The sequence below is a fragment of the Diorhabda carinulata genome, chromosome 7 (assembly GCF_026250575.1).
Source record: "Diorhabda carinulata isolate Delta chromosome 7, icDioCari1.1, whole genome shotgun sequence".
Taxonomy (NCBI): Eukaryota; Metazoa; Arthropoda; class Insecta; order Coleoptera; family Chrysomelidae; genus Diorhabda; species Diorhabda carinulata.
In genome coordinates, this window is record NC_079466.1 from 14,762,456 (window position 1) to 15,046,105 (window position 283,650).

At 33.1% G+C, this 283,650-nt stretch overlaps 7 protein-coding genes and 1 long non-coding RNA gene across 10 annotated transcripts; 6 read left to right on the forward strand and 2 right to left on the reverse strand.

Annotated features, from left to right (window-relative positions):
- Positions 1–7,686: 7,686 nt before the first annotated feature.
- Positions 7,687–163,349, forward strand: LOC130896384 (uncharacterized). 2 transcript variants are annotated; one of them, XM_057804418.1, is made up of 7 exons: positions 7,687–7,814; positions 37,098–37,466; positions 49,889–50,103; positions 61,692–61,827; positions 155,620–155,753; positions 158,357–158,579; positions 163,085–163,349. In XM_057804418.1, exons 2-7 carry the CDS (start codon positions 37,409–37,411, stop codon positions 163,162–163,164), a joined length of 846 nt encoding a protein of 281 aa, XP_057660401.1. In that variant the 5' UTR covers positions 7,687–7,814; positions 37,098–37,408; the 3' UTR covers positions 163,165–163,349. The 2 variants fall into 2 exon arrangements, with proteins under 2 accessions (XP_057660401.1, XP_057660402.1); XM_057804419.1 differs by having other exon boundaries at positions 7,689–7,814; positions 49,892–50,103.
- Positions 8,996–76,551, reverse strand: LOC130896385 (uncharacterized). Its single transcript, XR_009059567.1, has 3 exons — positions 76,490–76,551; positions 73,347–73,476; positions 8,996–13,127 (listed from the first exon to the last, which is right to left on the reverse strand). It is a non-coding gene; the product is annotated as an uncharacterized LOC130896385 (long non-coding RNA).
- Positions 149,670–152,092, forward strand: LOC130896382 (putative nuclease HARBI1). The gene is made up of 2 exons (XM_057804416.1): positions 149,670–150,285; positions 151,036–152,092. Exons 1-2 carry the CDS (start codon positions 149,872–149,874, stop codon positions 151,759–151,761), a joined length of 1,140 nt encoding a protein of 379 aa, XP_057660399.1. The 5' UTR covers positions 149,670–149,871; the 3' UTR covers positions 151,762–152,092.
- Positions 150,309–153,228, reverse strand: LOC130896383 (uncharacterized). The gene is made up of 4 exons (XM_057804417.1): positions 152,786–153,228; positions 152,112–152,356; positions 151,856–151,988; positions 150,309–150,881 (listed from the first exon to the last, which is right to left on the reverse strand). The coding sequence occupies exons 2-4, from the start codon at positions 152,354–152,356 to the stop codon at positions 150,366–150,368; spliced, it is 894 nt and encodes a 297-aa protein (XP_057660400.1). The 5' UTR covers positions 152,786–153,228; the 3' UTR covers positions 150,309–150,365.
- A 66,053-nt stretch (positions 163,350–229,402) lies between the features above and the next one.
- On the forward strand, positions 229,403–235,727 carry LOC130896276 (uncharacterized). Its single transcript, XM_057804262.1, has 4 exons — positions 229,403–229,533; positions 231,556–231,725; positions 232,467–232,574; positions 235,617–235,727. Exons 1-4 carry the CDS (start codon positions 229,467–229,469, stop codon positions 235,665–235,667), a joined length of 396 nt encoding a protein of 131 aa, XP_057660245.1. The 5' UTR covers positions 229,403–229,466; the 3' UTR covers positions 235,668–235,727.
- Positions 235,728–247,405: 11,678 nt separating this feature from the next.
- LOC130896229 (uncharacterized) lies at positions 247,406–256,678 on the forward strand. The gene is made up of 4 exons (XM_057804175.1): positions 247,406–247,703; positions 250,260–250,429; positions 253,537–253,644; positions 256,583–256,678. Exons 1-4 carry the CDS (start codon positions 247,574–247,576, stop codon positions 256,631–256,633), a joined length of 459 nt encoding a protein of 152 aa, XP_057660158.1. The 5' UTR covers positions 247,406–247,573; the 3' UTR covers positions 256,634–256,678.
- Positions 256,679–259,537: 2,859 nt separating this feature from the next.
- Positions 259,538–266,715, forward strand: LOC130896266 (uncharacterized). Of its 2 annotated transcripts, XM_057804243.1 has the most exons (4): positions 259,538–259,740; positions 261,601–261,767; positions 265,133–265,240; positions 266,574–266,715. In XM_057804243.1, exons 1-4 carry the CDS (start codon positions 259,674–259,676, stop codon positions 266,622–266,624), a joined length of 393 nt encoding a protein of 130 aa, XP_057660226.1. In that variant the 5' UTR covers positions 259,538–259,673; the 3' UTR covers positions 266,625–266,715. The 2 variants fall into 2 exon arrangements, with proteins under 2 accessions (XP_057660226.1, XP_057660225.1); XM_057804242.1 differs by having other exon boundaries at positions 265,133–266,715.
- A 2,850-nt stretch (positions 266,716–269,565) lies between these two features.
- Positions 269,566–278,088, forward strand: LOC130896209 (gastrotropin-like). Its single transcript, XM_057804141.1, has 4 exons — positions 269,566–269,827; positions 273,151–273,320; positions 277,497–277,604; positions 277,935–278,088. The coding sequence occupies exons 1-4, from the start codon at positions 269,761–269,763 to the stop codon at positions 277,983–277,985; spliced, it is 396 nt and encodes a 131-aa protein (XP_057660124.1). The 5' UTR covers positions 269,566–269,760; the 3' UTR covers positions 277,986–278,088.
- Positions 278,089–283,650: the final 5,562 nt, after the last annotated feature.

A 283,650-nucleotide genomic window follows, 5' to 3' on the forward strand; every position in this document is an offset into this window, starting at 1 on the left:
CCCTCTCAACAGTTCTAAAGACATACAGCGTTTAGATATATAAATCTCTGTTCACAGTCCTCAGAAATATTGAAGATCTGCAAGAATGTCTTCTCACACATTGCTATTGTTTTTTTTTTGGCTAGAAATTTCCATAATATTTTGAATTTTTCTTAACTTGAATTTGTAGTTCTTGTTTTTATGATTGCAGGTGGGAAATTGTGGAAAATTTTTAGCAAAACGTTTGTTAGGAATAGAAACTAATATTCACTATTTGAAATAGAGAAATGTATGTATTTTGGCTTATAACCCGGGATACAGCTCTGGCGAGATAGCCACAACACAACATAAGCTGAATTATACAATAATAGACAAGAAATTAATTAAATATCGTATTTTGTACGATGAATTGAATAATACAATTTAATAAATAAATAATTCTGGATATTTTGACAATCCGTACGTGTACCACCATATGAAACCAATTTCGGCGTTGAAGCCTAAAGCTACATCAATAATTTGTTTAGTGGAATGCTGCCAATAAATCTACTAGGTCTATAACCTCTGCTATACAGAGTTTAAAAGTCAATTACGGCTACGTAACAACGATAATAACACAAATTTCGGAAATGCACACGAATAGTTAATTTCACAATCGCAATAGCACAATGCGTATGGTTGAAACGGTGATGCCGTATGGGTCTGAATCATACCGAAACAAAAGGGTTGCGAAAACAAGGAAAAGTTCCACTAAATCATGAAACCGTAACGAGGGGAATGAAGTAACAATTTCTTGTATGGGCTTTTTTGTCATACAAATGTGGAAAGCTCCCTACATTCTCTATCAATGTTTCAGGATATTGCTGACTTTCAGGCATTGCTTTTACCTTGTTTTTAAAATAAAATATCAAGACGGAAATCGGTGCATTAATGGGAATAATATTTTCGCAACCATAGAACAAACAACAATCAATAGTGATTCTGTGCTCATAACCTCACAAAATTGAGGAATTGAACCGAGATATTAAAAGTTGGCGAACTGTTAAATTAATTTTAATTTGAATTTATATTTGATAGAACAAGCTTTAGTCTTGATTCAACTGTTCTTACAGATTACATGTAGAAATACATTAAGCCATCAGTTTTCCACTTAAAAATGGATCCGTGTTCAGTTTTAGTAATAATGCAATAATAAATAAAGGTTTTTGTACACCGTACTTGTGCGAAGTTATGAAATTTGCGACCATTATATGCAATTTATTTCAAATTTATGCTCAATAATATGTATTATGCCTCAAGAAATTGCTTTAAAAAAATGTGAGCCGTCAAGGAATTCCTGGCAGATGTGAAATTATTTTGCATACGAGGATTTGTGAAAACAAATATTCATAATTAGATCGTTTTTCAAAATATTCTCCATAAAGATCAATTGAGGTACATCCAAAACATGTAATTTGAGCGCATCAACCGCATTTCCAGGTGTAGAAAAACCTTGCAATTTATTTTTGCTCTGCAAATATGGGAATAAATCACTAGGTGTCAAACAAGGACTTTATGGCGTATGACCCATCAATTCGATGTTATGACCGTTCAAAAATTGATGTGTGAGAGCTCTCATTGCCTTGGTGGAGAATGATTAGTCTTCTGCGACTGGTTTTTTTCATTTTCTCGAACACTTCTGACAAACAAATTCTGGTGCATTCATGAAACAGAAAGCAATTTTAGGAAAATAAATACACAAATGATAAAATTAAAGCAAAATACAAAATATTTGGCAGGTTTTTAGACAATGATGAGAATTTCTAGTATGAGTACTAATTCACCTTTTTCAGGTGCAATCTCTATTTAATGAAGTTTGGCACATGGGCACACCTAGTGGGAAATATTGAAAATCGATTTTTGTTCATATTTCGCTCGGCAGTTAGATAGTTTCATAGGTTACGGGACATACATGAGCTATTGTTCGGAGTCTGCCGTTTCTCCCAACCATCCATTTATAACAGTGAAAACGATCATTTCATCTCTAAACTCGTTTTTCTCGAAACAGCATTTGGGTGATTCCGTTCTAACTGTGATTTTTTGTATTCAAAATTTCAAGATTTTAAAATTTAACTTTTCTAACTTTTTTATGCATATTATTCATCTATTTTACTGTAAAAATAAAACTCTAAGAGGAATTTACTACAACTTCAAAGTATCACGAGCAAGACACAAATGTCGGATTTTGAGTTCCACGGTACTGACTCATTTATCCACGGTACTGACATGGTAACTTAAGATATTAAACAACAAGTGCATCAATTTTCCTCAGTTTGATCATAAACATTAGAATTTATAAGGTAATTAGTTTAAATCATTTGTTACGACAAAAAAAATTAATAATTTATCGGTAAATTCTAGGAATGGACATGACACGGTACTGACATTCAAGTGATGTAGTATAAGTTTTCTTTAAGTGGCAAGTTATATTGTATAAAAATAATGTTTAAATATCTTAAGAATTATTCAATTAACACAAAATTTTTATTAATTGATTATTAATTAATGACTAGTACAAAAAAACAATACAGGACATTGAATATCACAGTTAGAACGGAATCACCCATTTATCGAATTTGCTGGAGACAGATGATCCGATCGCAATAAATTTTTTTTTGCATCTTCTCTATATAGTTCTCTATACGATGACCCTCCAGTTTTTTGATCAGATCAAAAATCGAATTTTGGCAGGCCAAAAACGACCAAAACTTTGGGTAAAACTTAACTTTTTTTCAACATGCCGCAATTTTATCAATTTTCAATTTTTTTGTTCGCCCGAGGGTAATCGTACAGACAATATGTTTTAGTTTGACGAGAATTTTTTTTTGTTACGTTTTATTAACGCAGAAGGCTGCAATCACTCCAGCAGCGGAGGACATTTTTTTTTGGCGCCGCCGGAGATCGCATGTAACTTCAAAAATATTTAATATTTTATTTCGAAAATTCTACTGTGTGTTCTCAAAACATGTATAAATATACCTTAAAAATTTTAAAACGATTGATTCACTAGTTTTTTTTTAATTCCCAAAAATTGCCTTTTTTAGGCTGTTCCACTAGGTGTGCCCCTTCATACCATCCAATCCAATCGCGAATGTTTTACAACTATGAATGTTATCTGCGTCCAGGTCTACGTTTTCCTTCGATTTTTCTTTCTATTATTAATTTCAGTGTATCATACTTGTTGTTACGGTATATGTGGCCCACATATGTGGTTTTTCTTCTCTATATTATTGAATATAACTATCTTTTCTTTCCCATATGTCTAAGCACTTAATCGTCAGGTATATGTTGAGTCCATGATATTTTTAGTAGTCTGTTCATGGTATCCACTTTTAATGTTCATGTTTCTGCGCCATACAAGAGAACTGAGGGCACATACGTCTTTACAAAACGAAATCTTAAGTTAAACTTCAAGCTTGCATTATATAATAGGTTTTTCACCTTTATGAATATGGTTCTAGCTAGTTCTATACGTGATCTATTCGACGACTCTATTGCGGTGTCATAGATGTTGATGTTCAGTTGTGGGTTTCGAATTCTTGTTATGGCCATCACTTTTGTGTTTGTTACATAAATTTTCATGCTTAGTTGATCTCCCACTTGGATTGTCTGCAATAATAACCGTGTTGTCTTCATAACGTATGTTGTTTAATGTCCTGCCTTTAATTTTTATTCCAGCCTCGTCATCGCTTATTGCTTTGTTAAATATGTGCTCATAGTACATATTAAACAGTATTAAACAAAACACAACTTTGTCGTAGCCCCTTTTCCATATACACCGGTTCTGATGTCGTTTGTCCATATCTAACCGTTGCTTCTTGGTTCCAATAAAGATTTCTAATAAACTCGATGTATTGTTTGTCTAACTGTTTTTTTTTGTAGTAATATCAGAAGGACTGTATGATTAACTCGATCGAAGGCTTTCTGGTAGTCTATGAAACAGGCAGAGACATATTTTCTCATATCTCGACATTTCTGGAAGAATATTAATAAGCTGGCTAGTCCTTCCGTTGTTCCTAGATCTTCGCGAAATCCGGATTGGATATTGCTTTGAACGGTTCACGTTTATGATAGATTCTGGTTTAGTTATAAAAACAGAGTGTGCTACTAATTGATACTCTTGAAGTTTGCCTGGTAATGTTAGGAATACGCTTCTTCGAATAGGGATTCAGTGTGATAGGATTCGGGATTCCTAGGAGCTTCAACATCTTAAAAACTAATGAAAGTTCTGTCGGTACCCCAGGTTACTTGAGTCAATGTGTCTGCTTCTCGATTTAAGAAGGCGTAGGTTTCGGAGCACTCAATGAAGTAGTCCATTACAAACATTGGTTGTATGTGGAAAAGGACTTCTTGTGAATCTTGTATGTTTGAGAAACAATGTAATGGATTCATGTCAATATACAGGGTGTTTCAAAAAAAGATGTTCCCGTCTCTAGAATAGATAGAAGCGATTATATTGAATTTTCAAATCAAAATATTCCGAAAACGGTACACTGTATCGAGTGTTATCAAGAGTAACTTTTTGGTGTGATATCAACGGATGTTTAAGTTGATGAAATTCTGCTTAATCAATCTAATATTGAAAAGATCAATACTACTTAGTACTAGTTAGTTTTCTATTTATCCTAGAGACGCCATTACTTTTTTTTTAACACCCTGTGTGATGATGAGGCAGGCAATATATAGAAAACAATGCATCTCGATATTTAGCAGTATTCATTAGATTGTCCAATTGATGAAAACTGTTGATCACGACCAAATTTTTCCTTGGATTATGTCGTGAGCAGATTTTCTGATACTATATTCTGGTGAATTGGTCGTTAGGTATCATACAGTTTTTGTCAAAATTGTCTTTACGTTACCCTTGAATATTATTCCTGACTCAGAGTCTACGTAGTTCCGAAACGACAATAGCCCTGTTTGTTAGGAATTTATAGGGCATGCTGGATATATCCCAAGCGATTATACGCTTAACAGTTGGTAGTGCAATTACAAATGATAGACATATTACTGGTTCAGTTCAGATTTTTTCATTTCAAGCAATGAAAAAAAAAACATTCTCTCGAAGTTTGAGACGTTATAATTAATTATTTTACATGTTAAAACTTTGTTTCAAAGGCTTATAAATATGAATACATTTGAGTGACAATCACATTTTTACCTTGTAACTTTATATTCAGATTAGTAAAGTGTTTATTCATAACTACTAAAAAGGCACAATCAATCCACCAGTCATTGTCATAATCAATTGATTTGGATAGGGTCACGTAATGCAAAATGTCCTTGAAATTACTTATAAACATCCGTAGACTTGAGAGTATTTAAAACATCATGAAGTCTAAAAGCTCCAAAAAAACATGATTCTTCTTTCTGTGATACATTGCGATCGCGGGCCTTATTGTTACGCCCTAGGGCCGTATCTTTGACATAAGTGCCCTACAGTATCTAACATACCTTTCATTTGCGTAGTCGTTTTTCCTAACTTTTTATAAAAATCTTCACGATTCATTCATACAATTGTTAAACAAATCCAAAATGGTTGGATTGCAGTGAAAATGTCTCAATGCATGCGCAAATATTTCGTCTCGTACATGAATGGGATTAATAACCTATCCAGTGAATATATGAAAACCTAAATTTTTCAAATATATTTTCTGTTTTTGTTTTGACGTTTATGTAATATGAATTCAAATCATTTTGCGGGAATTGCTGACGGGGCTTTCAACACAGATTTATTCCGATTCTAATACGGCTTTGTTTTGCCATTGTTGATACACGAATTTTTCCAATTGGAAAACTTTATCTCCTGAATTTTGTCGCATATGTTTTTTGTTTAATTGTTTGTGTGACGTTCATATTGTGAAAATGTTCATTATATTGAATATGAGAGTTTACATAACAAAATGGATTTAACCTAATGTGCATAACGAATGATCGTATATCAAAATGTAATTTGATTTAGGTTCATTAAGGATTTTTCGATAAAACTATGCTAATATCTAGTACGCTTTTCGAAACTTGGGTATACATCTTCAGAGATCCAAATAGATGAATAATGGATATAAAATTTGAATTGGACACACTAAGAACGCAAAAATACAATTTTTTAGCCATAGAAAACAAGGAAGCTGCAAGGATTGCAGTTAACTGAAACTCAATTAGTAGAAGATTTAATAGACATATCAGATGCATCTGAAGATAGCTAAAGTGAACCGTTTTCAAGCGATGGTTCCAACGGTGATAAAATTATTGATTGAAAAAAGAAAAATACTACAAAATAGCGCCATAGATGAAAGTCAAAAAGTCGAAGAGTATTAGAAAAAAAAATAGCACAAAACGCAAATATTTCTGACAATGAGTAGGTGGGTATGGAAGAGGAGCCGAAAATATTTTCTTCCGCTTCAAAGAAGTCTATTAATGTAATCATTATGTATTATGTGCAATTTCAATGTTTCGAATATTTTCAGATTGTTGTCTAGGATCACGACACTCCTAATACTTTATGAGTTGACAATTGACAATGGATTATGAACATAATGTTTATGTAGTCAAGGATATCTGGCATATGATACCGGATCAGTATTAAAAAAACTATTGGGTGGCTATTTAGGCAAAACAAGTTAACAATTCCTATACTTTTACTTTTTGAAAATACCAGAATAGTTGGTTGAAACGATTTGAAAACGTAAAACATTGTTGTAGTTTCCATTTATGAAACGGTAAACCCAAGAAGATTCTCTCAGATTTCCGGGAAAAAGTTTTAGTTAATCTTCTAACAGCAAAGCCGGTAAAAGATTTTCAGCCACATTATCATTCTACTGGGAGTCTAAAAAAAAATATTGAAACATTCAAATATCATTATCTGAATATTGTTCTAGGCTATGCGTTTGTCTTGTTAAACGAGATGATATCCCAATTCTAATTTTTCAGCGAATTCATCATCATCAAACTGACCCATGAAGTATTTTTTCTTCTTCACTGATGCATACAATGATAAAAAACTGGCGCTCGATGGAGTGTGATACCTGAGCTTTGGCGTTCCATACCCAAGGACATTGAAAATTGTTAGAAAAAATTTTATAACATATTTGGAAAACTTGTTGCTTGAAAGCCTATAGGCAACAACCTTGAGAGAATTTCTAACGGAACAGAAAAATTGCTCTGTTATTTTTCTAGGGAATTCCATTCTCCTCATACCCTTTTTCTAACTAGTTAATTTGAAACGATATTTGTGAAACCGTAGATCGGTTTATTAACTTGCAAATAAAAAATTTACAAAAACTGAGATCTATCTTTTTGTTCTATAATACCTAATTATACTGGACTAACAAACGAAACTCAAGTTTCTTCCATCTACTGTTTATGTTATCTTAAAATATAAACTTTTGAACATATGAAAAGTTTTTGTTTACATTTCGTTTCGTTATAATAGTACTTGGATTATCTTGAAAGCCTGTTAGGTAACTTTATCTAAAAGCATATATGATGTTTTGATTAACCTTAAGTAAATCCCAGTATCTCTGATAGTATCAAATAGGGAAACGAAATAATTAACTCTAAAATAATCGAGATCAACATGAAACTTACACGCATACCGTTTCCGCGTTGCGCATGTGTTTACCTGCATTTTTCCTCAACTTCGTGAAGTATCCACAACTCCGAAGTTCTGCAGTTTACCGCTTGTTTTGGTCCTGTCAAGGCACGCTCGGGGGTTGGAAGATTTCCGCGCGTTTTCACGATTCCAACATTCAAATAGTTTCAATTATAGTGTTCAATTTTCAAAATTCGAATATTTTGTAAGTACAATATTTCATTGCCATACTATAAGACTTTTTAAATGAAAAATTATAATTTTAAAGAAATGTGAAGGTGGCGAAAAAATAAAAAATCCACCTTCATGTAATCAGTTTGACTTTGAAAAAATGAGTAATTAAATCGAAATAAAAACTTCGTTTATAATAATTAATATCAAATTCAAAGAATATTAATAAATTATACTGACACTATTTTTTATAAATCAAATGAATGAAGTTGAGAATGCAATCAGTGAATATTGGTGAAAGAAAATTATATACTGTAATATTTTACATCAAAATATAGACTTTGAATATCCACAAAACGCTTCTATCTTTAGATTCCATTTATCTCACTAAGGATTTGAAGAAAATCCGTAAGAATTTTTTATTTTAACTCATTTATTTAGTAACACTCGTTTTATATAACTGAATCAGCACCTATTCGGCTCGGTTTCCCAATTTTTGTTTTTAATAAATCCAAAATCCTAATAAATTTCGGAATACTTAATATGGTTTTTTCGAAATTTCTCAGAATTTTTTTTGCTATTTCTTCATGTATTGTGTCTTATCACATTCAGAATTTGAGTTTCGTTTAAAGTTTCAACAAAAACGCCTGAGCTGAGGCATTCTGCAAAAGCTTTCACAACGTCCCTTGCATAATGAGCAGTTGTCGTATCTGGTCAAACACAAAATTTTCTCCACAATTCTTTTTCTTCATGAACTGAATTAATCTAGATCTAACACATTCTTGTCCATATATTTTGGTGGTTACAGAATTCCCACAAGGTCAAATGTATGCTGAAAAACAACCACGAGGAGATATAATTACCTTCGAGTTCAACGTTTTTTGTCTTCTGAATTTAGTTCCTCGCCATTCTGACAATATTACATCTTATTATTCACAGTTTAACTCCTGTCAATAGTGAAATATGACTTGTCGTCGATAATTATTTCCAAATATTTGTTGGTCGAAAATTCATCACTAAGACTTCTAAGATTTGATTTTGGTTCCATTTGTTGCTTGTCAGAATATTTGTGTGCCGATTTTTTCGATTTTTGAACTAAATTCTGTCCTTTTAGAATGCTGTTTACAACTTTCTTATCGATTTTGAATAATACTCTGCCCAATTTCCGTAAACTGCCTCTTAGTTTTCCGTAAGCCGCTCCAACCAAAGCTTCTCTTTTCTTTTTTTTTTTTAGCTTTTAAGTGATCCCGACTTTCTTTCAATCGAAATACCTGCGTAAACACGTCGACAGATATCGATAAATTGGCCATTCCCATTCTTACAAACCGTGAGTGATTTCTTCAGATCTTGATTTTGTTAACCTTCCACTGGGCGCGCGGTTTCTAGTGATGCGGTTAATCGCTATGTATCTCTCAGATACATGCATGTAAATAATGTATTATTTTATTTGAATTTATCACTTTACGCCTTAATAAGCTTCTTTAATATTCTACAAGCAATATTTACTTACCTGGCTGCCTATAATACTTGCAGGCAATTTTGAAAAAGTGGAAATTAATTTTGACAAGTGTAATTATTTAATTGTATGGTTGTTAATAAAAGCAAATAATGGTAGAAGAATCTTTGAATGTTTTTTCAAACACAGTACAATCTCGCATTTTTGACAACGATAAGAACTAAATGATGTTTTCTTATTCTGCTGCTGATAGCATGGCCGACAACGTTGTCGCTTTGGTGCCCTCGACGTTTCTGGTTCAGGTTCTTGAAGCTTATATTTTATAGCAAGGTTCATGGGTTCCATGGGAAGATTTTCAATTTGGGCTCTGATCCGAAGTTGCTCGTCTACCAAATTTAGTGCTAATTTTTTCAAGTACTCTACTCTTGAAGTAAATTCATTTTGGTTAGCCAAAAAAATTGTCCTGGAATTCAAACCCGCTGTGTTCATAAGATGATAGAAAATCATCATTGGCCATCTTCTGGTTGATCTGCCAACATTATAGGATGCACATAGTTTGTCGACAACATCTTCACCGGATTTTGTATCATTGTAAAATAAAATTAGTGTCATTGGAAACTTTTGTAGATGAAACGTGCATGCTGAAAGTGATACTACAGTCTTTCCCTGTTTCGGAACGTATGAAACGAGAGTGTCATCTCTTGTGTAGCCAAAAACAACAAAAACAACAAACATTCGCGATCCTTCAGTGATAAAAACTCCGGGGGAATTTCCCTTTTATTTTTTCGTATTGTGCCTACATATGATATCTTATTTTTCTCCAGTTCTTTTACTAGCTTCAAACTAGTAAACCAATTTTCCGCAGTAACATTTCGACCGGATCCAATTATGGGTTTACAAAGCCGCATTACTACCGAATCCGCTGAATTGGACTGTTGGAAAGGTCCTTCAGGTTGTAGTCCACAATATATCTCCATATTGGCGGTGTAATATAATTTGGCATCACTAAGACAAAATATTTTTATGCCATACTTGTTTGGTTTTGATGGAATATATTGCCTAAATGAACATCTACCTCGAAAACCTGACAACATTTCATCGATCGTCACATTTTGGCCTAGATGATAATGTTTTTGGCAGTTTTTAATGAAAATAGTAAAAAGCTCTCTCACGGGGGCCAATTTATCCACTTGACGCCGCGTTGCTCTGGTTTGTCAAATCTTAGACACCTTATCAAAAACCTAAAGCGTTTTTCAGACTTTGTCATCCGAAAAATGTTTATCTTTCATCCGAAAGTCGTTGATGAGCTTCTTTGAATACACCCAGCAAATATAATAGCCCTATAAATCCTCTAATTTAGCTTTGTGTGTAGGTCTGCAATTTCTTTCCCTAGCAAATCTCTGACGTACATTATCTATGTGTTGATTAGTATATTTTATTAATAAATCTAAAATGGAGTCCGTGAAAAATAAATTCCAACATTCGAGCTCCGTTTTGGCGTTTTTTCCATCATTTCCAACCACACCAGGTAATCTAATTAGAATATTATGGGGACGCATTTTTGAAATTTTAGGAGGTGTTCTATTCCATTGTGTACCATCTTTACCTAATTTTTTTCAAATTAGCAAAAAAAATTATTTGAACATTAGTGTACTTACCAACAAAATAATTATCAACCTCTTCCGTAGCTTCATCTTCCTCTTCGTTGTCAGTAATTCCAAGTTCGGTGTCTGAATCAATGGATCTTGTTTCGACCTGATCCTCTGAATCTGATTTATCGGAAGCATCGTCGGCGACATCGGCACTAGATTCATTATTTTCCTCAAACATTAGTCGTTGGAGTTCTTCGACATCTTCCGGTTTCGAAAAATCAAACACTTTTTTTGCACTCATTGTTGAAAAAACAATTTTACAATCGATTTTCTGAACACAAAACCTTACCGTCGATGGTCGCTGTGTATCGAGCAGGTACATGACCGCCGCCATTTGGGTTTTATGGCCATAACAATGGAACAAAAGGATGTTTGCTAATGTTGTGCTAGGAAATGATTGGAGACACATTGACCTAAGAGTACGCTGAATACAGCATGTATCTCCTGGATACACAAGCGACTAACGGAAGGTTTAAAACTCATAACTCATAAAACTCATTCATTAATTTTTAGTTACCACACACTTATTCACTTCAAAAACCGAAAAAAATCTAGATGTTCGTCAGATATCGAATGACAATGAAGAGAAGGTGATATTGCATACAAATTTTAACCCCTCAGTTTCTGTGGATATTATTACTTCAAGGCTAATTTATTGACAGCAGTGTTATTTTCCACATAGTTACTTAATAATGTACAATGAGGCAATATATACCAGGGCTTCTTAAACTGTGGGTCTGAAACTACTGAAACTACTGAAAAAGGGTCGCAAAGATCTGATACTTTTCAATCGTTATAAATAAAATTTCAAAATTAGTATACACACTACGTACAAATATAAATACAAATAAAAATCATACAAAATACTATTGTAGTTTTATTATAACTATTTTTTGAGAAAAGTGGCAATGCAAAACTGTTATGTGGGGCCTATAAATGAAAATATGGAAGTAGCATTTAAAATAATAAATATAACGCGCTCCTCGATTTTCAACTGAACGTTTATATGGAGGAGGGGGTCGTTTAAAATTTCCTAAGCTTGAAGGGGGTCGCTATATGAAAAAGTTTAAGAAGCCCTGATATATAAAATAAGCTGCTTTGACTTACAATTACAAACACTTTCCTACATATTTATAATCATAATGATGTACTGTTTACATATATTTTCTAATAGATAGATAATTTTTATGACAACATAAGAAAAATCGAGTCGATTTGTCAAATACAAACATATAAAAAGATTTAACAAGTAAAAAGGAAATTACGTGCAGCTATGATGAACTCAGTGAAGGGTTTATAGATTTGCTATTCATCTTTCGCTGACTCTTATGACTCTGAATTTCGATACCTACTTTACAATGATTCAAATTACATTCTAATATAATTCAGTTCTTATAATTTTAGAAATAAGGTTTTGTGTACTCGATGTGAGGTAAACTATTCCACACTTATATAATAAAATGAATCAAGCTTATAAACCGTGTAACATTAATACTTAATTTATATTCCACTCACATAGTGATTTATTATTATATTCACACTTTCTGATGAAATCTTGCTTCAAAAGACAAAAAAATCGATTTAGAAAAAACCGAAAATTCATTCAGATTCACAAATAACTGTGAGATATGTATAAAGATAGATATTCGAGAGAAAATCAAAATATTTATTGTTCAAACTGGAATATCAATGTTATAGAAATGTATTTAACCACAACAATGTTAATATTCTAAATTGATTAAGTACTTCTGATGTTAAACCGATTCAAATGAACGTCAAACGAGTGTTTATTTACCCACTTTCAACAAAACAGTCTACCACTACACACACGCAATTAAACCCGTAGTTTTGTTATCTAACAATTCATCAAAAATCGATGGTTTTATTTGTTTTCATTTATTTTTATTTTCGACCGTGTCATGTTCCCTTTATTAAAACAAATATTGAAATTTAATTTGAATACTATTTAGATGAAGTTATACTGAAAAGAAATGGGAAAGAAATATTTTCGTTAAGAACAGCACTTAATTCAAATTGCACTAAAGTCAGCTTGACATAGTGCAAGACAACGTGCAAAAATATTTCATAAATTAATATTGGATGTCGTTTGACAAGTATTTTAAAACTGCATGATGGCTGCCACTAACAAAACTTCCATAAGTAAATTCAACAAATCGTCAGCTGAGAGTGTAAACCTGCTAGCTCCACTTTTGGTCCATAATGACAGTTTTTATACCATCTGCAAGAAAAAAACAAATCACATGAACGTGTGAAACTAGGTAAACTCACTCTATTTGTTAAATTGGCAAAAAGTGTGGTGCGTTAAACAGCCAAATCTATATAATTCAAATTTCGCGGCTAACTCCATGATTGACGCCATATTTTGTATTGTGTATTCGGCGATATAACGTATCCATACAGTTTTCTATGGAATAAACCTACTGATTTAAGATTTTAAAGTTGGAATCTATTATCTAAAGTTACAAGATCAACGACTAAAAGTTTGTAGAACTATGTTTCTTCATACTCTTAGAATTGGGAGATGGACGGTCTTAAAATGGAAGAGCAATGTTTTCAGCCGATGCAAAGACAAAAATCACAAGAAAAATCAAGCGCAATCTACTACATCAAAACCTTTTGTGAAAGAGTGTAAAGAGTTACTAAATTTTTGACTTATTACCCGTCATGAAGTCACATCACTGCCGAGTAAAAACTGAAAAAAATACCTTTTACCAGAATGGACATCAAAAACAGGTGTTGTGAACAACAAAATTTGAAGCCTCTTTCTCTCAGTATCTTCCAAGAGGCATTTGATAACAAAAGCTTAAGATTATCCATCCTATATAAAGTCGAAAAATTGCCTGTAGTAGATTAAATAGTGTATTAAACTAAAAAAAAAAGGAGCGAGAGCAGAAAAGGATAAAGAAAAAGAAAAGATTGTTTTTACAGTAGACCTACAGGCTTAATTGATGTCTCCTAAATCCAAAATAAGCAGCTTATATTACCGAACAAAGCTCCAAACACATAACCTGACAAATTTCAATTTCAAAAATAAAAACAGTGTCTGTTATTTATGGAATGAAAGTGGTGGAGGCTTAAATTCCAAGGAATTTGCTAGTATTTGGATGGATTTAATAGAGAAAAATGTTGTACTCCAGGATTAATATGTTGAACCGATGAAAGTAATTTTTTACAGTGATGGGTGTACTTACCAGATCAGGAATTCAGTCTTGGTTAACGCTTTACCTACTACAGCTAGGGATTGAAATATCGTGATAGAGGTCGAGCATGCGCAAATGGAGGCGGACTCTATGCATTCGACCATAGAAAGGGGCTTAAAAAACAAAGATATTCATATACCAACAGAGTATATATTCATCTGTAGATCTGCAAGGAAGAAACCGCGTTAATATGAACTAAAATGTCTAAGCTAACAATTCTTCTTATTCTCAAGTTTAATGGGATTAAATTCCATTAAAGCATTCACCCTGGTCGATCTAAAGAAGATGCTAATGTGAAAGATCTTAAGAGGTCTTCGGTACACTCCAAATGTTGATATTCATTACAAACTTAGATTCCCAGGTGGGTGGCAAATATTACCATAAAGAAAATCCTTATTGGTGACGCACGTACTATTTTCTGCTCTACAAAATTTATACAGTAGCAGGCCAAAAATCACTGCGAGAAAGTTCCAAGACTTACAATACTTAAAAAATCCCTACCTCTTACTAGGTATACTTCGTGCTAGGGTATAAAGTGTTGATAATAAATAATTAATTAGTATTAGGAAAAAAAAAGAAAAATAGTGATTTTTAACTTACTTTTAACTACTATTTTATGGAAAGAGGATTTTAGATGTTTATTGTTCCATTTTTTGTTTTATGTCAAAGATTTTCTACTAAAATACTGATTAGTTCAATAAATAATCAGCCAAATATGTTACTGTGATTATAAGAAATAAATAGACTGATTAACGAACTAATTAAAGTTGTTTTAGTCACCCTTGAAATTATTAGAAAAACCTGCTAGGTCCGGAAAATAGAACGATTGCTCCAACAAAAACCTGCTTAGTCATAAAAACACTTATAAACAATGGAAAAATTACTATGTAATTAGTCTCTAATAATGTAGAATATCCAAAAATAAATCAATTATATTTGTAGTTATAACTTAAAATTGCAAAATTCATATAAAGTTTTTAATTTTTCACCTGTAAATTTGGTTTAAAGCGAATTAGCAGTTTTATACCCTTAGCCGACGAAATTTTTCACGTCAAATTTTATTTCATTTTTTGTGACCGGTTTAAACCAATTTAAAAATAACAGAGCTAAAGGCCGTTTCACATGATGCAATAAAACGTACAATGCAAAGTAAGACGCAATATTTCTTGATCAAAAACATGCGCTGATGTAGTTCAGCTGATTTTTTCATGCAATATTTCGCACTTGCAACATTATCGATTTAATGTCATTCCATTGCGGGCAAGCTGCAATTCTAGGGAGAAATCTTGTTACTTTTGGCTCAACAGCTGACTTTCGTAAAACTTTGCTTTAGTTTCATTGTTAAGCTAGGCGCAAAATATTAAATTTGAGGTTATGATTTTGATTAATACTCTTCTCTGTTCATCACACTCCAAAAGCAGAAGTTACAATTATTGGTAGTCATCCACTCTTGTTTATTTTACTTAGTTTTTTATTTCCATATTTATATCACACACAAATATTAAATAAAATGCAATATTCATCCATGAAATATATTGACCTTGCAATAAATTGCGTGCAATTCCTTGCACGTTGTCTTGCATCATGTCAAGCGGCCTCAAGACAGGAATAACAACCGAGAGAGCTAGTGGCGGAGTTTGGATATGAAATTGCGGCTCTTCAGTACCATATGCAAATATTATTGATTTTATAAAAATAAAATTGATAATCGTTCTAGACCTATCAAGGATTGGACATCGATTCTATTTTTCAGCTACTTTCACTCGCTTTTTTCGCCTACTCTTCTGTAATATATGTCAAGAATTACTCGTGCATCTAAAGAACTGTCTCGTAGGTGGAAGATATTCAATTTCCTTCTGCTGATTTGCTATCGATGAGTTATGCGACATAAAAGACACAGTACAAGCTGCGGTTTTTGTAAGATATATGTTTTTCCAAAGTCCAAAAGAAATTTTACGATTACTATCGGTCTCAGGACAAACAAGAAGAGAAGATATTGCAAATATCGTACAAAAAGATCTAGTCAATGGAATCAATTTAAATCGTTTCAATAGCAGCTGATGGAGCTAGAAGTATTGAAGGAAAACAACGATTATTTAGAGCAAAGTAAGCCACAAAAAATAATAGATAATATGATCAATTGAGAGACAAAGCAGAGCTTAAGAATCAAACCATATGTACAGTATAATATATTTAAAAGTCACATTATCAAGATGCTATTTACTTGGGACAAACAACTAAATATTTGAAAAGTAGATTAGAAACTCATCAAGATGATTAAAAAAATGAAAATATGGAACACTAAAAAAAATCTACTAACGTTTTTACATTTGATGGGCATTACCAAAGAAACTACTTCAAAGTTTGCGACTCCCCAAGTCAAGAGTACTGTCCATCTCTGGACTACAATAATCAGTATTTTTTGTAATTAAACTTTGTTCCTTAAAATATATGGTTGAGGAGAAATTGATTTTTATCAATATAACAAATGGATTCTTTTAAACCTATTTTAACTACAAGGTGAAAAAAACCAATAATCGTATTAAGCATTCATAATAAAGACTATAATTATGATTTATTAATAACATTTATAATTCAAGAGACCATTATATATAATCGATTCATATTATTGAATAATGGAAATAGGTGTCCCGATAACTCTCGATAAAGAAATTGAAAATCTGGGAATAGGTGTTATAGGGAGAGAGTTCAATAAAAAAATTAATATACTCAATGAATAATATAACGGAAATTTGTATTGAAAATTCATGTTTCAATGAAAGTTTACATAAAATGTAGTGTAATTTTTGTCACAATTCGTTGTGGCAAGGGGGATATTGGGATTGACCGAAGTGGGTCAGATTAATATAAGAAAAAGTTATTCGAATGGGATCCAACTACGAAGGTTACTACTGAAGTTTTGAGATAGACAAATAAATAAAAATATTCATCTATTGTTCCATATTTTTCATTAAGATCCATAAACTTCTGCATACGTTTGAGCCAAGCATGTGATTTGAACGCATCAATGGCATCTTCAGGCATAGAAAAACGTTGTCCTCTCAATTTATTTTCGATTTGTATTTGGTAAATAAAATTTTGTTTCCTCATTTACGAAGGTTGCTACTAGAGTTTTGAGATAGACACGTAAGAACAAATATTTATAATTGGACTGTTTTTCAAAATATTCGACATTAGGATCAATACCTTTTGCATGCGTTTGAATCAATTTCATCTCTTTCATTTCGATTGAGGTATCTGTGATTTGAACGCACCAATCGCTTCTTCAGGTGTAGAAAAACGTTGACCACGCAATTTATTTCTGATCTGCGGGAATAAGAAGAAATCATTGTGTGCCAAACAAGGATTATACGGCGGATGACCCATCAATTCGATGTTTTGACTATTCAGAAACTTTTTGTTTGAACTGATGTGCGAGAGCTTATATTGTTGGCATGGAGAATGATTCGTTTTCTGCGATTGGTTCCCCTGATTTTTTCGGCCACTTCTAGCAAACAAATAACATTGTAATATTCAGAATTGACCATTATACGTTGCTCTGATGGATCGGTGGAGACACGTCCAGTTATTTCTTTAAAACAGGCGACCATTTTCTTTGAAGTGAAGACTTTTGTTGGATTTGGCTCGCATTGAAAGAACCATACAGTCGATTGGTGTTCAGCTTTGGGTTCATAGGCATAGATTCATGATTCGTTGCTTGTCGCAATTGAATTTTTTCAACATTTCTTTGCACAGAATCGATGTTTTCTAGCACAACAGCCGATTTTGGATGACGAAATTCATCCTGTAGCGAAGTACGATCACGATTGAATTCGGGAAACCAGCGAAACATGGTTAGGTCGAAGCTAGTTACTCGGTAGGTACATTGCTGTATAAAACATGTCGAAAATCACAAAAAAAATCGTTCGAGAATGTTTGACTAGAATAAATGTTTCAAATTCATTTTTATCAATGTGTTTGTTTAGGAATATGTTTTGTTTGATATTTTGATTAGGTTGAAGTGGCAAGAATAATCAATTGAAATGTGATTGTTGTTAGTTAAAAAAATGGTGTTTGTATTTAAGTTCTAAAACGACAAGACTAGTTTCTCTCGAGTTGTTTAATAAAACTAATGAAAATATGTAAATTTGACTGATTTTTTCTGTGTGATATCTGTTGTTCAAGCTAGATTGGTTACTTTTCATATAGAAGAATTCAAAAATCAATCTTTCGTTCTATTTATTTTTTATATCTAAACTTTTGATTTCTGTAAAGTTCTTATTGTGACCCTTACAAATTACATGTTCCAAAAGGGCGCAATCACGTTTAAAGGTTATGCAATCTCTTTGGTTTGGCCTATGTCACAGTTCATACAAGAAAAACTGTGAATGCAATTTTTCTGTCGTGAAAGTTTTTCTTTTTGTTTTATTTCTGAGTAGATATTTTTGAGTATTTTTTGAGTTTTTTGTGATCATTGGACCAGGTATTGTATAGAACCATATCTTAGTGAAGAAGTTATTCCAGTGCTTTCACAGTTGCTTTGTATGTCATTGATTATCTCGTTTACACTATTTCTGTATAGCTATTTTCTATAAGAGTTTGATAATCGATATTTAGGTTTTTGTTTTTTAGAATTGAATGATTCAATATGTTGATTCTGTTTTTTGGTGCTAGGACAAGATTTATTTTCATTTTCATAGGTTGAAAGGAGTGGTAATCATAATCAAAATTCCTCGTGAAAACAAGTGTCACAATCAAATATGTCGTTCTCGCCAACTCCACACCAATGCACACTGTAATAACATAAAACTCTCAAAAATTAATGCGCAATACCGTTCCGGTAACGTTCTCTTCGTAGCGCTTGGGAATTAAAATTTCATTGGTCATTTTCGTGTACTTTATATTCGGATACCAGCTCAAAATTACCTATGACAAATAATTACGAATTTTAACCCGTGTCAGCGGCTATAATTCGAAAACTTGTTGTAGGCTTATGAATACTTATAAAAGATAGATAAGGTCCGCAGAGGTGTGATATAATTACGGTAATAAACTAACTCACCTGAATAAAACGAACAACAATGGATGCTTTCGAATTTCACAATGATAATATCGATGCTACTCTATTTAGAAACGGTATTTCATAAAAAGGAAATGTGAACTTCATGTCATATGAGTTCTTGTAAACGCGTCCACCAAATATTTGTGTGTCTAGAGTTAGTGTAAGTAGAATTGTCCTATCAGGAGAGAGAGAAAGAACATAGGTTTACCAATCTCTTTCTCTTTTTACTCGCCATTAGAAAGCTGCACAGAATGACACTCGTTCACTAATAGGCATAACCTTAAAAGTGCATGTTCGTAAACAAATTTGAACGGCGATCAACGATTTCTAATTATTTAAAATATATTATTACTGTATGAAATGTGTGGAGAAATATATATATTATATATAAAGCGACATTCGACACGGCCTCAATTTGAACATAAATATCTACAGTTACTTAACTATAACATATTTTGAAATAAACGAAATAGATCCAGACGAATTTTCAAAACATATATGAATTAATCAAGGTTTATATGATCAACTTTTGAATTTAACAGAACATTCAATAAGTAAACGTGAATGTCGATTAGATCAGGAAATTAATCATCAATTTTCAAATGGAAAAATGATTCCCTATATTCTTCCAAATTTAGATTCATACAAATTCCATCAGCCTTCCACTCAGAGAAGTTATTTTTCAGTATCTGCAACTACAAACTAGAAAAGTGAGGTTATGTTTTTGACGTTCAACGACGATCAGTGCGTAAAAAAGTAAAAAGTTGGTTAACTTTGACGTCATGAGCGCGTACAAGTGCGATCATTGCGCGTTATCACGGTTCCTCTACGAGTTGAACCATCTTTGATATTAATGAACGTATAGGTCTTAATATTAAGATGTCTATTCTGTGTAAACAGCATCATTGTCTTTACAAAGAACCTTATATATAATATTACTTCTTATATTAGTGTTCTAGATTTAGTTCTTTCTCTTGAATGTGTAATTCACGAAAATAGCTAGGCTGAAAAATTGATGGCGTCCATTTTTTGACATAGTCATGGAATTGTGTTTATCGATTTTCTTCACAAAACTAAAACAATAACAGGAAGTTATTCAACATCATAGCTTAATGAGGTGAAAGGAGAAATTGCATTATAGCCTCCGTATTTTAAGGAAATAAAAGCATCAGAAAACGCACTTTCCATGATCGCCATGACTGGAATTCACCCACCGTATTAACCAGATCTGGTTCCCAGCAATTTTGCACTGTTCTCTAACCTCAAAATTTCATTTGTATAACAGATATTATCGAAATATCTATTAATGAATGTCTTGATCTTTTAGATGCATTCAATGATATTTTCAAACCAAATCAGCAATTTTTGAGAAGCTAAAGACACGTATAAGGATTGACGGTAGATTTCAGTCTCGATATTGTCTAATGGGTATATTATAATCATGCGATTCATTGAAATAATCGAGTTTCATGAAAAAGTCGCGTCTTTAACACAACTTATCAAATTTTGTGTCGTCCTAAAGCTTTTGCTTCTCCTATAAATTCAAATGTACACTATACAATTTACGAGTTTCATCATCATGTCTTGAACAAAAGTAAAACATAGCATCCAGTGGTCAAATATTGTACTAATTTCGTGGCGCATCTCGAAGGTCACATTTGAATATATGGATGAATGAATATTGATTATTGTATATTATACTTAGAAGTAATTTGGTGAATGAACATTATCATCATTAAATCATATGGACTTGAACACTATTGAATTACTTTGATCTTTAATGAACACAAAAATTATTCAGAGAGTGGCGATGGATTATATAACAGATACTGACAATGATTATAATGATGATATCTGATAATATCTTATATTTAAGTTACTGGCAATAAACTCTACTAAATTTGGCAACGTTTTCGAAATTGTAGTCCACCGGGTGTCGGATTCGTAGTAATAACGTTCATAGTAATCAAACTTGTTCTTGACAAGTGGTTATTAAGTTCAGGAGGAATTTGAATTATACAATTGAATTATATTTATTGATAACATCAAAATTAATTCGTTCTAACATCAATTCTTAGGATTTTCAATAAGTAGCGTCAAACGTTTGAACCAGCAATATTATTCATTGCTTGAAACGAATAATTATATTGGAATCTCATCATTGAACATAAAGTCAAAGCGTTCTCTTTTCACACTTTTTTTTCTATATTATTTTTGTTTAAAATAATAGACTTATGAACACAAATTATATTTATTGACGTAATTCCAGTAATTTCAAACTTTTAAAATTGAACAGGTGTTTTTCTATTAGCTTAGTTCTCACAGTTGCATGCAGAAAATTCTAGTTCGTTTTCTTCCATGTATAATTTCACTTTTCTTCTCCATTCTATTTGAGTCATTCTGATGAGCGACTTGCCGTGAAATTAGCCCTCGTTCCTCATTATATCCAACATGTTTTTCCAATCCTTTCCAAGTTTTCCAGCTAATCGTATTATAAAATAAAAATTGACTGACATTTGTTCTAAAAATATGGCGTATACAAATTTTTTCTTCTAATTTATTAAAACTATCTCATACTTAATTTATTCGTCCCGTTCATTATGACTTTTTATTATAAACTAACTTTAGCAGCTAAAAAGCACGAATTTATATCCCAAAGAAATTCCCGAATAATTCTAGAGACCAAATAAACAAACAAATTAATGAAAAGGCCTCCTAGAAGATGGTCAAAAATGGCAATATAAGAAAATCGCCACATTGATATAAACAAAAACAATATCAAAGACGCCGAATTTGGAGAACCAGCGTACTCGCCAAATTTAAAATTTTCATTAAAATTGGACAGGACCGGCTTCTTGGTCCGTGTCGTGGACGTTCGTAACTGTAACTTTCCAATTCATATAATATTTTTGGTGAATTTGTTGATAAATATATACTTACATGTTAAATCTTTTGAAACTTCAATACTCCAGCCTCAACACTTTCCTCAAGTTCTGCAAATGTCTTATAATTCAGCAATGAACGATTTAGAAGTCTCTCTTAATATATTCGAACGCCATTTCTATGAAGTCTCCTTGTTTTGTCGCTTTTGTAAAGAACCAAATGAAACCACGGAATACCTCCTTGGTTACATGGGGGCAATCCATAAACAAAGACTACAGTACTAACATTCAAGCTTCTCGAAGCCAGAAGAATGAGGTGCTGCCTGACTGGTTAACAGTAGATCGAAATGTTAGCGCAGTCAATTCAAAACCTCATGCCCCACATGGATCGTTGGATGTGGACTATCTGTTTACTTGTTCTCATTCCCATCGTTATTCTTATCTTGTACCGTGAATATCAGTAATAATAATTAGAAAAAGGTTTTATCAGTTTTGATTGGAGTAGATAATCAGATTACATTCCGAATAAATTCGGAATACCTTCTCGCAATGTTTCAAATGCGCATGCTTTATTTCAAGAACGTTTAATTTGACACTCTGATTATTTATTGCATATCTAAGCTTTCTTTTAAATTTGGTATAACCTATAGTTAATTTTTTGCGTTGATTTTTACATTCTGTCTCATAATCCTGGCATTTCTGATGTAAGGACCATTTACAATCCCTATAACGCCAGGAAATTTATGTCTGTAAAAATCTTCTATTTTTCGTTTTTCCAGTTCTGTTGTTTTCAGTGATGATTTATTTAAAAAATGTCACTATTCTAAGCGATGAATCATTGCTTATAAATAAACAGCTTCTAAAAATTTGGTTCACGAATAGAAAATAACAGAAATCTTTTCGGAATCTCTCTCCTGATAATGTTATTATCTAGAATGTTGCAATCTATCAAATAACTGTTGGTCAATTGAAAGCTCAGCTCACTCTATAATGTCTCTAAAACATAATGTTCATTGTTGTCACCGACGCTCAGTTTCTTCCAAATATATATATATCATCGACTTGAAGATTCATGAAAATTAGCGTGATGTTATATATGCAAGAACTTACTGAAGAAGGCAGGAGAAGGAATAAATCGATCATCTCAAACTACTGCTAATACGCTACTAGCACGGTTAGTTTATGATTGATATGCCGTAGATATATACCCATGCTCCAACAAGATGGCTAATTACATTCACAGATAAACATAGGGAAACTTACTTTCTGGATGTGCCTCGTATATATATATATATATATATATATAAGGTAATCTGATGTGAAGCATATGAAAAGAGTGGAGTTTGATAGTTGTTTATTGATAGAAGTTTTAAAATGATTTATGTGATCATCTAACTGGCGCAGTCAGTAGGATATTAGCCCAGCATGAGTAGTTTTGGAAGGTTCTAGGAAAATAATCAAAGTTTTTTCAATCTATGAACTTTCTATGTTATGCTAATAACTAATAGACCGTAAATGGCATAAAGGAGGTTTTCAATATCAATGTCATTTGAATCGGTAAACAGAAGATTTCTAGAGACGGTCTTGTCGACATGAAATCTAATGTTTTCCAAGAGTACGTGTAGCGAATGATATACTCCATCCCTTTAGGGTGAACTATTATCTCATGTAAATGCACGAAAAACTCCTCACTTTTTCTAATATAAACTTTTGTCCTATACAACCTTGAATGGAATTACTGCTGTCTCAAGAACAGTTATAAGTATATTTAGATTTATTTAAGTCATATAAGCAAAAAATGGATCATGTGATATTTGTTTTATGGGATTTCACTGGAAAATGTCACTCCGTGTTACATATATTCTCAGCCTATTTGGATAACGTCGTTATCCACTCTACAGTAGTTGAAAGGATATCAAACGTGATAAATTCGCAATTCGAGTTTTCAGATCTGTTTTCCCAGCGAACTAATCGATTGGAATATAACAAAGCAAATATCGCTTCTAGTGAAAAAATTTAAAATACCATTTACAGTTGACTAAAAAATATCATTGTAATTTATCTTTTTTTTACCAATAGTAGGTAGCTAAATATCCAGAATATACTATGCAAGCCTAATTTTATTTGAAAGTTAACAAAATTCCAATCGGAAAAATTTGTCAGCTCAATAAATGGCATCAATACATCTCATTTTGGACCACTTTTTCAAACGTTGTTCTTCCTGGCGTTCATTTATCAGTTTGAACCAAAAATGATCTGGAGTGTCAAATTGTACGACAATAAAGTCATTTAGCTCATAGCTAAATGAGCCTCGTAGCCCTATACAATCTCACAGGAAGACAATATTTTGGTTATGGCACTGATTTATAAAGATCAATCAGTGCCTTCAAGTGGCTCCACCTAAATAATCAAAAGGTCTGGAATTTTACGACCTTGGTGATATTTTCAAATTAAAAATCGTTGATTCTGGTTCCAATGGTGAAGAAATGAGGTCTAACCACACTAAGAGTTGTCTATAGAGTCTGTTGTGGATTGGCTACACTGAATAAGCCGCGGTTTCGATTACCAACAAATCTATTAAGCAATAAATGAGCTCTATAACCAACCAAATATAATCTTCAAACAAAACAACATTGGTCTATAGGACGCAGAATTAGTAGAATAAACCAGTGCCCTTACGTGGCTCCACATATACCTAAATCATCAAGAGGTATGTTATTTCACGACCTTGGTGATATTTTCAAATTAAAAATCGTTGATTCTGGTTCCAATGGTGAAGAAATGAGGTCTAACCACACTAAGAGTTGTCTATAGAGTCTGTTGTGGATTGGCTACACTGAATAAGCCGCGGTTTCGATTACCAACAAATCTATTAAGCAATAAATGAGCTCTATAACCAACCAAATATAATCTTCAAACAAAACAACATTGGTCTATAGGACGCAGAATTAGTAGAATAAACCAGTGCCCTTACGTGGCTCCACATATACCTAAATCATCAAGAGGTATGTTATTTCACGACCTTGGTGATATTTTCAAATTAAAAATCGTTGATTCTGGTTCCAATGGTGAAGAAATGAGGTCTAACCACACTAAGAGTTGTCTATAGAGTCTGTTGTGGATTGGTTACACTGAATAAGCAGTGGTTTTGATCACTACCAAGCAATAAATGAGCTCTATAGCCAAATATAATCTTCAAAGAAAACAATGTTGAATTATAGGATGCTGAATTACCAGTGACTTCACGTAGCTCCACCTGGAATAATCTATAGGTGCCAAATTTTAGGACCTTGGTAGTAATGACAAATTTGTTTTCAATCCATATCTCACCCAAAGCAAAGTTCCAACTGCACTCAATGTTCTAAAGCTGTAAAAGTGCAAACCTGTGAATCAGCTATCAAATGACGTCCCGAATACTACAACATACAGAAGTTCAAGATCAATACCCACTACTTGAACTACTAAGGTCTTATGAGGTTTACCCTCTTATGCTTTTTTTTTCATAAAAAAATTAACAACGGTTCAAGAATTTGCAACTTAATTATGAACCTTTTCTTAATTTCCGTGTCAGTGATTATCCATTGACTTGAATGATACGTTGATCAGTTTTTCCATTCGATCTTCCTCATCCTCCTTCTTATTTCGATTTTCTCGTAACTTCACAGTCGACTCATTTCATTCTATTTACAGTATCCAAAACCGATTGTCTAATAAATTGAAACATCAAGAATAAAACGTTTCCCACTCGTTTCTATTCTCTGTAAGGTTTTATAAAGACAAAATTAGGAAAACTAATAGGTATAATTTGTAAGCGGAAATCTAGAGGGAAAAGAAATAACTTCTAATATATATTTTAGCTAAATTTAAACGGGCGAACGCGGTAAGAGAAATGGGGATTAAAAATGGTATATTTTTTTGTATTTTCGGTAGGATTGGAGAAAAATGGATACACGTTTACCACCTCTTTGTCACAGATGTACGTAAAAAGGAAACAAACAAACGAGTCCTTAAAATTTATGTTGGGTATAAAAATTTCGGAATAATTCCATAAATTAGAGCTAACCGCCGTAGTATAATAAAATTATAATTGGAAAAATGCATTCAATTTTTTAAGGGCACAACAATTAAGTTCAATTGAGATTTTCTTTTACAGAGTGGAAAAAAATAACTTATGAGGGCATTTCCAGTCTCGATTAATTTTTTTCAATAGTTGAAACATGGAATTGACATGACAAAACTAAGTACCGAAGATTTATGAAACTTAGGGGATGTGCTAACTACGAACGCGTCTAAATTCGAATAAGTTACTTAATAGTATAAGGGTTGTAGAAAAAGTGAGGTTTCAATTGAGCTATGGCGCCAAGGGATCTTAAAATTTTGTAGATTGTAGTGTTCAGGAAAGACGTGGTTTGGTCTAAGCTGTTTAAGCTTCTGGTCCACTCTGGACAGCCAATAAGTGGAACTGTTCGTTTTGTATTGAGCCAAGCATCTTCAAGGTAAACTTGGGACCCAAGCTCCAAATATGCGACGATATTCAAAATATGGACAAATCTGGGCTAAGACTAGAAGCTTCTTGGTCTTAAATCGGACTCCATGTTTTTGTGTAGGTAACTTGACCTAACCTAATCATCTTCAACAACCAACAAGCGAATTTTATGTCCAGACAGGACCAAACCCTGAACTGCAGTACCAGCCTTCTTTGTAAAAACAGCTCAGGATCTTTGCTGCATTAACCTTGATTAGATCGGTTCCATCCCACTCCAGAATATTTTCAAGATGGGTATTGATGGTGATTATCTATTGCTGTCTACGAATTTGGGTAGTAGGCTAGTTTATTGGCGCGGTAGATTTGATAAAGAAAGAAAGTGGCAATATACATCTTTGGGGAACACCAGCGTTGACCTCAAGCCTTTCTGAGGTGTGTCCATCTGTATCGACCTGGATGGATCGATCTTTGAGAAAGCTTCTAAGACAATCGATCAGCGAGGATGACAAATCGTACAATCCCAATTTATTAAGATGTCAAACCCTGCCAAAAGCCAATATGATTGCTCTGGATTTCCCATATTTCTCTACAGCTTCAGTCCATACGTTGGTGACATAGGCCAGGAGGTCTCCGGTTAATCTATTATTACGAAAGCCGTATTGATAGCCGCTGATGATGTTGGAAGACTCAAGATTGGCTCCATGACCTTGGCAATGGATTGGACTAAAGCAATCGAACGGTAGTAGTTTTTTCCTTTTTTTGGTATGGATTCAAACAGAGCAATTTTCCCATCTGCAGAAGAAACTTCTTTTATATTAATTGCCTTTCTCGCAATGTGTCAGGTTTGATAAGTTAGACCGCCAGAAGGTCAACAGTCAGTTGCTCAAAGATATAAGGTTCATTGTCCGTGAACTTGTTGTTGTAAGCCTTTCATGACACCATTGACCTTGATTTGCATTCTCTAGTTTATGAAGTTACTGTAAGTGATTTCATATTTTTATCTTAAAGTGCTTGATACCAAATTGTAACCATCGAATTCTTCTGCATAAATATCTGGAGGTGTATTTAGAACCTCTCTAAATATTCCATGATAATCAATACTTAACAAGGCTTTAGTTAAGGAAAAACAACAATGAAACGATTCCCCTTTATAATGTTGACAGTAATAACAATTATCCAGAGTTTTTATCTTATTATTATAGAAATACCAGAAAAAGTTTTTATCGCTCAAGTAGATATTGTGCGAGGATCATTGGCAATGCGTTTTGATATTAAAAATATGTTGTAGAACTTTTCCGGATCAAAAAAAGATACTTGGAGTAATTTCACTCCATTAGCCAACATACATAACAAATCGAAGCGTCGAGTGTAAAAAAAAGGGGCGAGCACAGCTGCTGGCAACATGGGCTTGGAATGTTCTTGACTGCCTCAGATGAAAGTATCTAAGCATAGTTGCCGGTCTCCATACTCCCTTTTACACCTCCAATAATATATTCGACCAAATATTTCCCAGTGCCGCTACTGCTCCTTTCAAATCCCTAATAATACCTTAAAATTAAATTAGGGAACAGGTGTTCGAGGGTTCGAGCATTAAGGTATTTGCCAATGTTCTGGAAAACTATTAATATCGACCCCGAAATTTGCGATTTTTAAACTTCAAGTTTATATTAGTATTGTAGCCATCAAACACGCAAATCTCTCAATAGCACAGCCAATTAATTCGATAATGGATCTTGATATCAAGGGGACAATATGGATATGGAATTTCCGTGTTGTTGAAATATTGAAGTCACACAAAATTCTTGATAATACCAGGATGGTTTAAGCAAATGTGATGTGTCGGAGGTCATCTGACAAATCTGGGAGATATATCAGTTTTCCCACTTCTCGTTACGAAATGTGGTATCGCTAAGATGGGGTATCATATACCCCAGCTAACTTTAATACACAGACTTCGCGAGTCCTTGAGTCCTTATTACGAAGTTCAGCTCATACTCTACCGTATGTTCAGTGTTTATAAAGATTTGCCATTAGATTTCAATTATTCCATATTCTCATGAGATTTACGCTGAGGAAAGTTTTTTTATTGAATATAAGTGTCTATTGAAGTTACGGAAGGTAACAGAATATTGTTCATAAGCATAGAATCCGGATCAGAAGCAGAAAAAGACCATGTGAGATATCTGCTCGGATACTGAAGATATGGATATAATTGTATCTGAGGAACACTATAATGATTGGATTGGATAACTCTACGATGTGGCTTAAAAAATAAAAAAACTTAAAAGGAAAAAAAAACTAAAAATATAATTACTTATTTGCCAGGCGTAAAACGTCCTTTTCGAGATCTCAAAGAACCACTTGAGTACTGAAAACTTCTCTTTACAGATTCCATGCTAACAGATATTGTGAAAGAAACCCACCAAAAACTGAAGAAAAAAGTTCTAAACTATAATCGTGCGGAGCATTCAATTATTACTTGTGATACATGTTTCTCATGTCATGAATGAGCTATAAAAAGTTTCAAAAATCTGCTCAGCATATGTACTTATCCATATCCACTTTCTACATCCTGAAGCTATGATTTTTCTTTTTTGTTTTATCAAAAACTACTCTCAAAACAAATCAACTTATACCCCACCGTACCCATATAGTAAAAACAAATGTCACCGCACTACCAAGAACGATCATAGTGAATGGACAGAAGGAATTAATAAAATCGATAAAAAAATTAAAATAAGAAGCAAGAAATTATGAACTGGAAATAAATGCAGATAGAACAAAATATATGAGAATAGGGGGAAAACCAGAACATAGAGTGAACCAACTGAAAACTAGCAAATACAATTTTGAAACAGAATCGACCTTCAATTATCTAGGAATAACGTTGGGACAAATAACCAGAGAGAGTATGAAGGATAGGATACAAAAGGGCTATCAAGCCTATGGAAGAAACCTAATAAAAAACAAAAACATAACCAAACAAAACAAAGGGTCGAGGAAAACTTGGAGAAACGAAATAGAGGAGATCATAAGAGAAGTCAATATAGGAAACTGGAGAGCAAAGTGCCGGAACCGAAAAGAATGGAAAATAGTAACAAAAGCAGCCAAAACAAACGACAAACTATAAAGAAAATAAAAATTAGAAAACGAGGAGTAATCCACCTCAAAAAGAAAGGACTTAAAGCGCCAAAAGCGATAGACATAATCCACATAGGTTTGAGAGGCTTGATGATTATGATGATCACTACCAATATATACCCCTTCACTATCCCCATACGCACATTTCATTATTTGAAACAACACAGGAAGTTTTTTTCTGTCAGTTCATGCACATCGCACGCCGCTTATTTTTTCCACAGCTTCAACAGAGTCAAATCTTGTTATTTTAAATGCAGATTTGACATTAGGAAAGAGATAGAATTCGCACGGTACAAGATCCGGCGAATAAGTTGGATGGTCTAGCACTTGTTGTATGTTGGATGTTGTACTTGATTAAAAACCTTCTCACGGACAGTTCGGAATAATTTCCGAATTAACTCATGATCGCCCTTCGCTATAGGATGAATTTTGTGAAGGTCGTCCAAATTTCACATAGATATTGATATGGCAAGATCGTCATGTGACATACCGTAAGATTGGGGCATACTTAGACATTAGCTTCACTTACATACTTTCAATATTTCATGAAAATTTGGATGTAAAAAAGATTTGTTTGTGTTGGATACCGCATAATCGCTCGAAAAAATTAAATCGTGGTGCGTCAAAAAACATCTATAATAACGTAACAGACGACAAATCTACGTATATTAACTCGAAACTAAACAAAAATCGACTTTATGGGTCTTTCAAATCAATAAAAATCCAACAAAGTAACGAAGTACTTCGAAGCAAATGGTAGCCTGATTTTTTCGGAATCACTGGACATGTAATCACCGTTCCATTAGATCAACGTAGGTTGGTTGTTTCTGAATGGTTCATATTTCTGTGTTGGGAATAGATTTGAAATTGATAATCGAGACCAATGGGAATCTTTATAATTCTATGGAAAAGTCAAGTGTACGATTCGTTTCTTATCGACTCTGATGGTTTCGGTGTAGATATTTCTATTTCCAGAAATATTTATACAAGTTTCTAGCTCTCCCGGCAGCTTTCGACGTATTTTGCATCAAGATCTCGGTTTTTCAATTTTCAGTTGCATAAATGGCATATGATTTGGAGAGAATTTGCTTGAAATAGTTCATAGAGTTTGAAACGACACCTAGAACAAGCCTAACTCAAATTGACCTAACTTAATCTAGCTTAATATAACTCAACCTGAGTGAATCTAACCTAACCTAAGCCTACCTATTCCAATCTAACCTAACCCAACAAAATTAGACTAACCTAAACTTACCCAACCTAAACTTACCTAACCTGAACTATCCTAACCTAAACTAACCTAACCGAAACTAACAATCTAAACTATCCTAACCTAAAAAATTGTTTAATCTTTTTATATTTTAGATTCGAACCCAGAACTGCAGGTTACTTAATGTCAGCAATTTTATGAATTGCCTGATATGTTTAAATGTTGATTATTACTCCAATTTTTCGACAATTTTTAGGCTTTTGGGTACTCAAATTATTTTTTAAAATAAATTATTGTATTTACGAGTTTATAAGTCCAGAATACTTACATAATAAAGGTCAAAAAATCACCTTGTCGTAGCTCCGCTCCCAGCTGCTTTCGAAATTCTATATTCTCTATTTAGAGTCCTTATCACTGGCATAATACGGAAATCTACCCTTTATTTTTGTTTTCACAGATAAGTTCATGCAAATTTGATTATACAAATCTGTTGAATTTGGTATGAAATTCATAGAATCTAACTGAAAGTATATGATGTTATCAAGTGGATTTAAAATGACGTCTCTTTAAAAATGACACATTTATTTGCTATTCTCGAATAACTTTTGTGTTGGAAGAAATCGTGAATAATTAATTCGAAGTCCACTGGACTATACTGACCGTATTACAAGCAGCGAATCGCTCGAAAAAGGACTAATAAGAGAAAAAAACAAATTACATTCTAACCCATCTCTTAACTCGTATTACCGCCATATTTTCCTTCAGGTCGGATCCAATAACGAACGGTGCCGATGAAAAACGACGATAAAAACACTTGTAGGTTTAAAACGAGTGAGGTATCGGTCGGTTATATGTAATCTCATTTTCCTTTTTACCAGTTTTTTTTCCTTGAAACTCATTTGAACCGAAAAACTTTCGAGATACTTTTAAATATGGAATTCGTCACTCGTAGGATTTCTGTTGCTTCAGTCGAGACATTCAGAATAATTGGGTTAATCATCGAAAATAAAATTTGGATTTTATAATTTTTGCGTAATAAACGCAAGGTATAAACTATTCGATTCATTTTATGAGATGGTACATCAACGAAAATAAATGAATTCAAGCAAAATGATATGAATGATGAAAGTACTAGGGCCGTGATTCTCAAAGTGGTACAGGTAGAACACCAAGGGTCCATGGGAGACTCCACCACGCGCTGGGCGTGACAGAAAAAGAGGGTCCTTGGAAATTTATTTGGTTTCGATAGTGAAGAATTGAAATGTTGGCTGGAAGTAACTTTGATATTGCAGATTCAATACCACGCATCGAGACGCCGTTGCCGCGCTGGCCACCGCCCCATCCGCAACGTTTGTTGAGACGTGAAAATTAATACTACGTGTGGTGTACTTGAAATTTTGCATAAACTTGTTTAATTCTTCACCAATATAGAAACGAATGTCAAGGATAGACTTCACTCATTTATTTCATAAAGAAGATTGAATCGATATTATTGTTGGTCAGTCATGTAATTTGTTCCCAGACTTTCGAAAAAAGAAGTAAAGTGAATCGATAGTAATGATTTTCAGTGTTGGAAAAGTAACATTCCATTCACAAACGTTCTTTTGGTGGCAACAGATTGTGGGTTTATAAGCCATCTTAAAAGAATTATACCAGACGTAACTGAAATTTACTGAGTTATCCATTTACAACATCTTGTAGCGAAAGATAGCGACAGATTGCATCGATCACTTCAATTTGTGATTAATGCAGTAAGAAAATAAGAAATAGTGCATTAATACACATTAATACACATACCAATTGCTGTTACATACCGAAGTACGCTAATTGTCGAAAGGTGTATGTTTATTAAGATTTCATTCACTTGTATCACATTTTATTTTGAGTTTCTGGAAAGTAATGATCCTTATTTAAAATAAAACCTGACAATTTCAAAGCAGACATGTATTTGTCAGATTTGTTCAAAAAATTTTAATCCCAGCTTTTCTTGGTGAATTGAAATTTACGAAGATAAATATTGGTGAGCATGAATTTTGACAGTTTTCAAACTTGTCGCAGGTGAAATGCCTTGATTAAGATATTCAGACATACGTTTAACATTTGATTGCCTTGCATGTTGATTTTAAAATCATATTTGAAGAAATTCTAACGATGAAAATACTAGTTAGAGGGCGATTTGCTTCCATACATGTCAGCTAGACCTGATGTAGTGATAACCATTATGATTCAAAAATTATCAGATTGTATAATTGTTTGTGATTTGTTTGGAGATAATATTTATGTAGAGGAAAGAATATATTAGGTTTGTCTTTGGTATAGGAACGATTGAGGATTGTACAGCGATATGCACCGCAATATAATGAAGAGGTATAAAAAAGGGAAAGAAAGAAATACTTGACAGAGAATAAGTGGGTACAGCTGTGGATCCATTATTTACCCATCGTTAGCCAATTGGCTTGTGGATCGGTCCATCAGGCTACAGAAAAACCACATAACATTGACAATCGACAAGGTGGGATTTTACATAATGGCTGATATCCAAGAAGGTAAGTAAATTCACAAGGAGGTCTTCGTAAGCATAAAGAAGGTAAGGCCTTGAGGACAGAAGTCATCTAGTACTGATTCAAGGAGTAAAAAATGAATGAGCTAGGAATCAAACCTAAAAAACTGAATTATTTCTGTTCACGGGAAAAAGAATACCCAAGTTGAGGGTACCAAAATTAAATGGACAAGAGCTTACAAAAGGAAGCTATATACGTTGGAATCGTCATAGATTCTATGGAAAAAGAATAAGGGAAGAATGGAAAATATGAAATATTGCTTTTAAAAGTAGTTATAGAGCCTCATAATCTATAGCTTGGTAGTGTGTAAGGAAGCTATGAACATAGAAAGAAACCAAAAGTTCAGAAAGTTCAGAAAATAGCAGCATTGAAAATGCTTCTGAGAAGTGCTGCACAAGCTGATGTTATTTGGTAAAAATCACGCTTGAAAATTCGCACTTACCTAATTGCCTATTGGTATATATTGACAGAATGAAATTATTATAATTGTACTAAGGAATTTTGCGAAGGATTGTTAGCAAGAGTTTATTCATAATTAATAAACCTTTCTAGCTATGCTCAACTCAACCTTTTATCTTAATGGAAAACTGAATATTAGAATTTCCCTCTTTAAATAAAAATAAAGTTCTAGAGATAATCGTGTAAATAAATAATAACTTCACTTGTCGCAGAAGGAATTGTAGCACAAAGAAACTCTTGAAGCATTTGTGATACAAATAAACATCTTTGTTTGGTAATTAATAATTTCTAAGGTAACGGTAGGAATAAAATACTTCTTTCGTATTTATTTCGAAAATTATCTCCAGAGGAGATGGAAGTTAGTTAGATATTCTACTGAATATATAACAACATTTACATTGATACGTTTTTTTTTTATTTTTATTGATCACAACAACAAATCAACGTTATGAAGTCACTTACAGAATAGAAGGCACTTTCCAGTAAATATGTCCTTAAATTATTGCGGAATGCGGAAAAAGATGATATCGATTTGATTTCAATTGGCAAGTGATTGTGCATTTTTAAGCACTGTAAAATATTGAGCCTTTAACTAATTCTGAACGTGGAGTAGGTAGATAAAGGTCGTGCTCCGCGTTCCTAAGTGGATAGCCGTGCAACGATCTTTCTGAAATTGGAGAATCTTATATTAGAAAAACTATTCAAAGATGAATAAGGAAGAAAGAGTAAATATCTAACAGTTTGAAGATTCTCTCAAAATGAATCGCACCACACGTACCCCAGAAGGGTAGGGCATATCGCAGATCCGACTCAATAATAGACAGTTAAGGAGATGGATAAGTTGAGTTCTTTGGAAACTGATCTCAGCGCAAAGCAAGAGGAACTTAATTTTTTAGATAAGGAGAAAATATGAACCATTTCACGGAATTATCCACAACAAGCCAGCCCTAAGAATTCTACAGATTCATTGGTTATTTAATACAAAAGGCTGCAATATATTTTTATATGATCAAACTTTGCTTGTAGAAACGTTGACAGATGAGATTAGAATCGAACCAAAATCGAATCATTTTTGGAAATTCTATTTCTATTTCGATATTTCTTTACAATTGGACTTGTGAACATATAGATACCAAAGATCAAATCAAATGAGTTACATTATACGAATTCTAATGAAAAATATTGAGCTACAACCATTAATTATTTTAAGCATGTAGGCTTTTAAGAAGATCTGCCTTCTGATTTTTACAAATTGAAGGCAGTGGAGAAATGATAGATGATTTTATAGGAAATGGATGTAGGGATATATTTGAAGAAGTTTGCAGATATGATGAAAATGTGAAACCAAGAACGGAGTCTTACTTAATACCAGTCTGAAGAATTATGAGAGAGGATGATATTTGAGTCCAAAGTCTTCGTTATAACCTTTCCAAGAGATGTTATGAGCATTAGAAAGCTTAAGTAACACTGCTACGAGTTATAGATGTGTTTGGAAGGATCTGGTTTCATCTCACGGTTCTAAATCAATTCTTATTGGTATCTTTGGTATATTTAATACCGTTAGATTCTAAGATTCATGATAATTAGACGTTCTCTAGCTATTTGCTAAGCTGTTTTTTGAAGAAAATGGAGCTGAAACTGTATAAATAGTTCCTAAGTTCATATATTCCCGCTTAAATACGAGAAAGATATGGTACCACTACTCATAAACGTATACAATTTCTCCAATATTAGGTCGCCAGAGATAACTAGTGAATCCACGTCATCTGGAAGGATCCGAGGTTAAATAAAATAATTTCTAACATTCATATACATTGGAAAAACCGAGAATATATTTTCAAGTGTTTCCTGTACTAGTTTGTGGCAGATTGACAATGACATGTACACCAAAATTAGCCATCTGAACTTAAGCGATGAGCCTCTGGAGATAATTATTTGTTTCAGTTTAATTCTAAGAAAAGTTTGCTTGTAACATCAGTAGTGTGTACTCGAAAAATTCTATTAGAATCCTAAGCAAAGGTTTCCTGAAGATATTTTCTTGAAATATAATTAATATTCCTAGTACCAAAGTGTCAAAACATATCACTAGACTGCGGTGTCAATCCGTTTGACGGATTGACATAAGTTCTTAGAAGAATCCTTTAAATAAATCACACAGAGAAGTGCTCTATGAGTGTACTTTTTAGGGTTAAGATTCTTCATTCTTAGACCTGCTTTATTCTAAAGTAGCTCTTTCTATATTAAACGACATATAGACTGCTGTTACGTTAAAAGAAATTCTTCTAGAAACTATTCGTTTTGTTTCAACTATCTCAACACCCAAATATCGCTTGTATATTTGAAAGAAGATAGTACACAGTGCTGCTGAGGCTGAGGTTATATTTCTTAAAGTTGTTACTTCAGTTAATTTCGCTTTTTATTCTCGATTGTTTAAAAATATTTTATCAAATATGAGATAGATTCTAAATATTCATAGGCATTGGAAAGCTCAACTGGAATTTCTTTACAGTAAAATTATGCTATAAACTCATGTCCTACGATAAACCATCACATTCACCGAAATTCAATTCCAAATTGAATTTTTTACAATAGGATTCTAAAATCTAAAGATTTCCATACAGCTCTATTTGCAAGTAGGACCTTATCATTGGCGTATATATTAATATTTTTATTATAATCAATAGTTTCTTCTCCAGTACAAAGGTTTTAAAAGTAGGCTGATAATATTGTTAAAAGCCTAGGTAATAAATGGGGAATACGACTTCAGTGGTTTGGATTGGGAATGAATTCGTTTTAGAATTAATTATTATTTTTTTGGTACACGGCTTTAAGTTTTTTTTTCAATTTCTTGAAGTTAGTCTCAGTTTATATATCTGAACCAAATAGAAATGCGATGTTTGTAGTTTCTCTTCAAAAACTATAATTTTACAAACTTCACTTGACTATGTGCGAATGGATATTGAGTCTAAATTCCTCTATTTTTTCGGCTCATCCCAATTAATATCTTTAATAGCATATATGCGACTTTTCACTCTAATTACTACGATTTTTCGAAATTGTCTCATCTGTACACATAGTAAAGAATTCGAATTAATTATCAACTCGTCCGACCGTAAAACCTCTTTCAAATGATGAAAATATGATGTTCCACTGGGCTTTTAATAACTTGATATGTTTTCTTTTTCAGAATATGCATATATTTTCGCGTTAGAAGCAACAGAAGAGGAGAACTAAAAAGGATTGATTTTTAATCCCGCAAAAAAGTCCTTTGATGTACGCGACGTGACGGTTGCCAGACACAGAATAATAATCATTCTTTCCAAACAAATGTAAAATACACCAAAAAATAAAAAAAGAAAGAAGAGAAAACATAAATCGAAAAAGTACAGCAGAATGTGTTGCATGACGACAGAATAGACTTCGAATTAACTTGGGAAAAAGTGGAAAGCTGTGAATGCGATTACGTTTTCGCATATATTTTTCAGTTGGTGGTTTACAATGGGTCCGAAGTCGTTGCAACTTGTATGCTACCATTTTCTGGCTGGATTAGTTTATAGTAAGTATGCCTTTTAATTACGGTTGTAAAAACATTTAGAGTGCAGTAGAACTAAAAAATGGAAATTTTTTATAGTAAAAGTTCTAATAATTTCAAAAATATATCATATTCATTACACTAAAGACATCTTTCAACATCAATCGACATTATTCAACTCTAATAGACATCAATCGACATCAATCGACGTCAATTGATGTCAAAAAACATCAATCCATGTCAATAAACACCAAAAGGACACTACTGCAATGGACATTATTGACATTAATCGATAACATTAGACATCAATTCACGTCAATTGACGTGAATCGATACCAACCGATGTCAATAGACATCAATTGACGTAAGACGACATCAATTGACTTAAATGGAGATCAATCAATAACAATAGACATCAGTTGATGTCAGTTGATTTCGAACGATACCAATCGCCATCAATTAACATCAGAAGACCTCAGTCAACATCAAATGACAATCGACATCAATATACTTCAATCAACAACAATAGGCATCAATTGAGATCAGTTGATATGAATTTAAATTGAGCGATGTCAATCAACATCAAAAGACTTGATTAGAATTAATTGGAAATCAACGTTAATAGACTCCAATGAATAGCAATTGACAGAAATTGATATCAATTGACGTCAAACGACATCAACCGACGTCAGTAAATATTCAATGGTTGTTTCAAAAATTTCCGACAATCCTTTTTTAATAGATGAGAAAATCTCCACACTTTGTGGTAGGGGTAGTGAGGGACTACAGATTCTTACTACCCACTAAGAACTTATCAATTTCCTCCAAGTTACCAGCTCCTGATTCATAAATGACTATATATTACGGAGAGGCTAGTGTTTTCTATCCTGCAGGATACCCGAACTACATCTTTAGTTTCCAAAGTTTTATCAATCATTTTTTGTGGCATTTCAGTTCCCCATACTTTCAGAATATTCTGAGTTATGGTCTCCTTTATTATTTGAGCTCCTATTTATCATTCGGTTAGGCTTCTTAGGCTCTTCGACTTTTCGCATTTGAACAATGTGTGTTACACCGTGTCTTATTCTTTACAGAACATACACATTCCATCCCCTATCTTTCTATTGTTTTCGGAAGGATTCGTGCCTGTATTAAATGGAAATTTGTCTTCCTATACTGGTATTTATACCATTTACCTACGTTTGGTATGAGATTTCTAGTTCTTTTAAAAAGTATAGAATATGGGATTTATTCTAGTCCATGCAGCTACATTCGTCGTACCTCATTTTTTGTCCACTTATCTTGTTTTTTACCAGTTTATCTCTGTCCAAAGCTAGTAGATAAGTGAGCTGGTTTGATGTATCAATATTTTCTATTGAGGCGTGATTAATATTATCGGATCATCATCATCTATCAGCCATCTTCCATCCACTGCTGGATATAGGCCTCCTCTAGTTTAAACCATCTATCTCTATCTTGAGCTGTATGGATCCAATTTCCTACAATTTTCTTTACATCGTCACTCCATCTTGTTGGCGGCCTGCCTCTACTTCTCTTATCCATTCTTGGCCTCCACTCCAATATTCTTTTCGTCCATCTATTATCCGTCATTCGGGCTACATGGCCTGCCCATTTCCATTTCTTTTGGGCTATAATTTCAATAATGTCCTTAACGTTTGTTCTTCTTCTTATGTTCTCATTTGTAATTTTATCCCTTCTCGTAATTCCCAACATTGCCCTTTCCATTGCCCGTTGTGCAATATTATCGGATACTTTTTATAATTCACTGACTTCACCCAAATTGAGGCGCTAAATAATATTATAGATTGTCATACAAAGCTACAGCATATGAAGAAAAACAAACTACTTTTGTATCAAAATAACGCATCATTCAGCTATGGCTAAGACTCACGAATTGTGCCTCACCAATTTCAGCGGCCCCCAGTGATTTTCTCCTGTTTCTCAAATCAAAATTTCTACTTGCTCGAGAGGAATTTACATCAGACGAGGACGTTATGACATGTATGAATGCCTTGAAAGTTAGATACACAATTCCTTTGTCAAAATCAAACTTCTTATCCCTTTAAATACTACTAGACGACCTCTTTCCTCGAAGCCAAATAGAAAACTTCCCTATCCCATCCTCGGCTTCTAGCGAGGACCTATCAATCGATTCACCAAGCAAATGGCAGACTACAGAAAAAAATAGAGTGGCAGCTATACCCGCCTCCACGCTTACTTAACAATAAGATAACATTTGTTTCACTTTCCCAAAACTGTTTGTTTCGCAAACTTGTCTTCCTTTTTGTTTTTTGCTTTTTTCATTCCATTTCAAGTCCACACCATCCTATTAAGCATTACTCCAGAGCTACAGAGACAAATTTCACAGCTAAACTTAAAATATTTCCTATCCCATCCACAACAATTTAACGAACTTCCCTCTCTATTTTCATAGTTTGTAATTAATTGTTTGGAAATCAAAGTTTTATTCAAAATTGATTTCCGTCAGAGTTTTCTTTTGTCTTAGACAATTGTGAATAATTAATATATATCGATCGTCCCCACAAGAACACAGTTTTTCCACTTCAAAACTCTTATTTATTATTAAGGCCTGCCAGTTAGTGAATTTCCAGCGACGCATATTATTCCTCATTTGGATCGTATATGTAAACATGTCAATTATTGGATTGCTCCCAGTTGACGGCATATCCCTTTATTTAGGTTGTAAATATCAACAAACGATGATGATTAAGAATTAAACATAAAGGAATAGAAGATGTGGGGATGTGAGGTGATGCTTCAAGTGACAACTTTTTTTTTCTCATACAATAAACTGAGTAGTTGATATTTCGATTTCTGTTAGAATTACAAAAGGAATGTTGATTGGAAGTTTTTTAAATATTTGAGACCATAAGTATATGTCATTTGGAAGTGGGAAACACTCTAAATTAACATATTTTTTACTTTGAAAAGATAACAAAACCTTCTAAAAAATGAAACTTAATAAAATTATCCTCAAATGGGATTCTCCAAATTAATATGAATTTTTGAAAACCAAAGAAACAGAGGAAAGCCGATTATAAAAATGATGACGTAGATGTACTCGCTGCTGTTCACTATACATCCATACAAATCCCTCCAATGATATTATAAGTACAATATTCTTCATTTTTTTCTTGTCATTTCGTTCTTCCTCTTTTTCCTCTTGTTCTAGCCAAGTTATTCTGAGTCTTCCATCCTTTCTTATCGTATATTTTTAATTCCGTTACTTTTTTATTTGGTTTCGTAGTCGTTTTCTCTTTCCCTCTTATGTTTCCATACATTCTCACAATATTTTTTCGACGAATTCTGTTTTCTTCACATCACATGAAAGCCAATATTTATTATTGGTTATGCCTTTATTGTTTTTCAAAATATTTTCCATTAAGATCAATATATCTTTGAATGCGTTTGAACCCATTGTCGAAGCATTTTTTCCATTCCGATTGAGGTGCCTACAAAACTTGTGATTTGATTGCATCAACTGCTTCTTCGGGTGTAGAAAAACGTTGACTTCGTAATTCATTTCTGATCTGATCTGATCTAATAAGAAATCATTGGGTGCCGATTAATGACTATACGGTCAATGTCTCACCAATTCGACTTTTTGACTATTAAAAAAGGATGCCGCTGGAACTAATCTATGATAACTCGCATTGTCGAGGTGGAGAATAATTCGTCTTCTGCAATTGGTTTTCCTGTTGTTTTCGAACACTTCTGGCAAACAAAAGCTGGTGTACCATTCAGAAATGATCGTTCTACGTTTCTCTAATAAAACGGTAGCGTCATGTTCAGTTATTTCAGAAAAAATTTGAGGTGAATTACAAAGAGGAGACAGTGAAATGATAGCATATTGAAAAGAGTATAATTTACACTCGTTTGTGAGATAATAGAGATTTTTTGGTATTAAGCAACTGTCATAGTGTCGGTAGAAAGAAAAGCAAAAGATGGCAGTGAAATAGAAATTACTTGTCCCGATTTAATTATGTTTCATAATGAAATTATAGATGTCGTCGATCACGCCGATCAAATGATCCCTATAGAGGAAGCTCTAAATAGGGCTGGTTTCCGACAAGATATTAATGACAAGATTTATGATGCATATATAATATAAAATGAAACAAGACTGCTGTTCATAAACTTTATCATACCAGAGGCAGAAAATATGATGTCCATTGGTAAATCCCATAATGAAAAGAGGACGATCCTCAAATAGAACCAAATTGCTGGATAATACTGGGGATAATCTGTCTATTTCTAGAAATTCAAATATAAAATGATGTGTCAATGTGTTGGTTTCAATAAAGAGAAGAGGACAAAGATTCAAATGGGCGCAGTAGCGATCTGCAAGGATTCTTCTACTAAGTATCATTCTTGATTACCTTTTTTCTTATTGGTACAGCATATATTTTATATGCTCCAGTATATCACTATTATAAAATATTCTGGGACACATACGACCCACTCACATATAATGTTGGGACAATATGTCCCAATTACTATTTAACAATAATCAATAACTAACATGATCATTTATTTAAATATTTGTTTCACTTGTTATAAATATTTTTTGCTATGAATATTGCATTAATTAATATAATAAAAAAATCGTATTGGAAGGGTTGATGCATATTGTTGAAAACATATTATTATTAACGATGACAGGATCCATATTAATTTGAGTTACTGTTGATTTTGCCGCAATAATAAATTGCAATTAATTATTTACGTCACATTCTCTTGGCTGAGATAGTTTATGTCTCTAGGGGATATACCTATGTTCGCCCTAAATCCCTTTTTGTTTCTTAGACGTTCTATGGCGTGTAAATGTTAATAACACAATTAGGACAACGACATTCATTCGGCTTCATTAACCTCGGAAATAAGTGAAACCTTCTCATGCTCGCAGTCTTCGGGCTCCAACGAAATGATATTTGTCGGGCTTTAATGTAGCTACATTAAAATTAAGCATCTTGTAATAGCTGGCATTAAGAAGAAAATCGTTAGAAGAAAGATCCGTTGAAATAAACAGGAAGAGATGCTCGAAAAGAATGTTTATGTACTAGTTCCAAATCTCGCATCATTTAAATGCTAATTTCAAATTAGTGAATGTCACTGATTGCGATATCATCAAAACCAATCAATGAGTAGTTTAGTTGTATGAATTTTTAATAAAACTTCATTGTAACAAGTATACAGCAAATAAGTTCACCATCCCCACTTTTTTTGTGAACAAAACGATAATTAATTCATTGAAACTATACTTTGAAAACTTATAATTAGAGAAAAGTTTGAAGATAGGCAAATAAAAACAATAATATATATGAATTTTGTACACACAAATATGTGATTTAAACGCATCGATCGCTTCTTCAACTATACAAAAACGTTGTCGATGCCAAATAAGGACTGTGCGGCGGATGATCCATCAATTCGATGTTTTGATTGCTCAAAAACGTTTTTCTTTGAACTGATGTGTGAGAGGTCGAAAAACTTTTGCTGGATTTGACACGTTTTGAAAGACACATACAGTCGATAATTGTTGAATTCTGTAGTTCCACAAAGTAGTGAACGCAAAACCATTTTTGTTTTTTATTTGTTTTATAATATTCGATGTTCCATATTTATATAAAATTGAACAAGAGTTTCTGATTTCCTTCACGGACTTCTTCTATTTTTGTGGCAAAATATTCCCATGCTTCTTTTTGTCGTTGCGACTACCATGTCTTCAATATTTTTTCATCAAATTTCATAACTTTCGAATTCTTCGGTTTTTACGATTTATCAGATTTTGATACAAATATATTCAAAACATCCTTATAGCGACATATATAAGACAATCGCAAAACTTTCTATGTCGTCGCATTTAATTCACATTGTTTTTTGAAAAAATATTTTTATGTAGCCATCTAAAAGTACAATATTTATTGTAACTTTGGTAGAGATACTATAAACTGAAAAATAATCAGTTTTTCTCAAGGATTTCAAGAAATACAAAATGTATAGGGTGATTACAAAGTTCCTTATTTTTCCGAAACAAGGAAAGATCTGACAACAATGTAGATACCACCATAATACCGGCCGTGCTACAAGACTTTTGTGCACGAAAATTTATAGTAATCGTACGTTGTTTCCGAGATAATTGAGGCAATTTATACATAAAACTCACTCTGTATAAAAATCCTAAGAATTTTAAATAAACCCGACCGAAGAATTAATCTATTGAATTAGTATCATTAAATTTTTTGGCTGTAAGGCACTATGTGGGAATAAAGCTCACATAGTATTTTTTTCATGAAAATTTTACTAAAAAGAACGGTTAGAAACGATTTGGCTTGGTAGAAATTATAGTGGAAATATCGTTTTAATAATACTTTAGTCCAAATTTCGATACAAAATTTGCTAGCTACTAAAATTTATGTATTTAGTTGACATGATTATTATAATCGGAATTATATGTAAGCTTTTCATTTATTACTTGATTGAATAGATTTAATTTAGGAACACCTCCACCTGGTCTTAATTTGCCAGTTAATAGGAGAAGGTAAGATAATTATATTCTATACACACATGACTACCCTATTCCTTCTTGTTGTTTCGTGGTTAATGAATTTCAATTTCCAATAGCTCAACAGCAGGATTATCTCATCACTATTGTTGAAGTTATATACCAGATGTGGTAATTGAATTTGTCGATAAAAATTAAGCGAATAAAATTTTGATCAAAATTTTATCATCACATCAAGTCTCCATCCTAGTATTACTCCGCTTTGAACCACTCTACAAGTTTGTCTGTCCCTACTTTAACGAGACGGTCAACTTCTTCATTTTCCTCCACCTAAGAGTAATCCGGAATTCATTACATTTATTTTTCTTGTTAGTTACAAGAAATTCAAATATGAGATATTACTAGGCCAAGAATCTTTGATTTAAATTGATCATCTTCATCAACTTCGCTTAAATTATTCATTGAATATTTTCCCATGAAACTCATTACAGATTGTGGAATATGGCTACAAAAAAATCACGTGTACAAAGTACACTACATCATGCGTGGTGTGGAAATATTCACGATGGTAGTTTGAAATATTTTTAATCTACTAAAGAAACGAGAAATGTTTTCCAATAATAATTTTTCTTTTCCAATATAATGTCCATTCAAGACTATAATTGTTTCCACCCATGTTCTAACATTCATAACCTTTCTAAATAATAATAGTTGTCGTGTTTTTTCTCAAAATAGGCATTTACGTATGTTACGTAGTTATCTGAAGAAAACTTCAATGCATGGGAATAGAAAGGAATCGCTGAGAGCTAGATCTGGTGGATAGAATAGGTGGTTAATCAATTTCTCAATTTTCGCCATGGCTATCATCGAAATGTGAGAATAATTGACGAGTCAATATCCATTTGACGAGCTTATCTGATGATATGGCTGTTGTCCCAAACGCTTGTCGTCTATCAAACTAATACGGCTTTGTTTGAATTCAGTTTCTCAAATTCCTACATCTTTAAATGATCATCTTCCATTTTCTTAAGCTTATTGTCCCTCAAGAATAATCAATGAAATCTTCATGCTTCAATTTGCCCATTTCAAAATCAAAACACAAACAAAGAGAAAAATGAGAACAGCAGAGATGAAGATATTACGAACAATAAAGGGTACCACACTCCACGATAAAATACCCAACACAGATACGTTAAGAGAACTGGGAGTACAAGATGTCGTTAGATGGGTAAGAGCAAGACGCCGACAATGGAGAGACCATGTAGAACGAATGGCTCCAGAACGGATTGCCAAATGGGCCAAAACACAGAAACCAGACACAAGACGCCCAATCGGTAGGCCCCCAAAACGCTGGTACGATAGCTGGACATCGGCGTCACAAGAGGGCAGATGACAGACCTGACAGGACCTCGTCCTACTACAAGAAGAAGAAGAAATTCCTACAACTTTGAATGATCATCTTCCATTTTCTTAAGCTTATTGTCCCTCAAGAATATTCAATGACATCTTCATGCTTCAATTTTCCCATTTCAAAATTACTGAAATTTTAATAACGCATCCAGAAATATATTCCTGAACTTATACTGATAAGTCGTGACCTCTTCAGGTTGAGATTGGATATTTTTTCTCAGAAATTTCGAAATGGTGAGAGAGGTGAGAAAAAAATATTTTGTATACAATTCTTTGATGCACAATTTTGATTTGGGCTATATTTTTGATTATACCATGAAAAAAATCGAGATTCTCAATAATTTTAAATTTGATTTTCAATAACTTTCTTTAGAAGACATGGAATCAATAAGCGCCATAGAAACTTCATTCATACTAATGTACCCTGGATCTCTACGGATGTTCAGCTCTATAGAAATTTCTGTTATATGGAATCACGTGTTGATACCTGGATAACCTTTTGTATGGCTTCGTCGATTTTTATGTTTGAGTTTGGAAAAGTAAATCATATGTTATCAGAAGTACTTAATACTTTTAAAATCAATTTCGTTAATAGTTAAGTTCTTTCAAATACATACAAGTTATAACATCATGTATACCCAAATAAATATTTTTCTGAATAACTATGACTATAAAAAAATAAAACATTTGTTTGATATACAAAATTAGTTCATAAAAACTCTTAAAAGGGTAATTTCATTACTAAAAACTAGATCACCAGCAATGTCAGTTCTATATCCTGGTTATATTAATATTACATAATATAAAGTCTGTTTAGTTTTAAAACATTCTGAGATCTTCACAAAATCATTCCCCGGAGATTTAAATCTCATGTTTCGAAAATAAGATGGTTGCCCCGGACTATTAGCAATATGGCTTGTAATAAAATTCAGAGCTTCTCGAATTGTTCAAGTTAAATGAACTTGTCGGCAATATGTTCGAAAGTATCGTTCTGGTCCTTCCATTTCGTCGGCTAAATAGAACTGTGAATTTTAATGTGCTCAGGAGTTTTGTTATCTTATATAGTTCCAAGGAAACTTGTGATATAAAAATATGTAGGAGCTTAAAAAGAGAACAAACAATTTAAATGAAGTAGACATGTAAGTTGGAATAGTCCAGTACTCGTTTTATACTATAATAAACTGGAAATGAAACTAAACTACCTCATCTATGAAATTTAAACAAAGTTATTTAACGCATCGGTTCGGAACTCGATCTTATAACCATACGACTTAGGCATGGAAAATTGAAAATACTGAAAACCTGCTTATTAATACTTCCGATCGAAAAAGATTAAAAAAACTATTCAGTTGAATTTACGTCTTAAGAAAATTAGAAAAAAAAGGGGGAGTAATATGAGGATATGAGGACAAAAGAGGAAATCATGGAAAATGAAGTGAGACAAAGCAATAAGGAAAATCAAAATAGGAAAAGCTTAATGAGGTTACAAAATATATGAAGGATAAACAGGGATTGAATGACGATTGAAGATATTCATTTAACATAAGAACAGAAATAAAATGCACTAAGATAAGTGAGAAAATCAAATGCTTACACAAAGTTGCTTAGTTTTATTTGTAACATATTCGATAAACTTGGGCCAGAAAACATCGATGCTGTACGTAAACTGATAATGATCGTCATGTGACATAGCATGATGTTGTGGTATACCTAGTTCCACTCGCATACAAGGTGAAGTTTAGTAAAACAGCACTTGTAGTAGCGAAAACTAGCACGTTCATATGGTGTCAGACCGAAACAAAAATGAAAAAACAAGTCATATCAAAACAAAACAAACATTCAATACAGACAAAGACAACGCACTAAAAGTAAACACACACGATACGTCTGCTACTACTGAATACATTTAATATTACATAAACATTTGGTTGTCACTACAAAATTTGATTGATTCAGTGATAAACCACACCTTTATATTATATTTATGCCTTCAGAGAGTCGTCTTATCATCTAAAATTGTCACGTTTCTATGTCCGTCAAGCAAAACATCACCGAATGTAGACAGTACTTCATATATATCATCAGTTCAATCTGGAACCTCACCCTTAGAAAACTCCATTGCCTAATATAAGTCAAGAAAAGCATCAAATATACTAAAAAGTGCGATCTGGGCAAGTTGAAATGTAATTAAAAAAATGAAAGAAACTCTTAGTGCAAGACTTGACTCCAGTTTCGAATGAAACAGTTGTAGAAGTAGTGCTCAATATCCCCAATTAGAAGATATAAAAGAAGAAAAAATGATATGTTATAGTTATATTGATCTACAAGGCCCATTTGGAGTATTTCTCGCACATTTGGAGCTTGGTTCCCAAGCAAACCCTGAGGATACTCGACTAAATACAGTAGACATCAATTCGAAATATAAAAGATCCATAGTTGACCAGAAACTTGTATAACCTACAGCATAGAAAAAAGGTTCTCAACCACACTCTGTTTTACCGATACTTCTGCGGCAGATGCTCTTCTCAGGTGTCCAACATAATTCCATTTAAATGGGATTATCTTGGACGTCTTTAGGAGAAGTGCATGCCTAAGGAATCAGCTATCGAAGCACGTTCAAGATCGATATCCATAGGCAACTCCGTATAGCAGGCACCACTTGAAGTACTCTAGTGTAATAGGGTTCACCCTCTTGTGCTTCCTTTTTACCCGAAAAAAATATTACAAAAGCGGCAGTATTTGAATAAAAACCAAGTGCTTTTTATCAGGATAACGCATCATTTTGCTATGGACAAAACTGTGCTAAACTATCCTTCTACAGAACGTTGAAAAATAAGTTTAATTCAACTACGTGAACGTTTCCAAAAAAGTAACTGAGCTGATATCAACAGGCATCTATTATTGGATAACTGTCAGAATTTGGACTAAAGTGTGTGTTCATTTCATAATTTGACTAGAAAAAGTGAATTTATCCAAATGACCTCAACATATCTTAATTCTCTACAAGTAAATTGCATATACAATTGACATATTTTGAAGAAAATCAAATAAAATGATGATGAAACGGAGGAGCACCTCCTTTATATACAATGAAGTGCACTAGGTTTGATTACAGACAACTCTACATAAAATCATAATAGTTCATGTATTTTTCCATTTTTTCTAACTAATTTCATGTACATTTGAAAACAGTTATTTGTCTTAGTGACGCGCTTTTCCTCATCTTAACTTTGTTTATTGAATTATCTTTGACTTTATGATTTTCTAGAGGAAATAAGTGCTTCATTTACTGAATTGGAATAACTAGCAAGATCATTACTGAGTGAGGATACCAAAAATAAATTCCAAATCACTTTTATTTATTCTATAGCAGTTCTGTCATCAAAAACTCGAATTAGACAATTGATCCTCATTATCGGTGCACTATATTGATTTTTACATTTGATAGCTCTTGTAATATTGATAGTGAAGTCATAATATCTTTCAAAAGCAAATATACGATGATCAGTTTCTCCCATTTTATAAAAAATCTTCACAACGACTCTATCAACGCGTGCACTAAAAATATATATGGGTGATTCCGTTCTAACTGTGATATTCAATGTCCTGTATTGTTTTTTTGTACTAGTCATTAATTAATAATCAATTAATAAAAATTTTGTGTTAATTGAATAATTCTTAAGATATTTAAACATTATTTTTATACAATATAACTTGCCACTTAAAGAAAACTTATACTACATCACTTGAATGTCAGTACGGTGTCATGTCCATTCCTAGAATTTACCGATAAATTATTAATTTTTTTTGTCGTAACAAATGATTTAAACTAATTACCTTATAAATTCTAATGTTTATGATCAAACTGAGGAAAATTGATGCACTTGTTGTTTAATATCTTAAGTTACCATGTCAGTACCGTGTCATGTCCATTCCTAGAATTTACCGATAAATTATTAATTTTTTTTGTCGTAACAAATGATTTAAACTAATTACCTTATAAATTCTAATGTTTATGATCAAACTGAGGAAAATTGATGCACTTGTTGTTTAATATCTTAAGTTACCATGTCAGTACCGTGGATAAATGAGTCAGTACCGTGGAACTCAAAATCCGACATTTGTGTCTTGCTCGTGATACTTTGAAGTTGTAGTAAATTCCTCTTAGAGTTTTATTTTTACAGTAAAATAGATGAATAATATGCATAAAAAAGTTAGAAAAGTTAAATTTTAAAATCTTGAAATTTTGAATACAAAAAATCACAGTTAGAACGGAATCACCCATATCTCAACTTAATTGTGTATTAAGTACTGACATCTTTAGGTTGAAGTAGGAATTTTTCAAACAACACTACTACATCTTCTAACGCACATTTTGATAACCAAAAACCAAATAATTAAATAAAAGAACTGAATCACTAAATCAGGTTCTAAAAAATATCCAATTATCTTCATTAATTCAACATTGAGTAATAATTTTTTCTTTCAGCAGTGTCTAGTGGTGGGGGTTTAAAGTGGGTGCGTGTTACGGTACCCCAATATCGAACTCCAGGAGAAACTGCTACTCTACACTGCGACTTTGATTTGGGAAACGATACTCTGTATGCTGTAAAATGGTATAAGGAACACGAAGAATTTTATCGGTTTGTTCCTAAAGCCAGACCTCAAGCACATTCATATGAAGTCGATGGAGTTCACGTAGACGTAAGTTCAACATCTTTTTAAAAATCATTCATAAAGAAAATCTTCATAGTTATCCATTTATATTATTTAACAAAACTTTGAAATTCAATATTTATATTCTATTAAATATAAAAGATAGAAGAATATGTTTTTTCATTCTATTTTCTTTCGGAAGCATTTTGAAAAAAGGACCTACGAAATTCAGAATCTACTAATACGAGAGGCCACATTTCCCTCAAAGTTTCGGAAATTTTTGATTTTCAATCGGCTTTCATGTTGTTACTACTTAAATTAGCAAAGTGATATGAATACGAAACTTTCATCCAAAGATTTTAAATACAATATGAATACGTAGAATTGTCATTTGGAAAATATATTTCCATTTTTTTGTCTGTGACGCGTTTTAGTTGTACTAAATGCTATGAGCTATGGTTTCAATATGAGGGCCATGTGGAACAAAATTTGAGTTTGTGACCTCTGGAATTTGGTACCTCAGACGAGAGGTCTTGGTGCTATCATTTGGATAATGAAGCTTAGTTTAACGTTAATTAGACTTTCGAAGCATATTCTCGAATTTTTTCGCGCTTTTGCGGATAAACGGGAGGAGTAAGTTTGATGTATAGGATGGGCATTTTAGTTAGAGAATAGGATCCATAAAACGTTTTGGTAAATACTTTTTGAAGTATGCTGAGGCTTAACGTTTTAATGTAAAGAGAGGTAGTGGTTCAAAGTCAGATTGCATTCAGACGCTTGTGTTTTTCATCGATATCATCGTATATTTTACCAGAGAAATAAGTCGTCTTCACATAGGTGATGTGCGAGATCTTACTGAGAAACCGTCAGATCTCGGAAGATTAAAATTAAAATTTGGTAGGGGTTTGGAGAATTCACCACTAAGATAAGGAGATGTAAAGAGGTATTTCCCATTTCGAGGAATAGCGATCATCCACCATTAGGCTGTCCTCTTGTGCTGATCTGTGCAGCGAGTGTTGAGATTGGATGTTATAAGAAAGTCAACAACGACGATGAGAAGTGAACATATCACTTGCAATATCACAAGTACATCTACCACAAGAAGTACTACTTTTAAAATGACGTATGAAGCAATTTCAACTTCCAATACATGTAGTGGTACTACTACTTATCATAAAGTTCATAATCAAGCAAATAATTTGAAACAATTTTAAAACTGATTCCGAATCACTTCGAGAACCGGTCGCTAGCGCAATATCAAAATGGTTTTTCGTGGGTCATATGCAACTCCTGATTGATTCGGAATCGGTTGTAGAAGTTATCAGACTAAAAGTGTTATTTTGCCTTATTGGTATTCCCCCTATTTTGTAGTCAGTTAGATAAACGTCATTAACGTTGAAATATGAATCAGTTCGTAATCAAATATGAGTATCACATCGATTCTGAATCGGTTATCAACTGGTTCGGGTTCGAATTGTATTTTTGACCCGCAAACAAAGCTAATATTCTGTGATTTTCAATTATGCATGTTTATGACGAAACGGCAAACACAAAATACACCACACTTCACGTTAGCTTCGACTTGTATTGATTTGTATACTCGTCAAGTGAATTATTCATGGCCTATTTGATAAGTACGAATAAACGAACAATGAAAGGGTTTTAGGGTAATGTATGTCGGTTAATGGAAAAGTTAAAAAGCTACAGTTGAAGAGCTTCGTCGTTCTGGTGTGAACTTACATAGAGGCTAATTTATCACGACCGCTTTGGTGTTTTTATTTTTTTAAATCCATAGAAGAGAAGCAGCTCTTAATGTGAGTTTTTGTTAGATTTGTGTTTATACAGATAGAATACCTAACTTCGAATGAATTACATAGTGATATACTATATTTTCATAGAAAATTCACTTTCAAAATGATGTATAGGCTGGCGAAAAAGTAATTTCGGTTTTTTAGTATGAAATGAAACACTTTTTTTCTCAAAGAATAGTTTTTAATCAATTATATATTTTCCATTTTGCTCAATGACCTTTTGCCATCTTTCTTTCAGCTTCATGATTCCGCGCTCATAAAATTTTTAGTCCTTATCAGCTAAAAACTGAACCTGGTGCGTTTGTCATTTGGGAAAGTTTGATCATTCAAAGGATTCTGCGAAATGCGGAATAAATGGTAATCAGATAGTGCCAAATCAGGATGTTTTATGGGTCGTGGCATCACTTCCCAACCAAGCTCCAATAGTTACTGCTAAAGATATGTGAGGCCTTGCGTTATCAAACCTTTCCGATTTGACAATTCTGGCCATTTTTCTGCGATTACTTCATCCAGTTCCATTAATTGTTGATAGTAAACATCAGAATTAATGGTTTGGTTCTTTGGAAGGAGATCAATAAACACAACACCTTTGAAATCCCACCAAAACGACAGCATGAGCTTTTTTTGTTATTTTTCAGCTTTCGATGTGGTTTGTGTTGGTCCATGGTGTTTGCTCCATCATCCTATGTTACTGTAGATGAACCGTTTTCCATTATTAGTTCCATTGTTTAAGGTGCTCTAATGTTGTTAAAAGTAAAACTGTCATTTAAATACCTATTCATACAGAGCTGAACAACTAGGTCATGTGGCTTCGCATTTAAAAATACATGATACAAGTAGACTTTCATTCACGACATTTTTCATTCTTCGACCGTTTCATTGAACAACTTTCTTTATAAAACAAAAATTCATTAACTCCTGACTGAGTTGTCATAATTTGGGAAGTTATAGTCACGTTTATCTCATAACCTTCATAATATCCTAACAGAATGCTTAATCCTCCTCTATATACCTGGAAAAACCAATATACTTGAAGAAAGAGGGACGTAAGTATATTGATTTTTCCTGTAACGCGATAGTGCACTGTTCACGACATCCCTTATGTCATTTTCATATTTCTTACTTACACAAACCCAGATGAGACGATTTGGAGTGAAGAGTAAAACTAAATGTCCTTTGGGAAGCGAGCTGCTCTCGAATGCCTAGTTGCCTCAAACTAAGCTATGCAGCTCTTAGAGACTAGACACGCGCTACTTTGTAGAATTTTACGTTTTTGTTTCTAAATCTTTCTGATTTTAAGTCTTTTCTGTTTCAAAATTAGTTTTTTTAATAATTTTTGAAAGATTTAACTAATTTTGAAACAGATGACACCTAAAATCAAGAAGATTTAGAAACATAAACATATTAAAAGGTGTTAGAATAAAAAAATTGAAGAAATTTCACGTTTTCTATATATATTTCGTTGGTTTATATATATATTTATTAATGCATCTAAACGTTCTTGATTTTAGGTCCCTTCTGTTTTAAAATTAGTTTTTTTTTGATAGTATTTAAAAGAAAGATAAATTTTGACGTTTCGACTTTTCTTTAAGTCAAAATATGATATTGACACTGACAATTTGCTTATTCATATTGATCTATAAATCATCTTCATCATGAATATCAAAATAAGGATAAAATCAACTTAGAACTTTGTTCCAATAAGAGAAACTAATTTTTCCTTGGTTTACACAACCTCAAATATTTCAAATTTATTAGAATTTACAAAATAGAGCTATAAATTCCACTTAAATTATTTAGATCTTTTTTATCATTCATAGCTTTTTCGTTTTTATGAATGTGAACTATTTCTAAAAATTCTCTTTTTCGTGTATTAGATTCCGTTTCAAGAATTTTTGAATCATTATAATTGAATTTATGTTTTTTTTTTTGATATTTCATGGTTCGTTCATGCAGTTCTATTTTTTTTATCGTGTTGATGACCTCTTAGTCTATTTTCTAGATACTGAGATGTTTGTCCTATATAGACAGCGTCACAATTTATATATATATATATATATATATATATATATATATATATATATATATATATATTTCTTCAATTTCTTATTTTTTAGACCTTTTGATATATCAATGCATCTAGATGTTCTTGAATTTAGGTCTCTTCTGTTTTAAAATTAGTTTTTTTTGATAGTTTTTAAAAGAAAGATAAATTTTGATAAAGACTTAGAGAAAAGTCGAAACGTCAACGTAAGTTTTAAGTTATTTAACTAATTTTTTTCCGAACCACACAAAAAACACTCTCCACTCATTTTTAAGATAACAATTGATATAATTTAGCACGTGTTGTCACTAATACACCTCGGACGCTCTAGTTCCTTTATCGCACCTTTCAAATAGCTAAAATTCTGATACTTCATAGCTCGTGTTCGATTAGTTAATAAATCAATTTAGTTATCCATATTAACTAATCTGTTTTTATCTACTTACTCATTTCGAAGTTGGAATTCGGAATTGTCTGTAGATTACTTACGTACCTGGCAGGGTGTTGTACCTGGTAGAGAAGTTTCCACGCTGCGATCTATTGAGATTCAGCCCTTAGCTTGGGGATTCGTCTTGTCGATTACACAGAAATGGCAAACTTATCTGGCATATTTTGTGATGTTGCAAATTAAGATGAAACTCATACGGTTGTGACAAGAGTGAAGGTGATGGGCGAAAATTGATTGGAATAAATCAAATTACAAATAGCTATAAACACGATAGACTAGAATATTTGATAAAAATCATGTCTCGTGAGTTATTAGATTGGTGAAGGTCGCACTGTCACCTCTACTTCCAGTAAACCCCCGACATTAACCGTCCAATCGTAAATACAGGAAACTCGCAAGTCGTACACACAGTTTTTACTAATTTATGATAGATGGCCATATAAATATATGTATTAAAATATGAGAACGTTATCAGGTTTTGTCATTTACTAGCTATCATGATTACTACTTATTCTTAGTACAGTAGAATTTTCTATAATTTCGAGATCATACTAGATTATATTGATAATATGATATTTTATTTGTTATATTTTTTCATATTAGCCCATTAAAAAGTAAAGATGGTATCAAAGCCGCAGCTCACAATAAACTGTGGAAATACCTACTTTTATAAAATTGAATTTTAATATCACGATGGCAGGTTTTCAAATAACTTCTGAAAAGAAAATAATGAAATGTTTAGGCAAAAGGGATAAAGAAGTATAAGAAAGAGCGCTCTCAATTCAAAAAACTCATATTATTTTTTTCCTATAAGATTAGTTGGTGGAACAGGTAAATACACAAAGCGGAATTAAAAAGGAAAAGAGCTTTTCCTCGTTAAGTTCAATATCCTCGTTTTTCCCATTTAACTACGAGTTCTGAGTTCAAATTTTATAACTAGAAATATTTAAAAATATTATAATAACCACAATTATACAGACTGATTTATAATTTCCCCATTCAAATTTGCTTTTTGTTGATCTTAATAAATCATTTGCTTAATGACGATTCAGGAACGTAATAAGGATTCTAGAGAACATTGATGTAGATGTTATAATTTAAAATGTGTGATGAAGGAAAAAAATAAAGGAGTTAATTCTAGCAAAGAAAAGGAAACGTTAGTGGAAGTGAAAAGTGTGTTCCGGAAAACGAATAATGAATCAACGTATGATGAGACAACGTATGATGAAACAACGTCTGATGAAACAACGTATGATGAAACAACCTATAGCGAAACAACATATGATGAAACAACGTATGACGAAACAACGTATGACGAAACAACGTATGACGAAACAACGTATGATGAAACAACGTATGATGAAACAACGTATGATGAAACAACGTATGATGAAACAACATATGATGAAACAACATATGATGAAACAACGTATGATGAAACAACGTATGATGAAACAACGTATGATGAAACAACGTCTGATGAAACAACGTATGATGAAACAACCTATAGCGAAACAACATATGATGAAACAACGTATGACGAAACAACGTATGACGAAACAACGTATGATGAAACAACGTATGATGAAACAACGTATGATGAAACAACGTATGATGAAACAACGTATGACGAAACAACGTATGATGAAACAACGTATGATGAAACAACGTATGATGAAACAACGTATGATGAAACAACGTATGATGAAACAACGTATGATGAAACAACATATGATGAAACAACATATGATGAAACAACGTATGATGAAACAACGTATGATGAAACAACTTATGATGAAACAACGTATGATGAAACAACGTATGATGAAACAACATATGATGAAACAACATATGATGAAACAACGTATGATGAAACAACATGATGAAACAACATATGATGAAACAACGTATGATGAAACAACGTATGATGAAACAACGTATGATGATTTATGCTTAGTATGTAAGTCTCATTTCTTATTGATGACATTATCGTGATTTTGTTTAAGGCTACGGCGTATTTGTGCGAGTAATTGAAGATGGTATTGAGTGAGGAGGATATAATTCTAGAATGAAATTTATTAGGCCCTCAAAGTCTGCAGAAGACATGCGAGAAACGTGTGAGAGACTTCGAAAATGATCAGTACCACAATCCAGAGATAATATATTGATTAAATGGTTTCCACTATATTCATTTCCATCTTTATCCAACAACATCTTTTTTTCTTAGTCTTTTTTATGGTAATGAGGTGATTCAGAAATATGAATACGACACATTTTTTTTCTTTTATCCTAATTTAGCTTGTAGGTAGTACTGAAAAGACAAAAAGAAGTACAACACACGCAAAAAAGACCAAGCTTGGAAATCTCATACGACGCAAATAGTTACTTTCCTTGGGCGTGACATGACGTTCAAACTTGAAATAAATCATGTGCGTAGTAAATAATTCTGATGAATGCTTCGAGACAGAAAATTTAAGAATTTAAGTGAGATGTGAACCCGGCTTCAGTCCAAACAAGAGTTACAAACAAACAAACAAACCTGAAATGAAGCTTATATAAGCGTGCTAAAAACCAAAACTAGAAAGGTGGTGGCACGAGGAAAGGAAAAATTGTAATGTGGCAGGTGGTGGGTCGTTGAGGCAACACTGGATATAACAACAGTAGTCCTAATAGACCTTTGTCAACGACAATTTCACTGTAGGTGATTGAATTTGACGTTAAATTATGAAACTAAATGTGAGGAGACCGTAAATTATTCCCTTATGCAAGGTTGGACGATTCATTGGTCGACAATTTGATAAAAAAGACGTGAATTACTAAAATTGATATCTTTCTATCAACTTTTGAGCCGCTAGCTCGTAGGATTACACAGACACTGCCAGTAAAATATACATTTCAGTAACACTTCACCAAAAAGGAAAGAAAAAACAAGTTTGTTTCAGTTCATTCAAAATTTAATCATATTGAAATTTGGAATGAGTGATTACAACTGAAATCTTCATATCATTGTTATAGTTAACTATAAAAATATGTGAATATCGCTGTTTATTTGCATTTGTATATCATTATTCGTTGTTATAGTCTTATATGGTATTCACCTTAATGAATCACAAACATTTTGCATGAATTATGACCCATAACGCCCCTTGAATAATATATAATTAACATTCAATCTTTAAAATCTCTACTGAGACTCATTTCACACAACCTTCAGTAGATTGGATGAGAATAGACTCGCATGTTATGAGATTGCTTGAGGATGTACTTGAAACTAAACTGTGTCCCATTTTCAAAGCAGAGCTCAATTTTTTTATAAATTACCATCATTTACTCAATTGCGTTACGTAAAACAAATCATCTCGATATAATCTAATATATTACAGCTATTAAATAAATTTTGTCCATATTTTTATTGCTAAAGGAAAAATGATGAGCAATTTCCACTAAGAAACATTCATTCACAATACTGTGTAACAAACAAGAAATAAAATTAGACAGTACTACAATAATAGTATAACAAATGTTGAACATGGAAGATTTCGAACGAGCTTGCAGAATTGAACTACAAGCCGTAGACCAACGAAAGTAAAATCGAATTTGGTAAAGTTACTACAGTTTTGAAAATAAATTATTGCTTGCAGATGGTTTTTGAATATTTTATTTTCCTCATACAAAATTTTGCATTTCGTGCATATCAGACTGACAATTCTTTTCTGGTGATTCAAGTGTAGTTGCACAAAATGGCGGCGGTTGGCTTGGGGAAGATACATGAGTGGATCTTCAACCTTCAACAGTTACGCTAAATTGCCATCATGACGTTTCAGAGCCAGACGATCATCAGTTTTTTAGCGAAAATTTCATATTTGAATTAATCTACCAAATTTATTAATGCCCACAAACTGCTTTGTGCATTTCCCTTTTTTGTAGTTGATATAAAATCTTTCATCTTTGACAATTATTCCTGTATGTCTAAGATTGATATATGTCGAAGTTTGTTAGTTTCACTACTAGAAAAACAATACGATTAATGCTGAATTCACGTGAAGTTCACCTTTCCGCATTAATACACAAATTCCAAGAAAAAAGTGCTATCTAGAAATGTGAATATTAGTTTTTACATCATTCAATATATAAATTACTAGATTTTAATTAACCGAGTAATCTATAGTTGCCTCAAATTCGTTCTGTCACTTGCCAAAGTCAATTTAAAAATTTATTTGGAAAACCACTACGACTGCCGAAAAAATAATAATTATCCACTGTGTATATGTGTGTAAATGTAGACATCGGTAATTATTCGATTGATCGTTCGTTTTCGTGTTAAAATTGTTGGCAATTCAAAATTTTTAATAAGGGGAAACTGTATGGCATAAATCATATTTTATAGTGGTCGTCGGAATGAAAATTTCGAATTCAAGCAACATGAAGATTGTGTAAACGTAACTTTTCTTCATTTGTGTATCATTTGGAACATAAAAACTAGAACGATTTTGTCTAGGATTATTCGGAATCATTCAATTGTTCACTTAATTTCTTCGCACCCTTTATATACAATTCAGAATCCATTTTCCGGAATTGCTTATTCCATTTTCCGGTATTGCTGATTCATCTTCATTTTTCTTGATTGATTTAAATTGTTAAGTAAGCATATGTCTAGAATTCTCATTATACATTAATTTAACATTGAATGAAGTAGAGATTTCGTCCAATTTACAAAGAAATTTGTTTTCTAATATTAATATTCACATCGAAGTTATTTAATCCTTGTATGAATGTTTCCATCGGAATTCATCTTTTCTACTTCTAATTGTTTTCCATAGATGATTTCGATCCCAATCCGAACGGTGGAACAAGAAGAAATAGTTGGAGAACCAGAGGCACACAGTAAAGTAAATAAATATATATATTGAGCTCTTTTGACCCATATTTTTGCAGCTTCGACTATTGTTCTCCATTTTTTTCTGTCCTGCATCTGTTTTTTCCAGTCACGTACTCCCAGATGTTCCATATCTTGCACAATCTGATCTTCCCATTTATTTTTTGGTCTGCCAGGCAATCTCTTCTCGCTCGGTCTCCATTCTGTGATTTTCCTTGTGCCCTGCCTTTTTTCCAATCTTTTAATATGCCCGTACCATTGTATTCTTTTTGCTGTAATTGTATTTATTATATCCTCATTTTCTAGTATGTTCTTAATTTCATAGTTCATTAGTCTTCTATGGTCATTATTTCCAACTTTTACTAGGCCATGAATTTTCCTAATTATTCTCCTCTCATACATCCTTAGTAGTTCTTTGTCTATATTTGTTAGCATGATTGTTTCAGCGGCGTATGTAACTACTGGTCTTATCGCAGTCTTGTAGACTCTCAATTTGGTTGCACTGCTTATTCTTTTGCTCTGCATTATAGTTTTGTACTTATTATATGCCCTATATCCCACATGAATTCTTTGTTTTGTCTCGTTTTCTGTGTCATTTTTGTTGCTTATCATTGTTCCTATGTACTTGAAGGTGTAAGTCTTTCTACTACTGCTTGCTTATTTGTACTCACTTGAAAAGGATCATTGGGTTGCTTTCCAACGTGAACTTCCAAGTGGTTAGTGTAAAACTGCTTGGCATCAGAAATAGCAAAAATTTGTATGCCATATTCATTTGGCTTACTAGAAATATATTGCCTAAAACTACATTTTCCTCGAAAAGCCTCAAGTCTTTCATCTATGGTGACGTAAGCAGAATGAGAATAACATTGTTTGATATTGTTGTTGAATCTATCTAGAATCGTTCGTATTGGAGCCAGTTTATCTATTTCGAATCTTTCTTGTCTGTTATGAATATTATCAAATCGAAGACAGCGCAAGAGAAACAAAAATCTTGCCCTTTTCATTACAAGCCTGAAAGTTTCAACACCAATGCCATCTGCTCTCCTAAATTCATGCGATTTGCTTTTCTTTCACCAGCAACATAAAGAAGGCCAATTAGAGCTTTAATTTCAGCAAGGTTTGTAGGTTTCACATCTCTTTCTTCTGCTATATTTGTTTTAAACATTCTCAATTTTTATATTTGTACATTCCACAACTAAATCTAACATTTCGTCATAGAACATGCACTTCCAAATACCCAAAGGTGTTATTTTAGACTTTACGAATTGTTTGACGATTGGCAATCGTCCATATTTATTCGTGCTACGTGTTCTTACATTTTTCGGTGGACAGTGTTTTTTCCACTTTGTGTTATTTTATCTCTAACTATAAAGTACGGGTTTCTTCTGAAACTATCATCATTTCCCTTTGTTTTTTCATCTTCAAACTCTTGTTCGGTATCACTAGATTCAGATGTTTCTTCTATATGATCAATTTCATTTTGTTCATCCTCATCATCTTCGTTGTCACACGTCCCTTCTTCAGTCGAAACTTCCTCAAATAATCTCAATAATCTTTCTGGTCCCTTCTCGTAGTCCGTATCTATTAATATAATATATATAAATAAGGAAGAAAAATTTGAACAATTTCATCACTTATCAATTAAAATTTACCAGATCTTATAGGAAAGTACAAAAATGTGTACGCAACAGTCGCGCCCGCTGTACTAGATCATGTTCCCTGATAACGAAGTTACAATGTTGTATCTTACTCAGCAAACGGACTTCGCCGGTGGTTGATTCTCTATTGAAGAGGTATATGGAGCGACAGTACCAAATTTCCAAGTTACTGGAATTTCCTTACAGGGCCGGTCTTACACACCGTGAGCGAGTGATGGAAGGTTATAAAGATACATTCGTAACATTGATAAGCCGGTTACTGAAAGTCCAAGAAAGTAACCTGGAAAACAAGATTGGACAACCAATGAGAGGAAGCGCAAAGTGTCTTGAGAAAAGGCAGAAGTGAAGACAATAGAGAAAAAACTAAAATGAATAGGAAAGTATATCTCGGTTTTATTGACTAAGATAAAAATAAATTTTCGTACAAGAATGTGGTCAATGGTAGGTGAAAATAGGCGCTTAATTGATTTTTTTTTGGAAAAAATTGAATTTTCTGGAATTTGAATTGAAGTTGTATATTATCAATTAATAAAACCGACGCGATGACTGATATGATATAGCTGAATATTCATTATTAAAGCCCAGTTGTCGTGAAGGGTGAATGAACGGTGTATCAGTGCTTTGAAATACACATTAAATACATTAAATAAATATGAAATAAAACAGTCTGTTCTATATTCAATATTCGATTTTATCACTTGTGATTTATAGATTACAATACACGATATGTTCCCATTTCCATTCAATCTCATAACTTCTTTTTTGAATATAATGTATATACTGCAATTTTTTTTAACAGATGTCGAAATCCGATCGAAAAAAAGTATTTCTGCATCCAGTCAGCTGGAAAACTAGTGGACTTTATAGATGTGAAGTATCTGCAGAAGCTCCATCGTTTTCGTCTGCACAAAGTGAAGCAAGAATGGAAATAATTTGTAAGTTTGAATTTCTAATAGATTTTAGTCATTATTCAAGACATAGTTTATGAAATAATACTCACTAGGGATAACAAACAATTAATAAACTTAATAAAAGTTAAAAATCGAGCCTGAAAACTTTTGAGAAATATAGAATGGGCCATTAATTTTTGCATTTATGTAAACAGTCCAGCATAAAAGCCACGTAGGGTGGGGTTGAATTACGAAACAAAATAACAAATTTTTAGAGTAGAAACAACCTAAATTGAAACACGAAAAACCTTTAAATATTTCACTAGTGACGGTTATAGTCTTAATAACTGTTAACTCTGCAGAATATGTGAAAATGCTACAAGATGTATCCCATTCATCTTTTTAACAACCTGTCATATATTTATCGATATTTTTCTAGTGATTTAATACATGTTCCCGAAAATATTTAGACAGCGCAAAGGTCTCCTTACATCCTGGACCTATTTCCAGCTGGATTCTTTTCATTAAGTCTTCTTAAAAGCTGAGTTTATTAAGTGAATAAACTGAAAACACTACTTCAGATAAACAAAAATATTGTATAGAAATTGGTAACATATCCCGCTATATGTGTCGAAGAGTTCTTAGAATACCAGCAGCGAGATGACGGTCACTTGAACGATATTAAATTTCAAAAATAATTATCCATTTCAAATTTAAGATGTACTTTGAACAAATGTACTTCAGTTCTAATGAAATGTGTTTCATTTTTATCTTGGAAATTTCAATAATTTGTACAAGGAAGGCTGGCACTGCAACTCAGGATTTGTTCCTGTCCATAACCGCAAATTCACTAGTTGAAGTTGGTTAGGATAGGTTAGTTTATATCTTGCTTCAAGACCAAACAGCTATATAATCCACAGCAGCTTCTAATTCTCTACAAAACTCAAATTCGTTCGTCTTTGGAATATTGCTCGCACATTTGGAGCTCGGCTCCCAAGCGTACCCTTATGATGCTCAACTCAATACAGAAGAGAGCGGTTTGACTTATATGCGATCCAGAATCGAGCAGCAAAAACTTGGACAGCTTAGAGCATAGAAGAAAGCTCACCTGAATCTGTTTTACCGATACTACCACGGCAAAGCAGCTTTTGCGAGATCTACTTGTCAGGCAGACGTGGTTTATGAATACCGAATTTGCCTGCAGACGCCCAGAACTAATTTATAGGAGCTCATATCTTTGGAGAAGTGTGAGCCTTTAGAATCAACCACCAATGCACATCTTTCTCGAGCACTACAGCCTACAGAAGTTCAAGATCAATCTCCACAGACATCTCCACACGGCAAGCACAACTCTTCACCCTCTTGTGCTTTTTTTTATATAATAAAATTATACTGTTTGAGGGAAGGTCATACCATACGACAGAAAATCTGATTGTTGTAAATTGTACTAAATTCAAGAGCATATATTTTTGACGCAACTATCTATGAAGTACTCGACTTTGAATTCGTTCCAAACGACTAGTGATTAAATTGGCTAATCTGTTTACTAACTTGAATATGTCCTTTATGAACACATACGATTTTAACAAGATGATGTACCTGAAGAAGAACATAACAGGACTTACTTCTAGCTAGCTGACACGCAGAAGAATTTATTCATCAGAGAGAGGTGTCATCTAGACGTTATAGTGATATGTATGAGGAAGTGAAGAAGAAGAACAAAATGCAGCCATCATGTTGACATAATTAGTTCAGAAAGATTATACGAGAAAACAGAAAATTCAGTCATGTCGGGACTGTTGGAAAAATACTAAACTGGAAATGTCGATGAAGAAGACGGAATAAACTCTGTTGACAGAATATGCGTTATCTTTTGCATGGTTTTACCGATGGAATGTAGAATTATACCGTTATTTCTTTGATAACGTTAATCAATCCAATTACACTTAATTCTAAATACAAAACTAGATAGCAAAGTTACTAGAATACAAACACAAAATTATCTTTGTCGGTTCTAATTAAATTTCCTTTTATGTTACGTTATTGAGGTATTTCAATTCTCAACTGAATATTCTAATTTCAGTAGAGAAGTAGTTGTATATGGGAATTTAGTGATAAAGTTAGACAAACGTTCAGATTCCTATAGAAAACTTATAAACGCGTTTGTCGGCTAAATCAATTTCAATGGAAAAACCGGATTTATATTGCGGTTCGAAATGAGCTTCATTTCCTTATTTGCATTTGTTTAGAAGAAGGTTGTAATGATATGATATTTGTATATCATGAATTTTAAAGAAGTCTTTTATTTGCCAGTTGCATTAAAATATCTAATAAACTGAAAATTAGAAAAAGTATTCATAATTTGGTTGAACAGATCCCTAAGCCTGACATACTCCTAGTTGACATTTTATGAAGAAATATTCATTGTACTACAGCCAAATGTGAAAGAGGATTACAACGTCTAGCCCTCCAAAAATGTAGAAAATCAAGAATTTTTAACTGAGAAAGAGTAGAAAAAAACTGACTCAGGGTTTTCGTGGAAAAATTGGGGCGTCAAAACAATGCAATACGAAATTTGACAAGAAATTGTGACGAAAAGGAAAAAATCTCTTAAAAATACCCCAAACCGTTTAGCACGGATACCAAGAAGCTGTGGTCAACTGAGGCATATTGCTAATGAGTGCCCTAACATTGTAAAATATAGAGGTAAAGCCAAATTTGCAATCTGTAGAATATACGATAAGCAAATGCAGCTCACATGGAAAATGCAATCCCAGCCTTCAATCTTGACCAAATAATACGTTGGGATAATAGAACACCAAAATACGATATAAGAAATAGAGTGCGATAAGGTAAAGAAGCTACACAAATTCTGAACTTTGGTCAGAAAAAATTATCCTAAATATGAAAATGAAAATGTACAAAGTCACAGTGGAACCGATTTTAATGTATGCATGTGAGTGCTGACAACTAACAGATAGACAAGAGAAAAATATAGAGTCTGTGAAAATGGATTACTTAGAAGGATCTCCAGAACAGAGCAAATACGCAATGAAGATATACGGCGAAGAACAGGTCAAGTAAACACGACTTCATAGAGAATATAGGCTAAGCAACTGCTCCGATACGGACATGTGATGAGATTGGAGCAGGTGGGCGAAGAAAGCATTGTAGAATAGAAAGAGACGAGGAAGACGCTCAAGGACCTGAAACGAAGGTATTGAACGAAACATTAAAATCAGAGCTATTCAGAAAAACGAGTGGATATATCGAAAAGAAAGCTGTAAGACCCCAGCTGTATATATTTTTTTCTATGAGCATACTTCTAAGAGAAACGAAATCTTTCTTCTTCAAGTAAACTCATTTCAAGGTTATTGAATACATACTATTGAACATTTACAATAGTTCTGAGAACTTTTGACAGATACTTTTCTAGATATGCTGTGTTTGAATTGTATGCAGGGTCCCATAGTTGTTATCTTTAACTCCAGAGGAGTTTCAGTTAAACTTTATAAAGTAAAAATTTGTTGTTTAGGTTTCATACCAATTCCAAGGTACTTACTTTCTTTTTGTTACAAAAGATACCCATGAAACACCACAGTGTTGTAATATTTAGTGTATAAGGTTGTCCAAAGTTATATGGGGGTTTGAAGAAATGCCTCGATCTGTCATGAGATAAACAGGTATATATCGCGCCTAGTCAGCGCTTCTGCAATCGTATAGCATCCTTTTTACAACATACAAAGCTTCATTTTCTTTAAATACAGGATACCCAGGATAAAAAAAATTCAAGAATGAGTAGATAATGAAATAAATTTTCTCATTCGACCCCTCGTTTCTGAGTTATATGCCTTCAAAGTTTCGAAATCAGAACTTATATTCAAGAATATTGTCTAAATTATATATTGGAAAATTATGAATTTGCTAATCAGCTGAATTTTTTTACATTGCCAATTTTTTCCTTATATAAGTAATATGATGTTCGACAGTCTGCAGTACAATTAGAAATGTTTGATTGTGTTTTAATACCTCCTGTGAGTATTTCCAATAAATAATTACAATTCGTGAAAATTTTCAACAGAATGTCTCTTTATAGCGAACGGTTTCCTTGCCATCGATCTAAAAATCTACATATCGATTGGAAAATTGAATATTTTCATAGATCATTCGTTTTTTTTTTCAATTTCACGATACTAATTAACCAATCAAGCAATTTTCTACCAATTTTGTTTAGTACTACTTGGATTTGTTTAGTTTCGACAATAATATCTCCATTTTTCACCAGCTTTTTTTAGATAATCTATTTTTGAGATCAATACAACATATTGCCGAATACTATCATTTCAGAATTTGAGCAGTTTTTCATCAATTTGATATACTACGGTATAATTCACATTTTGAATCCATATTTTGATTTGTTGCTTGTACGAGCCGTTTATCTCTGCTCCTAGGTATCATTGAATAGATCGTAACCTAACATTTTGTAGTACATAGCAAACGCTCCACATTTAAAATTGTGATAAATCATTATATCTTTAAGTAAAGCTGAATCCGTGCGCTAGATTTCGTAACAAATGTTGAGAATTACGTCTCCGATTATAGCATATGACTTGCGACAGGAGGGATAGAGGAGAGCAACGGAAAAGGAAGAAATAGAGAAAGAGCTGAAGAAGGAAAATGTAGTGAAATAATCGAAAGAATAAAGCAATGGACCTCATTGTGGTCAAGGAGAAGAGGTAGGCAAAGAAAGACTGGGAGAAACGGAATAAAGGAGAGCACAAGAGCAACTGAAGGTTGTGGAACCGAAAGGATTGGAAAATAATTACAAAAGCAGCTAAAACAAACGATGAACTATAAAGAATACAAAAATAGAAAACGATGAGTGATCCATCTCAAAAAAGGATTTTGAAGTGCTATAAGCGTACACCATAATTCAAAGGATTGTAAGGCTTGATGATGATGATGATGATTCCTATTTTATATAAAAAATGCATAGAAAATATCAATTTTCTGAATCGGTTAAGTAATTTAGTGAATATTATAACCAAATATCGCAAAAATAAGATAAACAACTCGTTTCTTTCAACTTATTTTAATGAAAAAGTGAATTTCTTGCTCAACATTCCAATATAAAAGTTTTTTATTACCTTTGAGAGGAAACAGAAGCATTATTTAAAGTCTAATACCCTCATTCACCAAACTGAGGATGTTTCTTCAGTTTTCTCTCTTATATACAAAAAAAAGTGAATGAAAGAGCACCTACTGTGAACTTGAAATTAAAAACAGGGATTACGTGTTTGTTACACAGAAGTTGGGAACGGTAGAGCCAGTTATATAGACCCACGCCTGAGGAAAATACTATTCAATCGCTTTTAAACGTTGGTTGTTAGATTCAGTGTCCGGATATTTACAAGTCCATAGGCGGTGACAAAGAAACTCTATATTGATTCTGGTTGGATAATATAAGCAATATTTCCAATAAAAATTGTTGTATCTTATACATTATATTGTATTTGGTAATCCTACTAGACGGTGCTTCAGCTTCTGTATTCCTGACAATACTTTGAGGCAAGTTGTGACCTCTGCTAGGACTTATCATTGCTTTTGAAGCGTTTGCCACTTAAGTGTGTCTTAAGCTTGAAAGAGAGGTGATAATCGCTGGAGGCTAAGTCCAAACTGTACATGAGATGGGGCATGACAGTCCACCAAAACTTCAATAGTTCCTGTATGTGACGAGCAACGTGAGGTCGATAGTTGTCGTGAAAAACTAGTACGCCCTTCTCCAGATAACCTCTCCGGCAATTTTGTTCTTCGGTTTTAGGTCGATATTTTATATATCTGAGTTTACTGTCATCCCAGTTTGTATGAAATTGATGAGGTTCACATCTTTTTGATACCAGATCGACAAAACTTTTTTTACCAACTGCAGTTTTTTTTATCTTGTGGAGATGAACCAGAGTGACGCCACTGATAAATTTGTTCGTTTGTTTTGGAGATGTAATGAAGCCCCCACGTTTCATCTCTTGTTACTATGGAATCCAACAACTTCTCCTTGGTACCTACCCCCTCACATTGTACAAGAAACTTTCCGCCAACACAGCCAAGGCGTTGCGCCTTGTGTCTTCACCTCAAAACTTAGTCAGAGATCAAGAATTTGATCTTTGACGGCTGCAAAGCTAACACTGGGTGACGAATCGCAGAGTGGTGGGCTCGAGACTTCAATAACTACTACGCATGACATTCTTCTACTAATCTGTTGATCTCAATTATGTTTCTCCCATTCTATTCTCGTACCTCCCTTATTTGTTCTGTTCATATTCTTTTTTATCTTGTAAAGTTTAGCGTCCGAATAACTATAAATAGTTAAATTAAACTGCCATAAAGTTAACGTCTTCACAGACTGAAGATAAACAGATCTATGAAGACGATAACGATAATATTGTGAGTATGGTGAGGTCGTAGCTTGAACAAAGTGTATATATATCTCCAATAGTTCCTGCTTAGTAACGAATTCTTAATGCTAGAACTCAAAATATATTCATACTAATGATGCAGAAGGAAATTTCTAGCCCAATTCGAGTTTTATGTTTCGAAACCTTTTAGCAGGCTTTATTTTTCCTCGGCACTAATATTCACGTCATAAATAGACTCTTAAGCAGAGAAATCGAATGGAATAAGCTTCAAAATGACATAAAATGATGTAATGTTTCTTGCTCTCACAGTCCAACAATATGTTATGATCCTTAACAAACAAGAATTATTCTACCTGACAATGGACACAAGTGATAAAGCTGCTCAAGCTATCACCCTATTGCGACAAGGCCAGAGTCAGCGAGAAGTGACTAATGCGTTGAACATGAGTCGGTCCACAGTTTCCAGAGCTCACCTTCGATACCAAAAGACTGGTAACTTTCATCGAAGACGTGGTTCCGATACAAAAATATGCACAGCTGAGAAAGATGATCGATTAATTGTCAGCATATCGCTGAGAACTCGGACCTTCACTGGTTCAACAAGTCCAACAAGAGCTCACCGAAACTCGAGGAGTGCTTGAGAGTGGTTAGACAATCAGAATAAGACTAAAGGCAGCTAATATTGAACCAAAAACGCCAGCTACTGATCTTAAATCAACTCCATTTCACTATCGAGCAGCCCGGTATCTACGATTTTCCAGAAAACACATTAATTGGACTGACGAATTTATGGTGAACAAACGTTATCTATTTCACATACTTTATATTAAATTGATTTCAAAATTCATATTAAATTTTCGCGTTAGTTATTATTATCTATCATATAAATGAAGGTAATCACTTTAACGAACCTATTCAGGGAAATTACAATAACAACACTAGTAGACAACATTCCTAGCGTGTGTTGTTTGATCAATTAATTGGTTGAATTACTTAATTATTCGATTACGGTTTTAAGGACCGGGAGTGCCTTCAAAAAGCTTACTGATGGATATAATAGAGAGGAATTGAATATAAATTACGTCGAAATATACGTTAACGGCAACTACAAGTTCATTGACATTTGAAATTTGTGTTTATGCGAATGAAGTAATATTACAAATAATTAAAAATTGCCTTCGAACTGTCTTCTATTAGCTCTATAACTCGGTGAACACACACAATTACACTGACACAAAGTTATCGTATTTACAGAATAAAAACAAGCGGAAACCTGAAGATGATAACTTCGTTATCGAAACGCGCATTAGATAGTGTTATTGTGAGTGTGGTGGGATATAGTCCAGTGATCACAGTTCCTGAGTCACGAAAATTAGTTATGTCGCTGATTTTCTGGATTTAGGTAGTTCTGAGGGTACTCTATCGATACAGTGGAAGTTAACATCAAAATTTTGGCCGCTAAGCGATATATTTTTGTATACATTTTCTAAATTCCGAATTTTGCAAATAACTCAAAATCTATGCCAAATTTCAGAAAAAGTTAGAGGATCAAAAATGTGGATTGAGAAATTTTCTACAAAAAAAGTTTTCTGTAATTTTTCCCTAAGAGCTGTCATTTCTTTGTAAAATGCGCTCAAACTTCGGGATGGCATCTTACTAAAAAGTAAGCTACGTAGAGTCTGAGGGAAATTATGTCCTCGGCTGAAGAATAAACTCTATTATCTTCTCTAAAACTTAACATTTTGGCACGAAAGAAAGTGCATTTTACTCATTATAGTCAACTGCAACTGCAAAAATTTAGACACAAACACAAACGGATTGTTTTTTGCTGGTTGCCTGGGTGAACTTGAAACACATGGGTCTGTGACTCTGCTACACCCAGCAGCGAACACTTGCTTGAGGTTATCAGTTAGACGATCATCTTTAAAATGAGATCAATTTAAACCTTTGAACTCACTATGTGATAGGGAAAAAACTACTTTTACTAATGTTTTTTCGCGATTTTCGAGAGTTTGGTTTTAACGAATCATACTGGGGGAAACGAAAGCTTGCGTAACAGAGAGTCGGATGAGCACAGTCACCCTCTATATCCATTACAGAAAAGAAACCTCTTTCTACTGGAAGAGTTTCTTCAATACATCAGCCGATGGTTCTACGGGTGTAGAGGGCGCCGTTGAAGCAAAACAAACAGACTGCAAAAAACATCTTATTAGTGCACGTTTAAAGTTTTAACGTTAATTGTTGAATGAAAATTGTGAAAAAAAAATGGCAGAAAAGGAGCCTAATGGAAGTGCTTCAAGGTAAAAAATTAATTGTGTATCTTTTTTAGTACGTAAAGTGTCGTAAATGCCAGCTTCAATATAATCTTTGATTAGTGAAATGTTGAATTATTTTCACTGTTTTGACCGTGATTTTCTTCGATAAATATGAGAATGAAGGAGACTTTCTTAACGAGTCTGATGTAAATATTCATAGCAAGTGTAGCCCAGGATTATACAATGTTGAACCGTGATCTTAATAAGCTAACTAAATTTGATTCTGTAGAGCCTCTCTTTCACAAAATTTATCAACAAATAGGAATTTTGGCTTTGTTCGAGTACGGTTTCAGGTATTCCCATTGTCCCAACTTTTTCCATGTGTTTTCGGATTTTCTAGCTTTTGAATTGTGAACTCTACTATGTTGAGTCGTTATCTCAATAAACAAAGCTGATTTGAGTTTGTAGAGCCTCTCTTTGACAAAAATGATCAGCACATAGGAATTTTGACTTTGCTTGAATACCGTTCCAAGTATTTTCATTATACCAAGTTTTCTCATGTGTTTTTTGAATTTTTCAGCATCTGAATCATGAACTCCAATATGTTGAGCCTTTATCTTAATAAACAAAGCTAATTTGAGTTTGTAGAAGCTTTCTTCCACAAAATGCACTTTGGAAAAAATCCAGCAACACGAAATTTGCTTTTTGTAAGAGTGATTTTGAGATTAGGAAAAAATTAAAAGGAATTTTTTTTGTAGGAAATTTTTTAAACTAGATATTTGAAATTCGGCATAGATTCCGAGTTATTTGCAAAATTCAAAATTTTGAGAATTTAAACAAAAATATATCGCTTAGAGGCCAAAATTTTGATGTCAACTTTTACTGTATCGATAGAGCACCCTCAGAACTATCTAAATCCAGAAAATCAGCGACATAACTAATTCTCGTGGGTTTTGGATCTAATTGGGCTGTATTCACTGGACTAATAGTAGTGTTAACAAGGCCTTTAATATAAATTCGACTCTCATTAATTAAAACCTGCGATAACTCGAGCCTCTGTATAATTTAGAGTTATCTTTATATTTTGAGGTAAATCAATACATTTTCTCTTATAAACAAGCTCTAACTGGTATCATCGTACACGAGCCTTTGTTTTTGTAATGATTAGTTTGACATACACTTCCACACGAATTGGTTTGTTTAATTAAGTTTCAGTTACTGTTCCTCTTTTGTTCCTTGGATACAGATTAAATAAAAAAATTTGTTAGTTATAACTCCCAAAAAGTATATTTGACGATTGCTGAAAAGAAGAAGTTAATCGAAAAAGTACAGAGAGATGAGAAGAAAGTGAAGCCGCAAAAGAATTTAAGATTCCTCTAAGTACTCTCTCGATGATGATAAAGAAAATTTATACTTCTCAAAGTGTTAGAATCACTTAAGGTGAATTTCTTGAGCGGAAGAAATCCTGGTCATTTGGCTAAGACATTGGAGAAGACAAAAAGTGTATATTAGCAATAAACTGTTGAAAGAAAAAGCAAAAGAGCTCCTGTCTTCTCTAAACATCAAAAACTTTGAGGCGAGTTGATGGACTTGATGGAGTTGATGCGTTGAATTCAAAACTATGATGCCCGAGAAATTTTTAATACCGATGAAAATTACTTATTTTACAAATGTTTACCAGACAAGACGCTTGCTTTCAAAGATGAGTAAGCTATGGGTGAAAACACAGTAAAGAGAGGTTGCAGTAAATATGGACGGATCAAGAAAACTTAAAGCGCGATGTTTCAAAGGAGTTAAATCGTTTAATACTGACCATTGTGCTCACAAAACAGCTTGAATGACGACAGAACTTTTTAACTATGGGATTTCAACAGACATATGAAACGACAAAACCGGAAAATTGTATTGTTTTTAGATAATTGCATTGTCCACAACAGTACTTCTCCATTGTCCAACGTAGAACTCTACTCCGCCGGATACAACTACCAAATTGCAACTATTGAACCAAGGGATCATCCATAATTTTAAGACGTTATATCATAAATTATTAAGCTCGTTTTAGAACCTCTCCATATGCAGCTAACTGCGAATGTCACGGTTCTGATGGCTATTTTACCGATTGACAAGATATGGACAGCTGTAATACCCCAAATATTTTCCAACTGCTTCAAAAATCTGGTTTTATGGAAGAAAATCAGGATAATCTTCTAACAATAAAGCTTACAAAGCTTCGTCTACAAAACGGAAATAATAAAGAAGCATTCCAGGCAATTTTTCTTTTAGAAAAAGATATTGAGCAGTCTAACAGCACTGTACTATGGAGCAAACTGATATAACAGATTTCTTTCGAAAAATTAATCAAATCACATTATGAACATGTACATGTATGTACCTTTTAACTTATCATAGTTAAATAATAGCACTTAATAAATAATATGTACGTACTTGATTAACAATACTCAATAATTTGAAATTTTATTTCTTTTGTTTCAAAAATTTAAAACCGTTTGATATATCTAACACTCGATAATTCGTAACATTCTAAAGCCGCTACCACACGATGCGTCCAACGCTTTCGACGTTAGTCGCTGGTGTGATTGGACGCATCGTGTGGTTATTCCACTAATGTTTTGCATTGAAAGTCGGTTTTTTTGAGCCCTGTTAAAGGAGTACCCAAAGAAGTACCAATCTATTTGGGTAACAAATGCACAAATGATGTTATATTCTTCCTCAATAATAAAATAATAATGTGTAATCTAGCCTAAATAACCAACACTCCATTGCACCAACTTATTGTGATTTTTCTAAGGCTTTCGGTTGTGTTAATCATAATATTTTAATCAACAAATTGCAGTACTGCGATTTCACCTTTCGCATGATTTGAGTCATATCTTACCAGCTTGTAAGCGTTGATACAACGATGTCTTCTTGCAAGCCAATAGAATGTGTAGTGCCCCAAGGCTCAGTACTAGGCCCTATTTTGATTCTTCTGTTTATAAACGACATCTTCAAACTTCAAAAGAGATCTGCAAAATATTTACTCGGATCAAACAACAGTTTACTGCAGTGACTTCTTTAAAAGATTAAAAATTCTGACTCTTCCTTCTCCAATTTCAAAAAGATCAATGCAGGGCTATCCAACGCGGAGCACGACCTTTACTTAGCTAGGACTCAATACTTTACAATGCAAAAAAATGCACGATCATTTACCATAATCTATTTCTTTTCATTTGTATTTTTATTCAGGTATTTTTATGTTTGTTTTTCAGTTTCCACAAACTTTCATCTACAAATTACAACAATTTTGTATATTTTTCTTTCTCATTGGACACGAAGCTGGAACCATCACTTGTGGTACAACTTCTTTTCTTCTAGTGTGTGATTGCTACGTTTTGGAAAAAATTTATATCTGTTTCATGCTATTCATTAGTTTTTTACCACGTTTTCATTTTTATAAGGTTTCAGCATTCGTCTAACGTTCAGCCGTACGTCGAAACGCATCGTGTAGCACCCGCTTAAGAGACCCTTGAGTTTCAAATTAACGGGAATCGACTGTATCACCTACGGTTGTAGAAAGTAGAAATCTCAACTAAGTTACAAATTGTGTATACTATAATTAATTGGATATTAATTCAATTTTAAATCAATCCGAGTTATATTTCGATGTAAAAAGTTTTTTAGAAGGCTTCAAACACTTATAGGCACTCCTGATTTGCTTACCATACACGTGTTTCTGCAGTTTCACACAAACTTTTGGTTAATTCTAATAACCCATTACACAAACGAGTTTTGTTACCATTTAGGGATTGTTTTAAAGTTAAAAACTGTGTAATTATGGTAACGAATACGTTTCCTAGGTTTTAATTACAAAATGTATTTAAAAATATATTGAGAAATGTGGAAATATACGAAGTTCTATCTAAAAATATTCACGGTGCATCTATTTGAACTGATACCTAGTGTGTGTGCTAGCATTGTATACAAAATATTCTTTATACAATGGTGCTAATGTCAATTACGAGGTGGTCGATAAATGTTTCTGTGTTATCATTGAAGAACCTTTAGATATGAATAAAAATGGACAGTTCTCACAACGTATTGAAAATATATGAAAGAATTTATTGCCTACCATTTAACCCATTAACGCCTAGTGTTACCATTTGGACACGAGTGCAAACCCCCTTAAATGTTTTCGCTGCAATCTTATTTTATGGCATAATAACTAGATAACGTTCGTTTTCTATTCCAAACAGATGATAAGATCCAATAAAACAAAACCATATAGTATAGACTGGGCGTCAAGTAAGTATTTTTTGTTAATTCAAAGAGTCTAGCTTTGTGCAAGTATACATCTTTTTATTTTGAAAATAGTGTTGTAGATATGCCGTAGTTACAATATAGTGTCATGGCTGCTAGATTTGACTTTCAGTAGTGGCTGAACTCTAAAAAAATCTCTAGAAATTGCTCACAGCTAGAATGTTGATCAGATATACGTTTGATCAACGGATACCGGTATCCTAACCGATAGAGTCTATGTGGACAAAGATGGAGAGGGTTTTGTGGAAAACTTTTGAGGTGCTAAACTTCGAGCACCAGCTGAAACTAAACTTTTGGAGGACAGCAGAATGGAAGAATTCATTGTAAATGATGAACTATAGGTTCTCGGCCATCATCACAAGTAAAACTGATAAACAAAACCGTGGCAATTGAAATAAATAATTTTCTATAGAATAACGGCGACTTTCAACCAAGTCTTACTTCAGGTAACTTAAAAAAATGACTTTCTTCTGCGGAAATGCTGAATTTTTTTTGTTTTTTTTTGTAAATGATTTATAGATGCAAATTGGGAAGATATAGAAATACGCATTGTTTGAAAATTGTCTTGACCCAAAAGTTTCTATGGACGACATGCGGCATACCGTTTCTCATAGGTACAGTGGGACAGTGAAAAGCCATGAAAAATAATCTTGTTATTAACTTAATACGCAGAGATCGTTTCTTGAGAATCTTACGTACTATTAACTTTCCTGATCATATTAAACCAGATTTAGATGTTGCGCCCAATTTTTTTGCACCTTCTCCACTTGTTGAAGCTCTTTTCACTCGTATCCCTACAAAAATTTTTTTAACACTACCTGACCCAGCATTCACTACCATATAACATCGTAGGTTGTACAACTGTCCTGTTAATTCTTAGCTTTGCTATCCTTGGACCTCAATAGGTTTCCTAGAGCTAGAGCCATATTTTTTTGCTGTCTTCTCAAATAGTTACATAGGAAATCAAACAACACTGTTGATAACTGTTCATCCTGTTTTTTTATTTCGAATTTTACGGATAAGCTTCCTTGTATGTTTACTACGTTTTTGGTTTTGTTTAGTGTCATTTTCACTAATTGTAACAATTTCTTATGTATTTCAAGTTTTGCTAGAGCAATAATGGACAAAATAAAATATGACGAAGTTTGATCGATGGTTTGGTTTTAAAATGTGATGAAATCTGGATAATAATATGCGGCGTCTATATGCTGGGGAATGTTTTTTGACTTCAAGCAGAACAATGTGTCAAAAGTGTCAAGTCGGTGTTTATATAGACTGTTTTCTCATTTTTTATATAAAATAAGATTTGTTCATATACTTTGATGAATTTATTCTAATTTTCTGGCCAAAAATCAAGAAAAAAGATTCAAGAATTATTTATTTCTATTTTTTTGAAAAATATTAACAAGTAGGTGGTCAAAGCATTTAGCGTTAGCATATGGAAACATCCTGTATTTCGAAAAATAGTTTAAAACAAAAAAAAATCGGGTTTCAAATTTTCTTGCGGTAATAATTTTAAAAAGTATCACAAAAGAATACAGATGTTAATGGGTTGATCTGAAGTTTTGAATTTACTTTCATTCAATGATCACTAATCAATCTTAAGCAAGCTCGAATAAGCAAATTTCCAAAGCATAATTGGTTTTTTTAAAATTTAATTGATCTGTTGTCAAGCAGCGCTGCTTATTAAAAAAATTAGAAGAGGAAACAATTTTTTTTTACCTTTTACAAAAGTCGTTCAACCTACATGGGGACACGAGTAATGAAATAATTGATAAGCAAATTAATAGTAGAAAAATAATATTAAATAAAAGTAATTGGTTCAGTGTTGTGAGTAGTCCTTGGTAATTTTTATGTTTACATTTTCATCAAATAAACGACAAATATTTACACTACATTATGAGAAACATTCACAAATGGAGCACGTTTATGAATTTGTATGAAAAATTCCTAACCGATAAAACATTTCGTGATTCCGATCGATAATTGATTATTTCTTCTACTGAACTCACGTTTATCAAATATCATCATCATCATCATTAGTATGTTATACAAACTATAGTATAGTAATTAAGTTGATATTATGAAATGATTCGAGGCATCAAATAAGTCAATGATAAGATCATAACTTGTAGTTTTGACACAAATAATTGATCATTTAATCCCCCTTTTTTTATTTCTTAATTTGTTATTTTTTTAATCACTTTTATCGAAATTTTCTTTTAATTTCACTTAAATAATTGTTCACTTATCCATGTATTTTCTAGATCTGTTTCATTTAGAAAAAAATCAGCTTCCTCCTATTTCCACTCCACGAATTTCACTAATATTTTCCTGCAAGCTTCCAACTGTCTTTCTGATGTATTTTACGTTTTGAAACTCATGTAAATAAAACTATTTTCTTTGTTGGATGAATATGTGGAGAAGTAACTGTTGATTAAACATCAATTTCACTTGGAAAATAATTGATAAAACCGAGAGAAAGTTACGTGAATATTATTATGAATTTGCTACGTCTTTTAGTAAGCTTTGTGAGTGTCCATTTTCTTTTGAAAGTGCATATATGAACACGGATGATAATGAACTACCTTTTTACGAGTTCATCGAACAGAACTAGTTGATTCAGTTAATGATGCCAATACTTTAACCAAAAAAATATGTCACGAAAATTTATTTACAAGGTGTGTGCCGCGATTGTTTAATTATAATTAAAAACTCAAATTATGAGTTCAAAATGAATGTTTGGAGGACATCGAACATAATCCAAGGTAAACCCTTCGTCGATGTATGATAGTAGATGATACTTCAGTAGGGCTATCTCTCTCTGCTCGTTTCCTCAGTATTAAGAATCGTGACTTCTTCAGAATGTCTTTATTCCTTCTTTGCATTGTCTCGTTTTATATTATTTATCGATCTTCAAGTTGTTGTAATGATTGGACTTAGACCTCTACATCTTTTTCGCTGTGCTTCTCTCATCATCTTGTAGCCATGTATGCAAAATCTTCTATATTCATAATGATGATATCCTGGTACTCACACCAGTATCGACCAATTAGTTCTTTTCGTAGCCTAGGGAATTGTAATCAATCTCATGTAGCAACTCATTCAAAATTAATTAATATATTTGCTGTCCTTAGTTCAGAATCCATGATTCTGAACCGTATGAGAAGATTGGAAAGTGCAACGTTCGGATCAGATTTAGTTTTTTGATTAAATATCAGTTATTCTACTTTTAACTTCCTTCACGCACACACTCATGCTGCTGATTGCCCTAGATATGTGTGTTTTCTCTTTAGAGATCTTCAAGCAGATGGGTTCTGTTTAATACGTTAATCTCATCAACTATTTCAAGTTTTGTTTTGGTTCTATTCATTGTTAGACAAAACTGTTTACATGAACAGCCATTTTCTTCTTATTTCGAACCTCCAATTCATTCAGCTCCCAATTATAGCTTCGCCATAGATGTTAAATAGTGTATATGACAGAAGACACCTTTGATTTACATCTATTAATAGGAGAAACTCTTGACTCATCTTATATTTTGACAAAAGAGGTACTTCAAGTAAAAGAGTCTCTATAATCTATTGTAGTTGACAAAGACAAAAGCCTCGTTGTAGTCTATAAAGCAAACATATCGTTTGTCAAGTGTTGATAATTTGATTTCGGGTGTCTACTCTCCTTTTCATTATCCACTTATATTATCGATTATTGATAATATTTAGTAGCACTTTGTATGTATAAGTGTGGGATAATTCTTACTGAACACACTGTTCACACCTTCACTACACCAACACTCACAATTACGCAGTCTGACGCGCGTTTCGAAAACCAAGTTATCGTCTTCAGAAACTGAAGGAAAACCACAGTAAACTTGGTTATCGAAACGCGTATCAGACAGTGTAATTGTGAGTGTTGGTCTAGTGAAGGTGTGAACAGTGTGTTCAGTATTAATATCACCAACGATTACAGAAATTCCAGCCTAGAGCCTAACTTTTTTAGTGGAATCTTAATGTCCAGACTCTGTTGTCTTCTATAGTAGATTACATATTGTATGTATGAAATCAATTACCCAGTGATTTAGGAATTTTCCCTGTGATATTATCAATACTTGTCGCTTCATTATTTTTTTACTTTTAAATGACTTCTTTCACTTCTCTTTAAAGGACCTCTGGTTCATTATCCGTGATATTGTTTTGCTTTCGTGTGTTGTTTCTTTGTCCATCCCATTAACTTTATGTAGTCGAAATAATACACATTATCTAAGAAACGTGCTTCCACGTAAGTGAACCCGTTTTTTTTCAACCAAGTCATACCCACAGTTTCTATAGATTCAAAAATTCTATTCTGTATAACTTAACAACAAAATGCTGATTTTTTGTCAAATTTTGATGCAAAACGCGAGGAAAAATAAAAGCAGTTTTTAAGGATAATTAACCTAACCAAGATGGTAATTATTTAGAATTGGTTAGATTGGGTTAGGTTTCATTGATTAATCAATCATATGTAAGTTGTACCATGTGATGTCTAAAATAATGGAAATAATATGTTTCCCCTGCCTTAAATTTACTATTTGTACCCTGAGAAACAACCCCGAATGCGTGAAACATTTTTTGGAACGATTTTTGCCCTTGGACCCCAAATTCTAAATAATTATTATCGACTGATGAAGAGGTAATAGCAGATTCAAACCTATATTTTATCAAACCTTCGAGAATAGTTTGAAAATCTGAAAATCCTCTCAACTAAAGTATCTACTGGAAAGTATAATGAAAAAAGAAACATTTTCAATCTACCAAGTAACTTTATAATTAACCATTTATTGTTTCATCAAATTGCCTGGTAACTTACCCAAAACATTTCAAAAACTATCGACTTTTTTCAATCAAATATTCAATGAAAAACAAGGTAACTTCCCTTTAGTGTATATAAGCTATTTCACTAAATTGAACTACCTATAAATTGTTAGAATTGAAATACTCCAACTGTCTCAACATTTCTCCACAGTTTCCGTTCTGGCTCTTCAAAGGGCCCTTTAATTTGTCGTTGGTCGGTAAACTGCATCGTTTATTTGATCAATAATGACGTAATAGCCGCGAAAAGTACCGAGCTGTTACGTTAATTCTCTTTATCCGGAAACCAGAGGCAGACTTAACAAACACGTAACCATTCTGAATTTGTGGCTTGAATCGCACATAATTACCGATAGACAGTAACGTATCGTGGAGATATGTTTGCAAAACACAATCTAATAATTAAGTTGAAGAAATATTGACAACTTAAGTTCTCTAAATCATCATTATACAGAATATTGATCGAATATTCGAAACCCGAGGACATCTTTAATATGATTATATTTCCACAATTACCCAATAAGCAGATCATTTGAATCCATAACCACAACCTGTAAATCACTGGGATTGATATGTGCTATACTGGTTTCGACCTATCATCAAAATCAAAACTTATTTCAATAAATTGGCGCTGCCAGATGTCATTAGATATTTGTTTTCGAAAGGCAATACATCCCAGGCATCATTGACACAGTTTAAGTGAAATAACAGCTTTCATAACTGTAGATTCTATAGATCTATCCAGGACTACACTCCACTAGCTCTAGCTAGGAACTGGGATATTTCAGGTAAACGAAAAGGTGGTTCAAGTACATAATAAAACCCGTGATTGATCATTCAGAGTATTACCAGGAATTTAGTACCTAATCCACTAGTTAAAGTTGGAAAAGAATTTCTAAATCCTCTAGATGAGGTTATGTTAGGTAAAGTAGGGTTAAGACCTAAATTTTACAACAAAATTGTCCACACTATCAACAGATGAAAGAAATAGGGGAACTAACAAAGTACTTTATTCTGTTTTCTAACCGCCCTTGTAGGAAAACTATTTTCATCAGTGGAGGGCGTTATCACATATCAGATAGGAAAAGGAGATTTTAATATTTGATATAAAGAGTATTCTCTCTAAATTTCCAGAGGCTGATATTGAAGTTTCGTCAGTCCAAAAATGAAGTGGATAAGAAGAGGATAATAGCCAGTAAAGAATCTGCTGAAGCTACTGAATACCTAGAAAAAAATCGTAGCTCGGCCTTGAAGCAAGGATCTATGGCTTCGTTAGCATTAACAAAGTTACAATTATTAAGATCTCATTTCTAATATACTAGATAATTCGAAATTTATGGATTCCAGAATGTCCCTCAAAGTATATATGCTACGTGCTCGCTCAAATCAGTTTAAAGATAACTTATTCAGAAGAACCAGAAGAATGCTTTCACCAAGAAGTGTTGAACTTTGAGCACTTGATGAGTATCTACATTCAGTTGCATCAAAATGTCTTTTCAAAAAGTGGAAAACCAAGAATTTTCACCATAGAGAAAGAACAGTAAGCGCTTGAATACTATACTTCAAAGACTACCGTAACTTATCAAGAAATGGTTGAAAACACCGAAAAAGATGAAAGTTTTCTGTATATATCCTAAACCAATTAATGCGGATACCAAGATGCAGATGTCAACTAAAGCGGAAATACTTTGTTGTTGTTGAGGAGTTTATCAACAAGAAAATTTAAGGAAAAAGCAAAATAAGTTAATAGAAATCTTGTCCGGTATGCGGTTTCCACAACAAAGACATCAAAACCTTATGTGGATCGACCGAGAAGGAGAAGCTGTAGATTTTGAAAGGTATATCAACAGTTGCCAGTTCATTTCATTGTAACAGTGAAACATACGTTTCGGTTTCTGAATATTGACGGACTTCATTGTGAATACATAAAGGCATAAAACAGCCCCTAACGAGAAAAAGGAAAGGATGATTTTCATACGAAGAATATTGAGGAGTTTATCAACAAGAAAATTTGAAGAAAAAGCAAAATTCATTAATAAAAATACTGTCCGGTATGCGGTTTCCACAACAGGGATATCCAGACCTTTGTGGATCGACTGAGAAGGAGAAGCTGTAGATTCTGAAAGGTATATCAACAGTTGCCAGTTCATTTCATTGTAACAGTGAAACACACGTTTCGGTTTCTGAATATTGACGGACTTCATTGTGAATACATAAAGGCATAAAACAGCCCCTAACGAGAAAAAGGAAAGGATGATTTTTATACGAAGAATATTGAGGAGTTTATCAACAAGAAAATTTGAAGAAAAAGCAAAATTCATTAATAAAAATACTGTCCGGTATGCGGTTTCCACAACAGGGATATCCAGACCTTTGTGGATCGACTGAGAAGGAGAAGCTGTAGATTCTGAAAGGTATATCAACAGTTGCCAGTTCATTTCATTGTAACAGTGAAACATACGTTTCGGTTTCTGAATATTGACGGACTTCATTGTGAATACATAAAGGCATAAAACAGCCCCTAACGAGAAAAAGGAAAGGATGATTTTCATACGAAGAATATTGAGGAGTTTATCAACAAGAAAATTCGAAGAAAAAGCAAAATTCATTAATAAAAATACTGTCCGGTATGCGGTTTCCACAACAGGGATATCCAGACCTTTGTGGATCGACTGAGAAGGAGAAGCTGTAGATTCTGAAAGGTATATCAACAGTTGCCAGTTCATTTCATTGTAACAGTGAAACACACGTTTCGGTTTCTGAATATTGACGGACTTCATTGTGAATACATAAAGGCATAAAACAGCCCCTAACGAGAAAAAGGAAAGGATGATTTTCATACGAAGAATATTGAGGAGTTTATCAACAAGAAAATTTGAAGAAAAAGCAAAATTCATTAATAAAAATACTGTCCGGTATGCGGTTTCCACAACAGGGATATCCAGACCTTTGTGGATCGACTGAGAAGGAGAAGCTGTAGATTCTGAAAGGTATATCAACAGTTGCCAGTTCATTTCATTGTAACAGTGGAACATTCGTTTCGGTTTCTGAATATTGACGGACTTCATTGTGAATACATAAAGGCATAAAACAGCCCCTAACGAGAAAAAGGAAAGGATGATTTTTATACGAAGAATATTGAGGAGTTTATCAACAAGAAAATTTGAAGAAAAAGCAAAATAAGTTAATAGAAATCTTGTCCGGTATGCGGTTTCCACAACAAAGACATCAAAACCTTATGTGGATCGACTGAGAAGGAGAAGCTGTAGATTTTGAAAGGTATATCAACAGTTGCCAGTTCATTTCATTGTAACAGTGAAACACACGTTTCGGTTTCTGAATATTGACGGACTTCATTGTGAATACATAAAGGCATAAAACAGCCCCTAACGAGAAAAAGGAAAGGATGATTTTTATACGAAGAATATTGAGGAGTTTATCAACAAGAAAATTTGAAGAAAAAGCAAAATTCATTAATAAAAATACTGTCCGGTATGCGGTTTCCACAACAGGGATATCCAGACCTTTGTGGATCGACTGAGAAGGAGAAGCTGTAGATTCTGAAAGGTATATCAACAGTTGCCAGTTCATTTCATTGTAACAGTGAAACATACGTTTCGGTTTCTGAATATTGACGGACTTCATTGTGAATACATAAAGGCATAAAACAGCCCCTAACGAGAAAAAGGAAAGGATGATTTTCATACGAAGAATATTGAGGAGTTTATCAACAAGAAAATTTGAAGAAAAAGCAAAATTCATTAATAAAAATACTGTCCGGTATGCGGTTTCCACAACAGGGATATCCAGACCTTTGTGGATCGACTGAGAAGGAGAAGCTGTAGATTCTGAAAGGTATATCAACAGTTGCCAGTTCATTTCATTGTAACAGTGAAACATACGTTTCGGTTTCTGAATATTGACGGACTTCATTGTGAATACATAAAGGCATAAAACAGCCCCTAACGAGAAAAAGGAAAGGATGATTTTCATACGAAGAATATTGAGGAGTTTATCAACAAGAAAATTTGAAGAAAAAGCAAAATTCATTAATAAAAATACTGTCCGGTATGCGGTTTCCACAACAGGGATATCCAGACCTTTGTGGATCGACTGAGAAGGAGAAGCTGTAGATTCTGAAAGGTATATCAACAGTTGCCAGTTCATTTCATTGTAACAGTGAAACACACGTTTCGGTTTCTGAATATTGACGGACTTCATTGTGAATACATAAAGGCATAAAACAGCCCCTAACGAGAAAAAGGAAAGGATGATTTTTATACGAAGAATATTGAGGAGTTTATCAACAAGAAAATTTGAAGAAAAAGCAAAATTCATTAATAAAAATACTGTCCGGTATGCGGTTTCCACAACAGGGATATCCAGACCTTTGTGGATCGACTGAGAAGGAGAAGCTGTAGATTCTGAAAGGTATATCAACAGTTGCCAGTTCATTTCATTGTAACAGTGAAACACACGTTTCGGTTTCTGAATATTGACGGACTTCATTGTGAATACATAAAGGCACAAAACAGCCCCTAACGAGAAAAAGGAAAGGATGATTTTCATACGAAGAATATTGAGGAGTTTATCAACAAGAAAATTTGAAGAAAAAGCAAAATTCATTAATAAAAATACTGTCCGGTATGCGGTTTCCACAACAGGGATATCCAGACCTTTGTGGATCGACTGAGAAGGAGAAGCTGTAGATTCTGAAAGGTATATCAACAGTTGCCAGTTCATTTCATTGTAACAGTGAAACATTCGTTTCGGTTTCTGAATATTGACGGACTTCATTGTGAATACATAAAGGCATAAAACAGCCCCTAACGAGAAAAAGGAAAGGATGATTTTTATACGAAGAATATTGAGGAGTTTATCAACAAGAAAATTTGAAGAAAAAGCAAAATTCATTAATAAAAATACTGTCCGGTATGCGGTTTCCACAACAGGGATATCCAGACCTTTGTGGATCGACTGAGAAGGAGAAGCTGTAGATTCTGAAAGGTATATCAACAGTTGCCAGTTCATTTCATTGTAACAGTGAAACACACGTTTCGGTTTCTGAATATTGACGGACTTCATTGTGAATACATAAAGGCATAAAACAGCCCCTAACGAGAAAAAGGAAAGGATGATTTTTATACGAAGAATATTGAGGAGTTTATCAACAAGAAAATTTGAAGAAAAAGCAAAATTCATTAATAAAAATACTGTCCGGTATGCGGTTTCCACAACAGGGATATCCAGACCTTTGTGGATCGACTGAGAAGGAGAAGCTGTAGATTCTGAAAGGTATATCAACAGTTGCCAGTTCATTTCATTGTAACAGTGAAACACACGTTTCGGTTTCTGAATATTGAAGGACTTCATTGTGAATACATAAAGGCATAAAACAGCCCCTAACGAGAAAAAGGAAAGGATGATTTTCATACGAAGAATATTGAGGAGTTTATCAACAAGAAAATTTGAAGAAAAAGCAAAATTCATTAATAAAAATACTGTCCGGTATGCGGTTTCCACAACAGGGATATCCAGACCTTTGTGGATCGACTGAGAAGGAGAAGCTGTAGATTCTGAAAGGTATATCAACAGTTGCCAGTTCATTTCATTGTAACAGTGAAACATTCGTTTCGGTTTCTGAATATTGACGGACTTCATTGTGAATACATAAAGGCATAAAACAGCCCCTAACGAGAAAAAGGAAAGGATGATTTTTATACGAAGAATATTGAGGAGTTTATCAACAAGAAAATTTGAAGAAAAAGCAAAATTCATTAATAAAAATACTGTCCGGTATGCGGTTTCCACAACAGGGATATCCAGACCTTTGTGGATCGACTGAGAAGGAGAAGCTGTAGATTCTGAAAGGTATATCAACAGTTGCCAGTTCATTTCATTGTAACAGTGAAACACACGTTTCGGTTTCTGAATATTGACGGACTTCATTGTGAATACATAAAGGCATAAAACAGCCCCTAACGAGAAAAAGGAAAGGATGATTTTTATACGAAGAATATTGAGGAGTTTATCAACAAGAAAATTTGAAGAAAAAGCAAAATTCATTAATAAAAATACTGTCCGGTATGCGGTTTCCACAACAGGGATATCCAGACCTTTGTGGATCGACTGAGAAGGAGAAGCTGTAGATTCTGAAAGGTATATCAACAGTTGCCAGTTCATTTCATTGTAACAGTGAAACACACGTTTCGGTTTCTGAATATTGACGGACTTCATTGTGAATACATAAAGGCACAAAACAGCCCCTAACGAGAAAAAGGAAAGGATGATTTTCATACGAAGAATATTGAGGAGTTTATCAACAAGAAAATTTGAAGAAAAAGCAAAATTCATTAATAAAAATACTGTCCGGTATGCGGTTTCCACAACAGGGATATCCAGACCTTTGTGGATCGACTGAGAAGGAGAAGCTGTAGATTCTGAAAGGTATATCAACAGTTGCCAGTTCATTTCATTGTAACAGTGAAACACACGTTTCGGTTTCTGAATATTGACGGACTTCATTGTGAATACATAAAGGCATAAAACAGCCCCTAACGAGAAAAAGGAAAGGATGATTTTCATACGAAGAATATTGAGGAGTTTATCAACAAGAAAATTTGAAGAAAAAGCAAAATTCATTAATAAAAATACTGTCCGGTATGCGGTTTCCACAACAGGGATATCCAGACCTTTGTGGATCGACTGAGAAGGAGAAGCTGTAGATTCTGAAAGGTATATCAACAGTTGCCAGTTCATTTCATTGTAACAGTGAAACACACGTTTCGGTTTCTGAATATTGACGGACTTCATTGTGAATACATAAAGGCATAAAACAGCCCCTAACGAGAAAAAGGAAAGGATGATTTTTATACGAAGAATATTGAGGAGTTTATCAACAAGAAAATTTGAAGAAAAAGCAAAATTCATTAATAAAAATACTGTCCGGTATGCGGTTTCCACAACAGGGATATCCAGACCTTTGTGGATCGACTGAGAAGGAGAAGCTGTAGATTCTGAAAGGTATATCAACAGTTGCCAGTTCATTTCATTGTAACAGTGAAACATTCGTTTCGGTTTCTGAATATTGACGGACTTCATTGTGAATACATAAAGGCATAAAACAGCCCCTAACGAGAAAAAGGAAAGGATGATTTTTATACGAAGAATATTGAGGAGTTTATCAACAAGAAAATTTGAAGAAAAAGCAAAATTCATTAATAAAAATACTGTCCGGTATGCGGTTTCCACAACAGGGATATCCAGACCTTTGTGGATCGACTGAGAAGGAGAAGCTGTAGATTCTGAAAGGTATATCAACAGTTGCCAGTTCATTTCATTGTAACAGTGAAACACACGTTTCGGTTTCTGAATATTGACGGACTTCATTGTGAATACATAAAGGCATAAAACAGCCCCTAACGAGAAAAAGGAAAGGATGATTTTCATACGAAGAATATTGAGGAGTTTATCAACAAGAAAATTTGAAGAAAAAGCAAAATTCATTAATAAAAATACTGTCCGGTATGCGGTTTCCACAACAGGGATATCCAGACCTTTGTGGATCGACTGAGAAGGAGAAGCTGTAGATTCTGAAAGGTATATCAACAGTTGCCAGTTCATTTCATTGTAACAGTGAAACACACGTTTCGGTTTCTGAATATTGACGGACTTCATTGTGAATACATAAAGGCATAAAACAGCCCCTAACGAGAAAAAGGAAAGGATGATTTTTATACGAAGAATATTGAGGAGTTTATCAACAAGAAAATTTGAAGAAAAAGCAAAATTCATTAATAAAAATACTGTCCGGTATGCGGTTTCCACAACAGGGATATCCAGACCTTTGTGGATCGACTGAGAAGGAGAAGCTGTAGATTCTGAAAGGTATATCAACAGTTGCCAGTTCATTTCATTGTAACAGTGAAACACACGTTTCGGTTTCTGAATATTTACGCACATTGTTAATACATAAAGGCATAAAACAGCCCCTAACGAGAAAAAGGAAAAGAAATGATATAAAACAGGATATTAGGAGTACATATACTTATTTTAGGCTAAATTCAACACATTTGCGTTATTCTCTTTTGCTAACCTTCTACGCACTTTATTCAACTAACTTTGTTTATTTGTTTGATTACATGAAATTTTCTAAGAAATCGACAGCTTTTGATCAAACTTTTGACTTTATTATTTGTATACTTTCTAACTTTTGATGACAATAAAAGATAACCAGAAGAAAAACTGACTTTCAATAAGCGAGATGACAAGAGAATGAGATTTTTATGAGAGATAATCTCTTCAATTTCGACCGATAGACTAACATTTCACGTCTTTATTAATAGATAACGTTGCGTCTAGAAGTTAAGTCGAATCCACTGCCATCTACCTCCAAATAGTCCTTATTGTTAGAATTTCAATTTTAGAACAATATGCAGAATGCGTTTTAATTGATAGAACTACGAGAATCCCGTACATTCGTAGAAATAGAACAATTATTATTTCAGGAATTTCATAATTTCGATTTTAGTATGAAATGAAATGTGATTTTCCATCTGCACAAATGCTGAAATACAATGAAATTTTGAAGAGATATTTCCATATCTTTTTCATTTGTTACATTTTTTAGACAAATGTCAATATCAATAGAGTTCTATACAAAACTCAATAAAGTTTGTCGAATATCATTTAAATATAGTCCATTCGTTTAGCTGGACGTAGCGAATTGAGGGCAATAACAACGTCATAATGATTGTGAAATAACAATACAATCATACTCGTGAAATATATAGGATTTTTACATTTTTTGGTTGTTCTTTCTGCTTATAAAGCTTTAGGATGCAATATGTCACTCAAGATTCATTTTTTGAGCTCGCATTTAAATTACTTTCCTGAAAATCTTGTAGCCGTATCAGATGAAGTTGGTGAAAGATTTCATCAGGATGTAATGCAGATTGGAAAACGCTACAATGAGAAATGTTAAGCAGCAATCTTTGCTGATTTTTGTTGGTCAAATCGTCGAGAAACTCCAATAGATAAGATGAAAACGGAAAACTTAATAATATTTCTTCATTTCGTTAAGATAATTGATACTTAAATAATATTGTTTGTTAATTAAATGAATATTATATTGGAAATCTACGGGTGGTGCTTAATTGTACGTCGGATTCCGTGTTTAGAGAACAAAATATGATGAATGTATGCAAAGAGGAAGGAGAAAAAAATTTTTTTTTGGAGACCAGTGTAGTGATGTTAATTTGTTATACAATTTCTGATAGAACAACTCAAATTTAAAAAAGTTAAATATGTTGTTAACGTTCCGCATTTTACAAATCTGGAAATAATTTTTGAGGATTTTATTTTAGCCAGATCACTCGACGTCAGTCAAACTGGTACAGCCACATTTGATCTCAGATACCCTTAAAATTTCTGTGTGTCTGAATACGGTTATAAAAGATGATGCAAAATCTCCGTACATGTATCTACCTCCAAATTCATTTCAAAAATAAATGCCCAATAAGATCTCGTTTATATTTCTTTCCATTTTAAGAAAAATCTTTCCGACGACACGATTATAATTCTCAACTTATACCGATAAGTGTTGACATCTTTAGGTTGAATTCGAAAATATTTCGTTCGTATTTCTGGCAAATTTCTTCTGATTTTTTTTACATAAACCTCGTACGGTGTTCAATACTGATAAAATATTATTTTTTGTCTTGGCTTTTACAGATTTAAAGAATAGTATAGTTAAGGTTAGAGATATAAAAGAAATATCTCAAGTTTCGAATATTCCAAAATGAGTTACCACTTCTTCTTGAGTATCTTCCGAAGAAAAAAGTTTAATATTGTTTCTGTATCGTTTTATGTTTCGCATGAATAATTGAAACGGCATCGCATTTCCCTCGAGGTAATCATCAGATGCGGAAACTCGGTGAGGATGCCAATTTGCATTTATTTTTACTCATATCTTTACGAGGCAAGGCACACAATAAGGAAAACCATACTATTATTGAACAAAGTTTCGCATTGTACTTCAATGACATCAAACTTACGAAATGAATTTGGATAAAACAGATGTTCCTATAAAGTACGTCACTAGTCACTAGTAGATAGAATAGTCAATGGAAATTGTTTCATGTTTCAATACAATAATTTTTGACATCAAATGTTGTTTATAATATAAAATAAACAGAGTCAGAACTTATGAACTACTACTCACAATTCCATGAGGAAATGAAAAAAAAGTCTTCCTCCTTCATTTTGTCTTAAGTATCAAGAGAAACGTGTAATTTACAGTTGTAGTTATGATTTAATAGCCAGAGTCATGCAAAATCTCAACAAACGTATCAATATCCATTGAGAAGAGATTGCTTGCAATTTGTGATAATTTATTCGCTTCATACCAAGTATATAAATACAAATATTTATAGTCCAGGATCCAGGGTTTACACATTTGATTTTGCGACAGTTACTCTATTTTAGGTGAGACTTTTTCTTCTACAAAAATTCTTGATTGAGGTAACTAACGATTTTGGCACAGATAAAAGATAACGATTTGACGATTTTGCATTATACACTGTATACTGTACATTAAACATAACTGTGTACAGTCATCTTATTGCTCTAGCTCATACGCTCCACGCTGTCACAATCGTGGAAGTTTTATCGAGAGGCTATATAAAGCTCATAATTGCTTTTACTCTGTTGGTCATAGTCACGAATAGTCATAGTAACGAATTTCATTCTCTTCTCAATGTTTGAGTCTTACAATAGCAAAAAATCGTAAGTATTGGTCCAAATGTTATTAAATGAAGCTTTGCATGCATAATTATTTAGAATAGGTCTAGTACTAAAGATTTAACAATAAAAATCCTAAAAACTAGGTTTTAATGTTGTTGTTTGGAATAAGTGTCACATAAACAAAATGGAGATAAATGAGAGTAGTTAACGCTGGTTACATTACAGGAACTAAGCAAAATATCAACTTGGATGAGCTTTCCGCAGATCCAGATCTACGATCTGCTTAACAAAATTGGATCGGATTTTGAGGTCGACTTTGATGAGGATGACGATATTCTTCAACCTCAAGCAGTTGTTTTCGAAAACTCGGACGGAGAAGAATCTGTCCGTCGAATGTCAGTCAAAAAACCTCTTCATCGAATTTGAAATGCATTAAATGCAATTTTAAAGAGAAGATCTACCAAAAAATATCATAAATAACAATGTAGCCGATGTTTGGAGTCCCCCAAGTTACTTCATCAAATATTTAAATGATTTTTTCGAAGTTGGAGCAGAACCGACATCTAGATATCATTAACAGCAAACTGGCTGAGAGATAAAATCAAAAATTACTCTAGAAGAGATCAAACAATTTTTTGGCAAGCATGCTATCATGGGGTGTTTCAAATTTTCTAGAATTCATCTTTACTGGAGCATTAAGTATCGGCTACCAATTATTGCTAATGTAGTAGATAACCTTGCGGTCTCCGAAGATGTCAAAAAACTTAACTAACTGTGGAAAATTCAATCGATGATTGATCGAGTCAGAAACACATGTAAAGATATTGTCAGACCAATTCTCTTTCTCAATTGATGAGCAAATGATCCCATAAGCAATAAGCCAAGAGCTGTTGGCCTTGAATACATTATTCTAACAAGGTCAGATGGTCTGATACTAGATTTTTAGATTTATCAAGGATCCTTGACACTATTGGAAAACAAAGAGCTTGGTTTAGTGCCATCAGTCATTTAGCGTTTAGTAAAAACTTTGCCACAAGGAAGCTCAGTTGTTTTTGGCAGATACTTTTCAACATTACCTTTGCTCGATGAATTAGTGACGTTAAAAATAAACGGTACAGGCACGATAATGTCTAACAGAATGAAAGGAAGTGTCTTCAAAAAAGATTCAGAGATGAAAAGAGGACAGGCAGTGACAAGTGACAAAAAAATATGTGCTACAAAATGGAAAGATAATAAATCTGTTTTTATGGTTTTTACGGCCTTCGGAATAGCTCCTGAACAAAATGTGAAGCGGTTAGTTTGTGGTACAAAAAAAAGGAAAGAGAAAGTGAAGACACTGATGTAGGAGAAGAAGATCCAAGGCCCAGTTGTAGAAGGATTCGTCTTATGCCCCAAAATAGGCTTCAGTTTCAACAATAGCTTCTTCATTTGAGCTGAATTTATTACCGACGAGCATTTTTTTGAGATCATCGAATAGTCAGTAGTTATTGGGAACCAGATCTGGACTATACGGGGGATAAGGAAGCAATAATGTAATACAAGTGTACTATTCAGAATTGACAGTTCTTCATTGTTTCGATGGAACGCTGGTAGCAAGTCTAGTGAGCGAACAACTTTTGTTGGATTTATTTTCGGGCTCATATACATGATTATGCACGAAATGATAGATTTCGGACGCGGAATTACCGCGATTGAATTATTTCAAATTTTCTGGTACAACAGCCGATTTTGGACGACCTTCACGACCTCATGCTGCAGTGAAGGACGATCACCATTGAATTCGAGAAACTAATGAAAAACGGTGGATTGAGATGATGTTTTATCACCAAGACATCGTGTTGGTTTAATCCACGTCGAAAGTTAATTCGTGGTTCAATTCCATTTTTTGACCATAATGAATGTTTCAAGTAACTGTAGATTTAAATAGTATTCGTATGACAACATGTTGACATTCGATGACATATGTTGCCATATCTCTAAACTTGAGTAACAACCTTCATAACTGGGAAGATAAGCCCTTGTTATTAATCTTGAATGGAAACGAATTAGTATGAATTAATGAACCTGTCGTGATATTGAGAAATATTAATCATTGCATTCAAAGGAACTGTATTCGTTATTCTGCCAAGTTTTCTAAAACGTCGAATTCATATTACTGTATACTTAGGTTTCCATAGAAATCTTTAAGATTAACTTTCTTACTGTAAGTTGAAGTTACACCGACTGCAAGGAAAATCGTTACAAATAAACGGGTCGAGGAATGATAAATTCAGTACACATTTCAAACTTACTTTTCAACTCTACCGAATGCAATTTCACAAGAGATTTGTGATGTAGGCGAACCTGAATCACCGTTTCATATAGACGTTTTGAATATTTACACTATACGTTATAAATAGGAAAATATGCTTACAAATTGAAATGGATAATAGTGGTACATAGAAAAGCGAATACCTTTAAATGAGAAAAAAACATGTTTACTCATAGTTCGTCATATCACACTGCTCAACAATTGACAGGGATCAAAGTTCTATTTCGTTATAGATATCAAATAAATTCAAACATATAGTTCTTTATCGACTTTTCTTTCAGCTATATACAAATATAAATGAAATTTGTTTTTGTAAATGTTATTTTTCACTTATTTTCATCACAAACTCTGATGTTAAGTTTATCTATCGTTTTAGCTTTGATTCGGTTATTTTGAAATGTAGTTGATGGGTTAGTTCAACGATATTGTCAAAAGAAGGTTACATATGGTTGATTTGAGCGCAAGAAAGAGTGCATCTTATCTACAGCTAACTAGAGAGATGACAATAAGTCAAAGAAAAACGTAACTGGACTATCAGCCAATGTTTATTCCAGGAAAAATTCATGTTTCGTTTCAGTAAAGTATCTTGGTTTGAAGAGAACGAGGTCAAAGTTATAATATTTGGTTCAACAACTCATTTTAGTGGGGATTATATTAGAGTTTGGAAAGAAATTTGTTATTTTTGCTCTTATAGGATTATTAAGTTGATTATTACCTCGAAATGGCTGAATTAGTTGGACAAGCTTTTACCTTTGATACAAAAGTTTTTATGTATGCCTTTTAGAATGATTATAGTTGCCAGAGATCTTCGATTTCTATTTCATACGCTCCTAGGTGTAGTGCTCTGAAGTTTCGTAGTGTTTCACACTTTGATAATGTTGATAGTGGTTTCGTCCTCTGAGCAATAAAATCTGCAGTCTAGCGTCTGCAGTGCTTTGATAGGTTATAGTTTTTCACGAGAGTCTTTGACTGGTTCTACCACTGTAGATTTTACTGGTTCTACCTCTATCTACCTTCTTTTCCAATTCTTTCTCCATTGTTCTGTAGCTTTTACCACAAAAGGGTTCAGGCCCAATGAAGGGCTTGTCTGTCCCCGCTTTTGCGAGATTACCAGCTATTACAATTCACTCTTCATCCATTGTAGAGTAACTTTATTTCTTTTGCCTAACTCTAGGCAATTCCAAATAAGTTTATTATTATTAATTGCTCGACTATCGGACAGGATGGTGATTTCCTATTTATGATAGTCCTTCTCTAGATTAAATTGAACACATTTTTCCATTGATTAAATTTCTGCTTGGTGTGTTGCCCAAGCTTTCAAAGTGGTATACTCCTATTCGAGTTCTGTCTGCTACTTTAGATCCGTCTTTAGACCATTCAATTCCATTTCTGTCCATTTTCTGTATAATGTTTTGATCCTATTTACTTCTACAGCTATGCAAAAAAGCTTTAATGGATTCATCCATATTCGTTCTCGACTACTATCTGAGAAAAATCCATAACGAGACCAATCTGTAAAGATTGCCTTAGTCTTTTAGACTATTAAGAGGTGCGTACAACATATCAAAATACGTCTTATCTTCTAACACAAACAACGGACTAAAATATTGGTGCGAACTTCCTAGGAAAGACTTTTAAAAAGAAACTCAATTCAACGACTTATAACCGTGAGTATAGGTAAAGAAAGGGATTAAGTAAGTGATGATATTTGAAATATGGCATTCATATCTGCTTGATTGAATTCTGCTCACACTGATTGTCCACCATAGATGTAATTTATTTTAGCAAATGCATACAAAGTATACATTTTCAGCGGGTTTCAATCAGAAATTATATTCCACATTCATATACAAATAACTCGTGGGAGTTTAATGTTGGTGTGTATTCATCTTGATATTGTCTATTAGGTTGATTACTTTTATTTTCATCAGGTTCAACAATTTCTGGCCGTTGCTGAACTTTCAAACATACCGAGTTTCCCTAAACGTGTTCCGTTTATTGAATTTTAGCTTGTTGAAAACTAGAAACTAACCTGGAATGTTGTTATATAATTGCGAAAGTTAATTGGAAGTTGTATACTAACTCACGTTCTGATTATTTCACTCCAGAACTTTTGTAAATTTTATATATACGAAATTTATCTAGATATTTGAAAGATTCCTTCATAAATAGAAACATCTCAAGTTATCGTATAATTCTCTTACCTGATTACCTAATTTACCAGCTTTTTAATTTCAAATGGAACCCCTTGTTCATTATTTATATTATTTACCTTGAGTGTTCTCATATATTACCAAAATAATCATCGAAGCGAAAAAAATATTCAAAACCCATCCTTAAATTAATTTTTTCAAATCAGGTCCGGGAATTTCTAACTTTTGCTAATACCAGTGGAATGATTGATAGTAGAAAGAGAAATGCTAACTAAATAAAGAAACAAATAGAATAAAATCTAAATATAAAGTATACAAAGAAAACTACAAATTATATATTGTCAAAAGTAGACCAATTAATGAAACTGAGTATACGTCAATCCTAAAATAGGTAATTATTTGTATTAAAAATCAAAAACAACATTAAACCAGTGCATAGCATTCTCCGAAATGAATATTAGTATCAAAATAATGGTCATCAAAGAGTAGAAAGCACTTGCTAGTAAAAACGCCTTCAAATTATAGTGAAATGTGAGAAAAGATGATTTCAATTGGTGAATGATTGTGCATTTTTTTGTATTGTAAAGTATTGAGCCCTTAACTAATTCTTAGCGTGGAAATGAGTCTACAACCAATAAAAGTTTATGGTCAATTTTATAAATCATTCAGCAAATCAATAAAATTGAGGATATAATATTTTTCAGTAGCCTCATGATATCCTCCCTGATTGGCTCGATATATGATAGAAGTGTAAGCTATAAATGTCAAGTAATTCCTAATTAATCTAAAGTTTTGTAGTGGTCGCTTCGACGCTCCATTTGAAGACGAAAAGTTCTTATAAACATGGGTGATGAATCTTGTAGTTAATGAGACTCAGGGTGTCGAATTGTTTTATTATTTCATTAGAAGCAGCAACATTTGTTGAACATGAATGAAAAATAGTACAAATCAGAGCGTATGTTCTTAATGAGCACCTCCAGCCAAAATGCAAGCATTCGTTTGACGTCTAATACGTTCGAAGATACCAGACTTGCTACGAATAACATTACAACCTTGTATGATATGCTTTTGAAGACCCAATAAGTTCGATACAGGGGTTATGTGATTTTAGATATCCTCATACACAAAAACCCAGACGATTGTGTTTAGATGACCACGGGTATGAAGATCCCCGTCCAATTTAATGGTATGAAGAAACGTTATTCAAATAGTACAATCACTGCAAAATCTGGAAGAGCACTGTTATGCATGATCCAGATGCGCTTCTTAATAAGAGGTACGTCTTCCATAAGAATTGACAGTTCATATTCTAGAAAATGAAGTGCCAGACCGGTAAATCGTGCAGGAAGAAAAAATGGTCCTATCAAATAATTTTCGATAATGCCAAGCCAATCAGCTGTAGCATGTGGATTAACATCTGTGGTCAATATGCAAATTCTTAATTCCATGTCTTGAAGAGCTTGCTTTATCCGTAAACAGAATATTGGCAGCAACATTGGGATGTAAAATTGATTTTATTCTGTCTTTGTTATATATTGATTTATTGTTTTTTTTTTCGATTTCTCGCATGCTTTTTAGATTTGTACCCATTTGGTTTCTATTGCATCGGGGCATAGTAAAAAAATTGGTCAACATTCAATGGGTCATCATTGTTTTCTCTTAAATAGAAATAATCAAAGTCAAATGATGATAAGTTGATAATACACATTGAACCAGTAATGATATCTAAATCCAAACCATTCTCAAACGTTTTTCTGACAATTAGTTTCGTTGCCATTTAATAATCCTTTCGTTGGATTCCTCAAGCTCGTGGGATGGCAAACCAGTAATCTCAAAGCTGCTCAAGAATTTAGTAGATTGTGAGACTTCGTTGTTATCATCAGTTATTAGTGTATTTACACTCATGTAAATACAACAAAGCCTGGAAGGAGTTTTAAAACATTTTCATCGCTGTGTTCATTCTTGTGACCTCTTTCATTGACCATATCCAAATCTGGATCAGGGTAGAAGGTTAGTCCACTAAATCATCATCATAAGTAGGGTTTTGATCATTGATAATTTCCAGTTTGTAGTCATCTGCGCTCTCCCTCATATTTTTGTTGACTTTGAAAAGTGGCCATAGAGATGTTCTGCACCGTAGCTGCTCTAGATACTGGCAACACTTACCGGAAATAATAATTAAGGAGGCCATAAGTTAAGTGACTTTTAATGTTTCATGACAAATCTAAGCATAAATACCGCGCAGTCAAAAAAAAAGGACATCAGGTAGAGCGGTAAAGCGGAATGACATTAAAGTTTTTTAATATATAGGTAATATATTATATTGGTGATTGTAAAAATCTGCTCCAAATTAGTTTCGAGTTCAGAACGGTTGAAACCTTGCAAGTAGTAAATATTGTGGATACATTCTTTATAATCTTCAATATAGAAATATTTTCAGCATATATAGCTCAAATATCGACAATAGAGAACTTTATTTGTTGGAATAAACTCGAATTTCATCCAATTCTGAATATAAAAAAAGAGAAAATAACGAATAGTCGATATAAATATCCTCTGACAATCGTCTATTAATCTGAACGTCCATAAATTCTAAATAATGCAATAACGTGGTCATATCTAAATCTTCTACGACCTAAAGCATGTTCCGGCTAGTCTTTTTTCAAGCCAAATTCCAAATCCCGTCTTTATTCCTGAAGTATTTGAAAGACTTTAGAATTCCCAATATTTTCACAATGATCTGCTGGCGCGGCAGTAAATCTAACCAAAAGGAGAAAGGGGTTAGCGGGAAATGCTGATTCCGGTTACTTCAATTTTTAAAATCGCTTATAGTCTCTAGGGCAGCGCTTTATACGTCGTACAGAACTCGATAAAGAAGATGGGGATTATTGAAATGATGAGTAACTGTCTTAATTGTTTGACTTGGAAATAGCATATAAAATTCGATAATTGGAGAACTTCCTATAATAACAGCTTGAATATATATATCACATCTTCATTTTATTACAAATACGAGGGTGGTTCGAATATGAACTGGAATTTTGCTACAAAAACTTTTATTATTAAGTTATGGAGCTGAAATTTTCCAGTTTTTCCAAATAGTTATTGTATACACAATTTTTCCACCTTTCTGGAAACTTTCGAAAATATAAAAAGGGTGTTCCTATATTTCCCAATGCGATTCATTCAATATTTTCATTGTAAGCCGAGCTGTATAAGGTTTGGCGTTGTCTTGCAGCAATGTCGCCTTGGTTTGTGAGAAAATCAACAGGAAGTATTCCTCTCATGTCTCTTAAACGGTGTACACCTTCCCTATTGACAGTGTAACCTTCGCTTTAGCTACCGCGTCTTCGTCTTTCTTTCTCCATTGCATAGACTTGCGTTCACTCCTCAGAAATAGTGAAGTACCGAAATATCGTCTGTGGTGAATATTTGGAGCAATAAATTTTCATCTCTCTCTTTCCAACGTTCCAATTTCTGTTCAAAATTAGACTTGACGCGCATCTGTCTGAAATTTCGCGATTTGTTCATGAATTATTTGCTACTACTTGCACAACTCTTCAGCGATATCGCGTACAGTACTGCCTCGGTCTCCAAAATGAATTTTTCTACAACACTAACGTTCTAATCAACAAGACTTATTCTGGGACGCCGCCCATGTGGTACATTTGTCACCTCTTCTCGGCCTTGAAAAGCGGATGACCATTCATACACTTGACTTTTAGACACAGGTTTTTCTAGGCATTTATTTCTGCCATCGTCTCATGTTTTTGGTACCATATACGAGCTATGAATGTAAGTTTAATCAGTGTATATCATTGGCTGTCCCTCTTCTTTGTATTCACTCAACTTTCTTCAATATTGAGTTCATTTTGCTTTTGTCTCATTCCTCCAATCAATCTTTCTTATTATCTTCATTTTTTTTATCTGAATCCCATTCTTCTAAACGAACCTACTTATCCTAGTTTCATTTCTTACGGAGTCGAAGATTTTTTCTTGGTAGACCTTCTGTTATGAATATGAATGAATAATTTTCCAAATTCATTTGATCCTTTGGAAATTGAAGGTTTATTGATGGTTTTTCGGGGCGATTCAACGTGTTCGCTGGGGGATTTTCTATTACATTTACCTACAACACGTCCCAAGGATACGACAGAAACATTTGGTTGGTATATAATTTATCGAGCTTTACTATGATTTTTTTATTAAAGCTACTCATGTTTCCAGATTTTTTCTTTTTTATTCAAATTTACAAATTCATATATTCAATTTTTAAACAATCCTATGGAGTGATGACTGAAATATCGGTTTAAAATTGGATGTAAGCCACACAACTATAATGAAACTTTCATTGAAGACTAATTCATACATGCCTTACTGTCATTGAAATAAATCCACTGCCTACACAAAATATTGTCTACAAAAGTCCACTATATTAAACTGATAATATATTTATTACCTTCTATAACTAAAAATAAGGAAAAAATTGACCAAATCGAAATGAAAATTACCGCATTATCAGAATATTGTGAATGGGAAGAATCCAAGTGATCGAAACCGTGATTAAAATTGTTAACATAGGTAGTAGGATCTTACTTCAGATGTAAAGTTGTGCTCTACTTGGTTTCCATTACCCATACAGTATTGGTTCCAAAATACTATCTTGAAGAACCCCTGCTTAAATCAGTCAACTCTATTAATGGATCACCCTGTATATTTTTCGCTTTTCGATATCCTTAAAATTTCGGAGTTATAGCTACATGAATACATGAAAAGGAAGAGATCGCATAAGGAGGAAATTCCCGCCGCATTTTGCCGCTACTAGAGAAAAGACAATTGGATACTTGAACGCAGCTGAACTATTCAACGTTGCCAGGTCAACACTTTTTCAAGTTATTCGTCGAAGCCTAGTTTTTGAACAAAATATTGCAAACCTGCTGGTAGAGTTTATATTAAATATGGAGATTTAGTTCTATGGGCTGATTCGAATGGACTTGCTCTGTTTGGCGTATCATCTAGATATAGAAATTATTTCAAATGTCCTTTTAAGGAAAGGTCTGCTGGCGGATACCAGATAATTTTGTCCATAAGACTGCCTCCTCATGCATGAGCTATTGGATTTACTAATGAAAGAATGGACGAATTTTATAACAATCTTTGAAAAATCCATGCTGATAAGTCTTTTTTCTGCGCTGCGAATATTTAACGTTGATGAAAGTGGTCTCTTCATAGTCCAGAGTCCAGATGGTTCCATAGGGAAAGCTCATCCATCGGAATTGATTCAAACTCACTTATTTACGGTTGATAGAATACGTGAAACCGGCAGAAGTATCTTCTTCTGGTTCTCGATAGTCATAGAGTTAAAAAAATCTAGCAAAACAACATTTTGTGACCTTCCACCTCATTCCAAATTATCTTCGCTTCATATCAATTGACGTTTCTGGAAGATTTATGTTTGATAGATATTTTGATTTTTGGTTTTTATTACATTTAAATATTTTCATTGTTCGACAATGGTTCTATGTAGTTTTTGTTAAAAAAACGAACTGGTATTCCAAATATGCTGCAGTTTTTCAACTATAAGAGCAATCTAATAAAATTTTATCAATTGTGGGGAACTAAAACTGTTACGCTGAAGTAATAAAGCAGATTATTATCTAATCATAAGGTAACCCAATCAACCATTAAACAAAGTAAACAATTTAGTTAGAAACTTTGCAACAATCGCGCTACTTACATAAGAGTTTGAAGTTTCGGAGTCTATGAAAAATTCATAAAATGTAACCGGAAGCCATTTTCCCAACAATACGATGCCTGGTCTTTTATAGGCCTCGGGGACGAAAAGGAAATACTGCATATTGTAGAACTAAGAATACAAGGATATATCACTGCGCGTTCCCTTGACATTCAAAATTTATATAAATGTTAAAATTCGCATCAAAAGCGGAAAAAAATTCACAGAAAATTAGAAAGCTAATTTTATAGAAATTTAAATCTGATTCACCTCGAGCTTATGCAACTTGACGCTTATCAAACATGTGGGCATAATATACTGTGATCCTTTCCATGATGATACATAGAAAAAATATGATTACGAAGGATTATAATCAAACATTAACAGAAAAACAACAAATTAGAAACATTTTAGAGAACTTAAAAATAGGATGTCAATAACCTATGAATAATAAAACAGAGAAGTTAGTGGTGGATATCCATTGATTCACCTGAAATCATACATTCGATACAAAGAGAAAAACGATTAGAAGCAAATATCCAGCAAACTATTTACAGGAAAAAAGAAATGACATTTTTCTAGGAACTATAAGGATAATACCAAAAGGCTCGCTCAACAGAAAATACAGAGTATTCGCTCTGGAAACCAACTAGAGGTTAATGATCGAAGCTCCAATAGGCGCAAAACGATCTTCTTACATCACCTACAAGGAATCTTCCCGCCTAATCTACAAGCCGTAGGAAAAAAACCGGAGAGAAAGAAATCAGATTACTTATTCCCAAAGAAATGGTCTAAGAAACAAAAACGAACCTCAACGAAGAAAAAACGCATGGATACGATCTTATCATAGGTGCAGTATAAGAAGAACTACCAAGAAAAAGCATTGTGGACTAAAAGTTTCCATCAATGCAGTTTTCAGACTGAAGAGTATTCCAATCGTGTGGAAAATACCTCAGGTATTTTGATTCAAAAACTAATGACAAATGCGAGTGAAACTGAATCTTACTGGCCAATTTAACCACTGCCTGCTGAATCAAAACTCGTTGATAAGCTAAATAAAGAGACTCAAAAGTGTTATAGAAGGAAATAAGCTCATCAGTTTGAATTTCGGGAAAAAAACATGACCATAGATCAAGTACATATGATCATAAATCTAATTGAAAAAGGTATATGGAAATAAAGAAGTATAATCTACTACGTTCAATGATATAGCTTAAGCATTTGATAATACTCATAAACAAAAAACAATAAACTCTTCAAAAACCAAATCGGTAGCAATTTACAGCTAAAACAAATAGAAGGTTTTCCACAAGTAAACGTGCTTGACCTGGCTCTATATATACTATATACATATGATATACCAAACGTGAATAGCATAAAAAACGTCACATTTGCAGATGATACAGTTTTTTCTTTCAACAGGAACAAGTACAGAAGAAGCTATATATAAGTTCTAAAAAGAAACCAATAAATGCAACGAATGTTAAAAGAAAACTCAAAATCTGTGTTGTAATGGTTATCTAATGTATTTATACTGCTTCTATTGATGGGGTGAATTTATAAACAATGTATTTCACTCTTATTAACTAATTTATTTAAATCCGACTGGTTTTCTATATCATTTATTCATAATCATTTATTATAAACTAACTAACTCCTCTAAACAAACTCCTCTATATACCCAAACTGAATTTCTCAAAATATCTAGAAAATAATTATACGGACAAATAAATAAAAATATCTTCCTAGAAATAGGTTCTAAAACAACAATGGGAACAAATCATCGCTTTAATAAAAAAAACATCAAAGCGCCGAGAATATGCCAAATTTTATAATTCCATTATAACCGGACGGGTTCGCAACCCATGTCATGGACTTGTTAGTAACAGTACCAATCTCAGTAAACGTAATTTAGGTACTTATACTTAAACTTCACTACATATCTGGGAATGATTCTAGATACTGAGTCGAGATTGAAGGAGCATATGAAAAAGAATGAAAAAAACTAGATACAAAATATAGTAAAATGTATAAGATTGTAGACAAGACATCTTAAATGTCATCTTATAATGAATTGTCCAAATACAAGCAAATTGCAGAGCCATCTGACCATATGTAGTCTGGGGTTGTGTCAGATCAGCTATAATATTTCATCCATCAAAATATTTTGAAACAAAGTACTTTGTCATGTCGTGGATTCTCCATAAAAAGTACAAAATGCAAATCTGCATAGGGACCTCAACTTAGTAACAGTTTAGAATCAAAACAAGACATACACTCAAAAGCAGTAAGCTACACAATCAAAGCGACCTGAAGAGAAAACTAAAAAGGACAGAACTCTAGACGTGGAATTCATTGGTGTTAACTCAACTTTAACGGTTGTAAATATATTTTAGATTGAGACAAATTCACTGGTTGGTTGGTTAGACCAATTGAGACTATAATATAACAAATGAAAATATATACGCAGTTCATTATACAGTGCAGAGCAAGATAGCACATCTGAACGGAAGTACATATTCTATACCATAATATAACCCAGGAAGAATCAAGATATAGAAAAAGACTTGATCAGAATGGATGGACAAAGTGAAAAAATGCCCATGATGAACAATGAACCACCTACAAGAAAAAACTATTAGTAAAACAGTCTTGGGCAACATGTTTGAAAACATCTACTTACTTAGTAAGGAAAGTTTGCTTATAAATATGGGATCTAAAGAGTCTAGAAGCAACTAGGTGTTCTTCCACTTGTCTGTAAACATTTTAACTTATTTCTTTTCCATCCCTTCTGGGCTCCATTGCACTATAGTATATGTACTCGTTTTTTCCCTCACCTTCAAACTTAACAGATAAAATAACAGTAGTAGATGACGCTATACAACCATTCCAAATAGTAGGTATCTTATGACTCGTTCTGAAATCTGCTTTTTGAAATCTGCTTCCTGAAATCTGCTTTCTGAAATCTGCTAATATGTTCATCTGGATTCGCGCTGTGGATCCCTGAATAGAAGAAACTCAAAAGTGGAGTGGAGTTGCAAACGACCTGGCAAACTTGGAGCTTACAAGAAATACATATAACAAGAAGCATCTTAAACTGTGAGAAAGGAGAGAAAACCAAGATCTATGGCTCTGTATAAAGCTCTTAGTCTTGGCGGTATATACAGAATTGATATGTTATGATCTGAAGACAGAGATCATCGAAATATGTTCCAATTTTGAAGAGCCTTCACGAGATAGGGCTACAAAAGAGAGTACCCAGGCAATAAGGTCTTACAAAGCTTCCCTATTCGTTGTAATAGTTTTTAAATCACTTTTGATAGAATATGAAATATAATTATTGATTTGGTATCATTTCTTGAATTCCCATTGTTCTGGTTGCAGCTTTCTGTGATCAATTCATTATTTTGAGAGGATCCAAAGGCTGCAGGTGTAGGAACGTTACTGGTGATTAGTGGAGCCTCAAGTTAAATCCATGTTTACTCATATACATCCCACTTAGATAACACATAACTGCAATATAAAAATGCTGTTGATAAACTTCTAAAGTTTTAATTGTTTATCATATTTTTCTAGATACTCTCGGAACTGTTTGGAGTGTATCCGTTAAAAATTGTTTACAAGGTATTTTCAACTCAATAGGCATCTAAAATTGATAGATAGTTGATATTTGCATGAGATATTCAATCTATAAACTGATTAACTAGGACGATATAATCTTGATTAAAAGCAGCATAGTCTATGAAATAAGCCAAAAATTATCTTCATAATAGGTTTTTATTCTCAAAATTGTGTATTTTTCTTGAGGAGGTTATGCGAGTTTGTTTTTGTAGTTATTTTATTTATGAAAATTGTAGTCCACTTCCAGCTAGTTGCTGATCCTCTTCTTTTCTCTATATTTATATAGCTTTATACAAGCACTGAAAGTTTCTTTTTGATTCTGTTCATTTTTCATTTGACAGTTTCATATATAGAGTATTGAATAAACAAAATTATTAAAAAATATTCACTCAAAACATCCACGGAAACCTTACATCTACGTATATGGGTCGTTATTAAATATTTCAAAAACGACACGGTCAGTTTATTGTTACAAAACATAAAAATCGCAACGTTTCGACTCTAATACATCCCCAGGGATCGCATTGTACATTTTCAGGTGAAACTCGGTTCATTTGTTAAACTAAATACCACATACAATGAAGCAGTGAATTGAACAATGGAGTGCAGCAGAATTTGAATTCATTTTATGACGGTTTCACCACGTCGAGTGCATCGTGTATTAGGTCTGTTGTTTTGGCCGTAATTTATACGCAAAGTAATTTATTTAGGATATTTGCAGAGGCGATTCGAAATCCTGGTATATGAAATTTATATTCTAAATAATTTGTCCGAAGGCTGACAAAAAATGCATAATGTTCTGTTTTCACTACACTTCATTAAACTTTGTCTATCTGAAAGTGAGTTTTCTAATCAAATTTTCACTAAACTTTGAGCAATCTATTGACTTCAAATGTCTACATAATATAGACTCCGTCATCATCGTCCTATTTTTATAGGAATAATAAAAAATCGAAAGAAAGCTTATGCTACTTCCTCAATTTCCTTCCTTCCTCAACTCGTTCAACCTTTAGAGAGAGAGAGAGTAGAAGAAAAAAGTTTTCACATATTTCAGCAAGATTGAACCACATACTCTTCTATTATACTTTGAAAAACCGTATACGACTAACTATATGTATTTGAACAGATCTGAGTTTTTGTGTATTGAGGCTCTTAAGCCTACCGTACATAGGATGGGGGCTCACTAAGCCCAAAGTGCTCAGGTAAGGCAGGTATCGATTTTTGATCAACAATAAATCTAACAATGAAAATAAACGAATGGTTCGATGCCAAATGTAAAGGAGAAAAGAACAAGGCAATTACTGGCATTCACAGACGATGTAATAATCCTTTTAACATCGGAAAACGAGCTTAAGGAAAACTGCAGAGGCTTCATAGAAATGGCAGTGAATCTACGAGTCAATGAGGATAAATAGGAGTTCATGATAATGTCAACTGAACAAAGGAACGGCAACGAGCTTAGAATAAGTTCAAAGTTAAGTATATCTTGGAGTGGTTATTAAAGACGTCGGTGATGAGGGAGAAGATCTGAAGGAGGGTTTGACGAAGGGAAGTAGACAGTTGGGAGCGCTGAATGCGATGGTAATATCCCAAAAAAACTCCAAAAAGGCGAAGTTTCATTTTTACAAAGCAATAATAAGATCAACACTGAGCTGCGGAGGCGAAACCTGGTTAAGAAAGCAATGGAAAAGAAGTTAGATATATGGAAAAGAAGAGGGATTCTAGGCGGCAAAACGGAAGGAGATTTATAGCTATAGCATATAATGAAATGAGAAATCTATTTGGAGAAGCAGAACTAAGCAAAATAATGAAATCCAAAAGAAAAGAGTCGCTGGATCATATACAGAGAATGCTATGTTTTAGAGCAACGGCAAAATGATGGACATAGAACAAGGAGAAACAAGAAAAAAAGGATGGAGGTGATGGAAGACCTAAGATAGGAAGGAATTCAGGACTGGAAAGTAAAAAATAAGAAAGAGTTGAAGAGAATCACTTATATGTGACTAAAACGCCTGCGTGAAGCACCTATATATATACTTTAATTTTTTTTAGAAATTTCTAAATTACCTGCCACATTATTATTATCGAAAAATAAAAATAGCATAGCATTATCACGTAGTCTACTTTGTAGCAGACAATTTTGAAGTTTCTAAAAAAAATTTGACTAGTTTTGCCATTGATATATTCTATTTCCATAACTCAAAAATTTATTTTGATCACGGCAGACGTCTATCTTACGTACACACGTCAACATTTTAAAATTTGGCCCCATCATTACAGTTGGGTGCTTCGAAAAGCAATTGGGAATCTATAAAAGTGCTATGGTCTGGTGATTCCTCTTGATCATCGGTGTTACAGGTTTTCCGCGGTTTCCCTGCACCTGGTGAACCGATTCTCCAGACAATTGGACGACGATAGGAAATAATTCATCTGCAGATGTACCCGCCCGCCCCAAAATAAATTAAAATAAACAAAAACAAACATAAAATCTCAAAAAAATAAAACCTCAAAAAATAAAAAAAAACGAGAAGGGTCGGCCGTTTTTGCTTACAAGTTTCACTTCGTTTTCATTTGGCCAAAATCTCCCGTTAGAAATAGTTAGGCAAACACCTCCCAGCGAAACCACCACAACCCCAGCCCTGCAGAGGAGATACTCCTATATCAGGGCCTCCCCAAACAAACCACATTCCTTACAAAAATCCTCCTTACCTACCAAACTTTAACCAACGATCCTCCGTATACACGCCAAATAATCCCAGTAGTTATGGCTCGAGATCGATTTAAATTGTACGAATGGTGCAGAAGTTTCTGATTTGACCTTCGTCATGTCATATTTTGTCAAAAAAAATGCCGTTACAAACTTATTCACAAAAAAAAGAGTAGATTGGGGAGATGTGCGATTATGCCTTACGGAACTCAATCCAAATACTGATAATTTGCTGTTAATCCATCCAGTACATCTCTATATTCATTCTAACCCTTCCGAATGGAAAGTTTTCTAACTAAAACTTGTGATAATTAAGTCGTTCTTGGGATGTCCTATAGATTTCAAAAAAGTAATGCTGGATGGATTTACTGCTTCGATTTGCTTTTTTTGGTTAATAAAAATTTATTGAAAACTGCTTATTTGATTTTATTATTAAATAATTAACTCTAGCAAGCAGTCAATTCTAACCTTTTTTTAAAAACTGTTAATTCGTCGTTGCACAATGCACAAATTTCCATATAAGTTCTAATCTTCCCTTTTTATTTAAATTTGGAAATTTTAAAGCGGTTTATGAAAGAAAAAAGTTCAGGATACATTTGTAGTATACTATATGAGTGCCTGAAGAACAGATTACATTTGAAATTGAAAGATTTATTCAACTAGACATTTCTTTTCATAAATTAATTAATGTTAATAGCAGGATATTTTAAATGTTAAGTTGATGATACGATTCCAATTAGAAACATTGTGATAATTATGTTACCATAATCTGATTACGACTCATATTCCATTAAGCTTGTTATATGACAGAAACAGAAGCAAGAGTGGATTGAACCCTTCAACTCGCAGTTGCTCATATTTTCTCACAATCTGTTGAGGTTGTAAATGCATAGAAATGGAACAATGTATAAATTACGTGAAAATGTGATAAATATTCTTTTTAATTGATAGTCCTCAAGGAAAAATTTTTAGATCATTATTTATAATTATAATGATAAAGTTGTTAACGATAAGCTTCTATCTCAAACATATACCAAAATCCAAATCATATTACGAGGGCTGCTTAACATTTCAATCGTTAAGTTTGAAGTTTTTAAAGGTGAACGTACTCAGAACATGTTGTAATACGAGTGCTATTTGAGCTATTCACAATTACTCGAAACATTCATCTTCGTCAAAAAATGGAAATAAATTTTCACACGATGATTTTCTATGATTTTGACGCGGATTAAACCAACATCAGTATGCAGATCAACTCGCTCCGATTTTTGGTAGTAAAGCACAATCTCGAGCCACCGACGAGCCGAATCCAACAAAACTTATTCGCACGCGAAGCACTTCGAACCCTGTTTTTTCAGAATAACTGGACATATTCCACTAGAGCAACGTAGAACGATCAATTCAATGGTACACCAGCATTTTTGTGCCAAACGTGTTCGAAGCAATCAGGGAAACCAATCGCAGAAGATGAATCATTCTCCACCATGACAATGCATACATCAATTCAAACAAAAATGTTTTTGGACGGTTAATACATCGAATAGGTCATCCGCCATACAGTTTGGCACACATTGATTTCTTCTTATTCCCGCAGATCGAAAATAAATTGAGGGGTCAACGTTTTTCAACACCTGAGAAGTGGTTGCTGTGTTCAAATCACATGTTTTGGAGGTACTTCAATAGGAATGGATGAAATGCTTCGGCAATTGGTGTATTGATCTTAATGGAGAATATTTTAAAAAACAATGAAACCATATCCAATCGAATAATGTTAATTCTCACAAATAGAATGAAATTTTGAGAAAAATAATATTTTTCGTATTGAAAAAAGTATTTTCGCTTCGTCCAACAGCTATGTATGTGTGTATGTATATGAGGATTTTCTGAAACCAAACCTTAACCTGACGATATTAGCACTTCCACTATAAGTTGGTATTTTTATTCGTGCATGTGTTGAGGTATTTTCAGTAAAACAGTTAATCAAAATAAATGGACTTAGACACTATGTACCGAGACCTTACACCATGTCCACCGAAATTGTGAAAATCGAAAAATTGGAGTATCAAGTCATCATCAAGTACCTGTATTTAAAAGGATTAAGAGGTAAGCAGATTTAGGAAGATATGCTTAATACCCTTGGTGATCAATGTCCTTCGTATGCGACCGTGAAAAATTGGACTGCAAGCTTCAAAAGAGGTAAATTTTCCATTGAAGATGATGACCGATTGGGAAAGCCAGGTTCTGTGTCAGTCCCCGAAAATATCGATGCAGTTCATGACATGACTCTATCAGACCGTCGAATTGGACTAAAACGGATATCTGAAGCAAACTGAATATTTTATACGAACGCGTTCATCATATAGTTCACGTCAATTTGGACATGAGAAAAATTGCTGCAAAATGGATCCCCAAATGTTTGAATGTTGACCAAAAGCATGCAAGGATAGAAGCATTGCGTTCGATATGTGCTCGATTTGAAAACGATGTAGACTTCTTAAACCGAATTGTTACTATGGATGAGACTTAGGTACATTTCTAACATCCAGAAACAAAGCAACAATCGATGGAATGGCGACACTCTGGTTCTCCAAGACCTAAGAAGTTTCGTGTTCAAAAATCTGCTGGAAAAGTTCTTGCCTCAGTTTTTTGGGATTATCCATGGAGTAATCATGATTTGATTTTTGGGATAAGGGTAAAACAATAACTGAAGATTACTATTCGACATTACTGACCACTCTACGGGAAAAAATAAGAGAAAAGCCGCGTAAAGCTATCCAAAGGTGTTTTGTTTTTGCAGGACAACGCCCCTGCTCACAAAACTCATGTTGCCATTCAAAAAAATTTTCCTTCCTCAACTGAAAAAAAGTTCAAAAGGTAGTAAATAAAGGAGGTAATAAAAGCTGTGGAGGTCTGGTTTGCAGAGCAAGAAGAAACAATACCAATTAAGAGAATGTGTTGAGTAATAAAATATTTTGACATCGAAATTTTGTTTGGTTCTATAGTAAGATTTTTTCAATATATCCTCTTACGACTGTAAAATTGTTGACAGCTCAATACAAACGTAGCGGTATCAATTTGACTAACAATGAGCATTGAGGATGGCCAAAATCTACCGCAATGAGCGATACCTTCGAAAAAAGTTCACCAAATGGCATTGAACCGGTAGTTTTACCTTATCGAGATATAAAAAAAACGAATTTGCTATGTACTGACCGGAAATTTATTACTATTAGCGCATTGGGTGTTCCATTTGCTCATTTTTCGCAAAAATGCATTCCAATAAACATTTATTAGGTTTTATCATGCAGTTCATGCGAAATAAGTTAATTCATAACTGTAGAGAAAGCCTGTATGATACACTCATCGGAAGAAAGAACCATCAAGACACTGGATATAAAAGAGCTCAAAGAGAAAAAGATAACTATTAGATTCTGTTCATTTACTATATTCCAGAAGTGAATGATTGATTTGAAAGTTTTATTTCTTGGTTAGGCTGGAAACTTTTCAAATAACCACCCTCCTAGCTTAACAATTTATATATAGTGTAAATCAAAAGATCCATTATATTCTTTTTTCTTGCTACTGCCTTTGGAGGTGCTCAGTATTTAAAACTGATATATTGATTAATTCAGAAAGCTCAAGATGTGGGAAGGCTTGAAAAACCAAAGATCCTCATTTTTTTGTAGATCAGGGTTCCTGGATCACGACTAGGTGAAGGTTTTCTTTAGTGAACCTGGCAATGATTACTGATGCCACTTCAAGGTAGAGGATATTCATTTAGGCTATTTTCATGCGCCCTATTAAGGGTATGTTCACGTTGGTATTCCTCCAGCATAGCCTCGACTTTTGCAAATTTAATTAGGCTGCCTCGTCCTAGGTGGAGGATTTTTGTGGATAATTTTCATTAATATATGATCACCCTCGTGTTTTCTATTTCAATCAAGGAAATTCCATATGTTGAAGTTAATCCAAACAATCCATTCAATTGATGGATGCAAACCATTCCAAAATAATATTCTAGAAAAGCCGACAAAATTCGTCTTCTCAAATATATTGCGTTGAGGATTTCCAATTTTTAAATCAAACTTCTTTCTCATAACCGTCTCTGAATAATGAATATCCGACGTTCGAATATAATGCCAACGGCTAGCGACATACTTTTTTCTCTTCTGTCGTCAAAAACAGATTTGGTCCGTGGAATAGAAAAAATATATTTTCTGATGGCTTTATAATGTACGTGAATCATTGCTCGCATCCCTATTTTGTGTTTCTCCAAATTTATTATGATGAAGAAATATTATATATACGGGGGTTATACCAAACAGACATTAGTAATTCAGAAAATGTATCTCGGTTATCAGTTGTTATGTTGGCGTATAATACTGTCCTTTCAGAACCTCGGAAAATACGTGAAGGGATAAATCATAATCGCGCAGAAATATATACCTTTTTTAACCAGTAAAATATTCCGAAAATTCACATTTAACGTGTGGGAAAACGGACTATTAACTCTTACGTCGGCGGACCATAAAGGCAACGCTGTTAAAAGCTTTGTTTGAAATGTAAATTGAATTTTCTTATGTGAAGTTTTAAATTTATTCATATTTAGAACGAAGTACTTGTCAGTTAGATTATGAGCATTTTCGTGGGATTGTGGTAAAATATGAAAGAAAAGATGGGTTTTCTCAGTTTTCAAAACTTCGGCAGTTCATAATTCCTATAATATTCTTCATGAAAAATATCTATCAGGATATAATCTGCTATCACTTTTGTGAGAGATTATCCGATTGGTGACTGACCTCTTGGACTGACCAAACGTACTCCTTGTCATATACTATGCTAGACTATTTGTTGTTTGGTGTTTTATCTTGTTGTTTAACAAAAATTGATTGAATATTAAGAGTTTGTCTGTTCGCTATCTTGATATTAGGTTGGTCAAATGTTCCTAAGAGTTTAGTAGTAACTGATTTTATGTGACGGTACAAATAAAGGTTAGATAGGAATGTCAGAATTGACATTCAAAGCTAATATCGACACGATGTGTTATATACATAAACACACAAACAAACATTTGGGGATTTGGGGGGATCTGCAGAACCTCTTCAGTGTTCAGGAGTTTAGAAAACACAAAATTGAGGTGATTTTAATAAGTAGCAAGAAGAAACTCGAGACAATCACATTACGCATGGAAAGACACAGCATTACTTCCCAGCTCTCAATCCGATATCTGGGTATGGCAATTGATGCTCACCTTAGTTTTAATGCTGCCACTAAAGCATCAGCAGACCTTATCAACACTGCCCAATGCCCAATATAAGAGGACCCGAGCAACACATATGAATGCTCCAAATGACCATCGTTAGCTCGGTCATCGCGTATGGCGTTGCCATATGCAATCAGAAGATGATATCAGTATACTGGTTGTGAGCACTCCGTACGATTTCCGAAGAGACCGCGGAGATAATTGCATGGTTGTTACCTATTAAGCAACTAGCTAAGGAAAGAAAGTGCATCTGTCGCTGAACAAGGAAGGACAATGTAAATGCGCACCAAATCAAAACTGAGAAGAGACAAGCGAGTAGGCAACGATGACAAAAGACATGGGAGAAGTCTTTTAAGGAGAGGTGGACTTACAGCTTCATTCACAATGAGAATGGTGAATACAGTGCCAGCACGGCAGTGACGCAGATACTTTCCGGACATGAGTGCTTTCGGGCGAGAGCTAGGCATGTCATACCGACATAAACCACGCTGGATCAAGGTATCACTCCTTAGACCTTGGTTGAGGCAATGCTTAACTCTTTAGACAAATTGAATGCAACGGCAACTTTTATCATGAAAGTCCTCCAGGACCTCTGACGCGAAGAGCGAGTAGAACGTGTTATAACTGACACGTAGAGAGAGGCGCCATGTCATGGGACAGCAAGCTTCCTAGACCGATGTAAAAGGGCGTAGAAGGTTGGTTCGTATCCAATCAATGACGATGAAGAACAAAAAGAGCCCAGCTTTTCATCCTGATACTCCAACCAAAGTATGCAGGAACTGATGAAGGATGAAGAGCAAATTATCTAATACCTTTCTCGCTAAGTAATGCTTGACGGTGGTTTCCATGGGGGATTCCAGGCCCACCGAGACATAATTTTATTACTTATTTGTTACTTCCTGCAGATGAATGGGAATGTAATGTCTCGGGTCTGATAGCAAAATTTCGTGTGCTACAGATATTAATAAAAAAAACACTACGATGAAGATGATAATATTAAATCTGAGTTTTTGAGATGTGTTAGTGATGGAATGAAGGACATCATTTGACACATTACTATGCTTCTACAAAATTATACTAATTGAACAACATGTCGCACTATTTCTGGTAAAAAAATTTATTGATCTCAAAACTTCGACTTATTTTGCTCAAACCGCGTCAGTTAGGCCTGACAGGCCAGACAACCCTCGTATATATATACATGTAGTATAACGGTTTGATACACAGACCGGAAATTGTAACTTTTTCTTATAAAAGCACTAAGTTGTATGTCAGCTCTGGCATCAATGTCAATGTAATACAAAATCATTTCAAAGTATGACGTGAAATTTTCAGTTCAACACATATGTTCGCTCAAATTATCACAATTTTATGAAATACGAAACAAACGAAATATAAATTAAATTAATCTTTTGTTAACTTATACATTAAGTGTGTGTTTGTATCGAAATACTACACGGCAACGTGCTTTTGTGGCAATATTTCAGGATCAATAACTTTAACTAAGTTTCTGAATTAAATGAGTACACGAACTGTCGTTTGTGAATAATGGAATTGTCGCTATCAATTCTTCTATTCCCAGTTATTTTCATCTCAGATATATGTATGGAGACATTCTTTAATAACTAGATAGCTCCATACAAAATTCTGATTTGAACATTCTCATTCATAGCTCAACTCAAATTTTATTTCTTTTAGTTCTACCTTTAGCTGTTGGCAAATAATGCGGATAATCTAGCACCAGGAAACTGAGCCTTGCTAAAAACCTGTTGATGAACAATGAAAATTAAGCCGGAGTTTAGTGAAAAACCCAAGACTTGTAGTTTCACAGTTTATAACTTTTCTTTGATTATTTCAGCTGAATAATTTATTAGGAAATTGGAGTTCCCTTACAAACTTACTTTCTATGAATTACTTACATGGGTCTCTATTTTCTAAATAGTTTCTATATTTCTTCGAATATAACGTTCTGTAAGTCAGAACAGTATTGATAATAATTCCAAAAAACGAAGTTTCTGATGAGGAATATTTTGCGACAAAGGTATAGGTAGTTATATTCGTAGATGAAGTATGGTATTCAAAATGGTAATAGTCATAAATCGATTAATGAAAAACGAAAGTTATGACTTACAATTACGCTAGTTGTATCCACCAATCAGCAATTTCAAAGAACTCAGAAGTTTGGAGAAGAATGTGATTTTAAAAATATAGAGAACACCAACGAAAAGGTACTACTTGCTTATTTTGGATATTTGCTTCGACTTTGGGGAATACATACTCAATGTTGTAATCTAAATCTCTTTCTTAGGTCGCAATGATAATAGGGATCATAAGAGCCTGCAGTAAGGTTGTATTAACGTCTCTACGAGAAGGAAACGAATTAAACCTTATTCGCGAATTTATTGTCACTGCTGGAAATATTGCTATTGTCAATCTTGTTGACCTCCTCGAAAAGTATGGAAATTTCGGATCTCCTGCTGTAGAGTACGACAGATTTTTTCTGCGATATTATAATGAAAAATGTGGCATACAACCTGTAGGCATATTTCACTTTTTCTCTATGTGAATCTCATAGAAATCAATACTTTACATACTGTAGGAGGATAGTCCCAAAACAATCTGGCCCAACGAACAAAACTCAAAAATTTTCTTCAATAAGTTCGATACTCTTTTTATAATAAGAATCGTCATGCTCCTCATAATAGACATCAACTGCCGACATCACCTCTTCATTAGTGGAAAAACTTTGACCATTTTTTCAAGTCTAAGAACAAAAAATAAGCCAAGGGGGCTAAATTTGGTGAATAGGGTGCATGATCTACCAATTCAAACTTTAATTCATTAATTTTGGCCATTGCAATAACGGATGTGTGAGCTGATGCATTGTCTTGAAGAAACGACACTTCTTAGCCAAACGCGGTCATTTTTGCTTCATATCTTTGCTCAAACGTTCCAATAACATCTCAAATTCGCCGTTGATATTTTTTACTTTTTCAATGGAAATTATCCCACATTCTCGCATTCCAAAAAAACCTACGCCATGACATTACCTACAGATGGAGTCTTTGCCTTTTTTGGAGCCGGTTCTCCTTTTCAGTCCATTGTTTTGATTGTTCTTGCTTCTGTTGTGAGGTGATGTAGCCACGTTTCACCAATGGTTGTGAAACGGTGCAAAAATACGACTTCATTTCTGTGAAACATCACCAAACACCCGATGGAAACATCTTCACGATGTTAATTTTACTCCATTACGAGCAACCGCAGTATCCATTTTGCGCAAAGCTTTCTCATGTTCAAATTTTCAGTTAATATACCACTCTTTTTGAAATTCCTACTATGTCTACTAGCTCGCGCATTTTTTGTCGACGATCATTCAGTACCGCTTTGTTGTTTTTCTTCAACATATCTGGAGTCGTCACCTCATTTGGTCGACCACTGCGATCCTTGACTTCGCAGGGCGTACGGCCTCGTTTAAACTCTTCTGCCCAATATTTTATTGACAACGAAGGAGCTGTTTCATCCAGACTAGAATCTAGTTCAGCTTTTTTACGTTCACTATCGATGACTGCCAAACAAATACTAAGCAACGTGGGGTCTTCAAACTTCAAACATAATAATAAATTGGTATTTTTCAAGCGACTACAGCCATCTTTCTAGGTACTTATGGGACAATCCTTGTGTATTTTATTAGAATAATAGTTAATTGATCTCGTGAATTCGATTCCAATTATTTCAAGAATGGAAAAAATAATTCAAATGTAAAAGACGTGGAAAAAGAGATTATTTTCTATCCAAATTTACTTACCAATTCAACCAATTAACATGTATATAAATAAATAAATGATAATAAGAGACATCAACGAAGTTAGGAGTAAATAATTTACTTGGAAAATTGATTTGATGAATTTCGAAATTTATAATTTATGTATCTGTAATAGTAGATTGTTTCTCCATTCACGATGATTTTCCATTTCTTTAATCATTTAAGAGAGCATGGTAGTGTCAGTTTCTGATTGGATAAAATCAATAAATTACCTCGAAAACTGACTGAACGATCTCTCTACGCCAGAAACGTGTGAATTATATATATAGTTCACTCCAACAATTCTTCAGCAATTCTTAAGGCGCTTCGTGATAAATTTAGAAGGTACAAGACCAACGGCTTGCCATATTTCTCGATCTATTAATAATATATGAAAAGTGGGAAGTACATTTTTAATCTTCAACGAATTGAAAGTTTTTGATAGTTCAAACATTGAACTTTTCCAACTGATATAAATTTTAAAATGGAAAAATTTCTCACATGAACGTATTTTTCCGAAAACCGATAATGATCATTGTCGGAAAACATTGTGGATTATTTTGTGGTACATACAATAATGAGTTTGTAATGGTATATTTCTAAGAAAAGGTTCAGATAAAAATTACCACGAAAAGCTATAGTACTAAAGTGAGAACAAAGAACAAATTTATCTCGGTTATCGATAATGAATCAAAAACTATAACAACTGATGGAAATGTAATGAAAAAAATGTAGTTTAGATAGTAGAATTGATAATAAAGATAAATGGGTATAACAATTGATGCCGAAAAGACGAAGACGAAAACTGAAGTGGGCTGGATGAATATACGAAGATCACGAACAGGTGGAATTTAGCGATGTTGATGTTTAACGATGGTGAGACGATCTGACCCATGATGTAACGGAATGTGACAGAAAAATAAAACGTACCCCTAACTTAACCTATAAACTGATTTGTTGTTTCTAGTCAACAGCTAGGCATGGTTCTTGGTGAAGTATACTTTCTTTGTCTGTCACATTCTGATGCTTCAATTGTTGGGCTTTTTCTCACGAGATCTGAGTTAAAATGGTGAATAATACAACTACGTACAAGTAATAATAAACGAAGAAGATAGAGAGAGAGATTTAAGCTTTATTGTCACTAGAAAATTCTTACAATTTTATGGATGAAGCTAGATAATTTATATTACATAATATGAAAATACAAAATAATAATTGAATTCAATAATAGTAATTATAATGTATATAATATCTTACATCACAAATTGAATTATGCCAGTCTCTCGAGTCTATGATAAATTATGGAATTCAGTCACAGAATAATAAGATTTTTCAAGGAGATATACCTTTTTAGACGTTAGTTCTGTATTCATTTACATACCGAAAGTTGCGTTTTGAGTGTTCCATGTAGTGAAAGTAACAGCTTCGTACTGTAAAACACTTTCGGGACGCTCTGGTGTAGACAACTTTAATGTTGACAGTTGACATTTTCGATGATTTTGCGTAACCTCAAAGCTTATATAGATGACTCAATAACAAACAAGATTGTAATTGCTAACAGCATTCTTCCTTACACCACAAATACGAATCAATCAACAAATTATATCGAAGACACAAACACATCTACAGAGATTCCATCAAGATCTAGTAGAGATGTACATATTCCATCTGCATCCAATCCAATAAATATTAATAATTGTCCTGGAGGTACAATCCACATCACTTTTTACAAATAAATAATAAATAAACGGAAAGTCAAGTTTATGAATCGACCTTTACTGCGCGCAAGACGAGGTGAGTTTTTCGACAAAGACAATGTGGTCTTATTCCTGCTTGTACCGTACGATTGAATAATGTGCCAAATACTGAAATGCTTCTCTAAAAAGAGTTACAGAATAAGGAAAAGGAAATTGCTACAATAGATGTAATTCAACAAAGTTTGCTAACTCGGTTTGACAACAAACCCTTTCAACATTCTGTCATAAGAAAGCAAAGATATTTCCGTAAGAAGTGGACTGTTCTCAAGTTGTTAAAGTCTATAATCGTCATGTGGAAGGCGTGAATTTACTTGATTTAATACAGGGCTTTTACAGGATTCACTTGGGATCAAAGAAGTGATATAAAGGAAATTTCTCTTCTATCTTGCGTACGTACTTAAGATACACTTTCGAGTGCGTAAAACAGTAACAGTAAGCAGAAATGCGTGAGGAGGGTCATTATTAAGGTCTCCGTAGTGTAGTTGCTAGAGTACGTGGCTTACATGCCAGGGGTGCCAGGTTCAAGTCGTGCTGATGCCATCTTTTATTTTAATATTTATATAGTAATAACTATTTTTATGAGGCATTTATGCATGATGAGGAGAAGAATTGAAAAATTTAATAGTACAAATTCGTCTATTGTTTCGTTAATTTGTTCTAATCTTGATTAAAATGTTCAAAATATCAATAGATATGTAATATATTTCAGAAAATTACCATCAAACTCCTGTTTCAATAAAATTTTCGTTAGTAGAAAAAATATTGTATGCAATTCCTGTATAAAGGCCTTTTTTCAATTCATGTGATTGTCAACAATATTTACTTTCGTCAATAAAGGACTACTTTACACATTTGATATATGAATAACTATTTTTTTATATTTCCATCTTAACAATAAGTAGCAACATTAAATTCATTTATACACAGCTACAATTATAGTAGAATTATGAACTATTTAAATCTTTTAGGTCTTTTTTATCTATAATTCTTTTGTTTCAATGTGGACGAATCAAATCTTAAGATTCTCTTTTCCTTGGATTTGACTTTGTTTCAACGATTTTTGAATTTTTATAATTGATAGTATGTTTGTCTGATGTTTTATGATTTTGATGATCATGAAGTTTTGAGGCCACAAAAACTTCAAATAAAAAAATAATGAAGAGCAGAGAATCAAAAACAGATAAAATAAATCATCATGACTTATGCTAAAGAGACATTGAGTATAGAAAGCGTTTACCAGGTAGTATTTGTCAAAGATTCTACAAAATATCGAGGTGAAATATTTTTGTATCCCATTCTGTATAATAGACAAAATGATAACTCAAAATAATGAGTCATTAGAGGAATTTTTTCTTTTATTCATTTTGATTTAAATTTTGCATACGAATCAAACTTAATCATAACATTTTAGAGGATTTATTTTGAGCGTGTATTTAAAAATTGCGCTTGAACAATATTGCAATGAACTAGTTCAAAACTGAATTTAACTTTATGAATAGTCTGATTCCCTTTGTATTCAATTAAACGTGAAATTAATCAAATGGAAACAATACAAATTGACAAGGTCTTTCAATGATATCTTCGGGTAATTTAACTAAATTAGTTGAAGAGACAATTAAAAAGTTTCATTTGGTGAATATGAATTTTGATTCAATCTGAATTTCAAATTAAGTTATTAGTAAAGATCTCTTGCATCTAAACAGTAATTCCTCTTGAAATATTATACAGTTAGTGCTATTGGATAAAAATCGATACAACTTATCATAATTTCTCCAATTCTCATCACAAATACCCTACAAAAATCCAAATAAATAAGCTGAAAAGAAAAAGCAACCGTAATCTAATGAAGACGTGTGGTTCACTTTTACCTGAAATTTAACTTCAACAAAAATGATGTACTGAAATATAATATGAAAAAAAATGGACAAAAAATTGTTAATAATATTTAAAAACTGATGGAGTTTATAGAGAAAGTCCAAGGGGGTTGTTTACAAAAAAGAAAGAGGATACAAAATATAAAGGATCTATATACTTGGGATAGCTTGACCCCACATAAAAACAATCTGTTGAGACTTCAATCAAATTTAAGATGAAAATCTTGATTTAAGGTCTCCTTTTATTTAAACTTCGTTTTAAAAGAGATAGAAATCTTTTTTGACCTAATTACTATGCCCTATGAGTTAAATTTCTGATGTGCCGTCCCACTGAAGGGACTTCTTTAAATGATTGAAAATTCCGACTCTTGCTTTCTTATTTGTCTTTGAATCCGTTTGCCACCTTAATACGTAAATTCTAAGCAAGCTTCTCCAATTATAGAAAGGTGGTTGCACTGCTATCCACTTAAATAGAAAGAGCACGGCCTCCACCTTCTTACTCCATGTTTAGAATTAGTTAAGGGCTCGATATTTTACAATGCAAAAAATGCACAATCACTTGCTCGCAGCCCGCAATAATTTGAGGACACTGGAAAGTGCCTTATACTCTGAAAACGACTTCTTCTAATAATAATATTCAATTCTGGGCATGGTGCATACTGGTTTGAGTTTTCTATGGACTTGTATACTGTTTATTACCTATTACTATCACCTATAATTTTGTTACTAATTGTTGTTTTCTTCTGTAGATCAAAATTGTCTACAAATTGTAACAATTAGATCAAAATTGTCTACAAATTGTAACAATTTTTTGACAATAAAGCATTTCTCTCTCTCTAATGCGGTATATAATATGACAATGACAATTTTCATGATTATATTAATCAATAGATCACCTACAACATGAGAATAACTAGCACCACGTGAAGGTAACGGATCAAGTCAGCTTTAAAGTTATTTAATCGGTTACTCATCATCGACTCTTCTCAAAGGTCACGGTACTGAAATATCTATTCGGCTCGGATTCTAATGAATCTCACAATGTTATAAAGGCTTCCGGAATAATCACACAAAACTCAAGAATTCATTGAAACAAGTTTCATGAAGCTGAAATTTATTTAACGAGAAGATGACCTCGGGAGATACAAAAAATGACATCTCCAAGAAAATCGGTTGTTGAGCATCGAAATATTTCCAAGTTGTCCTTGAAAATGGCTTGAAAAACTCACCAATTTAGCAGTTTTTCATTCATTCCATTTTCATCAAGTAGGACGGAGAAACCAGTTCACCTGTTTCTTGTAGCCTTCCTCGATTGAGGTTTTGAAACCAAACCCCATCACAAACAACAATAAACTTCGCTTGATGTCTTCTTAACTTTGTCTCAAATGTAGGATTATAAGTAGGGTCCAAAATATGCATTGATTCATTTAGCTTTAACTTGTATTCAGACATGGTTTTCGTAGTTCATTCTTACTGTTATCAGACCAAGCTTTTTGATAAACATTTGATGAATATTTGAAGAATGTTTCTTCCACGTAGACCCAATGGGTCGACTCACTTCACTGTATTGTTTCATTATTTAAGAAATTGTTCCCCAATGACCCAAAGCAGAAAAAATCTCGAAAATATCATTATATGGAATAGTTTACCTAACACCATGTCAAAAAATCGAACTCAAATCTCAAGAACATGTGGTAGTGGCCATCTGTTGAAGACAAAAATAGAATAACCCGCTAGTACTAGACCAAACAACCGGAATATTGCGAAAACATAAATCTCACACGTCATAATCTGAACAGTCTAGAACAGGAAAGCACCAGACAAAGATTAAATGAAAAACAAATGGAGATGCTTCATAAAGATTGCTACAATCGCCAGTGGAGAGGTAACACGCATGAAGAATTCATTTTACATTTCAAAAGGGTCCCTTCAAGCTTGATTTGAGTACCATAATTCATTAGAAGTCTGGAACCTCTTCATTACATAGAAGATGATTGTAGTGAACCAAAGTTTCATCAAGAATATTCTCTTAATCCTTTCTCAAGCGCTCCAAATGTTGTTAATATAATCGCATTGAAACCATTATATACAGATCGTTCTGCAAATAAAAACTTCAGCTAAATATTGATCACACGTGTCTAGCGCTTCTACTAAGTCTATGAACGATCTTTCATTCTTGCACAATACAAAAAATTATTCGACTGGGGAAATTTCAGTCAAATCATTTAATCGAAAAATTTCATCACACTTCCTTTTTCAATTACATTCAGCAATAAAAAAATATCCTAGTTCTACAATATCATGTTAGACAAAGTAATAAATGTAAATTTACAGAAACATCTAGTTTTTGAGCAAACAGGATATGTATTCATCAACTTTATTAAAAACCTACTAATTCAAACAGCTCAAACAAATGGAAAACTTTTACCAAAGATAAAAATGAAATTGTATACTGGATGTATGTTAATTGATATGTTTTGTGAAAAATTTGTTAATAAGACTGTATCATCACGTACAGAAGCTTATTAACAAAAGTTTTCACGGAATCTGGTTTAAGGAGAGGCTCAGAATTTAAAATTATTGAGTCATTTAATGATACAACAATGTATGGTATAGCAACCAAGATGTATTCACGTCATCATACTTGCTGAGGAGATACAGAAATAACCTAAAAATTTAGTACTCATACTTAGAACTGTCGTATACCATCGGAAACAAATTTCTGTTGCTAATACGATGGTCGATGGTTAAGTTTTGATATAGACATATATAGACAGACAGAGATAAAAATATTTACAATTGAATCTGGCTTTATTATTTTTCAAGATATCCTCCATTCAAATCAATACACTCTTGCTTGCGTTTGAACCAATTTCCATTCCGATTGAGGTACCAGAACATATGATTTCAACGCTTCAATCGCTTCTTCAGGTGTAGAAAAACGTTGATTTCGCAATAATTCATAAAGAGATCAATGGGTATCAAACAAGGACTGAATTGTAGATGATTTGACTGTTCAAAAACGTTTTTGTTTGATCTGATGGTTGAGAATTCGCATTGACGTTGTTGAAGAATGATTGGTTTTTCTGATTTTTTCGAACACTTCTGGCAAACAAATCCTGATATACTATCCAGAATTGACTGTTCTACATTGCTCTAATGGGACAACTTTTGTTGGATTTGGCTCGTCTTGGAACACCATTTTTTGTCACTAACCGACTTGAACAACCCTCTTACTTTCAATCAATGGCACTGTTTAATTTGGTACAATGTAGCGTAAGTACTGTTCGCAAAAAATGATTCCATCCTTTACGTTTACATCATCAAATCCATAAAACTGGCTACGGAAACTTTGCTTCATCATGTGAGACCGTGAAATTATGGACAGCTGAATCCAAATGTGTGTGACTGAAGATAAGTGTTCGAATCGGTCGAAAATTGCGTCAACGTGCCGTGTTCCCTCTCTTTGGACCAAAAGCTTATTCGAATGAATATTCTCCAGGCCATGTTAACTCAGTTTGAGCATAGTGGATCGAATATTTTGCATTTTCATTTATAACTATAAATATTCTCTTGAAAGGAAAAAGCAGTCAAGACAGTAGATTGCAAAAGGCGCCTTAGAGATTAGAGAGTTAGAGACTAACCTCAACGACCAACTGTTGCATAAAAAATGTTTTAAATCCAGCTCTGGTAAGATTTCAACCCTCAAAAGCCCCCTCGATGCGTCGCTGACTGTTTGTTAATTTCACTTCAAAGAAATATTCTTAGTATTTCACCTATTTGTGAAGATGTTCATTATTTTGAACGTTTTCGTTACGTTTACTTTACTTTTAGATAAATGTAAAACAAAGTTCTTTCGAATCTTCAGGAAAATATAGGTTCATAACTATTTTCTCTCCATTATGTAGAGTACTTTACACTAAAGAAAAGCTATAAGTATAAAATTTTCCCTGCCGCTTTTTCTTTGCGTCCTGTATTTCATTGCAAAGCATTCTTGATAAATGAGCTATAAGTTTCCTGGGCGAAGTCGTAGTAGTCGGCCATGAATAATGAATGGCTACATATTCGGAATATGCTTTTTGTACGTGTCGAGAATACAATAACTAGTACATCGTTGCAGCAAAAATCAGTTATTGATTCAATGTTTCCCAGTTCTTCATTCTAACCACTAAAAGGTACAGTTGATAATTTCCATACATATACACGTATCCACACATAATCGGTGTGAAAATTACAGTGAAACCGAAAGAAAATTATTGTCGAAATAATGGAGGAACGTAACGTACGACTTGTTTAAATAATATTGACACGATAACTTCTAGTCGTAAGGGTAATTTTTTTATAGAAATAGAAACACCCCTTTCACAAATAACTATTATTTCAGAAAAATTACACAAATTTAATCTAAGAACTCTATAGAAACAACAGCTGAGTAATTCATCACTTGCACTATTTTTAATCATCAACATTTGAAATAAAGTCGACGAAATTATATAAATAAATAATATTAATATGAACGGTATGTTCGTATAAATAGCCGCGGTAAGCGGTATGTTCGTGGTTATTTGCTTTTATTATTGACGAAGACTGTTTATCGTGGACTAACTCGAAGATGATATTCTTTCTAAAGGGTGGGGTAGTGCTTAGAAAAAAAGAAAGTTAGGTCGACCGATCATCTTCTAAAATAAGTCCTTACCTTGGAAAAACCAGGAAATAAAGTTATTAGTTGAGGAAGGAAGAGTTGCCAGAAAGGGATTGAAAGGGTCTAAGCAAATATAGACATGAATTTGAATTGAATAGGTTCGCATCTTATCACCGTTACGGTGATAAGATAAGACGGTAAGAAAACATGTTTTCTTGAAATACTTTAGTTATGCGGGTATTATAAACTCAACAATCTACATTTTTATATATGCCATATTCTATTTGTTTTTTGAATTAACGTCACCTAGCTACCTTCATAACTTGACGTAATTACATTCAGTAAAATAACGAGAAAATTGGTTTGAAAACTGTTGGTAGACAATTTAAACAATAAGACACGGACGAATAAAAATTATTTTCTTTATATCTGTCTAATTACCTGTACAATTATTTTTCTATTCTAATCAATAGCCAAAGTCTTGAGTCAAGAGTGTACGAATGCCAAAACTCACCTAACCTTGTTTAAAGTGACCACCAGTAGGGACAGACATAAACCACCAAATCTTGAACCAACTTTTAACTAACTTTAGACTATTCTTGATTTTTTTATATAAAGAGTAAGCTTAAGAGTGTAAACCCTAATACATTCGAGTAGTTCGAGTGGTACCTACCGTGTGGAGATGTCTGTGAATATGAATCTTAACTTCTGTAGGCTGTAGCGTTCACCAGATACGTGTCTTAGTAGCTGATTCTCCTACAGTATTCTTCACTGGTTCCATTATTTTTCTGATAATTTTTTTTCCGTTTTCATAATTTCTTGTCAGTATCATTGTTTCAGCTAACTACATCATTGCTGGTCTATCCATCGTTTTATTTATATTGATCTTCGTTCGTTTCGTGAGTAGTCTTTTATACTCTATTATTGATCATAAAACCAGATACTTGAACTTTTCTACTTCCTTTAAATTTATCTCTCTCCCTTGATATTGCTTCCCAAATCTCATTATTTTTGTTTTGATATCATTGAGCCCAATCGTTTTCCCTTTATAACTAGCTAGTTTAATCATTGTCTCCATTATAGATCTCCTCTTGGTTACAAGTTATATATCATCAATGTGGGAGATTATTTGTCCCCCAATTTACTTAAACACGTTGAGCTCCATAGGTCTACAATTGAACTTTCCCCACAGCCTAGATCACGAAGCATTTTATTTCACGGCCCAATGGACCCTATTGAAATGTATTTTACAATTTGGTTGGGCCCTCCTGGGTCCTTGAAACATTACCTTATACTTGGTCCATTTGTTTTATTTCCATGATTTTCAGCTCCAATGTGAAACAAACAAACTTTGGTTTACTTTCAACATAATTCAAATAATATTCAATTAATTTTTTTTATTTGTATTACCTCCACCTTACCTTGTTCTCATATAATATTTTTTGAGTCACTGCGATCAAGAAATATAAGGAGAAAATTTATTTCGGATGAAAAATGGAAAATTTGTTTTTTGTGTCTATAGGACCTCTCTAAGCTATGGGAAAAATTTAAGGGTTAACTATGGATCTCACACAATCATTTTTTCGGACTTCTTAAATCAATTTTTCCTAAATTTTTTCTTGGATCCACAATTGGTGAGTGGAACGACAAAAAAATGTTTTGGTCTTTGAGAGAAGTTTATCAAGTTTAGGTGGGGTGCAACGTGTTGAATTCTCTTTATGAATTTTCCTCATCATGCCCAATACATCAGTGTGTTATTTATCGAAGAAAAATAGTGAACCACAAAAATGATCAGTGCCTGATCAGCCCGTGAATACCACGGGCGATAGGCGCCGCGGCATCATCATTGGTCCAAATCAAGGGCACTGTAATATACCACAAATAACAAGCGGCTTGGGAGAGGTGAGCGCCGCATTGCTGCAGAAGCCGTTAGATCAGGTGAAGTACAGTGACGACATCGTATTATCGCACTGCAATGAGATTGTTTATATTTCTCCATTGCGTGATTTTCTGACACGGAAACAGATGATGACATTGTTAATATTACCTATATTCCACGTAGCGAAAAATGATTGTGAGTATTTATATTGATGACGATATTTCCAAAACGACAAATATTTCGGGAGTATCTTCTTCAGTCTACCGAATCGTTCGTGAGTACAGATCTGATCAATCGGTGGTCGACCCTAGAAAGTATCCATCAAAAAAAAATTTGACAATTCAATTGATGATTTCGACAGTGCATTTTCTTTCAAAACGAGTTACTTACTGTAGTAAAGTTCTGAGAGTAGTTAACGAAGATGAGGTTTTTAAAATATCAACCTTTCAGAAGAAAAGCAGAAATATTTGTATGAAGGTTAGAATACTTTGGATAAATTGAGAAATTTCGTGAAGAAAAATTTTCTTCCTGGATGAAGCATGGGTAAGCGGTGGACATACTAAGGATAAGGTTTGAGTGGACTCTTCTATATAATCCACATGCTCGGCTGTGGTGTTTTCATCACTTGTCACGTGCACTATGTATGAATATGTTTTAGTTTACCATTTTTCTTCGTTAAATAGACTTTAGTAGGGCGAATATTTTCCCTACCTAGTCATTAACTATTTTTATTCTTTATTGTATCCGTAACTGTAATTGATGTCTATTCTCAACTGTTATATAAAGGTAAAAAATCAGTCACAAAATAGTTTTCTACCTCTATTCAGACATCCTTTATTCCTTTTAGAATCGCGCGTATCCCAATGCCAAGATGGTTGAGTTATGAAACGGTATCAATCTTCTACATTCTTATTTTCTCCTATTATTTGATGTGAATGCGATGTTGAAATTATTTCCGGTTGGTATCTACATTATTGCCATTATTCGTTATTTTCCTTTATATATTTCGTTCCCCGAGGCATGTTACGTGTGTGCTTCGATGAAACAGCTATAAACTATTTAAAAGGAGAATCTAACCTGGTTTAAACCAACTTAGCGAAGAGGATTTGAAAGTTTTCAATAATCTTAAGCCGTGATTCAACTTCTATACAAAGTTTTGTGAAACATTGTAACGAATAAATTAAGCTAATTCCTCACGACGGTATAGTATTTCTTAGTAATAACAAAGGACTAAAATAAACCATTTTGCTTTATGGTGGTCATTTGATAACGGCGATAAGCATCTCAGGCACGCGACAATTTAGAATACACATCGTTTTGTCTCTTTCTGTCGCATTACGTTAACGTTTTTTTTTATACAGAGACGGATTAGGTTTTAATTTTGCTATGGGCTTTGGTGTAAAATGAAAAAATGAAAAGTGTACGCTGTGATAGTGTTTGGAATGATAAAAATTTTCCATGTTGCTTCAGTTGTAAAGGAATGTAGTGATAGGTATTTTAGGAAAGTATAAAATTATTTGTTGTTCTGCATGTTATAACTTTTGTCCAAATTAAAACAAAATATAAATAAATTTCAAGGTTTTTGGGATGACCAATGGTGATTTATCCAACAAAATGTGATGAGGAATTTTTCTTTTCGTTTTTTCATTTGATAATTTATATTTTTATCTAAAACCAATTAAACGTGAATGGTTTTGACTGTATAATTGATAATAGATGATAAAAGAGTGTAGATAGTTCATCTTAACAAATTTGGTTAACGTTTAAAATCAATATACGAGGATGAATATAAAAGTACCTGGCACAAACAAGAAAATCCAAAAACTTTGGAAAGAAATCTATTTATTAACTTTTTACAGTGAAGTTCAATAAGCTAGATACCCGTCAAGTTCCTCGAAATAGCCGATATTATTCCTTCATTGTAAGAAAATTCAATCTGTGCAATAAAATGCATTGTCTTGATGAAACAACACTTTTTTCTTTGCCAAATGCAGCCGTTTTTGCTTGATTTTTTAGCTCAAACGTTGCAATAACTACGTATAATTCTCAACGTTGATTGTTTTTTTCTTTTTCAAGTTAATAAATGAAAATTATCCCACTCGCATCCCAAAAAACCGATACCATGACCTTGCCTACAGATGGAACAGTATTTGCCTTCTTTGGAGCCGGTTCTCCCTTTTCAGTCCATTGTTTTGACTGTTATTTTGTTTTGGTTCCCACGTTTCATCCATGGTTATGAAACGATACAGAATTTCTTCTGAATTTCTGTGTAACATTGCCAAATGTTACTAGATGGAAATATTCTCACGACGATGTACTGCACTTTTTGAAACGCCAACTATGTCTGCTAGCTCGCGCACTTCCTCGACGACGATCATCCAGTACCGCTTTGTGGATTTTCTTCAGCATTTCTGGAGTCGCCACCTCATGTGGTATTCGGAGACCGTACGGCCTCATTTAAGCTCTGCTACCCAATATTTCACTACTTATAACCAACGAGCAGTCTCACCTAAAGTAGAATCTACTTCAGTTTTTTTTTCACTGAAAACATTCACTATTGATGGCCCCCAAACAGATACTAAACAACGTGGGGTCTTCAAACTTGAAACATATGTTGTATATATTGTATCCTTTCCAATACAGTGGTACGTTTCAAACTACTGCCGCCACCTCTGGGTCAGGCTAAGTACTTCTGGGACCATCATCGTACAGAATTATGGATTATGGAACTCTTCCATTAGTTTGGATGGAAAACAATAAATATTGAAAATACTACAGTTGCTACAATGTGAAATTAGAGTATGATTACGAGCGAAGGCATCTAAGGAATTCATTCATCATGTACTCATGGTGAAATATTTAATTGAACTTATGCAGTCGAGAAACTTAACGAGGATATTTGTTTGATGATAAAAGAGACATTGGAAAATATTTTTAAACTTAAGTACTAAGTTAATCAATATTTGTTATATTGAAATGATGAGAAAACGTTTTAACTATGAGAAAAATGATCCTTCTGATGATTTTCATATCAAATGAGAAAACAAAAAACCTTAAAAAGTCTACTTAGGAGGTGTAATCTCGTTAAAACCACATTTGTCATTGTTGTGGACATCCAAATGTGAATGTAACTAATAAGAACATGGAGATACATCGCTACAGGAAATTCATCGGAAAAACATTATTTTTTTTTTGTTTTAATTCCATAAATTCTTAGAATGCATCGTTTTCTGATTGTTTTCATGTTCTACCTCTCTGGGAATACAGTAAACATTCATATAAAAAATTTGATAAAGAATTCATAGAACCCATCTTCTAAAAGCCACTTATCTACATAGTTCAAACATCACATGGAAATCAGTTGTAGAAATTATCCGCATATTATAAAATCAACCGCGTTTTTGTAATTTATATGAATTCCTTCAAAAAAGCAACGTTTGTAAAAAACTGTTGTCCAAATACATATAAAATATTTTGCATTATTAAGACTGGAGGTTTTATTTTCTATACCGAGTCCGGTCTTGTAGTTTTTGCCTTATCAATAGAGTTCGTGTACTGTGTTCAGTAGAAAGCGACAATCATCAATCTTAAGAATGACCGATCATTTTATTTTGTGTCTTATATACTAGAACACGCGACCACGCAAGTGTTTGCTATGCATATTTTAATGAATTGGACATTAATTGGGGAGCTTTTTAGGAATCGACTTATTTTTGTACATACTTTCTAAATTAATGGACGACGAATTCGCTTAAGTGAATTGCTTTTATGAAGAAACCGAATATTGGATTTCTGAAAACTCCCATTTAGGAATTAAATTCTACACTATACAGTAAACTTTTAAACCCTTTACAAGTAAAAGATGAAAACATCCTAGTGGGTGACTTTCGAGATAAGAATAGACCACAATATCTTTTATAAGGCTTTTCTAACCGGGTTGATGGATCTAAAGATTGTATAGTGATATAGGGAAAAGACAATTTGATTAAATGATTATGTTGAATTTCAACTTGTTGCTAAAATGGAGATTGAGAAAAATCCGCCAAAGACAACTCGAGAACTTGCCTCTGACAATGATATGAGTAAATCATCTGTTTGAAGTTCTCAACTTCTTCCGAAGTCAAATAAAGATGATCCTGATGGAAGGCAAGAATTCTGTGAATTGATAGGCAGAATGAACGCAGATTTGCAGTTTTTTCTGATGAAGCGATGTTTCATTTAAACGGAACGGTTATCAAACAAAACTGTAGATATTGGAGCAGAGAAAATCCTCAATAGATATGTGAGGCTCACACTCAATAAGTTTGGCATGATATCTTTAACAATAAAATTATTAGCCCTTATTTTTTGTGGGCTTTGTGATTTTAACTTCTTAGTGCCTACATTACAAAGGCTTTTTCCTGATGATAATAATCCAAATGAGATAGATAGATTTACTATTTACTACCAAAAAGACGGAGCTCCACCGCATTTTGCAACTACAGTTATAAATTATTTAAACGAGATTTTTCCCAATTGGTGGATTGGAAGACGTGGTTCAATCAAATGGCCGATTTGACTCGATTCCTTATTATAAGGTTGTGCCGATTGCTGATTATGTTTTTTTTTTCGAGAGAAATTACTATTTTTTTCTTTACTATGCGTTATATTTGACGGACCTGCAGTATCTCTTCGGTTCTTTGTCTCCAAATCAGGTGTTCCTGTCAATTTATTTGGTATTCTATTTTGAGAATCAGTATTCAAACTTGTGGTATCGCGTTCTATTTTTCCCCTTCATTAATCATAGGATGGGTCTCTCTCCCTTCATACAAATGGTTTTCATATTCTTTTGAAGTAGAGTTTAGCTCTTTCTTCATAGACAGTTCATCTAGCGAGTTTTTAGAATGCCCAATTGATCCGAATTCAGCTTTACAGCCAAACATTGCTTCGAATGAGCAGCAATTCATCCCAGCATGATCTGCTCTGGCCTTCAAGTACAAAACATCTTCTCTACGTCTTGGTTGGACTTTTCAACAGACTTTTGCGATTGGGACTTACAATTACGACTTCTTTGACTATTTTGTTAGCAAATTACTTCTCATTATCAGTTTTCAAAATATTAGGCGTTCAGAAAGTACGCTACATCTTCTTCTCGCTTAATTTTCAAAGATCCCAGTTACACGTATTTTGGTAGGAGATCTTTCAACAACATCATGAATTTATAGTCACCATCAGCTTGTGACTGCTCATTTATCAGATCGGCTTGGAGCTTTGAATTGAGCTCGTAACTGATAATCGATTTAACAACAGAACCTTTCAGGCAAGCTTTTTTTGTGAAAAGAATCACGTAGATTCAAATAGATGTACGAATATTCAGAAAGCTCTAAAAAAAGTTTGTCTATCTCCACAATTCAATACGTTATGAAAAATGTGATGTTAAAAAGGAAAAGGTCGCTCCTCATTTGGAATACTTTGAGAATCACTCAGCTCCTATGCATATCAATTGCGACAGAGTATGATAATAATATGCCTGTGAAATCAATTTATGGATCAAATATGCAGCAATCAGCAAAAAGGGAAAAATTGAAATTTTAGTGGTCGAGAATAGAAGAAATTCACATGCATTTATACATTCAAATCAGACATACACTGAAACTAACAAGACAAGATAATTTTGTTTGGAAAATCAACAAAATCTAGGATACGTATTACGCGGTCTGGGAATTGAGTAATTAAATAAATTTTTTGCTACTCTTTTGGAACAATGCAACTGCCACCGCACTATACAGTAAGTCACTATACATATATAATTTCCCAAATACGTGTCATCATCATTTTCCTCTCAACTTTATGTTTCATACATGTATGTTAATGATACTCATCCAAAAAATGGAAACTTCCCAATAAATTTGGATAATTGGGTGACTCAGACTCACCGTGAAGTAATAAAACTGTTTGATAATGATTTTATAAGCCCCAAACAAGTATTTAGTTCACATTAAATGTTCCAGAAAGGCTGTGAAAGGGACGAGCTTCGCACTGACACGAACGAGCAGCTCGTTGGGAACGGCTCGAATGATAGCAGATGAACTAAATGTCAATCGAATCGAATGTAAACCACAGAAGACTGTTTGGAGCTAGCAAAAAGTGATCCTACTCTGGTTGGCTGATTTTTTTAGGAAAAATCTCAAACAAAGCGCCATAGTCAACAATAGTTACCACCAAATGATCTAAGATCGGGAAAAAGTCGCATGTGAGGGTCGGGAGTGAAAACGATGCTTATTTGCTTCTTTAATAGTCACAGAGTGATCCATAAAGGGCTTGTCCTACTTGCATAGAGAGATAGCGAAGTATTCTAGCGGAAAGTAGTCGATAGACTTGGAAAAAGGGTCAACAAAGTGCTTCCTGAAATCGCGAACGCAGTTTTTAGCTTCCAGAAAGATTCTATCGCTATCACATCCACTCTATTTACCGGATCTACCACCTTGCGACTCTTTCTCTCTCTCAAAATCGAAAACGTTGTAAAATTAACATATTTTGAATCGCTGGAAAACATCCAAATAAATGTGACAAGAATGCTGTCTGCTTGGAAATGTTCCACCATTTATATTTCAATCCCTATAGAAAATATTCAATGTCTTCTTGTATATTAAATTGATCAAAATTGCCAACTGTATATTCAAATACGTTATGTTTGGGTTCATTAAAATGCAGTCATCGAATCTGTTGAGAGCTCGTATTAATCAAAATTCATGTCTAGATAACTTGGAGGATTTAAACAAAACAAAGTTGGACAATCTCTTGAGAATTTGCTCACAATATGAGGATATATCTACACGAACATTTGTATCTATTGTCCTCTCATTTCCCATGTGCTACAAAAGATGATGGAAGACCGGATTACTATATGAATTATTCGAATTTCCTCTACTATTTTGGATTTTCATGACGCATAATATTTTTGTTCTCGGCTTTGTAAATGATAAATTCATAATACGATAACGTGAATTATTGTGTACTAGTATCAAATTGCTACTAAAAATTATTTTCAAGATAAATTTCATAGTAAAAAAACTTCATACTCTGTGTAATAATTTATACCATAATAGAATTAAATAACTCAATTCACCAACTTAATTTTTTGAAAATCAATTTATATAACAAACTGAGGATTCAATAATTTAAAGTTACAGTTGGTTACATTGATCTGATTGGCGTACTAGACGAATATAAAATTAAATGAACAACGTATTAGTTTTACTGGCTTCTTTATGTATTAGTTCTTATCTTATACAATAATAATTATATAAGTAGATGACAGAAATATGAAATACAGACAATTTATAGTAATGATAAACTTAATGAGGCTAGAGCTTATAATAAGAAATGGGTAATTGATAATGATACGCCGCTGTGATAAGAATGCACGTATTCTATCATTAGAAATCAGAAATCAGAAAAGTGCGTATAGTAATATCCTACAGATCAATACGAGGGTTGCTACTTTAGTTCATTTAAATGTTTCAATTTAAGGACCGAATATTGCATTATTTAGACGAAGCAATTTTATTTTTGGGACATGTGTGGGCGTCAATAGAAGCTTAACCTCAAGTTTGTGGGGTCGCCACCCTTTTTCCCCTGCTACCATCTTGGAAAAAGAGCTGCAAATACTTTTAACGCGATCTCTCGGAAACTATGCGTCTTAAAGAAAATTGTGTCAAGATATAATTTGTTGCAAATTATTTTGTCTACAAATATGTTCATCGAACTTTCTCCCCTAAGTTGAAAATTGAAGAAATTATCACCAAAAAAGTGAGAAAATTTAATAAAAAAAATATTTTTTGCTCTATAATTTTTTTTATACATTTTACAGAAAAATTAAGTTGGACCAATTTTGTGGATGATCTTTTGAGGAAAGTTTTTCTCTATAATTTTTTTCATTTCATTGTGTAGACAGCGCTGGAAAACCGACAAATTTGCCCCAATTCGTAATGTTTTCGAAAAGCTAAACGCGTGCTTTTCGATTATATTGGTCGGGGAGCCAGGCAAATACGGAATTCTCATCAGAATGTTGGCAGATTGTGAAAAAAGATATGTTTTGCGAATGGAAGTATATGCTGGAAAATCTGAAAACACTACAACCGCATCAAGAGGTCCAACAGCGATTGTGAAGAGATTAGTAGAACCACTAAAAAATACAGGACGCAACTTGACCACTGACTAGTTTTATACATCTGTCGAATTAGCAGAAGACTTGTACTAAAATTTTGGCATTACGCTTGTAGGCACTATGCAGACAAACCGAAAAAGAAGGAGTTAAAATTAACAAAAAAAAGAGAGCTATAGTCAAATGTTTTCGCGTTTATTGATCCTGCATCAGGGCAACCACCCGTTACATTAGTATCATACATCACCCGTGAAAAACCAATACAGTTGCTTATTTTTTTATCTATTCAACATTCCGACGCAAAAATCTGAGCTGAGTTGAAAAATAAGAGTGACGTGAATTTATTTTATAACTCAACTAAGGGAGGAGTCGATACGGTGGACCAGATGGTCAGAAAGCACTCTACAAAAAGACCAACAAGAAGATGAACCATGTCTGTATTTTTCACTCTATTTGATATTGCGGCATTGAAAGCATACCAACTTGGAATAAAAACAAAACAAATCGGAGACTACTCTACTTACAAGATCAGAAAATATGAATGGAATTCCTGCGTACAAAATACTGGGAATAGAATTGTAAAAAGTTGCGAAATCATTCTGAGCAATATTCGAATGCAGCTCCAGAGGCAGAAATAACAGGTCGATGGCATATTTGCTGTTGCAGAAATCGACCAAAAAAAAAATTTCAAAAACTACTGTAGTAGCAAATGTGAACGTTTTTATTGTGGGACTTATTCCCAAAAATCTTATGTGTGTGAGGCTTGCTACAGTAATTCCTAAACAATTGTAATTGACATTTTCTTCTCTTTGTTTAGAAGTATGTATATTGAAATGAAAATTATTTTTTTAATTGTATTTCTCTTTCAGTAAATACTTTCCATTTGAGGTTTTTTTTATTTATACATAATATTTCACTACTTCATACAATCTATAAAAAGCGGTAGTACACACTAAATAGTTGTTGGCACTTTTTATCCAACCTTGGTACAACCAAAAATAGCTTGGTCTTCCGAGGGTTAATATTATTATATTTTCAAGTGATCCTTTTGTGGATAACATTCCTTAGAGGGTATGACGATTTTGTTGTTCATAAAACTGTTTTGTACTTTGATAGAGAAAAATGCTTTTTTGTCAAATAATTATTACAATTTGTAGACAAAAACTTGTAAAAACTAAGAAATAGATATAAAACTACTTGAAGATACAAATGTAATAAAATTTCAATATACAGAAGGAAACCAAAATGAGTAACAAAATTGTAGGTAATATTAAAGGTAATACATAATTAGTATATAAGTCCATAGCAACCAGTATGTAGCATGCCCGGAGTAATAGAATTAGAATAGTTGTTTACAGAGTAGAAGGTACTTTCCAGTAGATTTGCTCTCAAATTATTGCGAGCTGCAGGAAAAAATTATATCAATTTGATTTCAGTTGGTAAGTGATTGTGCACTTTTTGCATTGTAAAAAATTGAGCCCTGAACTAATTCTGAACGTGGAGTAGGTACTTGCGTGCTCTGCCTTCCTTAGTAGATAGATATGAAATTGGAGAAGCGTGCTTACAAATTAGGCAAACGGATTCAAATATGAATAAGAAAGGAAGAGTCAGGATTTTTAATCTTTTAAAGAAGTCCCTGCAGTGAGCCCTGCTGTTAAGACCGTGTAAATATTTAACAGCCCTCCTCTGTTGTATGAAGACTTGCTCAATTTGGGTCGCACTACACTTACCCCAGAACTTTATTTTTTAGATTGTACAGCGAAGCTCTGCTAAAACTAGAGGCATAAAGAAGAAACTGTGTAAATTAGATACAACAAAAGCGGATCATGAGAAGGAGTTATAGAATTTGATTAAGTTTTGGCTATATTCACAAAGTAATTATCAAGATTATCGATGAAGAAGCATTATTTCCTAGACCATTCACAATTAACCACATTTTTTAAAAAACATTACGAGAATTGGCGAGTCTCCTATTATAATAAATATCCTAGGCAACTTTTATTGTCTTATCATAAATTTTTCTGTATATTTTGATCTATCACTATCCAAGAATTTCCTCAGGTGAGATAAAAACCGATATTCTTTTTAAATATACGTGAACCTTCAGTGGACCAGATTTTATTAATAACCCATCTCAACAAGTTTAATCAATAATATTGCAATCTCTTAACTCTATTATTTCATTAGGGATCGACTGAATAAGTTTGAACAGAACCCTGTAATATTAATATTGCGTCACTTTTGTTTGATTTTATAACGTACAAAAAAATGTTACTTTCCCTAATAAAATAATTTACATCGGATGAAAATAATAAACTTCATTTTAACTTGGAAAAAAATCGTTTTATTGCTACTCATTAAGTTGGAAACATATTTTTCTTCATACACATCAACCCTTTATTTGAATAAAAAAGACTTGCACAGCTTGTTATAAATCATAAAACTCCTCGTTTCCATTTAATGAGGAATAAAATTATTGTGAAATATAAAAAAAATGTATTCACTACCCAACTAACTTAACTGCTGAATGTTTAAATGTCACTTGATGTCAACGTATAAACACAGCAAATTCTACTTAGCGAAGGTCTCTAATTTTCGTCAAACTCACTTCAACTTCATGATAATTCCACATACGAGGATTTTTCATCAACTTCCGAAAGGAAAGACGGGTGAATATACAAAAAAAAACTTATTACCAAAAGTAATATACAATACACGTTAAATTCCAACTAAGTTTGGAAACTCTGCCCTCCACGCCACTGCTTCAGTTTAGAGAAAAGATGAAAACTACTAAGTGCTAAGTCGGGTCTGTATGTTTCACTTTTATTTACTCAATTTTGTGCTAGATGAGTTCTTAATAAAGCTACAGCGAATGAACATCAGTGACGTATTTGACACCAATACTCATATAACAATGTATGAAAAAGAAAATACTCATTATCGATCTGAAGTTAACTTTAAAAGAAAATTTTTAGTCTGAAAAACTACGGAAGGTTGTTGGTGGAATTTTTGCCTCGTGACGCCAACGATCTATTGTGAGACTCTATCGTGTTATCGGAAACAAAACACTAGAAATGCTCAACGGAGTATCTATCTTCGTGACAATTTCAGTATGTATGCGGCTAATCAAACTTGAAAAAAGCTGATCTAAACAACTTTATCATTCTTCTCACAGCTCCGATTTAGCATCCAGTGTCTACTACCCGTAAAAGTGTAGACGATATGGAGAGCCTCAATATTGGTAGAAGTTGTATCAAAAAGTGGGAGGCTTTCATGTAAAAAAAAACGTTCCTCGTTCTTTTCTTCATAGGTGAATCCATTTCGTAGAGAATATTTTTAACAGACACCTTTTTCCTACGCTATTAATTTGAGTTAGTTCATAAAAAGGTATTCAAATTATCCCTTGAATTATTACCTTTTATGTAAAAATTAATTTGAATGAAATGCTCAAAATTCAAGATAATTCATATTTTTATTATCATAAATTAGCATAACTGCAAAGTCTTTCAAAATACGAAAATATTATCGCAAAAGAGAATCTAAAAGTGCTATAAAAATAAACATTCTGACACGACAATGTCGCCGTCTTGATGTTGCTTTCGTGTATATCGAAATCATAAAAATGAAAGGAGTTGAAAATTTTTTTTTCTTTCCCATGATGCAAATGAGTTTGCACGGTTATTATTGGTGGAAGTAAGTTTAGTGGATTTTTGATTGAACGATGGCTTACGTGTACAAGTTCATACTATCTACAAATATTTGTTATTAACTTTAATTTTCAACTATCTACTGGAATATTAACATGGGATTAACATGAATGTATACAAAATGTACGTTAAGCCGTAGGCACTTGTCGAACAATATCAGTCGAAAATTCACAGTGCTGGAAGGAAACTTTTCTATTGATTCCACATATCTCATTACCTCAACAATATACAGAGTGTTCAGAGAAAAATCGACCCCTCGTTTTTGATATGCGAAATCAGAACGAAATAAATAATTCTACACTATTATCTGGAGGCTAGGGGTGATTCATGTCCAGTGGTTAACAATCCGAAACTTTACCAGTCACAACCTGTACAATCTAAATATAGCAAAAATGAATATTTCAATCAATTTTTTTAATAAGAAGACCCTCTTTGCTTAACTCGATAAAATTCATGGTTTCGTAGATATGTAGATTTTCAGATCTTTATACATGCCAAAGAAACCGTTCGCTATAAAGAGATACTCTAAAGAAAATTATCATAAAATGTGATTATTTATTGAAAATATTTACAGGAGCTATTGAAACACAATCAAAAATTTCTAATAATAAATGTTCGAAGTAAGCAACTTGTACTTCTACACACTCCCGGAGTCTACAGAGGATATTTCTTTTATATTACCTTATAGCATCACAATGGTTTATTCTTTCGATCATTTCGTTTACCTGTATTTGTATACCAAGCTTCTAGGATATTCCCAAAAAAAATTAATCAATCGTATTTAATTGAGGAGACCATGCTAATGAACCTCCCTGACCAATGCACCTATTACAAAAATGTTATGAAGATGATTTTCTACATCATTTAAGAAATGGAGAGGAGCTCCATCGCGCATGATCCGCATGTGTCTGCGAATGTTTAGAGGAATATCATGTAACATGGATGGGAAATCATTTTGGCAAAATTCTACGTATCGCTGAACATTCAGATTGTTTTAAAAAATAATTCCTGTCCAAACATAAACTCAAAATCGACGTTGATTCTTTGTTTGAATTGTACCGTGAGGATATTCATCTGTACATAAATGTATATTATGGGAATGAATAAAGCCGTCTCGTGTGAAACCAGCTTCATCAGTAAACACAACTTCTGCAACTCGTTGATCTACTTCCATGGCAGGCACGTTCTGGATGTGAAAGAAGTAAAGAAGCTGCTTCTGGAGAATCTTATGAATAGTTGTCGTTAATATGTTAAATTGTGATATTTTGCATACGCTAGCTGCATCTAATACATTTTGCTCTGAAGGTATTCTTATAACTGTGATATTCAATGTCCTGTATTGTTTTTTTGTACTAGTCATTAATTAATAATCAATTAATAAAAATTTTGTGTTAATTGAATAATTCTTAAGATATTTAAACATTATTTTTATACAATATAACTTGCCACTTAAAGAAAACTTATACTACATCACTTGAATGTCAGTACCGTGTCATGTCCATTCCTAGAATTTACCGATAAATTATTAATTTTTTTTGTCGTAACAAATGATTTAAACTAATTACCTTATAAATTCTAATGTTTATGATCAAACTGAGGAAAATTGATGCACTTGTTGTTTAATATCTTAAGTTACCATACATCACTTGAATGTCAGTACCGTGTCATGTCCATTCCTAGAATTTACCGATAAATTATTAATTTTTTTTGTCGTAACAAATGATTTAAACTAATTACCTTATAAATTCTAATGTTTATGATCAAACTGAGGAAAATTGATGCACTTGTTGTTTAATATCTTAAGTTACCATGTCAGTACCGTGGATAAATGAGTCAGTACCGTGGAACTCAAAATCCGACATTTGTGTCTTGCTCGTGATACTTTGAAGTTGTAGTAAATTCCTCTTAGAGTTTTATTTTTACAGTAAAATAGATGAATAATATGCATAAAAAAGTTAGAAAAGTTAAATTTTAAAATCTTGAAATTTTGAATACAAAAAATCACAGTTAGAACGGAATCACCCATATTCAGTTACCAGAAGCCAAATCATACATCAAACGCATATCGGCATATCTACTTAAGGTAAATTCTACCATATTGAAACGATGACATTAACAAATTGAGAATTGAGAAAACTGATTGAAAAATTCAGTTTTGCCATCTCCAAATTGTACACGCTGTTCCTGTGAAAGTTACGTTGAAAATTCATCCTGTTTAATTGATCGTTTTATCAACTCCATAAATTTCTTTGAAAACAAATTTTATTCCAATTGATAATATATGTTATGAACCTATTAATTATCAACGATATTGTTGTTCAATGGAAATGCAACTAATATTTACGCTATTTATGTCACTTACATTAAAGTCGGCGAGCTGGTCGCCATTTCGACCAAGGTACTTTCACAAGGCTGAAACTTTTTCTATTTAAATATATTTAAAGTAAAAAAAAATCAATTTCTGGCAGGATTAGCTTATTTGCAACAATATTCACAGTTTTTTGCATTTTTTCATTTGAAAAAATATATCTGGCTTTTGAATATATTTTTAATTAGACAAAATTGGGTATAAGGACAACTTTTGTCAAAATAAAATGAAAACCATTTGAGATATTTAAAAAAATTATTGAAGAGTTGAAGTACATTTAAACATTTATGAATGGAACACGACTTCGCTCATATGGCCACCGCGAGCACGTTTGAATCGGTTGTTTCTTTGGACCCAATTTTCCATGACTTGGCCACACATTTCGGCCGAAACAACTGCTATTTCGCGTTCAATGTTAGCTATGAGCTCTTCCAACGTCGTCGGGTTATTAGCGTAGACCAATGATTTGACGTAGCCCCAAAGAAAAAAATCTAGAAGCGTTAATTCGCACGAACGAGGCGGCCAATCGATTGGTCCATTTCTTGAGATAACACGCTCATCAAACTTGTTAATGCTCTTAAAGTAGCGGCCACCGACTCCGAATTTCTGTAGTACATTTTTAAGATTTACTGACGTTGGTCGTTCACAAACTAAATTCAAAATTTTCTCTATTGGCAATCCCATATGTAAAATGGATCGAAAGCTGCTAAGACAGTATTTTCATCACATCACAAGTATACCGACCCTGTCGACCCCCCATCTAAAGAATTTTTATCCAAATATAATGCTGATATACAGGTAATACAGTCCTAGGTAGAGATTATTACATTTTATGACAAATTTCCGTTAGGTTCGTTAGTTGCAACGCTGCTTATTTCAGAGCAAGTTCACTTACATAGTTTCCTCCAATTTACTAACGAAATTGCATTTGATACTATTTTTCAATACTTGATTGTTCAATATCCGTTTCTTTCCATATTTGAGTGATTTTAGAGTCAGTTTTCGACTCAACTGTATATTTTTTCTCATGTCAGCTACATTATTCTGATCAGTTGTACGTAAAAATTTTCTATGAGTAATAAAAGAGAAAAGACTAGTTGTTTCCATCAAAGGAAAAAAATAATAATAAATTTATAAACTTTAAACCTCAGATTTTCTACAAAAGCCTTGGGGTATTCAACATTAGAAAAAAATCTCTGAGACATAAATATAATGATGTTTTACCTGATGAAATAAACGATACACCAGGATATCATAGTGAATGTTACAAAAATTTTTCTGCAAAATATTCTTCGGTCTCATGTGAATCTGAAGGTAAATATTATCTCTTTTTTTAATATTTGTTATAATCTGTTTCTTATTGTCTGACATCACGCGAAAAGGTCGCAGATGCTAGTCAGATAGTAAACCATAAGCGTCACCGTTCATCTAAGGAATTTATTTACTATTTAATTCTATACCCGATCTAATATATAAAAGTAATATAAATGTAAATTCGGTTAGTTAAAACAACTAACTGACCTTCATACATTTGTAGAGTACATGCAGTTAAAACGATAAATTATTTTTGAAATAATCTTCTAACGCAACTATTCTGACTGAATATTTCATTAATTATCTTGAGAATTTGGCGCAGGTCAATTCTTGGGAGACAAATTAACAAACCATTTATCAATTCATTCTCCAGATAATTACTTTCTGATTTTCGAAAATTTCCAAGAAACATTACAATAGAGTTCTACTAGGGACTTTTCCTAATGACTACTTAGAAATTTTGTAGGTATATACGGTGAACCTTGGTCTCGCCCAAATTTGTATAATTTGTTTTGCTTACGTTCCATAAGTGTTAACTGTGTTGTGAAAAATGTCTTCAAGTTTTACCCCAGTAAAGTGTAAGAGCCTGCTTAGCTTACAAACGAATGTTAAATGTGTGTGATGCTGTTGTACATCAAATGCCGACTGCTACTGTTTCGACATATTCCAATATGACAGGAATTAGTGAATCTACTATTCACAGGCTTCTAAGGGAGAGGAAAAATGGAATATGTATATCTCCATCTAAAAAGTCAACTGGAAGAAAACCACTTGACCTTGATAAATATATGCAAAATATAATGAGGCGAAAAGTACATGAATTATATTTCAAAAAAAAGAGATCTCAACTCTTGACATAATTCTAAGAATGGTGAAGGAGGGCGAGAATTTGCCTGACATAGGGCGAAAAACTTCGTGGAAAATATTACATAGATTAAATTTTACTTGGGAGAAGCAAAGTCGCAAATCAGTGCTAATCGACAACGAAGAAATAATATGTTGGAGACGCCAGTATTTACGAGATATCCGAAAATACAGACAGGAGGGAAGACAAATCTATTATCAAGATGCGACATGGCGCAATGAAGGACATTCAGTAAAAAAAATAAGCCGAATAATAATAACGCATATTGGATGCAATCAAGGGTTCGTTGAAGGTGGTTTACTGGAGTTTCAGTCATCAACATCAACCAAAGACTATCATGAAGAAATGACTGCAGATGTTTTTGAAGAGTATTTTACACAAATGGTCGAATCAATTCCAAATTACATGGACAATGCCACTTATCATTCGCGATTAACAGAAAATCTGCCATCTACCTCTTGGTATAAGTTGTAGTATTTGTTAAGTATTGTAATTAAACAATTAAGCTTTTGTTTACAAGATACTTTCTTAAGGTATTAGATTTGGAAGATGGTACCAGCCGTCTTAGCAGCTTTCTATCCATTTTACACAAACCGAGGAAATCATCTGGCAATTTTTTTATACTCAAAATTGTCTTATTTGAAACATACTCAAAAACCAGATTTGTGAAAATACATTTTTTTAAATATAAAATTTTAAAACAGTGGATATTGTTGTAACGGCGCTAACCCTTTCAGAAGTTGAATTTTCTACTTTAAATATATTATATAACACATAGAAATAGTTTCAGCTTTTTAAAAGTACCTTAGTCGAAGTGGCGACCAGTTCTTAGACTATTACTTTAACATAAAGTGAATGTGACATTCAATGCGACATACAAACAAGAACGCCAGATAAACAATAAAGTGAAAAGCATGTTTTGACTGTTCAAAAACGTTTCTGTACGTTTTTGAACAGTCTGTGTATCTTTCAGAATTGACCGGTGCTTCGTGCGCGAGCAACAAAGACCAATACAGTCAATTGTCGTTCATATGTATAGAATACACTTTACTTGGCCTTATGACTACAATTTATTATCAAAAATGTGCTGCACACTGTTTTTTGGTCTTTTACCTGACATTCTTATGTTGTGGCATCCTCACATGAAATTATGGAACTCGCAAGTTGAGAAAATCTGCGTCTGGTACCTAAGTCTCCTTCTTCAATGACCCTGTATCTTCTGGGATCCTTCTAGTAAACCTCAACCACTTTACTCTTTGGTTTTTCACGTACTTGTATTTCTCGACAGCATCGTTTATCGAACTTACCTTTAATACTACTAAAATAAGGCCGTTTTCGAGTATTATGCAAGCGACGTCGATTTTTGTAACTCAAATACTTTCTATCGAGTATAGTCAAACACGTTACGCTCAATAGAGTATGAAATAAATATTATTTTCTTGTGCCTATTCAAAATATTGAAAGGAATAAAAGTTGTATTCTACTAGATGTTTGATACTTTTAGAATCTTAAAAAACAAGTTCTAATCAAAGGCTTTGAGTAAATATTTAATTGGGATAATGTTTCGTTGGGATTAACCCTTTGATTCGCCCTTGGTTGGGGAGAATATTTCTCCAAAAGATTTTTACCAACAAAACTTCAAAACAATTTTACTAAATACGTACTGCGGTCCATAGAAATAGAAAATTACTGTGATTATTTTCCAATATATTATCTCTTCAATCCCATATACTTTTTAGATACAAAAATATGATGCAACTTTGGAGTCAAAATGTTCGTACACCGAATTTCATCGCCGCTGTTGGAACTTTTACCGCTAAATCCAAAAAATTATCGGACGGAGCCAGATCAGTTCTATATGGTGGGTGTTTAATTTCTATGGAGCCACATTCGTGGGCAGTAGCTTTGGAATGCGAGTCAACATTTTTTGACGCAACTGCCTTAGTAAATCTGAGTGATATGACGTGTTAAGGGTTGTATTCGATTCCTTAAAGTCAATCAAAAGGATACCCTCACAGTTTCAAGATATCACAGTTATTACTTTTTTTTGTTCTTTTCGTGCTTTGTTTGGATATCGTATAGTAAGAAACCATAGTTCAACATTCTGCTTGGCATTCCTTTTGAACTACGCCGAGGATTCGAGGCACTAATTTTTGTCATATTCAAATGTTCGTGTAAGATCCTTATAACACTTATTAGTCCGGTCAATTTAGACATTCGAAGCTACATAAACTCCCACCAAGCAAGCTGAAAATCGGTGAGATTGTTTAAAATACGATGAAAAATAAAATTCGCTGTAAGGAAAAATTTTTATTCAAGGTCAAAGATCAAAAAATGAGTTGTTCGCGATTTTCAGGCAAACGGTGAGTTTTATCATAAAAATACCCCAGTAGGCCTATTCCACGGGTCAGTTGTGATCCTATTTAATTTGAAACTATGGCAAAAGAATATATATTAGCAGAGATTGAAAAGATAAAAGCGATATAAGTTGAAAAAAAGGAGAGAAATTTATTCGTCCGAGTCGTAACTTTCGAATTCTTCCTCTTGATCTTCTTGTTTTTCTTCTTTTGGTTCTTGTTCTTTCTCATCTTCATCCTGAGTGCATGTGAACTGCATTAATAGCGATGTATCGCATGTCGCCTCGTTGGAATCAAATGGATCCTTTGATAATTCGATATTAGAGCACGACAGGCCTTGACAATGTGCACATGCTAGGAAACAAAACAGTCCGAATTTTTTGCAACCACATTTAGCACTGCATTCTTTTTTACAGTTGCAGAAAATCGTGTGCAGCAGTTTCTCCGGTGCAGGTGAAAGTAAAGTTTGCACTGGTTCTAATGAATTGTCGGTCTGTGCTGCAATTTCTATTATTTTTAGACGCTGGTTACTTGCACTAAAACAATTACTCCCAGTAAATTAGTTCTCTGGAGTAGTCACCGTCACAGGACCTCCCGCACGTGAGTCATCTTCTAGTGATTCTTGTCCCCAGCAAAAAATTTAAGTTCAAGTTTTAATTTTTTAAAATGATGGATGTTTCATAGTATTTTTGCGAAAATTGGCACGAAATCCATTGATAAATTAGTAGCTATCAGCCAATCGGTTTATTATATCAAATAATAACAGGAGTACATTTTTGTAAGCTTAAGGTATGCGATTTGATTCAATAATCATTACCATCCCTGGCTTCAAGATAAAATTGTAAATCCGTTCACTGTAATAGAATATAATTCTAAAACTAGGGCCTGTATTGATAAAGTTATTTGAAATACTAACATTATTTTGGCACACACTATACACTACACGCTTTTTTACCAATATACGGAGATGCTCATTGCACAACTTCGGACTTCCGAGTTCCGAGCTCAATTCTTGAATTCTCCGGATCACCTAGAACTGAATATTATGTAATATTTATGGATTGGAAAGAGTTTTTTTTCCGCACCGCGACCGTAGAATCATGTATCGGTACTATAGCAAGAGTCCTAACTTTATATAGATGTACCATTCGAGATATAAGACTTCTGAGGATATAAACAAAACTGTGCTAAAATTGGGAACAGTGTCATTTTCTACCAATCAGATGAGATTGCGCTAGAATTGATTAAGGAGTTTTTCATTTATCGAGTAATCATACAAAAAGAAAACCTCTAATATTATACCACGTAACTTTGGTAGTATGTAGTTTAAGATTCGTTATCTGAACCTGGATATTTGTCCATCGAAGCCTCCTATATTCACTGTATACTTGGAAAATGATAGCTCGATTATCTGGAATCACGTCGAAGTACACTAAACTTTTATGATTTCACCACTTCAACTCGACGTTTCGCTTGAATCTCGGTTATTTCGTGTGGTACTATTCGGCAAGTGGTTTAACATTATCTTGTTATGAGAAAGCCCGTTTGTGGTTATCTAACCCTGGATATTTCTCTATCAAAACCTCATATATTCAATATACATCCCGGCAATGATAGCACGATCATCTGAAATCACTTGGAAGTACTCTAAACCTTTATAATTTCACAACTTCAACTCGACGTTTCGCTTAAATCTCGGTTATTTCGTGTGGTACTATTCGGCAAGTGGTTTAACATTGTCTTGTTATGAGAAAGCCAGTTTGTGGTTATCTAACCCTGGATATTTCTCTATCAAAACCTCATATATTCAATATACATCTCGGCAATGATAGCACGATCATCTGGAATCACTTTGAATTACTCTAAATCTTTATAATTTCACAACTTTAACTCGACGTTTCGCTTGAATGTCCATTATTTCGTGTGGTACTATTCGGCAAGTGGTTTAACATTATCTTGTTTTGAGAAAGCCCGTTTGTGGTTATCTAACCCTGGATATTTCTTTATCAAAACCTGATATATTCAATATACATCTCGGCAATGATAGCACTATCATCTGGAATCACTTTGCAGTACTCTAAACCTTTATAATTTCACCACTTCAACTCGACGTTTCGCTTGAATCTCGGTTATTTCATGTGGTACTATTCGGCAAGTGGTTTAACATTGTCTTGTTATGAGAAAGCCCGTTTGTGGTTATCTAACCCTGGATATTTCTCTATCAAAACCTCATATATTCAATATACATCTCGGCAATGATAGCACGATCATCTGGAATCACTTTGAAGTACTCTAAACCTTTATAATTTCACCACTTCAACTCGACGTTTCGCTTGAATCTCGGTTATTTCGTGTTATACTATTCGGCAATTCTATAGATTTCATTTGAAGATTTTAAACAGGGATTTATGATCCAATGAAGTCTGATGATTGGAGAGTGCTGATACTACTACTGTTTCCCTTCTAACACCAATATCCCAAGGGTACGACCTGAGCGACCTCCACTATTGAAACGATATAACAAACACAATCCGTTTGCCTTCAACTGTATCTTTTCTTTCAATTATACCTATACTTTTGATGCAACAGCCACTTTAAACTTTTGTTTCCAATCATGTCTTATTAACAATGGACAAAGAAAGATAAGTTACGTCTTGTTAAGAATAAGGCGTAGAAATCCTGGGTACGCCCTTGCACTAGTAATTTTTTTCTATCATTCATTTATGTAGCTTTATAGTTTATTTGTTTTCGTTATTTATCTATTGCTTGATCATTAGTTCCTTTGTTGTGATATAATAATGTCATTACATTCCTGTTCTTTCATCACAATAAACTCAAATTTCTCATTGAAGTTATTAACCAATCGCACTTGTCGGTCATAACAAAATATGAATTTATTTTATTCGTAATGAAAATTTTTAATTAGTTAATATGAATTATGATTGTTAACAAACCAACGGTAATGAATGTATATTTAGATCATTTGAAATAGCACTTCAAAGCGTTTATATAACTAATAAGCTGGATGTTCTGATTTTGTATTCATTGGTAGCAGTAGATTGGTTGACCAACTAGAGATCGATTATTAAATCGGATTATGTCGCTGGCTGAAAAGTCATCTATGTTGGACGGTGACTCTATTTCATTCGAAATTGAGAGGAATTATCATTTATAGTCCAAAAACGATTGACGAAAATACCTGAATCATTTCTGTTAAATTGTTAAATAGACTAATTTTGAGGTTTCGTCCGTTTTATATTTAGAAAATTTAGTATTACCATTATAAGTTTGTCAACTCCGACTTTCTCAAACTTCTCCTGCTACTAAAATATATTCATGGTTTTCCACTTCTAGTTTATAATTCTTAACTTTGTAACTCTAGCTTGTATCTTTTATGATCAAGTTTTTATATCCTTAATTTGTTTCCACTTCAGGTACCTTTTAGTTGAGATATTATCTATTTCGACAGATAATTGTCATGGTTTCTGCTTGTGTGTATCTACCCAAGTCTTGATACTTTAATGCTTGCCACGACTACTTGTTAGTTGATTGTATTTTTCATCGATTAACGTTTCAATTAATTATTATTGTTGAAGTTGAAAGTTACAATGGATCGTTTATCTGCAAAAAAACGAATTGATATTTTAATTATATTAGGATACGGTGATAGGCGTAGAAGTCAACAAGAAACGTGTAATATCTTTAATAATCTATATCCTAACCGAAATCCCATAACAAGATCTACTGTCAGTAAATTGGTGAAAAAGTTTGACAAAACTTGTTAAGTTAAAGATTCGTTCAAAACAGGGCGCAGAGAAACTGCATCAACTGAAAACAAATTTTTAGATAATTGTGTCCTGGTAGAAAATGATCCACATTTGAGTACTAGACAAATATCCAGCGAACTTGATATTTCGCAAACATCCGGAATGAAAATTTTACGTAATAATAAATTTCATGCATACAAAGAAATTTTTGAAAAGAACAAACATTCCTTCAGGGATCATACAAATTCTCTTTCGGCTGATGGCATTGCTCTGATTTATTTCTTTCCTTTTCGGACTATAATTTTTGGTATTTTACTCTGGTCTATGAAGAGACCACTCTCATCAACGTTAATGCGCACAGCAGCAGCAGGAAAATACTTATCAACGTGAATTTTTCCAAGATTGTCAAAAAATTCGTCCATTCTTCCATTAGTAAGTCCAATAGCTCGTGCGTGAGAAGCTCTAGTGAATTCTAGCAAATCCATTCTAATCAGCCCATAAAAATAAATCTCCATTGTTATTATAGGTATACTCTACCAGCAGGTTTTTAATACATTGTCCAAAAGCTAGGCTTCGGCGAATAACTTTGTTATTGATTTAATTTGGGATTCTTTATTATTTACAAATTGAAAAAATCTTGACTTGGCTACGTTGAATTGTTTGGCATTTTGGTATGGAGAATATTGAATAAAAAATAATCAGAATTTCTTGATAATTTGTCTTCTTCTTCTTCTTCTTATTTTAAGACTATGTCTTGTGTTCTCAAAGAGGCAGCCTAAGTTGTGACTGCGAGGACCAGCTCTCATACCGGCGCTTTGGTGGTCTTCCAGGCGGTCTACTTGTATTGGGTCTCTCTTCCTTTGCGATTTTCGCCAGTCGATCGTTGTTCATTCTATTGACATGATCTCTCCATGCTCTTCTTCTAGTTCTGGCCCATCTCACTATATCCGGAACGTCACACATTCTTCTAATTTCATTACTCCTTATTCTGTCTCTTAGTGTTTTCCCTGTGATTGAGCGTAATGTCTTCATCTCGGTCGTTCTAAAGCAGAGCATACACGGTCAATAAAACTGACAGTAGGTATTGATAAAAGTACTGAAGGTGCCCTTCTTCAGTATTTTCTGTGATTACACGATCATTATTACTGAAAGTATTACTGATGTTCGTTTAATTCACACGGTCATTATTACTGTCAATATTATTCGTCAGTTCCCGCTTTCCATCCTTTAGTAGATAACTTAACATGGATAGAGCCTGTTTGGCAATAGTTATAGCTTCTGCTGTTGTAAAAAAAAGAAAAAAAAGAAGAATATGGGTTAAGGATTGGCTGTTGGAAAGAGACAGGTACACCCATTTAAACCTATTGAATGAAATAGTAGTTAAAAATCCTGCAGATTTCAAAAATTATTTTCGAATGAGTGAAACAACGTTTTTAACTTTATTGGACATGGTTTCACCTCATATTAAAAAGCAAGACACTAATATGAGACAAAGTATCAGTCCAAAAGAGCGACTCGCTGTTACTTTGCGATACCTGGCGACAGGAAGAAATTTTGCTGACCTCAAGTTCTCAGCATTGATTTCCCCAGCAGCAATTAGTTCAATGATAATTGAAACATGTGAAACTCTCATCTATGTGCTTCGAGATTATATCAAGGTAAGTTGAACAAAAAAATTCAATTAGTAAAATATTTTATTAGTATGTATAGGCATTTATACACTTTACAAAATTTTATTTTATTCAGAAAATGTATGATAGTAGTCCTTCAAGTTATTTTTTGATGAAATGCCGTTATCATCGATTGGATCATAATTGTTATTATTGTTTAAAATCATAATTTTTTGGGGGGAAGTGGTGGTGGTAGAAGGGACATGGACTGGACTAGGAAGGGTTCCGTTCAGTATTTGGGAAGGATTTGATGAATGGAGGCAGGAAGATTGCGGCTCGTTGATTTTAACGGAGTTGTGATGCAGATTCCCCATTGTAGCCTCAAATAAAATGTCGTTTATGGCCTTTTCGGCAAGTATTTTTTGGGACGCATCCAAATTTTGCAATTTTGTAGCCCAAACTTTCGCTAAGTTAAGATTGTAATCTCCTTCTTTTTCCTTGGTCAGGTACTCACACGCTAAATTCAGCAAATCTGATTGTTTATTACATTTTTTTTGTTTTTTGGATTTTCTGTTGTAATTTATTGAAGTCGAAGGCTGAGTGATAACATCGTCCTCTGGAATTATGTTTGTAGTTTCTTGAGCCTAAAAAATAAAACAAGAGTTAAAAAATTCCTCGATGTTCATATTTCATGCTTTAAAAATGATTGACATTCTTTGTAACTAATTACAGCAAATTTTTATTACTACTAATAATAACAATCTTATTATTATTTAAAAAATATTTTTTTTTTTACAGCTTCCCTTAACAGAAGAGGAATGGTTATTAACTGCAGCAGAATTCAGCAAGAACTGCCACTTTCCTACTTGTCTCGGAGCTCTTGATGGAAAGCATATCGCCATAAAAAAACCGGCTAATACCTCCTCTCTGTATTATAATTATAAAGGACACTTTAGCATTGTTTTAATGGCATTGGTCAATGCAAATAAGGAATTTATAATGGTGGATGTAGGAGCTAATGGTAGGATCTCCGACGGTGGGGTCCTCTTTTATACAAAATTTTGGGATTTGTTTCTAAAAAAGCAATTGCATATTCCACCTCCCACAAAGTTACCAGGTTCAGAGGATTATTTTCCTTACGTTTTTGTGGCAGATGAGGCCTTTGCTTTGCACTGCAACCTTATGAAACCATACCCTCAAAAAAAATGTACAAAGGAGCAAGATACTTTCAATAAACGACTGTCCACAGCTCGATGTGTAGTCGAAAATGCCTTTGGCATTCTCGCATCAAGATTTGGTGTGTTTCAAAAGCCAATAAATCTTGGTCCTGACAAAGCAACAAAAATTACACTAGCATGCTGCTATCTGCATAATTACTTAAAAAAGGAATCTCTAAACTTTAGTGCACAAAACGAAATTGAAAGCATAGATGTAGGGGCTAGTCTTCGTGAAGAACATAGTAGGAATGCAAGCGACGCAAAATCCACAAGGGATAAATATTGTACATATTTTAATCTTACATAATAATTTGTCATAATACTTTTGCAAATGTTAATTTTTTATTTCAAAAAATTTAATACTGAAATTTATGGTAAAAACCAAACAATCAAAATCATACCTGTTCCTCTTCCTCGTTTTCCACATCAATCGACGAGTGGGTTTCGAATGGCTGCTCGATTTTATCAAGAAATTGAAGAGCATAAAATACCCATGACGACGGAGTGTAAATGTCTTCGGTACCACATCCAGACCTTTAATAACATAATAAATTCATTTCATATTTTCTTTTTTATATAATTATTATAAAAACAACTATACCTAATGCCTAAATAAAATTTTACTAAGAAAATCAAAATGTTGGTATATATTCTCACCTTTTCGAAGATTCAATTTTCTTAAGTTCTTTTCGAAAATTTGATCTTAATGTATTTATTTTTTTCCTGACATCGGAAATTTCCGCGTTAGGTTTTATTTTTTTGTACAAAGGCAATAATTTATTTAAGGCTTCCATCCTTTTATTTTTTTTCATGTAATTTGGATCTGTGGAGCTCCACAATTCGGGCATGGATTCAAAAGTATGAATAAATAATTTAAGATCTTCGTCCATATTATCCTCCATCTGCAAATTATTTAACAAAATGTAAATGAAGTTATGATTAATATTTTCGTTATTAACCCTCCGAGTACCATGGGGTCCTTTTGGGACCCAACACTTTTACGAGAATTTAACTTTCTCTGCTGTATGACCTTTGTAAACTCCGTTTTAAAATATTGTTTCTTCAGAAAATACAAGAAAAAACAAGTTGCACCTTTTATTTATTTTTGGGCATAAGTTAAAAGATGAGTAAACTTGAAGGTAAAATTCATTATTAGCATTCAAAAACATGTGAAAGTACCAAGTTTCAACTTCCTATTCAATAACCCAAGATTTAAAATGGAAAAAAATATTTGGGGTCCAAAAAGGACCCCTGTGGTACTTGACTTTCATGAGGACCGTGGTACCCAGAGGGTTAAATTCACAGTATTTTAAAAATAATCTTGTACTTACTTTGGATGCACGAGTTTTTGCACAATTTAATAACTGAGGAAGATAAATTTATCGTAATTAAACTTAATTTAACTTAATTTAAATAACGTAATTTAACTTAAATTCGTAAGAAAATAAGCAGGCTTCACGTTTTCAGAGAAAATAAACGGCAACTCTACAAAAAGCAAACCAACGTCGAACTCCAAGATTTCATCAATTAGATGGCACGTGTTTTCACAACCTAAACCCGCCTCATTACTGAAGAATGAAGCAAACCCGGCCACACGGTCATTATTACTGTCAGTATCCCCACTACTCGGCGACCAGAACTGAGGAATGAATGGATTGAAGCATCAATCTTCAGTACCCTCTTCAGTACTTCAATACCTCGGATTACACGATCAGTATTACTGACAATATTTTTCGATACTGTCAGTATTATTGACCGTGTATGCTCTGCTTAAGAATCCGCTTAGTAGTTGCAGTCTCCGCCCTCGTTTCTATGGCGTATGTCATTACTGGTCTGACACAAGTTTTATATATCCGTGTTTTGCTTTCGATACTTAAAAATTTATTCCTCCATATCACGGTTCGAAGGAATCCTGATATCCTAGATGCTGCTGTTGTTTGCGTTTTGACTTCTTGTTTCAAATTCCTATTGCTCGTGATGTTAACCCCTAAATATTTAAAAGACATAACCTGTTCTACACTTTTATTATAAATTGCCAGTATGGCCGTTGGGCGGATTGAGTAGCTCAGCGACCATGCTGCCGGTCCCAAGCCCGGATAGAAGAGGAGGGTTGTAAGGCAAGGCTAGCTACCCACCTCATGTAAAACAGCCATTTGCTCAGAGAACGAAGAAAGTAGCCTGGCAATTTATTGATAATTTGTGAAAACACAAAATATATAGCGTGATCTATTCATTATTTTGCCACAAAAAGGAAAAATCTAACAACAATGTAGAGACCTCCATAATACCAGCCGCATTACAAATAAAAATCGTACAAGACGTTTCCGAGATGTGTTGCATACATAAAACTCGCTCTATATGTATGAAATTATTGATGTTTCAAGTAAAATAATTGACCATAAAACGTCTAAAGATCAACAAAAGTTTGAATCGACTACTTCCACAAGTAGCTGAGAGACCAAAGCAGTTTCATGAAGGTAAAACTATTCTGATTGAGTACTTTCTCTACATCCGAAACTTTTCCTCATAAAAATATGAAGCACCAAATCAAAAGTTATTTGTGATATAGAGAGTCTCTAATTGATAATATGAGTTTCTACTGTTCATTTTAATCGATTCACAATCATAAGAGAAAGTCTTAATATTCAAAGTATAGTCCAAACTCAACAAGCACTTTGAGAACCTTCTTTGGGCTCAAGTGCAATAAATTGTCTTACTGCATTTGTTTTCAGTTTGAACTAAATGCTGGAGGTTGATACCACTAAGTTCTCCAATCTTTTTCCGCGTAACTTTGGCATTATGGGGTTTGATATTCTTATACAATAAGAGAAGACGCTTTCTGTTAACTAAACCTGATTGATTCTCCGATAAAATCATATACATTCGTATCAGCTGTCCTTTATATACCTCGGCATTGATAAGTCAATCATCTGAAATGATTTAAAAGTACACTGAATATTCATAATTTCACTAGACAAACAATCGAATCGACCTTTCTTTGCAAAGAGTTCTGGTTGTAATCTGTAAGACTTAGGACGACCGTTGAAGAAGCTAGATAAACTATCGGTTAAAAACTAAGTAAAAATGATGGAGATTTGTGGAAATGGTCATATTTTCAAGATAATTCATCAATTAAGGTGATAGAGTTTTGAAACAATACGTATTTGCGACGTACCAAAAAAATTCGAGCAAAAAAAGAACAGAGGATCTTAGAAAGATACCGCAAATGTTTTAAATTACGTAGGAAATCACAGATTGCTGAAGAAAATAAGGGCGAATTTTAGTTGGAGAATCATAGAAAAAGACGTGAGAAACTACGTGAAATTACGCAAATTCCAATATGTTAGATAGTTATTAAGAGAGGATGGGACAAAATTCGACTCTCAATATTTATATCCATTTCAAATATAATATTTATTCAATACAAACAATAAAGGACAGAAGTGCAAAAGTGCAAGTAATAAGGACAACGTAATCAAACGCGTTGTTTTTTTTTTCAAAAAATTCCGAATGTAGGAAGGTCATAGAAAACCAACTTGGTTGAACCGACGCGAAGACTAGGTTGATAGAAATCAAAATTACTTTCATAAAATTTAAAACTTAGATTAGGAATTTGAGTAAACATACAATTTGTTAATTAAACAAAGCGTGAATTGTTTACTATTAGACTCATAGTTATTAGTCTTATAAAATATACTTTTATATAGATCTACAGTGGTATTCAGTAGTATACAGTGGTATATAAAATTGTATATCTATATAATTATACAAAGAAGTAATGTGGATGAAAATTGTATTTAGTTTGATTATAACCCCAATTTTCTGTTCATTTTATATATTCGCATTGATTTATTGAACTAATTTGAAACAAAATCAAAAATTTAAGTATGTCCAGGTTATGTTCAATGGATACATGTTATAGTACCAAACAAACTCTACTATCCATGGAAAACACTTTCAGAATAAAGGGTATGAAATTATTATAATGAACTTTTTATGAGAGTACATTTTTCATTTTGGTTCGTTTTTCAATTTTTGTTATTGTTTCGTTATGTTATGAAAACATGTATCTTTAGAGAACATTTATCAACACTACAAAAATTGTAGGTTAAAGTTAATACTGAAAGGAGAGTAGATATCTTTAACTTCCTTTTATTTGTTACAGCTCTTCCTGAAGAAGATCCCGTCATAACTGGAGTGGAACTTCAATATCAAATAGGAGACGAGATAAGTTTGAACTGTACTTCTGGAAAAAGTCATCCGGCTTCTATCTTACATTGGTACATAAACGAGCAGCAAGTGAGTTTTTTTCTGCTAAATATGATCAAATATATTTGATAAACAGTGGAGGATATAATTGTTCATATTTTGTTGTTAAATCCACAAGAAATTTGAACAAATACACGTGCTATCCTCCTGCCTTCTGGAATACGGCTCTTCCACCTATTTCTCTCACGATTTCCTGCCCCTAGAACGTGCTTTAATCTTTTTTTCCTCCTATTTCCTTCATCTACCCAATCCACAATGTTCCTGGTCTTCCTCTTTGTTTGTTTTAGCCATAATGTTCTCTTTTATTCTCCTTGTTTCTTTTCCAATGATTATTGTTTCATTTAAATTTCGTGCTTCCTCCGTTTTATAGGAATCTATTCGTTCATGTTCCATTGTCTCTAATTTTTTGTTGATCTGCAATTTCTTATCCTATTTGAAAATTCAACTACAATCTTTCATCTACCAGTATCCTTTGTTTTTATACTTCATGCCGTCAAGTTAAACTTATTCTGCGCATTTCCATAATGTTCTAGTCTTGTCCACGTTTCTAGCATTTCTTAGAGATATTCAACTCTTCATTCCATTCAAACTTATCATCGCTCACCACTTATTTTTATTTGAATCTGTAATTCACTTTTTTCTGTTCCGAAATCCTCATATCTCCACTTCCAGTCATCCATTTTCAATCCATAGAAGTCACAATAGAGAGTTCGAATATTTCAAAGAATATTCCATTCGAGACAGTTCCTATTGATTGCGATGAAATGAAATTTAATAAATAATAATAAACAAAACTGTTATTATGAAGTCTATGATGTGCAAATGGTGAAATTTTTGAAAAGGTTCAAACAGAAGCAATCACTGCTTGATATAAATCAATCAATATGTATACAGAATGTCCTTAATTAGTTAATCATTTCAATAAGCGATTTTTGAGATGACACTTTCTTTTACTAAGAATGTCTAAGCAAATATCATGATTAACAATGTAAGGCGTTGGATTGAAGATGTCCTCATCTCCGCTAATAAAAATTTCACGTTGGCTTGTAATATCAACGCCTACAAACAAGTGATCCCAACTTCCATATACATTATGCACTCGTTATTCTCTGTTTGGCTCAATTTTAACAGATATCTCCCTTGTAAGAACGCCAGGAAATGCTACGGGAACATAAATTAGAAGACTTAACTATCCTTGCCTGATTAATTGAGTGTCTAGGTTCCATTACCATTTTTAAATCAAATTTTTAGGATTTTCTCCCTTCACACTTTTCGTTGGTAAGAATTTGTGCCTTAAAGGCGCTTAGCAATAATAAGTATCGGGTGTCACCTTCAAATACTCCAGCGCCGGTGCTGGTTTTTGTTTTTTAACCATTAGTATATCCTTTGATGTTATTGGCATGAAAAGTTTGAGTGGTAGATCGTCGCGAAATTCTTTTTGATGCCTATTTTCTTGATTATATCGTCACCAGAAAGACTTATTCATAGGAAATAATTATCAGTCTTTATAGCATGTGTTAGATAATTTCCTCTCAGCCTCTTCCTTCTTCTGGAGTCTTTCTTGTAGTTGTATTTCACCATACAAAAGAAAAGCCACCAAACCTTAGCCAGAAGTTCCAACTTAGCACTAATGAGTATCTAGTGTTAGTTTCCTTAGTAGATTTTTAACCTTCAGTATTCCATTTGATTGTATTTGCCTTAAATGGTAGATATCAATCTTTCTTATTGTTCAACATCGTGATGGAAGCCAATTCTATGCTTATTCTCCTCATATGATCTCTTGTCTCTAGTGATCAGGTTGAACAAGTTCTCATAACTTCAAGAGTATATACACTAGTCTTTGTACTTTATCAATGACTTTCTTCGTGTTACTAGGACTTGATCAATTTGCTATAGCAGAAAATCCTATAAGTTACTATGGACCTCACTACCATGACGTATATCCAGGACAGTATTGTGAAGTTACCGTCCCAATTTCTGCTTTGTGATTATAGACTTCATGATCCAGGGCAGTATTGTGAAATTACAAACCCAATTTCCAGTTTGTGACTATAGATTTCACTATCATGATGCACATCCAGCACAGTGTTAGGAAGTTACCGTCCCAATTTCTGCTTTGTGATTATAGACTTCATGATCCAGGGCAGTATTGTGAAGTTGAAAACCCAATTTCTTCTTTGTGATTATAGACTTCATGATCCAGGGCAATGTTGCGAAGTTACACACCCAATTTCTGCTTTGTGATTGGATATTTTACTATGATGATGCACATCTAGCGCAGTATTGCCAAGTTACCGCTTTGATAGCAGTTACTTCAGCATATTATTAATTAAGAAGTTCACCTCAATGAAGTTTCTCACAATATTGATATTCCTTCACATTTCGCGTGAAATATTTGGATTTTGAATACAATCAATGTCAGCATTCGGGATGTGTTCAACCGAAGTATAAATGCAACTGACAAGAAGAAGGACTTGTCTAACTAATGTTGAGAAAATTATCATTTTGGTATTGTATAATTACAAACTATTTTTAAACTCCTGAATCTTGTGCCCAAACTATTACGACATTGGTTATTATTTGTACTACTGATTAATGTCACGACAATAATTATGGTATGAAATTTGTTTCAGATTCAGTCGCCCGATGCTTTAGTTTACTACCCTCTCACGCATCACCAAAAAGGTTTATCTTCATCCACGTTGGGTTTGGTCTTCATTTTAACTGAACAACATTTTCGAGGAGGTTCAATGAGAGTTAAATGCGTCGCATCTATCGCTCCAATACTCTATAGAAGCGACAAAGAAAGCGTTGTACAGAGCGAGAATGTACCTCTAAGGGAAGCTCTGCTACTTGGTGAGTGGTCCCTCTACGTAGAAAAGTTTGATGGTACGCAAAAACAAAAAATCATGTTCATTTGAGATATTTGAATAAATTTATTATTGATTACCAGGATATTTGCTGCAAATAAATTTTAAGAGACCATCTTCTATCAAAATCAATTCCTTATATATTCATTTGTAACTAAGATCTATTTGTCCATTTCAATTTCATCTTCCTTATATTTTTGACGCAGATACGACGTGCCATTTTCAACGATTCTACCACATAATCCTGCTCTCACTTTTTTCATTCAAATACAAATGAACACTGAGCATGGATTTCTTCCCGTTTGTAAGACTTAAATAGATTTGAAATCGCGTTAAACCCAACAATCATCAGCGAAACGTGGTCGGAATTATTCGTAAATTTCAGATTGTTCCATTTTAAATCCAATTTACCCGATAAAAATGGAAGATGCTTTAATGAACTTCAGACAAAGACTTCCTCAAATGATAAATGCGGAAACAGTCAATAATATTCTCGAAAGATTGAATTGAATTGTGACGAAATGTACCCGAAATTTGATGAAATAAGTTTTATTTACTGCAATCAGCAAAAGATTAGTTCGAATTCGTTTTTTTTTCTGAAATTGAATCGATATTATCATCGAAGTGAAGTTAACACATCAATTAATAAACCTCCATTTTGTGAAACAAATATCTTACATTTTGTGTAAGTCATGAGTGATACAGTTAGTCTAACGGTTTTTGTGCATTATTCTCCTTCTATTCCAACGATAACATCTTCAGTAAATTGATACTCATTCCTTTGTAGCTTTTTTAGATCTAGAAGTAATCGTTAATCATATCTTGAGAATATGCGGAAGCAATTATTATAAATTCATTTCGTTGAATTTATATGTAGTAGTAATATTATATATCAGAAGCTACCGATCGTGAAATTTTAGTTTTTTTCGGTAAGATCTTTCCTAGTTCAGTCCACTGAAACGAGTGTCGTTTTGATTAAGGCGTGTGATAGTTCATCTAGGTTTCATCCCTAGTCCTATACAACTTACCTAATAACCTTCTAAACTGTCAATTTATTATTGTTTATTACAGGATCCATTTAGAAAGAACATTTTCTTCCTCATCTACTCGTGTGAAATGACTTGGGACTTGTTTATCAGTTTATCATCAGTGCTTGTGAGGGAATGTTTAAATTCTGCATATCAGTGAAAATATTCCAGCCCTGTCATATTCGTTACATCACGGATCGATAATATGGTCTTCCTGCATCAATTAATTGTGGACAAATAGGAAAACAAACAGTAAAATTCTCAAGAATCAAGCAGCAAATCGGGGAGCTCTCTATTGCGCACATTATTGGAAACTTAATCTATGTAAATAATTTGTGCAAAGATAATTGGCGAAGTTCTAAACAACGTAAGATATTGCAATGAACACAGAAAACATGGGAAACTTGCGAATGCTGCTGGACTTAGGCTGTTGCATGAGGCTGTTCGAAGATAGGGCAGTAATATTAGAAAAGCTCAATAGATAACAATCCACGGACACAACATTGAACTGATATCACAATTCAAATATTCGGGTATCTGAAAGAACTGAATTACATAACTTACAATGAAGAGATAAAAGCGAGGATTGTAATGTCACATTGGGCATTCACCAAATGGAACCCAACTCTCACTAATAGAAACCACACAGTTCAAACGCGGTTGTGAGCACTCCGCTATTACATATGGAGACATGGACGTTCAAAGCTGACATCATGAATAAAATAGCATCGTTCGACATGTGATGCTATCGAATAATCCTCCAGATCCCGTGGACTGCACATACTAGTAATGAAGAGGTACTCAGATAGCTGAATAGGGATTGAAAGATCCTAAATATGGAAACAAAAAGCATCAATCATATAAGACGAGGTATCAAATATCACATCCCTCGCTCGATCATTTAGGAAAAAGTTGAGGACAGAAGATAGATAGGTTGCAAAAAGCTATCGTCGCCACGAAATACTAGAAATTGTACTAGACTGGGAGTAGAAAACCAAATAGACTTCAAACTAATTCATCTACTTATAATATCACTTCTGTTTTATCTTATTAAACATAATCACAATTAAAAACAAAACCTTTACTTCAGTTGTGAGTTCTTTGGTGAGTTGTGAAGTGGATTTGTCGAGTTATCTATGCCTGTTGATGGAGTTGGTAGAACATATTCAAAATTGCTGCTTTGCTATTTTTATAGCTTGCTTGATATACATTCCTATCTTCCTAAAGAGGTTTTTGATGGGGCAGTAACTAATTAGAAGATCAATTATCAATTTAATGTCATTTCTGAACATTGCGAGAAGGTCCTCAGACTTATTAGCTGATATGATTACGAATAGTTCGAGTTGTCTCAAGCCTGGAGTGTTTCTCCAGTAAGACTGATTCTTTGGCTATCCGTTTATTTCGTCATTGAGGCCACAGTAAGTTTTTTTTTTATATATGGAGTCGTTGTGTTTTTTTTCGCTAGGCTGATACACCCTGCTAGTATGGTTTTTACAATATAATTAATGCTTTTAGAGCTCTTCACTAGCCCAGACTTGTATTCAAAACTTTTCAATACCACTTGGGATGGGAGTGTAGAGAGCAACTGCAATTGCTGAAGGTTACATCGATGAAAATATAAATAACAAGGTAGAATAAAGATTTGTGGAAGTAGTTAAAAAGACTATAGTATCATGGTAGTGGTGTTCATTGAACAAAATAAGACCAAAAAAATACGTATGAAAACTTTCTCAATAGTAGAATCAGTAGAATAGTAAACTTAGCTCTTTATTTGAAATTTCACATTATACAAATTAGATAATATAGCGGAAGGTATCGAAAACTACATAAAATAAAATGTTTTCCGTTTTGTTATGAATTGAAGAGCATCTAAATAGAATCTTAGAACACATAAGAAAAATTATATTGATTCAATAGGAAAAAATATAAAGTGGGATTCATTGTGCGAACAGGTGCAATAGGTGCTACACGCAGGTTTCTTAGGTTCATAGTTTGGAAGTTATTCACTTCCACTGTTACCTATTTCTTGCTTCCTCTCTCTTTCTTACGTCTTCCATCACCATCGCCTACTATATTTTCGTTGGTTTCCTTCTGTTTTCTTCTCCATCCGTGTCCATGAATTTTATGTTGCTCCAAAATCTGGCATTAACTGTTTGTGATCCAGCCTCTTAATTCTAAGTTTCTTATCATTTTGCTTCTCCAAATAAATTCCGTATTTTGTTTTTATTGAACTACTTTTTTAATAATATGTTATATCTCTTTTTTTCAGCTTATTATCCTCCATGTTCCATCTCCTTTCTCGTGATTCTTCGAATATTTTCGTATATCGAATTTTCATCTTTCTTCTTCAGTCTTTCTTTTTCCTTCACTCTAGTTCTGATTTTTTCTGTATTTCCCGGTCTTTAAGTGACAGATCATCCTTTACGTACACTTTTTCATCCTTTTTAAATCTCACTTTCCTGTTGTTTATCATCACTTTCTTTTTGTCCTCTTGATTGGCCAATCTGACTAGGTATGTATTCTCTACTAACTCCGAGTTTTCTACAGCGATCTTAACATGCAGTTCGTTTTCTAGGTTGGTCATTCTGTTTCTTAGTTCTATTTCTATTCATATTTCTTGGATGTCTACATGATTTTCCCTTTAATTATATTCCAAGCGATCTAGTCTCTTCTTCATTTCTATAATGCTTTCTTTATTTTTTTTTAATGTTCTCTGTTAGCTTTTAATTTTCTTTCTTCAATTGTTCTATCTCTTTTCTGTATTATCTTTATTCTTCTCGTGATTTCTCGATCTCCTCTACCATCTTCTTCATTTTTTGTTCTATATGTTTCATAATATCCATCATATTTTATCTATAGCGTGTTCTAGCTTTCATGTTCAAGTTCAGTGAACCAAGTACTGATTCTTCATGATCAGAAGTCAAGCCACAACATGAGCAAGAATTAGATGAAAGTAATCAAAGATAAGTGATTATTATGCCGTTTGTCAAAGACAAAGATAGCAAAGCCATCGATTCAGCTCTTGATTTGTGAGTTTTGGGCATATCAATAATTTTTCTTAGATTAAGATGATATCAATTACATCACTAACTTACGTCTGTTCTAGTAGTTGGATTTAATTCAAAAAGAAAAGCAAAAATATCGGCTGAAAAGGAAGGAGAAAAATTTGAATTATGTATTACCAATACCTCGTAATAAAATAGAATTGCTTCTATCAGTCTCTCTCAGGGGGTATATATTGTACCTAAAAAATGATTCGGAATATATTTTTTGAGATTATAACTGCATATTAGAAGGTGTGAAGGTGAAATTTTTTTAACTGAATTCTCTCACACATTGTCTGGGTTATTCATTTAAACATATTTATGAGAAATTATCTTCAAAATGTGATAAACTGTTGTTTTTGTCTCGTATTTTTCGAGAAAAAATCGACATATTAATAAATATTGTCTTTTCATTTCAGTTAAAAGTACTGCATCTCAACTCTGCAAATCAATACTAACTTTACTACTTGCATGCTGTATGGGATTCCTGACAAACTAAAATGACATCAAGGTGTACAGTGTTGCTCAAACATTCGTAAGTGTACGGGACTTTCGTGCTGTGATACCGACAGAACTTTCTTGGATATTTGTGAGTGTGTGTAAATTCTTCTTGCTTATTCTATCATTGTGTATAGCTAGGATATTGTGACGTTAGAAAGATTTTAATAAAATTTGTGAAAACTCCACGAGTTTTATTTCAATTTTTTCCGAAAATATGTTGATATTGAGATGTTCGGAGAGCTACGCTTGTAAAACAAATAAATTGAGAAGGTAAGATACGGTAACCACTCACTTAATATTTTATTATACTCATTTATGCTTTTGAAACGAAATTGAAATTACATTTAGGGTCTATGACTTAATTCGTGCGGTTTTATAGGAGATGGCGTAACTTGTATAATATTACATCGTTCCAATATTCCGAACCTGCGTTGGAAAGCTACTGTTATTGTACGTCTTTTCAGTATATGTCATTCATTTGAAGGTTCAACATCAATAATTTTTGTTTCACTCGAATACGTCGAACTTTGTTCCTGATAAAGTATTTTTGCGGAGACTTCCTCTTCATTACTTGAAAAAAGAAAAATGCTGCCGAAAGTCATGGCGAACATGCTCTAGCTGAGCGAACGTGCCAAAAGTGGTTTGCACGATCTAAAAGTGGTGATTTTGGCTTGGAAGACGATGAACGTCCTGGGCAGCCAAAGAAGTTTGAAGATGAAGAACTGGAAGCGTTACTCGATGAAGATTGTTGCCAAACACAAGAAGAGCTCGCAGAATCTTTGGGTGTCACCTGGATATATTCAAAAGCAAGGAAATTGGGTTGCACATGAGCTCAATCCGAGAGACGTCGAAAGGCGGTTTTGCATGTCCGAAATGCTGCTAGAACGCCACAAAAGGAAGTCATTTTTGCATCGGATTGTTACTGGTGATGAAAAATGGATCCATTACAAAAACTCCAAGCGCAAAAAATCATATGTGAAATATGATCAACCAGCCAAATCTCTAGTTTATTAACAAAATAGAAAAATCATAGAAAGTCGTTGTTTTCAGTAATCAAAAAAATCAATCGGACAGTTCTTGAACTTGGAATCCGACTCAGATATATTATATATTCTAGTCTATTTCAGGAAGGCTTAGAGTAATAAAATGGGGAATTCCGTCCAGTTCGGCTCAATGGTGTCGGCCATAGGTGTCAGTTTTGAAATATTGTGTAGAGATTACTTTGGTAGTGGATTATACAGTTACGTTTTGCGTTTAACAGGTACCTTCTATTAATGCCTCTGCCTAATTCCAGCCCTATTTCAGATTCGACTTTCCTTTGTACGAGTATCCCACCGGCATGCCTTAGCACACTATTTTCAGTGTTTGTGAATGGATAACAATAAGCTAAATCCATAAATTTACACCAACCCGAGTGGTACTACCTGCACTTGGTAAAAAGAATTTTACAATGAAATTCAATGCCAAAAGTGGCTTAAATATTCGTTGGGTCATTCTGTGGTTCCTTTGCATACCTAATGAGGTTTTATTACGCTATGCCTTTCTAAAATAAAATATAGTTGAAAAAACGCAAAGTAAGTTTAAAAATACTGTAACATTTTTCGTATTTATTTACACTCTTTCTATTCGTGAGGTACATTAATAAACACTGTCTTTTACGTTCTCAATTTATTTACACACTATACACTTAACTAATAATTTACTCATAAATATCATTTAAATAATTTCTGCGATTACTTTCACTAATTCGTTATTTTCACTACGACTCTTTATTTAGAATTAATCAATTGCGCTACATGAACTTATTTATATACCACAAATAGAATTCTAGAAACTTCTAGAACAAAAAGAAACAAAAGAAACGAATAATAGACTTTCCTAGAAATTATTTGAAAAAATACTATGAATAAACCGCATTCTATAATACAAAAAATCATCAAATAATTTTAAAATTCCATTCTACTGGACAGGGCCGGTCTAAGGACCCATTTTGCGAGCTCGATCGTAACAATTTCATAGAAAGCACCCCACGCTAGTGACATCAATTTTCTCATCAGTAATTTCATTTTTAGAAACATTTTTTATTTTTTAGTTCTATTATCTCTAAAATTGTTTTGATAAATTTATTTAAACTAAGATTTATTCAGTGATTTCCTTGCTATCAAGTATCTGTAATTTGTGCCATTTGGGCGGAATATATTTGAGTTTCTTACAATCAGTAATTTCAGTACCTTCAGCGCATATTTGACTTTCAATTGCAAAATGTTTGGGTATGTCTATACCTTTAATATAGTGCTATGAAAAAGTTGGAATTAATTCATCAACATTAACATCCCAGGATCCCATAATTCTGAAATATTATAACGACATATAGCGAGAAAATTTACTAATTCAGAGAATATGATGTATAAAATGTGAAAAATCTGTATGATAATTATTTGAATAATTCAATTACTTTTATAATTATGTAAGTTTGAGATAATTCCAGTATTTTTACCCAAAGACACCAATATAATCTCTATTATTGGCACTTTCATGTGCTTTTTGTGATCTAAAAGTGACATTAATGAAAAGCGATACGAGCTCAATTCACCGTTCGCTCTTCAATCGCAATAATCATGAAATCGAAAAGCAGAAAAGTCACTCTATAAATTTTACCGCGTTTCACTTCAAAACGAAGTGTGGAATTTAGTTTCAGGAATAAAAAAGGTTGATTTGATTTCTCTGTCGAAATTTAGGGTCAATCAAAAACTACTCGCACGTACGGATTCTTAAAGCACATTTCTGGATTTGCTTTCGACTCTCTTTCAACTTTAATAGCTTAAAAGACCACGTGTGAATTGATTTAACTTAAAAAAAAAAATATATCCAGAACGAACATTTATTTTGGTCTGTGATAATACTTTCAAAATATTTTATAAATGAAAAGATTCATAAAAAAATAATATCAAATTTTCACTAAGATATTTTAGAGAAAAAGTGAGACCACATTCATATCATCATCATCATTAATCAGCCTATCTCGTCCACTAATGAATCGCATATCAGACACGCAGTTTTCATTGTACAAATTATCGAAATATTTACTAATACGCAGATGATCTGGCGATAATAACGAGAAGTTCGAAGAAACAGGAAAAGGAAACATTCTTGAAGTTCGAGCAAGGAGCAAGGGAAATATTTATTGAAGGGAGTGAACAATTTAAATACTCGGGAGTAATAGTTAACAACCATAATGGACTCAAAGGATCTAAGGCTACCTACCATATCATACAATCTAACTACCAACGCTATGCAAGGAAATAAGTAGACGTACTAAAATGAACATCTACAAAACAGCAATAAGGCCAACAGTAACTTATGGAGGAGAAACTATGAATCTAAAAAAAGCAGATGAAGAAAAACTAAAATGATTAGAAGAATATATGGATCAAAAAAATCCTATTGAACGCTGAGGGAAATCTTAAATGAAGAGACTATCACCAGAAACATAAAATCGCAGAGAATACGATGACTAGGATACATAAAACAGAATGGGAACCCTTAGGAAAGCGGCCCAAAAGGAAAAGCAAAAACTCCAATGAAAAAGTCTGGTAACAAGTGATTCGATCATAATGGGAGCCCCTGGATGGTGCAGTAATACCCAGAAGAGGAAAAAGTAGAGGAAAACAGCGGAAAAATCCAAAACATGCAATGTACTTCAGTTTAAAAATGAAGATGATTAGAACGTGGATTGACTCACCACAATAAATGAGTCAAAGTATTCTTGATTGAGCGATTCCTTCTTATGAAGGGGCCCCATAAAAAAAATGGCACATGAACCAATTTAAACGCTTTTTCTTATGAGTACAACAAACACGACATTGTTCATTTCCTCTGTCTGTAAGAGAAGTATTGGCTCCTGGAATATCAGTATTATTTCAGTCATTGCCATCATAATACCACAACTTCGGAATCCATATCGTAACAAAATTTGGCTCGTATCAACACTATTATGATGATTATCCATATAGATATGGTGTCATAAGTTTTTTAAATTCGACTGGTACTACCATGGTATATTCGGAAATTGCATATAAAGTGTGTCCCATTAAGTCGGAACCATATGGGAACGGTTTTTATTCTTAGTTTTATGAAGAAAAGTTATTCTTCATAAAATGTTGTGCATGGTTCAAAACCTGGAATACACTCATCAGATATCAAAATTTGTTAGTCGTATACGAGGTATGTGAAAAATATGAATGTTTGCTCAAGAGTAAAATACCTCCATTTTTGAGAATATTGACAATTGTTATCAAAAAAAGTTGATCATTGTCGAAAATTATTGTCAGATATCCAAAATTACCCATTTGCCATGAAAAAATTATTTTTTTTTGTGCTTATTAACTTCTCTGTATCAGCAATGCCCTGAAAAATTCAAGAGATTAACAATTTGCGTATAGAAAGATTTGTTATCTGATGCACTGACAGCAAACGTCAAATCGCTAGTTAGATTTTATAAAATACAAAAAATGACGGTTCGGTTGAGTAATGAGGAAAAGTGGAAATGTTCACAATAATTTTAATAAAAAACGCTAGATGAGGGTAGCCAGTAAGGACATGCAATTACAAGTGATGTTAATTGTAGTAGAACAATCTAAAATGTCATTGAGAAAAAGAATGTCTTTGATCCGAAATGAAGTAAGTAGAGGTACAATGGCAAATATTATAAAAAATAACAATTATCATCCATACAAACCCCAGTTTGTGCATACATTGAAAGATAGAGATTATGACAGACGGTTTGAATTCTGCTCGTTGATACAAGGAGAGCTAGAAAAGTATCCCTTTTTATTAAGAAATATAATTTTTAGCGATGAGTCAACATTCACATCAAATGGTACTATCAGTTCACAAAATTGTCGCTGGTGGTGTGACAGTAATCCCCACTTTACCATCAAAACACGAGACCAATATTCATTCAAGACCAACGTACCAAAAATAAAATCATAGGACTATATTTTCTTTGACAATCAATGAATGCTGAACGTTATCTAAGTTTTTTACAGAATGAATTATACAATGATTTTATTAGCGAACTATCCCTATTAAACCGTCAACGTGCATTGTTCCAACAAGACGTTAACGAGATATTTAGAAAAAACTGAAGAAACCTTGTTTTTGCCTTAATTTATCGCCATTTTCATAAACGACGTCCCTCAATACATTGGTTCATCTTGGAAATACTTCCTTTCAAGTTTCATTTTCACCCACAATTGGAATATTATGGAAATACTTTGAACTTTCCTTACTTGAGCTAATAACATAATTGAAAAATCGTCGGAACCTCCACTAATCTTTGTTGTTACCGCTAAATCAAACTGTGTTTATCCACTTATCTGGTTTTCCGTGTTGCTACCGTCCACAAAAAAAGTGAGCAAAAATATTTTTTGTGAAATTTTATCGCCATCAATTTTCTATTCAGAGAAAGTTTTCATATTTTTCTCCATTAACGAGATATTTTGGGAAAACTGAGGAAACCTTGTTTTTGCCTTAATTAATCGGCATTTTCATAAACGGCGACCATGAATCATTAGTTCATCTTGGAAGTACCTCCTTTCAAGTTTCATTTTCACTCTCAATTGAAATATTATGGAAATACTTTGAACTTTCCTCTCTTGAGCTAATAACATAATTGAAAAATCGTCGGAACCTCCACTAATCTTTGTTGTTACCGCTAAATCAAATTGTGTTCATCCACTTATTTGATTTTTCGTGCTGCTACCGTTCAAAATTTGTTCCAGGTTTCAATATATGTATTCATTTCGAATAGAAAATATCTTAGTCATTACTCAAAATAAAAAGAGAATCTAGTAACAAATCTCTCTTTGAATTTTGTACGAAAGTAATTGATGCCTTTTCTCCACTCAAAACAAGAGCATTTCGTATATTATTGCCTTTCCAACATCCCACAGATTCTCTACGGTGACTGCTTCAAAGACAAAATATAAGTCTCGACTTTACGTAGGCAAAGGACCGAGAGTGGCTATTTGTAATATAAAATCTTCTTTTGAAGTGTTCAAGGGAGACACTAATAATTATTCAAGCTATTTTCAGCTCAGTATATTTTATTAATCTATTTCTGGGAAATGAATTCCTTTTTCATATGCAGCAACCCCTCAATATATTTGCTATCAGTATCCACAATAACATTAATAAAGATGATGTTGCAATTAATTGATATATTCATTATTTTTAAATAAAAAAAATTTACCCAATCTATAGGATAGGTAGAACGTCGAAAAATAATTGGTGGATCACAAATCACAAGAGCGGAAGTTATAGAAGAAAAGCAGCAAGTTTCACCCTTTATTGTATCTATTATATTTATTTAATATATGTTAATGATTAAGTGTATAAAATAAGACAAATCAATTGGTTATTCGATAAAAAAAATCATTTCACGAGCACATTAACATTTTGGTTCAATGCCAGCAGGATTTCGGCCAGCAAAAATTGGAATTTTTCGAGTTCACGCTGCGCCCCATTTTTGAAACGAAGCAACCCAAAACTCACGTTGTCAAGTTGCACATGATCACGACACGCTACGGAATTACAAAAATAAGTTCACACACCAGTGTTGATAATTTTTTATACAAAAAACATTATAGCATTATAGTAGGATAAAACCCATTGGAAAATAAAGAAAATGGAAAGAAAAATAATTTACGGGCAATCTGAGGTAGGGACGGGAGAGTGGATGAGGTTTTAACGGTAAAAAACGGATAATCTCGATTTCTGGAAAAATCCTATGGAAAAAAGTCGTATCGTAAAGTTGTAGGTTATGTAAAGGTCTTCACATTTTGTATTACGCAAAACCTAAAGATTTATGTGAGAAAGTTTTTGGTTATTTAAAATATCAATTTTCTAATTATCAAAATCGTGATATCTCACGAATCGTAAGAGAAAAAAGGTTATTATCATTTTTGTGGAGAATTATATCATCTACAACTTTTGTTGAATCTATTTTCACGATAATACCCACCGTTTTCGAGAAAAACGGAAAAAAAATTTTGTACTTTTGACCTTGAATAAAATTTTTCGCAAAAGTAGGATCGAAGAGGTTTTTTGACATTTATAATGATGTATTCAACGTATCTGCCAATTTTCAGTTTTTTGGCTAAGTTATGACTTATTTTTGTCTATTTTGACTAGATTAATATACTGCGAAAAGTTTGGGAAAACTGGTGTTCCAAATAGCGCCTTGCACGTGCAAGCTGTGACGGTCACACGGTCGAAATCGTATTAAAACATTAATGTCATAAAATATTCCATCCCATAAACCCCAGTTTATTGATACTAAAAATATATTTTATTATGATTGTATTATTGCTAAAAATCCTCAAATCTCAGATATTCTTCTAACGTGTACTTTTTATGATTTATTAACCTCTAAATAAATGAAACGTATATATGATTGTTCTAAAAATAAACTTTTAAGCAACAAGAAACTTCGTGGTCATTTGCTTTGTTGCATTTGTAATTTATCGGTTACTACAATCTTGAAAACTCATAAAACCATCGACACGGAATACGAAAACTAACTAATAAAAAAAACACATTATGTACAATATCACACGAAACTTGAAGCAATATGACGATACTATAAATCAACTGTTCATTTATTTCATCGGGCTGTACAGTTTAATTCAAAATATGGGAATTGCCATCAACCATTTTGTAGCCTCATAATTTTCATCGCTGGCATTATAATGACAATAAACAGGAAAATAACTTAATTTCATGTTGAATAATTTATGTGCTGTACAAAATCCGATCGATAAACATAGGAATTAACTGAACTTTCTAATTATATGGTTTAAACATGAATTGTTGTAAATTTTTTATATATTCCATTCGATATTATCCCCAACTATGAAAACTAAATTACATAATTGGTATTACAAACGGTCAAGAAATTTAAATTGAAATGCTGCGCTCCAGTAGCAGAAGACGTGCAAAATACTGCTAGTCATAAATCAATTTCGATAGAGAAACGTCTCTAAATACCTGGTCAATTGAGTATCTAGTCACACCAAGTCGAGAAAGCTAGTCCTATAACACAAAATAAGGATCAAAGTGATCTCAAGAATTCTTAGGGTTAGGTACTAGGCCCAAAAATGTGGAACATCCTCTACGACGATGACCTTAGCACACAATATTCTACAATTATTATACTTGCATAAGACTTCCTTATCATGCTGGTGACGGAAATTGCTTCAATTAACTTAGAAACTTTGGAACGACCCCTAGAACGAGCATAACCTAACCTAACTCAACCTAACCTCATTAAATCTTACCAAAACTAGTCTGACTCTTTTGTGGGTGAGAAAATCTTCCGAAGACTGTGAAGAAGTCCCAGGTGTACTAGATTCATGTGGTTGCTCGGACGCCTACCAGCTGAAAATCCCATTTTTTTTTCAACCGGCACATGTGAAACTGTTCTTAAGGAACATAACCTCACATGTGCCGGCTGTCTAGATAAAATAACACTGAGGAAAAAAATCGTTGAAGCGGTGTATAACTGAATCTAATGAGGAAAAATTCAAATGGGCCAATAGGGGCATGAAATAATTAAAAACTAAAGAGGTTAGAAGAAAGATGCGTTCGTACGCAGAAGCCTGAACTTGTTATTCCTTTTCAAAACGCGTCTACTCGAAGAGCACGTGTTATCTAGACACAGCCCCAAATGTCTAAAGCACGAAAATGCTTCATTTTGATCTTTTAATCTCTAAGACGAGCAATATCTAATATTTGCCCATCCATTTCTTCATGACAAAAATAATTGAATGTATTTCTACAATGAGAATTTGAAACGACCCTTAGAACGAGCATTACCTAGCTTTATCTAGCCTAATTTAAACTAACCTCACTCAACCTAACCTTATTTGATCTAGCGTAACCTAACCTAAGCTAAATTAAGCCTAAGGGCGAGAAAACCTTTGTGAAGGAGTCCAGGTGTGCTGGATTCATCTAGTTGCCCGGACTCTTACCAGCTGAAAATCCTATCGAAGAGCACGTGTTATCTAGGCACAGCCCTAACTGTCTGAAGCATGAACAAGCTTCGTTTCAATCAATTTCTTAATAATATATATTAAAAGTTATAAAATCAATTTTGTGCCCTTCATTTTTTCATGAGAAAAACGATTAAATTTATGGGATTCATCATTGACTGAACGCACTAGATTTTATAAATATCAGAAGACAATCCCATGATCTTGATTACAGCAATGATGATTTATAGCAAGCAATGAACAGTAAAATTCAACATTATATGTTTTTATAATATTTGCAATCCAAATAAGTAGATTTGATTTCCATTTACATCATAATTTCCCTTTACTTTGTGTATATATTGTTTAAAACAACAAAGTCCAATTTTGAAATTGTACAAAAATAAAAAATGAATTTGAATTTACGCTGAACCCATGTGCCGTCGTAATTTAATAACGGAAGTGAATAATTACATTACCTGGGATTGTAGGGTTTCATTCACGTTTGAATTTTGATTTATTGTTTTTTTTATCCGAAATTTTTATTTGTACTAGATTTGCGGTAAACCTCAAACAGAGCCGTATCCGTATCTCAATTCATTTATAACTAAATCAAAACTTTCTCTCAGTAATCAAAAAAGATCCTAAATGAGGTCCAAACTCTTGAACAACTTTCTCCTTATCAAAACTCATACATATTCTACGTGAGTGGTTCCTTGGCTTAACCTTGAAAAGAACTTAATACGACGTGATTATCGTCTAAACTCACCTAAACCATTTTTATAATTACAGTTATTTATACCATTCATATTAACCCTGAAAAAGCATTATTTTTGAAAAATAAAAAAAAATTTATTATTCAGTTTTCAATCACATTATCGGACTGAAGACTAGATACTTTGACATAAAGGACCATTCTTCCAAGAAGCCTCTAAGTACCAATATCTGGTTATCAATTATAAGAGCTGGAAAAAATTATGCTTAAAATAATGGAACATTAAAATTATATTAGATAGATTTCTTTCCCAATCCACGCAAGAACTTTGAACTCTTTTGGATTCAAAAAAGGCGCTTTCAACGCAGATGAAAACTTCTTAAGGATCATTCAATGCATGTAGTAAATTAGTAGTGACCGAATAGAACGTCTACAAATAAACGTTTCAACGAAGATTATGAGCTGTAGATGCAGTTAGATTTTCAAATAATCGAATAGATAGATACTTCAGGATAGCGTAATAAAAATCATTCGAGTGCTCCTTGGCCTTCCATTCTCAAAATTATGAATAATTATTCCTGTTTATCTCCTCTGCTAGAAATTGAACACTATGCAATAACTGGGTTTTTGTAGAACCTCTATATGCTGTATGGAACAACCGATGAACCTAAAGTTTCTGTTCATCAATATTCAGAAACGGTAGAGATCATTTTCTCTCCATTGGTATATTTTTCTTGATAAATGAGTATTGCTTTTGATACGTTGAACATCTTAGCTGCTTTTTCGTAAGATAACACATCAGTCAATAAATCGTGTGACTTACTAAGAAAAACACATTTTTTATCAAGAATCGATTTTATCCATCAATGTGATCTCTTTAAAGAGCAATACGATAATTCCCACGTTTCTCTAAGTCTATGCTTTGCTTGTAGAAAAATTTGTCTTTTACCTCACAAAACGGGCTTCAGTTTCAGCAATTGCTTCTCCATTTGAGTTGAATTTTTTACCGGCGAGCATTTCTTTGAGATCAGCGTATAGCCAATAGTCACTTGGTGCCAGATCTGCAATATATGGTGGATGAGGAAGCAATTCGAAGTGTAATTCGTCCAATTTAACAATATCGTTGCCATCGATTTGTGAATCGGTGCATTGTCTTGGTGAAACAGTGGTGTTTCCTTCGACATAGGAGGTCGTTTTCTTTGATTTTTGCATTAAAACGATCCAACAACTCTGTGTGGTATTCGCTATTGATTTTTTCTCTCTTTTAGAGATAGTCGATGAACAATATTCCATACGCATGTCAAAATACTGAAGTCATAACCTTTCTAGTTGACTATTAGACATTTGGACGCTTCGAATGTGGTTCACTGGCTGGATGTGGGGTCAGAAAGACATCTTCGTATCCAAGATCACTCCCAAATACTTTACTCCTAGATTTCGCCTGTCCCGATCTCAATGGGCAGGCTTGTCTGTATTCGTGTCCTTGTGAGAAACATCAGCTAATTTTTTTTCCGTAGCGACTTGAAGTCCGTGATTAGTCAATAATCCTTCTACTCGTATCATTGTCTGGTTCAATTTCATCACTCGCATTTTGAGGTACCACTTTTGAATAAGATTTACAACAATCAAAAGTTTCAAATTCAGTATAAAATTAAGCCGGAAAAATTAGAGAAAGTTTGATTTTTAGTATTTCAACGTACTGACCGTTACGGCCCTGAACGTGAACTTTAAAATGTGTGTATTCTAGCAATTAATTTGAATAAATCGTTTTTCGAACAATATTGGATTCGCATAAGAATTATGAGTATGCATAAATACAAATAGTATTGGTTGTTTGCCTTTTGTACTGTTTTATATTTCACATTCTAATTACGGTGAACCAACTACAACAAATTTTGATTTTATAAAAAAATGGATAAATAAATGTTACTAAAATATATTTGAAATATTATGTGGTTTGCAAACAATAATTTTTTGATTATTATAGCTGGAAGCTTTTTGTTTGAATTACATGAAATTTCATCTACGAATGAGTATTATTTTATTTCATCTGTTGAATGAAATAATTCATTTATCCATTTGCAAACGATATGGGGTAAATATTTATGACTAAAATGGTGTAAATAAATAATTGGAATTATGGGGAAAATATTTTTTTTATAACGATATCTAAACAAAAATTATTAGTTGTATATTCCAGATCAACCATTGCTCTAAGAAAAGTTTTTACTTGATAATATTCGTATAAGATATGGTCCAGATATACTGAATTCGTTAATATAACAATATACAGTGTGCTGAATATACCACCACTACACCAACACTCACAATTACACTGTCTGATGCGCGTTTCGATAACCAAGTTATCGTCTTCAGAGCCTAAAGGTAAACCAGTCATACAGTTTAATTGTGAGTGTTGGTGTGGTGGTTATGTAAACAGTGTATTCAGTATGAATATCGCCAACGATTCAAGAAATTCCCAATTAATATACAGTGTGGTCAAAAAGTGAAGTTAATAGTTTTTTAAGCATACCCCTAATTTTATACTCGAAATTTGAAGAGACAATAGGAAAATCTGCAAAGTAAGGACTACCGAATGTGAACTAGTTATTTCGATGATAGATTTTCTTAATGAGCAGTAATGTTGATGTCTCATCAGCTTGGTCTTTCGAGCCGGAAGACTTTCACGCAATATTCGTTCAAATTGACAGTATTCTTGACTAACTTCCATTTTCTTCTTTTCCATAATTGTGAAGTTATAACATGCCATTCGGTTTGTTAAGGTTTTCTTCAAATATTCCTTTCTTCACGTATTGTGGCACAGTAGACACTTCGGATTTATTAATTCTAACAATCGATTTTTTCCCATTCCATTCGAGAAATTCAACGAAACCTCGAAATTGAATCGAATTATTCCTCTACCTATCTACACTTTAAATCAAAATGAATTTTAGTGAATTTTATTCTTTATATTCGTTGGTAAGTTTTTCTTTGCTTTTTTTTATTGTGCTCACAAAAAGTTTAGTTATATTAATGGATTTCCTTTTATTTTAAGTGAATTTTGTATGATAGTTTTCATATGAATTCGTATTTTCCTGTATCAGCTTTTTTTATATGTTAGAGCATAAGCTCCTGTTGTTCAAATCTGTTCTTTCCTCATTTTATTTTTTCCCGCAGCTGTACAGCTGCCAGGCTGGTAATTTCAACCTCGAAGAATCCATTATCAACTCACTCCAACATCTGGGAATCCAGTTGAGGGCTGGAACAATCCCGGATGCCTTATCTTCAATATATTTGCTCCTTGTGCTTCTTTGAATACGCAGTTAATGGAATCTATTTTTTTTATTTGTTGTTGAAACCTTTTTTATTGTTCTAAGCCATGAATATTAATTTAGATAATCGGGGAGAGTTTTGGATTGTTCAATTTTTATTTTTAATTCAATTCATAAGGTGTTTCCAGCTTCTCTACCATTTCTTATTAATTGTTAACATTGTTCATTAGAAAACTGGTGGCGTACAATTTCATATTGATTTTTAACTAAATCTGAGTACCCCTTATTTATATCCCTTAACTGAGGTCGAATAACATTTCCTGAGGAAGAGTCTCCTGCTGGGGAAGTAAGTTTTTCACTGGCCAAAGCATCTCCAAAGTACAGTTGCGCTCCTGATGTTTTACTTTAAAATAAAAATTTTTAAAATTGATTCCTAGTCTTTGAAATTTTAGAAGACATTGATTTAATGGTTTTTGGAAAATCCCCTCCAAACGGTTATAGTTTCAATAGCGTATAAATAGTAAATATACAGCAACTCCAAAGTCATCAGTTTGTTATAGGGTGTATAAATTAGTCTTCACAAATACTCTTGTCTGTGAGATCCAAAGAACATCATCATATGTGAAAATGGACATCAAATATAATTCGTTAGAGAATCCGAAAATATTATGAGAAACTAAGGCGCTAAATAAGAATGATAATGTATTCAAATATTACAGAAAATAAAATAGAAGAGGAAATATTTGTTGGCCCACAGATCTGTTAAGTGAATGGAGAAAGTGCTTTGAAATTATTCAAAAAGGATTTTTGGAAAATAATTTTTAACTTAAAAAGTATGGGAGTTGTTTGTTCCAGAAATTTTTCGGTTTGAACGTATGGAACCTATGAGGAAATGTTATAGCATTAGGGGAAAAATATATTTATCTACCTCATTCTCAAGATTTTTCATTGAAAACATTAGACTTGACAAAATTCCTCTTTGAAATTCACTGTCGCGTTTACTTACAGTGCGGTTTTCATTCTTTGTTTGCTCATTTCACAGTCAAAGTTAAATTGGACACGTTTTATGTTACTAACTTGGATTTTGGCATCCTAAGAATAAAATAATAATTTACGGTGGTCGATCAAAAGTGACTTTATCATTTATAATTTAAAGATCAAATATTCAGCACTTTTAGGTACTACTCTTTTAGGCTGTAAATAGAATTTTTAATTAGAATATGTTATATTTGGTATGAGAATTTGAGATCTTCAAAGAACTAATGCTATCATTTGACGGAAATATTTACCTACTTGAAGTTTTAGGTTTCTAACTTCTACCTTTTGGATCCCATATTTAACCACGCTGATAATAGATACGAATGGAATTGTTAGCTGGAAACTTTGAAAATACATTTTCGTATAGTATATATAATGTTAATATGAAACATTAAAAAGCGACGTTGTCAGGTGTAGTTTTAGAAGTACTTTTTGTGAAGGGGTCGCCGATGCCTTGTGTCAACTGAAGTTCCTGTTCAGTAATTTATAATTCTCCGAGTAACTCATGGTCCATATAGTTGCCCTTTCGATTGCACTGATCGCTTCACCCTTAGTTAGTTTGAGACCACATTTCTCATTGTTGAGACCACAACCACTACCTATGTAGTGAAGAAAATATAAAGGCTCTAGTAGATAATGGATGGCAAGACCATAAAGTATCGATTCGTAATCGTTTTTAACAGCTTGGTCTATTATATTGCATAACGAAATTTTTACGAGTCGTTGGGCTCTTGATAAGCTTACAGAAGATGCAATGTGATCGACAAGAATCCTGTTCACTGATAAGGCCTATTTTTGGCATATTGGTTCACTGAGTAAACAAAATGATCATATGTGGAATGATGAGCAGAACGGGGAGGTTGAAAAGCTGCCCTTAAATCCAGATGGAACTACTGTTCGGTGTGGTTTAAGGACTAATGGAATAATCGGTTCATATAGCTAGTCGCAATTATAATATGAATAGGGACCAAAATCGTGCCATATTTGATTCCCAAAATTAACAGTCTCGACGAAATTTAGTTCCAGCAGGTAGCCATACATCTTTACTGCGATAACAGTTCGGTAAACACGCTTTTCATTTCACGCTTTGAGCCAGTGAATTAACGGGATAGATCTTGTGTGACATCAAACCTCGTAATTTTCGCTTTGAGGCTTTGTAAAGTACAAAACCACCATGAAAAAGCCGACTAAGGTATTGGAGGTTAATATTACTTGAAGCATTTTCGAAATACCCCTCGTAATACACACGTATCATTGAAAGAAGCGAAAACATTACGCAAGAACTTTGTACTCTTTTGGATTCAAAAAAGGCGCTTTCAACACAGATGAAAATTTTTTTAGGATCACGCTTTGAGCCAGTGAATTGGCGGGCTAGATCTTGTGTGACATCAAACCTCGTAATTTTCTCTTTGAGGCTTTGTAAAGTACAAAGCCACTATGAAGAAGCCGACTGAGGTATTGGAGGTCAATATTACTCAAAGCATTTGCCAAATACCCCTATGATACTCACGTATCATTGAAAGAAGCAAAAACATCATGTAACGTAGATTACACCATTGAATGAATAAGAACAATAAAAACCAACCTCTAAGTCGAATGGTAGACGATGGACTGGTAAAAATTAAAATAACAAGCGATGAATCTATTGGACTACGGAGTAGAGGTCGACCAGGGAAAAAGAGGCAAGATGAGGAAAGACATCGAAGAGGAAACAGGCGATAGACCTGATATGCAACAAAATTTCTGTATTCTTCTGATAGCAAAATCAAAATAAGTATCAAGACACTCAGCAACTCAGTTTTATAATTCAAATAATTGAATTCAATTATAAATTTGTCATAACTTTCATTTGATGCAATCAAAACCGATTATTTGGAGCAACATCAAGCAACAAACAGCTTCGAAATTTATGAAAAAAAAATTCAGTTTGATGAATTTATAAATAGTACATGTGCTGCATTTGAAATCATATATACATATACTGAACGTGGTTTAATTACTATAATTACATATGTGATTTCAATCTTTTGTAGTGGATTTGGATTTGGATTATCCGGAAATATATGTGCTTTAGGGCATATTACTAATTGCGATGACATATAATAATGAAAATACCTGATTTTACAAAGTAAATAGTAATTGTTATGTTTGAATTTGGAATTTATGTATGACAATTATTCAGAATCGATGCATCTAAATTTTAGGTCTCGTTTGTTTTAAAATTGGTTTTTTTTAATAGTTTTTGGAAAAAAGATGAAATTTGACGTTTCGACTTTTCTTTAAGTCTTTATCAAAATATGATATTGACAATGATAATTTGATTATTTATATCAATCAATAGATCACCTACATCATGAACATTAAGATAAGGATAAAATCAAAATAGAAAATGTTCTAATAAGAAAAATTAATTTTCCTATTCCTCACATCTCAAATATGTAGCAGTACTTAATAAATTAAATTATTTCTAGTTCTATTAGAATTTAAAAAATCTATTTTTATCATCTATAGTTTTTCCGTTTTTATGAATGTGAACCATTTCTAAAAATTTTTTTTCGTGTATTAGATTTCGTTTCAAGAATTTTTGAATCTTTATAATTGAATTAATGTTTTTTTGATATTTCATGGTTCGTTCACGCAGTGTCTCAATTAGTATAAGGCACTTAATATATAATATTACTTCTTTTGTATAGCGTATTATGTCTTTATGACATATACTAATATCATATTTATCAAAATAATTTGTTAGTTATTGGGAAAGTCCATATATGTATTGTTTTGATGTTTCTGTTCTGTTTTTTAATTGATTGTAGGGTCTGTTCATCTTTTTCTTGAATATGTTATGTTGTTTATTATTTTTTTCCGGATAATTATTTTCTTTCAATGCCATTTTATATATTAGTATGAATCCGTTATAATACGTTATCCAAATATTTCACTAAATTGAAATCTGAAACACCAAAAAATGACGCTGTCTACATAGGGCAGATCTCTCGATATTCAGAAAATAGACTAAAAGGTCATCAATATGATAAAACAAAATAAAAATGCGAACCATGTAATATCAATAAACATAAATTCAATCATAAAGTTTCAAAAATTCTAAAAAAAGTCTAATATAGGAACAAGAAAATTTTTAGAAAAGGTTCATATTTTATCTTTCTTCCAAAAATTATTAAAAAAACTAATTTTACAACAGAAGAGCCCTAAAATCAAGAACTTTTAGAAATTCAATTCAGAATTATGAACTATAACTCACAACATACAAGAAAAAGGTATGCGAAGAGGTAGAATACTCACAAATCATATCGTGGACTTACAACCAGAACTGACCAAGTGAAAATTCAACTATTTGTAGTTAAACTCACCAATTGATTAATGAGAATGAACTGACTTACTAAAAAATTTGTACCAGTCTTGAATTCACTCCATGTTGCCATAATGAATGTTGTCAAATGAAGACGACGTTAGTCGCTTGTAAAACATAGCCAAGTCGACTTGGCATGGTGAAAGTTATGTGTCAGAAATGAACTACTTTCTGTGAAGAGTACTGCATGGTATTATTCAAGATAAAGCATGATAAGTGTGCCACGTGCAATAAGTTTGAAGATAAAACCATATCTGAGGTAGTATACGAGAAGCTTTTACAGCAAAGACATCAAATAAACGCTTCAAAAATTACTGAGAAGCTGCAAATTCACACGTTATAAGTTCATAATTTTTACTTCAGACTTATCTAAACTTTACATCCTAATTATTAGTTTTCCTATCAGGTCTGTTGTCAATATCAGGGGGAAAAAGCAGCCTTCTAATATTATGCCCAACAAACGTTACTCCCTCAGAAACTCATCAATCCCATATGATTCGTGAAGAAACCTATGGTATCGAAAGATTCTAAATATGAAAGTTCAAACTTAAAATAGATTTTGTACTCTCTAGTACATTGGTATTTTTCAAGCAACTACCTCCATCTCTAGGTCAAACAGGTAGTTCTGGGTCTATCCTCGTAGCTAAATTATAAAACATCGTTTCTTACTTTTTACAGTGCTATTGAATGTATTAAATAATCTATTTAATTATTACAGAGAGTAAAGAAGCCCGTCAAGGAGATGGGACACTCCATGAGGAACTGAATTTATTAAAAAAAATACATCTATGATCAGTTTTCCCAAAAAAATCCACCTTCGCGAGATTCACGTTACAAGAAAAGTAATTTACAAAATATCCCTATTTTTTATTCGCCCTACGTCTGTGGTAACTTTCAACGACCAACGTCGATTATATAATATTATAATTTAAGGCTCCCTCTTAATGCTGCAGCACTTGGTCGTTACCAAACCTGACGACTGTAATTATGTGGCAGCTTTGTCAAGTTTCCCAATTTACACAAGAAACAGTTCTAAATAATTGAGAATGTTATGCATGAAATAATACTAAAGACAGTTTTAATGGAGATGTGGGGATTGATTCTGTCTTGCATAGATAAAATCTGTGTTTATATGCAGTTTCTTCCTAGCTGATGTTTATGGATTAGCTGAGGAGAAATGTACAGGGTGGTTGATTATTTAAATCTCCTTTTTTTTCACAATACTTGGATGTGTTCCACCACTAACTCCAGTATTTTATCCTGCTGGAATCTGACGGTGGTTTGCTATTAATATTATGAAAATATTTGAGCTTAGAACAAAAAACAGGACATGAAAGAAAATTTGCTCAATAGATGTTTTTATTTTCAGTTGAAATTAATTGGCAAGTTCATTACACAGTTTTTGTTTTACGAACAGTCAATTTTCTGTACCAGGTTCATAATTGAAAAATATTTGAGGATATGTACTTCCATATCATAATATCTGGTATTTACAAGAGTCGCAAAACCTTCTAGGAGTTCTTTTTCGGTACAATTAGACATAGTAAAGCTAATTTTTGAATATTTTCATCAGTCTAATATCGAAGACAACTGAATTTAGAACTTGAAAATCTTCAAATCCCCAGTGGGACTTTCAGAAAGTTTTGAGCTTTGGACAAAAATTATTATTAACAGCACAAATTTTACTAAGGCACGAAAGTTTAGAAAGAGGGTTATACAGGAATTATTTAAAAAGCAACTATCTAAAGCGTCAAAATCAATAGTTATTCCCTTCCCTCCTAATGTAAACCAATTGCCGTTTTATAGCAAAATAATATCGGAGAAAAAAACAAAATGCTCTGTAATCTCAATAATTATATAGGACAGAAGAGTTATTTCAGAATATAAGTGACTTTGGGCAATGAAATTGCTATCGACGAGGAGAAATCTGACAAATTCGTGCTTTCAGCCATCAATACCCGGATGATTCTACAATTTAGGAGAGTCTCAATGAGCTACGGTGAAGGCGATGAATAGAGCTTCAAAATAGTTACCCAAGAGACTAAACAAAAAAAAATAACTCTAATCTCAGAGATTCTAAAAATAATTTTCCACAAATTTTTACTTCCCACATCTTTTTATGAGAGAATCAGTTTGAAATATCATGTAAAAATTGAGTTTCGGCTTACTCCGGAATTTTTCAAAGTATAAATTGAATTGGATAAAAGCGTAGCTCCATAACCCAGCCAAAGCCAATTTCTATGTGAAATATTTTATGTAGAAGCGAAATAAACTGTTACAAGTAAAGTGTATAGTTTACAATTATGAAGATAAGACAGAGATTTGAGAAAAATGAATCCGCGAATATTAATTATTATTAATTTTTTCGTCTTTTGTCAATGGATCAGTGTTAAAAAGAAACCTTTACATTTTTTGAAGAAAAATCACATTAATTTAATAAGAAAGGGTTTGTGGTGCCATCTGAGCGTTAAGCACAAGCCTATATCATCGATGTAATTGCTTTATTCCAATAAATTGATTTCAAAACCACAATATTATCAGAAATATTGTTATCAGCTATTGAAGAAATATCGTATCCTCGTGATGTTGGCTCATGTCGTAAATATCTTTTTAGTGCTATTGTACGACGTCAGGCTATTTAATAACGATACTAGTTTAAAAAAGGTTTTTATCATAAAAATTATTTTACATTCTAATGTTTCCCTTCAATATACTTCCCTCCTCTCGCGACACACCTTTCCATACGTTTTTTCCATTGATCCAAGCAGTGCTGGAAGTCTTCTTTGGTGAGGGCCTTTAGCAGCTCTGCCGTTTTTTGCTTTACCGCTTCTATCGACTTAAATTGGGACCCTTTCAAAGCAGATCTTTTTCTAACCTTCCTAGGAAATGTGAGCAGGCCCGTTGACGCAAGAATTTTTGGTTAGGAATCAGATTTGTAAACTTTTTCTAGCCGTTTCTTTATCGGCGTTTACAGATACGGCAATCATCCGGATACCCATTCGACGATCTGCACGCACTATTTGGTTGATTTTGGACACAATTTCCGGAGTTTCAGAGCAGTCAAAGTCAAAGCGCGATTACGGCACTCAAAAAGATGCCCACCAGATAGAGAATTGTCCCCATAGGCCTCTTGCCACAATTTATAGCACTCAGTGGGAGTTTTTTTCAATTTATCTGCAGTCTAGACGGACAGTCTCGTTATTTAACAGCCAGACCTCGTGAATAATACCTATTGTAGCTTCCTGTATTATATTTGTGTTACTAATTCGATTTTTTTTCTATTTTTCACACGGTAGTTAATAGGTTCCCATTTTCACTACTTTTGAAATATTTTTTGTTGTAAACAATTTTCTTGAGATCTCTTCTAGGCCTTTACACATTTATTAGTATTTTGACACAGACCTAGCATTGGTATTCAATCAGATGATAGGTATGATAAGACCTAATAAACAATTAAAAATTCAAGATAGGACCTACTATTTTTTGTAAGTATTGCCTAAAGGTCATTTCCATCGATATTCAAAGAGCATTCCATCATATCCATTTTGACTTTATACGCGAAAAAGCGAAAAGATGTGTCATAGAAAAATGTAATTCAGAATTAATCGTTTTTATGCTGGAAAATAGAAAAGTAAATTGTAGTAACGTAGTGTTTAATGTAAAGCATAATTCAGAATGCGTCGGAAGGGCTAGAGGTGCAACGATGATCTTTAACTTCTATTGATGATACCAAAATCATGAGACATAAAATGCAAAAAGCCTATTGAGACTGAGATGGCTGTTTAAAGAAACAAGGAAATTTTCTTCGAGCTCTCCCGATTTCTACCCGGAAATAGAGTAATTTGGGCTTTCTCAATGTCCAACTTAGAAGAAGCTCAGCTTAGCTTAGAAACCATATTGACAATTAAGCCTAGAAAGTAACTGTCACAGTTTCGGAACACGTAGAAGAATGTGTGGACTGACACCTATTATGTTCTGTATGGATATTTTGATACCACATATCATCCCTGGTAGACCCCCTTGAAAATAAAAATTAATGCCAAAGTTTCCAATAAATCTATTGAGTAGCGTTGGTTGGTTTTACGGGGGCAATCAGAACTCACCCCTTCGCTAGAAATAGGGGCCATCTAAAATTATTATGCACAAAATATAGAGGAGAAAGTTGCAATTAGTCTGCAATTACTATACTAAATAACATTTCCTTCTGGTGGTATCTTACCATACGTTGTTATTGTCGCCTTAATTGGTTCAATTTCAGAACGAAATTAGACCTGAGAATATATTTTTCTTAATTTTCTGAACCTAAAAGAACTGGTTTAGTACATAGATAGGTCCAAGGCGTAAGCAGCGACAGGACATAGAGGCTAAGTCTCATAGCCACAAGATGTTAAATACAGATACTCAGCTTGTGAGGATTCCTGAACATTCTGGTGTTCAAGAAAATTTAAGAGCAGATATGATCTCGAAAAGTGTATATAATGATGTATATAATCTTCAATTTCCTTATTTGAAGGTTTCGTCAAAAGTCTAATGGACATAAGAGCTGGAGACAGCTTTCTGGAAAGGTGCCTGAAATCGAATGATATCTTAATCTCATTCACGGTTTATATTTATAAAAATAGTTACTGATCCCCATTAAATAATTTATTTTATTTCAATGTTGGGTATTTATTTGTGGCTCCAGATCTAGCTTCTAGCTCTCTTCAAAGGTCATTCAAGGAGGGATATTCTCAAATGAGGCTGATCAAGGGGTTGTTAACTGATCACCGTTTCAAGCAAAATACCTGAAGACGGTTGGGCATCATGTAAGATGTACAATATCCAAGGTGCAAAGGTGAATGAAGAAGAAACTGTGTCGGACAGACAGTTTCTTTGTTATCATACGAAGTAGTTCCACATAATATGTACTTCTTTGGGCAACAATAACTGAATTGCTAAGCGACCGGTTGGATAAAAATGTCTTGATCAGAATACATCACCAAAATGCGGTATAACATACATGAAATTTCAATCTCAATAAATCTTAGTAATTTTAAGAATACTCTTAAGTTTACTGCTTGAAAAAATATTTCATCGTTGCAATTGAGATTCCACACAATGTCAATCTTTTGATAAATTTGATTGAAAACATTGGAATAAATTAAAATAATTGATTCATATGAATAAGAAACATCCCTGTACACTACTTGTCGTGCAACTTATATCTACGAACATCAAATAATCATTAAGTTAATGTGAAGAAATGGAAGTTATTTACCCACTTCCAGTGACAGGTCGATAACGCATTATTTATTTTACTACACAGTGTATTAATTATAATGCGTCATAATAATTTCTCCACGATTAGTGGGGGAGTAATAAAAATGTCATAATAATTTAATCCGATGAGTTGATAATAATTTTTTCTTTTTATGGCGCATCGGTTTATTACGAAATGTAAAAATATAACTTCTTGAAATGAGTCGTCAATTTATAAAAATGGAAATGACTTTTTTCAACAAGAATTTTATGGAAAAAAGTGACAGGTTTTGTTTTTACGTATTTTTCAGTGGACTACGTTTATTTTTTGCACTATTTTGACTTTCTCTTTAAAAATTTTGTCAAATAATAGTCGTCTATTGGGTTCCCCTCGATTTTAAGGATATTCCAATGATACGAAGTGGAAGTCCCACAAAAACTCTTTCGAGTTGACGTCGGGCGACTGTGACGGCCAAGTTACTACTTTTAGTATACTCTTACTTTCCAATATTTTGAAATACTATTTGTACAACTTGTAAGAATGCTTTTTTCTATGAAATCTCCTCAATTTTTACCAGGTCGTCCTCCATAATATTTCCAAACCATCACCGAGCCTCCGTCATGTTTTAAAATCGGGATAACACATGGATCTATTATCCGTTTTTTGTTTGACCTGCCCATAACTACTCTTCTCAACCTCAAACGTTATTTCATCACTCTATAAAAATCTCTCCAACTCTTGATGCGACCATTTTTATGTTCTTTAGCCGTCTGCAGCATCCAAATTTGATTTTGACGTTTTAGTTTTTTACTGTCATCTCTAGAGTTATGGATCTGAGATGCTTTCTTACGCTCGTAATTCATTAGTTACGTTAATTGATTAATACAAGACGTTCATCTTCAGCGGTTGGAGTTTTTCGAGGCCGTCCTGAACGTTTACGTTCACCAAAGCTCCTAGTGGATGTAGTCTACCATACATCGAGGTATTTTGAATCCGAAGGCGATGGTACGGTAACTTTTGCCTAGACTATGAAGACTTGCGATTAATGTACGAGATAGTTTCTATTTAAAAACTTACAAGTTTGAATTTGAGAAAACTAATTCGTATACGAACTTCATAGTTCACAATATCTGTATAAATTGAACAAATATCGATCACTACATTTTTGCATGTACCACCAATTTGAAGTGTATTATTTCGGAATTAATTGAATGGTTTATTGGGTGGGCAAATATCTTTGACGGTTAGTGTATACAGCAGAAAGCGAATGCGAAAGTTTTGATCGGATAAATATCTAGGTTTTGTTAAGCTTCTATAGTTTATACAAAGTTAAGAAGGTTCTATACTTTTATCTACTTTTTAGCATTTTTTCTTCTACACACTTCTCAGGATAGTGTTCCAGCTTAATTATTCCAAAACTGAAGTACTTTCCAGCCAATCCGTTGAGGAATCGTGTGACATATGTTCGGACTTTCATCATAGCTCTTAAAACGTTTGCCACCTGAGTGGTGATAGAGTCCAACAACTTCTCATTTTTGCTCATTCCCTCACAATCTTCTAGAAACTTTCTAGCACACTGAAGGTGTTGCTCCTTTTGTTCATAAGTTAATATACGGGGAACACCCAACGTGGACTCAACTTGCGACAACTTGATGTACCTGTCGAAATTATATCGATTGTGCCATGGGAAGCATCAGGAATGCGCTCAATCAGTTGAAGGACAGTGACCTTCCGATCTTTGAGTAGCTAACTGTTAATTTTTTACACAGTCGCATCCCATAATGGTCTTTGTAAGAAATTTTCCATTCCTGATCAAAGGGGCTAATCACTTTAATTTTATTTGTTCGTTATAAAAATGATCACCAATAAAATTAACTCGATCTAATCACTAGACAAGAAGCAAGGATTCAGATCAGGAAGATCCTACTTAGATGATGTCCTACGAGAATTGGTGCAGAAATCCATGGAATATAAGAAACCCTCATTCGTATGCTTCATCGACCTTACAAAAGCCTTTGACCGTCTAAAACCGGAAGATGATATTCTCCTACTAAACAATAGAAACATACAATCAATTTCAGACTCGCATTAATGGTAAACAAACAAAACCCATACCAGTCAATGTGTGACAGATAAATCAAAACCTTGTGATATACCGATAACGCTAAAATGAAGAGTCCATTGGATGCAAATTAGAACTAGAAGGTCGAATAATACAAACAGAGAATGAATTATAAGTACCACTGTCACATATCTGTGACACTATCCGAAAAAATGGTGGTTTTGGCTTGTTTCTTTCGTGTAGAGCCTCAATCGGTTTGATAAGAAGGTACCTTGAAATAGGTTAGTCGCGAATGTGTTATCAAACACACATTCAAAAGCTTTTATAGCAGAGAAGTCGTTTAACACATTCTTACGTTCTCGGATAAAAAATCAAGAGTCCTTAAATTAACGAAATTTGCAAGAAGAACTGGTACACATTAATTGACATTGCAATCGAAAATTACTTCAAGAAAGCTGAATTTTCTATCAATACAAATGAACAATACTGTCTAACTGAGAAGAATGATGTTAAAGTCGACCTTAGCATCGAGGTATGAAGACGTAGAAGATAAGGTTGGAGTAAATTACGTCGCGGGATGTCTTCAGAACATAGTATGGCGTAACAAACTTTGACAAGAAGCGAAGGCACAGATTACAAAGCAACAATCAATCCTATACATCAGAAACCAGACTAGAAACATAAAAAACGAAGCATTCCTTGGAAACCAAGAAAGTGGCGAAGTACACGGAGTAGAGGTCGACCACGAAAGAGATGGAGCGATCATATAGAGCCAGGCGTTAGACCTAATATGGAAAAAAGAAGAACAAGACGAATAAAACTATTGCACCTTGCTTATTGTGTGAAATTTTTAGTGTTCATGTAGTAAACGACTATCAATATAACGAGTAAAAAAAATTTCCAAATTTTATATCAATCAATTTAAGTATTTTCCGAACCGACTTTAAAACGTTTGAATGTACCAAATCGACCAAGTTTCCACGGAAACGCTTTCTCAGTATTGACGGAATATCTCCTAATAGGTTGTCTGTTGCTTACTTGATATCAAACAGTTCATATAGGAAGGAAATATCGGAATTGACTGATCTCCAAACGAAAAACGTGATACTTGATACTAGTATTGAATAAACAGACAGACACGTACTCAACAAAATTGATTTTATGGTTTTTATCAATTCACCATTCGAAGAAAATTTTGAACAGTTAAAGAAAAATAAGGTAAATGATTGGAAATGGGGTGCGTCATATTTTTAGTCGTGAAAAATTTATTTTTCAATAGTTTGTTGTTTTTCAGTGTAAGGTTCCAAAGAAAGCATCAAGCCCCTAATTTAACATAACCTAACTTCAACTAACCTAAACTAAAACTTTAAAAGCTGTTTCTTTTTTCAATTTGTTAAACAAAACTAGACAATCTTTGAAGAAAAATTGTATTTTCTATTGACAGGAAAAAATAGTTAAAAATTTTGGTTTATGTCTCATTTTTATCTCTTTTACGATCATCTTATATCATACTATTTTTATCTTTTATTTCCTTTGGTTCTGGTTCTGGGGTAGTTGTCTGATGTTTTTTTTTTCCATAAAATTATTTGTTTCGGATCAAAATCTTCTTTTTTGACGTTTCATATTCATTGTGTTCGTTATGGGACAATGGATTTTCGAGGTTTCCAATATTTTTGCCTCACTAGATAATATTTTTGATTAATATAGTGTGTTAGTGCAACCCTTTTCTGTATTTTTGCCAATATCACTCGCATTTAAATTTCATAAACGAACTGACATCACTCTAGGTATATACCAGTTTTCAAAAACCTTCCAAATTGTAACAAATTATCTTTTCTCCAATTCTTTAAACAATAGTTAAGCAATAAAACATAGGATCTGTATTCCTAAAGTAGATTCAAATAGGTAGAATTTATCAGAAAATGTGAAAACTCATGTAGTTGTTTGCTCTCTAATATTTTTTTCCACAAATGTGCAACAATTTGCCTCGTATTCTGTACAAAACTGAAACATTGTTTATTTCATCTCTATATATATTTCTTGTGAACTATATTTCAACCGTTTTTCTCTTATTCATTTTAAAGCTTAATCACCACGGAACTTGGCCGCTGGGGACCTTCTTCAATATGTTAGTGCTCCATCGTGTATACGAATGATGAATATTTAATCTGAAAATGTTTTCCGTTGCTTCGGGCCGTATAAACGTCGAAATTGTTTTTAAAGATAAATGCGAGGATTTAACCGCAAGTATTCTCTATACAAATATATTGTACACATTTTTTTCGTTGCGTTTGATCCTACTTAATTAATTTTGCATATATCGGAAATGTTCAACCTTAGCTACTGACACATAGACAGACATTTTATGGAATATTGTTCAGCGACTATCTCCAAAATGCTTCACCAAAAGAGAGAGAACTGACTTATTGTTAAAAAATTGATACGATTTGTAGACAAAAGCTTGTAAAAACTAGAAAACAAACATAAAAATAACAAAATAAAGTTACAAATGGAATAAAATTTCAATATACAGAATAAAACTACAATTAGTAATAAAATTATGGATAATAGTAATAGATAATAATTATTATACAAATAGTTTACCGAGTAGAAGCTCTTTCCAGTAAATATGCCCTCAAATTATTGTGAAATGCGGAAAAAATTATATTGATTTGTTTTCAATTGGCAAATGATTGTGCATTTTTTTGCATTGTAAAATATTGAGCCCTCAACTAATTCTGAACGTAGAGTAGGTAGGTAAAGGTCGTGCCCCACGTTCCTAAGTGGATAGCCGTGCAACGGATTCAAATATAAATAAGGAGAAAGAAAAATTTTTGATCCTTAAAAAAAGTCCCTGCAGTGATTCCTGATGTTCAGTCCGAGTGAACATCTACCAGCTCTCTTTTGAAGTTTGAAGATTTGCACCACATGTACACCAGAAGGGAAGGGCATATCAGAGATGCGACTCAATAAGGTCATAAGAGACTGTTAAGAAGATGGATAAGTTCAGTTCTTTGGAAGCCAGGTTGCAAATTCAACAACTTCAATGGTGGTGTTATTTGTTAGAATCCCACCATGATTTAAGAGTGTTAAGTCACTAGATATGGTCCTATGAAGTTTCGTGAGATCAGAGCTGCTGATATGATAATGTACCGATGACAACGATAGTTAAATTGAACGAATTACTTTTCGAATCGCTTTCTTGTCCACTGTTTAGTCCAGATATGACCCCCAGTGACTTCATGCTATTCGTTGATCTCAAAAATAATGCTAGCCAGTAAAATATTTGGTTTAATTGGAGAAGCAACTGCTGAAACTGGAGTCTTTTGTAAGGCAAAAGACAAATCTTTCTACAAACACTGCATCAAGTAGTTAGATAAGTGTTGGAAAGATTATACCGCTCTTGAAGGAGATTATATTGTATTACATTGATGAATAAAATTTTCACAAAACTTGAGTGAGGTTCAATTAATACTAATTTAGTATTCCGAAGGAAAATATCGAGTATATTTAAATTTAAAGTTTTATTCTTGAGAATTGAATGTTTCGAGCGACAATACAAAATGTAGAAACAGTATTCTAAAGCCCCACAATCGACTTTTCACGTGTCATTAAATCACGCAATGGCAGTGAAAAATTTGTCACATATTCGAAATTGTAGGTTGATGGCATATATTTGTGGTTGGGTTAAAATATAGAGCCAAAGAAATTTATTGCTGTTGTCAATAAGAGAAATTTAGCTCGATATATCAATGGAAAGTATTCTTAAACTCACAAGGTGTATTTATATAACGATATCCTCTGCTGGATACTAGTAAACAGATGAGAATGGAAAGTACTAAAGTGAGAATTTGAGGAAATATTTGGATGAAATCCAATGTTTGTTTCATCAACCTCAACATAAGGCTGGTTTTATGTTTCAAGTTCTTCCAACTATCTCAGTTATGTATCAAACAAGAAGTACCAGTTATAGTTTATTTACCAAAAGAGGTCAATAGACTTCTTCATCATTATAAAACAAAATTTCAGTAGTAAAGTTCCATAATTCATAGTTTGCAGACTTTAGAGATGAGGACATGTAAGCGTTTCCTTAAAACCATCCAAATAGTTCACACAGGTATTTCTAAATCGCGACTAGCCTTTCGAATATCTTACTCGTCCTTTTCCTTTTACAAAGAGGTATCTTCAAAATTATATTATCTGAAGATGTTATAATAACTTAGATGATCACAACGATTAATACTGTTAAGAACAAGTTCGCAAAATGGCTTCTCAAGCCGGCCCTGTCCGATTATTATTGAATTATAAAATTTGGCGAAGGCGGCAACGTTTAATGCAGGATTGAAATACCAGGAATTCTAAAATTCAGTGGACCTTTGATGTGTGCTTTTTATACAACTTCTAATTAAAGCAGAATTCACATTGTTTCTTATGAAACTAGGAAGGTCTATTTATTTGATTTGTTTCTTCACTTTCTAGAAGTTTTTAGAATTCTTTTTGGATATAGAAAGAAATTTTGTGAACAGATCTAAATATAAAGTAATCGAAGAATTTGAATAAATTAATTTAGTTGAGTGATAGTGATAATTGAATTATAAGTTAGTGAAGTTTGGAGTATTTAAATAAATCAAGAACTTTAGAGACAGTTATTATTAATTCACCCTATGAATTAATTTAGAAAAAATTTAGACCACACCTGCATCTCTAAAAATTTACAGAAAACATTTAATATCTGGATAAAGGTGAGGTTTGGGTATAGAAAAATATACATGAATTTTCCTTATTTTTTACCCCTAAATGCATTGAAATAGAAAAAACCGGGTAGTTTTTAGTTTTTAGTGCTTCTTGCGGATAATTCCTCGAACTTTTTCATTCGGTTAACAGTCAGTTATACCTTTATTGAGTCGCATCTCCGATATGTCTTTCCCTCCTTGAGCACATGTGGGGCGACTCAATTTGAGCGAAAGAGAGCTGTCAGATGTTTATTCGAACTATTAAAAATTCTCTTCCTTCCTTATTCATCTTTGATTACATTTGCCTAATTCGTAAGCACACTTATCCAATTTCAGAAAGATCCACTAAGGAACGCGGAGCACGACATTTACCCACCTACTCCACGTTCAGAATTAGTTAAGGGCTTATTATTTTACAATCCAAAAAATTGCACAATCACTTGTCACATCCCTCATTCCGCAATAATTTGAGAACATATCAACTGAAAATTTCAGATACAGTTATTTTTGCAGCTTATGAATAGAAACATCAAACTTGTTTTGAGTATAAATATAGTTTTGAGAATAAAAGTTTATTAAAACTCACATATCTTCCTAAAATAATTCGTGAAAAAAAAACGGTTAGTAATAAATTGTATCGACATAATAGTTTTCTTGAAAATGAAGGTAAAATTTTTCGGTCAACATCATTTATATCTACCTCAAGACACATTAAAAGATATTGTTTTTTTCGCCCACAACAGCCTACCGTCAAATTTATGGGTCTTTAATCAAATGATAATGATCTTGAGACATGTTTCGTACTTACAACTTAACTTATGCAAATCGTATTTTTGACAGGTAGACGTAGTGACGTTGGGCAACCATTTGTATTTGTGTTTATTAAGGAATAGCGTGTTAGAATGAAATTCATTTGTTTCAGAATAAAGAAGCTTTTGTGCTGTTCGTAACGAAAATACTACGGTGTATATATCATGACCTCATACGTTCTTCATTAGTACATAAATAAAATACTTGATTAATGATAATAATAAGTTACCAAAATTTTTCTTCTATTTTCTTACAGTGCTTATTATCAGAATCGATAAATACGTTTATGGAAACTATTTAAATCACAATCAATCTTTTAAAGTCCTTAGAAACAGCTCCGATTGAGATCTTTAGTTTTTTATAATATTCAAAAGAAGATGTCTTCCATTTCAACATTTTTTAGACGACGGATAAGATCCAAAACTTTTTCAATTACACCAAGGAAAGAAAAGTATTTTGCCATATATAGACTCAATGCCGCCTACTGGAAAATGGAAACTTTCAACCAGAGCAGTGCTCTACTTCCTTCACTTACCGTGAAGCTGCCATCTGACTCTCTCAGTGCAATTGTGATATTTATTTTTCCTTCCAGAGGGAATATGAATCTGCAAGACTTCATGTAGTCTCGCAGATTCATATGCAGTTATTTCTTCAAGATCTGGCTTCAGATTCAGTTGGTACGTAGCCGCTCTCGACAGAAACCGTATCAAATTATATTTCCGATTGGTATTACCTCTTTCCAAATCAGTACATGTCCACTACTGTAGTTGATTTGTGGTGAATGTTTGTTATGCAGAATTCTATCCCACGAAAATATTTCATTCTAAAATTCTACGGCTGAAGAAATTATCTTTTCCTCAAAATATTTGAAAATAGTTAGGTTCTTTCTCATTACTAATGAAAGTATAATGACTATCGGTATGAGAAAAAGTAATGAAATTAGAGGAGACAAAAACAGCGAATGGTGAGCGTACAAAGGAAAATGTTAGTGCGAGTGGCTAGTGTGTATAAAACTGGCCGTTTCCTTTCAGGTTGTGAGCGGGATGGTTCCAATACATCTGTTGGCGCCGCTGTTGTTTGAGGATAGGGAAGGACACCTTCCCGAAGTGTGAAAAGTGAAGATAATGGTAATAATGCATAAATATCAAAGAATATGGACAATGGACGAAAAACTGATTAGTCACGTAAGAATGCATTCAGAAGAAGAAACTTCTATATTTCCTAGTTTTTAACAGGCCACGAAAGTTTTGGAACGTACTTAATACCTATAGATAAAAGGGAAAACAAGATCTGAATATATTTTGGGTACGAAAGCGACGACGCAGAAGACACCGTGTACCGCTATATGAGTTTCCAGAATTCAAGGGCAAGACTCAGTGTACCCTTGAATGGATTGACGATTGACTTGGATGACAAAATTCAAACTATGTTGTTCTATAAGGATGCGTATGGATATGTAAGCGATAGGATAGTAGAACTCAGGAAAAGCAAGGAGATAATTGAGAAGGGAGAAAGAATGAAAACAGAGTGATTGGAAAAAAAACCAGAAAATATTGTGAAATAAATGAATAATTAAATAAAATTAAAATGCAGTAGAAGTCAACAAAGCGAATAAAATTCAACAAACATGAAAATATAATAAAAAGAAGGTAAAATTAGTATATATTAAGCTCATATCGAATGAAGTTTCGCTTTCACGGTTAGCCTGGAACCATGAGCAGAATACGGCCGAGGATATTTGTTAGTAAGCGCTCATCGAAGCGAAGTGAGACTTCAGGCTTATCCAGGAGGGGACACAACATCCCTGAATAAATCCGCAATTAGAAACGAATTCTCCAGGTCTTCATGAAGACTCCCCGTACAAAAAATACAGTAGAGGTCAACAAAACGAATGAAATTCAACAAACATGAAAATATAATAAAAAGAAGGTAAAATTAGTATATATTAAGCCCATATCGAATGAAGTTTCCCTTTCACGGCTAGCCTGGAACCATGAATAGAAAACGGCCGAGGATTTTAGTTAGTAAGCGCTCATCGAAGCGAAGTGAGTCTTCAGGCTTATCCAGGAGGGGACACAACATCCCTGAATAAATCCGCAATTAGAAACGAATTCTCCAGGTCTTCATGAAGACTCCCCGTACAAAAAACACAGTAGAGGTCAACAAAACGAATGAAATTCAACAAACATGAAAATATAATAAAAAGAAGGTAAAATTAGTATATATTAAGCCCATATCGAATGAAGTTTCGCTTTCACGGCTAGCCTGGAACCATGAATAGAAAACGGCCGAGGATTTTAGTTAGTAAGCGCTCATCGAAGCGAAGTGAGTCTTCAGGCTTATCCAGGAGGGGACACAACATCCCTGAATAAATCCGCAATTAGAAACGAATTCTCCAGGTCTTCATGAAGACTCCCCGTACAAAAAACACAGTATAGGTCAACAAAACGAATGAAATTCAACAAACATGAAAATATAATAAAAAGAAGGTAAAATTAGTATATATTCAGCCCATATCGAATGAAGTTTCGCTTTCACGGCTAGCCTGGAACCATGAATAGAAAACGGCCGAGGATATTTGTTAGTAAGCGCTCATCGAAGCGAAGTGAGTCTTCAGGCTTATCCAGGAGGGGACACAACATCCCTGAATAAATCCGCAATTAGAAACGAATTCTCCAGGTCTTCATGAAGACTCCCCGTACAAAAAACACAGTAGAGGTCAACAAAACGAATGAAATTCAACAAACATGAAAATATAATAAAAAGAAGGTAAAATTAGTATATATTAAGCCCATATCGAATGAAGTTTCGCTTTCACGGCTAGCCTGGAACCATGAATAGAAAACGGCCGAGGATTTTAGTTAGTAAGCGCTCATCGAAGCGAAGTGAGTCTTCAGGCTTATCCAGGAGGGGACACAACATCCCTGAATAAATCCGCAATTAGAAACGAATTCTCCAGGTCTTCATGAAGACTCCCCGTACAAAAAATACAGTAGAGGTCAACAAAACGAATGAAATTCAACAAACATGAAAATATAATAAAAAGAAGGTAAAATTAGTATATATTAAGCCCATATCGAATGAAGTTTCGCTTTCACGGTTAGCCTGGAACCATGAGCAGAATACGGCCGAGGATTTTAGTTAGTAAGCGCTCATCGAAGCGAAGTGAGTCTTCAGGCTTATCCAGGAGGAGACACAACATCCCTGAATAAATCCGCAACTAGAGACAAATTCTCTAGGTACTCATGAAGGCTTCCCTTCCAACAAAAGGTTAGGTTTAGTTAGGTTAGGTTAACTTAATTTAGATCAACTTAGGTTGAGTTAAGGTTGATTTGTAAATTGGGGTTTTCATTAGTTTCATTCTCTTTGGTGTAGACAGAGAGAGGAAATGTCACGAGGTGAGTATTTGTTGCGATAAAATCTCATTGTCGTAGATTCCTAATATCTTTCATGTATACGATATTTATTGAAAATAGTCAATTTAGAGTTTCTGTAAATTTTATAAAAACGAGAAACGAATTTTGAAACCATTATATATAACTGTTTAATTCACTCCTAAAAAATGGAAATTATCACCAATAAGTTAACAAAAAACGTATTTTTATTTTCGCTTGGATATATTCCAATAATATTCCTATGTTTGTCCTCAACTTTATTGTGAAAAGAGAAATATCAATACTATATAGTTGCCCAATTAGTTTCACGGCAGAAGTTCCATCGGCTTCGAGAGTCCCAAGAGAAGCTCTGTTTGGAAGAACTACCGACATACATTGAAATGTAATAGAACAGAAATGTTTTGTTTTATTTTACAAGAGGAAAGTAGAATTTGATAGAATTTCTGTATCTATGTAAATTCCACGCTACAATTTGTTTTATATTTGAGTTATTACTGGATGTCTCATAATTTTTTCAGTCAAATATTCACACTTCATGATCGATACTGAATTCCACATAGTATAATCATAGTAAAACATCAAACAAAATATAATTTGATGAAGACTGGAAGTAATTGAAAGGCAAAAAACTATGGAAAAAAACTTATTTTATATAACAGAAGATACCTAAAATTTAGACGATCTAGAAACATGAATATAGCTTTATAAACATTTGTTCAAAAGTACTTTACATGTACCAAACTTAATATGTTGTTTCCGTACTGCATCTAGGAAATGGTCAAACTCATTATCATTAGTATTTTTGCTTTCTGGAACAGACAATGTTTCAGTATTTTCATTTACACCATCATAATTTTTATAATTTCAACCTATTTCATTTAAATCTGGATTATTTGAGCAGCCGATGGATTTACTTTCAACAAGCGGTGCATCAAAATCCCTTTCCTTGGCGTTATCTTCTAATGCCAAAACTGCCATCGAGTATTTATCATTAGCCTCAGTTGCAATAGGATCAGTATAAAAAGAAAACACAGCAGCCTGACGCTTACAGAGTTTTCCGAGGATTCCACTTGCACAAATAGTCATTTACAACTTGTGAAACTTATTTAAACTACATGGTGCAACCAATTACGTTTTAAATTTATTTTCCTCAACTCTTCTCATTTAATTCCAATTCCTATTTCAAGAGTTTGTGCTTTATAAAGGTCTAGTTATGTGAATTTCAAAAAAAAAGTTATACTTAAAAATATCGACCGATGTAAAAAAAGTATGTAAATCCCTCCTATATGACCCCCTGGATTGACTTGTTAAACACATTAGTGGAGCGTTATAATGGATATAATGGTTACTATTTAAGAAGCCTTTTTCCATTGAATGGAACAAGATCACTCAAAAAAATTTAGGAATAAAAATATATTTATTTCCCCATGTAATCTTCTTTGAGCTTGATAAGCTGTTCCCAGCGATGTTCAATGAGTTTGATACCCGTTTTTATAATAAGAATCGTCAAGCACCTCAAAGTGGCCATTAACTGCAGACATCACCTCTCCATTGTTGGGAGAAAGCGGCAGTTTTTGCTTGATTTCTTCGCTCAAACGTTGTAATAAGTCCGCATGATATTCACCGTTGTTAGTTTCTTCTCTCTTTCAATATGGTCAATGAAAATTATCCCACGTGAATCTCAAAAAACCGACGCCAGTACCTTGCCTTACGATGGAACGGTCTTTGCCTTCTTTGGAGCCGGTTCTCCCTTTTCAGTCTATTGTATTGTTTCAGATATGAAGTGATGGATTCAAGTTTATTCATGGTTATGTAAGTCGACGATTATCCAGTACCGTTTTGTGGATTTTCTTTAACATAACAGATATAGATTGGATACTTTCTAATACAATATGTATTTTTCAAGCAAATACCGCCATCTTTAGATCAGACCAGGTACTTTTGGGACCATCCTCGTAAGAATCTCAGCATATTCCAAAACACCCCAAATAAAATTTCAATGAAAGAACGTTTCTACGAAACCATAAAAAATGAATTGTTGCGTGTTTATATTGTTTTCTATATAGAAAAATAGGAATGTTCAAGTGATTTTCAGTACACTATATTATAATTAAAACCCCAGGTGCGTTTATTAACCCCGTGTAAAGAGACATCTTTATGACATGAATATAGTTTTACCTATGATTGGTATATTGACCAAAAATATATCAAAATCAACTCCATTAATAAATAGTATTGTTCATTAGGATCATTAGATGGGAAAGGTAGTCCATTTACTATATTAATTTTCAAAATTATCCCGGTCGCACCTCCAAAAATCTGATTTAATTCATTATCCATATAATATCCCCGATAGATTTTGGAAATTTAATTACGTTGATGGATATCTCTAGTCTTGTATGCTATTAGTGTCTAAATATGGGTAAATAGTGAATGTATATATTGATTTCGAAACTTTTTGATATCGAATGTTAAAAGAGAATAATTTGTGCGCATTAGTGCAGTAATTAGGATTGAAATTTGATATGTGCCATTCGTGGAATTTGAACCTTTTTGGTAATATCATTTGTCGATTGAGTCAATTTACCTTTTTCAACATAATGATATATTTTACAATAGAAGAACGACATTTATTCTCAGATACAGTTTAAAACTGCATGTAATTATCAAGAAACTAGAAAAATTTCAAGAATATACAGGGGCCGATATTTTTTTACCCCACGCATTTTGCGGAAATATCTGAATGTAATTCATTACGAGGACAGATCAAATATAATCGAGTCTATCGCTCTGACAGATTGATTTATTTATTATCAAAAATATTTACAAAAATTCACAGTTTTTCTAGGTTATTCCTCTTACCAGTTAAACTTCTTGCCATCTCTCCGAAAGCTTTTTGATGCCGGTACCCAAAAATTCCTTGCACAGCTTGGAGAATCATGTGCGCACTCCTACCTTGTCGTCGGTGTTGAATTTTTGACCTCCAAGGGCTTCTTTCAGTAGTACAAACATGTGGTAGACGCACTACCCCACTATCGAGCGTTAGACTCGAGATTTGAGACTGCGCGTTATTCTGGAGAAGAATCGCACTTCACGCTAGTTTGTTCTTTAGTTTCCAGGGATTATCGACTTTTTAGAAGGTTACAGTGGTATGCAGCATTTATGGAACGTTGTGTGCGCAAGAAGTCAACGTACTGTGCGTAAGAAGTAAACGTACTGTGCGTAAGAAGTCAACGTACAGCACTCTACGTCCCAGAGAACGGTATACATAATCTTACTCGCGAACCTTGTTGTCTTCGCTTCGCCTGGTCGCCCGTCCTCCACTCCTTGCTTCCGGGAGTATAATATTGTACTCATGTTACGTCTGTAGTGATGATTCGCGATAAAAAAAATCATCCAACCGCATTGAAATATAGTTTGAGAACCCATCGCGTTGTTATTTTACATTATTGAAGATGATCGTGGATGATAAACTACACTACCAATACTAGTTAAGCCGAAATTCCTCTACGGGCCTCCAAAATGCGGCGAATATTGTCTGGTCTAAGGCTAGTTTGCGATCATTCTCGACGATTTCGTGGCAACTTTTGTACGTTTTCGCTCAATCAAATACATTTCAGGCACTAGCTATCGAATTGATTTCATAAACGCCGCAGAGTTTTTGTGTTTTTAATGCCTTCAAACGCCAAAAAACGGTAGATAATTCACCACATTGTTAATATAAGACTCATAAGACACATAATCAAACGTAGATCTTCAAACCATACAAGCGCTCCTCGAGGGCCGTTAGAGATGAACGCTGTATGTCTCAAACGGCTCTCGTATCTTATTTGGAGTTTTTGAAACCTTTGTTGATAGTTATACTGAACACACTGTATACATTACCACTGCAACAACACTCACAAAGAGTATGTAGATACTGTGGATGCTCATTTTCTATTCACCTTTCAATAAAGTACAATCAAAACGTAATTGAAGGCGAGAATGTTGTAAAGAAGCAGTATACGATTTATTTGAACCCCAAATCATTGAATGCGTTAATATAACAATTATCCCTAGAACTGATGAATAGATAATTAGAATGGTTAGGCTAAGGTCTCTGAAATAAAAGTATTCTATCACATAACGATGACTAATTGTTTCCATTTTTACAAATTCACTGAAAACGTTCAATATCAATGACTGTCATACAAATACTAAATAACTTGGCGCCTTCAAACTTAAAACACATACTGTATAAATGGTGTACTTTCTAATACAGTGGTACTTTTCAAACTACTACCGCCACCTCTTGCTCAGGCCAAGTACATCTGGATCCTTGTATTTTAGATTATTATGAGTTTTTAAGTTTGTTTATCTGGGACACAAAATTCGAACAGTCGCACTTAGTTCTATCTCGAACTAAATTTGGGTTTAAGATATAAATAATAATAATTTTTATAGTATATTTGCACTGTAATCACTTGTACTTTCTATTTTGGAAACAAACTTCGTATATAATTAAAAAATTAAAATTAATTTAAATCTAATACTACAATTATTACAGCAAATTCTTGTGAGCAATATTTGATGTGAATTGCATGAGATAATGGAAAACTTTTGAAAAGTATAGCTTATAATATTCACTAACTTTCATTAACATACGAATAATTTGATCAAGACTAATATGCTCTGTTATATCTTATCATAAGTTAACCATATTTCAGGCTTCCCTCTACGGTGCTTGCTCTCTGCTTCCATATACCCATGGTATTTATAGAAAATATCAGTCCTGGAGGATCAACTGTTTATAGGATCACTGTTTAAGTCAGAGAACCATATTCTAAGGAAGGAGCGCGTCTAGAATAGTATATATGTCATTTTGTAGAATAAACGTGTTCGCGAATATTTTAGAAACGTTAATTAAACAAAGTTTAATATTCCAGCGAAACTTTCTATACATTAACCTGATGAGATGCAAGAGAAATGTTTATTAAAATAAATTCAACGTTAATAACATGTGCTACCTACCTGGTTACATTTCCGTATCAGAACATAGCCTCGAACCAAAGACTGAAACTTTTCAGTAATTATTAGTTGGTATAATTTTGTATCGAAAGTTATCTCTATGTAACTTAAGAAATTATATGATCAACAATAACTTAAACGTACCTTCAATATACTTGGGTTGTAGTTAGGTACTACAGAAAAATTTTAACTGAGAAATCACATTTAGTACGGTTAATTTTGACATGAAATAATAAAAATTTACCATTACTAATAAAGTTTAAAAAATTCCCATCGATGATATATGTGTGCTACGAGTCAAACGGTAAATTTCAACAAAAAAAATTCAAATTGAAGCTGTAGATCTTGAAATTTTCTAAACAAACTGTATCAATAATTTTTTTTCTAAGTGTTACCGTTCCTGAGATTCTAAGAGTCACATTATACAGGGTTATTCACGACGAGCTGAATCAATGTTTATATGGGAAAGTACTGCGACTAGTGATCTGAAAATTTACTTGTATGGGTTTTCCAAAATGCTCGTTTCAGCTGAAATAATTTCAGTTTTCTGAAACCGGAAGTGGCCCCAAACTTCGTTATTTTAAGAGGAATGCTATGGTTTTATTAGATTTTTGAAATCTGCGTAAAATTTTAATATTACCTTTTAGAGGCATAATATGCCTAAAGAACACCATTTTTTATGGCGTGAATCCATAATAATTCCTATACTGAAACCACAAACCATCAAAACCCATCCTGAATCCTATAGACCTATATCACTCACATGCGCTATGTGCAAACTAATGGAAAAAATAATAAACAACAGACTGCTCTGGACTCTAGAAAAAAGAAACCTTATTATACCGGAACAAAGCGGATTTAGACAACAAAGATCAGCCCTGGATAACATAATAGACTTGGAAAGTGAAATCAACGAAGCATTTGCCCTAAAAAGCAGCTGTCTAGCTATTTTCTTTGACATTAACCGAGCTTTTGACACTGCAAGGCATTCAACATACATGGTCACTGCCTGGATTTTATCAAAAACTTCCTGAGAAATCGAACATTTAAAGTTAAAACCAACGGCACCACCTCCGAAAAAACATATTTTAACAATAGTGTACCCCAAGGATCAATCATAAGTCCCACACTCTTTATCATCGCAATCAACGACATCCTGAAAAACTTAAAGTTACCTGTAAAAGCTCGACTATACGCAGATGACTTAGTTGTTTACTGTAAAGGAAAAAATATTAAAAACCTCTTCTCACAAAGTCAGGCTTTTATCCATAACTTAGAACTGTGGTCACAAAAAACTGGTTTTAATTTTTCAACTACAAAGACTCGCTATATTCTTTTCTCAAGACAAAAGAACATACCAAACATACCGGTACTGAAACTTTATAATGAAGACATAAAAATGGAAACAACAATAAAATTTCTCGGAATACTATTCGACCACACACTAAGCTGGAACTACCATATTAGAAACCTTCTCCTAGCTTGCAACAAACGACTGAACTTACTGAAAACGCTAACGAACAAAGAATGGGGTGCAGATCGACAAACATTACTAACATTGTACCGAACACTTATTCGATCAAAACTGGATTAATTGAATATTCAACAGCAAACAAATCGCAACTGAAAAAACTCGACAGCTTTCACAACTCAGCCTTACGTTTGATAACAGGTGCATTCAAAACAACACCAGTGGAAAGTCTGTACTGCGAATCAGGGGAACCATCCTTGGGAGACAGAAGAATATATTTGAGCCTTACATATGCAGCCAAACTAAAATCCAATCCTTCCAATCCGACCCTCCAAAACTGCTTCTCCAAGAAATTCCCAAATCTTTTTTCAAACAAACCCAGAACCCCCAAACCTTTCTATGCTAGAATTCGATCATATCTAAGCGAATTAAATTTCTTTATTCCTGAATGCCTTCCTATCGAATCTTCTCAAACTCCACCATGGACAATAGGAAGCACGAAATTCATTACCCATCTCACTTCTTTCGACAAACACCACACCAACCATAAGCTAATCGAAGGACATTTAAATAACATACTCAATGAGTACAAAAACTTTGTACATATTTACACAGACGCATCAACATCTCAAGACGGTACGGGGATCGCAATCATTACACCAACCTCCAAATATATGATAAAAGCTCCTAAAACCCTATCCACTTTCACTGCTGAATTATACGCAATATATCGAGCTACCCACTTCGCCGCTTCATCAAACGAGCCTATCCAAAGTCTCCAAAAAATTCACACCACAAATCCATTAGTAATCAAAATCAAGCAAAAACTGAAATACATACAAGACAACAACAAAAAAATTGTATTCTGTTGGACCCCCTCACACATTGGAATAAAAGGAAACGAAGAGGCAGACCTGATTGCTAAGGAAGCTGTAATTAGTGATAGTACGGAGTGCTTGAACTTTTTAACTACTACCGATATTAAAACAATCTTAAAGCGTAAAGTGTTTAATGAATGGGAGATCAAATGGTCAACATCCACACACACACCATAAAATTAATTTAACAATTATTCATAGATTAAATACTTAATCTTTACTAAATCGCTAATAACCAGGTATACGGTTGATGCGAATTTTGTAATAAAAAAAAAAAAAAACACCATTTTTTAATTATTTTTGGATACATGCAAACCTCCACTAATTTCAAAATTTAATATATATATATATATATAGGGTGTGCAGAAAATGGTGCCTAATATTGCTATCCAAAAATTTCGAACTTCGAAAACTTAATTTTTTCCAATGACAACCCCCATTTTTCTCTTTACCATTGGATTCTACGCTTAAAATTAAGGGGACTTCATAAAAACTGAAATCTTCATGGATTTTTAATTGTCGGTTGTCTGGGGCGACCAAACAAACCAAAACTAACATATCAACAAACAAACAAACAATGAAAAGAGTTTGACGTTTAAGCGTTGCGAAAGTGTTGATCGTGTACCGTTTAGGATTTGTTAATGAAGATTATTTCAATTTGCTGATAATATACGGGAAATGTGATAGATTTATCCTAAACGGGAGATGATGAACACTTTTGCAACGCTCAAACATCATTGTTTGATATGTTAGCTTTTGTTTTTTTTTTGGTCGCCCAGACAACCGATAATTAAAAACCATGAAGATTTCAGGGTTTCCAAGTTTCTACAAAAACCGTTAATTTTAGATATATGAATTTATTTACGAAATCAACTTAATTTAAAGCGTAGAATGGAAGTTGCCATTTGAAAAAAGTTGGAAAAGTTTTCGAAGTTTTTAGATAGCGAAATTCGGCACCATTTTCTGAACAACCTGTATAAATTTGTGTTCATATTTTCACAGAAATCGAAAGCTGTAAGTGTTATTTGTCCAAATCCCAAAAATATTAGACCTAAGTCACTTAAACTTAGAAATATAATTTTTTTAGTGGACAATGCGTGCAAAAATATCGAAAATGTGAAATAATTAAAAAATGGTGGATTTTAGGCATACTATGCCTCATTTAATGTTGTCTGGAAATTTTGCGTATATTCCAAAAATTTAATAAAAACCATAGCATTCCTCATAAAATAACGAAGTTTGGGGCCACTTTCGATTTCAGATAACTGAAATTATTTTAGCTGAAACGAGCATTTTGGCAAACACATGCAAGCAAATTTTCAGAACATTAGCCGCAGTACTTTCCCATATACATATCGATTCAGCTCGTCGTGAAGAACCCTGTACATGATATGCACATATAAGCCACGTATATACATATCAGGTACTCAAGACAAGTATAAATGCCAATTTGTGTCTCTATATATATTATACTCTACTCAATAGACAAATTCATTGAATTGTACAAATGATTAGAAATTATTTTAGGGTGTCGTTTTTTTGTCTATTTTTTGCCGTTTTTGAAAAAAATTATTTCAGTGTTGGCTATATATTTTTATAACACCAGAAAGTGGAGATTTTAAACAACAAAAAACATACCGATATTCAAAAAAAAGAAGATGCTTGGACGCGATAATTTTTGATTGAAAATCAGGGTGTTTTGGCGATATAAAGTCAAAATAAGTCGAAAACATACATACATATTTCAAATCAAATAAATTACAGTGTGATTGGAACATAAAAAGGTGAGTTATCACCAAATTTTGAAAAACAACTAATTTTGTAAAAAACCAAAAACTTGGTTATTTCAGTGTGAGATATTCTGTTCTTCACCCTTTAAAACTCACCCTTTTCCACTGTCTTTCCTTTCATTTTTGTTTTTTTTTTCTTTCCCAAAACTAAAAACAGAAATTATCGACCCTAGTCTATTGTTTTCTAAACTTCAATTGAAATTATCTAATTACAAATCCTACAAATGTATATTAAAACTCGAAAAACGTCATTTCATCAGACTCACATAACTCCGAAAAAACTTTTCATATATTAGTAAAGGTGATAAAAATATCTCTCGTAAATACAATACGAATAGTATAAAAAAAAGTCGTCAAAAAGGAAACTCCGCTCTTAAAATTCTCTTTAGTGATGAACTTTTTCGTGATAGCAATCACAGTTTTTATACACAAAATGTCATACAACCACATCTGATATATATCATGAAATAATATTCATGCTTCTTCTTTTTCAAGTATTTACGGACCAAGAGAATTTTAAAGTGGAATAAATCTGTCTTATTGAATATTTCATCAAAAAGAAATCTAACCATAGCTGACGATAGACCAGGCAATAATTTCTAGAAGGAAAATGCCTGCAAGGTAAAATGCCACCATATAACGATGAATTTTTTAAACATTCTCTTCTTCCTATACATCAGATAAATAAATTAAATTCGCATTTAACATTGTTGGCAAATTTATTGATGCTTCCGAATAAGTCTGGTCAGAGTAGAAACAGAATTATTGTTCAGGGAATTGATCAATTATTCAAACGAACTAGCTTGTAGATGGAACGCTCTTTGTCTTCTTTGGAGCCGGTTTTCGCTTTTCAGTCCATTGTTTTGATTTTTATTTTGTTTCTGATTTGAAGTAAAGGACCCACGTTTCATCCATGGTCATAATACGGCGCAAAAATTTGGCTTTGCTTCTGTGAAACATTCGATGTTTTTGTACCATTGACAGCAAACACGGAACTTACGCACAGCTTACTCATGTCCAAATTTTTAATTAATATGCGATGTACCGCACTTTTTGAAACACCTACAATGTCTGCTAGATCGCGCACGTTCAGTCGATGATTATCCAGTACCACTATGTGGATTTTCTTCAACATTTTGGAGTCGTCACTTCATTTTGTCAACCACTTTGATCTGTTATTCGCAGGTCGTACAGCCTCGTTTAAACTCTTCTACCCAATATTTTAGTTTTGTTAACGAAGGACCAGTCTCGCCCAGAGCAAGATCTAGTTCAGCTTCTATATTGGTTGGGCTAATGCCGTCAAATAAAAGTATTGTATCACATAACGATGACCAATTTTTTCCATGCTTACAAATTCACCAAAAACGTTCGCTATTGGTGGCAGTAAATCAAATACTAAACAAAGTGGCGTCTTCAAACTTAAAATATATGCTGTACAGATTGTGAGGTTTCTAATACTGTGGTATTTTTTTGAGCAACTACCGCCATCTCTAGGGTCCAGGTTCTTCTGGAACCATCCTCGTCTAAGTATAAACGTCATCTTGACTTGTAGATTGAAACTAGATATCTAATGAAAAATGTCGCACTGATTAGTAGCAGATCTATAAGAAGAACATTCGCAGTAAAACTGTAAATAATGAGGTCTAAAAACCCACTAATAACTTCACAAAGCAAATAAATCTGCACATAGAAGCTTACGGTAAATGCAATTGCTTACCCCAAGGTTGCTATTTTGAAATTGGCATAAGTTCATTTTGATAATTCGATAGTATCTATTCAGAAACACATAAATGGCTTTATTTTTATTCGACGCCACTTCAAACATCGATTAAAAATGGGAGTTAAGAGGAACGGAGGAATTTTTCGTTTAAAACTCCATGAAAAAAGAATTCAATTAAAAACTCCTCACATCCGTAAATTTTTTAAATCTAATTAGCCTTTCAATCTACTAAAGAGCTTTTCTGAAACGTTACTTTCTTGGCCTATAGCAATTCTCATTCGTACTCAGATCTTGTGTCGGTTGCATATGTAAGTGTTCCTTCTCGCACTTACAACCACTCCACATTTTTGAAATATAAGCTTTTCACGACTAGCGCAACTGAGATGTACCTACTTGACTCGATGTCGGGTTTTTGAGGAAACATACATTCGAAAAATTTCACGTTTCTCAATCTACAGGTTACTAGAGACGATGTATAAAGGAAATTGGTAAACTAAATTATATATTTATAAGTAAATACATGGAGATACGAGGTTCATCCAATATATCAAAAATACTTGTATAAAATCTACTTGTCACCTCTTATATTATTTCGAATTTTGATGATTCGAAATTATTTTTTAGCGTTCTTCAAAAGAGAAAACAACTACTTTCCTAGTTAATACCGTAACGAATATTTCATTACAATCCCTATGAAAAATGTGATGTACATCGACTTTTCTGTCGTTATCAACATCCCTAATAGCTCGCAAATGCATGGAGACTGACTATTTTCGACGTTTTTATGTACAGGAACCAAATATCAGCGTTCCTCGATTCTGTTTTCAGTTCGAAGACTACTCTGTACGAGAGTTTGCTAAACCACATTAATAAGACGTGATAACGTCGAAACTAGTCAGTGGTTACAAACTCTTATTCGAAGTAGACTTCGAACTGAATCGAGAGCGCTGATATTTGGATTCTATAGTTAATTTTAATTGACTAATAATTCGCAGTTGGAAGGGAAGATGGCGCCGATTAGCGTTCCTGGAAAATGTTTAACTCAAGGAACCAAATACCAGCGCTCTCCGATTCTGTTTTCAGTTCGAAGAATACTCCATACGAGAGTTTGCTATACCACACTGATAAGATGTGATAACGTCGAAACTAGTCAGTGGTTACAATCCTCTCCTTGCATTTGTGAGCCATTAGGCATGTTTATGTCGACAAAAAAGTCGATATCACGTTTTTCATAGGGACTGTAATTCAATAATCGACGCTGTATTAGCTAGGAAAGTAGTTGCTTTCTCCTTTGAAGAACGGCAAATAATAATTATATATTTCAAATGGATAGAGCATCAAATATCTATACTGGAATTATTTCTTTTTGTAAATGTTAAAAAGTAATATCACATGACAGTGGAGATAACGTACACAATTGGTAGTTGCTCGTTTATCCAAAAAAAAAACAATTCAAATTTGCTTATAAAATGTTACCAACTCGCTTTCAATGAGGGAAGGTGTATTTCATCCAGGCAAATTTTTAGACCTGCTCCAAATAATGTCGTACCAACTTCAACAAACTTAATGAAAATTTTAAGCAAGAAGTGATGGTCGATTGTATCAAATGCTTCACTAAGATCTATGAAAACTTATAGAAAAAGAAATTACCAAAGTAATTGTTGAAATGGCAGCATAAACTGTTTCTGCTCTTTCTAGATAGAGAATCAAGTAAGTTGAGGAAATTTTCATTAATTCAGGATACATAGCAGCGAGATGGGACGCATACAGAGAAAATAAAGAAAATGATAATTGGAGAGATAGTAACAGTACCAAAAGAAAAAATAGCCACGAATCATAGATTGGTGAAAACAGAACTGGAGCTAGAGAGAGAGAGAGAGAGAGAAGAAAGGAAGAAACATAACAAGGGATATGACAGAATTCCATGCGTAAGTTGTGAATGGAGGAAAATTGAAGGAAATATCGAGAAACGGGGATAGAAATCTCTTAACTATAACAAAAAGTAAAACTAAAAGAAGCATGGAAATTATTCGTAGAAAAAAACGTATGGAGAAGTTGCTGGAGAAAATAATGGAAAGAAAGAAACTTAAAACCAATTGGTGACCAAAATTGGTTGAGAGAGCAATTTAACATGGAAGAATTGAATTAAAAATAGAAGTGAAGGAAACAAAGAAGAATACAAAACAAAAAGAGAGCAATGGTAGGAAGAAAACGAAAGGATATGAGAAGAATAATTTTTCGAAGAAACATTTAGTGACAGAGGAGAAAATATGACAAGAGAGAGAAAATTGAATGTTGAAGGGTAATTTTCGAAAGAGTGAATTACAGAATAATAAACATTATGATAGCAACAGAGATAAAGCAAGTATGGAAAATAGCAGGGAAAACAACTATGGATAGGATAAGAAATTGAGTAATTATAAAAAAGCTCAAAAAGAAACCAACAAGAAATGGAATTATGAAAAGTTATTTAAGCTGACATATAAAGTGGAAAGCCCTATAAAACCTGATTAGAAAAGTGGCAGAAGCGAAATTGTACAAGGTAAGAAAGACACTGGGAAACTTGGGAAGGAGGAAGAAACGACAAAACAATACAGGAAATGAATTAAGCAGCCAAAGATCTGGAAGAGTTAGAAAAATGTTTAGATGAAGTATGAATACAAAAACTTCACGCTCGAAAGTGCACAAAGAGTTCTAGAGAAGAAAAAGATTTACATTTTATATCTTTGACTATCATACTTGAAGATGTCGGATATTGCATTATAGGTTATAGACATATATATTATTATAAAGTGCGGTCCTGTTAAATGGTTTCGCTGTGGCCGATCACGTACAGAAGACATGCCATGAGCAGGCTTTTGTTTTCGTCGTGAATGCCTTGTGAATAAACTTTGTATTTGCCATTACCTACAAAAATGTCGGATATGAGTTAACGAATAATTTTTCTAATTTAATGTTAGAATGTATAACAAAATTTTCCGAATTAAATATCGAAATTATATGATAATTTTTTTTTATTTCAGCTACTCTCGTTCAAAAAACGTATCCATCAAATGGTGAATTTATAAGTTAGTCCGATATCCATACACGTACGAACAAAATAAAGATGGCGTTGCGTGTTTTTTCAACACTAATTAACCGACCGCGGCTTAATTTGTGATCTTAGCCATAATATATTTCTCGGATTTCGACTTGAGCACGTTAAATTAAGCCATTTGTTAAAGTACCTGACGCCTCTCGAGGAAAAGAGGTGTGACTTAAGATTTTCCGGAAGCAATGTTCAGGTATAGAGGTAATTTTAGTAAGATTTATAGGGGCAGTACACGCCGTGTTTCTGGATTTTAGCGGAATATTAGTTAATGTCTCTTACAAAGATTTAGGAAGTTATCTATCATTGTCCATATCAGAATATCTCACGCTCACAGTGGCTCGACGAAAAATACGGAGAACCGTATTTTCGATACTTGAGAAAACAATTATTGATTTTAAATGTCCTGATTCTAGCTGTTTCCTCACAAAACAATTTTATAACATAATGCAATTATCCTACAGGATTTCAGTGTTATATTCTAAAGTGTATTCAGTCTATTCTAAAGATCAATTGAAGAAAAATTGTAAATCAAAAAAATGATCACTGCGTGATCAGCACTTGAACATTCCGGGACAAAGTGACATGGCATCGGGATTGATCCAAATATACTACAAATAAAAAACCGCGAGAAGATTGTTTGTATTTGTCTGTTGCGTGATTTAAACATGTTTGACACGGAGACTGATGATGAAGTTGTTGTCATTAGCTATACTCCGTCTAAGAAGAGAGCTAAAAAGCTTCATTTCAAGGTTAGTAAAAAACCAATGATTTTGATTACTTATAAAAATGAAGTGCAAGAAAATGTTTACAAGATTATTGATGACATTATTTCAAAAACGACAAATATTCCGGGGGTATCTTCTTCAAGTGTCTCCAAATCTCGCCAAATCCACTGACCGACCCAAAAAGTATCCATAAATAAAAAAAATCCACAATTCAATCGACAATTTAGAAAGGAGCGCTAACAGAAGAATTGTACACAATTTTTCATTCAAAATAAGATACCTACAGTGGATAAAGTCCTGCGAGTAGATAACGAAGTTGAAGATAAGGACTTTTGGAAGATCAACGTTTTATAATTTATTCAAAGATATGGGATTTCAATACAAAAAACGAGGAAGGAACAGTTTATTACTAGAAAAAGCAGAATGATTTCCTCCCAGATCTCTCATGAGAATTTGAATCGAACAAAACCGAGGACTATAACGAGGAAATGGACGGGTCTCTTTCAAAAATTAGTTTTCCAAAGTTTGAAGAGAACTGTGTAGTGTGAAACCGTAAATTATTTCTTAATTACAGAGTACGCTCCTGTTACATACTTGGCTTTTGCGTTTTAAACCCTGATCACGTGCACTATGCGGAATATGTTTTGGTTTACTATTTTTCTTCGATGAATAGACTTTAACAGTCATCTGGTATCATATGATCATCCATCATATGTTATCTGCCTCTTACCTCTTAAAGAAAACATTCGTTGCTATACGTCTAAAGATTTTAAGAAACTTTTCTTAATGGTTAGTATACAATATACCTTAGATCAGTCTTGAGATTCTCAGAGCTATTTGAAAGGCATAAAACAAATTACATATAATTTTCAGTCTCTTGATATTCTAAGAAATGTTTCTAATTCACTCATTAAATATATTAAATCGCTTGACTGTGAAAAATACCATCTTTCAGTATGTCTGTACTTAATTTTCTTGAAAGTACCAAATTCATTTGATGTTCTATAAATAAAAGACGATGGAAATGGCAACTGATATACACAAAAGAAGTTTGAATTCAGCTCCCTGATAACTTTTTACGGTTTATGGTTTTAAATGATTGTGGACAGTCTCCGTGCACGTGTCTAACTCTTCGTTTATTTGTGCAGGCATATTCCGATTAAAAACATTTCAATGACAGCTCGGGACTCATTAAAAAAATTTAGAAAACACCTCAATTGTGCGATTTTCAAACAAAAAGTTAGCGTCGAGAATAGCTGAAATTTCGGAGTAAAGGGTCTGCCACTAGTTGAAAAAACTGCAATAATTATAGATACTTTACATTACTATAGTCTATTTCAGAAAGGTATAGAGTAATAAAATGGGGAATTCCGTCCAGTTCGGCTCAATTTCGGTGTAGGCAATAGGTGTGTGTCTTGAAATAATATTGTTTGTAACATTAAAATTTCAAGTAATTGCGTAAGAGAATTATGAAAAGTATGTTTTCTGGCCTGAAGTGTCAATATCGAAATAGGGATTACTTAGATAGTAGATTATACAGTTTTGCGTTTAACAGGTACCGTTTAACCTTCTATTAGTTTTAAAATACTATTAATATATGAAATCTCTGAATATAGATTGGAATTCAAACTTTAGAGGTTCGTAATTCGAAAATAAAGTCGTGTACTCATTTCATATAAAGTAATAAAATTATTATTAATAGGAGACACTGTATGTCAAATACGATGATCCCAAAAGTACCTGGCCTGACCTAGAGATGACGGTAGTTGTTTCAAAAATACCACTGTACAAAAGAGTACACTATCTATTTTGAGTTTGGTCGTTGGTAGAGAACGTGTTTTCAGTGAATTTGTAAACATGGAAAAAATTGGACATCATTATGTGATACAATACTATTATTTGAAAAGCATTAGCTGAAAACTGAACTAGATTCTACTCTGGGTTAGACTGTGTACAGTAAACACCAGTAAAATATTGGCTAACAGAATTTGAACGAGGCCATATGATCTGCGAATATCAGCATCGCAGTGATCGACCAAATGAGGTGGCGACTACAGAAATGTGGAAGAAAATCCACAAAGTGGTACTAGATCATCTGAAAGTGCGTGTACTAGCAGACATAGTAGGGCAATAAATCATATATTAACGGAAAATTTGGATATGAGAAAGCTGTGCACAAGATGGGTGCCGCGTTTGCTGATATTAGAACAAAAACGGTGAAGATGTTTTTGTGCAGTTTTTCACAGAAATAAAGCCAAATTTTTGCTCCTTTTCATGACCATGATGACACATGGGTCCATCACTTCACACCCGAAATCAAAGAACAATGGAAACAATGGATAAAAAGGGAGAACAAGCTCCTAAGAAGCCAAATACCGTTCCATCTGCAGACAAGGTCAGGGATAAGGACAAGACGTTGGTTTTTCGGTATGTGCGTGGAATAATTTTCATAGATTCTCTTGAAAAACGAGAAACTGTGAGAATTATATGAATTAAATGCAGCAGAAAACAAGCAAAATCGGCTGAATTTGGCTAAAAATAAAGTGTTGTTTTATCAAGAGGATGCACCAGCTCACACATCCTTTATTGCAATTGCCAAAATTAATGAATCAGTTTGAATTGTTACCTCATGCACCATGTTTGCCAGATTTAGTCCCTTAGGATTATTTGATGTTCCAAGACTTGATGGTCAAAGATTTTCTAACAAAGAGGTGATGTCGGCAGTTAAAAACTATTTTGTAAAGCTTGACGATTATTATCATAAAATTAGTATCGAACTTATTGAACATCACTGGAGCTAAAAAAATAATACGTTAAAAAATAAATAAATTATTTTTCCGAGATTCTTGTGTTTTCTTTGTTGAGCCAGGTACTTCTGGAACCATTTTCGTAATAAGAAAGAGCATTTAGAAACTTTACATTTCACTCAAATGATTCTTTTATTCTATATTCAACTTTGTATAAGTAAATAAAAACAAAATACCTTTCAATCTAACGTGTATTTATACAAAAGTTCTGGTGATATAATAATTCCATACCCTATCCATCGAAATCAAATATCTCAACACAGATACCATTGTGGTTTCTACGGTAACTCTTAGGGCAATTAATGTCTGGTATATCGATGTAATTTCTCAGTAGTGTACTCTTGTAACTGCTGGTTGCAGTATCTCGGGGGATTTCAACGGAAGCACTATACCCCGAATTTATTCTATACATAATACAGAGCAAAATCAATAAAGCGTAGAGTCTCATTTTTAGCATTCAAATAACATTTATACCGATTTGTTTTATACATTCAAAAGCACGTTCATAATACAAAGTTATAAAGGCAACGTGTCATATTCCTAATTAACAGTTAATTACTAATGGGAAAATATATGAAAAGTACTGATTTGAAGTATCAGATAATTTTAAGTTTGTATACAGTATGTCTACGTGGTGATCAAGGTGATCTACAAAAATCAATGGAAGTGAGATTGATTGGGGATTGGTATATATACCGGGACTATACTATCTTCATTTAGCATAACTGTGATAAACATGTATACTGCAGCTCATTCTATAGACCCAAACTCGGGTTCTTGCTGTTTGATTTCTACAGATTGTTTCAAAGAATGACCTCGTCTCTGTTTGTATGTTTGTAACGCCATTCGTATCCAACATAAAACACGTTAAAGAGAAATAAGACATTTTCCAATATCTAGGGCCGATTCATAAACTTGACTTCCCGTTTGACGTTTGCTGTTACACAATAATAACATTAGAATGCAAAAAACCATTCATAGTTTGACGTCGCATCTGCTGTTGGTTACTTTCAACATAAACGAATTTTATCTTTTCCCGTTGGCTGTTCGTAGCAATAGAAAAGAGCCAATCATATCTGTTTGTCACGTGAATTTGCCTAATCCTAATAAAAAAAAACTTATTTTCCAGAATATCCTCCATAAATACCGGATTAAAAGCAGAAAAACAAAAATATTAGAAAAATTAAAAGCAGTACACACGTCAAAAAAAAATAACTGAATTTTTAGGATAACTACAGCAACGTCAAGCTTACGAATAGGGTCAATAGATGTCAACCGGCAAACGTCACCCGCAAACGGCAAAGGAAAGTCAAGTTTATGAATCGGCCTTTAGACGATTTGATGAATCCCACGAGTTTGTTTTTATATCAAACTCTTAAAGACGTCGCGTCGCTAATTACACGGTTTCCATTAAATGACATTGAACTTTTTTAACGTTAGATCCATTTATCAAATTCTCAAGTAAACTTCTACAGTATTCAATTTCAGATCAAAAAGTTACGGGATCTTGTTTACCGTTTGCGGAATATATTGATTAGAAAATTTAGAAGTATCAACTGTGATATATAATATTGATGAGACTATAAATTACACAGAAAATAAACTAAAATGAATTTCAATAAGGGTAAAGGTTAAAAATTTCACCTGTTTTCGCGAATATACAATTCTATCCTTATTTCTGAAGAATCCATTAAGACTGGGGATCAGCTATGAAGCCATTGAAGTAACGTTGAATTCTGTCTTCCCATTCTTGACGTGAATTTACCTCTGAAGTATAGATTTTTATCTTGAGGTACGACCAAATTGTGCAATTCAAAAGATCAAAATCATCAATGAATCTGAGCTTCTGCACTCCTACCTATAAATCGTCTAATATCTCCAGTAATTTATTATATAAATCATCCAAATTTGCTACACATCAACTTTAAATGCGTATCAGTAATGTGAATCCCTTCAACTATGAAGTTGCCTTGTCCATAGTCAGAATATACAGAGGATATCTCATGAATAATAATCGCAGTACAGCCATTCGTATTCCACGGATTCAAACTAAAATTAAATAAGCTCTACAAGAATTTCTTTGCGCTTGGATGCACAAAATTTCAGCAGTGCATTTTCAGCATCTTCTCTGGATTCCAAATTAAATAATAACATGACGGTGTAAAGTCAAGACTAAATGCTGGATGTGGTAAAAGTTCAATACTATCAAGCTTTTCGATCTTATTCGCATGATGTGGTTCATCATTCCAGTGTTGAAAGTGAACCTGCTTTCAGTTGTTCACTATAAACCTCGTCATTGGTAACTCGATCATCTGGAATTATTTCATTATTCCACCTGAAACACAAAAGAGTTTTCGCTCGATAACACCTATTCTTGCCATTGGTTCTTGTAATTGTCTTTTGTCTTGTCATTTATTCTCTATGATAAGGCTATTTTGATAAATCCTCTTCCATCACAAGTGACAATGCCTTTAATTAAACGATAATCTTTCGGAAAGGAACAAAAAACTGTTCACACACCTTTACACTTTGCTTCTCAGCTAATTCGTGTAGCACTATTCAACAATTTTTATATAAATCACTTCCAGAACATCACTTCAGGATGCTCTGATCTAGATATGCATATTTATCTTATAGTTATCTTTAAGTGAAGTGAATAATTCATTTGTCTATGTACAAAGCTATTACAACTGATTAAGTGGAAAGAATAGATCACTGTATAATAGATGTAATTCCATTGAAATAAATGTCTTGATTACACGTGCTTACCATCCTTTTTTTGTACTTTCGTTAAATATTATCCTGATTAACTGCTAAGCTCAAACTACAACGTGTGTGTGTGTGTGTGTGTGTGTGCAGAGGTCTTAAATAACATATTTCAATAAAATTTATCATTCTTACTTGATTCCTTGAACCATTGATCTCAATCGACTAAATTTTCCTGGTGCATATTGGTCATTAGTATTCAAGATAATAACGCCATAAATAAGACATTCATGGAGAAGTCCTTATCATTAAATACATTAGGTTTCGATATTCTCAGAAGAAAATGTAGAGCAAGAACTACACTAGATATTTTAACGCGATAACTCGAAAGCAATACCGGAAAGGACTTTCGTTTCAAACGGTTTCCAGAGATAAATAAGGATTTAACAAAAACATTACTAGTTTAGATCGCAGCCTGCGATCAAATTATTCGGAAGATAGCGTGGATACATTATTGTGTAATTCAGGAAATTAACCAGCTGATTATTTCAATAGGAATAGGTGAAAGAATACATAGACACCATATACAAGGGTTGCCTAGATAATCATAACATAAGTTCGTTACCTCTCTTCACAAACAAATAAAATCATCACTGATAGGAACCATACAAGTATTTCTTGGACCGAAGACATGTACAATTTAATGAATACACATATTAAAAAATAATTTGGAGTTTCAACTTCAGTTTAATTTTTAATTTGCACAGACTCTACATTTAACTTCCCTCATAGTATACACATACTCACACACTATCGATTGATCGAATTGTGTATGTGATGATTTTAGATATTGTAAAAACGTTTTAATAAAAGCTGCCAACAGAACGTACCAGATAGTGAGAACTTATACATAAAAATTTCAAATTTTTTAATTTAAGAAGGCTGTACAGGGCAACGACTGTAGAGTCCGCTACTAGATATATGCGACAACAGAAACTCTGTATTTTTTCCATTTTATTCTAAGAATAAAATCCCAAATTTGGAAAAGAATTGTATATATTAAATTAGCTGTTGTGATTGTGACGGAGTGTATATTGGGCAAACTAAGAGATCCGTTATTGTCCTGTTTAAAGAGCACATTGCCGATCACGCTGACAGTCAAAATCATGCCATAAATGTATCCAATAATAAATTGTTGGATGTATTTGAAAGCATTGAAATTGCTATTGTAGGAGTAGCTTAAATAAGGACAAAGGACCAGTTCCTTACAGCCTACTCTATAGCTTAGTAGTCAAGGAATGAATGTGAAGATTCCCGTCAAGAAAGCTTACACGCTGGTATTATTTATCAGTCATTAAGTTTTAGTTTACCTTCAGGCTCTGAAGACGATAACTTCGCTATAAACAGTGTATTCAGTATGAATATCGCCAACGGTTTCATAGATTGCAGCTACAGAATGAATGCAGAATTTGTGGAGAATTGCTAATAGAGTACAAAAGGGGGAAGAAGCAATCAGAAGAAGAAGTGGGCCAGAAAAGAAATAGTAGGAAGAAAGAGTGTATAGTGTATAGAGTTGAAAGGAGACAACTCTTTTATTATATCATGTTTTTAATTCAAATTCATATCATTATATATTATACAAGGTCTTTTTTCTCAGAAAAATGTAGATTTTCATTAATGGTTTCATGATAAAATATTTGGTATGCTATAGCTGATGATAATAAAAATGGAGTACGTTTTTTGGGGCATTTGAGCAATCGAAAAACTTGGATAATGTCTTGTAATCAGTTTCTACATCTCACTATGGTGTTGGGTGGATACTATAGGAATGTGTGCTGTACTTTCCAAACGTATAGACAATTTAATATTAATCAAACTTTACAACTAGATCTGGAACTCATTCTGTTATTTATAATAGTTTTCCACGCGTGAAACTTGATAGAATCCCATGTTGTTTCGGATGAAGTTTCGTAGATAGGCTGGAGACTACCTCGGAAGCTGAATCCTCACTGACATTATCCACAGTGGTAGCTGTACTGGAAATATAAAGCATAGTTTCCCGCATAACCTATCTAATTTTAGTGCTGTGACTCTAATGTTGGGATGTAGACGACAGTACAAACAATCCAAAGCCCTTCTCCTTTTTGTAACAAACAATTTAGTTAATAGTAAGTGAACAGATATCATCTGTAACAGAGCTTGATTTGTTTGAGAATAGTATTGAAAATGAACATGAGTTGTGGAACAATGCTACAGAAACGGTAACTCAAAAGTTAAAACCGACGACGCAACGATAACGGTTAGAGTGTTATCAAGATTTGTCTTGTTGGTTCTTTCGAATATGATCGTTGAGGTTATGAGTTAAATATTTGAGCTTATTAGATGTGGAACGCAGTTTGGCTATCGAATAACAAGACTGGTAACATTAAGACATTTTATTTCGAAGTTTTGTATATTTATCTATTATTACATTCAATACATACCCCTCCTCTATCCCCAAATCGCTCCATGGGAATTTTTCGTTGTTCGAAACAGTACGGGAAGTCTTTTTTCCTTCAATACGCGTGCTGCTTTCCATTTCACAGATTCAACAGACTCAAAGTTTGTTCTTTTAAATGCAGATTCAATTCGTGACACGTTATTATCATTCCTATTTTCTCAATCTCATACAAAGAGTAAATATTTTTGCGAGCTTCTTGTTCAAATTTCAGGCACCAATTCTGCAAACACCCGTCGCTTGTTATTATTGGAAACGCTTAAGCCATTCAAAAATACTTGGACGTGACAAAAGTTCATTGCCATACATTTATTTTGATAAATTATAAGTTTTAGTTGCAGTTTTTCCAAGTTTCATGTGAAATTCTACAACAATCCTTCATTTCATTTATATATCAATCATTTTTACGGCAAAAAACAGCCCCATACAAACGAATAACACGGCTACACTGATTTTTCTACAGATACAGTGGGCATCGCTCTCGAGTTAATTCCCGAATACTCAACCGACGGTTAGATCGAACAATATTCTCGATTTTTTCAATATTTTAATCCATTTTTGGCGTAGAAAGGTAACACGAACATGAATTATCCTTAACATCTCTTCGGTCATCTTGGAAATGCTTAAGTCACTCGAAAACACGTGTACGTGACAAATATTCATTACCATACACTTATTTTGATAAATTATAGGTTTTAGTTGCAGTGAGTTTCATGTGAAATTCTACAGCAATCTGTCGTTCTATTTATATATCGATCATTTTTATGGCAAAAACGGCCCCTATACAAACGAAGGACACGGTTACACTGGTTTGTCTACAGACACAGTAGACATCGAATTCGAAAGAGTTAGCTATAGGCTGAACAGCTTTATCTGTAGCAGCGCTAGTTTCGTTATTTATATCACGTATCAAACACGAATCTCGAGAAGCAAACCAAAATAAAGTAGGGCATTCAATATATCACCAAAGACGTCATAAATCTAAAAACATGACATAAACAGAAAATCCGTAAACTTCATTATATAGTGTAGGAAATACATGAAAAATTTTACTCGTAAAAATGATAATTAAATCAGAAATTTGTTATTCCGCCCATTTGGTCCGACCCTATATATGTAATCTCATAGTGAACATCTCTGCATAGTTGGAATTATGATAATTATTGTGAAATTTTATTACAAAAAAAATGATTATGATCAAGTACAAAACGTTGTTGAAATGTCATCAAAGGGATATCCTTTCAATATCAATTAGTTCTACTTCAGTAACGAGCAATCCTGTGGAACAAATTAATTAATATAAAGGAAAGAAAACGACTCAACGCGAAACAGTACAAAGGAATTTGCAATGGAATTGTGTATATTCCGCAGATCCACAGTAATTTAGTAATTTCGCTCCTTTATGTTTTCGGTACATTTTCTTTTGGCTGGGCTATATTTTCCAGTGCATTTCCCGATGCATTTCGGACTTGCCGAGAATTTTAATTCTGAAAAGGTGTGTAAATGTGATTTTTTTATAAAAAAAAAGAGGAACAAGGCCACCCTGTTCGACGTAATTGAGCTAAATTGCCGTCGCCGAGCGCACGATTTTACGGGTGAAATATTATTATTTGTGCTCTTTGTAGATTTGAGAAAAAAACTGATGTGCTGTTAATCTTTTTCCATGGAGAATATGTTTTGACATCTGCTCTATATTATTGAATACATATTAACCAAAATCGAAATTTAATTGATATAGTGTCGGTTACAAATAAAAGTCGTTGTCGATATTTCGCACTAAAGATATTTTTTAAAATTTCTACGTTAAATCAAGATAAGAATCTCGGATTATTCCTTTGACTTTATTCATGACATCTGTAATCAATATCCTTGAGCTTTGCATACAGAGTTGCTGGGTTGTTTTTATTTGGAAAATTGTTTCATTCTTGGAATGGCCCTGATATAGGAGAGCTTTTCCTCTACAGGTATATCTTTTATCATTTCAGGTGGTTTTATAATTGCACTGAAAAACTCGACAAACAAAGTGTATCCTTCATTGTACTAATTTTTCCCACCAAAAAAAGTCTAAATAATGATAGTCATTGAAGATTCTCAACAGAGCTCAGTTGCGTTGTCGTCGTAGAATGAAATAATATTCAATTTCCTTCCTCCAACGTTTTATTTCGATCATGCTTGGGCTGATATTCAATATGAGAGAATCCGGATATTCGAGACCTCCGACGAAGCTGCTATGTAGCAACCTTAAGAAGAGATTCCATATAAATTTCAAGAGGAACAGAAACGAACTGGGACAGAAAAAGGCAGGAGTACCGCAAGAAGCGGTTTTCTCCCTGATGGCACTCAACAAATCTGCGATGATAACCCTAAAGCTTCAGAAAACCGTGGACTGAATGAACTATCGATTTACAATATGGAAGATTAGCATCAACGCGTAAAATACCAAATTTTTATGTTTCGAATAGAAGAAGAAGATATCAAAAGACAACTTGAGCATCGTGAGGGAAGAAATCACCTGGACCAAATGCATAGTTGAACCAAGAACGACATCGACTATCTATTTGAAATGAAGAGTAAAGTAAGATGCATTTACAACATGGAAACACTACCAATAGTTATCGTCCAGTAAAACATCATGTAAAGAAGATATAAAAAAGCAGCAGATTTTTTGGTGGAAGATGACTATTAGTCACACCTATTCATACTCAAATCCGTCTCAAAAAATTATGTCATCTAAGAGTACAGACAGTAAATCAGGAAAAGTTAAATTATTTATTTAACCCTTAGAATCTTATTTGTGATAGAATCAGCGGAAAATATATTCAAAACTAACAGAATTTATACAATAAATAAAATGTTTAAACGTAATTTTAAAAATATTCTGATTTCGAGAGCATACCACATACTCCGGTTATTGAAGGAAATCGCTTTTTTTAATTTAATTAACCTGGTTGAAACTCATCTGAAAACCTGAAAAGAAAAAGGATGTTATCAGATATTTAAAGCTTTCACTCGGGAAAACAAGAAAATCATCCTCCCTACTTACCCCTCATCGTTCCCGCCTGTGAATATAGTCTTGTCCCGCCTCTACATGGCGCAGTCTTCGGTATAGCCGATGAAGCTGACGACGCAAAACGTGTCGATCCAGTGGGACTTTCCTTTGGAGCCGTTTAAAACGGTTATTTTCTCAAGGACGGGAGAAAAAAGATAATTTGATGGTTCATATGAGGTTTTAAGTCGAAAAAATCCAATTTCCAGATTCGCACATACTCTTCCAAATAAATTGCACGTATGGCGATTTAAAATTCAGGAAAATTTCATCTTATCTATAATAATGTATATGTTATAGAGAGGATTTGAAAAACAGATCTTCTGATATTGAAATAATTAATTCAATTTCAATATTTTGTTTATTTGCTAGAAACATATTTATGTATAGGATTGGATAGCTTGTGTGTTTTGAAAAAATAATTCACAAATTACAAATTTCCAGAACGTTTTGACATAATATCTAGAAAACAAAGTTCTGAAAGTTTCATGACAACAAAAGTAAATCATAAATTCAAGTTCTCTTTTCTCCTTATAACTTTTCAGTCAATTTTTATGATAACTCCAACTTTTCGGGTGTCGTATATCAATTGATTCCGAAGACATTGAAAGATTGGGTGCACCCAATTCTGAAGAAAATGTTTAATTTGGAAACAGAATTGAGATAAACGAAAGTTTTTCAATAATTTTATGAAGTCAATAACTGAATTCAATGATCCAATGCTTAAAATATCATTGAGCACTACATTGATACAAGATTCAGATTAAGTTGAAGTTTACCTTCAGTCTCTGAAGACGATAACTTGGTTATCAAAACGCGCGACAGACAGTGTACGTGTGAGCGTTGGTGTAGTGGAAAATGCGTTTGTACTGAAGAAACGTTGTCGATATTCCTAAGATAAAATAATTATATTATCAATTTGTTCAAATAAAAAGATAAAATAGTCACTTTTAGTTCATACGAATACTTTTTCGAAAACAAAAATTAATGTCTTTAAAAACTACAGCGGTAGACGATTTCAACACATTCCGAATATATTCTGGATATCTTTCGAACGTTCCATATGCGGAAGTCGACTGTAACTTTGTTATGTTGAATAGAGCAGTATATTAATACACATTTGAACTTTACGTAAATTTTTATTATACTTTTGTCTAAAAACTTTTTTCGAAAAATGCCGTTGCAGACCCTTATAGATTATTTTTTTACGAGGATATCCTTCAAAATATGGAAATTGTTTCTGTTCGGTTGCTTTTAGCAAAATCAGATGTATTTGAATCTATGTTGAAAAAAATTTTATTTTATACAGGATATGTATAAAAAGTGTACAAAGTTTAACTTTATAAATATCAAATTTCTTTATTTTTTTAAATAGAACCACCCGTTTTTTTCTATCTTAGTTATCTTAGAAAATATCTTAGTTAAAAAGATTGTATCCCAAAAACCTAAACGTAGAAATTTTCATGATTCCACTAAAAGTATTGTGCCATATACAGATAGTTTTAACTCGTCGTGGGGCACCTTGTATATAAAGGTAAATAATTAATATATTTATTATCAAAGTTTTTTTTATAATAAAATAATTGATCTATAATATAAATATATCTTATTATTAACATATGTAGACAATCCGTAGATCTGAATAATGTAATATTTATAGTTATCACATAATTATATGTTGTGAAACTTTCCACGAATTTAAATTATCATTCCTTTCCACTCTATTGACCTCTCTGAAAAATACGCCACGATACGCAGTCAGTTTTCAATACAAAAACCCATTTTTATCTTTTCGTATCTTTTTGTAAACTAACCCTTCAGTAAAGTATCGCTGGTTGTATACTTTGGAGCTGTTTCCGTTTATATCCACAAGTGTTTATGGAGTTCATATCTCGACATCATCACATTCAAAACACTGCACAGTGTGATGATTACACATTTTTCGCTCACTGCTTCTGGATGCTTATGATAAACAAAGGAATGGAGCAGGACAAACAGCAGAAGTAGACAACATTTATTTCGTGTAATGTAAACGCAACTTTTTCTCCATTATTAATACACCCTGATGAACCTAGGGAAGAAAAATTATGTGTCCTGGTGCTTGACTCAGGTGGTTTTTTAAGATTTGACAGATTAAAAGAAAGTTTTTAGGATAATTTTTTAGTAACAGATAATAGAAAATCACAAAAAATAATCAATGCTTCGGATGATGAGGATGATTCAGAACCGATTCCTTCGATCGGAAATTGCAACCTGGGTAGAATTTCAGTTTATTTTCTCTATGGGATGTGAGTTAACATATTTCAATATGAGTATTTGATATCATTTCTTATGTGAATTCGTAATTGTTATTATTTATACAGAGTGTTCCAGGACTTGATACCAAAAATTCGGGAGTGAGTAGAAATTTTTACACGACCCCTCGTTTCTGAATATTATGTCTTTGAATTTGCGAATTAAGAATATGTATCTAAGTATATTTTCAAAATGATACATATACATAATATAACGTGCATTTATTAAGGTAAAAAAATAAATAGATGAGGTATTGTTAGAATAAAAGATGACGATTAGGTCATTAAACTTTATCATAACATAACATTATCTAAATGACGGCGCTTTCGAAGACGACACTCCCCTAAACGCGAACGCAGATTTGTGAAATTTCCTGGCGGATGACGGTTCCTTTAGCTGACTGATGTCCCTCGGATTGTTCATGAGGTGTCCCCACAAAAAAAATCAAGAGGCGTCAAGTCAGGGCTACGGGGAGCCAAGGGATATTACCTCTTTTGGAAATTAGTCTTATAAAAATCATCCGCCATAGAGTCATTTGATGTGTGACAAGTCGCTCCGTCTTGTTGGAACCAAGTTCTCGTATTCGTTATTATTCATCTCGCAAGTTCTGGAGTCAAATATCCCTCGAACATCGCAATATAGCGGTCAGTGTTAACGGTGATGTTTCGTCCTCGTGAATCTTCAAAAGAAAAAGGGCCAATAACTCATTTGCTTGGGATACCGTTACTTTCGGACTATACGGTGGTTTTTGATATTTCATTTTCGAATTTTTGAATGAAAATAAGCCTCATCTAAAAAAAGGATGTTGTAAAAGTGGAAAATCGACTAAGCATTTCGTCAGCAAATACCAACCTTTACTGTGGTCCTAGACGTTCTTGGACTAGTTTTTGGATTATACATGGAACCGGTCTCTTCAAAACGCTTAACCCATATTTTGATTAAATTTGCACTCGGAGCTTCATTTATGTGTCTTAATCCATATTCTGAACGATACAGTCGCATTGTCAAGACGTCGAAGTGACTCTTGGCTACTAAAACTCCACGAGTGCAACTATCCAACCACGCTAGACTCCCCCGCCCACGCACCGTTTACCTCGCGAAAAAAGATGATGCAATAAGCACGTTCTATTGAATCACCCGTTAGAAGTCTTTTGAAGCACCGCGTTTGAATTTTGAATTGTGCAATATCAATTTTTCCAAATAGAAATTGTGAAAACCTCAAAAGTTATTGCGACAATGTCGAATTTTCACTTTCGCGTGAAAACAAATTATTTTGAATTTTATCGATCCATTAAGGATGTAACAAAGTAATTTTACTGATTAATATTCCAATATTATAGGCAAACATAACTCTGATTTGCGTTTAATAGACAATTGTATGCAAATTAGGATGCTCGCGGAGCCATTCCTAAAATAAAACATCACTTTTAATCAACTATTTTCTCTGTTAAATAGTTTTTCAAAACACAAATTCATTTTTTGCTCTAAATTTTGAAGTACCACTTGTTACTTACCTCTTATTTACACAAACTACCTTTCTATTCGCAAAATTCTATTTATTAATCGTAGATTGCAAATATTTAATGAAAAAAATAATTTTAATACAATGTGAACCATGAAAGAGACTTCATCCTTCATATCAATCACGACATAGATTCCACATATTCTAAATCAGTTCAGTTTGCTACATTTTTACATAGAAGTTTTCTATCTCCACTTTGGAGACTACCAAATAGAAGGTGGAGTACATTGTTGAAGAATAATAGATTGCGCGCAGCTGTGTACGTGAAAATCTCTATAAAATTCTAACCTAACCTAACCAATTTCTATTTTTTACAGCTTAGCCCTGTTTATCGCACTTATTCTACCAAGACATGCCTCACCAAATCATTATTTTCACTAAAATGAGTTAGGCGGCCGTCATACTGGAGAAAAAAGTTTATTAATATATTTTCAAATATTCTAATTGAAAGTTCATTCAATAAACAAAGGTCTAGTAATTTCTAGCTTGCATGATACGGAAAATCAAATATTCACTTATTTGACCGACTTTTCACTTTAATTACGTTATGAGGATTGATTTTGGTCCATTATCCACAGTTTCCGGTAGACGTAACATCATTTTTTAGAAAATTAATTTCGTCAGAAAATATAATTGATTTATTAAACGTTTCCAATTCATAAAACTAACTCACCTAAAATCAAACAGACTCGATCTCCTTCTAAAATGCGACAAATTTTGACATCAACCGATAAATTGAGTTTGCTTCTCAAATCCTCTATAAATGCCTCTACATCTATTGAATTCAAAGATAATAAAATCCCTGCACAAGTTCCATCAAACGCTTCTGTACCTTTCTTCTTATTATGAATACTTCTTGTTGTAAAAAGCATTAATCATATTTGTAGATCGTCCACTAGTTTTATAACAATAAATATCAACAAAATGTTCCTCTTATATTAACTTTGTGATTGAAAGTATCTAGAAGATTAATATTTTAGGGTTAATTTTAACATTTTAATATACGTTACAACTTATTTCATGTAAGTTTTTGTTACAATTTTGTTACTTTGATCTTTGTACTAAATATAAAAAAAATAAAAATCATTAGCTCGGTCAATGAAAGAATAAATATCACTCAAGGAACATTTATCCCTAATACACCCCCTATAGCTTCCCCTATCATACCCCCTTGAATCCATTGTTGTGTGTTGCATATAAAAACCTGTAAATGGTGAAAATATCTGAAGGAGCGTATGCTGATGATCCAGTATTCATTGTAGAAAACAACCAGGATCCACAGAAAAACTTTGACATCTGGAACAACATACTAAAACAGTTTCGTATGAGAATGAATGTAGAAAAGACTGCAGTAATGGTAGTCAAACAACAAACAATAAACATAAAAATAAAGGGACATAGGATTAAAACGGTGAGACCATTCCAATATCTTGAAACAGAAATTGAAAATACTGGTAATGAAGACACAGAAATTGCCAAGAGAATCAAAAATACTTTAAATACATATTACAGCATGAACAGCTGTTTGATAAATGGAAGAGAAGTCTAAAGAAATACGAAACTAAATGTTCATAAAGAAATTTATCTAACAATATCACCCTACGGATGCAAAACATGCCCAACTCTGAAATTCAGAGGTTCTGAGTCAATTGATTTTATTTTACGCATGTATAAACAGTTTTTTTAATTTCTTGTACTTCTCAACCAATGGACTTTCAAGGTAATGGGTGAAGAGATGGGAAAACGGTGGGTCTCTCTCTTCTTGCCCACTCAGAACGGTATTCTCTTTTAGTAAAGACTTGATGTGTTGGTTATAATTTTAGTTGTCACCATTCTGGTTCATTCAGAGGGCTTTGAGGAGAAGCACCATCGGGGGACTGTAAAAATGTTCCTTCACTAATATTCTATTAACTTTGTAAAATTCGACTCAACCCCAAATTTTTCCGAACTAGTTTTCCCTATTTTTCAGTCTTCATTGATTGTGTTGTTGAGTTGAGCGATGATTTCGAAGAAAAAGTACACGTGAATGAAATCACGTGCGTATTGGAACGAAATGTTTAGGCAAATGTCAATATAATAGAAGATAATTTACAAAAACCAAGAAATATGCTTGCATGAGATGAGTTTTAAAAAAGTATGAATTATTTCTCACTTAAACTACGTCTACGAAAAGAAATTGTTGATCCTGATGCTCTTCATAAGGACTGTGAGACAAAACTTTTAAATTTGTGCAAGAATTTACAAAATTAAATCCAAAGATGGTTGGCTTGAGAAGGATAATTGTACGAGCTTATAAAATTATAGAACCTTGACAAAATTTGAAATCTTTTCAAATTGAAAAAAACTTCGACTGAGTGCTATAAATTGTTGCAAAAGGCATATGGGGACAATTATCTATCTTGTGCGCGGGTTTTTGAGTGGTTCAAGCGCTTTAGTGAGGGCCGAAAGAGCACTGAAGATGACCAGCGCCCAGGTTGCCCTGTGACTATTTGAACTTCGGAAACAGTGACCAAAATCAACCAAATTGTGCGTGCAGATCGTCGAATGAGCATCCAGATGATTGCCGATGCTGTAAATGCCGATAAATAAAATTTTACACGAGGAATTGGACATGACAAAATTTTTTCCCCAAAATCTGACTCCTGACTAAAAGCTCTTGCGTCAACGGGTCTGCTTAGATTTCCTTGAAAGGTTAGAAAAAGATCTGCTTTGAAAGGGACCCGATTTGAGTCGATGGAAGTGATTAAACAAAAACGGCACAGCTCCTAAAGGCCGGCACCAAAGAAGACACCATCACTGCTTCGATCAATGGAAAAAATGTGGCGAGGGTAGAGGAGTATATTGAAGGGGAACATTCGAATGTAGAATAATTTCTATAATGAAACCCTTTTTGGTAACCAGTCTCGTTATTTAATAGCCAGACCTCGTATTTATTCAGCCCTCCAACTAATCCAGCTAGTACGTTCGAAATAAATTTGCACGAGCGATTTACTATAATTAATTATATATGTGGATTTATACGTTTTTCGTTTGGATTTTCATTTTAGTCAACCGTATCTATTCAACAAACAATATTTTCAATATGTTTATCGATGGAATCTATAAACGTATCGGTCACGATCGTAGCACACAGTTTCTGATAAATGAAGGTTAGTTTAATGGTTTTTAAAGAAAATCTAATACTGTTAGGCGAGATTAAATAAAAATGTCAATATACTTTCAATTTTCAATATTTATATGATTGAAACGACACTGTCAATCAAACACAATTGAGTTTCTGTGGAAGAAATGTCCATTGTTTATTTCAAAAATTTAACAAAAGCGTATATCCACTTAGTACTTACATATATGTGAGACAATAAACGACATTTATTGATATCAATAACAATATCAGTTCCTAAATCATAAGGTTTTTTCCAGCAGAATGCTCTGATTATATTTCGAGCTTTGGTGTACTACGCATGACTTGATTATAATCTCTTACGAACACGTATTCAAGAATTGCCGCAGGAACTTTAGATCTTTAGCACAGGTAGGAAAAAAAATCAAATACACTATTTTCATCTTACTAATATTTCACAATCTTATAAAACACGATACATGATTTAAAATATGTGTTTATATACACTGAATCATTCCAAAATTTATTGACAACCTATTTGTTGGTCTTGGACTAGTACTGTACAAGTTCAACGTGCAACTTTCTATTCATTACCTGAGCTTTATATTGTTGGAACGCAATTTTCATCTCGCGCATGGTAGAATTGTTACAGACAGTCTGCTGGAACAAACATGCAAACACTCAAACTACTTTTTTCAGTTTACTAATCCAAAATAATATCTCAGCACTTTGTATTTTATGATTCTTTGGTTGATTTTGTACGTATTCGAGAATACAATACCGTTTTTAGTATAAAGTTTGGTTTTGTGATAATTATAGTAATAATACTAATTCTCAATGTTTTCTATAAATTCTAGTTAAGTTTAATATATTCAAAACTCCCGCGCTATCAGAGTGTGTTCTTTTTATGTCCATATAGTACGGCTAGATGATGTTTATATAAAGTCACAGTGGATCGTTTATATGAAAAAGAATTGATATTTTAATGATATTAGAATATGGCGATAAGTGTAGAAGTCAACAGGAAACGTGTAATATCTTTAATAATTTATATCCTGACCGAAATCTCATAACAATATCTACTGTCAGTAAATTAGTAAAAAATTTAACGAAACTGTAATATTTATTGTAAATTTGGTTAGGTACCTATAACTTCGAAAAAAAAAATAATCATAACCCAACCAAAAAAGACATGAAATCAATGTTGTACAATATAGTTACAGGAAAGAGCGGATGTGTTCGAAAATCAATGAAAACCAAACAAAAATAATGAGATTTGGAGAGAAATGTCAAGGGAAAAGTTTAAAATTGGTGAGTACGAATTTATGGAAGTAAGAAGTTTAAGTAACTCGGCGTTATGATCAATAATACAAGGGAGAAAAGTACTTAGATTCAACAGGAAAGTAATCTAGTGACAAACCAAACAAACGATGATATAAAACGAGTAGTGATGTACTCTATTGAAATAAAGACACTAATAAGAAACAATAAAGAAAAGTCGAGCAAAATGGAAAAAAAGATTATAAGAACAATATCGGGGAATATAGGATAATATCGAACCAAGAAAGAGAGAAGATGTTATGAGTAAAATTAAAGCTCAATAAGTTTATTGGCTGGACATGTATGAAGAAAACGAACAAAATCTATAGCATTTAATATGATGTAATATCGGTGGTAGAAAAAGACCTGTCAGATCTAGAATTGCATTGTTGGTAGAGATGGGAGATGACCTAAACGAAGTAGGAATTAGATACTGCCACAAAAAGACAGGAAATAGGAAGTTGTGGCAAGAAACAAGCAAGAAATGTAGACATGGTTATGGGGAATGATCTTCCTCAACAAGAGGATCTAGAAATCATTTTTGTGGCGCAACCCCATAAGGGGTATCAAGTCATTATTATTATTTTTAAAGTGAAATGTATTGAGTATAATAAGCATATTTATTTGAATGGTTTTATTTTCAACTAAAACACTACAGATTAAGAGATATTTTGTTCAATTGGTCTTCTAGAAACAAAATTTTTCATGTCATAACATAATTATTTAACAGGTTTAACGCCTGAAGAAGCAGAGCATACAGCAACGTTGGATCTGGTATTAGAGTTCAGAGTAAACGGCAACACAGTCACGAGGACAATTAGAGCTGGAAATCTTCATGAAGTTGACGATTTCGTTCTTGGACAACCACGCCAGGAAGTTTTAGCAAGAAAAAATTTCATAGTAAGACAAAACGTTCATTAAAATTACAATTTCATATTGAAAAATTATATAACTTCAACTGAACTCAAATAGTTGCTTACTATGTAAAAGTTCTTTATTTAAAAGTAGTGTTAGTCCTCTACTTCGTCGTTGCGACAATAGCCTTGAAATACCAAACGCCGATGTTATTCGAAATGACCTTGGTGCCTTGGTTTGGACCTTGTAATGTTACTAGGCAAACTGCACATATCTTTTGATTTTTTCATGCAGTTTGATGTCGTATCATATCACATAGCTTCCTAGTTAAAATTTTGCCCATACCAAAATAAGTGGTGGCTCCTATCATCCCAAACATTGCCCATATGCTACTCTTTTTCTACTACTTTTTGTAGCAATTTAAGTGATTGCGTCGTATTACATACTATTACAAAAATTCATTTCTTTTGCGATACACTCACGAAATGCCTCCGTAAAGTGGCAGAACAAACAATTTAAATCCATAATCTCGTGATAACGGTGATAATCTATCAGTTTTTTAAAATCTGTTCAGTTATTTCGAAGATATTATATAAGTATCACTTTTTATGACAGATATAAAATGAAACATTCCTAAAAATTGTCATTGTCATAATTGTTATATTGCCCTTCTTATTATCCTTCTAGCGATTCAATTTAGTTAAAAAAAAGTGATCTATATGGTGTACAATCTAACAATAAAGCAAATTCTCTCTTTATATCTAAATACCTAATATTATTTTACAGAGTATACCCTCCCTTAACGGAAATACTTTTATATTGTCCACCAAACGTTCAGATGGATCCGAAGGATGGTCTAGATACCATTATTTCAAAGAGGATGGCTTAGACGTAGTGAGTATACATTCCTATATTCCATGTGGTGTTAAATAATTATTTTAGTTTACATAGTTTGATTTTTTTCAACCGAAGTCATTAGTACTGAAATTATGGAGTTTTTCCTATTTAAACTAAAGTGAAACTCAAATGTTAATATCCACACAATGAATTTTATACCAGTTATAAATTTTACAACAAAAATCAAGTTAATACCTTTATACACAAAAATTTTGTTACATTTATTTATAGACAAAATGGGTAACACTAATAAAAATTTCAGAGTTGAGCTCACATGGAATACTTCCTCAATTCTTTGAAATAACAGGAAACTGCACCTGAATGTTATAAAAAATTTTGCTTTTTATAGATCTTGAATTATTCGATGTAGCAAACATATTTTTGTGTATTCCTACTTGTCGAATCACTTCGTATTTACTTATTTCCACTCTTCCTGCTTATCTAGTGAATATCTATACTTCGTTATATCAAGTTCATCAACTTTAATCCATCTTATATTGTGAGGAAGTATCATTTTGTCCTCGTTATTTCAAATCAATAAATTAGTTGATACAACCGCGTTTTTTTCTACTTTCTCTCATAAACATCATGTACTGATCAATTGTAAAAATATTTTGACTTTTCGTATAACTTTATCGACAGCGCTAGAGTCTCTATCAATATCCATAAAACTATGACCAACCTCTGGAAACTTATGGTCAACAGTTTTGAAAATTTCATGGTTTCAAGGTGATGCTATGAACAAACTATATGACAATTCTTATTTTGTAAATTTGCAGAATCTCCAGGATACCTACTAAATGGTCATTTTGAAAATCAATGTTTTGTAGGTAGATATATACTTAGTAGTTCTTTATAGGTAACAACCCCTTTTTGTATAATATGAAGAGTTAAGACCTTTTTGCTCTGAACATAGTCGACAAAACTTGACTTAACATATTTTGAATATTAGTTTTTTCGGTTCCTGGCGATATCTATGAACCAGAGCTTACGCTAACGCAAACCCTACTTGTGTCATTTTATTTTTCCAGGAAAATTTCACGAAATTGTTCTGCTCAAACTATGTTCTTTGGTTAGAATCATCAAAGATTTTGCAGTTTAGGCTCGAAGAAGTCGTCTAACATCTACACATAATGCTCGAAATTCCTTGGAATGTGCGGCAAAAAAGTTATAATTCCTCGCGCTAACATCACAGCGCGTATGGTCATCAATTTCATCCGAAAACAAAATGTTGGTAAATGTTGTAAATCGCTCAATCATCTGGTTTACGGAGTCAAGACTGTAAACAGCATCCTAAGACTTCAATTCTTAAGCAAATAGAATTTTATAAGTGTGCAGTCTCACATCTTTGTGTATAATGCGAATTAATGATGATTTGAAGCAACAGCATACTTCCGAATAGGTAATTCGTCACGAACAGACCAAGTAACACAGTCTATATTTTCGATCATTCTAGATGACCTGGTGAACCAAATTCTGGTTTGTTCAGTGTTGATCCGGTTTCTTTTCGACAAAAAAAGTCAGGCTAACGATTGACATACCTCCCGCGCCCCTATGAACAGCTGCTTCGTTGGATGAGGCAATTTTTTATGCTGAACATTTCATACCAATTAAGGAGTTCAATTCTGAGGATAGTACTGCTATTGAAGAGACACAAAATATTGCAAGCTTCATTTGAAAATCCACTAACCTCTATCAAAATTCATAACAGATTTGTAGTGAAAACTATGAACAATTTAGAAAAACAAAAACTGTCTCTGATAGAATTCGTTAAAATTGTTGAAGAATCTAATAAATTAATTCAATAGTAAAAAAACGGACACGTAGATTCGGTGTTATAATTTTTTCGAATATATTTATCTTCTTTCTAATTTATAGTAAGAATTGGTTAATTTATAGCTTATTTAAACAAAATCCACCAAAAGTGGATAATTTTTATTGATTATTCACAAAAAAATACAAAATAGAAAGAAACAATAGATAAACACATTTTTAAAAAAACATTATTCTTCATTTTTATTAGATTTTCTAACAATTTCTGTAATCCAAATAGCGGGTATTTCTCCCTCTGCTACGACGAAGGGCTCTAACCATGTCACGCATCGAAGAAATTAAATTTTGGATGTTCTCCACCAGCATAGCATACCATTCTTCTTGAAGATCAATTTAGAGCTGATTTAAATCACTAGGAGAAGGATGACGACGTCTAACACGCCTCCTTAAATGATCCCTCAAATGCTCTATCGGGACATTTTGCAAGCCAGTTCAGAACTGTGATTCCCACTTGCTCCAAGTATTCGATAACAATTCTGGAGGTATGGGATCACAGCCTCCAGGAGGACTTCCTCGATGTACCTCAGAGTCCCCCAAAATCAGTTCAGTCCGAGCGTGGAAATTAATTCCACGCCAAACCATGACTGATCTTCTTACAAAAGACTGTGATTCACGAATGGTATAATAAGCAAATCGCTCCCTTGGTCGTCTCCACACTCTGTCTGAGTGGTATAGACCAAATCGAGACTGATCCGTTAATAAAATAGTTTCCCATCGCTCCAGAGTCCAATGAGAATATTGATCGACAAATAATCGCCTTTCTCATCGATGCCTTTCCAGGAATTGAGGTCCTGTCGCGGATCGCCTTGATACTATTCCATGCTCCTTCAGTCTCCGCAGCACTGGGTCTGTATTACACGTATATTTCGAACTACTTCAGTCAGACAGTATAGTTGTTAATGTTGGTGTAGTGGTGGTGTAAACAGTATATTGAGTAAAAGAGAAAAACATTGTTCATACTGCGTTAACCAAGTTTTATAAGTAATAAAATATTTCTAAGACCAAAATTGACAGACCATTTTCAATATTCTTACTAAATAACTATTACTTTCATAAGAAATGATTTTCAGCTCCTTGTAAACTAGTGTATAATTATTTGAATATCATTCAAATACAAATAAAAAATAAAACTGTAATGCTTATTTACATCAAAGTATATAATTATAAAAATATGATTAAATTGACACCCTTTTTTTGTATTTGCAGCTACACAAAGCAAATCACGGGGAAGCTTGGATGTACTTCAAGAGGTTGTGATAATGTTTGATTTGAACTAATTAAATATATACTGCAATACAAACTTTCATTTATATGAAACCTTTTATTTGAAACATTTTATAAAACAAAAGGTGAAATACAGATAAAAATTGAGGCAAGATTTAAATGTACCGATATTTGTGCAGTAAAGTGTTGACAACCTTAAAAAAGCAAACTGAAAATTTTGTAAAAATGGCACGTGTCTTCATTATTGAACAATATTTCAAAAATTTACGTCCGCAGGCGCAAATTTCATTCAAAATATGGTCAGAATAGTGTTTCAGCTTCGTCAAATATGAAGATCAAATAAAGAAGACCGGGAGACAAAATTCGCTGGAGATGTTAAACCCACTGGTCGGTGATAATCCAGGAACTCCTAATCGGCGTCATGGACAACAATTGCAAATTTCAAAAAGCTTTCTACTGATTATACGCGCTATACATCTGCGTTTCGATGTGTTAGAGAATACTGAGAATATTGAGTTTCAGCAAATGGATACGACGAAGCACTTTTTCACCTTAACGGGTTCGTTAATCGCAAAAATTGCCGTTTTTGAGGTTCTGATAACCCACATGCTATTGTCAAAAAACAAATACATCCACAACGTGTCACTGTTTATATGTGAATTTTAGTAGACATAATTGGACCAATCTTTTCTGAATATAAGGCTGATCAAGCAGTGACTGTTGCTGGTTCTCTATATCGCGACAAGATAATACAATACTTTATGCCGAAATTGGATTATATTGATACGGTTCCAAAAAGATTGTGCTACAAGCCATACAGCCCATGAAATACTTCAAATTCAAATTCTTTTATGTAGAATGGTCATTGAATATTTCAACAAACGAGTGCTTATGTGTATGCAAAACATGAAAGCCTTTTGTCCAATGTTTTATTCCATAAATAACCCTATTCTATGTAGTTTTTGGTTCAATAGAGAAAATACAATCAAAAGACTAAAAACTGTTTTCTATTTATTACTAAAACGCTGAAAATAAAAGTTTATTTCGCGAAAAAAATAGAAAAATGTATTCAGTCACAAGCCTTTACTCTTGAAGAATTTTAAATATTTCTAATAAATACACCTGATGAAGAGTACAGCAGGTGAAGATATGTCTGTTAAACTATTATGGAATATTGAATTTGGTTTAAATGCAACAAGGCTCCTCAAGGTCGACCTTACACAAGGATGTTATTTTGATGTACTTCGAAAATCAAAGACCGATTATAAAAGCAAAATTCCCCGAAATTTCGCAGTCACAAATTTACAAAATATATAAGTTTTATCCGTGTAGGGATGACACAATCTTTTATTAAATAACAAAAAAAAATGTACAAAACATCTGCGAATATTTCTGTTGATACAGGAGTAGATCTTCTAATTTGACAAGCAATGTGAGGACTAATTTTTTTTATATAAAAGGCAAGCAGAGGCAAGAGGATAAGCCCTTTTATACTCAAATCGAGTGGTGCTTACCGTGTGGACATGCCTGTGGATATTAATCTTGAACTTCTTGTAGTGCTCAGAAAAGACGTGCTTTGGAGTTCTGGGCGTCTGCAGGCAAACTCGTTCTTAACAATACCAAAGGAGTATCACACCTTTTACATGCTTCTTGAGAGGATGTCCAAGAGGTTTCAGAATATATGAATCAATCGAATAATCATTTTTTTCATTTTTATTCTCAATTGTTCTGGAAAAATATTATTTCTTACACGTCTTCCATAATTTCCTTTTTTTTTCCTATAGTTGTTTCATTTTATAAAATACTAGCAATACCCGTCGCGGCTTCACCCGCGGATTATTGAATCTCGCGTTATATAGTGATAATTCAATGAGAAATGACTTTGTATTCTATGTATTAATTCAATTTGGAAGTGTTATAAAGAAAAGATACATTATCATTTAAAATTTACACACATTTATTATTTATACGATAAATAACATAGCAAATACATACATACATTTCATTAATATAAAGATATTAAATAAATGATTTATTATTAAAGTAACAATGATTACAAAAACGCAAAACAAAATAATGTATCATATATAATTTATGTCAATACTTCTCTGTAAACCACATTAGTTGTTTTGCTAAAATAACTAAACTTGACGGAGAAATTACTCGTGAACAGGCTACATAAAATTGACCATGGGAGAAACAGTTCTCTTTCAAATCGATTCCTACCACTTTCAAAGATTGACCTTGTGATAAAACTGAGAAATTAGCTTTTAGATATTCACACGGGACCCATTTCTAAAAAAGAATCGCTTTGATATCTCATTTCGTCATGAAGAATGGCTAAATATATGGTTGCGGAATAAAAATTTTTGTTCAACTCTTTGAAGCCTTCCCAAGTCGAATTTTTAAAATCGCAGAAATGGGTTTTTAGGTATTTGTACGGAGAATGTCTTAGTACAAAAACGAAGTCGATATCTCAATTAGCGGCCGAGAAAAACGAAAAAATCGAATTTGCAAACATACCCCGTTTTACCTCTTTAAAATCGAAATTTCGCGAAATCCTTTCTTAGCGCACGTCTACACACCGATACAAACATTCCCTCAAAATTTCATGCCTCTATCTTTAATAGCATTGGCTGGGCGTTGATGAGTGAATGAATTAGTCAGTCAGGACATCCTCTTTTATAGATATACATTGTAAAAATGTACAACTATAAATGACTTGATGAAAATTGAAACTTAACCGTGTGTGCCTAATCTCTAGGAGCAGCGTCGCTACAGTAGAGACATCTAGGCGTTAGAGATCTACTCGCTCCGCTGTCCCGAGAATATCCAAAACGTCTCACCCGGTAGAGGGATGTAGTTGTGTTGGTTTTTTCTACCAATTATATCGGAGGAGATTAATTTAATTGGATGTTGTTAGGATACTGAGAAAGTTATAAAATAAAGGTGACTTGTAATTTCCAAAAGAAGATAATTCCAAATGCCCTGGGTCAGGTCGGTCAGGAGCTCAATTATTATTGTTTTATTGAGGAAATCTGTTCGAAGGGTGAGAAATTTCGTGGATGGAAGTATTTTTTTTAATGCAACGGCGTATAGCGAATCTTCAAACTACAAAAGAGAGCTATTAGATATTTACTGCAGGGACTTATTTGAAAGCATGAAAATTCTGACTTATTCTTCTTTATTTATCTTTGAATCCGTTTGCCAAATTCGTAAGCTCGCTTCTCCAGTTTCAGAAAGCACGACTTTTACCTACCTACTCCACGTACAGAATTAGTTAAGGGCTTAATATTTTACAATGCAAAAAAATGCACAATCACTTGCCAATTGAAATCAAATCGATATCATCTTTTCCCGCATTCTGCAATCATTTGAGGGCATATTTACTGGAAAAAAGTCTTCTGCTCTGTAAACAACCATACCGCACTCACTGAACTCATACCAAATATAGGAACAAGCTTCGACAAGTCACGAATGAATACCTGTTTGACAAATGGATATACACGGTGTCCCACGACGAGTTAGAACTATCTGTATATGACAAAATACTCATAGTAAAGTCATGAAAATCTCTACGTTTGAGTTTTCGGATACGATCTTTTTAACTAATATATTTACAAAGATGGCGGACTTCCGGTAATACCGAAAGTCGACTGTAACTTTGTTGTTTTAAACAGAACAGCCAGCCTGTATATTAATACATTTTTAAAATATACGTGAAATTTTAGTATACTTTTATCTGAAAACTTTTTTCGAAAAATGCATACTTTTTGAGTTATTAATTTTTTTGTAAAAAATTTGACCGTTGCAGACCCTTATAAATTATATTTTACGAGGATATTCTTGATGATATGAAAATGGTTTCTGTTCGGTTACTTTCAGTAAGGTCAGACGTATATGAATCTATGTTGGAAAATTTTTCATTTTATACAGGGTGTGTATAGAAAATGTTCATGTATACATATGGGTGATTCCGTTCTAACTGTGATATTCAATGTCCTGTATTGTTTTTTTGTACTAGTCATTAATTAATAATCAATTAATAAAAATTTTGTGTTAATTGAATAATTCTTAAGATATTTAAACATTATTTTTATACAATATAACTTGCCACTTAAAGAAAACTTATACTACATCACTTGAATGTCAGTACCGTGTCATGTCCATTCCTAGAATTTACCGATAAATTATTAATTTTTTTTGTCGTAACAAATGATTTAAACTAATTACCTTATAAATTCTAATGTTTATGATCAAACTGAGGAAAATTGATGCACTTGTTGTTTAATATCTTAAGTTACCATGTCAGTACCGTGGATAAATGAGTCAGTACCGTGGAACTCAAAATCCGACATTTGTGTCTTGCTCGTGATACTTTGAAGTTGTAGTAAATTCCTCTTAGAGTTTTATTTTTACAGTAAAATAGATGAATAATATGCATAAAAAAGTTAGAAAAGTTAAATTTTAAAATCTTGAAATTTTGAATACAAAAAATCACAGTTAGAACGGAATCACCCATATACCTAACCTTACCGTTATCCAGATATTAAATGTTTTCTGTGAATTTTTAGAGATTCAGGTGTGGTCTAAATTTTATTTTCACTCGTTGATACAAGCACTAAGAATTAAAAAAGTATTTTTCTTCATCTTATCTAAAGAATACAATTATTATAATTTCCAACATTATATCTCTAACATTTTGAACATAATATTTGTGCGAGGTCGTGAAAATTACCGCTGTATGAAATATTCCCTTCATTATATTTCAAAGCTTTTTTAATTAATCGAATTTGTACTTTCACCCCGACTAAGTGTGGTGCTTCATTACTAAGGCAATGAAGTAAATGAATCGTGACCTCCGAACAATGTGACTCTTAAAACAATTGTTCGAATTCAAATCTCAAGCATCATATAATTTAGCATTTATCAAATTAAAATCGGGCACATAGACGTGATAAATTGTTGACACACAATTGAAACGTTGTGAATAGCAGCATCATTTAATGATTTTTACATTTCTCTGGTAGGTTCTTAAATGAAGAATTATTTGAAATTATACTGTACATCGTAGAGAAATGGGGAATTTAATGAATTAATCATTTTTGTTATTGTACCGAATCGAAACGTCAAATATTATCTATTTTTTGGAAATTATTAAAAAATTAATTTTAAAACAGAAGAGACCTAAAATCAACAACTTGATAAAGACTTAAAGAAAAGTCGAAACGTCAAATTTTATCTACCAAAAATTATTAAAAAATCTAATTTTAAAATAGGAGAGACCTAAAATCAAAAATATTTAGATGCATTAGTTTTTCATAATTTGACATTCCTTCCAATTTTGTAACTGATAAAGATTATATCTCACACCAAATAGAGAAAATTTCAACTTCATATTATTATAACACTTTGTGGAATTATCGTTATGAATTTTGGTAGATTGCTTAGAAATTTTGTATAAAAGGTAATAAAGATAACATCTAAAACGTTTTATTGTTATTTTTATAATAAAAACTTCTTTTAAAAATCCCTTGAGCAGTACTTCTGTTCATAACCTTGCACCACATAAACATTCGCTTATAACAGTACCTGGAAGACCGAGCTTTGCTCTGTATTTTGAGTTTTTTAGAAATCTTATATATTAAAAATATTGATTATTTCCATTCCGATTCCGTTCAGGCGTTCTACCTAACCGATTTTTTTTTCAATGAAAGGTATTGATGCACAGATCAGCCATCAACCATCGGATTTCATCTAATTTTCACCATTCTCAAGTTATAGTCAAATGCGATTTCCCCCTGTACATTACTTATGGGAGTTTTTCACATACACACGTTCTATCCTCAATATCTCAGGTTCTCTTCAAGATAGAGACTTCGTTTTGGTTTAAGAACACTCAATGAAACACCTTCTTTCTTTTGAGTTTTTGATCACTTAAATCGGTTGAGTTGGAGAGGAGCTAGGCGCGGACATTCAATGTGGAGTTATGGATTTTTATAGGTTTTTGGCAATTTTTCTACATTCAAAGATCTATCTCAGGTTCTAATATAGCTACAGTGCTCGTTTTGGTTTGAGAACACTCGCTGAAACACCTTCTTTCTTTTGAGTTTTTTAACACTTAAATCGGTTGAGTTGGAGAGGAACTAGGCGCGGACATTCAATGTGGAGTTATGGATTTTTATAGGTTTTTGGCAATTTTTCTACATTCAAAGATCTATCTCAGGTTCTAATATAGCTACAGTGCTCGTTTTGGTTTAAGAACACTCGCTGAAACACCTTCTTTCTTTTGAGTTTTTTAACACTTAAATCGGTTGAGTTGGAGAGGAACTAGGCGCGGACATTCAATGTGGAGTTATGGATTTTTATAGGTTTTTGGCAATTTTTCTACATTCAAAGATCTATCTCAGGTTCTAATATAGCTACAGTGCTCGTTTTGGTTTAAGAACACTCGCTGAAACACCTTCTTTCTTTTGAGTTTTTTAACACTTAAATCGGTTGAGTTGGAGAGGAACTAGGCGCGGACATTCAATGTGGAGTTATGGATTTTTATAGGTTTTTGGCAATTTTTCTACATTCAAAGATCTATCTCAGGTTCTAATATAGCTACAGTGCTCGTTTTGGTTTAAGAACACTCGCTGAAACACCTTCTTTCTTTTGAGTTTTTTAACACTTAAATCGGTTGAGTTGGAGAGGAACTAGGCGCGGACATTCAATGTGGAGTTATGGATTTTTACAGGTTTTTGGCAATTTTTCTACATCCAAAGATCTATATCTCAGGTTCTAATATAGCTACAGTGCTCGTTTTGGTTTAAGAACACTCGCTGAAACACTTTCTTTCTTTTGAGTTTTTTAACACTTAAATCGGTTGAGTTGGAGAGGAGCTAGGCGCGGATATTCAATGTGGAGTTATGGATTTTTATAGGTTTTTGGCAATTTTTCTACATCCAAAGATCTATATCTCAGGTTCTAATATAGCTACAGTGCTCGTTTTGGTTTAAGAACACTCGCTGAAACACCTTCTTTCTTTTGAGTTTTTTAACACTTAAATCGGTTGAGTTGGAGAGGAGCTAGGCGCGGATATTCAATGTGGAGTTATGGATTTTTATAGGTTTTTGGCAATTTTTCTACATCCAAAGATCTATATCTCAGGTTCTAATATAGCTACAGAGTTCGTTCTTTTCTATTATAATGATTTCTGATACTTATTTAATGGATTCGATGCGAGCGAAGCCGCAGGTAAAAGCTAGTTATATGTGAATATGAATCACATACTGTTTAAATATAAACTGGTTATTCCCTTAAAAAATCACGAGAGTTATATGAAGAAAAATCCATAACATTCTAAAAATTAAAACGTATATAGATCAAATTACGTAAGCAACTGTCAGTTTTTAATATGTATAAATATGAATATTGTGAACATCAAAATCATGAATCTTGTTTATTCAATCGTGAAATTAATCATCATTCGCTTGTAAATTTATGAAATTGTAAATTTTGTTTTTTGTAACAATGAAGTTTTTAAAAAAAAGATTTTCAAAAGTAAAATCTTTAACTGGCGCAGTCAGTAGGATTCGTGCGGTCGCGAATTTTACGCATAGTACGGTTTTTAAAAACTCGACAAAGTATTTTAATACAAATAATACAAATTACTTTTTAATATTCAGGAAAAATCGGAAATTTAAAAGAAGAAATTCAAAGAAATAAAAATCGAGCAGAAAAAAGAAGAAGAATATGAATTTGAAACAAGAAGAGGTACTATAGAATATAATATGAAAAATAACGAATGTGTAGAAAAATTCAGAGCATTCTAAAAATTAAGACGAATAAAGATCAACTTACGTAAACAACTGTCAGCATTTTATTATAATAAACATGAATATTGTGAACATCAAAATAATTAATCTTGTTAATTCAATCGTGAATTAATTAAGATCATTCGCTCGTATTATAAATTATTTTTTGTAACAATGAATAAATAAAAAAAATTTCAAAAGTAAAATCCTTAGCTCGAGTGCAATCAATCCAAAATTTTTGTCATCACAGTTATAATTTTGTAATCAGTTTAGTTCTTCCAATATCAATTGCAGAAGACAGTTATGCGAGGAACAATCAATATTTCATAAATACGTACGGACTCATACAAAATTAAGAAATGAAAAATAATGTTTACTCCCCGTATAAAATTCGGTAAACATCTAACAAACCGTCAGTCCAAGTTGACTCATCATTTCCACTGTTTACCAATGAAAAAATCGAATCGTAAACAATAATGCATTTTATTAACCGAAGCTGTCGGAAGGCGTATGTACACAATTTCTTCGAAATATTCCTGCCAGGCAGTCTGCGATAAGCAGTAACGAATGGGGTGAAAAAAAGCTCAGTTTACGTCTGGTATCCTGTTTAAACCGAACGTCCTTATGGGTAGGTACATTTTACTCTTCTATTTACGTTTCATAATTTAATATTCGGATAAATATTTTTTAAAGTATTTATAAAAATAATAAATAAATTGTAAAATGAGGTATCTACGCCTATGGTAGATAAAAACAAATTGTCGCTAGGCCTTGTATAATCTAGATCTAACGGGAAATTGATGACGCTACATGGTGCATCCCAGTTGTCCTTTTGATGAGTCAAAAGTTATCGTTGGTATATGTACTTCTTTGCCAGATTCTCACTAGTTTTTTGTATCAAGTCTCGGAGCACCCTGTATAATATCTATTTCAATCAACTAGCAACCGCCTGAAATTATAGGCGACCTGGCGAATGTTGCGTCGAGTCGTGCCTTCTTGCTTTCTCACCCTTAAACAGCGGGTAATAACAAACATATATGAGGAAAACTGTATGTCACTAGATTCACAAACGGGTTGTCAACAACATTCGTATAAAGAATTTCGTTGTATTTTGACAAATAAAACACATTTTCGGAACAATTTAAAGTACTATAAAAAATTAGATTTCAACGCATATTTTTCCAAATTAATCCACAGTTTTTAATCGCAAGACCATAAAGCAATATAATAACTCTTTCCCTAACATAAAATCAAAATATTATTGGACTATTTATAGGGGAGTTATTAGAGTTTCCGTGAATGTTAGCATTTTGAACCATTGAGGGAGACTGACAGGTGAAGTTTCAGGGGAATTTTTGAGGACTATTAACTGGTTAATATTCGCCTTTACCCTGATTTTTTTCTATCGAAGTCCTTCATCCTTTATATAAAAATACATTGCAGCCTTTTTTATTAAATAACACCACCACTGACGTCGTTGAATATGTAAAATTCGTAAGGCTTATTATGGACAATTCCTTGTTAGATATTTACTCGGACTTAACAGCACGGATCACTGCAAGGACTTCTTTGAAAGATTAAAAATTCTGACTCATCCTTCCTAATTCGAAAACACACTTCTCCAATTTCAGAAAGCACGACCTCTAGGGCTCAACATTTTACAATGCAAAAAAATGCACAATCACTTGAGTTGAGTTGTGATGAAAATTTGAGCTGAAATTTTCCGTCTGCAACAAGAGTCGCTTCACCAATTCTGGAACGCAGCACATCTTTTAGTTTTGGGTGTAATGGTAGTTGTTGAGAGAATGCTTGCGTTGATAATTATTTTCTTTCAATGTAGTTTTTGCTTTTCGAATAACTAAGTAACTAAATTCAGAATCTAATAGTTGGATAGGTCTATCAGTCAAACTAATAATTACCAATATTTTTCTTACTCTAATCCAAACAAACTTAGACTGACAGGATTTATGGTTTTACCGAGTTTTAATTAATAGAGAAATGAATTTAATATACAAACTTATGGAATCATATGAAATAAGATGAAAGTCAGCACTGAATGACACAAACAGGACCGCCAACTACTCAAAGCGAAAAACTGCAGACAGTTGCTACAAAAATAAATGTAGAGTCGGGTATTTTCAGCAAAAGTAACATATAATTTAATCTTGAAGACCAAGTTTATTTTGTATATCATTCGGTTGTTATGTTATTACTAATTTTTATAGAAATATTGACCAAATTATAAGTTTATTCGAAATTATTTCACACATTTTTTCTAGATATTCCAAACATTCAATAACTTTGAAACACAGTTTTCAGTAGAAAAAAAAGCAGACTTTCTTATTACGAGGCTATTTAACATTGTTTTTTTTGAAATATTGATTAAAAGTCGATCAAATATTAATACTATTTTATGCATATTTCGAGCAGTTTTTGTGAATTTTTTTGAATAATTTCGTTTGAAAATATAAATATAAATAACAGTAAAGTTAAGTAAGAAATAGAGTCAAGGTTAAGTGCCAAAGTACCAAAGTTTGTTCGCTCCCAAGACCGCACGTAATCAGACATATATCAATATACGAGGATGGTCTCATAAGTAAGTGGCACAACAAAGAAAACATAAAAATTTTGGAAAAACACATGTTAATTGTTGGGAAATCTTTGACCACCGAAACATTTTTTAAGTCTGCGTACTACTCGCCATTGATAGTTTCTCCTTTTTCAAGATAGCTGATGGAAATTATCCCCTGCTAATTCCAAAAAACCAACGCTATGAACTTGTCTGCAGAGGACACGATCTTTGTTTCTTTGAAGCAGGTTAATCTTCTTCAGTCCATTTTTTTATCGTTATTTTATTTCGGTAGTAGAGTAATGGACCCACGTTTCATCCATGGTTATAAAATGACTTTTTCATGTCCAAATTTTTAGTTAATATCCGATGTAACAACTTTTTGGAAATGCCTACTATGGCTGAGAGGCCGCACACTTTCAGTCGACGAACATTTCTGGAGTTGTCACCTCATTTTGTCGACCTCTTTTATGCTGATTCTCGCAGGTTGTACGGCCTCGTTTAAGCTCTGCTACCCAATATTTTACTGTTAATGACGAAGAAGCAGTCTCACCGAAAATAAAATCTTTTTCAGTTTTTATATTGGTTGGACTGAAACCTTTCGAATAAAAGTATTGTATCACAAAACGATGACCAATGTTCATTGTTGATGGCTGCCAAACAAATACTAAACTCGAAACATATGCTATATAGACTGTGCGAGGCCAGATACTCCTGGGACATCTTCGTAATGCATAATAGTTGAAACAAAATGGAAAATACGTTTGCAAAGTACGTTTAACTACATTAAATCTTATTTCAATCTAAAATGCTCTGTAGGCTAAGATATCCAAAATGAAAATAGACGCTGAAAAACGATAATTGGATGTACTCGTAATAAAAATACAGACGTTGCTGGATAGTTTTCAAAATATATTGTCGCCTTGGAAGTGATAGATGTAATCTATAACATCTTGAAACAGATGAATTGGTACACAAAGATTTTTAAGCTCATAAAATGAAAGTTTTTGGTTACTGTATGATAATTTATTTATTTGTCTTGTCAAATTTTCGAGAATTATCTTCCATCAATCAGAATTTCCGAAAAATTAAAAATGATTTTGAAACGTTATTATTCTTGACTTAGATCCATAAAAGTATTACAATGATTATCTTCATACGTCATCATTATCTCTCTCAAAGTCGTTGATTTCTTGATCATTAATTTTGTCTTCTGCATCCAAATTTTCCAAGCATCATTTAAAACAACGAAAATCGAGAACAAACATAATCTTCTGGTGGAATTGTCAAGGATATTATCGTTTCTTAATGAACATGCAATATTTTAAATTGATCCATTGTTGTATAATGAGGTGAATCAAGTTCAAATATTTCTATAAATAGATCAAAATATATTAAAAACTGTATAGTGATCAAATAAATCGTGTAACCGTAATAAAGTTTCATTTGTCATTGTGCTATTGAAAAAAAAATAGGAGAATACGGCTATTTATTTAGCTCTCGAACTAATCCAGCTGATATCAGAGTTTGCACTAGCGATTTAATATAATTAAAAATATTCCAATATTTAAATGTTTATCATCTGGATTTTCATTTTAGTCAACAGTTTCTATGCCACAACTAATTCGTCCAAAATGTCTGTTGATGGAATTTATAAGCGTATCGGTCAGGAACGCAGCAGGGAGTTTCTAATAAATGAAGGTACGTTCAGCAATTTTTGAAAAAAAGAACGGTTAATACACCCATATTAATGTCACGTATTGATATTCCTCGAAATAGGATCTAAAATAACTAAATTTTGTATTAACCCCTCAATTATTATTACTAATTGAAGCTTTAACTTGGTTCGCTAGAAAAAGGAGTGAAGTTATTGAAAAATCAATAAGAGAATAAGATTATTCACTTCTCTTTCTTATGGTATCCATAATTGAATCACTTCTCACCATTTTATTTAATCTCTAGTGATATGAATTATTTCTTCTGTGGTTCTTATTCCTGTAAAATTTTTGATATTGTGAAGCCGAAATTATCTTTTCGCTCAATCGCTTTCTTCCCTCTATCTTCTTTATCATGAGTTGAGCAAACGGTACCTCCCGCTTCGTATCCCAAATATGCTGTTTCTTAACGTTTTATCGTGTCGAGCATTTCAGTTTTCTTCCTATTCTCCTCAGAATTTCTTCGCTGGTTATTCCTGCCATCTATAATATATCCACATCTCAAATACTTCCAATTTGTTCAAGGTGTTAACTTTCAGTGTCCCCCCCCCCTCCATACCGTAAAATAGCACGGACTAAACGTAGAATTTTGTGAATCTCATTCTGAGGTTGAGGTCAAAATCACAGCTCCTGAACACGTTTTTGAATTTCGTGAATGAGCTCCTTGCTTTTTGCTCTTGATCCCTACATCTGATGACCAGCCTCCACATAAACAAGTTCCCAGATATTTAAATTTGATATCCGTTAAATCTCTTCGCTATTGTATGGTAGTTTTACATTCTGGAACTGTTCTAATTTGCCGGTAATTATTAGGAAGCCGACTATGTATTCCAACTATATCCAGGAGCCTTTGAAGGTCATTCATGTTGTCTGTTATCAGAACTGTCTCATCGGCTTATCGTATGCCCAATTGTCAATCATCAGAACTTCTTGAAAAATGTTCTCCGGATAAAGATTAAACAGGAGCGGGGAGAGGACACATCCCCGCCTAATACCTCTAAGGATATTCTGAGCCTTTTTAAGTTCGTTATCTACTCTAACTGAAGCTGATTGGTGCCAATACAAGTTTTTAGCGTATCTATGATCTACGTCAAGTTGCTTCAGTATTTGAACGAGTTTATGGTGTTGCACTATGTCAAAAGCTGTCAATATATAGTCTATTTGGTTTCTAATTATGCATACGGGCCAGTTACTGAGGTAGTCCAAACCAGTTAGCTAGTTATTAGGACCGATTGATTCATCATCATTAATAATCAGTAATTTCTTGGTTCATCCACTTTTAGGGCCAGCTTCCCATCCCTTAACCGAAAGAGTGCCATTCCATTCACTGGCTCCTCTAACCAAGGCTTTATACCATTGAAATGGGGATTTTCTCACAACGGCAATCACTCAGTCGTCAGAGCCACATTAGTGATCTAACATGGGGTGCCTGTTAATTAATTACCCAACTAATTACCACTCATGAAGGTGAGGTTGACATTTGAGAAGAAGAGGCTTTTTGAGATGCATCCTATCCCTTACCCCTCGATTATTTACTACTTTTGAATAAATATCTTACCTACACACTAATTCGTAACGTCTTCTATCATAGATGTAGAGTTAATAATGTTTCCTTTTCATTAGGTTTTATCATTCTTGTTTACCCAACTCCAGAGAAGTCCTCTTTGTTCCAGGTTGTTCACTATTTCTGTATCCCATTTCCTTCTGGGTCCGCCTCTCTTGTTCGATTTTTTGCATTCGCATCTAATTGTGTTGCTCTTATTTTATCTAGTCTCTTCATCTCATACTTCTTCATACATCAGCATTGGCAGTTGTACTGATTCTTAGATTAGCTACATCATCATTAATTCTTAGATCTGGTCTTACCATTGCCTCTAGATACTCTTGTATATACATAGTTGTTTATTTTGGTTTGGTTGATATAGTTTTATAGCTCTTCTTCTGTGTGAGCTTAAGTGTGTTCGTGTGTCTTCATCCATTTCGTCCATGATTAGAAAGAAGAATATCAGGCTTTAAACGCCTCCTTCTCTCAATCCTTTATCTTTTCACTAACTCGTAGCACATTCTTATTTATCTTCTTATATATCATCTCAACTATGTTTATTAATTGTTTACTTGCTTACATTAATCTCATTATCTACGTTTCTTTTTTTTCTGTTATTTATCTCAAATGTTGACTTATTGGAGAAAATGCTGCCTCTGTCTGTCACCTCATGTCTCAGGTTATCTCCAATTATACGTTCAAAGAGCTTTTATGTTTTATAATTTTTGCAACATATAATTTCCTGCTTTGTGGATGCGTGCTATCATTACGATTTTCAACTTTTGTGTGGTTGCTTGTTTATTATATGATGCTAGTGATATTCTGTGAAATAATTTATAATAATAAAGTTTTTCTATCGTCTTCATTACATGTCTGGTACTAGCTCTTATCGTATTGTGTTTGCTTCTGTTATACCTCCACCTCCTCTTCCTGCTTGTTCTTCGTATTGAGGTAACTTAGTTATTTGATGAATTCTTACAATTATTCAATATTCAATAGGTTTGTCACCCGAGGAAGCAGACTACACAATAGCACTGGGTCTGGAACTAGAGTTTAAAGTAAGCGGTAACAAAATTACAAGAACAATTAGAGCTGGAAAAATTCATGAAGTTGACGATTTTGTCCTTGGACAACCATGTCAGGAAGTTATAGCAAGACAAAATTTTACGGTAAGACGGAATATTTATGAAAATTATAGTCTAAATATTCCAAAATAAATTCCATACCAAAATTTTCCTAAGGATATAAATAAAAACTAAACTGACGATGCAAGGTCCGGACTAAATGCTGATAGGAGTTCAACCAAATTCTTCGATCTTATTCTGAGTAACTTTCATATTGATAGCTCAACCAAATGAAAGTACATCAAACTTTCCGCTCTTTGCGACGGATTCTGATAATTGTATTTTGTCTAATCACTGATTCTCTATGTTGTTGTTGTTGTTGAGATGGATGCATCGTTAATCGCAACTAACAATGCGTCTAATAGAACAATCATCTGTTTACACATTTCTAGTCGACGTTTAGCTTACAGGTGAACGACCTGACCACGAACGATCTTCCAGCGTCAAATCTCCACTATGAAAACGATTAACTGACACGGTGCCGATGCTGTTCGCTGCTTTTAACTTTTGTTTTCAATAATGTTTTAACCATACACTAATTTCTTATTATTCGCACTCTGCACTATTGATTATAACGTACCGCGTCATCAATAAACAGAGAATGTTTAAAAAAACGAATTTAGTACAGGAAAATTAGGAGATTTTGAGCTGAAACCTCAAATTAAATTAGGTGATTTTGATTTACAGATTCTTGGAGGTTTTGGGATACTGAATAAGACCAGCAACTCTTAATAAAATTACGGTTATGAACTTTCGAAATTTTGTATTTGAAAGTCAAAAAAAATTTGAAGCGCGAATAACTCGAAAACTATGAGTAATTCGCAAAAAAATATCATTACAAAAAATGTAGAGTACAAAATTTTGAATTTATTAATACCTGCTTGTGCAATATTTTCACAACGGTTAGGAACATCAATAATAAAAAGAATTTGGGGTCGGAGAGACCATATTTTTCAATATTATATACATTTAATATTCTTTTGGACCTTACTTCAAGCATATAATATTATGACATAAAACTATTCGTTGATAATCAAATTATTTTATTATAGTATTATTTACAATCTGAGAAAGTACCTTCACTACCGAATCTTACATAAATTTCGATAGGAACCAAAAGTCGTAAATATAGTACCTGGCATTTTCCTTATAGTTTGCGATAGGTTATATTTGGTTTGGATTGTTGTATCATTGTTTGGGTTAATAGTTAATATGATGAGACTGTTGAATTTTAGTCTATCAAATGATTTACAATATATCAATACATATATTACTAGATATTATCTAGTTCAATTTCACTTTCGCCATTATCTGGCAAATTAATAATAAGTTTTTCTACGGGCTCTAAACTATTACATCACTCAATAAGTCGTGTGACTGACACACAGATGGCGCTGTCATTGTCAAATCTATAAGATGCTCATGAGGTGCCATCTTTCAAAAGACTATGTGTGAAATTTCATAACATTTCCATTAGTCAGAAAAATATTACAGCCATTTAAGTGAAGCTATTTTAGTTATTTTCAAAACAAGGGATTCCAATAAATTCGTGTATTGAATTATCATTGCTTCTTGATGAGAAAAAATACTGTATAAATTCAGCAATGACTTAGAAAGTGTTATCCGGACTCTGCACAATCGAAAAGAACCATTTGTTATGTATTTGTTATGTATGAATACTACATAGAGTTGTTGGATCGTTTTAAAGCAAAAATAAGGGAAAATGGCCTCAAATGTCGAAGAAAAAACCACGGTTTCTCTAAGACAATGCATCGATTCACAAGTCTATGGTTGAATTGAACAAATTAAACTTCGAATTGCTTTCTCCTCTACCGTATAGTCCATATTATGACCTCCAGTAACTCGCCGATGTCAAACAATACTCGCCAGTAAGAAATTCAGCTCAAATGAAGACGCAATTGCTTAAACTGAAGCCTATTTTTAGGCGAAAGACAAATCCCAATACAAACACGGCATCAATAAGTTAAAGAAGCGTTGGAATGATTGTATTGCTCTTGAATGAGATTACAATGATGAATAAAATCAATTTTTGGGAAAAAATGTGTTTTTCTTATTTACTCACGTGATGTACTATTTATATTTGTGGACATATATCTATATGAGCTCTCAATTATTGTTCTCCTGTTTCAACAGCTATATTTTTAACTTCTGTCTTCATCAACTCGATGACACAATTGTTTATTATTGCTACCACGTACATTAGACTTCATTTTAGACCATATCAACACAAACGGTTTCTTTTGAACAATCATAACTTCTTTGTTGTAACTTACGTTCGCACAAAAAATCTTGTATTTCCATATTTTTATCACTGGAACCTGATATCTTATTCTTTCGTCGACTATGGTATTACATTATTCAACAAAAAACAGCTATTCGGTGGTATATTTGGCATTAATTTATTTTGAAACTAATCTTCGAAAACAACCTCGCTTGTATCACAGTGATAATCCGAGTTAGAATTCGAAATATATTTGTCAACTGAAAACAGACATTCTGGTACATAATCGTATAATAGTTATTCTTTCACATTTATCAAACAGAGCTTCACTATATTTTTAACCATCAATCCATCCTTTACTGGGTGTATCATGGGTGTCGTACCAAGTCTCATCTAGGTTTTCCTATCTAGCTGTATTCATATTCTTTTCCGAGTTTTTATCAGCCCCGTAACTCATTATATAAGTTGCTTTCCATCTATTTATCCTCTTGTATAAAAATCCTGAACGACGTAGAATAAGCAGTTCCTGAAGCAATTTCCGTGAAAATGATAAAAAATCTGGCATTTTTTATTTTGTATACATTACATTAAGATTACAACGAATTGAGTCTTCTTGGGAAAAATCAGTGCCCTTTGGTACACCACTGTGTTTTCGTGTTTTTTAGAAACTATAGAATCATTTTCAAATTTCCAAACTGTGCTTTTAGGGATGCTCGTTAAAGCTGAAGTCTCTTTCAAGAAAAATATTTTTCGTGGCTTTGCTCTACTACTTGAGCTGTTTGGAAGACATTTCAAAAGACACAGTCGAAAGAACTGACGCAGACAAAGACGTGAAAGATTCTACATGTCTATTTAATCTAGCAATAAAGCATATTCTTTCTTTCTATCTAAACACCTAATATTATTACAGAGTATACCCTCCCTTAACGGAAATACTTTTATATTGTCCACGAAACGTTCGGATGGATCCGAGGGATGGTCTAGATACCATTATTTCAAAGAGGATGGCTTAGACGTAGTGAGTATACATTCCTATATTCCATGTGGTGTTCAATAGTAAACAAAATTTTATAAATGTGTCCACCCACCTCCTCCAAATCTAAAACTAGAAATATCTTATCACGTCATATTTTTTTCTCCAGTCAAATTACTCTTAGGTTAATATTCATCAATTTTTACAGAAAGTTCAATGTCAAATTTGATTAAAATACCGAGTAGAAAGTGCAAATATAATTCTGATCGTTATTGTTATTGGTACATTCATGAACAGTTTGTAGTACTAACGTAGATTCTTTGAACAATGCAAATTTATATTATTGCGAACCAAAAACGGGGTTGCCACATTTTTTTTGTGAAAGTTGTAATGATGTTACCAAGATGGACTTTCTTAGGTAACATATACTTTTAATTTGAGTCACCAATGTTAATTAAAAAAAATGAAAATGAATTTGTGTTACCAAAACAGTGGATTCCATTAAAAAAATGCACTAAAAATACTTCATTAACTCTCGATCTTCTTAAGTATCCTTTCCAACCCTAACCTCGACATCGACATGATAATGCAGTCTTTCTTCATACTCTTAGCTAATTCCCTGCCCTGATTAACAGTTTCTATTTCCAGGTCTCTATAGAGGTCACTATTGCAAATGAACCAAGAGGCATTTGCCTTGTTTTCCATTGATTTGTTCTGGAATCTTTCTTGCTTTAGTGCATCCGATAGCTGAATACCGTACGTTCATACAGGCTTAAGTATCTGCTTAGAAAGCATAAGCTTATAATATAGTTTCTTCATATTAGTACCTTTTTTATATTTTTATTATTTATTCGAACTGGAATATGATCTATATTTTTGTTTGTAAAGTTTAAGTTTCCATTTTTTTATCTGTCATAGAAACGGTGGGCAGCTATTTGTATCTTTTGGTTTCTTGATTTGAAATATCACATTCATATAGTATAGGACATGTCCTCGAACACTTCCTTGTGGTACTCCAGCCTTGCTTTCATTAAGATCCTAATAGACTATCTTTCCGATATGTATTGATGCAGGATATCTGAATATTGTCTTGGAAGGAGAAGTTGGAGCTGATGTATTAAGCATTGGTAACAAATCTCAAAAAAAGTGGTAGATCGAAAAAGATATTAGCACAAATGAACATGTTTTGATCTATCTACAAACAAAACTGGGATTTATGAAAAACCTTTTGGCCCAAAAACCCGTAAATATATAAGAGATGCTCGGTATTAAAATCTCTTATATGTCAATGGAGAAACTGTTTGGAAGATATACAAAAAAATTGTTGAGGAGGCTTGAGAAAAAAATTATAAATATGTTGTGGTTAACGTAATTAGAAAATAGGAGCGAATATATTATTTGAAATTCATTACCTCCACTAATATTTGAATTTTTTTCTGAGAACATTGAGTTTAAGTGATAACTAAGTGGAGTGTAAGTATCAATGTAAAAGGATTTTTTTAGAACATTACCAGAGATTTTGGGATAAAAATATATTATGGGTTTATTGTTGAACGATAATAAGAAAAACTAACACCAAAATTGATCATTTTAAATTAATTTGCTATTGTTTATACTGAGTTAATCAAGTTTTATAAGTAATTAAATAGTTGTAACACCAAATATGACATCTTTCTTGTTATGTATTAAAACTGTGTGAACTAATGTATTATCAATTAAATATTTTTCAAATATAAGTTAAAGTGGTGACTTCAATGCTTATTTACATGTAAATATGTAATCAAAATACTCGAACATTGAATCTGACCAAATATACTTAACAATAACCAAGAACAAGCATGGACTAAGTACGATGACTGTCACATAAGTACCTGGTCCAACCTTGAGATGGCGGTAGTTGCTTGAACAATGTATAGATAGTGATCGTTTTCAATGAATTTTTAAACAAGGAAAAAATTGGTTATCGATATGTGATGAAATACTTTTATTTGAAAAGCCTTAGTCCAACCAATATGAACACTGAACTAGATTCTACTATATGTGAGACGTCTGCTTCGTTATTAACAGTAAAATATTGGGTAGCGGAGTTTAAACGAGGCCGTACGACCTGCGAAGACCAGTATCGAAGAGGTCGACCAAATGAGGTGACGAAATAATGAAGAAAATCCACAAACCAGTTATGGATGGTAGTCGACTGAAAGTGCGGGAGCTAGCAGACATTTCAAAAAGTGCGGGACATCGCATATTAACTGAAAGTGTGGACATGAGAAAGCTGTGCTCAAAATGAGTGCCGTGTTTGCTCACGATTAAACAAAAACAGCGTTTTGAAGATGTTTCCATCGAGTGTTTTGCAATGTTTCATTGAAATAAAGCCGTATTTTTGTACCTTTTCAAAACCATTGGTGCAACGTGTGTCCATTATTTCACACCCGAAAGAAAAATCGAAATAATCGACTGAAAATGGAGAACCGGCTCCAAAGAAGGCAAAGATCTTTCCATCTGCAGGCAAGGTCATTGCAAAATTTGAGCGAAGAAATCAAGCTAAAACAGTGGCATTTGATTAAAAAGAAAGTGTTGTTTCAACAAGACCATACACCAGCTCACTTATCCGTTATTGCAATGGCCAAATTCATTGAACTAAAGTTTGAATTGCTACCTCATGCACCCTCTCTACCAGATTTAGTACCCTCGTATTATTTTCTGTTCGCACACTTTAAAAATGGCTCGTTATTTAAGGATTTTCCAACAATGAAGATGTGATGTCGGCAGTTAATGGCTATTTTGATGAGCTTGACGATTCTTATGAAAAAGGTGTCGAACTTATTGAACATCGCTGGAAAAAGTGTATGGAGCTAAAAATAGATTAAGTTGAAAAGTAAAAATATTTCTTTCCAAAATTTTTATGTTTTCTTTGATAGGCCAAGTACTTCTGGAACTATCCTCGTATGCATAAAAGTTTGATGAACTTTTTTTATATTTGCAGCTACACAAAGCCAATCACGGAGAAGCGTGGATGTACTTCAAGAGGTTATAATAATAAATATTATAATAACTTAATAAATATACACTGAAACACCAATTCTTGTTTTTATAAAACCTATAATTTGGAACATTCTATTGAACAAAAGCTGAGGAAAAGACTGATGAAGAGACAAAAACGATTTTCATATCTTCGTATGCTAGAAAATGTTTCACTTCATTCGTCGTTTTTATACGTTCAAAATAGGGAGTTTCTTAAGAAAAAAAAATTAAATATAGTAATTTCCCCCAAAATATAATTCTAATATTCCTATTAATAAAATTGGAAACACTGGCTAAGTGGTTCTTTTGGTATTTTCAAAATTCGACTGATTTAACTTTTTAGCTTCCTATTAATACTGGGTTTTAACCTATTTAGTAAATTGTTTTGTCTCCTACATCCGCATCTCCAGAAGACGAACTGAAAATCTGTCAACGTTCCGAAAATTTCAGATGATATGCTATAAATAGATTCGTACATTTCGAAATTCTTTCACATTGAAAATTCAATTACTATTTTTAGTAAAATGCCACCAAAAAAATCCAACCTTAATGTCCGTAGCAAGAAAGAGCTCATGAATCAGTCGAACAGAGAGCAGAAAGAAATGCAGATCAAAGAATTCGCACAGCTGAAATTCGTGCACGAGAACAGCGTGATAATCGTCGACAAGAAAATTGAATTGAGAACCAGGGTGGCACGTCAACAACACATAGATTCATATAGAGAACAAAACCGAGAAAATCATCGAACAAACCACGCAGTAACACGTGGGATCATTTGTTCGTCATTTATTTATGAACTAGACATTAATTACTCGGCTGATTCCAAAGTTATTATTGGTACGATGGACAAAATATGCAATTATTGTCAGGCGATAAAATTTCGCGATGAAACACCTGGCATGTGTTGGGCATCAGGAAAAGTTGTATTATCACCACTCCCTACTCCACCTGAAACTTTGAAATTCCTTCTTTCTGGCATTTCAAATGAATCAAAATTATTTTTGCGTAAGACACGAAAATTTAATTTTTGCTACCAAACGACGTCGTTTGGAGCATCCAATGTTTGTGATTTGCTACTATATACGATATTAAGAAAAAAAGCAAAAGATAATAGACCACGCAAGGACAATGGAATCGGGGCCAGGAAAGCATAAAACTCTAAAAGTTGACAATTGTACAAAAATGGAGAGCGCTCTCTTCATGTGGTTCATACAACGGCATTCTAAACACACTTCTATATCTGGAGTAAGCCAAAGCAATCGAATTTTATAAAACAATTACCCACAGAGATGATTTTCGCGCCAGCGATGGTTGGCTAGATACATTTAAAAAGCGATTTGGTATCCGTCTATTAACCATATCGAATGAGAAATTATCAAGAGACAAATCTGCAGTACAGTCATTTATCCAGCATTCTAAAAACAAAGTAGGAAAACTGGATATTCTTCCTGATCAAATCTACAACGTTAGACGAGAATGGTCTGTTCTGGAGATTGTTGCCAAATAGAACATTCGTATCTTCTAAAGAAGCAAGTACACCGGGTCGAAAAGTGAGTAATATTTTTCTGCCAGTCTGCCATAAAAGCTTTACTCGTACTTGAAAACGCTCCAGGCCACCCAAATGAACTTAAATCAAGTGATGGAAATATCTAAACCAATTTCCAATCAACAAATTGCACACCCACACTTCATGGATCAAAATGTTATTGAAAAAGTAAAGTCTTTGTATAAAAATAAATTGCTGATCCATATTATATCTCAGGATAGTGAAATAACGCAGTCCTTAATGGATTGAATTTGAAGAATGTTGTATTCTCTCTCGCTGATGCTTGGAAGTCCGTCTCATCTAACTTAATCCAATCTTCATGGAAAATACAGAAGATACAGAAGAAACAGATGAATGGGATCCTGAATATAATCTGCATAATGCAGATTAAATATATTAGATACAGAAGAAAAATTAATTGGCTTGAAGGAATCGAAGAAGCAGAGCAAATGATGACAGATGAAGACATTGTATCTGAAGCAGTAGAAGAAGAAGAAAGCTTTGTAGAAATATTGGAGCCACCAATTACTACAACAGTAAGAGTTAAATCAGAAAATGCTTTGATTTGTTGAACAAAAGCAGACCATAATTAAGGATTATTTTAAAACAATGTAATTACATACATATGTACATGTTAATTCAATACATTACATATATTTATTCCCTCTACGAAATGCTTTATTTTATCATTTCAATAATCCGGCTTTTAATAGTGCCGGATTAGTAAGATTATACTGTATATATGGATGGATCCTTTTATTCTTCAATGAGTTTACACGGCTTTTGGTACCATCATGAACAAATAGAACTACTCCTAAATGAGTTATTACTTCTATTACTTTGCCTTTAAGAAAACCAAACCCAAAATAATACAACAGAGTCACCGCTTTTTCTAGCGGCGAAGTAGAAATATTTGTCGGAAACGACATCGAAGCCAGATTCACAATGAAGCATCTACTAATCGAATGTCCTCAAAACGAAGACGACAGAAGACGCTACAAGCTAGGAAAAAATTTGAAATCAATTCTTTCTTCATCCGGAAACGATGTTATCTTGAAAACACAAATTTGATATTTAAAATCTAATGTCTCATTATTATGAATTATACTACTTTGTTGTGAATGTCTCCTCTGCTAATAACTCTTAGTAGTTGATGCAAGGTTATGTATGTTTCAATAAAAAAAATTTGTAAGCCCATATAAAATATCTTTATCATTAACTTGATATTAATAAGCTGGTTATGCAACCTTGAAATCGAATCATTCATTTTTCAAGTTATTTATATTATATTTGATCTAGATTAATACTGATCCGATATCAAACAGAAATTTGCTGATTCAAACAATGCACAATTTTCTCATGTTAGTTTTTTTAGATAACGAAAAAATGTAATCACTTCAAACAATGTAGGTAAAATACTTATTCACATTGATATAAATTTAATATAAAAGGTTCTCAAGTTTATGTCTATAGTTATTTTAAATTGAAGTTTATAATTATTTCCGATATGGCCCTCAGCGGAAAATACAAATATGTTAAAGATGAAGGTTTTCAAAATATTCAACCGAGAGCAGGTTAGTTCACATAATTTATTCAATAAATATTGTATATTTTTATAGTAACTACTCTTGATTGTACGCATTTATCATATATCCAAATAAATCGATTTTTGTAAATTTAACTGAACTGTTAAAGACATAAATCAAACAGCTGCGCTGACTGATATCTTCAGTTTGCATTAGAGACTCCGGTATAATACCTGAAAAGTGGGATCCCTCAGTAGCTGATATCAACTAAAAAATCAAGTGATCAACTTCTGTCTTCGGAAAATGTAGATCCAATCCAATCTTTGAACATCCCATAGAGGATACCAGGATTGTAGTGACATTTATCTATTGCAAAAAGAATTCTCCTGAGAGTCCGGTTGCATGTTTGGATAGTCAAGGATATAATATATACTACAACTCAAAGGATCTATCCCCTTTTCTTGCTGTGGTATTGTAGATGCTTAGTATTTTCAGTTGATCTATTAATCCCAGTCTTCTTAGGATGTGAGATGGCTCTAGGTACTGCAAATCTTCATTTTTTATTCCATACAGATCCAGATATCCTACATCCTCACCTTCATTTCAACAGAATATGAATAGAGGTTTCGTCTTCTACATTGCAAAATCTACCAAACCTAACGTCTTCAAGTGTCTATTGCTGCTGCTGTGTCCCACAATACAATAGGTCTTCGTTAGTTTTGGATTCTTAGGAATCTCAGTCTCAACCCCTGTAGGTTATTGAAACAGATAAAGAATCGAGTTACTCGAGATTGCAGCCCCAAGTAGATGGTAAATTCAACGTTCTGACCACAAGGATGACAGTGGAAAATTACCGTACGTTGAAAGACACTTTGTTGATTAACAGTAAACTTGAAGTAAGCCCTAATTTCAACTACATTTTGAACCCCATTCAGGTTTAATCGGATGTATAGGGAGAATGTTTCGATTCAGTTAATAAAATTCATTTTATATCAATCATATTGATGCAAATTCAGTATATTGTTTTGTTAGGAGTATTTTTGCAAAAAAATGTGTTTCTCTTAGTTAGTCACACAACTTATTGGGTTAGTTAATATTCTCCATTACCCATCCCCTAGCTTTCGTCTTCAAATATCTCTCCCTTTCATATTTGTAATGATATACATTTCCCAACCATATAACACGATTGGTATCATTATCTTCAAGTTTAATAGTGTCTTTGTTTGTTTTTTGAGATTTAGTATTATATCTATGTCCTTTCTAGAGCTTTTTTACCCTTAGGAAATCCGAACTTACTTGTGTTCAAATACAAATAGAAAACTACAAAATTGTACTGAATATATAGGAGTTATATTCAACCAAGAAGAAACAGATGATACAGACATAAAATGTAGATTAAACAGAGCAAGACCAATAACTCAATCACTAAATGGAATAATGGAATAGCTAAAGAACGACAACTAAGAATCTTTAATGCAATAATTAGGAGTACGATGATCTATGGATCAGAAACGTGGGAAAAGAGCAGCTAATGAATAAAATAGAAGCTACGGAAAAAGACGATTCAAGAAGAGCAAATAGAACGATGAAATCGGTCCAGAGACGACAAAATAAAAGAACAAAGAAACCTGATAGGAATCATTATAAAACTTATTTAGGAGAAGCAGTTGATTTATTAAGTGCAAGGATCAGAAAATACTTGTGTGTACGAGTTCTGAACGATGAGAATTGCAGCGACAGAGCGTTTTGAACCGAATTCATAACGGATATTTGTCAGGATATTATCTTATTTTTCCACTTTATGTATTATATTTATTACCAAATTTATTAAGCGCTTAATTTCACTCAAGGACTCAAGAGGAATTTTATGTCACAAAGCTTATTCTTATAGATCTTTCATTATTACAGGCGGAGATGGAAAAGGCCCTATGAAATTTGAGGGATCGACATTAGAGATTGTTGTAAAAGACAACGATGTCACTTTGACAACCACTTTTAGCGATGGAAGAACTAGGAAAATAGAATTCGAGATAGGAAAGGAATTTGAAGAGAAAACGGGACCTAATTCACACAAGGTGAGGGTTAAATGACAAAAAAATTCAATTCTTATTCAACTACTACATATTTTGAAAATATCTTATCAAACCTTGAGCTTTTTCAAGTTTTCGTTCATCTTATACGTTGCCATATTCATTATTTCTATTTATCTATTCTTCAATTGTTCAATACTCCGGTACAGTGAATTTTCATTTCTGGAATTGGGAACAATGACAACGGGAGTCTCTACAAAAACAGTAATGCATCGATTTCTGTTACTGACTTTCTTGCTTTCGTTTGTTGTTGGTAAATTTGTCCCAGGAATATAATATCGGATGTGCAGTTGTAGATGATATACAGAAGAGATAAAAGCGAAAGTTCGGCCCCCCTTAATTAAAATCTTCCAGTAGAGATTCATCTAATAGGAGCCTATGCTTAACACATAATGAACCAAAGGACAGAAACAAATACATCTACATCTTAGAAGCTCTCAAGTCCTGTCAACAAAAAACTACGTGAAACTTGTTTGTATTTCTGAACATTATTGTATTTAGGGCTGGTTTCATAATATATTTAAACAAAATTTTGAATTTGAAATTCCCATTCCATTAAGTCGCGCGTTTCATAATTGACATTTAGCCTATATGTTCTTTTAATTTGAATTTTAAGGTAAAATCGGAAATATTTCACTTCAGCATATTAAAATTTCCATTAGCGGCAAACATAAAATACAAACATAAGGTATATTTGAATTCTAAGCTGCCACAGGCGTCCTTTTAATAATTTTAAAAAAATAAAAGATTTATGGGTAAATTAAGTACGAGCTCAAGCTCATGTAGGAAAAAATATTTTCGTCCGAAGACGATATGTTGATTTAAAAACAATTATTGGAAACATACGACAATTTTTTCGAAATATTTCGAATAACTAAGCTCATATTTACCTTTTTATTAAACAAAATTCGGGATTGAACAAACCTATTATTGAGTTTGAAGGTAATTTTTTTATCACTTTCCAATAATCCTAACTATCCAACACATGAATTACAAACACTATTGGGAGCCCAAAACTTCTCATTTTTATCTAAGAACATCCCAAAATACTTGAAATAGGTGTTTTTCATCAACTCGATATAACTTTTCTACAATCTCTGAACAGATATTCCTCGCAACAGCAAATTTGCGGCAACAGACAAAAAGTTAAATTTTGTAAACTAGTGGTATAGACTAGGGATCATATTTTATATTAGGAAATAATGCATACAAAACTTTTACGAAATTAACTGTATGTATACCAAATGATTTCACGACATAAAGATACTTATGTTTTCAAATAACACACTGTGGATATTTTTTGATAGTTGTTTGTCTACTAATTTTTTATATAATATTAACGTGAATGTTCTTAGCAACAGTTACTCCTCATAATTATTACTGGCGATTTCGGCACCTTACAAAAACCTTGACCTAGTCTGGGTTTTTCTGGAGATAATCGCACCGGAAAACTTTCTACTTGAACTTACTGTATGAAAAAACAAACAACTCCATTCTAGTCGTTTACTGTTATTCCCATACAAATGACGTTTGTCTATTTATTCCCATAAAAAATGACGTGTAAGTGTAATCTGTCAAAAACCTCGATCAATTGCAATTCTAGTCGTTTAATGTTTGTCTGTTTATTTCCATAAAAAATGACGTGTAAGTGTAATCTGTCAAAAACCTCAATCAATTGCCATTCTAGTCGTTTACTGTTTGTCTATTTATTCCCATAAAAAATAACGTGTGAGTGTAATCTGTCAAAAACTTCAATTGATTGTCATTCTAGTCGTTTACTGCTTGTCTATTTATTCCCATAAAAAATGACGTATAAGTGTAATCTGTCAAAAACCTCGATCAATTGCCATTCTAGTCGTTTACTGTTTGTCTGTTTATTCCCATAAAAAATGACGTGTAAGTGTAATCTGTCAAAAACCTCAATCAATTGTCATTCTAGTCGTTTACTGTTTGTCTGTTTATTCTCATAAAAAATGACGTGTAAGTGTAATCTGTCAAAAACCTCAATCAATTGCAATTCTAGTCGTTTAATGTTTGTCTGTTTATTTCCATAAAAAATGACGTGTAAGTGTAATCTGTCAAAAACCTCAATCAATTGCCATTCTAGTCGTTTACTGTTTGTCTATTTATTCCCATAAAAAATGACGTGTGATTGTAATCTGTCAAAAACTTCAATTGATTGCCATTCTAGTCGTTTACTGTTTGTCTATTTATTCCCATAAAAAATGACGTGTGTTTATAATTTGTCAAAAACTTCAATTGATTGCCATTCTAGTCGTTTACTGTTTGTCTATTTATTCCCATAAAAAATGACGTGTGATTGTAATTTGTCAAAAACTTCAATTGATTGCCATTCTAGTCGTTTACTGTTTGTCTATTTATTCCCATAAAAAATGACGTGTGTTTATAATTTGTCAAAAACTTCAATTGATTGCCATTCTAGTCGTTTACTGTTTGTCTATTTATTCCCATAAAAAATGACGTGTGTTTATAATTTGTCAAAAACTTCAATTGATTGCCATTCTAGTCGTTTACTGTTTGTCTATTTATTCCCATAAAAAATGACGTGTGATTGTAATTTGTCAAAAACTTCAATTGATTGCCATTCTAGTCGTTTACTGTTTGTCTATTTATTCCCATAAAAAATGACGTGTGATTGTAATTTGTCAAAAACTTCAATTGATTGCCATTCTAGTCGTTTACTGTTTGTCTATTTATTCCCATAAAAAATGACGTGTGATTGTAATTTGTCAAAAACTTCAATTGATTGCCATTCTAGTCGTTTACTGTTTGTCTATTTATTCTGTCTATTTCTGATACAGTTTCACCTTCAAAATAAAACGAATTAAGGATGGTCTAAACGTCTGAGAATATGTCGATTTCATTTATGATCCAAATTATTTGAAGTCTTTGTCAAATCCAAATGTTTCAATAACAATTAGAATAATGTTCAGAGTCTCGGTGAGCTTGCGCTGAAAGAAGCTCCTCAAAGTTAAAATTAATTAACATCTACTCTAGAAGCACTACAATCCAGGACAGATTAGCTGTATTATTCGTTCTGTCAATTGAACGAAAAATTTATTAATGCTAAAAGCCTAAAAGTTCATTCGTTTTTGTTTCTATTTTCCTAAATAACTTTTGTCGATTGATTACAATAATAAAAATCTTCATAATTCGGCTCATGTAATTTAACGTGTTTTTTTACTGGGAATTTAAAGAGGCTTCGTAAATCTGACATTGCCGACGTCCACGTGTGGTCTAACGCCTCCACTGTCCATAACCATATTCTGAAAACTTTCTTTGGTATTTTTTTTGAATGTAAATATCATCATTGTATTTTTTGCTTTTAGAATTTAGGAACACTTGAAGGAAACGTTCTCACAATTACTTCAAAGTCAACAGAAGGCACGGGAGGTATGACCAAAATATATACACCATCATCTTCTGGAATAGAAGTTGTAAGTCATACAATTATTTTAAAGTTACTCTTAATTATCAAAATGATTTATTTGTGGGGTTAAACAAGATGTACATAAAGACAGTTTTCTCTAATGAACCTATGAACCGAATCGACAATCTTATTATAAAGGGTGTTTTAACAAAATATAACCACGTTTTTAGGATAAAAGGCGTTGAAGAAACATTTTTTACAATTATTTCGAAACTACTCTGAAAATTATAATGGAATTTTATACGAAAATGTTTTGGAAGCTCATACTTCCCATGAATTTTTTTTTATATCGAACTATCATACAGGGGGTTAGTTACTTGGTAACTGAATATCGACGATCATATGAAGTATTGACAAAGTTATCAATTAAATAAAAGAAAATGAAAATAAAGACTAAGAACATAAAATAAATCACTTGAAGTAGGTGTTTAAAATGTTTTCGACTTATCATAGGAACGGGGTCGCCTCCCTTTCAAACAACCTATAGAAAGATGTACAGTATTGAATTTAATGATGAAAGATCCTTAGAGCTGTACTGGTTTCTGATTACAACCTAATTTTCCTTATTTGAGTTATCATCTAATAAAAAATTGAGGTTAATAGAAACTTATGAAACCAAACCATGAGAGGAATAAAAAAGAAGAAGTATTGGTATTTATAGATGAAAGAAAATGAGTAAAAACCGTATTAAAATAGATGGTTCTCGAGAGGGTCCGATGAATAAATGTTTGCCTATCTCGAGAAACATTTCACTATCATATATAGTACGAAATTCGACGATTTAACGACTGAAACTTACAGTAAAGTATTGAAAGTGTTTAGTGACGACTCTGTGAACTTCGAACAAGAATTTGATCGTCATAAAATGCTCAAGGTAGGCCTTGAAATCGTGGAAGATGAAACGCGATAAGAAAGATCGTTCGAAGTGCTAAAATGCACTAACACGTACCTAAAATGGAACACGTAGTGTAAATAACGTATTTTCAATCGATTGAGAACGTTCAAACTAATGTACCAAGGGTGTTTTAGGAGGTCCCACTCGAACACTTGTTGTATTGTCTCGAAAAATTGGTGTGTGATTTTCATAAAATTAATTACATTACATGTCAGATTCTGAATAACATATTAACGGCAATCATCGTACAACTGACGATGCACCTATTGCACGATTATAATGATGGTTATTCAGATAGTACATAACTTGCATTTCAATATTTGCCTAATTCATGAGGACAACGTTATCTGCTTATTCCCTTCAACGAAAAATGCAATCTACTGATATGATGATTAATTCTATATTGAAATTCAATGATTATTATCAATTATAATTTGTTTTTTAGATCCACAAATTCAGTAAAGGTGAAGGAAAAATATTATATCAACGGCAGTAGAGACGACCCGTTTAAAATTTATTTATAAATGTAATAATGTTTTAGATGCATTGTTGTTATTATATAATTTAAAAATAAAATGTGAAGCCTTGTCTAGTTTTATTTTATTTTATTGTACAAACCAATTATATTATCTCTAAAAGCAGTAAATTTTAAATAGTGGTGACAAGTTTTTGCCCACCCTATAGTTTGGGTGATAGGTAACACAAAAAAGCAATGTGATCGATTTTGATATTCATATTTTAAAGAACATATATAGATATAATAATAACTATAAAATTACAATCTGTAATTGTTAATATTTGATATTTTAATGTAACCCTTTTTTACTTTTATCATTTTCGTGCACAATTTTGGCATTCTCTGAAATAATTTCGACAAATAATCATTGTCTATTTGGTTGCATTCGTTTTTCAGGATATTCCTGAGAGTGGGAAACTGCTTCTTTACTTTCAGTACCTTCTTCCTTTCCAATTTTTCCAAACACTCTTGGCCCAGCTTCAAGGAATGTTTGGGATCGTTGTTATTCTGGAAGATAAATTTTTCTTCCATCGGGCGTTGGCCAGAACATGCCACATATTTCTTCACAACCTTGCAAATCTCTTCAGTTTTTACCAGGTCTTCCGTCAAGTTCTCAGTACATTCTTCCTTTCCAATTTTTCCAAATACTCTTTGCACAGCTTTAAGGAATGTTTGGGATCGTTATTATGCTAGAAGATAAATTTTTCTGCTATCGGGCGTTGGCCAGAGCATGCTACATATTTCTTCATAACCTTGCAAATCTCTTCAGTTTCTACCAGGTCTTCAGTCGTGCTTCCTCACAAACAACCCCAAACCATCACCGAACCTCCAACGTCTCTGTAATTTTACCTGTATTTTCACTGTGAATTAGAAGAGGTTTCGCAAACCTGGTATCGCTGACGTCCGTGTATGGTCTAACGTCATAGCCATATCCTTTGGTCTTCTTTTCGATTGTAAATATCATTATTTTATTTTTTGCTTCTAGAGTTTAGGAACACTTGAAGTAAACGCTCCTACAATCTTAGAACATGCTTCATATTTTTTCACAATCTTCAAAATCTCTTCAGTTTCTACCAGGACTCCAGTCGCATCCTCACAAACATCCCCAAACCATCACCGAACCTCCAGACTGTTTTACAGTCGGTATTACACATGGATCTGATATGCGTTTTACCTTTAACCTACCTACAAACACTCTTTTTTTAGATTTCAAACTCAAACTTTGACTCACCACTCCATAAAAGTCTCTCCCATTCTTCATAAGGCCAATTTTCATGTTTTTTAGCACACTACAACCTCTTAATTTTATGTTGAGGTTTCTTTACTGATATCCTTCCAAAAAGGCCCACTTCTCTCAATCTCTTCTTCTTTGGAGTACCCAATGACAGATCCCTGGGTTCATTGAATTGAGCTGTTACCTCTAGGCCTGTGAGTCGTCGATCACGTTCACTGTTCAATTGTTCACTCCTGGTAGATGCATATTTTTCCACCTTGTAGTGCATGGTATTTTTAATTCGGCGGTTACTTTTACCTAGTATATGAAGACTTTTCATTTCAACCGATAGTTTCTTGATTTTACCCATTTTAAACTCTGAATTTGCGAAAACGAAAATGATTCGTAAACGAACGGACTAAAAAGATGTCAAATAAGTTTCCTGCATCTCACAGGGCTAACTGGGACTAAATTACAATAATAAACAACAAGGAAATAATTCACAGTTGAGGAATAATAAACAAATCAGTCAGCCGGTACTTGCAAGTTTTAACTCATCGCACTCATCGACAAAATAGAAACATACCCTCGTATAAAGTGACCTTCGCTTGACAATATGATCGAGAAATTTGTTAAAATGTATTATTTTGGAAATTTAATGGATATATTATAGTGTGGACAAAAAATTTTGACCATTAGTGTACATTGTATATTAATAAACAATAAAAGACAAAAAGTGGGTACCACACGTGCGTACATCATTATTTACAAAACAAACTCTCTTAATTTTAATTAATACTGCTAATCAATTACTAAATACAAATTGTCTCAGAAGATAATTTTTTCAATTTAGTCGCTATAAAACGTTTCTCGGGATCGAATCGTAGCTTTCCAACGTTTACCAACGTCTTGTTTTCTGATGAAGATCATTATCATGTCAATGGACACGTTAACAAGTAAAATGTCCGCTACTGGAGTGCAACCAATACAAACCACAAACTTCAGACACCCTTACATTCGCCTAAAAAGGCCGTACTAGCTGACATGTCATCGGGAAGAATTAAAGGCTCTCTTTAATGGCTATAAGCAAAAAGAGTTGTTCAATAGGACGGAGTAGCTCACACGCGTCCAATAGGTGTCTGCCACGAGTTTTTCCTGCAAATTGATCTCCAGAAGAGGTGATGTAACTAGCCTCCACGCAGTACCGATTCAACACCTATGGACTTTTTTCTGTGGGATTATATCAAACCTAAAGTGTGCGCTAAATAACTAACTCCCTTGACATAATTAAAAGAAAATATCCATCACGAAATGGCAGCCGTGCCTTCGCAAGTAATTTTAGAACTCGATTAAATAAATACCGTCAGCGCAACGGTTTTTATTTGTATTTTCAAGAAATAAATTCTCAAGAAAAGTGTAATTTTCTTCAATTTTCACATGAACATAAAAAATAATTATACGCATTTCGTCCAGAAAGTATTTCTCGACGTGTTTGAACGTCTAGTACTATAAATAATTATTCTTTTGCACCTATTTCATAAATAACTATTGTTTACTCAAATTTATGCATGTAATTTGAATAGGAAATTGTTTTTTCACGTAGTCTACGTTACCAAAAATGTTTCACCCATAAATTGAATATTTTTAGCTTGAAGCAATTATTCAAAAGATAACATTAAAGATAATGTATGCATAGCAACCCATTTATGCAAACGTAATTATCCAACAAATATTTAACATATAAATAAATTTAAACCGGCTTCAAATAAGTAGTTGCTTATAAAAATGCAACATTGTATTTTACAGAGCCTATAGAAAAAATCTGCTCAAATTATATCGATTTGTAACAAGATTAAATTTGTGATAGCTGCTGATTCTGATAGTTAAAAGCATATTTACAATATGGCTCTAGCTGGGAAATACGTCCACGTAAAAGATGAAGGTTTTGACGACTTTTTGCGCTCGCAAGGTTAGTTAAATGTTTCCTTAAAACACTTGACGTTCATTGTTTATAATTAATAATAAATATCGACGCTTTCGAATCATCAAATCATCAAAATTTAGTCAATTAACTCTTTATAGGGATCAAATTTTGTTAATCAATATTAAGTTTCCTCTGATATTTTTGCTCGAACTTTTGTATGCAAACTCACTCCTGACGACGATACTTAAATGGATTAAAACTTGTACCAAACTAAAAATTAGAGAACAATATATTATAAAAAACCTTTTTCGAAAACCGCGCTTCGTAACGATTTGAAAGTGTAATGAAAAGTAAAAATTAATAACAACTATGATACACATGGTTGGAACGTATAACTTCAGAAGTTAGTGACAGTAAAGTCGAAATTAATAACTCATAGAAAAGGAATTTTTAAATATTTTCAAATTCTTGAAGTATATCATATACACGAAGTATGAAATTTAATAGGCTTTATCGCCAATTCTCGTAATGTTCCTGAAGTCATTTCTTAATAACAGAAGACAATTTGTAAGGGATAATACAGCTATGTCTCCCTGCAATCCAATAGTATGTGGAGTACCCCAAAGCTTGGTACAAGGCCCTATTTTGTTCCTTCTGTTAATAAACGATATCGCTTATCTAGATATCAGTTGTATAACATGTCTTTTTGCAGACGATACTAGTTTTTCTTGGAGGAACCCTTATCTCAAGGTCATATCTAATGTCTTAATCATTCTTAAATCATGATGCGATTCAAACCTTCTCAATGTTTCAATATTTCTAAAACCAAAGTTATATCTTATAAAAATACATTGCAGCCTTTTTTATTAAATCCCAGGGCTCTCTGCCGGGACTTCTTTAAAAGATTAGAAAGTCTGACCATTTCTTACTTATCTTTGAATCCGTTTGCCTAATTCGTAAGCATGCTTCTCTAATTTCAGAAAAATCGATGCATGGCTATTCAATTAGGAATGTGGAGTGCGATCTTTGACCACCTACTCCACATTTAGAATTAGTTAAAGGCTCAATATTTTACAATACAAAAAAAATGCACAATCATTTGCCAATTGAAATCAAATAGGTATATATCAATTACCGCATTTGGCAATAATTTGAGGGCATATTTACTGGAAAGTGTCTTCTACTGTAAACGACTTCTATTCTGATAATAATATTCAATTCATGCTGCATACTGGTTCAATTTTGCTATGGACTTACATACTAATCACCTATTACTATTAACTATAATTTTGTTATTAATTGTGGTTCTCTTCTGTATATTAGAACGTTATTTAGTTAGTTATTTTAGTTTTTACAAGCTTTTGTCTACAAATTGTAACAATTTGTTGACAATAAAACATCTTTTTTTTTATATATCCAGCCTCAAAAGATTGAATATGTGCAAAAAATGTTCACGTGGAAAATATAGTGCTAATTTAAATTGATTATTGTAGCTGAAGTAAGTTTTTGCAATCGAATTAGAATATTTAAAACAAAAAATCCAGCCTTTTCAAGTAATTGTTCCAGATTTGGAACATATTTGAACGGCTTAAGTACTACAAACAACCAATGAAGAATGTGAAAATCCAATACCAAAAGTGTGGGAGCTGGATGATACGATATAAGACAAAAACTTACCACTATTCTTGAAAAGTTGAATTTAGACACATCAAAGCAAACATAGGAGGAAGAATTTTTATACAAGCTACAGAATTTGAGTAGTGGATACTAGAATTTTTGATTGTTTATAAAAATAGAAAAAGAATTCGTGCACGAGTACAACTGTTTTTATGTAATTTTCAGATTGATTGAAGAATTTTTCGATAAGTACTAACTGATGTAATAATTGTAAGAAAGGCCTCATAAGTACTATCTAGGTAATTTACAATAGTTAACCTAATATCTCTTCCTCTTCATGACGGCGTATCACCTATGTGGGGGACACTAAAATCATATCCAGAATATTCTATTTGCCGTTAGAATATGACAAAAACTTCCTTAGAAATTTGTCAACAAATATCACTGTTGCACTGTATTACCGACGGTCACGTCGATATCCAATCCTATTGACTATAGTTTCAGCTGCTTGGAATTTTTCTATATTGATTGTTATTTTTTGTTAAGATTGCAATCGTTCCCACTGACCTTCCATTCCAATTCAATTCAATTCTTATCTTATGCTATGCAGCTTACCTCTTTTGCCTTCTACAAGCTTGATTGTGAGTATCTTTGTCTATTGGCAGCCTTGCATATAAAAAGGAGATGTTAGGCGGCTTCCTTTATGTCCTTGCAGAAACGAAAAGACGTTTAGTAAGTTTCTCCGATGTTTTTCAGTTGATAATGTATCGGACAAGGTCCAGTCCAGTGTCTCCAGTAAGTCTTCTTGACTATCTCTTTTCTTGATAAAAGGACCTTTTGGAACCCGTTAGTGGAATAAGGAAAAAATCTCCGATTGTTTTAGACCTGGGATCTTACTATGTTTCTGATTCCTTCTCGTTTACTAATTTGTTTATGACCATGGCTTTTGTGAAACTTTTAAAAGTTTGTGATCCTATTGAAGGAATTAGCTTGCTTTCTTAGCTAGGTGATAGTAAGCTTGCTTCCTGGGTCATATATTTCCTTAGATGTCAATTTTGCAAATTTCTACCCATCATTGTAGATCACCAAATATCTTCGTTGAAACGCAATTTCTGCATTTATCCGTTGCTGTCGATTGTATAGTTTTTGATGAGGCATAGTTGACTGTCATTGAATATGTGATCACATCTATGGACGCATTACATTCCTTTAGACACCTTTAGACACCAAGACATATCACGTGGCTTCATCTTCTTTATGTACCTCTATTGCCAACTTCACTTTTTCAACTATTAAATTTTAAATAATGTCTGTCAAAACCTTGTAATAATAGGTATTCTACTTATTTTACATTAAGTACTCCTTCATACAAAGCACAAGATGTAGGGTTCAATTACTGAATAGTTCGTCGTATAAAAATAGGTAAAAACATGATAATTATATCCAAAATTCAATGGAAAATTGGGAATAGAATATGATTATTTCGAATTACAGTTAGTTTGGTGAAGAGCACCTCAATTCTATCGTTAATATTTTTTAGTTTATAGACTTCTCTTTCAATCTGTTGCCAAAGTTTTCACCTTTTATTTTTGTTTGAACATTATTTCATGAGAAAAACATCTTTCAAGTTTAAAAACTTCACATAGAAATTAAAAACCCAAAGTTCTTCATTATTTATAATATTTAGCAGATAATATAGTGGCTTCCAAAAATGTAATTCATTCTAACTTATTTTGTTTTTTGTACTACAGAGGTTAGCGAACAAATAATCCAGAATAGAAAGAAGGATTCGGAACTGGAGATTCAAGTGAACGGTAATAATGTTACAATAAAACATATTTTGAGTGATGGAAATATTAGAAAAATTGAATTTGAAATTGGAAAGGAATTTGATGAAAAGATGGGAGATCATCCACATAAGGTAAGGACACAATGAAGTACTGATTAATACCATATATAATGATTCCAATATATCTAGTCAATATTCCTTATTCATATATATCTTATTGCCTGGTAAAAGAAAATATCCATTGGGCTACGCTTAAACTGATTTGTTCCTATTTCATATTCATTATTCTAACTATTCATCATTATTTCGCAGTTTAGTGACAAGCAACGCATCCTTCAGTGGTTTAAATTGATGACAGTCTAATAGTTTGTCCAGGTTTGAGCTAATCTTGATGAACAATTTCCTTAAAAAACCCACCAAACAAACAGTAAGCATCACTTTCCTCCGCGTCAATACGTGCTTCGTAATTAATTTTGAACCTTTTCCAAGATTTAACTAAATTTCGCACACTCTTGTCTGGATTTCGTACTCATTTATATCAAAAATTCATCGATTTTGTACCGTTTCATCAGAAATAGTCAAAAAAACGTCTACCCCGATTTTTTTGTGAAATTCAATTTATTTTTTCATCGGATCGTTGACCATTGCGAAGTTCAGCTTTAATACCGAAATTTTCGGAAGAAACTGAGTAAAATAATTCAAGCGCTGGCATTCAGTTTAGAGCTCGTTACCATATTACTACATTTTCGTTAAGTCTGAGCTACAACTTTTTGTTTGGAAGTAGAGTGCAATGTTACTGCTGAAGTCTTTAATGTCGAAGCAGAATAATAGCCCAAAAGTAACCGGAATAGCATTGCCATGTTCGTCACTAGTGACCGTTTTTGCTAGTGTTGTTTCACTGCTGCTTCGTTTTTTTATGATGGCAAATTTAAGTAAACACTGTGAAATTTTGTTTTCTACTCGGTAAAAACGCTGCTGAAACTGTTTTAATGTTGAAAACTGCTTACAAAAATGATGCTATTGGGAAAACTCAAGTGTATGAGTGATTTTCTCGATTTAGATATGGCAACATGTCGACCGATGACAAACCTCGCTCTGGACGTCCATCAACTGCCCGAATCGATGAAAATTTTGAAAGAATTTGAGAGCAAACCGTCGACAGACAATTGATCAACTGTCTGAAATCAGTGGAAAATCTTGGAGCTCGGTTCAGCAAACAGGTGACTGGTTCTTCCACCATGGCAACTCAGCTGCACACTCAGCCATCACTGTTAGCCAGTTTTTGGTTAAAAATAACATGGTTCCGTTGCCCCATGCACCTTACTCGCCTGAACTGGCTCCGTGCGACTTTTTCTTGTTTCCACGCATGAAAAGGGGCATGAAAGGACGGCGATTTGAAAACATTGAAGACATCAAGAAAATGTTTTCGAACAGTGGAAGCACCGCTGGGACAAATTTATTACTTGTAATGGAGAGTATTTTAAAGGGGATAAGTTTGTTTTGTAAATATATAGCATTTAAAAAATAATTCCGGTTATTTTTGGGTACCCCCTCGTATACCTTAAGTTACCAAACATACAGTATTAGTTCTAATATAACACAACTGAATCTGGTTATCGGCTAAATCGAAATAAAATTTATTAATGATTCATTATTAGGCATCTCCGAACTTTTTGTGTGTTAAGAAACATCATGTAATCCCCACTCTTAAACCCCATAGTATGCAGAACAGCCGGGATCTCAGTTATTTGAAATTATCTTGAATTTGTTTCATTGAAAATATTCATTCTAATATACAGAGTGTTTCTAAATGCATACGACAAAATTCAGGAGGTGATTGGTCATTTGAAATAAAGAGTCGTTGCTATAACAAAATTTCCTCATCTCACCCCTTTCCGAGATATCATCCTTAAAAGGTGGTTACTAAAACTGAGTTCTTATTTTTCATAAAATAAAAAAAGTAAAGCAAGAAAATCTGTAATTTTCGTTCACTCACAAAGGAATAACTACAAGTATTCTCTCAAAATTCCTGTTAATTATAGGAGGGTGAAATTAGCAACCCTTATTTTATTTCACATCAAAACTTTTTTTTCAATTTGAAGTTTTATGAATAAGCACCATAATTCATAATTTTTTAAAGAAATTAACTGGAAAACAGTAAAGTTGTAGGTGTTATTTTATTCTATTTATTCAGTTAAATAAAAAATTATAAATTTCATTATTAAATACTAATTATTTTTTTTTAATTTTCCTAGTTCCTTAACTATTTTATGTATTTCACTTATTATAATTCCTATTGATCATTAATCTTATAAATTCTAATAACATGTCAAATAAAGATCTTATCATCAAAATCCATTATATAATTTCTTGCATTTGGTACCACTTCAAAGAATAAAAATATTTCTGTTTCGAAAATAGTTCTATTCACTTCTCATTTAGTGTGACATCAAATTTTTTATTGAAATATTTCAAACTTATCTTATTATTATTCTTATCAAATTATTTGTTAATTATTTCGTAATCTATTCCATTGTTCTCTTTAGTCCATTATATTATTTTGATTATTTATATTCAAAATATTTTAATTTAATTCAGATTCTGTAATATAACATTCATTCTCTAGTATTTCATTATCCATTTTTATGTCTATTTATATCCTTTTCTCATTTATTATTTATTTATTTATTTATTTATCTTATTTATTTCAATTATTTCTCTGTCTAATTCCATTGCGTTTTCTTCTACTTCAATTTAAGTATCATTTTCATTTCTTTTCAATTGGTATTTATAGCATTTGACAAAGTTTGGCATCTAAGGCTCAAATCCAAACTGTATAAACTCTCGCCCAACAAGAAGATGCTAACTCAGACTCAAAAGATATCAACATGGGTGTACCACAAGATAGTGTTCTTGGGCCGATTCTTGTCCTCTTATACACTAGTGACATCTCTCAATAATAGTGTACTTTCAATCTTTCCTGAAATAATATCCCGACATGCTATTGATGTATGGTTTGGCTTCTGGTAACTCGACAGGAGCTAGAAGGCTGTTTACATAAATTGAGTAAACTTGTTTCCATTATTTTTTATAATATGATATATTAGGAAGTGTCCTACCAAAAAAAGGTGTCGAAGGTAAACAACGATTATACGAAGGCCAGCTTTAGAGCTAAATGTATTAGTTGCAGTTGATCCAACAACTAGCGTTTGCAAAATGTCACTACAACTTAACGTATCAACGAAAATGATTCTCCAAGAACATTCTCTACCCTTTTCACATCCAAAAAGAGGATTATCCAGCAAGACTGGTCTATACGCTCGTTGCTTTCTAGATAAACAACGAATTATTGGACTAACCAACCATTTATTGGAAATGTACTGTTTACTGATGAAGCTAGTTTCACACGAGACGATTTTATCAATTTCCATAATTTATATTTATGAGCAGACGAAAATCGTTACGGTACAATTTAAACAAAGATTCAACAATATTACGTCGAACCCATTACATGGATATACGTAATCATCCCTTAAAAATTCATAATATTCGAATTATTTAGAGGTGTACTTAAATATTTTTGATTTTGAAACTTTAAAGGCCTATAACTCAGAATCGTGGGGTCGTATGACAAATTTTTCATGTTACGGCATTATTTCCACTTTATCTACTCACTCTAGAGTCCCAGAACACCCTGTATAACAATAAACAAATATCTCAGACTACACCTACTCCAGATTTAAATTTGCAAAATTGATTTAATACGTCAATTTATCAAAACGAGGTACGAAGACGAGTGTATAGCCACCGGAACTAACTCTCAATTTAACTTAAGTTCTCCGTTAATCCTGTAGAATTAGAGGGGCAGGAAGGATAGTAAACGGGCTTCCTCATGGGCGGATATGTGTAGTCGAAAACGAGAATCATAACTGTTAGACTCTAGATTGAGAGGTAAAAACTCATGGCACCAACAATAATGATTGCAGCATAGCCAGATAGCGGGTTTAAAATGAAGAATAGAAGAAGAACCAACATCAATTCCAATTATTTATAATTAAAATATATGTTTCCGATACTTTTTCTTCTATTCACTTCGATATATCCTAATTTCTTAGAACAAAAGTGGCAAGAACATATCTGTTAGTTTTTTTAATATTTTTTTATGTAAAATGTAAAATTATGAAAATATGATAAGAGAAATTAGAACAAATCTCATTCATATTTTCATAAAATTTGATCTGGATAACAAAGGCGCTGTTGACCAGTGTTATGAGTCAAGATTTGGAATTAAATTATTTTCATTTTCAGAGTTTAGCTTCTCTTGAAGGCAACATCCTTACCATTTCTTCAAAATCAACAATAAGTTCCAAATCTGTAACTAAAACATATGTACCATCAGCAAATGGATTAGAAGTTGTAAGTTTTTTGTTTATTTCAATTTAAAACCTATTGGAATCATCAAGAACTAGAATAGCGGACATTAATTAAGCAAAAAAAAAATTAATCGCTTTGTTTTGCTCATCCTCACGATTAACAGCTTCCCACAAAAAAATAAGTTTGTCCAATTTCCAAGAATGAAATTGTTTTGCATAATGCAGTAAACGTGCAGAGATTTAGATGTATTTTAAATAAAAACTTTGTTTTTTACGTCTTCTGTAACGGTTCTACATAAATCTAACTCTTAAAACAAATCCATTTCCAAAATCTTCACTGATTTTTTAAAATTGTAAATATTTTTTTTTTCAGATTCATAAATCCGCCAAAGGCGAAGGCAAAATAATATTCAAACGGCAATAGAATGAACTATTTTATAAAATAATGATGCAATTTATTTGTTATCCATTTCCTACGATGGCTTGTTTGTACTCAAATATTTAAAAATAAAAGATAGAATCAGAAATAATGAAGTTTTAATGTAACGAAGCTGAAAAAATTACCTTATTATGTAATTTTTCTTCACCTATATAACACAGTGATGGAAGATCATTCAGTTAGTCATTTAATATTCTGGAAGTGTTTCGTAAATATTATAATACCTGAAGAAGGTAAAAGAATATTGGTTATAATGTTTACTTCAGTCTAAACAACCATCACTCCACTACAAAAATGTTGTGATTTTTCTAAGGCTTTCGATTGTATTAACCATAATATTTCATGGGAACACCCCTCGCATGGCTTAAATCATATCTTACCAACAAAAGACAGCTTGTATAGGTTGATACAACGATGTCTTCTTGTAAGCCAATAGAATGTGGAGTGACCCAAGGCTCAGTACTAGTCTCTATTTTGTCTTTTTGCAGAGTAGTATCATCTGCAAGATGACACTAGTTTCTCTTGAAACAACCCTGATCTCACGGCACTTTTTAGGTATTAATACTTTTCATTTATAGTTGAATAATTCCGTATTTAGTTTGCGGTACCCCGAAAACTGTTTTGTTTTCATCTAATCGTTTATTATAACAAAATACTGCACCCTAGAACTTCATCTCTAAGTTGTAAATAAGTAAATTGGCCTCATATAAGACATAAATATTATACAGGAGGTAAACCATTCAGGATAATAAACATGCACGCTAGTTTAGATAACTCCTGATATAACCCGACTACATTGTTGTTTGATTTCCTTGGAGAAACTGTTGTTGCCTGGACAATAATAAGACTGTACAATACTCAGTTGAAATTAATATTCCTTAACATAGTCTCTCTTATTAAAATAAACTAGAGGGTCAGCTTGGGTTGGGGTGGATAAAAGTCGACGACATATTTTAAGTTTATGTTGCATCATCATTTAATTTAACAACAGTATGAACGTTTGAATGAATGAACTATTTTGGACGTGTTGTTTAAAAAGGATCAAGTTTTTATAGCTTTAAGTAAATACGAGGGTTGCTACTCAATTGTTGAGATAGACAAATAAAAACAAATATTTATAATTGGATATAACTTTATTGTTTTTCGAAATATTTCCCATTGAAATCAATACACTCAATTTGAACCAATTGACGATTTTTTCCACTCCGATTGAGATACCTCCGAAACATGATTTGAACGCATCAACCGCTTCTTCAGGTGTGAAAAAATGTTGACATCGCAATTTATTTTCGATCTACGAAAAGAAATCAATTGGTGTCAAACGAGGACTATACGACGGATGACCTTTCAATTCGATGTTTTGACTGTTCAAAAACGTTTTTGTTTGAATAGACGTGTGAGAGTTCGCGTTGTCATGGTGGAAAATAATTCGTCTGCTGTGTTTGGTTTCCCTGATTTTTTCGAACATTTCTGGTAAACAAATGCTGGTGTAATTATGTCGAAAAAACAGACGACCATATTCAGTCACTGTCTCTTCCTCTAATGCATTCCACATTTATACTATACGATCTTTCGAAAAGTTCTTCCGGAGTACTTGCGGTCTCTTTCCTTAGATAGTTTTCTTGAATGCCCTTTTAACTGTTGATTTTTATTCACATGGAAAATGTCCAAATCGCAAGTGTAGATATGTGTAAGAAATTTATAGGTTTTTATTAAGTATCCTCTAAAGCGACGGTCTCGGAGAGTGGGTAAGGCAAATATTCTTAGGCGTTCTTCATAGCATAAATCTCTCAGCAGAGGAGGTATTTTAGTAACCCTTCGCTGAACTCGCTCTAAAAGTTCAATATCCTTCACAAAATATGCGCAAATTCAAGCTTTGGTATTATATAGTCTTATCATCTCAACTGAGTGATCCTTGAAAGCTTTTTGTACTATATAAGTGAATGAATTGTCTTTCTTGACTATTTGGTTAATATGTAGGACATCCCATTTCAGGTTTTCGATCACTATAACTCCAAGATCATATTGCTGATCAACTGTAATAATATCCACACCTTTTAGTGTATAAGCTCTTCTGGTATTGTTTGGACCAATGTGTAGGACAATACATTTTGATTCATTGAGCTTCATTTTCCAGGTGTTTGTTCATTCCTCTTCTGTGTGCAAGTCTTCTTGGAGTAACTGCCGCTCAGAAGCAGACTTGGCAAAAATATTTGTATCGCCAGCAAAGAATGAAATATTTGTTTTAATATTCACAGCAAGATCACTAATGTAGATCACAAAGAGAAGGGGATCAAGAACAGACCCCTGAGGTACTCCACTAAAATCTCGTGCTTGGTTGACAATGTACCATTTGCTTTCATTTGGAACTCCCTAAGCTGGAGAAAGCATGAAATTAGGGCAAAAAGATTTCTGCTCATTCCCTCTCGTTTAGTTTCGTGTTGATATGCATAGATCCATGATTCTTGTAAAGGTCTTTTGGAGCAAAGCGTTTAAATTTTTTCAGAATTTCCTTGCATAAATCGACGAGGTTTTTTTTGTCAGTTTATGAGGCATCCAACGCGAACAACAATCTTTTTGACAGCCAATCCAAATGTCTCAGCCATATTAGTCTTGTGAATCTTATAATTTTGCGAATTTCTTGTTCATCATATTCAGCATCTACGTTTCGTTTGCATAAAGTGTATGTGTAAGTGTGATGACTGTCTAATATAGATGAAGTTTGGTTTTTTTGAGATATGTTCTTGTAAATTAGTACTTTCCTCTAATTAATCTTACTTCTATGTATTCTTCCTCATCGTCATTGTCTTTGATAAGTGTTCCAAGATAGATCTAACAGTTGACATGTTCGAATTCAATTGATCAATATTCATAAGTTGTGGAATGCGTCATTTCCATGAACTTGGATTTCTCCTCGTTTATTCTAAGGTTTCACCTTTTCCATTTTTTTTGTTGACAAGATATCATCTGCAACTGTGTTATCTTTGTATTTAGTGTTTTCTGCTTCTTTCTACTATCCATTCAAGTAACATGTTGAACAACATAGTAGACCGAGGATCTCCCTGTTTTAGTCCTATATTTGTTTTAAATGATGATGTTTTCTGTACGGGTTTTCTCTCCTTGCTTATATAATAAGGAGAAGAAAAATGAAATTTTGTTGCACTGTGGTCCAACCTACCCTAATTGAGAAAAGAATATAGATTTACATTCCATATTTTTATGAATATTATGAGAATTACATGAAATTCAAGTCGACCTATCTCATGTTTTCTATTATTTCAGTTGGACGCTGCTGCTGAAATATCTTTTGGTCATCATGAACAACATTTGAAATATTAAAATATCCACTAGTGAGACATATTCCCTTCTGAATTTCAGCCTAATGGACATCAAACAACGAGGGTTTTACTAGGGAATTAGGGTTACATTAAATATGTAAATTCTACTTATTGTTTTACATTCTAAACACAAAATATTTTGTATACACTATCATAAACCCCTAATAATTAATCCGGATTAGATAGTTATTTATTACAAAAATTCTCTAATCGAAATTCTAACCGTTCATTATACAGTATGTTTATAAATTAATGCACAAATTGGCCGTATTAGCGATAACATTAGAAATATTTTTCCAGCGATCAAATGATATGTGCCAGTACTCAAATGATAGTTGCCAGTATTTAAATGATATTTATCAGTATACAAATCATATTTGTTAATAGTTTGCTATTGAACCTTGAATCTACATCATTAAGTAATGATTAAGCCAAGATATTTGAATTCCGTAAACCTTTGTCTCAAATATCAAGTGTATATTATCAGTAAATGCAAAAATTTGCAGATCTCAGTTAAGATTTGTTCTCTCTCGATTGAGAATGGAAAAATGTTATTTTCCAATATTCAAATAATATTTTTCAGAAATCAAATGATATGTGCCAGTATTCGAATGATATTTGTCAATATTTAAATTATATCTTCCAGTATTAAAGGATATTTGCCAGTATTAAAATGATATTTGACAGTATAAAAATGATATTTGTCAGTATTCAAATGATAATTACCAGTAATCGAACAATATGTACCAATATTCAAATCATACTTGGCAGTATTCAAATAATATTTGTCATTAATATGGCATTGGAGCTTAAATCTACATCATCAAGTAATAATTAAGCCAAGATACTTGTATTCCATAAACCTTTGTCTCAAATATCAAGTGTATATTATCAGTAAATGCCGAAATTAGTTGAGATTTGTTCTCTCTCGATAATGAATGGAAAAATGTTATATGTCAGTATTCATCAGATATTTGCCAGTATGCAAATGATAGTTACCAGTATTAAATTCATATTTGTCAGTATTCAAATGATAATTGCCAGTATTTGAATGGTATTTGTGAATCTAAATTGATATTTGTGCTCTTTCATCTATAAATGAGAAAATGTTATTTTCCAGTATTCAAAAGATATTTTCCAGAAATCAAATGATATGTGCCAGTGTTCAAATAATAATTAAAATGATATTTGTCTGTATTTAAATGACCTTTGCCAGAGCTCAAATGATATTTGTCTGTATTTAAATGATATGTACCAGTATTCAAATGATATTTGGCAGTAAAGAAAGTTTTTGTATATTTGTTAACTATTAAACAGTTTATATTAGAACCCAATTACTTTTTGGATAAATGTCTGAATTGATTGCCCGATAAAATCGCTATAAATACGAGTTACTATTTGCAATTGTGGGATTCAACAATGAGATCAAAATTTTATTCGATAGATGAAACATATAAAGAACGGAAATTTAATAAACGAATGAATCCTCACAGTGAACTTAGAAGAAAAAAGAGAAAATGGAGAACTATTAATGGTTATAGCATATGGACCATCTGAAGATGATAAAACAGAAGTGAAAGATAAATTCTTTGAAGAGCTTCAAGGAATAATGGACGTCAGTAACTGTGATATAATAATAATGGTCAACCGGAATGGTAGCTTGGGAAAAGAGAATAAAGGTATCGAATACGGAAAAATAAGGAGAAGAGATAAAAAATAAAACAATGAAAGAACAATAAACTTACGAGAATGGTCCCAGAAACACCTCGCCTGATTTAGAGATAGCGGTGGTTGCTTGAAAATACCACTGTATTAGAAAATGCACAATCTATACAACATATATTTGGCAGCCATTAATGTAAACATTTTCAGTAATTTTGTGAACATCAAACATGGATTCTACTCAGAATGAGACTGCTCCTTCTTAACAACAGTTAAATATTGGATAGCAAAGTTTAAACGAGGCGAAGACGAAAACCAAGAAAACCAAGTTAAGTAAAATATCAATTTAGACAAGAGAAAACCATAACAAAAGAGGTCCAAAAGTAACCACTACCTACTAGAGGTAGAAGTTAGAAGTTTAGTTGAAGCACAAAAACAAAAGTCATGGCGAGAATTTGGAGAGATGACTAACGCCTACAAGGAAAAAATATTCTTGGGGGCCATTAAAAGAGAGAAAATTCAAATTTAGAATTAATTCAAAACAAAATCTAACAATAATTGAGTTGGTTTGGCCATGTTATGAGAATGGAAGAGGAACGATTAATACGGGAGATATATGAAGCACAAACCTCGAAAAATCGAGGGAAAAA

What these genes read in the sequence shown, in the direction of transcription:
- LOC130896384 (XM_057804418.1), top strand. Translation starts at nt 37,409, where the DNA reads ATGGGTCCGAAGTCGTTGCAACTTGTATGCTACCATTTTCTGGCTGGA. An exon ending in TCGATGGAGTTCACGTAGAC is followed by an intron (nt 50,104 to 61,691) that starts GTAAGTTCAACA and finishes TTTTTTTAACAG; the next exon opens with ATGTCGAAATCCGATCGAAA. An exon ending in GGTACATAAACGAGCAGCAA is followed by an intron (nt 155,754 to 158,356) that starts GTGAGTTTTTTT and finishes AATTTGTTTCAG; the next exon opens with ATTCAGTCGCCCGATGCTTT.
- LOC130896209 (XM_057804141.1), top strand. Translation starts at nt 269,761, where the DNA reads ATGGCTCTAGCTGGGAAATACGTCCACGTAAAAGATGAAGGTTTTGAC. An exon ending in CGACTTTTTGCGCTCGCAAG is followed by an intron (nt 269,828 to 273,150) that starts GTTAGTTAAATG and finishes TTTGTACTACAG; the next exon opens with AGGTTAGCGAACAAATAATC. An exon ending in TGGGAGATCATCCACATAAG is followed by an intron (nt 273,321 to 277,496) that starts GTAAGGACACAA and finishes TTTCATTTTCAG; the next exon opens with AGTTTAGCTTCTCTTGAAGG.
- LOC130896276 (XM_057804262.1), top strand. Translation starts at nt 229,467, where the DNA reads ATGTTTATCGATGGAATCTATAAACGTATCGGTCACGATCGTAGCACA. An exon ending in TAGCAAGAAAAAATTTCATA is followed by an intron (nt 231,726 to 232,466) that starts GTAAGACAAAAC and finishes ATTATTTTACAG; the next exon opens with AGTATACCCTCCCTTAACGG. An exon ending in AAGAGGATGGCTTAGACGTA is followed by an intron (nt 232,575 to 235,616) that starts GTGAGTATACAT and finishes TTGTATTTGCAG; the next exon opens with CTACACAAAGCAAATCACGG.
- LOC130896229 (XM_057804175.1), top strand. Translation starts at nt 247,574, where the DNA reads ATGTTTATCATCTGGATTTTCATTTTAGTCAACAGTTTCTATGCCACA. An exon ending in TAGCAAGACAAAATTTTACG is followed by an intron (nt 250,430 to 253,536) that starts GTAAGACGGAAT and finishes ATATTATTACAG; the next exon opens with AGTATACCCTCCCTTAACGG. An exon ending in AAGAGGATGGCTTAGACGTA is followed by an intron (nt 253,645 to 256,582) that starts GTGAGTATACAT and finishes TTATATTTGCAG; the next exon opens with CTACACAAAGCCAATCACGG.
- LOC130896382 (XM_057804416.1), top strand. Translation starts at nt 149,872, where the DNA reads ATGGATAGAGCCTGTTTGGCAATAGTTATAGCTTCTGCTGTTGTAAAA. An exon ending in TGCTTCGAGATTATATCAAG is followed by an intron (nt 150,286 to 151,035) that starts GTAAGTTGAACA and finishes TTTTTTTTACAG; the next exon opens with CTTCCCTTAACAGAAGAGGA.
- LOC130896383 (XM_057804417.1), bottom strand. Translation starts at nt 152,356, where the DNA reads ATGGAGGATAATATGGACGAAGATCTTAAATTATTTATTCATACTTTT. An exon ending in AAAATTGAATCTTCGAAAAG is followed by an intron (nt 151,989 to 152,111) that starts GTGAGAATATAT and finishes ATGTTATTAAAG; the next exon opens with GTCTGGATGTGGTACCGAAG. An exon ending in AAAACGAGGAAGAGGAACAG is followed by an intron (nt 150,882 to 151,855) that starts GTATGATTTTGA and finishes TTTATTTTTTAG; the next exon opens with GCTCAAGAAACTACAAACAT.
- LOC130896266 (XM_057804242.1), top strand. Translation starts at nt 259,674, where the DNA reads ATGGCCCTCAGCGGAAAATACAAATATGTTAAAGATGAAGGTTTTCAA. An exon ending in AAATATTCAACCGAGAGCAG is followed by an intron (nt 259,741 to 261,600) that starts GTTAGTTCACAT and finishes TCATTATTACAG; the next exon opens with GCGGAGATGGAAAAGGCCCT. An exon ending in CGGGACCTAATTCACACAAG is followed by an intron (nt 261,768 to 265,132) that starts GTGAGGGTTAAA and finishes TTTTGCTTTTAG; the next exon opens with AATTTAGGAACACTTGAAGG.